Here is a 288,358-nt window from a genome sequence, read left to right on the forward strand (position 1 = left end):
TTCAACACTTAAAAATAAAAAGCAATTGGAAAAGGTGGCTATAAATTGTTAAATATATGCAAGGAAAACAATCACAGTTCACTATGCAAATTGATATAACCAAGAAGACCAGCTGCAATTCAGTATGCAAATACAAAAAATCATCATTTTTAATGCGTATATTCAAAAAACACAATGTGACTTTAACCCAAAATAAAGCAGTCCGGGCAGAAATAAAGTGATAGTTCACACTAAAATGAAAATTGTGTCATCACTTAATCACCCTCATGTTGTTCCAAACAGGTACGAGTTTTATTCTCCTATTGAACACAAAAGAAGATATTTTAAAGAATGTCGGTAACCAGACAGTTGATGGCACCCACTGACTTCCACAGTATTTTTTTTTTCCTACTATGGAAGTCAATGGCTATTGTCAACTGTTTGGTTACTGACATTCTTTAAAAATATCTCCTTTTGTGTACTCATACAGGTTTATTACAACTTTAGGGTGAGTAAGTAATGACAACATTTTCATTTTTGGGTGAACTATCCCTTTAATAGCACAGGATTATGGTTAATGGTGTAGAGTAAACTCTTAAGCAGAGTGTCTGAGGAATATCAACACTGCCTTGTAAGCACTGTAATTTATTGCTTGGATGCACGTGTGTTGAAACACTGCAAGGATGTATTGTAACCGCTCTGAATTTACATGTATAATGAGAGGATAGTGAAAGGGCACAAATATTGACACCTGCAGTCCCGGGATCTGAATTGGCAACATTCCAGCTCCCAAAACCGAGGTCTAAAGCTGACTGCATCTGATCACACCAAAGTGTATCATGAATTATTGATGTGCTCAAGATAAATTACAATACAGAGAGACAGAGACTCATCTTCAGGAAGATCAGAAAGCATTGTGCTGTTGAGAACATATCACTGATTTCATTCACTTCAGTGTGATTGTTCTTGTTTTTCCTGCGTTCTCAGTGACCCCATTTAGACTGATATGGATTATTATTTTAGATGGACAAATATGATTGGGTGGAAGAGGAGGTCAAGGTCAGATCTTTGCACACACACACAGATCTTGACAATATAAGCCACGTGACCCACAGATATGATTACTCCATTTCCTTTTAATAGTCAAAATTACAAAATGATAACATGTTCTACATCATCTACAAAATAATAACATAATATCCATGATCATGGTAAGCATCAACATTTTTGTTTTGCTCTGTTTATAGACATGCATACTGCTGAGAAATATAAAAATATAAATATAAATACATCCCATTATTATCTTACTTTCCTTTTTTACTGGTTCATCATTGACTATAATTTAAAATAGTTGTAGTGTTTGACAAATTAAATGCGGTAGAGTACAATAATAAGGCATTGAGATGCATTGCCAGAGCTGTACAGAGATTAGAGGTATTATTTCAGCTTAATGCTAAATTAAAAAGAAGAACCTAAATATGATCTGAAGCTTATAATAATAACAACTACGTTTCTAGACAGGAAGAACAAATCTCATATTCAAATTAAGCTCATGAATAACCAGATATACAGTACCAACACTAAAACTGATCAAACAAATCACTCCAGTACAAAACCAAGACGAATCTTTTTTTCTTCTCCATTGTTTTTAAACCTTGAGCTAGTAAAGAGTTTTATTTCCTTGTGTGAAGTTCAGTTTTACTTGAGCGCACATGATTAAGCCCTTCTTTAAACACACCATTCACACATTCATAAAAGAAAAAAAAACAAAACAAAACAATCTTCTACAAAAGAGCCTTTTGCTGAAAGTCTCAGTGGAAGCAGTAACAACAGCTGCACTCCTTTCCTCTGACGGCCTGCTGCTCAGATAAATAACACGAGGACAAATCTGAAGTAAACAGCAAAGCCTTTAAACACTTCTTCCTATTACCTTCCCTCTCTTTGAATTTCCTAGTTCAGCACCTCATCATGTTACACAGGAAAAGTCAGGCAGAGGATTCATAGTTTCAATATTTCATGTTCTTCTATAGATGTCCACGTGGATTAGAACCAGAGGAGAATCAGAGAAGGAAAACGTGTATATTTTAAACGCCCACAGTACAGTCATGGCCAAATTATTACACTCAAACAAGCATCCTACAATATTTTAGGTTCGATCACGTCTCACCAGTGTTGGGGAAAGTTACTTTTAAAAGTAATGTATTACAATATTGCGTTACTCCCTAAACAATAACTAATAGCATTACTTAGTTACTTTTTATGGAAAGTAACGTGTTACGTTAGCGTTACTTTGTCACATCTGGGCTGGGCTGTTTGTTTGTTTTTATAACAACAAAAATAATTCTATTTTCTGCCCTTTCACACCAAAAGTAAATTGAATAAGCCTCAGGCTGAAGGAAATGCAAATTCACGCCTGTACAGTAGAGGGCGCAGCTCAAACAAACCTTTCAGCTGTGCTGCCATTCTAGAATACAGAAGAATAAGACGTAGAAAAAGTAGTAAATGAGTAAATGCATGTTCACGTTTAGTCTAGAATAACCATCATGTTCACACAGCGCACACAACGCCTCGGCACGTACTCTCGATTTCTCTCAACATGGGGACAGGAGAGCTGTCAGTCAATAATTTGAAGAAGTAACTTCCGTTACTTATTTGAAAAAGCAACTCATATTTTGTTGTAAATTTAAAAGTAATGCATTACTTTACTAGTTACTTGGAAAACCTAATCTGATTATGTAACTCGCGTTCCTTGTAATGCGTTACCCCCAACACTGCGTCTCACACAACATCAAAAATTAAAATGTTTACATTCTAAATGTAACTATTTAGGACAGTCCTGTAAAAGAAGCTAACTAACAGTTAAGGTATTTTTACTTTGGATTTCCGTAGGCAGATTTTTTCAGGTAATTTATGAGCAGTCTGCACATTTCCTTCAAAAAATATCTTGTATGCTTGTTTAAACTAGTATAATTGTAGTCTGGATAATGACAAATTCAAAGTCACACAGACTCAAACAGAAACATTATTTGGCCAGTACCGTACAGACATGACTGGATGTGTGAATCTCCATTTCATGTCTCATAATAATAATAATAATAGGACTACTATTACTACTAGTCTACTAAGATTTTGGCATTGTGACATTATTTTCATGAACATTTTATATTACTACTAATACACATTTTTAGTTAAAAAAAAAAAAAAAAAAAAAAAAAAAAAAAATGGAAGGATCATGTGACACTGAAGACTAGAGTAATAATGCTGAAAATTCAGCTTTGATCACAGGAATAAATTATATTTAAAATATATACAAATAGACTACAGTCATTTTAAATTTTAATAATTCGCAATATTATGGATTTTACTGTATTTTGATTAAATATATGCAGCCTTGGTGAGCAGAAGAGACTTCTTTCAAAAACTATTAAATGGTAGTATATAAATACTTCTATATCATTGTTTAGTTTTGAAATTATGGTAAAGAGAATTGGGTGAACTACTTTAATACAAATAATGTCACAATGACAAAACACTTAAATGGACGTTTTGCGTTAAATATAACCTGCCATCTGCCACATAGTGCGTATGTAATTGTCTTTGCTGAACGTTACTACTTTCCTTTCACCTCATGAAACCTTTCGTTTTCACCTTTCAGCTCTTTCTTCTGCTTTTTGTCTTTTGTCACCAGAACTATTATGACTTATGAATGGATCTCGAGGCCTTTTTATGGCGGTGGACGTCTGGCAAACAAACAGGAAATCATATTACAGGCAAAAGAAATACAGTAGCAATACACAATCACAGTATCATCAGAGTCCTGCAGCGATGAAAACAGAGAAGTCGAAAGGGAGAAGATGACAGCGAATGAGAAACCAGCGTGATGTGGCCATTTTATACTAATAGTGATCTTTCACCCAACATTTACTCACCCATATGACTTCCTTTTTCCGTAGAACATAAAAGAAGAAATTTAGCAGAATGTCTGAGCTGCTCTCTTCCATGCAATGAAAATCAACAGCCTCCAAAGCTTCAAAAAGGACAAAAAAGCTCAATTTTGTGACAAAGTCATACGAAATCTGAATAAAAGTGAGTAAATGAGCGAACATCCGCTTTAAAGTAAAAATACTGCCCTCTAAGTCTGTTTTCCCACCTTTATGCCCTGATCCTTCTTGTTAAGCCAAGATAGCCTAGGAAGACTAAATAGTCATCCTGCCCTCTCAGCAAGACAAGAAAATGTACATATTAATCTGGTTTTGAGAAGGATAAGTGTAAAGCGACTGTGTCTTAATATGTGCATCATTGAGAGGTGTTCTTTCAAAATGTATCATGCTACAGTAGTTGTCATTGTACGTGAGTGCATGTCATAAAGCATGAGCAACTCCCACTCAGAATGCCTATTTTCACAGTTTCTCCTTGGCTTCTTGTGGATCTTTAGTGTAATAAATTGTATAAATGGCTGTTTTGAGTCATACATGTGTGTAGTAGCTACTTTTTTAGCTGTGTGTAGTATGTGTGAGTACTAGCATGTGTGCGCTACAGGCCTGCTCTGCTAGCTTTGAGGTTGCGGGATGATGCTGGAGCAGTCGGTCACCAGCAGATCCACCACCGTGTTTCCGCTCACGAACATCGTGGGTGCCGAGACCATGTTGCACAGGGTGACCGTGCTCCCCGGAACCGCCTCACTGGTGGTGGTGGTTGTGGTGGTGATGATGGAGTTGGGATCGCTCACGGGGGGGTTATGGGTACCCATGTGGCCTTGCAGCTGTGTGGGGGTCTTGCAGTGCACACCGCAAAGCTGACAGACCAGGACGCCTCCAGAGCCTGTGGTGCCGAAGCCTCCCCCGCTCTCCTTCCACTCCTGACCGTGGTGCTTCTGAGCGTGAACACGCAGGTACGTCAGCGTGGTGAAACCTGGTGGGGCAAACGTTTGGGAGGTGAAGTACTGCTGCTGAATTTCATTAACTGATGATTGTGATTTCCTCATAATAACTCGTTAATGATAATTACAACAGACAAGCTGATTATGTAGTTTTTCGTTTATGCAATTAGTGAGGTTTGTTGAAATACAATGTTATAGAAAAGTGAACATGAAAATTGCAAAATTGCACCTTACTCATGGACAGACAGACAGACAGACAGACAGACAGATAGATAGATAGATAGATAGATAGATACTCACTGCGGTTGCAGAGGTGGCAGGAGTGATGCTGTGATTGGTTGTGCACCCTCATGTGATCCGTGATGTATGCAGCAGACAGCAGTTTGCCACAGATGTGACATGGAACCTTCTCTTCATGTCTGATCATGTGAGCGCGCAGTCTGTCCCGTGTAGCAAAGCTTGATTCACACGTCTGTGGCATTTATATTTCATTTAGAGAAAAAATATTCACACAAATAAGTAAAACAATATACCAAACTGTTTATATATTTCAACATTATTAGAAAGATACATAGAAAATATATAAATAGAATAACTTCAATATTTAGCTCATATAATTGAAAACAATGAGTATGACTTTTACTTCGGTAATGCATTACCATCAAGACAAGACTTTTCTTTCAGTTTAACTTACCGGACATTTGAAGGGTCGTTCTGAAGAATGGACCTGTCTGACATGACTGTTGAGATGATCAGGTCTGTGAAAATGAGTGAGAAACATTTCATTCACAGTCAAATGTTTTTGTAGAAGCCAATTATAATCTAAGGGCGTTTTCAGACCAGTGGGTCATTTGCTTGGTTCCGAAACAGGGATTAAAATTGTTACAATTTATTCTTGGTTCAGATCACTTTCATAAGGCAACATTTCTAAGTCATGTGCACGTAAACTGTCCTCTCATTGGTCAGAGTTTTTCATCTCCTGAACTCCTAGTCTTGCAAAGTGAATCTCAAACTTTTATGTATTACTGACATTTTTTGGCTTTCGTGTGGCACTGTTCCACGGAATGATTAAAGCCCATCTCTTTGAGACACTCGCTAAACACCTTGTAAAACTTCAGTATTTTTGTGTTTTGGGCAGTTGTTAAAAAATATGTTCGTCCGACCAAATTTCAATTAGGCATTTCACTTTGTCTTTGCTCCAAGTTAAAAGATAAAGGTTAATTTTGAGAGGCATTAGCATAACAAACACTGCCGCTTTTACATTATGCCTCCACTGTCGTTTTGCTTTTTATAGAAATAAAAACCATTTAATTCAGTTGGAAAACGGTCGCTTCAGTCCCATCCAACTCATCCAACAGGAGCTGCAGAGTCATACATAGTGCAGCAGGAATCAGAGTTCACTGATCACATGACGAGAGTAAGTGACGAGATGACTGACGAGACTATGGCGTTGCACAACAGAGCCTAAAGGCCCATGTATATTTCACTTTCCGTGCCTGGACGCGTCTCGCGCGCAGTCGTGTCTGCGCATCTTTCAAAGTATACTCACCCGCGGATGCATGCGGATGACCAAGTTCGACAGATGCGCAGTACAATTTGTTTTGTATACACTACCAGACATTGTGTCATCAACAACACATTCGCTGGGCAGGATCCGAGAAGAAAAATAGTGCATCCACCATTGCAACATACTTCAGAAGATACACCAAGAGAACAAGAATCAAAAACAATGGAGAAGGATATGCTTCTGAGTTTACTCATCTTGTCTTTGAATCACTCTTTCCACACTCTTCTTCGACGACTGCACACTGTGCTCAGTACTGTGCGTATTGCCACCGAGTGGACTCTTCTGTCCTGCTTGCGCATGCGCTGTTGTATACTTTGGACTTAAGTGTCTGACAAATGTCTAATCTCGTGTCTCGTAAGCTGTCTCGTCACACCCCTAGTATTTACCCATCATACACTGTGATATAGCCTGGTTCATTGGTCGGTTGGGTCGGATTGCTTTCTCACCACAAGCAAACCTGCTGAGTTCATTTTCAAGCACGGTGATTCCACCTCAGACTGTTTTTTTTTTTTTTGGTGTGGGTTCAAGCATGATTGCAGTGTTCATATATGCCCAAACTAATCGAACTAAGAAAGAAAATTCACTAGGTTCTGAAACAAACACCCTAAAACACATTATAGACAATGCCAGTGTATGGAGATCAGATGTCTCCCTACCGTGAGAAAGCTTTAGCACAGTGTGGGCACACGTAGGGCTTCTCCACGCCTCCCTGGTGGGATCTGACGTGATGGCTCATGCGGTCCTTCCGCTTGAAGCGTTGCTGGCAGATCGGGCAGGAAAATGGCTTCTCGTCCGAGTGGGAGAGCCTGTGTCTGTTCAGGTGGTACACATCCCTGAAGGCTTTACCACAGGTCTCACATGCGTGGTTTTTACGCACAGGGTTGGGGTTCTGGTTTACTGGCCTCTGAGGGGGGAGTAGGGAAATGAGAAGATCATTCAACTGTCTGAAGTAGAGCTGCAAGATATATTGAAATAAAATTGAGCGCGATATGACCTGGTGCGACTGTCAAATCAAACAGGCTGCGATTTAATCAAATAAATATATGCGGGTGAAGCAAGTAATTTAGACGTGATTAAGCTCATTTACTGTGAATTGAGCAGTTGAGATGCTGATATCATGAGTGATATACACAGTGCAGCGCTTTACTCTGAAACCGACAGCTGGCAGCCCCGTCAAAATAAAAGCTTGATGGGTTACTATTTGATAAAGCAATTTTCACCGAAAAATTGCTAGTCTATTTCACAAATTACAAAGAAACAGCAAGTAACACATTGAAATAAACATGACATTTTGAAGTAGAAAGACTGAAATAGCCTTTTCTTGTAAAACGTACTCCAATAAACTTTTATTTGCAACTTAAAAAAAATATTTCTGTGAAGCTCCTAAATCATTCAGCTCTAAAAGGATTTTGCCATTTTAAAAGTCTTCAAAGTAAAAAGTAATTTTCAAAATCACCCCACTCGCTCTATAATGATTCATTCTTTTCAAATATACAGCAGCTATTTAAGTCATCTGATGAAAATCCCAGATTTATGTCAATATATATGGCAGAAAAACAATGTCAGTTTTTTTGCATTATCTTGCAGCCCTAGTCTGAAGAATGTCTTAAAATAAAGCCTGGTTTATACTTCCACAAGAGCAAGGGTGCGTACACAAAAAGTGATGTCATCGCATACCCTGAGGCTCTGCTTTGCATGGCGCGTGCACCTCTGAAACTCTGGAACTGTGCACTCACAGTGCTTGAATCCCATTGGACAAATCTGAAGGAAGGTTGGCTATGCTGTACTACTGAGGCAGAGAACAGCTACAGGAAAATATGTTTTAAAGTATTTGTGTTTTTAATTAAAGTACTCCTCCACTACCTTTTGCATGTCTGAACAATACACTAAGGCTTGGTGATTTTATTAATCAGCTTTTGTTTGTATAGCTATTCTTTATTTTATAAAAAAAAAAAAAAAAAAAAAAAAAGGCAATTTTTATTGTTTTTAAAAGCGTTTAATTTAAGTTTATTAACCTTATAAAGCATACTGTGTCATATTAGATGCGCAAATTTCTAAGGCCTCTAAACCAACATCAACATGATCAAAATGTGCCTTCTGATTGATAGTTCATACCTTTTAGCAAGTAAAAGTCATGTTAGTATAATAGTATAACTTTAGGTCGGTTCATGTCTTTTTGCTTTAAACGTAAGAATAATTTTGTTAGTTGTATTTCAAGATGAACACTAACTGGATTGAAACTTGATTATCCATACTTTTTTTTTTTTGTTGAAAAATCATGTTAAAATGTGAGTATCAAATATGATCGATCAGGCTTTTGAGGAACGTTTATTTGTTTATCTCTCAATAATCATTATATTGTATTGCATTACATGTTTTGCCCCCTCAATAAAAATTAGAGCTTTGATCATAAAACTACGCATTTAAATATCATCTTACTAAGACATATTATTCGTCGGATATACAGTGACAACTCATATTTATATGCATTTTATGCAAGTAGTTTGTTATACTGTTATTAAGATCTCACTGATTTACACTACAAGCTATCAAAATTTAATCTTACTTCTGGCCATATAAATATCAGCATCTACACAAATTGCATTTTTTGCTCAGTTTGGGCCTCTGAGGTGGTTTTTCCTCCTCGAGTGTGAACTCCATATTTTTACTACATCATACTATATGAGCTATAAAGTCTGAAGTATCAAACATCATACTCAACAAAAAAAAAAAACACATATAAGCTTGTTTTTTCCACCTTATGTATACAACCAGCAAACTTAAACAAGGAATATTATACTGGCTATGTCAGAAACTGATTCTTATCTCCTGGATCTGATTTCCAGGGGAATTTTCCTTTATGAGGGATTTTTTCCACCCCAACATATAAACGACAATGTACCATTTCATTATGCAAAATACTTCTGTTCAAAATACAATTAATTTAAATAAATTCTCTATTTGAGTAATTGGGATGTTAACTAAAAAATAAATCAGAATTAACTCTTTAATTATAAATTTTTTTGATAATATTCATAACTAGGGCTTGAGCAAAAAAAAAAAAAAAAAAAAAATCAAGAAAAATATCAAATGTTAACTGGGATGTTACCTAAAAAATTAAAGCACAATTAACTCTTTAATTACTAATTTATTTGATAATATTTATAATTAGGCCTTCAGCAAAAAATCCAGAAATATATCAAATGTTACCGATAAAAAGAGAGGTATTTATTATTGCTTTTTTTATTTTTAATTTTTACTTCATTCATTTCTGAGCCTGCCTTCAGGTGATTTTTCACTACACCCTTTTTTAAAGAGGAATTTCCATAACATTTACATTACCTTTCCAGTCATTCATTAATACTGCATATATAAGAATAGTTCAAAATCATTTCATAGAGGTTTCTGGGGCATCTTTCATTTATATGTCGGCTACCAAGCTTTTCAATTTTTACAATCAAATTATTATATTTATTAGTGTGCAAATGTCTGTGTGCAAGGATTATGTGATTGCTGCTATTGTAACAAATATAATTTCCTGTGAAGGATTTATAAAGTATCTATCCATCTATCTTTAAAAAAAAGACTTCGATCTTAGTAAAATCTTCCATTTTCCCTGACCATGGGAACCATAAAAAAAACAGTCTGCAAAGGTTTGTGCAACTAAGTATTTAGTATTTTGCAAGGCTTGCAGAAGTTAAAAAATAGTTTCTACATATAAACATATTTGTATATTAAATTGTTCACAACATTATGTGATTTAATGTATGCTACATGAACGCAGTATCTGAGAAAGGATGCCCACCTGTACAGGCTCCCCTGTTACCATGACAACAGCAGTCGGAGGAGGGAGGGCGGTCACAGTGGAAGCCACGCTCTCCATGGCAACATCATTTCCATCTTGAGTGGCCAGGACTTGTGTGTGGGGAGGGGGCAGCACGGCAGTAGGGGGCAGCGTTTGGGGTTGCTGTTGGGGTATGGAGAGGTGAAGGAGAGAGAGGGGGACTGCGTGTCTTTCTGCACTCTCTTTGGCCACGGCCTCTTGGCTCTGGGAGCCCCCCTTCATGCGGATGCCGGTGTGGACGGATTGATGGCGCCGCAAGTTGTAGCTGTTCTTGAACTGCTTACTGCAAATTGAGCAGATATGAGCCGCACGAGCCGTCCTGGACACTGGCTTCACTGATGGGATGGAAAGTCAAAACTGAGCGTTACTAATCAGTAATAAGACAGTTAAAGGGTTAGTTCACCCAAAAATGAAAAATCTGTCATTAATTACACACCCCTCATGTCGTTCCACACCTGTAAGACCTTCGTTCATCTTAGGAACACAAATTAAGATATTTTTGATGAAATCCGAGAGCTCTCGGACTCGTCCATAGACAGCAATTTAACGACCACGGTCAAGGGCCAGAAAGTTACTAAAGACATCGTTAAAATAGTCGACGTGACTGCAGTGGTTCAACCTTAATGTTATGAAGCGACGAGAATACTTTTTTTGTGCAAAAACAAAACAAAAATAATGACTTTATTAAACAATAGCTTCTCTTCTGTGTCATTCTCCTATGCTATTTACACTGCAGCGCTTCCAGGTTCTAAGTCAGGACTGGCCGGTATTGGCCAACACTGTTCACATGAGCAGCATGACGCACGCATGTGATGCTGACACAGGAGGCGGCCAATAATGAGTCGGCGTTCTGACGTAGAACCTGAAAGCGCTGAAATGTAAATAGTGTAGGAGAATGACACAGAAGAGAAGAGATTGTTGAATTAAGTCATTATTTTTGTTTTGTTTTTGCACACAAAAAGTATTCTCGTCGCTTCATAACATTAAGGTTGAATTCTGGACCTTGAAAGTGTTCATTATATTGTCTATGGACGAATCATATACCTCCGGGATTTCATCAAAAATATCTTAATTTGTGTTATGAAGATGAAAGAAGGTCTTACGGGTGTGGAACGAAATGAGGGTGAGTAATTAATGACAGATTTTTCATTTGTGGGTGAACTAACCCTTTAAGGTGCTGTCACATCAGGTAAAAAAGGTCCATTGTCTATTGTCAATAGTACAGCGATGCATGAAGCACAGCTCACAGTCACTTTTAAACCTAACAGCTCTATGTTGGTAATTACGGCGCATTCACTTGACCAACTTGAACCCATTGCGAAATCTGCATGTGGAAATCTTTCACCCTTATGCGAAATCCCCAATTGCACAGTTTCCTACTGAAATGACTGGATTTCGTCCATGAAAATTCGACGTACAACGATAAATGTGACCGTACCTTTACAGACACACTTTTTGACCTACGACTTCAGGGCAGAAAAAGTCAATTTTCTACTGTCAATAGTGTAGCGATGAATGAAGAACAGAACTTTTTTTTTTTTTTTTAATTTCAACTCGATGCCAAATCTGCATGGGGAAATCTTTCTCCCTCATGCAAAATTCTTGATTGAGCGGATTCCTACTGAAATGACTGGATTTTGCCTGCGAAAATTAGTTGAACAACAATATATGTGAGCAGACACACTTTTTGACCTATGACTTTCCAAGAATTTCGGCAAAATTTTGCGGGCAAAAAAGGTAAATTGTTGATAGTGTAGCGATGTATGGAGCACAGCTCTCAAAGAAAGTCAATTTCAATTCAAGCAGCTCTCTGTTGGTCAAAGCGGCGGATTCACGTGACCAACTTGAAACTGTTGCAAAATTTGCATGGGAAAATCATTTTTGCTCATGTGAAATTCTAGATTGCATGGATTCCTACTGAAATGACTGAATTTCGCACACAAAAAATCTGCAGTAAATGTGACCCTACCTTTACAAATACTTCCCAACTTCCGACTTCCCAAGAATTTTGTTGAAATTTCGTGGGCAAAAAAGGTCCATTGTCTATTGTGAATAGTGTAGCAATGTATGAAGCACAGCTCACAAAGAAGTCACTTTCAAACCAAGCACTTTTCTGTTGGTCAACGTGGTAAATTTGCAAGACCAACTTCAACCCTTTGTGAAATCTGCATGGGTAAATCTTTCACCCTCATGTGAAATTCCCAAAAGTGGGGATTCTTCTTTAAATGAGATGTTGCCTGCGAAAATTCACCAAACAGTATAATGTGACCTTTTTGACCAACGACTTTCTACTCATTTTTCAGTCGTTCCTGATTTTCGACCAATTTCCATCAGTTTCCCCCCATTTCCAGGTTTTTTTATGACCGTGTTCTCATTTCTAAAGGCAGGACCTTAAAAATGTCATAACGAAGATCAATCATAGAGCCTTCGTTGTATGGCTGACCTCCGGCTGAAGATAACATGACTATATTCCAGACAGCTGTTCTACTGCACTGCTCTATGTGATGACAGAGGAACACTGAGCAACCACAGAAAACCTCCAACCCCTCCCAGCCAGCTTCCTCGCTCCTCTCCAAACCTCCCTCCCCTTCCCCATCCCTCCCTCACTCTCACCCACCAGGTACAGGGTCCTCATTGAGAGCAGCAGTGTCCACTGTCGATGGAGGCGGAGCTATGTGTTCGTTGGGCGGGGTTTGAGGAGAGGTCGTGTGGACAGGCAGAAGTTCTGATTGGAGGGTCCCCTCCACTTGGGTCTGGGAAGGTGTGGTCTGGGAAAGAACAATCACAAAGTACTAAGTTTGAATTCAAAACTTCAGTGTAGGTATAACTGAAGTGAACCTCCTCGCAATTTTAATGTAGTAATGTAGATGTGGTTACAACTTTGTAATAACATGAATTTCACATCAATTTACACATTTATTTCTACACACACACACCGTTCAATCTCACCTGGAAGAGAAAATTGCTCCACGCGGCATCCATTTTGTTCCACAGCGATGAATATTATAATCAACTACACAATAATCAAGATTAATAGCGACCAACTGACATCCTTTAAATAGTCTGTAGTTTGCAATTAGTGTTTAGATGTGTTTTTTTAAGTATTCCCCCAATCGCATATTTAATTAACGGCCTGGATTAGCAGGCAATAATGCACACTATTTAGTGTTTAATATGCTCCTATCCAACTTTAACCCGAGACATTAAAACAACGTGCTATTTATTCATTTGCATGACTTAAAAACCGAAACCAATAATGTTATTTCTACAGGCTAACATCATGCATTATAAAACAGCAGTTGAGGCATTTAGACGTTAAAATAGCGGTTATACGTAATGCGCTTGACGCATTTTAAATAGTCAAACTTAAAGGCTGCTATGGATAAATCAGTGTTTTTTCCTCGATCCCCCCGACAGGCCAATCGGGTGTTTGTCGAAGCCTCGCTGTAGGATTCAAGCCGTGACCCGGACGAATAACACTCGAGCCCGGCCGCAGCCTGCCGCTCCACCTCGGCGCTTCAATTCACAGGATGTCATCTTTCTTTTTTTATCGCGCGCTCTCTCTCTCTCCTCCCTCCCTTCCCTGTCTCTTTCTTCCTTTTCTTTTTTAATTCCTCTTTCTTCTACCCCCTCCTCTCCTTTTCCTCTCTCCGCTATGTCCCAGTTGTTCTTAAAGGGATGGATGGCTCTATCTCCCCCTCCTATTTCCGTCGCTTTCCTCCTTCCTCTCAGAAAATGAGCCGACAGAAATACAGTAACAGCATAGCGCTGTTGACGTCACATGACTACAGTCTGTGTTGACCGAGACAAAATGACCTCTAGAAATGACGCTCCGAATGAATCTGCACTACGTTCATTTATATAAAATATTTTGTAAAAATACTGTTTGGTTTTTATAACCTTACGAAAGAGAATGTGTGTAGCTATCAATATTAATACTGTTACATGCTGAATTTCATATTCAGAGAACATAAATTTTTAGCATCTGCACTAACGTTACATATTTTCTGTTTGTTTACATAAAAATATTTTGTAAAGACGTTATCTAAATATTTGCTTGTAGTTTTTCATTGTTGGATAACTATTCGGTTAACAAGCAGTACGTAAAAAAAACTTTAAAAAAAAGTTAAAGTTGTGAGGCTGTGCTTATATATATATATATATATATATATATATATATATATATATATATATATATTTTTACATGAATGTAGGCTACATGATTTTATTTTATTTATATTTATAAGATCGTATTTTGTGTAGTCTCTTCTAATTGAATGGATGTATACTGAGAAACTAAAAAGCTCGTGCACGTCTTAAAGGGCACGTCGCAATGACGCATAGATGATTCTTCACGGATTTGTTATTTATGTCAGACATCAATGTCGGATATAGTGACGATTAGATGTTTGTACATTTAAACCCTTTATGGACTTTAGGAATGATTCTAGTTGTCTATACTGAAACAAATATGTAAAGAACACAATAAAGCCAAAACAAGACAAATCCACGTTAATATCAATTTATTGTCATTTAAATTCGCATTTATTTTTCTTCCATGTGTTTTCTCCCTTCAAGCCAGAAACGGCTTGATTTCAGTAATTAATGTTTCAAGAAATGTCCTCTCAGAAAAAAAAAAAAAAAAAAAAAAAACCTCCACTTTGACCCAACAACCTGTTTCACAGTCAACACATACATACACAGATGATAGACAGATGGAGTCTATCTCAACAATTCACTCCATACAATCTAGGAGAGCCTCCTTTACCACCATACATGGATCCAGACTAGTTTAACCTGCCCGTGGACTTGCTTTTGCAATATTAGCTCTAACATTCAACATTATAATGGGATCACTGTCCTAAGATCATTAAGTAACATCACACCATATCTCACAAACAAGTCAGTCCATTCAATGGTACAATCTCATTGGCCCTCCAAACACTATATCTGACATCCTCGATACATTAGAAGTTCTGCATGCACTGTTTTACTTTAAACCAAGCATAAAGTCGTAGGTTATACAGAGAGAGATATCAGAGCTGGTGTTTCTTGCTTGATTTTGGAGTTCATCAAGTTCCACTTGTGTTCTTCTTGGATATCTCTGAATGCGTCTTTGAAAACACAGCCTTGGTCGATGCACAGCTGAGTACCTGTTGAATGCTCAAATGCTCTCTTCATTGTCAAACACAATCAATCAGAGAACACTGCAACACATTATATATATATATATATATATATATATATATACACACACACACACACACACATCTGTGCACTCAGCTTAAGTCTACACAGAAACACAGCTATAGCAGCTGCAACATTTTCCCCAAAGTTCTTCCCGTCTTCATTGTAATAAACAGTCTTCCATCATATGGTGACTTACTGCACCTGCCTGTCTCTGGAGAGTTTCAATAAATGCACCCTACCTCTCAACGTTCAAAATAATACACAATGATTCAGTTCTTTCCAAAAGATTAGTGATTGTAACTCATTGTAATTAAATCAAGTCCGTTTTTTATTGTCTAGGATTTGAGTTAAAGGATGCTTACCCAAGTGAATAAGCCAGATCTTCCTTTAAATCTTTTTTTTTTTTTTTTTTGGTGTGTTTGTGTACAAAAGTGGCAATGTTACCAGACTGCATTCCATTCAGCCAATGCATACACTCAAAATGATTATTAACAATTATTAATACTTGCATATTAATAATTGCGTACTCATGTATTGATAACACACACTAGACCCAAAGAAGCATTGCTTCTAAAAATTACAACCAGATGCTTTGAGAAATTTTAAAAATGTTGTCATGATGACATCAAACATGGTATCGAGAATTACGCCATCCACTCCAGATCCAATTTCTACAATTACATGTTAGGACTATTCTTTTCATGTCATTTTATCAAAATGTCAATAGTCATAATTACTATAGAAAACTGTGGACACAATGCTTCAACACTTTAGATACTATATATTTATATATATATTTATATATACACAATAAAAGATCCAATTGGTGGGAGAATTACTCTAAAAGTCTATGGCTGCGTCTAAAATCACATACCCTCCAAGTAGGATCTTCTTTTGAGTAAGTAATTACTTCACAACAGTTAAAAAAAAAAAAGTGATCTATACAGTATGAATGTTATCCGGATGTACTACATTTGTCATGTTACCTACCAGCGTCAGTTGCATCCGTTCACTGCCATTCCTCTCCAGTGGCCTTTTGGGATAGTAAAGTGTCCATCGTATGTGCACTTCATAATCTCACCGGAAGTAGTGCTGTTTTATGAATACTGTGAATTCGGACATACTACTATGGTCACATTCTGTTTTTCGCCTATTTAGGGAAGTATGCGATTTTGGATGCAGCCAATGATTTTGCAAAGGTAGGTGCGGTCACATTTACCATTTCAAGGTGAAATTTTGCTGGCGAAAATCCAGTCATTTTAATAGAATTCTAAGAATTCGGGAGTTTCGCATAAAGTGAAAATGGAGTAAGGCGAAAAAGTTGCCGACCAACGGAAAGCTGCTTTGTTTGAAAGTGACTTCTGTGTGAGAAGTGCTTCATACATCGTAACGCTGTTGATGTACAATGACCCTTTTTTTTTATCTGTGAAATTTCCCTGAAACATCGCTAATGTGACCGCACCTTTACATCTCAAATGTGACTGGATAACATATGAATACAAATGTATTTACTACATTAATCTTCATGCATTGGAGCAACTCCCATAGACATAAATGTATTCATAAAGTCTGACTGACATAGAACTTTATAGACATTCTGTGTTCATACTGTAGTGTGTGCATGTACGAATTCTCCCCATCACACTAAAGAAGTCGCGCAGCATCCCTTTAAGACATCTTAAAGGCAGTGGTGATGTTCCAAGCCAGTTTCCCGCTTTTTTACCAAAAAAAACAAAAAAACAACAACGAGCAGGGAAAACAAAAGCTTTAGGACAAGTAAAATGTGCTCTCACTTGTATTGTAATGGCTTGGAGGAATTCAACAAAGCAAACCCGACCTCCTTACTCGGTTCCCTTAAGAGTAGGAGAGGTGGGATCCGTTGGAGATGTGCGAGGTGACCGAGGTACTACGGCTGAGGACTCCGTCTCCACCGCCAGACCCTCCTGGGCCGCCGCCAGATGCGGTTCTGCGCAGGGGCTGAGGGCTGTTCCTCAACGCCATCAGGCTGGGACCCCGCACCACCAGCCCTCCTCCGCCTCCTCCGTACACTCCTTGAGAGGACGACGACTGGGCGGAGGAGGCTGACAGTGAGATGGTAGGTGGTGCGGGAGGAGGAGGAGGGAGGAGAGCGAGGGACTGGGAGGAGGAGCGGGAGGGAAGGTGGTGGGAGAAGACGTGGGGGTGCGCGAGGTCCCCCCTGCTCCCTCCGCCCCACTCCTTCTCTTTCTCCCGCTCCCTCTCTCTATCCCTCTCTCTCTCCCTGTACAGCTGTGGCGTGCTCTGGTGATGGTAGTGCTGGGGAAGGTGGTGGCGGTTGTGATGGGAGGACGAGGAAGAGGACGAAGATGATGACGAGGACCGGGAGGAGTGGTGCAAAGGCCCGTCTCGCGCTAATCCCAAGGCGTGGGAGGCGGACGATGAGGAAGAGGATTCGGCCCGGCTGGGACCCCTGCGGGAGTGGGGATGCGGCGCCACGCCGTGACTCCAGTGGCCGGACGGACGGGGGGTCTGGCTGGACGGGTAGCCCTGCTTGGGATGAGCCTCGGAGGGGATGCCTGTCAAAGCCAGGCTACTGAATCCCAAGCGGAGGCTCTCAGAGTCGAAGGCCTCGATCTCGGACGCCTGACGCTCCAGGAGGGAACGGATGCGCTCTGAACGCTCATTCTGTAGGGCCAGCATCTCTTCCTCAATCTGGAGAAAGAGATCCGTGGATGTCAGAATTGCACTTTTAAGAGAGTGGTTCTCAACTGGTGGGTGATGACCAGTGGCCTGTTGCATGAAGCCGGTTTCAGTGAGTCTGAAAAACACTACTACACGGCTAATCTGATACAAGTACACAAGTACACAAGTCAACAAAATATATAACACTGTTCTAGTGGTTGTTGGATATTTTAATCCAAAAATCTTACATACTGTGCCTTTAAAGGTGCAATATGTAAGATTTTCTGTCTGCTAGAGGTTGCTAGAGGCCTATTTAAAACAAAGGCGTAGCTTGATGACGCCAAGTTTGAGTGCGGAATCTTGGGACATGTGGTCTTCACATCACAGCTGGTGGAAAACAATTAGGATAGGACTCGGGGAAGAAATCATGTTCATGGATGCGATCATTAACGTTACTGTAGTATGAAGCAGAGCAGGATCGAGTGTTGTGGGAGCTGAACAGGCCGCTGGAGCGATTTTTAATGAGAGACGAGCGCAACACATGCCTCGCCAGCAGCAGAGCTTTTATTATGCCACAGTCGCCGGCGCTGCTTCCGCTTTTCCGGTCAAGCGTATGAGGTAAGACAGCTCTGTTTATCATATTAGATACATTTGAGTGTGGTGAAAATGTTATAACGTTACTCTGTGCGTTCGCTCGGCGGCTGCTGTGAGACACTTGTTTGACACATACTGCAGTAAGCTAGATCGATTTTAGAATATCAAATTAAATGCTGGATGGCTTGTGTTGATAAATGGCATGCAATTATTTTTAAAATGTATTGTATGATGGAGAAAAAATGCTGTATTACTGTTACTAAAAATAAAGCTGCTTCTGATTATGCTATGTTAGCTACTTCACAAAATTGTGTTTTTCTCTGAGGCATGGTAAAGCATGGTTCTCGCAAAAAATCAAGAAAATTAGATTTAAACAATAAGACTAAACATGTTGAGCTATATAACAATAATTAGTTTTCTGTCTATAAATATATATCAAAACAGTTGTTCCCTTGTCTATTAAAACATGTAAATATTAAAGCGTCTTTGGTGTTTCCATGGTTTCTACAAAATAAAACCGGAAACCGAGGATAACGCGGGTATGACGCAATTGACAGGCGACTCCTCACACGTCCCGGAGCCTTGGTTAAAATTGCAATTTTCTCACGATTTACAAATAGTTGCAAACATTTGGGATATTGTAAGTACTCAAGTGAACAAAATATATAACACTGACCTAGTGGTTTTTGGATAATTTACTGCAAAACTCTTAAATATTGCACCTTTAAAGCAGTTTAGAGTGAATTTTTTTTTTCTTTTGCTGCTAATTATTTATTACATTATATGAATTGTAATTATGTATAATTCATATAATATATTCATATAATTATTATATTTATTTACAATTAATATTAAACTTTGCTTTTAAATTAATATAAATAAATATAAATGCAAGCTTTAATATATATATATAAGCTTGTAAACGGATTAATCTTATGCGTATTCGTTTGAGCTCTTTTATTTATATCAAGCATTGTGTACCCACTGAACCAGATCGGATTTATATGGATTTGTCAACTCTAAACCAACTCTCAAACTCAGAGTTTGATCAACTAGTTATATGCAACAAGCCTTTTTACTAAGACTTTATTGAAATACGTTTCCCAAATAAAACATTACTGATAAATCCTTGTCTGATGATGGAGATTACCGTATCCCAACCTGATAGTCATTTTACATCCCAAAAATGAATTAACGGAAAAGGACATTGCATATTTTTGTACAATTTCAATACTGTTCAGTTACCACTTGAGTCGCAACCAGTTGAGAACCACTGCCTTACAGCTTCCATTTGTCTACCAACATGGCTGTGAATGAGTGCAGTCAGCCTTTACCCTTTGTTCCAGCAGGGCTCTGCGGATGGACACTCTCTGCTCCAGGTCTTTAACCTCCCTCTCATGCTGAGTGTCAGTATGCATCTTGATTTTACTCTGGTAGGCATTAAGCAGCTCCAACTCCTGCTGCAGCTGCATCCTCAGCACCTGATACTCCGCTTCCTGCGTCTCATCCAATCGCAGCTGGAGTGAAACAGCACAAAATGGCAAAGGTCAATAAGGCAGGGGTAACTCTGATGCTGGAGTGTGGCTGCTGGGATCAGATGTAGGGTGATATACCTTACCATGTACTGTTTTGAGAGTATGTCACTGATGGTGTAGGTTTGAGTGAGGGTTTTGGTGGTCAGTGGGATGGAATTGTGATTCATGTGTCCTTGCCTTACTCACAGCCTGTGTGGACAGCATGTCGTTGATCGAGTGGTCGTATTGCTCAGCCAGAATAGCCAGCTTACGAGTCTGCTCATCTTTGAGACGCTTCAGCACGGCCTTGTGGTCCGACTTCGGTGTGTTCTCCAGCAGATGGTTCCTCAGAGCTTTATACTGACGTGTTTGGATCTTACACGTGTCTTGGAACTGACGCTTAATCTGCAGCTCTTTGGACTACAGGAACAGGGAAGAGCGTTGTAACAAGGATTGACAACAGACAGATAAGAAAGAGTGGAGGGGGAAAGAAGTGTCACAGCACGAATGTGCTGTCATTGGTTATAAAACACTTTAAAACAATGTCATTTATTTGTAGTATGTAGAATCATATTGTGGGACACATGAAGTAGCACAAATAATTTTGAGCAGAAATCTATAAAAAAAAAAAATAAAGGGTTGAAAATGGACAAACCCAGCAGTTGGGTTAAATGTTTGCCTAATGTGCTGGGTAGCTTTATTTAACTCAACTATTGATTAAGAATGACTATATGTCTGGCTTAAAATGAACCCAAAATAGGTTGGAAATTACAAATCAGACACATAATTACTAGAGGCAACAATAATAATCAAAAGGTGAACATTTATTAATAAGCAATTTAATAAATGTTTATTGTTTAATTATTATTCATTAAACTTAATAAATGTTAATTTATTAAACATTAATAAATGTTAAATTCCAACATACTTTGGGTTGATTTTAAACAAGCAAATGAAGCAATACAGTAACTTTTAAACGATAGTAGAGTTAAATAAAACTACCCAGCAGGTTGGGCAAACATTTAACCCAACCGCTGGGTTTGTTCATTTTCAACCCAACTTGGGTTGTTTTTAACCCAGCATTTTTTAAAGTGTACACTCTAAAAAAAAAAGTTGTCCTGGGTTGTTTCAACCCAAATTTGGGTCAAATATGGACAAACCCAGCTGTTGGGTTAAAATTTAATTTAAAGATTTACCCCAGCACTTTTTAGAGTGTACTTTTTGGTGTCTTTATGTGAGAAACCTATTAATTTTTCAAATTTTTTTCTTTTTTTTTTCCAAATAAAACATCTTAAAGTTAAATCACATATTTGAGTGTACAAGTTAATAAACTAATACTGCGCTCAGATCAGAATTCATAAGAAACTTCATTATAATTATAACATTAAAGCAGCAACATCACAGCTATATGAATGGAAAACATAAAACTGACATCATGATGAATAATAAAGACAAAAATACTTAAAATAATGTAAAATATAAAATGAACCAAAGGACAATGATTATAATAAAGAATTTATTTCAGAAACATATAACAGAAATCTTTGTTTGAACAAAGTAAACATCCATTCATGCACAAACACACAAAATGAGGATGAAATGCACACACAATGGCCTTGAAACAGACGGTGCAATGCAACACAAAACACAAACATTCAAATAATAATTAAGACAGAATTTGTGATTTAGTATTAAAAAAAAAAAAAAAAAAAAAGGGAGCATAGCATATGTAAACAATAAGTAACAGGACAAAATTAAAGGAACACAAAAGTAAAATTGTAAATTTTCAATAACTGGAACAAATATGGCTAAAACTGAAATGCATTCTTTTTTCCAAGAAACTGAATTTTCTTAAAATGTGTATATAGCATTTCCTCATTACTTGTGTCTCATTTCCGCTGTAGTTCACAAATGGTCCCTTTGAAAAGTTAAGATTTCTATGAAGACCTTTTAGTCTTTGTAGAGTTTTTAACAGAGCGTTTGTGAGCAGTGCAAGCAATTTTTATCAATCCAAACATCCACCTCTTCATTTCTTATGTCATGACTCTGTTTTAATCTTTGGTTGTCAATTTGCATTCTTCTTGTCAAGCCTTACATTAAGATGATTGTCAAAATGGCTTCTTATTATATAGTCTTTGATATGCAGTAATAGAGTACTAATAAATATAAAATAACAGTGCCATGCAAACATTGAAAAACTAGGGCTAACCTATGAAAGTCTTGCATAAATGCTTCATCTAAACAGGCTAGACCTCTCTCTTCATAAGGATATGTCCAAAACACTTGTTTACATGGTAAATATTATCAGATCATTGCCTCTAGTGCAATAACAATATATATATATATTCTACTCAGTATACATGTTCCCAAATTCAACAGTCTACAAACACATTTCCTCATATACTGTTGAGTAAAATTGTTTTGGGTGCTAAACTATATCAAGTATATGAACTTCTATGTGCCAAAAAAGCACATCAACCACTCACATCTTTAGTAATACAACAGGAAAACAGCAGGATACTGTTTAATGTTTTCCTCTAAATAAAATTGCATATCTCATATACTGAATTTATAATAGATCACTCATATTGCAGAGTAAATATTTCACTTAAAGTTGAAAGATTAATGTTTAAATTAACATTAACATTCAATAAAGTTCACTGCTAAAGTGGCAGGACTGAACTAACAGCATTTAGGATTGCTCATTCATCTGATGGTGGAAAACCCCCAGATCATGTGGCATATGATTGCTATTCATGAGGCCCTGCCTCTGAAACTTCCAGTGAGAGGACTTTAATAATATTTTAGCTGCTTTTAGTTGTTCTCAAGCTTTTAAAATGATACAAAACACTGATTTTGCAACAATACGCAGCCTAGTTTCCAATGTTTTACTATTTCAATACAAAACTTTTTGTACACCCAGGACTTCTTTGAAAAGTAAGACAAATCATTGGTGCTTTATCTGATAAACTTCTATTGCACTTTTGGAAGAATAATCTTGTAGTGTTGTGTTTTTGGGAGATTTATAGTGTAAAGCACTGTATAATTATCCACTTTCACAGTAGAAACAGTAAATTTAGCATTTAACATGCATGGCTTAATTGAAAGGCCTATGGTCATTTTCACAAAGAGCCATTTTGGTTTTGCAATATAATACAATTTCAATGTTGAAATCAAGACAAAATAAAAACTAAATCAAGATTGCACAGATATGGCTTCAACAATCAACACAACACATATAGCTCTTGCTATTTGAGAATAAAATAACTCAGAGTAAAAAATAAAATAAAAAATAAAACCCAGAAACTTTTACAAAAAGCACAATAAATCGACTAAAGCTTTCCATTCACTGGCAACTGACTGTGAATGGGCGAGTTGTAAAAATATGTTATTCTAAAATGGATACTTCACCCAAAATTAAAATTCTGTCATCATTTACTCACCCTCATGTTGTTCCAAACCCAAAAGACTTTCCCTCCCTCCACTGAAAGGTAATACATTTTATGATGCCTTTATAACCTTTTTGGATTTGGAAGTTTTGGTTACCTGGACTTTCAAATGAAATACAGAAACCCCTGGTTTCATTAAAAAATCTTAATTTGTGTTTCATAGTTTAACAAAAGTCTTCAGAACGACAAGAGGGTGAGTAAATTACAGAATTTTAATTTTTGACTCAACTTTCTCTTTAAAGGATTAGTTCACTTCAGAATGAAAATTTCCTGATAATTTACTCATCCCCATGTCATCGAAGCTGTTTATGTCTTTCTTTCTTTAGTCGAAAAGAAATTAAGGTTTTTGAGGAAAACATTCCAGGATTTTTCTCCATATAGTGGACTTCAACGGTCCAAATTGCCATTTCAGTGCAGCTTCAAAGGGCTCTACACGATCCCAGCCAAGGAATAAGGGTGTTATCTAGCAAAACAAATGGTCATTTTCTTAAAAAAAAAAAAAAATTATATACTTTTTAAACCACAAATTAACCACTGCTCTGCAATACGCCACACATTACGTAATCACGTTGGAAAGGTCATGCGTGACGTAGGCTGAAGTACTGATCCAGTGTTTACAAAGCGAACATGGAAAGACTAGGTCAAACGGCCTTTACAAAGAAAGGTAAAACAATGATGTCGGACAAGTTTTTTGCCGTACCGTGGTATTTCCTCCTACATCATGCGTGACCTTTCCAACGTGACTACGTAATATGTGATGCAGCGCTAGTGCAAGACGAGCATTTGTGGTTAAAAAGTACATATGCACACACACACACATAGATACACACATATACATGTGTTATTTTTTAATTTTTTTAGAAAATTACTGATTGTTTCTCTAGATAAGACCCTTATTCCTCGTCTGGGATCATGTAGAGCCGTTTGAAGCTGCACTGAAACTGACATTTGGACCTTCAACCCGTTGGTAGCTGTTAAAGTCCGCTATATGGAGAAAAATCCTGGAACGTTGTCCTCAAAATACATAATTTATTTTCGACTGAAGAACGAAAGACAAACATCTTGGATGACATGGGGGTGAGCAAATCAGGAAATTTTAATTCTGAAGTGAACTAATCCTTTAACCGAGTACTACCCTGTAAAATCAGGCACAAAAAGGAGTGCATGTGAGCAAAGGGACTAAAATAAATCAGCCATAAGTTCAGAAAGAAAAACGAACAATGATGGATAAATGGCAAGTGCACATTCACATACCTGCCTTCTTCCATCTCAATCTATCTCCAAGGCACTATCTTTCCTCTCAAACTCCTCCCTGAGGCGGTTCTCCTCAACACACTCTCCCACCTCCCCTCTTCCCTGTACATCCTCTCTCTCTCTTCCCTTCTCCTCCTCTCCTTCTCTCGCCTCTCCCTCATCCTTCGCCTCTGTTCCCTCAAGGCTCTAGGCAGAAGAATCGGCAACTTGCTGGGTCTCTCCCTTCGCAGCAACCCGAAGGCCTGCAGCCGTTTCAGGTAATTCTGCGGCAGTTCCTTCAGCACACGCTTGGCTAAGCGCAACACCACGGAGTTAGCCAGGTCTGTCAGAGTGCCGAGAGGTCGCCGGACAAACCGACGTCCCAAAAGCAGGAACCGTGCGAACAGAACAGAGTGCTTGCTTTTGGCCTCATATTGTGCAAGGAGGCTATTTAAAGGCACAGGGATTCGGGACTGTCTCCCACCCCAGTTGCGTCCGGCTTTTGGGAACATGTCGTAGAGGCTGCGCTCGGTCAGGCCACCCAGAAGAGACTGGCACACAGTGAAAAGTGGCTTTGGCAGTCGAAAAAGAACTCGCATCCAGAGGCGATTGAGTTTGCGTGGGGTGTTTTGGAGGAAGACCCTGGCCGGCCGGACGACCAGGACCACCACAAGGTAAAGGGACAGGAAAAGTGAGGGCGAGCTAAGAAAGGACGCAGAGATCAAGGCTATGGGGACGTAATAAAGCCCTAAGCTTAAAGATAAACCCAGACTGAACAGGCCTGAGCCCCAATATGTTAGTGAAAGGTATGTGGAAAATGAGAGAGAGCAGCAGGAACGCAGGAATAGGTAGGAAAAGAAGAGCGCCAGGAAGGCAAGCTCACCAGAGAGAAGGATAGAAGCGAGCGATGGAAGAGGAGGCGAGCGGCGCAAGGAAAGCAGGAAGACAGAAAGGAAAAGGAGGGTGAAGACAGATGGCTGCATGGCTGCCGAGAGCGAAAGAACGAGGCAGATTGCGTGAGAAAAGATCGATGGAAGGGTAGGTTGGGAAGAGGGAGGCGTGTAGACGGGAGGAGGCTCCAGCTCCTCTAACGTATCCGGAAAGTAGAACTCAGAGAGTTCGTCTGCGTCACGCTCTAGAGGGCGGCGCTCAAAAGAAGGGGCGAGCATTAGCTCTGACGGACAGCCGTCAGCCACACCTCTATCCTCTTCCTCACTCTCTGAATCGCTAGCGTCATCCCATGGAAGCCCTTCTACTTGTCTGGGATCAGTGTCAATTTTGCCCTCAACATATTGCTGTTCATCTAACGGGATTTCGGTTTGTTCTTTTGCACTTTCGTTGGCACTGTCAGCCGTTGTCGCATCTTCCACTTTTCCTTCACTGTCTATTGTTTCACATTGGTCAGTAAATGTCTCTTCAGTGTCATTTCCTTTAAGAAGTTTTATTTCCCTCTCATCTTGCTCAGCTGTGTCTTCAACAGCACCTACTGGCTGCCTCTCATCCCCATCTATCTTTTCTCCATCTCTCTTCCCTTCATCCTCTAGCTGTTCCTTTGGCTCCACCCCTTCACCTTCAAGCCCCTCCCTTTCAACATTATCCTCCCCCTCGCCGAGAGGCCCCTCCCCTTCTGTACTCTCAGTGATGTCACAGTCACTCACTCTCAGGCTCTTGGGCTGCTGGCGGACTTCAACGGCGTGCTTTTGCCGAAGCTCTTGTTCACGGCGTTTATTGTACTCCATCTGGTTGGTGAGCTCGGTCTGGTGCTGCGTCCGGATCAGGTCGGCCCGTGTGCGCTGCACCAGACCCAGCTGCCGGAACTCCAGCTCCTGAGTCGACTCGTGATGGCGAAGCAACATGGCGCACTCTAGGTCCTTCAAAGTCTGTTTCTTGTTCAGGTCCTACATTGAGACAAATATATGGAAAGAAAGATGCAGAGATGGAGGATGGTGGTTAGAAAAGCATCAGGCAACTGTGACCAGGCATAAATGAGTACATGGTATTTAATTAGTGGTTTTCATTGGAGTGGTGTCGTTTAAGAACTCTCTTTGAAAAGTGCTGGCAGTGCGGAAGACATTAATTTGCGGTTGTGAAGTGCATCTACGTCAGACCATGATCATCAAACTCGCTGCCATGTTGAACATTATCGTTAACTAAAGGTAAAACCATATATACACACACACATATACAACAGTTCTTTCTGTTCTCGAATCTGATCGGCTGAGAGCAGTGCAATATTCCCCCAGTATCAGCACTGAAGCTGTTTCACCGTTGTATCACTCCACTTGTGGCGACTGTCATGGTTTTTTAGCAGAGAATGTTGTTATTTAAACCTCAAATATGTGACTCATATATAAACATGGTGCCCATTTTACAATTTGTTTAGACACTTTCAAAGATTTGAGCTCCAGGCCATCAGCAGCCATTCAGCACTCATGTACACATAGAAAACAGCTTAATCTCAGCCAGTCCTTTGGGAATTTACCGCTGGCTCTTATGTAGATAGTGGTTAAACGAGATATAATTCATTTGTGGTATATCAAATGGGCAATCTTTGGTCTTATTAATCTATTACTTGTTCCAGAGCAAATCGATTTTGGTTAAGGGGAAAATTTAGTTTCATAACTTTATATTTAGGCTATATTTAACTTAAATCATGTACGAGCACTGCTTTTGTACATTTGACTGAACTGTTTGCTTGTGTTTATATATCAATGATACTAAAATAACACTGGTTGAACATTGGCCATATGTGCAGTGTTTCCCAATAATTACCTAGATTGTGATGGCCCGCCACAATTTAAAAAAAATATCTTTTTGCGCTACTCAAACTAAAATTGTAATGGTTTAGTGTGCTTATCAAATAGCAAAAGGCTATGATTTAATTTAATTTAAGTATATAATCTGAAGCACAGCATCAGCACATTCAGTGTTTGCAGAGTCTTGCTTCACAGTTAATGCAGTGAACTCCATCTCTTGATGTACTGCGAGTTTAATGTGCATTTGTGAATGCAACGTGCGGCAGATACGCCTGATTTTCACATTCGCCAAAATAAAAGTTTGATGGATTAACTCTTGCAAGTGAAAAAAATTAAGACATAACTTTTAGGGCTGGACTACAATATTTGAATATTCGTTTGGAAGGTTGGTATTCGATTTTCAATTTTGGGATTCGAATATTCACTTTTTTTTTTGTTCTGGCATACCCCTCGCGAAACGGTTCTCATTCGCGCTTGAATATGTTTACACTACAAAATATGGCGAAATACAATACTCTTTTTTACAATTATCTTATATAGCCTAGCTGTTTTTAATATGATGGACAGTTTAAGGAACCCAACCTTGTTATACTTAATAAATATAAATTGTCTTCTTAGCCCTCTAATGTGTTCCCTGCAACTGGAGTATTCTCTGTCTAGAGCACAACTGCATGAGCTCGTATTTTGGGTTAAGCTGCGCTGCTTTGACATTGTGGAAAATAGAATAGAAACAAGATGTAATAGCCTTTTTACCCATTATCCTCAGTCTAAATGAATCTACTGCAAAATATAGGAGCTTGTTAAAACTGAAACGTGAGATTTTACTGGGACGGCGTGTTGTTTATTTATTACCGTTCGTTCATTTATTTTTCATTCGTCTTTTATTTAAATAGCCTACCCTTTACTGTGTCAGTAATTACTGTGCTGCTAATTTCTGATATGGGAGCAATTTGTTTGTCAGAAAAATGTTAGGCTACCTTATTAAACGTATTGCTCTTAACAGACCTGTGATTTATATCACTAGTGCAGTGCCCGTTCTCGGAGCATATAAGCCCTGCTCGCGTGAGGCGCGCTGTTCTGTAGTTTATTAATAGTTTATTAATTCTGAACGTGTTCTCGACATAATCAAAATGCAAACAGGAAGACAGACACACAGAGATTCCTGCTGTAATGCACTGTCTACGGAGCAAATAGGGATAACGTTAGCTCATTTAGCTTGAGTTATTGATACCAGACTTAACAGAGGCGATTAACATTTCACAACTGGCGCTTTATTCCCCATGAAACTCGTTTAACTGTCCGTCACAAATGTTATGCTGTCTACAGCGTTACTTAATGAAGAAAATAACTTTAAATGAGCAACAGAAAAACAGAAATAACCCGCATACATGCGGTGCTCGAGTCGTTCGACACAGTTCAACCGGGAGCGCGCAGCTCTTAAAGGGGCCACACCATATTTCTACTCATTACACATGCCTTTATTAGAGAGAAGAATATTTTCAGCCTCCTCCCGCCGAAGCTTCAAATATTCGGTGCTGATTACTACCGAGCTTCGAAGCTCAAAAAAATTGTATCCGGATCAGCCCTACTAATTTTACTCAGATTGATGCATTTAACTTTAAAATGTGAAAATTTTCTTCCGGGGGACCATCCACCATAGCCTCACAAAATCCATTGTGAAATCTGCATGTGACTGACTGAGAAGCAAATATACCAGTTTGTCCTTTGTGGCGGTCATCTGAAACAATCCGTGTCACAGTAGAGTAATGCAAAGTTTAATCTCACGGTAATCACGAATGACCAAATGTCAGCAGATTATTTCGCTAGTTCTGTACCTCTCTGAGCAGGTCTTGCTCCAGGTTGTGGCGGGATAGCAGCATCTTCCTCTTGTACTGGCGACACTGCAACTCATAATATTGCCTCTGTCTGCGTAGTAACCCAGCCTCTTCCTCTGCCTGGTGTTGCTGGAGACACTCCTTCTGCTGAACTAGCCACTCCTGCTTCTCTCGCTTTGGCGTGGACTGGTTCTCATTGAGCTCCTGCACACAGGGTGAAAACATTGAACACAACATCTGAGCAAATCCACAGCCAAACAGCCAAATCAGATTCTGACGTACCTCTTTAAGTTGCTCTTTTCGCTGCCTGTACTGGCGTTTCTGAGACTCAAGCAAGCTAGTCAACTCCTTCTTCTGCTGGCCCAAGATATGCTGCTGAAACTTCTTCTCTTCTGTAAGAGCACCCTTAGTCTAAGGGGTAAAGAAAAGTTGTCGTATTTCAATTCATTGCCATATCATCTTCACGGGCTATTACATTGCAGATACAGATACAACATTCAACAAACTATAAATTAGGGCTGCCCTTGACTAAAGATTTCTCTAGTCGACTAGTAGACATTCATTTAAGCAATCAGTCAACTAATCACGCATTTATATTAATAAACCATATAAATCATAATAATGAGCCTTTAATTGCCTAATATAAATAAATATATATATATATATATATATATATATATATATATATATATATATATATATATATATGCGTTCAAACGCACGCATAAAGAGCAACGCACTGGCAAACGTAATGATTATGAATGTGGCGTGAAAAACAGAAGGAGACTGTCTGAAAATGTTAATAATTTATTGATAAACTACTGTTTTGTGCGTTTTTGGCTGCAGAGATGAAGTTGGCGATGCTGACTCGTCATCTTCGCAGTAGTGGACACGCCTATATGCACGTTTCATTTGGATTACATAATCTGAGAATATTTGGTTTTACATTTGAATAGTATTCATTTAAAAGTAGACATTTCAAGCCTTCCATAGATATACTTCTCATGTCTGTGAGGCAAGAATACGCAGAGTTTCGGTTCATTTTTCAAGTTCACTTGAGACCGTGATGGCAGAAAGTGCATTCTGTTTGTTTTCTTTATTTTACAAAAGTTTAGTTGTTATTGTGAGTTTACAGAAATAAAAGCAAACCATTTACAATTTCGAATGTTGGATTATTCTTATCTGTATGACCAAAAATGACAGAGTATGATCGCACCGGTCATGCAAGCACGCTCTCCACACAAACAAAAGTGATAAGCCATATTTGAGGTCAATGAATGATAGTCAAATGTTTGGATTTCCTGCCGTTAACGATCTGTCCGTCACAGACTGCATGATTTTGCCACTTCCTCTGAAGTTTTTTTTTTTTTCTGCGACTAACCGACTAATACCAATTTTGGTCGACTAAGCCTCTTCTCAACTAATGGTTAGTCGACTATTAGGGGGCAGCCCTACTATAAATACAAACATTTTATAAAATTATATTTAGAAAAAAGACAATTTTACACAACTCTATCAAAGATTCTTTGATAATTGTACTTGTGATACAAAACAAGTCATGATAAACACTGTTGTCTCATGACATTTAAATGGGCAGATTGTCAGAATAAAATGGCTCTCAGCCTGACTTTCACTCACTATCTCTCTTTGTATGGTCACATCTGTTTTTGGCATCACCCAGAAGGTGTGCAAGGCAGAGATGGTAGGTTGCTCCTTTAGGGGAAAAAGGTCAGTGGGTTTATTGTTGGGCCAACAAGTCAAGGATGTTCCGGAAGGCTCCAATATATGGACTGGTTATTCTCTTTTCTTTAGCATTTTTATATGATGTCATGTACACTTCTTATTGGATAACCCACCCCTGAACATATAGCTATATAAGCTACACTGAGGAAGAAAGATTAAACCTTCTTCCTTCAGCTGAGTTATTTAATCCTGTTAATTGAAGGACTGAAAATGATGACACAAGAACAAATAATCAAACACAGATGAAAAACATATGATATACAGACAAGTTAGTGCTAAAGTATTGACATCTTCCCATTTTGCTTGCCATTTATCTAATATATACTGGTTGATTAGGGGCTTGAGTTCAGAAGGTGGGATCTGAAACCTTCAAGCATGGTATCCTCCACTCACCTCTTTCTCCAGGATGGCCTGGTGCTTCTTGCCAAGCTTGTCTGCTTCACTGCCGAAGTTGTTTCTCTGCGTCTCCAGTTCTTTGTCAAGCCTAAGCTGATGTTCGTCCATCTCGGCCTTCAGCTTGTTCTCCAGAGCCATCAGCTGTTTCTGATGCTGTCTCCTCATGCGTTTGTATCCGGACATCTGCTCTCTCAGCGCTGAGCCCTGTTCGTGCTCCTGGATCTGACGGGTCACCAATGAGGCTGTGCGGATTGTGGCGAAGTGGTCCCGTCCTCGACGTCGGCGACCACCAGAGGGGCCCTGCTGCTGGGAGTCCACCTCTGGCTGGTACGGGTCGTCATAGATGTTATCATGGTTCTGTGTGGGGACAGAGAGGGACAAATTAAGGAAAAATCATGAAAATAAATGTGTGTGTGTGTCAGCATTATAACTCCAGTCTTCAGTGTCACATGATCCTTCAGAAATAATTCTAATATGCTGATTTGCTGTTTAAGTAACATTTATTAAACTGTGATACACTAACATTTACAGTTTTGGAGTAATTAAGATTTAAAAAAAGAAATTATCAAATTAAATTCAGCAAGGATGCATTAAATTGATTAGTTGTTTCACCACAAGCAGCTCACACAAAGCCATTGACACATACCAGAGGTTTGTGCAGCACTGAGCTGTTGGAGGTCACTGTATGTTCACCCTCCTGCATCATAGCCATCTCTCCGCTGTCATCTGAACCATCTGCAAGGCTGTTCACTGAAGAACTCTGGGAGCTGGCACTTATCGACATAGACGGCAACGAATGGGAGCTCTCCATGCTGTTCACCGTGCCCGTCCGCAGCATATACTGCTCTACATCCTGCAAGATACAAGAATGCCATTTGCAAAAGAAAAAACTTGGAATCTAACTGAAACATTTAACCCAGGGCCAGATCAATCCTATTAAATGGTTAGTTCACCCAAAAATGAAAAAACTATCATCAATTACAGAACCCTATGTCATTCCAAACCCGTAAGACTTTCGTTCATCTTCGGAACACAAATGAAGGTATCTCAGAGAATTTGGACTAAAGCGCTCAATTCATATGGATTCGTTTTACGATCTCTTTATGAACTTTTCGAAGCGTCAAAGTGGTAATGTGGACTGTCAAAAGAGGGACCGAAATCTCTCAGATTTCATTTTAAAATACGTTCATTTCTGTTTCGAAGATGAACTTACAGGTTACCATATCCAACATACAGCTTAGAGGTTTAGAATGACATGAGGGTGAGTAAATGATGACAGAGTTTTCATCTTTGGGTGAACTAATCCTTTAAATGGATACTTCACCCAAAAATGACAAATTCTGTCATCATTTACTCACCCTCAAGTTGTTCCAAACCTGTATGTATTTCTTTCTTCTGCTGAACACAAAAGAGATTTTAAAAAATGTTGGTAACCAAACAGTTGATCGGGCCCATTAACTTCTTTAGTATTATTTTCCCATACTATGGAAGTCAATGGGGGCCAGCAACTGTTCGATATTAAAGTAAATAATGGAAATATTCATTTTTGGGTTAACTATCCCTTTAACATCTCAGAACTTGCATGACTTTTGACCTTTAGTTAGTTGATATGATGCTATGAAAGGTTAAAAATCAACATGAAGTGTGTTCTAGAGCTTTGGAATATAATTGTTTTCATGTTGCATCACAAAGCTGATGTGACCGATTCTACACTGATGCATAAAAAATACATTTAAAAAAAAAAAAAAAAAAATGTAATTATATATCATATATGCTGTACTGTTTTATTGTAAATGAAGAACTCTTGAGTATTAATAAAAAAGTTTCTTGTTATTCATAAGCAAAGAACTTGCGTCCACTACAAAAAATTGTTTTGTGTTTACATTTTACTGCTGAGTAACTTAAAAAATAGACAGGTTGTCATGTAATTTGATATGCTCTTTTGTTTGAAAACAGCTAATTAAAAAGTTTTAAGTGTGTGCATTATTAATAAAAGAACTGGAGCCGTATTCACAAAACATTTTATCTTACCACTAAGAGTTTTCCTAAATGGCAGTAAAAGTTCTTAGTTAAAAGTTTTCTCTTAAAACCTATTCACAAAGTTGCTGAGACAAACTTTTACTAAGGAATAGACAGAAGTCTTAAGCTAAGAGTAAGGACGGGGTTGACCTCGTTGCTATGGGCTATGCACACAGTGATTGGCTGATGGGGGAGGAGTCTCTGTCAGCGATTTAATCATAGAAAAATTGTAGAATGTAGTATCATGTTACCATATTCAATTAAAACTTTTAAAATACAAATGTTGCCATATTCAAATAAAGATTTTAAAATAATGTTGCCATATTCAAATAAAGGTTTTAAAATGTAGGCTAAGTGTCACTAATAAAACTAGTATATGTTCAACTAATTGTCCGCCTCTTACATGTTTGCATCTCGAGAGAATGCAAAATTCAAGCGACAAATTATGTTTAATAAACAAAGTTTGGGAGAAGCGCTAATCAGCTCGAAAGGAGGCATATATACACAGATGAGAGCTGACTTACTAGTTACCTCGACAATTTTCTGCATCCCTCCGCCACCCCACTCCTCACTCTCGGCTGGGGTCCAGGGGATACAGGGAGAACTCTGGATTTTGGCTAAATTCCAAGCTCGGAGTCCTCGATCCCCTTGGACAGCACGCCAAATACACTTATTATATATATTTTTAGTCTATTCGATCATTTGTAAGTGTGAACTAGTGAAAACAACTGCCACAGGTAATCGGACATTATTTATTTATTAAAGATTTACTTTTGGTGTTTTACCGTAGATTCAAATCTATAAATCAAAATATGTATTGCATTTATGAAGAAAAGGTTCAGCACCCAAGGACCCAACGCCATTGCCTCAATGATGTACAGTTTCTTTGGGCAGATTGCTGAGGCGGATTAGCAGCAACGGACATTAGGATTGTTTGTGATTTGGTCTTAGCGACTTAGGAGTCCTCTTGACTACTCCTAATGTTTCACAAATTTGGGAGCTAGTTTTAGTGCTAAAATGCTTTGTGATATACTCTTAGAGCAAAAAATTAGGTCTGACACGCCCATTATTTTTAAGAGTTTCTCCTAAATCGGCAAGTTAGGAGCTATTTTTAGCCTTAAGATGTTTTGTGAATACGGCCCCAGGAGGACAAGATGCAATGTGACACATTGATTCGTTACCCTCTGAACCAAATCGAAGATTTACACCTCTAGTCTGTTCATAACCCATTTTACATCTAATGTGATGGACTTCAGAGTGAAACAGACAAAGAAAATATCCATTGATTGATTAGATTGTGAAAAGTGTTCTCTATAAGATAAAGGTTGAAAAATATAAAAAGAAAAAAAGAAAAGCCATTTCAGAGGCAAAGCAAGTTATTGCATTTGAAGAAAAAAGAAAAAGAAAAAAGAAAAAAACTCTTAACAATAGCGGGCTCTGAAAGCAAATAAGGTCATTCTTGAGTTAATATTGACTTTAAGGCAAGCTAAATCAAAGTGTCAATTTGCCATTGTCTCACAAACAAATCACTCAAGCACACTCAAGGTCAGAACAGTGCAAAAGAACAAAAGACTCCAAATCCAAACGTTTGAAACATGAGCTGACAAATGTCTGAAACGCAAGTGAATAGACAAAACAATTTACCAAATCCTAAATTGTTTATGTCTATTGTTAAAGCAATCTTCTCTGGTTCCATCTAACAACTGGATGAGAGGACGGCACCCAGGCAGCCATATTTAATCATACCGACCAACTGGCACATTTGATATTTCCAAATATAGCTCTTCTATGGCAGTATAAACAGACGAACTGTTAGTGCATGACTCTTTCAAAGGTGTGGAATTCTGAAAATCAAAGTTCCTTTTCTCTATTTGACAACAAGTTGAAAGGTTATCCCACCTCTTCCTCCTCTGTCCCCTCGGTGGCAGGCCCATTATGCGTTTCCTGAAAGAGGATCTTCTTCATCTTTCGGTATTGCAGGTTATCTAACTCCCTCACGGCATCTTTAGTGCGTGCTATCAGATCCATCACCACTGTCACTGGACGCTCACGGCACAGGAAGTGATGCTGGAGAAACAAAGCAGAGAGGTTTATTTCAAAACAGCAATTACTGGAACACATCATGTTTAGAAAGTGTAACAATAGCAGTCTTGAAGCTCCTCAAAAGACTTTTACTTTAAGCAGCACATCAGAGGTAGGTCTGTCCTGGGCAATCTTCTGCAGACAAGAGTCTACAAAGTTACGGAAATAATCCGACCTGAGAGGTTGGGAAACAAAATATGCAAATTAGTTAAGTGAATGTAGTGGAAATCAAAAAGGTACGTCCTGTTAGAGCTACTTGGTACAAAGTGAATAGTGTTAATGCTTTAGGCACCAAGTTGATACGTATGACTCAGTTCGGTACCTGCGCACTGTCTGACAGGTGACTGCGATCTAACACTTATAAACATTCATGTGCATGCTCTCTGCAGAGCGTTTGCACATCACAGGTATTAACTGGTAGATAAACGAATATAAGTTTTGTGTTATCTATTGTGATAACACTCATGTGACGTCAAGTGTTTTGTCATGAATTTTATACTGTTGTATTTTTAAGCCTTGTCAGTTTAACCTTTGAAGCTTCAAAGGCATCGTAACGACCTTATTTCCACCAAACATAATCATTGTGATATATATCGTTATCGTGAAATTAAATTACTCATATCATCATTTAAGATTTCGGTTCACCCCTAGTTCCACTACTCTCATTTTGCACAAGTCAGTATTTACTTAATTACATGTTTTATTTGAAGGCTACACATCAATATTATTGTATACAGTATATACACAATAATATACTGCATATAAACTGCATTATTTTGTATATTAAATACTATTATCTAGCATTTTAAATAAAAGTAACAGCATATTTTTGTTGTAGTATGAAAAATGGTTTTAGGCTTCCCTGATCAGAATGTTTGAGGAATATCAATACAGCGCTGCCATGGAAACATGTAAAAAGCAAGAAGATCTTTCACAGTGTGCATGAAGATTTTCTGGTTCCCTACCAGTGATTGGACTGCAGGACTGGGCTCTCGTTCTGGGCGATGTGGTATAAGGCACTCATAGCATTCATGTTAAACAAGGGAGGCTTTCTCTCTGCTACAATAGAGAAAAAAGAAACAAGTAAGCAGTTAGCTGCAAGGCATCCATTATAAGTATATTACTGTTAACATTAATTTAAAGAGGACCTGTTATGCCTATTAGGACCTATTTTTTTTACATTTCCAACTTTCTTTAATGTATAATGTTGCTGTTTGAGTATGAAAAAGGTCTGCAAAGTTACAAAGCACAAAGTCCCTCCAGCAGGAGTTATTCTCTGTATCAATAACATTGTTTCTGAACTCCCTGAAATGCCTCCATTGTAGTCTTAAGTTTTCCTCCGGGAAATAATTTAATAAATTTAATAATTCCCTAATAATAATTTGCATACACAGAATAAAGGGGCAGGGCCTAGCTGAGTTAGTACTGTGTTGAAACTTGTGGTTATGGTAAGAGGCGTGACATTTCCCAAACACTCTCAAAGCGGTTGACCAATCACAACACATTGGTCCAGCCGACCAATCAGAGCACATTGCGCTTTTTGGAAGGAGGGGCTTCATAGAGACAGGAACTAAACAGAGCATTACTGACAGACTGGGAAGAAAGAAGCTGCAACAATGTCAAATATGTGGAAAATAAAACCTATTCTAGTAGAGCCCAAAAACAATATCAAGACATAAAATGGCCTCTTTAATATTTTGTCTGTGGTAAGCAACAGCAAGCCACAAATGTGTCGAACATCGAAATGGTACATTTTCACGCCAGAGATGTACTGATACTGTGTTTACTTTCAACATACAACAGATGGGTGTGCTCTTGTACATCAGATGACTCACCAAGCTCTATGCAGGTAATGCCGAGTGACCACACGTCAACCTTCCCGTCATACTGCCCTTCATCCATAGCGAGGATTACCTCTGGAGCCATCCTGGAAACAAAGCACAACTTAGTCATAACTGTCCTGACAATAACTGACCAAATCATTTCATTAGTTGCAACAATTTAATGTGCAAGTAAGCCATTTAAAAATACATGACAAGTATATTTATGACAAACATGTTGATGAAGGCATTGTAATTAATGGGAAGTGTTTTTGTACCAGTAAGGTGTGCCCACAAAGGAGTTGGCAGGTGCAACAATGGAGGCAGAGCCAAAGTCTCCCAGTTTGACCTGGCCAGGCTCTGTCAGTAAAATGTTACCTGCTTTCACATCCCTATAAAAGGAAGAAACATTTCTTCTTTGAATCTTTAATGTTGTAACTAAAGGCGACAGCAAAAATGACTCACAGAGTTCACAAAACTGGATCCTATAAAGGCAATATATCAGAATGTGTTTGCGTTAGGGGTGTGCGGTATTGACAAATTATATCAAGATATTTTCGGGGATTTTGTCATGGACATCTGAAAAAAGGCATTTTTTCTAACAGTATTAAATGTATGCTTCAGCAGCAGAGAAACACTGTACCAGACACAGCAAGCTCACTCTTCATGATGCGCAAAATATAAGAAAAATATAAATATTGAATTGGGGGTGGGGGTTTATATGAATGTATCTCTGAAGAGAACTGACTGTCTTCAGAAAAATTTCGATGACATTTTCTTTTCCTCTCATCTCTGTATAAAGTAGTAGTTATAAGCGTAGTGCTGATTTGTGTACAGCGGTACCCGAAGAAAAGCAATATTGCAGCCGTTTCATAAGCGCCACCTACTGTCAGAGAGTGAATTTGCATTTTCATTCAGTCCATCTGTTTTTGTTTTGTGCAGGTGCGTCTTATGCAGCATAATTTCACAAATCTAAAGTCAGACCATTCTGTTTTTACTTCAAATGCTATAATTAGATCTAATTTAAATCAAAAACAACTGCTTATGCAACATGTGTGGTTCATAATTAAAATGCAGTGGTGCCTCTAATTTCAAATGGCTACAGATATTTTTTGTTTAAGACCAGTTTGGCCTGTTATAGAGCAAATAAACAACAAATAAATTTGCTTACAGAAAAAAAAAAAAAGAAAGAAGGAAGAAATAAAACCACAACCAGTATCAGAATTGGCCCATTTGCTTGTGTGTATATATATATATATATATATATATATATATATATATATATATATATATATATATATATATATATATATATATATAAAAATAGTTGAGTTTTCATCTCTTAAAAAAAAAAAAAAAAAAAAAAAAAAAATGCAGTGTTGTTTTTAAATTAATAAATATATTTATATAATTTGTAGTTGTGGTGTGTGTTCCTTAGTTTTCGGTGGGTGCTCCTAAATTTTTGCTGGAGCTCCTAAATTTTAGAAGTTGGGAGCACCAGTGATAAGTAAAAAAAGTTAATTTTGACCCCTGTTAACTATATCATATGGAAATATAACAAAAACTAATTTTTGCCCACATATCTTGAATTTGGGAGTCATTCTACTAGGCTACATCACACAGTGAAAGTGTGCACTCAAGGTGTGTTGTTTGTTTTTTGTAAACGAGTGACACGCTCGAAAATGTCAGCTTCCACATCCTTAAAACAACAATTATATTATCGCATACCAGGTGTGTCCAAACTCGGTCCTATAAAGCCACTGTCCTGCAGAGTTTAGCCAGAGATTGTATATTATAGGGAGATGAGAGGGTCTGTATCTCTTACCATTGGAGAAAGCATAACGGCTAACTTAATCACGTGCGGCTCCTCTCAGCCTATCGTGTAATGGCAGTGACATCAGTCGCAACATTCCCTAGTCTGCCTTCTCTTAAAAAAAATACATTTTTATCAAGCTAAAATCTACATATAGTTCCCAACGAAAGTATTGTTTAGTGTAAAACATGCTGAAGCTCTCATCCATTGACATCTATTCAAAAAACAGCCTCTGGTCTCCTTCCCTGCGTACCGCCAGAGGTGGAGCGTTAGCATTAGCCGTTACGCTTTTTTGGCTAAAGGTTGCAGGCTTTCCTTCCAGTGGCTTTGGTTTAGCTCCAACTTGCCTCAACACACCTGCCTGGAAGTTTCTAGTATGCCTAGTAAGACCTTGATTAGCTGGTTCAGGTGTGTTTAATTGGGGTTGGAGCTAAACTCTACAGGAGCAGGATTGGACAACCTGTCATAGACAATACATATCGCACACCCCTAATCTGCATAATGCTTTTTTAAAAAAAAAAGGGGATACAAGCTGCTCTGTACCTGTGAATCATGTTGTGCGAGTGAAGGTATACCAAGCCCTGCAATGCACCATGAGTAATTGCTGCTATCTCCACTTCCTGTAGTGGTTTCTTGTGCACTGGGAAAGGGGAAGAAAAAAGCGGGATCCTGTTTTTTTTTTGTTTCTGCAAACTTCTTGACCAGGGACGTTTTTACACTTCCGCATCAGCTGTAAACATCCACATGCCCCCTGAAACAATTCACTCACCTTCCAGCAGATCCGAGGCAGAGCCCAAACAGTATTCCATCACCAGCTACAAGAAAAGTAGGACGAGAAGATCAATGAGTGGTAGACACAGAAAAGAGAAAGGTGGAGATAAAGAAAATGTATAATTGCTGTTAGCAAGCGACAAGTGGTGCATGTAGGGCTGCTATTGTAGTAAATGGAAACAGTGTTAGCGGGTCAGTACATTCTCTTCCTGAACAAGGCTTTTGAACAGCGTTCAGCCTCCCTCCCACACACAGAAACACTCACCCATGCTGTGTGTTCGCGCAGGTAGCAGCCTCTATACTCCACCGTGTTGGGGTGCCGCAGCTTTTGAAGGAACTTCACCTCTTTGATGATATCCTGCCATTTCTACAGCAGGAACGAGAGAACAATGAAACAATCAAGGGACTATTCAGCGTCGGCTTCTGCCCCCCTTCAGTTCAAATTTCTGATCTATGTGATTGTGTTAAACAGCCGAAAGTGTGTTCTTTCAAATGTTGTGTGGTATTGTGGTGAGATTGTAAATGAGGCGTAGCGTGGCACTTGGCGTTCAAGTGTTCTGCGGCACAGCGAAGGGAGTAGTTTCTACTGTTTAAATGGCACAACCGTCTATTTCGGCCAGAGAGATGCTGTGTGATTTACATAATTTGAATGCAGTGCTGGGGCTTGCAAAGAACAGAACTTGGTAACAAGCCGGTCAATACCAAAAACAGTATTTTATGGTCACATATGAACTGCCTTCCTGTCTAGTGCCACATAGACAGCTTCCTAACTGTAACCTCATAAGAGAGCGATTTGGAACGCTCTATATGGGCAACAACTCTCAACTCAGAGTTCAAAAGCGCCCAGCCACTTTTTTAGTGGCCTTGTTTCCAGAATTTTTCCAATTGAGATTCTTCTAGAGCGTCTTCGTTTAATAGTTATATGGCCATGGACCAAACCATCCAGCTACAAGGAGAATCACAACATTACAAACTAACTAAGTAAAAATTATAAACAGTACAAGGGAAAGAAATACAATCCCATGAAGCATTGAAAATGACAAATTAAAAATGTTGGAGAAATATAAAGACATTGTCTGGCACAATTTGCTTGTTTTGATTCTCTGATCAGTGGAGATTTCATTGCAGAATCATGGGTAATGTATTTTTTTCACCAGGAATTCTGTTGTTAAACAATTACTTTAAAAATAAGTTGAAATAATACAGACTGATGGCTTCAACAAAAGCATATACCATCAATTAACCACCTCGTTTAAAGGTTTATAAGTTACCATTAAAGGGGACCTTTAATGCCCCTTTTACAAGATGTAATATAAGTCTCTGGTGTCTCCAGAATGTGTCTGTGAAGTTTCAGCTCAAAATACCCCACAGATCATTTATTATAGCTTGTCAAATTTGCCCCTATTTGGGTGTGACCAAAAACACGCCGTTTTTGTGTGTGTCCCTTTAAATGCAAATGAGCTGCTGCTCCCGGCCCCCTTTCAGAAGAGGGCGAAGCTTTAACAGCTCGTGTTTCGGTTGCTCAACAACAACAAAACTGGAGAATCTCACGCAGCAAAAATGAGGATTGTTAGTAACGGTGTTCAGCCTTACATCGTTCAAACTCGGACACTGATGGAGAGACTCAGGAAGAAATTACAACTTTTAGAATGCATCTGGACGTTTCTGAATGGTTAGTAGATAAATTTATGTAGTTGCTGTGACTAGCATGTGCATCTTTTGTGCAAAACATGTGTGGACACCCACTATACAGCGTACCTATTGCCAAACAGAGCCATACACACCAGGCTAACGTTTATGATTCTATCAAACGCTGTGAATGGTCTAATATTTTTTCCCAAAATATTGCTTGGACAGAAACGCTCCTTATTTAGCAATCGAGCTTGCCAGGGTCAACTTGCAGGCTATCCAATCTAAAGAGACTCTAAATAGTGTTCTGTGCTTGTCTGTGCAGCCAACAACAGAACAGTTAGCATGCTTTGCTTGAACATGTGCCATGGCCTTAGAACTGGTACACCGTTTTCGCTTGCAAAAACAAAATGACGGCGCAGTTGGTGGAAACGTGAAGATTAAGGGGCAGTAATGTTATAATAAGACCCACTTCCTACGTCACAAGTGGAGCGAAATCTGAACGGCTCGATTTTTTCACATGCTTGCAGAGAAAGACTTGCCAAAACAAGGTTACTGGGTTGTCCTTTTCACGTTTTCTGGGTTGGTAGATGCACCGGGGACCCGATTATAGCACTTAAACACAGAAAAAGTCAAATTTTCATGATACGTCCCCTTTAAAAATAATTTTTCCTATGGAGAAAAAGAATGGGATTTTTACATCCAGAACACTGTTAAACTCTATTGATTACAATGGAGTTTCCTGTTAGCAAGTAGCTAAGCTAACGCAATAACAGTGTTGCTGACATTTCTCTTTTCTTCCTAACCATGCATACTCTGTATGCTTTTTTTCTGTGGAAACACTGCCTCAGCCTGTTATTTCATAGTCAGGAAAGAAACATGAGACGCAACAAACAACAAACTACCAGATGGCAACAGACATCAGATGCCTGCGTTGACGAGTTCTTATGTGAGGGGTTTATGAAATGCATGCAACTCTAGTTCAAAATCATTTTTATTACTCAACTTCTGGAGAAAAATATCACAGACACTGGACAAGGATGAAATTTTCTAGTGCGCATGCGTCGACCGCCTGTATGCACCCACACATTGAAAGGCTATGTGTTCGGCTGTGCACATACACAAAGAGTTCACATCAAAACTGAAGGCAGTATAATGATTCTGCCAACACTTTAAAACATCCTTTGTGTCAGATGCCTAAAAATGCTTCCCAGGTAGGCAGCTCAATAGGTTTTGGAACGGAGCCATCATCTTGCTCTTACATAAAGCCACCTGCATGATGTTCGAGATTTCTTGCGGATTGATTCTAGCCAAGTCGCACTGCATTGCTTAACCAAAAATACAGGAACACTGTGTGTCGGTGTGTCTGTGTTCACCTCATTAGATTGCTTGCCACTGTAGGACATTTTCTTGATGGCCACCACCTCATTGGTGCGGATGTCATGGGCCTATAGGAAGCGGGCAAAGAAAAGCAGAAACACATGAGGAGTGGGGAAGAGAAGCACAGATAGTCACTTCATCTCAGTTCACTGAACTGTGCTACAGCTCTGAATGTCCTAATGGCCACTTACAAAGTAGACGGCTCCAAAGCTGCCATGGCCGATCTCACGCAGGTCTGTGAAGAGTTTCTCAGGATCCTCCTTGTAAAAAAGTTCCGCCACCTCCGGGTCCTTGAGACTCCCAGCCCGCGCACTCGACGGCATGGCCAGCGCCTTCACACACACAAACAAAAGGGAGTTTGCACATTAACATCGGAGGCAACAACATCAGACTGGAAAAATCTAAAATACAACCATTAGGAGAAACTGAACAGGACAAATCAGCTATAAAGCATCTACCCTACATACAGCAAACAACTCAAGAATCCAGGATACAGCTCAGGGTTGATAAAAAGGGGACAGGCCTATATTTCTACAACAAATTATGAATAATTAATTCCAACAGCCAATAATAGAAACATTCAACATATCAAAAGTGCTCTTTCCAAATATGGACCAGAATGGGCATCTGATCAAAATTAAACAAAGCTAGAAACCCTTAAGAATGTTCTTTATTTTTAATACATTGTTATCTTTATCCAGGTCCTGGTAGGGCAGAGTTGACAATATTGATTAATTTTAATCTATCTTCATTCTGATGATGAACATATCGATTCTTAAATCCTAATTAGTCTATGCTGTTTTCTGTTGATGCGTTCATGAACAAAACATTATTTGTAGCATGCCTACCATCCAATAATTTTACCACGATATTCAAACTAAAAATACTGTTTCGCAGCTCTCAATGTGGCGTAACGGAGCGCTTCAGATCAAGCAGCAGTTCAGATCACATGTGAATCGATAATCATCTTCCTCTTTCTACTAGCATACTGAAATGTATCATGTCACATGTAATCGCTCAGTGTTTCAACATGTATGTTTCAACATACATAAAATTCTTGCTAACTAACAATATTTGGACATTGAATGGCTTTCATGAGATAAGTGACATTCCATTTACAAGCTGTTTTAAAGAAGAAAAAACTTTTGAGAGGAGCATTTTGCTGGATATATGAACTATATTACATATGTTACATTAGCGATGCCTCATTTAATGCATGTTTGAATAAATCTGTCATGACAGAAGTTGACAGCCACCATTTTAATGTTTATATTTTTAATATACTGTACTTGAGATTAGAGATTAAAGTACCAACTTTGGTATCATATTGGTACTGAAATTTTAAAAATGTGATGCTTTGAGCATTGTTGAGCAGATTCGTAAACACACCTGATTGGCCATTGTGTTCATGGCTCATTGTATATGTCTGTGATTGGCTTCAATAATCAACGCTTCAAAAACGTTGTAAATAGTCAATGATGCTCTTCACTGAGTGCTTACACTATACACAAGGGAGCATTTGAAAGCAGGCATCCATCACGGACCAGTCCGCTGATACACACATGCTTTCAAACGCTCCTGTTCCCACTTTCAAATACAAACACTTCCGTGTGCTTTCAAATGCTCTAGTGCGTTAATCATTGTAGCCAATCACAGACATATCCGATGAGGCATTAACACAATGGCCAATCAGAGGTGTTTACGAATCCACTCAACAACGTTCAAAGCGTCACATTTTTAAAATTTCAGTACCGATTGCTACCGAAGTCTGACTTACTTTTGACAAATCTACCTGAGATACATCCAAATCAATATCAAATCGAATCAAGATCTTGTAAATCAGACTCACAAAATCATTGCATTTTTTTAACTTTGCATTTATTAACTTGTGTATTGAACAAAATTATCTAAGATTAAACATATTTGCTGTATAAAGTATGTGAACCGCTAGATTATTAGTTGAGTTCAATTAATGAGGTCATTGGAGTAATTGAAAACTAATAAGATTACTCTAAATGAAGTTTAGCAGTCCTGCCTAACAGAAAGAACATAAACCCATAAATCTCTAAAAGTTTCTTAAAAGTCCATTATATGAAAGAATTTGGTGTCCTCTGATCCAAAGAGTGTACAAACGGATAAAATCAGTCCAGGAGCAATATAATATTCCAGGAGGTCACAAAACAGGCCTCTCTTGCATCATTAGTGTGCTTGGCAGAACAGAAAGAGCCAAAACCACTGCTCTCCAAGAGGAACACTGTTGCCAGTCTAAAGTTTGCTGAAAACCATGTAGACGAGCCAGAAGACTATTAGACGAATGGTTTGTGGGCAGATGAGTCCAAAATAGTACTTTCTGTATTATATGTAAAAGGAACCTCATCCATATCTTTCCCAGGACTGATTTGCCATCAACTTCTGCAGGAGAATGTCGAGGTGTCTAAGAACTAAGTCCTGCGAGATGACGCAGAAGAAATATAATGTTTTGAACAAGGCAAAGTCTTGATCTTAACCCAATAGAAATAATTTGAAAAGACCCGAAGAAACCAGTTCTTGCATGTAAACCCATCAACATTACAGAGTTGAAACCAAAATTCTTCAAGCTAACGGGTTCAAACCAAAGGCACTTATCTCAGTTTAAGTGAAAATATACTGTGTTTTTTGTGCTATTTATTTAATTGGATTTTATGTATCTAGTTATACAGCTTAGATGATCTTGTCTCAATGTAGGTCAGATTTATGCATGAAACTCTTAAGGGTTCATGAACAGTCAAACACCACTATATAATGAGATGCAACGGAGTGCATTATGTAAGAACAACTAAAATAGGGTGATGATCTGAACCATCCACAATTGAAATGATTGCATATGAATAATTGTGCTTGATTATGCATCACATAAGAGCATTCAAAAGCAGGATGCTGGACCAGACACCTGACTCACAATTCAGACTCACACTTCTCCATGACGGTCTGAGTCATGTTCATGTTAAGATTAGGAGTGTTTAACACGCATGCAAAAACATTCACCTAGAAAGAGAAATAGCAGATGAAATCTGAGAATACACAATGTGTGAGAAGAAGGAGCTATCATATACATAACAGGATTCTTTCAGTCAATCTTGTGCGACTTCAATGTTAACATTTTAATGCCTACTAGCATATTTGATACATGAATTTCTAAGGCCTCAACATAAACAAAACTTTGCAGAAAAAGAGTTGTACACAATCTACTAAACCCCTTCTGTCGTCTGATTGTAAAAAAAAAAAAGTCCCCCTTCAGGTCTTTTTGCAGTGAAATCTTCAAAGATTTCAAGTAAATGTAAGATTAACTCAATTCAATCGTTTCTTACATTTACTTGAAAAATCTTTAGGAATTTCACAGCAAAAAGACGTGAATCACGACCTAAAGGGGGACATTTTTTTTTACAATCAGATGACAGAAGATATGTAGTAGATTGTGTACAACTATTTTTCGGCAAAGTTTTGATCATGTTGATAATATAGAAGTTAATAAATTTTTAAATTGTTATATTTCAAGATGAACATTTAGCTTTTGAGTAATGTTTATTTGGTCATCTTTCTATCATCACTGACTGTATTGCATTGCATTATATGTTGTCCCCCCCACAATTATAACTACAGAGTTTTGATCATAAACGTAAGTACTTAAATATCATCTTAATAAGACTTATTATTGGGAGATAAAGAGTGACAACTGATATTTATATGCATTTTATTCAAGTAATGTGTTACACTGTATAAAGACCTCATTGATTTACATCACAAGCTATCAGAATTTCATCTTACTTTTTGGTAATATTCATAACATCTGCACAAAAATTGCATATTATTTCTCAATTTGGTCCTCTGAATAAAACTGGGGTGTTTTTTTTCCCCCTCCTCCAGTATGAGCGTCATATTTTCACTATATGTGCCATAAAATGCCTCATCAAATATGACAAAAACATATGCACACCTTTTTTTTTGGATTTTCTTTTATATTTTGTTTAAAGGTTCAATAAGCTGTTCCATTTAAAAATAATTTCTAAGTTATATGTCAGGCTTAACAAGGTTAAATAATATATTATGTTGCACAATCACTTGAATGAGCAGAAGGAAGATGAAGCGATGCAGCTGAGCGAATATTGTGCAAACATATGAATGCAATTACCCAAAACACATCGAACGCATTGCAAAAACAGCTGCAGCGCTCCAAATAACATTTAGACAACAGAAATCAGTTTAGCGATATTCCACGCCATGCATGTCATCCAGCCCTGCATTAAATGATTTATACGAGTCTGTCCTACCGTGGTTTATGGGATCCACTGTAGCTAGCTTGAGTCAGCTAGCTCCCGGCCTGCAGAGGAAAATCTGGCCTCTTCTTCTCCGTTCTCACTTCACAAAAAGCGATGGATTTGAATAGCGATCCATCGATTTCTAACGTAATGATCGCGATCAGCGGCCGGTAATCAGTCCGATCATATGTATTAAAATGGATAATACTGCTGTTAACCGTTAACGGACTCAATCAGCTGATTGTCAAACACAACGGACGAGCACTTTAAATTACAGTCCGATATTCCGCCTCTGCCGCGCGTATTTTCATCATTTTTTGTCATGCCGTCGGTGTCATGCGTTCAGTTTGCCTCTTTCTGTCATCGACAGGTCCGTCCCTGTTTTTCTTTTCCTGTCTCATTCGCTTTTTGTTCAGGACTTCATGATGGCGGAGCGGGGCGGGAGCCTACCGGAAACCGGAAGTGCGGGTGAAGTGCAAATTAAGGGTTTTCTAATGTTCTCTAAATACGCATTTCATTACAGTACAGACTCCACACACAGACACAGCCTGCTTTTAGTGGCGTGATGAAGAGTGAAATGAGAAGGCAAAGTCCCTCTACAGGTTTGAGTCTATTAGTCAAAGTAAATGGATTCTGTATTCATAAATTCATAGATGAAATGCATATAGGACAGCATTTATCTACAGGAAAACAATACTATTTTTGTGTATAGACATGCTATTTTAAACCCATGTCACATCAAAGTAATGCTTCAAAATAATTAATGGTAAAGTACAATAGGTTTCACATCAATAATGCAGTATCATAAGTGTCACATTACTTTTATTTTTTACTACTCAGCTGTTAGGTGTTGTAATCATTATCAGTGACAGCTTTTGTACCAGTTATTTCTGAGAATGAATAAACAAAATTAGCAATTTTGTGAGAATTATACACTCATAGTAAAATACATGTTATCGGTAGGCTTTAACTGGTAATAAAAAATACCCCTGGACCAAAATGTACCGCTGTAAATTAACAATGGTTTTATTATAGTAAAAGTGTAGTTACCATGTTTTTTTGGCGGATTGATTACCAATCTGTATAACCACAGTTTTTTTAACAAACATCCAAGTACGAGTACAGTAGACCTGTTAGATTTTGTTTCCAATTCCCAACAAATATAGTGAAAAGGCAACATGCCTAAAAATAATAAACACAAGTTAAATGATGAATATGAAAGTTTAGAGATGACTGTCAAAGCAGAGGGTGCTGACATGAAAATGTTTTAAATGGCTTTTTTCTTATTGGAAGAAGTTGGATAAAGAAACTGATCTGCAAGACAGGACGAGAAACAAGATTTAACACTTGTCTATGAAGTATGAAAACATCATGACAAAAAATATTACACATATATTTTATTATATTTATTATACACTATATTATAGCTATAATTAATAAAATGCCTTTAAAAAAAATATAAAGTGCTTTTGGATGCCATTAAAGCAGGACCTTAACATGAATCGGCCCATCTGTCTCTGATCTGTTTATCCGTTTATGAAATGTGATGCCTTTCATCCTTCTTATCCTCGCTTTTAGATATTCTCATCTCCTCACCTTCTCTTTGAACTTCATCCTGGGTCACCGTGAATATCAGCCTCTCGCTCCTCAGTTTCTCCTTGACGCTGTTTTTTACGTAACCTTTTCTGGCATCACTCCCCTCCTCCAAAAACAAAATACAGAGGAAAATAAATAAATAAATAATAATAAAATCTGTATTAAGTTGCCCAAGGCCGAAGCTTCAGACTTAATCCCTTATGCAAACAGATTTGTGAAATTTGGATACGATTTGTACGATGAAACCATACATTTATGTAACAGCGACAAGGTAAAGAGATAAATGTAATATGTTTGTGGAACAACAATGACGGTCAGGACAAATGAGTGCAATAAAGACGGTTAATGACATTCACGTGTGCTCTAGCATCTCTAGTCTTGTTTTATATGATCTATAGATTTATATTAGCACATGAGCATCACATTGTGTATTAAATCATTCTGATAACTGTAATGTTATGCAGTATGTAGACAATCGTGTGATGTGCACACCATAAAGCTCTAGGACAGTTCTGAAAAGTGACATTTTCTGAGAAATTCCTGTGAACAGTTCGTGGAAAAGGATTTACCATATGCCATGATGCCATGAATTAATGCTCTTGTAGAAACAGCAGGGGTGTTTCATTTAATCCCTATTTGTCTATTTTCAGTTTGTGGAAATAATATGAATGTGCAATCAGAAGAGGATCTCTTCAGATTAATCGGTCAGATCTTATCTTATTATGCTTGTAATGTTAATGTGGAAGATGCAAATGAAATATACCACCAAACACATATACGTGTAAGAAATTAAACCTTTCTCAAATTCTACAATTTTACAATCATAAAATTATGGATATTATATTTGAATACTACATATTTGCCATAACCTCATTTCTGTGTGATGTTTGAAAAGCACAGATTATGCAAAAATAGTAAGCTACAAAAAGTTTAAATAATAATAATAATAAAAAGGTTGATTATTTTTAGGATTAGAATAATGTAAAGTTTAATGTTCATAAAATATAAACAACCTGTTCATTGGTTACCATATACAGTGAAAGATTATATTAAATTTAAAGAGACGTAATTTTACTATAAAATATTGTTAAAAAAAAAAAGTGTTTTATCAGCACAAAATTAGGCTCATCTTGTAATTTAAGGTGAAAAACTGTAAAAGGACTAGATGTCTCAGAGTGATACGTTATATTTGATTCTATTTTATGTAAATAATTATGTTTCTTAGGATTTTTGTTTTGTGTAGTTAATGTTTACTTCATTATTTTACTGTCATATTCATGTGTTACCTGATGGTTGTATTTATTTATTTATTGTTTACACAACAACGATGTACTAAAACAAAAGTTTTTCCTTTGCGTTTTTCGCGAACAGATGACAACGTTGTCAAAATTATTTCTGTTCACATGAATCCGCATAAACAACTAAAAACCGCTGTATGTTGCCAGGCCAGTAGTTGGCGATGTCACTTTAGGGTTTTTCACACTGAGCTAAACCCCGGGTTATCTTCGTTCTAAACACCGCTTTTAACCCCGGGTAAAGGGGCGTTTCACACTTGTAATTTAGAAGTGGGGTTAGCACCACTTTTTACCTAGGGTTATGAAACCCTGCTCCGGAGCAGGGTTAGCACCGCTATTGCAGTGTTAACCCCGCATTGCGGTGCCAAACTTGCAGTGTGAAACGACGCGGTGTTCTAATTTTATGACTAGATGCTTAGCAACGGCTAACCATCATATTCACGTGCTTAGACAGTCAAAGAAACATTATATATAAACAGTAAATTCAGCGTTTGAGAGGAAAAATGTCAAATGCTGACTGAAAACGCGACAATTTAAGTGAAGTAGAGAAGTAGTTTCATTCTTACCTTTATAGTCCGAAATGTCCATTCATTATAAATTCGATAGTACAGTCGTTAGTAAGAGGATGCACAATGCTAAAGCTATGTAAACAGGTCGCGTGCTGCGTTTATCCAATCAATGACACTGACACCGCAAATAAGAATGGTAACCCAGGGTTTAGGAATGTACAATGTGAAACGTCAGCTTATAAATACCCAAGATTAATTGTTAACACCGGGCAAATTATGAGCAGTGTGAAACGTGAAGCAAGATAACCCAGGATTCTGTTTACCCGGGGTTTAGAATGACCCAGGGTTAACTATTTCAAGTGTGAAAATTTTATTTGTAAAGAACCACTATGTGCCTATAGACTGAACTTTTTACAAATTTGCGGTTTTGTAGTTTGCACGGAGATGGTAACGGTATTGTTTTTAAAAACTTGCACTTTGAAACACGTTTTTAAAAGTTTGCGTTTTGAGGCGCCCAAAGCGCCATTGTCGTGTAAATGAACGACCAAAACGCATAAAAAGATTTCAGTTTTTAGTTGAAATCGATGTCATGTAAATGACCCCTTAGTTTCTTTGTCATGTTCTGTTTAAGGGCCGTTTACAAGACACTGTTTTCAACTTACTTCAGCTACTTTTACAAAGTGACATCGCCAACTACTGGCCTGGCAGCATAACACATCATTTATGTCGTTTTCGCGGATCCGTGTGAAAAGGGATCATTTTGACAACATTGCCGTGTGTACGCAAAAAAAACGTGAAGGAAAGACTTTTCCTTTTTTAGTACGTCTTTGTCGTGTAATTTTTCTAGTTCATGGTTTTCCCTGTCACGCTTTTGCCTGAGTTCTAGTTCGTAGTTTGCTTCCATGCTTTCTGATTAGTGCACACCTCTTCTTTGTTTCTTTGATTATCATTAGTGTATTTAAGCCCTCTGTTTTCCTTAGTTCATTGTTCTGCATCGTCAATGTTTATGTGTAGTTTGTTTCATGTTCTTGGTGTTTATTAAAAGTAAATTTATTCGCTCATTCTGTGTCACACATCTCGTCTTTTGGATTTACTACACGCTACCATGAATGTTACTAGTTGTGTATATTAGAATTTTATATTACATCTTATGTTGTTAAATGAATGTTTATTGCATTATTTCAGTGTCGTGTATGTTACCATGATAGTGTTTTGTGTGCATGCCACTGTGTGTGCCTTCTAATTATTAGTATTTATATATATATTTGTAAATTTCACTTTTAAACTAAAATTTACAGGTTGTTCTGTTACTGAATTATTCTGGCAACTACAGCTGCCAGTGTTTTTTCTGTAAAAATTACATTTTTTACAGTGTAGGCTACCTTATTAAATTAATTAAAATTAAAATTAAAAATCAAGGTAAGTAGAGCAGTTAATTCACTTTATTTCCTGTCTGAGTCTGATTGTTGATCATATCAGCCTTCAAACTGATGTGAGTATGACCCCTCCCCCAGTCACTTTCATACACCATACAAAAAGCCCTCATGAGCCGAGCCAGTCAATCAGAGGGCACAGGCGGTCTGAGGAGGAAGGTCAACCGGCAGAGTCAGCGAACACTGTGACAAGATTGGAAAAAAGAAAGGACCAACAGATAAAGATAAAGATTTGATGAGTTTCACTCCAGACTGAGTACAGTACAGGGTAAGCATATTTTACATTTATATTAATATTGTCGTTCACTGTTCAAAACAATATGCTTTTTACTTTTACCTTTTAATTTACTTTAATGCATTTAATGTATAATGAACTTATGAATAAACTGATATGCACATATGCTATACATACTTATGCCTTGGTTGTTTATCAGCAGCTTAGGACACACGCTGATCACAGACAGCTCATCCCAATACAGATATGACTGCATGCATCTTCTTACGGGGAGCAAAAATTGTAAGTATGCTGTATATTTACAGTCATTCGAAAATAAGTCAGATTTGTCTTATGGTATTTATTATTTCAACATCATCCCATTTTAGGAACACAGTCTAGACAAATTATGTGTTTATGTAAAATTATTTTATTATTTTTTTATTACACTGTAAAAAAAATTCCACCTGTTTAAAAAACGTAAGTTCAGTTACCGCCTTCAATATTAATCAGCTTGGTTGTACAAGATATTGCAACTTAAATTATATTAAACTGGCTTTAAAAAAAATTGAGTTGAATCACATATAACTAGTAAAAAGCGTAAATTATTTTGATGAGTTAAAGTGATGTAAAAACTTAAGTTGCCATGACTTGCTGATCATATAATATTTAGTTTTTATTATGTTTTAATTAGGTTACATGAATAATGAAAACTACTTCCTACACATTTATTAATCTTACATAATGTTTATTTCAACATTTACTAAAAAAATATTAAAATCAAAAGTTATATCTGCTAATATTATTTAATGGACCTGACCTAACATGAACTAACAACTATTTTTACTAACTATCATTAACAAAGATTAATAAATCATGTAACAAATGTATTGTGTTGTTAGTTAATGCATTAATTAACATTAACTATTGGAACCTTATTGTAAAGTGTTGCCTTTTTTATTATGAAACAAATGTCTAAATATGAGAAAAAATGTAAATGCTGTACAGTACAATTAGAAAATTGTTTTGTGTTGTATTACTTTATAACATCCCATTTTATGAACAGTCAAGACAAATTATATGTTTAGTACGCTATTTTTTAATTACTTTTATTTGACCTGGTAACACTTTACAATGAAGTCCCACTATAACTAGTGTTAATGCATTATAACATTAACTAACAATGAGCTATACATTTGTTACAGTATTTATTGATCTTTGTTAACGTTAATACAACTGTTCATTGTTAGTTCAGCTTCACTCGGGTCCAATAAATAATATTAACAGATACAACTTTTGATTTTATTAATGTATTAGTAAATGTTGGATTTAACAATAACTAAGATCTATGTTTGGCCTGATTCAGCAGACACATAATCATATTCAGCCCCACTAAATCAGGTGGGGTATTAATCTGTCATCACACTAAACCCTTAGTCACATTCAGCCGATAAACCTTCTAATTCATATGAAAATGGGAGGAACGTGCCATTGAGTGTTATCTTCTTAATGAGATATATTACAATGCACTGTGACTGCTTTTAAAAGCACTTTTTACATTATCAAAATGGGCTAAAATAAGCCTTTTAGATTAATCTGAAAAGATCTAAATAGAGACCAGGACGTCCAGACGACATGAAACATGTTTGAGAGGCTTAACCTGTCATTTTGGTTTTGCAGGACAGAGAATTGGCAGATGATGAAATTGAAGGTAAACACACCTGTCATTTGTGATATGTGGGCATTACTACTGTCAAAGCTTAATTTTATTTTATTTTATTTAGACACATTATTATTTTACAAACATATTAAAATGCTTTGGGACTATAAATGTATGATAATAGATATTGATTATTTATTTATGTATTGATTGATTTATTTACTTACATATTTACTTATGTATTCATTCATTCCAATTAGCTTTTAATAGTTTTTTTTACTGAAATATGTGCTGTTTATACACTAAAATAAAGGTTCCAGAAGGAGGTTATCACAGTGATGCCATAGTGATGCTCCCTAAAGAACCTTTCAGTGAACAGCTCTGTTTTCCTTATGCTGCGGTCACATTTGACTTTGAGCACACAAAATTTATATAGACACTGCAACGGTCAGAGTTTACCGAACGTGCGGAGCCCTGCACATGACATGCGGACAAAAAAATATGTATATTGTGGCTACAAATTAACAATTTGTTCCTACGACTTACTAATACATCAGCACGTTTTACTAATTCATTCCCTCATTTTAAGTAAATTGTGCGCACTCTATAATAATAATCATGTTGTAATAATTCATTTCCATGACTTAATTAATTCCCTCATTTTACTAAATCATGGCAACATTGACTAAAACAAGGGAGCACATTTTTCAATGTTGCCATGATTTAGTAAAATTTGTTCCCTTGTTTTAGTTCAATCAAAACAAGGGAACTAATTAGTTCAACGTGACCAAGATTTACTAAAACGTGGGAACGAATGAATAAATTGTGGCCATAATTTACTAAAACAAGAGAACAAATTCTTAATGTGTGGGAACAAATTCCTAATTTCTGGACACAATTTATATTATTTTGTCTGCATGTCATGTGCGGTGCCAAAGTCCCTTTCAAAGAAAGTCTGTTCATCTGGCGGCCGTATTTGCAATGCCTCCGGGCAGCTATTTTGGGCATCCAAGACCAAGTCCTATCTATTTGAATGGGGGAATCCTGAAGTCTCAAAGACTGCTTGGCGAACTCACAATTAAATAACATATTTCAAATCAGCAACAAAATCTGCCATGAACTGTCCCATTAATGTTGTTTCTTATGCTCAAATAGCGTTAATAAATTTTATTTTTCAGGCTAGACGAGCCAATGCGCATGTGCAGTCCTAAGCCCGAGTCTCAGGTTTTTATTGGAACGGAAGCTTCTAACGGCAGCTGCAGTGACACGATGAATTTAATATAATATAATGGCTCTTTTACTTAGAAGGCAGGATGTATTCCGCCATATTAAGAAGAGTAACTAATAAGAGTAAACAATCTTTCTATATCTATAGTCTTTGGCGGGGCTCCGTGGTAACGTGCCGAAATGTGAATCTTCTTCAAATGAACTTGCGTTTCTAGTCTTCAGCATTCGCACACTGTAATAAGTTACGGTAACTCAAACCATTTGAGGAAACCGATTGCCTTAAACCATTTAAGTTTTAAAACCAATAAGTATGAGTACTGTAAACTCATACATTCATTTAAATTTAGAAAATTAAAAAAAAAAAAAAGATTAATTCACTTATATTTTAGTGTTGATTTAGTCAATCATTAGAGTAAACTCAACTTAAAGATTTTAAGTTATTAGATTTTATTATTCCATTCATTCAGTTTGAATTCAGGTAACAAATCTAATTAAGTCAGCTACTTAAATGGTTTGAGGAAACCAATTGCCTTAAATGGTTTAAGTTCATTAAACTCAAAGTAATAGTTACATAAGACCAAGCAAAAACTAACATTTGTATACAAAGCAATGATGACAGAACAGGAGCACTGTAAAACTCAATAAGTTCAAAATACTCAAAACATTTAAGTAAACTAACTTATTTTTTTAAGTCAGTAGAACTTAAAATTATTGTGGCAAGTGGGGCGGGGCCAAGAGCCGTGGAAGCGGAGCCAGGCCAGTGTGGTGCACAGGTGTTTCACATTAACAATCACGTCACTGGCATCCCTTCACTCCCACAGTTCTCAGCCTCGCCCAACTCATCATTATGTTAATTACATACAGTTAATTTACATACACATCACATTCAGATCTTGGTTAAATGTTAGATAGCAAATAACACATGCTATTATAACAATCAAAGAGACTGTCATTATAAACTTGAATGTATATAATCAAATAACATACAGTCTTAAAAGTTTTGCAGCCCATCCTTAGCCTAACCACAGGCTACTCTTCACCACAATGCTAACCCTACAAAACTATCATAACAGAACCCCCTGTAAATCCCAGCAACACAACTTTAAACCCTAACTTATGTCTCCTTATGTTAATCTTGTGCAAAAACACACAAAATAACACTTAATTTCAACATTTACAGTCTGATGCAAATCATATTAAGTTCAGCTTATTACAATCAAATTTTAAGTTCACGCAACTTTTTTCTATTAAGTACAATGAACTTTCATTATTATTTGAGTGAAATGAACTCATTTCATTTCACTGTTCGGTTTTACAGTGATATGAATAAAAGTCAATGGAATGAAAAGTGTGACCGCACCATAGTGTGAAGAACATTTTAATTATCTAAAGAACCTTTTGAAAGGTTCCATGATGTCAAATGTTCTTTATGGAACCATCAAAGCCAATAACGAGCTTTTATTTTTAAGAGACATACACTGATGACTCTTTCTTTGTTTTCAGAGCTGAGAGAGGCATTTAATGAATTTGATAAAGATAAAGATGGTCTAATTAGCTGTAAGGACCTGGGAAACCTGATGAGGACGATGGGCTATATGCCAACCGAGATGGAGCTGATCGAGTTGGGCCAGAACATCAACATGAATTGTAAGTAGCATAAATTAAGAATGTCTTTCTCTATCAGGCTTAAATTCAAAGTACTTCACTGGCATGATTGTTTTGCATGCAATATTAGCAAAACATTAATACACACATGCAGAAAAAAAAGTAAAGGGAAACATGTTTATCTGTTTGTAATCTGTTTTCACTTTCTTTTTGTCTCAGTGGGAGGGAGGGTAGACTTTGAAGACTTTGTGGAGTTAATGGCCCCAAAGCTTTTGGCAGAAACAGCAGGCATGATTGGTGTGAAGGAACTGCGAGATGCTTTCAAAGAGGTGAGAAGACAAGCTAAACAGAAACATGTGTCTGTTGATGCACAATGACGAACAATTAAGGTTATTTGGCATTTTGTGGATTCACCCAAACAGAAGGTGCTAAAACTCTCACCTGGCTTCAGCAAACTCCGTTTGACCTGTTGCCACAATGTTATCTCTCACCTTGGAAGGAGGATGAAGTCCTTGTAGTTAATGAAGTCAGTTTGCTCTGGATGAAAAGCAGATCAGTGGTTCTCGGTTGGTGGGTTGTGACCCAAGTATAGGGTGCATGTCTGTTCTTTAGAGGTCACGGGCAGCGTAAATGCAAATATCATTAAGAGCCACTGTATTTTCACATGAATTCTGTTATTTTGTCTCGTCTACAGTTCGATATGGACGGCGATGGCTCGATCACTACTGAGGAACTGAGATGTGCTATGAGTAAATTACTGGGAGAACACATGAACCACAGAGAGATTGACGCTGTCGTCCGAGAGGCGGACAATAATGGTGATGGTACAGTAGATTTTGAAGGTGAGAAAAATTTTCAAGACAAATAAAGCATATAGACACCTCACACTTCCTACACATATATACGTGTGAAATGATTTTCTGCTTGTTTCTGCAGAGTTTGTGAAGATGTTGTCAAGCTGCTGAGAACATCATCTTATTCTGGATGCTGCAGATACATAAAACGTACATAAAGCAAAGTAATTTCACACAAGACAGCATATGCATGGACGTAAATATAACAGCAATGTACAGAAAGGTTTTTTCCCCCACAATCTATGCAAAAATCTCAAACTTTCAATGCAATACTAAGTTATTGATCTTAAAACTGGATGCACAATATTTCTCTAATATCATCTTTACATTATTTTTAGAAGATATTTCCTCAATAAAATACAAAATTAAGAAATAAATGACATGGAGTGATGTTTCTCTCTTTGTGTATGTGAATGGGAGTTTTCTTGAGCACACAAAAGCCCAAAAAGACAATGGCTGCATCCAAAATCACACTTACCTACTATATAATAGGTGAAAAACAGTATGTGACGAGTATGTCTGAATTCAAAGTACACATAAAAGAGTAAAAAAAGTACTACTTCCAGCTGTGTACATATGATGGACACTTTACTAGCCCATGAGGCCACGGGAGACGGTTTATGAATGGCAGTGAAGCAATGAAACTGACGCTGGAAGGCCACATGATAATGACAGCATGGTGAATGTAGTACAACCATATTACATTTATTATACAGAACATACCTGTACTTTTTTAGCGGTCGCAAAGTAATTACTTATTCAAAATAAGTACCTACTCAAGAGGGTATGCAATTTCGGATGCAGCCAATGTCTAAATGCATCAGTGTAAATCTGATCTGGGTTCAATCTCCTAATCTTTATGTCTGAGTCCTTCAGATTAACTGACCCCTGAACTGAACTCTGCTCTTCAGCACGGTCTACTGTCGTCACCCTCGACGACATCATTTTTATGAATGATGCTACATCCTGTAGGCTTCCAGTAACTAAATATCTCTATTAATCTGTCATTTCTCAGAAAAAAGAAAAGAAAAAAAAAACTGAAACAAGCCATGTAATCTATGTACTGGGCTGCTGCTGAGAGCAGATGGTGAAGATGAGAAATCACTTTTAAGAGAAACTTTCTTTGGAAGATTAGAGGGGATAATGGAAGGATGATGGGATGAGAGGCACTGAAAGATTTTGGACTGTTTATGAGCAAACTGATGTGGACGTACTGCAAAAACTGTACAGAAGGAGAAAAAAAAATGAGACACTTGTTTGAAACGACATAAATGAGCCACATCAATATTGCTTAGAGGGATGCACAGGTATAGACCGTTATGGCAGATACTGATTTATTTAGTTATCGGTTTAGTTATCTTAACTGTATTTTACAGTGTCCTTGTTACATGTAGTTATATGGTAATAACTATAAATTATGCAAGGACACCTTAAAACAAAGTGTAACCCTATTTAGTTATCTTTTTTTTTTAATAAATAGTCTGGTCTAGAAAATATAAAATAAAATAAAATAAAATAGTGCTACAGTACTCTATAAGAAATTATCGAATAATAGAATAATACAAATTGTATATATAACACACCTAGAACTTGTAACACTTATAGAAGATACCGATTTATTTATTGTTTTGTTTTTGTTTTGTTTTTTGTGGGTTTTCTTTTTAAGATAGACTGGTGTGGAAAAATAATAAAATAAAATAAAAAAATAAATAAAATAAAATAAATAAAAATAATAAAATAAATAGTGGTCCAGTACTCTATAAGATGTGGAATCAAAATGGTACAAATTCTATTGAACAAATCTAGAACTGTAATTTTCATAAGAATCATAGAAAATAAGATAAAAGAAATTAAAATGATCATTATAAATGTTATTTATAAAAAATAGCTCATATTAAATTAACACTTATTTAGACATTTTCTCTCTGATAATAATAATAATAAGTAAATTAACACAAAAACAGACATCACCAGAACAAAACATTTCATTACAGTTTAGTAGCGATGACTTTATGAATTTCTTTACTGAAAAAATCGAAAGCATCAGAAATACGGTTGTAAATGTACAACCCTTGACAGAGTTTTATGATTCAGCCTCAATTATCGTCCCTCAAGAACAGTTGCAGTGCTTTACAACTATAGGACAGGAAGAGCTAAATAAACTTATCACAGCGTCTAAACCAACAACGTGTTTATTAGATCCAATACCCACTAAACTACTGAAAGAATTGTTACCTGTAGCAGAAGAGCCTCTTCTCAATATTATTAACTCGTCTTTATCTCTAGGTCACGTTCCAAGACCGTTCAAGTTAGCAGTTATTAAGCCTCTCATTAAGAAACCACAATTAGATCCAAATGTATTGGCAAATTACAGACCCATTTCAAATCTTCCATTTATATCGAAAATATTAGAAAAAGTGGTGTCGGTCCAATTGTGCTCCTTCCTGCAAAAAAATGCTATCTATGAAAAATTTCAGTCAGGATTCAGGCCTCATCATAGCACAGAAACTGCGCTCGTTAAAATTACAAATGACTTACTTCTAGCTTCTGACCAAGGCTGTATCTCAATACTAGTGTTACTTGATCTCAGTGCTGCGTTCGACACTATAGATCATAAAATACTCCTAGATCGACTACAGAATTACATTGGTATCCAGGGACAGGCATTACGGTGGTTTAGGTCGTATCTATCAGACCGTCACAATTTTGTTTATTTAAACGGGGAAAAATCTAAGATAACAATAGTAAATTATGGAGTGCCTCAAGGATCTGTGTTAGGCCCTCTGCTATTTTCAATATACATGCTGCCACTTGGTAATATTATAAGAAGACATGGAATTAGTTTCCACTGCTATGCCGATGATACTCAATTATATATTTCAACACAACCAGATGAAAACTCTAAATTATCCAATCTGACAGAGTGTGTTAAAGAAGTAAAACATTGGATGACTAGTAATTTTCTTCTATTAAATTCAGATAAGACTGAAGTATTACTTATTGGGCCAAAAACCTGTACACAGAATCTCTCAGACTACAATTTGCATTTAGAAGGATGTACTGTTACTCCATCCTCGACAGTTAAAGACCTGGGTGTTATATTAGACAGCAACTTGTCCTTTGAAAATCATATTTCATATGTTACAAAAACAGCCTTCTTCCACCTCAGAAACATTGCTAAGATACGGAATATGTTATCTGTTTCAGATGCAGAAAAGTTAGTTCATGCTTTCATGACGTCTAGACTAGATTACTGTAATGCATTACTAGCTGGTTGTCCTGCTTCCTCAATAAACAAGCTACAATTGGTACAAAATGCAGCTGCTAGAGTTCTTACCAGGTCAAGAAAATATGATCATATAACACCAATTTTATCATCTCTTCACTGGTTACCTATTAAGTTCCGTATCGATTATAAAGTACTGCTAATGACCTATAAGGCTCTAAGTGGTTTAGCTCCTGTGTACTTAACCGACCTTTTATCGCCCTACAATCCTTCACGCTCTTTAAGATCACAAAACTCTGGACTTCTGGTTGTACCTAGGATAGCTAAGTCCTCTAAAGGAGGGAGAGCGTTTTCACATTTGGCTCCTAAACTCTGGAATAGCCTTCCTGATAATGTTCGGGGCTCAGACTCGCTCACCCAGTTTAAATCTAGATTAAAGACACATCTCTTCAGCCAAGCATTCACATAATCCATCTCATATCAGATCAATTGCACATGACTATCTTTGCTTAATGTTATGAACAGCAGCTATGCTAATTATTCTCCATTTGCTTTTCTGTTTTACCTCGGGACGCCCGTCCCGAGGTGACTAGAGAGTACATCAGTTTCAGTTTGGATCCAGCCTCTTAAGAAGACCTCAGATGACTAAAACTTTGGAAGAGACGGCGCCAACTCCTGCGAGGACTTCAGAAGATGCAACATCTGGATCAACACGCACATTCACATTCTATAAATCCTAATTATTGTTAATATGTAATTCATTTTTCCAGGAGCTCTTTGCTTCTACCTCCAATTACATTGCAAACAGTGATTGTATGTTAATCGCCTAAATTATTACATTATTAGCTAACTGCAGTCTCCAAATTGTAATGTTGACATGCATTCTCTGTAAAGCTGCTTTGAAACGATATGTATCGTGAAAAGCGCTATACAAATAAATGTGAATTGAATTGAATTGAATTGAATTAAATAAATAAAAACTCTAAAATATAAATTGCTTATTATCCATTGATAAAGCTGATATTTTGGAACTAATCAAGGGGAACTAACACTACTGTTAATCTGCCAAGTGGGCACATACATCTGCCGGGATAATCTCAAAATCCCAAAAATGGTTAAATATCATTTTGATTAATCTGCCTGACTGAGTCACTAATCAATTCCTATATCAGCATAATACATCAAAGAAAAACAAGGTGACAGGAAATACTAACAACTTCAACAGAGACCTCCAGAGAAGTTTAAATAAATTGCCACACTTGTGTCACACTTCGCAAACACGTGAAATAAAGCTGGATTTAATCGCAGCAATGATCAAAAAATAACTCAGAAATAAAAACACTGGAACAGAACAACCAATAATACACTGATGAGAACAGACAAAGACTGAATCAAAACCAAGGCTATAAATACACAGAGGGATGATTAACAAAACACAGAACAGGTGTGTAACTAAATCAGTAACCAAGGTAACTAGCTCAAAGCACACAGACAGACGGGCAGGCAGGTAAAACTAAAACTAGAACACAAAACAAACCCTGACACAGAGCTCATGAGAATCAGACACCGTGTGATTAGCAAATGCTATGAAATCCCAAAACATCCTGGATCAGCCTGTTCTGGGGCTCTCTGAGGAGAGAGAGAGAGAGTAAATAACAAGGGAGAATGAAAGAAATAAAGAAAGGGATCAATGGAACGAAGAGAGCTGTCAAGTCATTTAAGAAGGTTAAGGGTTAAGAAGGTTAAGAGATGTAAACGAACCGGTTGTGCTGTGATTCTTCGTGCATGCGACACAACAGATATGATAAAACTTTGACACTGTTGCGTAAGCACACAAACTGCAGCTTTACAGCTTGAGATTGCAGATTTAAGGGTGAAGAAATCCTGAAAAGTAAGCCAAAAATCTGAGAGATCAAATATAGTGTGCTTAAAATACACAGACCAAAAATAAAAAAGGACTTTATCTCAGGATATGTGGTCATCTCTATTGTTGTGTTTGCAAAGTCACTTTCCTGCTGTTGTTACTGGCTGTTTTGTGAAAGGCAAGGAGACCTACACTAAAACTTTGAAATATTACGATTTTTAATGTCTTTGAAAGTCTCTTCTGCTCACAAAGGCTGCATTTATTTGATGGGAAAAAAAAGTAGTATTTTTGACTTTTTTTCTCAGAATTGTGTTATATAAACTCACAATTGCAAGTTATAAAGTCAGAATTGCGTGATAAAGTCACAATTGCGAGATATAAACTCACAACTGCGAGTTATAGTCAGAATTGCGTGATATAAAGTCAGAATTGCATTATAAAAAGTTGCAATTGCGAGACATTAAGTCAGAATTGTGATATATAAACTCACAACTGCGAGTTATAAAGTCAGAATTGCGAGATATAAAACACAGTTGCAAGTTTATATCTCGCAATTCTGACTTTAGAACTCGCAATTGTGAGTTTGAGAAAAAAAAAAGTCAGAATTGTGAGATAAAAAGATGCAATTAACTTTTAAATTGTTTTATTCCGTGGCAGAAACAAGCATCCATAGTTTTCTTTCTGTCTTTTTTCTTTCTTTCTTTCTTTTTTTTTTTTAAATATACATTTTATAATGTAATTTGATCCTATGATACAAAGCTGAAATTTCAGCCTTGATACAATTTTTTTCAGGATTCTCTGATGAATAGAAAGAACAGCATTTATTTGAAATAGAATCTTTAGGCGGTTATGGCCCAGAATATCTCAATCTGACCAAACACACACACACACATCCAGAATCCTCTGCTGCAGTTGCTTGACAATAGTGGTTGTTTTTGCTTGACAGCTGGGACCAGAGGGCTTAGGCCACAAATTACCCAAAGTAAACTAACACCCCGTTCCCTCGCACACAATATTACAGAGCACATCTGTCCGGCACAACTGCCCTCCGCTCTAGTCACACACTGTCCAGTGCCAAGGCCAAGATTCATGCCCCAAAAGTGCTTGATTAAAACCTTATATAACACATACTGGTTTCGGTGTCTCATCTGGAATCCAACACGCTTTGTAAACTTGCAATTTGCACAAAATTAGACTAAATTTATGACGCCCTCGCCCATTTAGAACAAAGGAACATTTAAGAAAAACATTTTGTGGTTGCAGTGAATACTAGAGAATACCTACTAGAATATCTAAAGGAATACCTCAAGTAAGAAAAGCTGAAAGAACATGAAGTATAATTGGAGACTGTACCAGCTGAAGGAGAGATGATGGATCTTTCATATGAAAAAAATAGCTGTTTAAGAGGGATACAGGACGGCAAATGACGTAATGATTATGGCCTCTGGCCCATCATTTCAGTTTTATCCCTGAAACATGCACGACAGGATGTTTTATCCGCATAAATCTCTCTCTCTCTTATTCATGATACTGCGCCTACTGCAGGTCAGCAGCAGCATTATTGGTTGATCGGGATCATGACCTCTGACTCCAATCAGATTTTTCATAACACCATGTTGTTGTTTTTTTAAGTCAACCCCCCACCCCCCTCTAGTAATTATGTAGCTCTTGCATATGAGAAAAAATAAAATCATTAACAGCATAATACAGATATGTGAACCAGGGAGTAGCCTATTGTAACACAGGGTGAGTTTTATTATCAATTTAAATTACTTTATACTTTTAATTTAATTAAAAAGAAAAATAAAATAAAATATGAAAAAATGAAAAAAATTAAATCACATTAATATTATAACATTTGTTATCAATCTACATCTTTCTATAATTGCACCCTTCTAGAAGTTTATCTCTGACATTTTTCTTTATTCTTTCTTTCTTTATTTTGTATTATTGTATTCTCTTACATTGAAAAAAAAAAAAAAGTTGGATGAGATGCTTACCGTTCTTAATGCCAAACACCCCAGGTGAATAGGGTAAAAAAATTAATTAATAGATATCGCCATACTACCCCAGCTGATTGATTACATCAAAAATTGCAAACATTTTTTGTATTACAAGTTTTCTAAAATGTTATGTTTAAATATGCAAATGAGGCGTAATCTAATTAAATATGCTCTAATTTGCATACATTTCTAGAACAAAAATCTGAATATTGGATGATGTCAGGTTCAAAATTCTCATTTAATTTTTTGGACATATTAAATTCAACGGTTTTTACAGAGGGAATTTTGGATATCTCTTTTTATCACTCCATAAATCAGAAAATACTATCAACAGCCATTTTTTTTAGGAATAAAATGTTGTATAAAATCAGGCAAATTATATATCAACAAATCCCTCTGTAAAAAGCCTTCAGAATATAGATAGGAATAAAACTATAAAGTTTGGTGTATGTAAATTCTGCTGAAGTGGAGATTTCTGACTCAGAGCAGGAGAAAAAACTTATTTTGAGAAAACGGCCTTTAAAGATATTTACTGTAATTTAAATCTATAGACGCAAATAGATAAAGTGCTATAAAATATACACTTAAAAGTGTATTTTGGATGTTTTCTTTCCACCAGTCTGAAAAAACACTTTATGAAAAGCCAAAAAGTGCAAAATCTCAAAATTGACAGGTGCCTGAAAAAACTGTTTTTGCCTGTAGTGTCTCCCCTTAAAAAAAAAAAAAAAAAAAACTACAAGAACAAGAATTAAAAGTGCGGATGAACGGATATGACGTATCACGCAGTATTACGTTCTCACGTTCTATCGACTGACAGCTGCCGCTTTCATTCGCTCGTTGAAGTATCATTTCCAGTGAGTTTTCTATGTAACATAACACGTTGTTTAGTTTACGTAGTGTAATCTCAATCTGCAGAGCGCTGACGATCCTTCTGACTTGTGTTTTAAACAGTTTATTGCAGCGCAGTTAATCTGACAATCTTTTTCCGCGTGCAGCTTCCCTGTAGCAAGTTGTTACCTGATGATGGCAGTGCAGACTATAACAGCATGTTGAGAAATTAATTACCTTTTATTTTATAAATCATCGTGATTAGGAGACATTCAAGGAGCAAATGCCAAACATATATATCACATTATGTCACATGCATTTTATTTATATATGCAACGTCTGAGTAAATATTGACGTGATTTTGTCTTAAAGAACCCATGAAAACATAGTTAGGGAGTCTTTTAGCTTTGAGACCTTCAGTATGCAGGCTCCTAAAAAGTCCTGTACTTGTATTGTATGTTTGGTAATAGAAATAAGTTTCTAAATGTGATATTTATTCTTTTACAGCTTTTCCCTCCCTCATGTTCACCAGATGTAGGGAATTTTCTGGAAAACTTCTCCGTTTGAGCTGTAGCATCTCCTTCAAAACCAGCAAATTTCTCTGTAGTCCACAGCTTTCTGCTTCACAGTTTTTTTCTTTCCATTTTTCAACCTCACATTCGTTTTTCACTTCTCTTTTTGTCCCACATTTGTCTTTTCAACACCCCCTTCCCTCAAGGTCTTGTTTTCCTGTACTCTGGTCTGATATTCGTTACCTTTCTGATTTCACCCATCCTGCTGGACACATGGATTTACACAAAGTGCTTGAGGTTCTCGAACAGCTTGCTCCACTGTCATTGGCTGAATCGTGGGATAACGTTGGCCTGTTGGTGGAGCCCACCAATCCACGTCCAATCAAAACTATCCTGCTAACCAATGACCTGACAGCAGCCGTCATGGATGAAGCTGTAGCGATGAATTGTGACCTCATTGTCTCATACCACCCGCCACTCTTTCGACCTTTCAAACGCCTGCTTCAGAAGGACTGGAAGCAGCGGTTGGCTGTCAGAGCAATAGAGGGTGGCATTGCCATTTTCTCTCCTCACACTTCATGGGACAGTGTTGAAGGAGGCGTTAATGATTGGTTAGTTGGAGGAATGGGTAAGAAAGAACACTTTTTTTTTTCTGTAGTGTGGGTCAAAGAGTCAGAAATTCTTACTTGTGCCTCTATTCACAGGCAGCGGACAAGTGTCAGTATTAAGTCAAGCCCACTCTTGCGGCCCACAGAAACACAGGCTTGAGTTCTCGTCCATGAATGAAGAAGAACTAAACAGCCTTTTGGAGCAACTAAGACACATAGAAGGCAGTGAAACCTTGCAGTGCTCTACAATAAGGTAAGTGTATGTTTGCAAGTAGTTTTGCCCATAATATGTGATGGCATCCATTCAAACACTGCTCCATATTCATCTTCAGAAATGAAAGTGAGGGCAGCAGGTGAACCTAACCTGTAATAGTTCAGCGCTAACTGCTGCTGTGCAGATTCTGGTTTCAAATCCACATGCAAGCAAATCCCTGAACATCACACAAGTCCAGCAGGTGAGAAAACATGAGCAATTTTATTAAAAAAAAAAAAAAAAAAATTTTATTCAGAAAAGATGCATTAAATTGATTAAAAGAGACAGTAAAGACATTTATGATGCAAATAAATACTGTTCTTTTGAACTTAATATTCATCAAAGAATACTGAAAAATGTATCACAGTTTCCACAAAAATTTTAATCAGCACAACTCTAAAAATTCATCACTGATAATAATAAAAAAAATGTTTCTTGAGCAGCAAATCAGCATATTAGAATGATTTCTGAAGGAACATGTGACACTGAAAGGGTTAGTTCACCCAAAAATGAAAATTCTGTCATTAATTACTCACCCTCATGTCGTTCCACACCCGTAAGACCTTCGTTCATCTTCGGAACACAAATTAAGATATTCTTGATAAAATCAGATGGCTCAATAAGGCCTGCATCGCCAGCAAGAACACTCCCTTTTTCAGTGCATAGAAAGGTACTAAAAACATATTTAAAACTGTTCATGTGAGTACAGTGGTTCAACCTTAATGTTATAAAGCGTCGAGAATACTTTTTGTGCGCCAAAAATAACAAAATAGTGACTTTATTCAACAATATCTAGTGATGGGCAATTTCAAAACACTGCTTCATGAAGCTTCGAAGCTTTACAAATCTTTTGTTTCGAATCAGTGGTTCAGAGCGCCAAAGTCACATGATTTCAGTAAACGAGGCTTTGTTACGTCATAAGTGTTTTGAAACTTCAATGGTTCGCGTGACTTTGGCAGTTTGATTCATGCTCCGAACCACTGGCATTGAAAATATGTTTTTAGTAGCTTTCTGGGCATTGAAAAAAGGAGTGTTCTTGCTGGTGATGCAGGCCTCACTGAACCATCGGATTTTATAAAAAATATCTTAATTTGTGTTCCGAAGATGAACGAAGGTCTTACGGGTGTGGAACGACATGAGGGTGAGTAATTAATGACAGAATTTTCATTTTTGGGTGAACTAACCCTTGAATCCTGGAGAAATGATGCTGAAAATTCAGCTTTGATCACAGGAATAAATTAAATTTTAAAATATATATTCAAATAGAAAAGAATCGTTTTAAATTTTAATAATATTTCACAATATTATTTACTGTATTTTTGATTAAATAAATGCAGCCTTGGTGAGCATCAGACTTCTTTCAGAAACATTACAAAAATCTTACCGACCACAAACTTTTGAATGTTAATGTACATCACAGTCAAAACTCAACTCCGCTAATATCCTTAAGTTGAGCTCGCTGCTCAACCTCCAAATATTGGTCAGTATTTTCTGTTAGCACTAGCAGTTGCGGCACACTTTCAGAAACCCTCCGCTTTCCCCAGCTTTATAACAGTAAAAGCTCTTTTCATGTAATCATAATGCTATATTGTGTAATGTAGGGTGACCATATGTGGCATTTTCCCAGGACGCGTCTGTCCAGGATTTCTAAATTGCTTAAAATGGCTTGAGCCCTTGCCTCTTTAATCGTGAAAGTGGTCATATCGATGTGCCCCCGGAACGCGATTTAGGAACGTGATTTCTACACGGAGGTCTGTGCAAGCCACTGTTCTTATTGACAGTCTTCATGCAATGCATTAAAATGTTGTCGTATTTGCAATGCTTTGACCGTTCTCTGTAGATCCAGCCTTCTCGCAAGCCACGATTGGTCGATTATGTATAATGCACGCTATTGGTCAAATTATTTTTCAGTCACCTCAAATATGAAAACAAAACCAAAACTGGGACATTTTATGCAACTTAGAAATCCTGGACAGGACGCGTCCTGGGAAAATGGCACATATGGTCACCCTAGTGTAATGTTTATCAACATAACAACACTGATAAAAATATATAGACTCACTTTATGGGTATTTGAATAGTATAGGCTTATGTTCAACTTTATTTTTGTACAAACAAATGCTGTATTAAGCAGTACATAAAGTATTGAATGAAAACATCTCTGAAACGTCTCGGTATTTGACATATTGACATACCTTTTCTTTGCAACAAAATAGTAAAAAAGTCATTTCTAGGACCATGTGTTATAAACACTTTTAATTTAATTTGATAATTGACATCCTGATGCATAATTACAGGTACTAATTTTACCTGTCTCACAATTTATTGATTGTTTTCTCTTTTTCTGTTCTCTAGCCTCCTTTGTTGGGTTGCGGTCAAGGACGACTCAGTGTTCTGGATGAGCCAGTGTCTGTTTCTACAGCAGTTCAGAAAATGAAGACTCACTTGGGTTTGCCCCATTTGAGACTGGCCCTGGGGGACCAAAAAACATTAGGTGGGGTATGAGCGATATCCACCTTATTTTTAACATAAGAATGGGCCATTTTTACCTTGAATGCAAGGTTCCTTGAACGCTTGAACGCTCCAGCTTCACTTCCAAAGTGCATTATGCTTCTTGAAATTGCAAACTGGTATTTCCATTATTATATTATTTTAAATATTTATCATAATTATTAGGTCTGCCCCCACCAAAGATTTTTCGAGTCAACTAGGATTTAAGCCATTAGTCGACTAGTTGCATGTTTATGATATTAATTTAATTACTTAACTATATACTGGTGGGATGGCATCAGAAAATGCTTTCAGTGTCAGGCCTGAGAAAGAATATTATGTAACATTGTTCTACATTACAGAGAAAAACAGAAACATAATAATGTGCCTTAAGCGCTCAAGCGCACACATAAAGCTTGCTACAGCGCACCGGCAAAAGTAATGATTATGAATGTGTCTGAAAAAACAGAAAGAAGACTATCTGAACATTTAAATAATTTAATCAGTAGTGTTTTCTAAGTGAGTGTCAGCTGCAAAGATGAAGTTGACCACACTGATTCGACATCTCTGGGGTACAGGTGCGCCTGTAGTTAAGTTAAACGTCATGTATTTGGATACACACCTAGTAATAGCGCATATTTATCTGCGTTAATATTGGAGTGAGTTGCTCCAGTTCCTGCCTGACATAATTAACAAATGGACCAGCCATGTTAACAATTTGTCCATCACAGACTTTTTTTTTTTTCCCTGCAACTAACCGACTAAGTAAAATTTGGTTGAGCAAGCCTCTTGTCATCATAGTAATCATCCCGTACTTGCTCCGCAGCAGCAGCGTAGCAGATCTGTTCCGCCAAGACCAAACATATCAACATTGTCATATCCATTACCATGCCAAACACTCCGAGAGTTGTCATAACAGATCTGCATTTATATGATGTTCTAGACTCTATGGTGAAGACGGTTGCAGTATGTGCAGGGTCTGGAGCGTCTGTCATACAGGGAGTAAAAGCAGACCTCTACATCACTGGTATGTCACAAATGGCACAAAAACAAAAATCCGATGTTCATCAATTTATTGAAGTCAATACAAATAATAGAAGTACAAAAAAATGCAGTTAACCCAAGCTTATTTTTCTCATTTTCAGGTGAGATGTCCCATCATGAGGTTCTAGATGCGGTTTCTAAAGGTACGAGTGTGATTCTCAGTGACCATAGTAACAGCGAGAGAGGCTTCCTGACTGTATTCAGAGACAGACTGGCTGCACGACTGGGCGACACCGTTAACATAGTGATCTCTCAAAGAGACCGAGATCCGCTACAGGTGATTTGATCTCAACCGATCACACAGCCATTTAGTCATACAGTATTTATGGATATCCTAAAGAATATTCATTGTCGGAGCTTAAGGTTGTAAATGCAAATGTAACATTGTCCTATAAACAAGTAAAATAAACGTATACTGAATGAGTCTGCTGTGTTGTAACCCTGCTGTATCATATTGTATCAACTTTTATATTGTTAGTAATATTTCAAGTTGAACACTTTCTGGACTGAAGTAACTTAGGTTTACTTGATTGTCCACAAATCATTCTTTTAGAAAAATCATTAAAATGTGAGTATCAAATATGATACATCAGGCTTTTTAGGACTGTTGTGTAAATCTCTCAATCATCACTATATTGCATTGCATTATATGTTTTGCCTGTAAAATACCATTTTAATTTACTGGAATGAACTAAAAATCTCACTCTTTCTCAGATCTTTTCAAAGTTTTTTTACATGGCCTCTTTAAAATAATTTTATCTGCTTTTTCACTGCTAATCCCTATCAGCAATGTTTACTGGAATCTATAGAACGTAAATACAATTTGTTATCTGTTAAAATGACAGAAAGTGCTTTACTCCCATAATTCCCGCAAAGCTTTATGTGTAGGAAAAAGATGGATAAAATTCTTACTCAAAGGCAATGTTTATCATGCCCTTTGAGCTAATAAATAGCAGGAGGTGGAGGTTGAGGGTGTTTTTTGAGGTAGTTTGACAGGAGGGTCGGGTAGTCGCTCATAACGCCTGTAGCTCCGACTGCAAATGCAGCTTCCATATCGCTCTCTTCATTGCACACAAACAGCTGCACCTGAGATGCCAAAAATGAGATGAAATAAATGATTTTGCTTTGGCTTGGACCCGTTTTTAGCTTTACACAACTGAGAAAACATATTCACCTGCATGCCCCTCTTGACCAAGTGTTTAAACAAAGATTTTCGCATAAACAACCTAGGGAAAGCATCGATAAACACAATCACACATCACAAGACTGGGTGAAAAACTATTTGACAGCTCTTTGTTAGATGAATGTCACTTACTTCTGAAGAAGACACACAACAAATCTGTTCTTCAGATAGGATTCCTCTGGAATATAAGTCCTGAGAAACACATAACTACTGCATTAGTATTAGTCAAATGCAATGTGTGGCAAAACAGTAACACTTTACAAAAAGGTCTTAACTAACATTTACTAACAATGGTTAATACATTTGTTACAGGTCTCAGGTCCTTTACTGCTAACAGACTTTTGGAAGTATTAGAAGTATTTTTCATTGTTAATCTTAACTAATGTAGTTAACAAATGGAACCTTATCGGAACCTTAAGTCGTACCAAGAGTACTTTTTTTATTAATTCTGTTAGGTACTGAATGAATTGTTTATAATCAGCATATCTCTTTAAGATTCATAAATGTTTATTTGTATATTGTTTATTGAAGTATTTATTAGTTCATGTTAGCTCAGGTCTATTAACTTTACCCGCCATTGGCAGAACTTTCCGTAATTTATGAGAACGCTTCCCTATGGAAGCTTGTTTCCGTCACTGAATAAAAAAATAAAAAAAGAGAATTGTGACTTTGTCTCTCAATTCTGATTTTTTTTTTTTTTTTTTTTTTTTTTACATCTCGCAATTTTGACTTTATTTCTCACAATTTTGAGAAAAGAAGTCAGAATTGCGAGATATAAACTCACAAATGCAAGAAAAAAGTCAGAATTGCGAGGAAAAAAAGTCAGTTCTGTGAGACAATAAGTCGCAATTATCTTTTACTTTTTTTTTTAATTCTGTGACGGAAACAAGCTTCCATATTTCCCCACCATTTACTGAAATTTACGAAAAATAGATGTGTTATTACGCATCTTCTGAAAGAGTACAAAACTCCCAGATCAAAACACAGACGAATAACGTGATCAAAAAGCATATAAATAAAAACTGCCTAATATTACTGAATGAAATGTCGACCCAGGACGAGGTACAGGACTGTGAAGATTTGAGGGTGTTGATGGACTCGATCTACTCCATCTGTGTTTTGATCATTGTTCTGAATCTGATCCAGATGTAGACTTTGACAATTACAAAATATTCTCACCTTTTTATTCAAAATGTTGCTTTTTTTTTAATGAAATTTACCCACATTAAAGTGTTGATAAAAACTGAATTGCATGAAGCTAGATTTTTTTTTTTTTTTTTTTTAAAGCAGAGGTTCTGTTCTTTCTTTTGACATTTTGCATGTTCATATTTTCATGTAACAAAATTTTCTGGGGGCCATGAAAATTTAGTGAAATTGATCAAAAATGCTGGCTTCAAAAAATAAAAAAAAATAAAATAAAAACACTGGCAGGGAAAGAGTTTTAGGGAAATAATATTAAAAGATACAATTTTTTTTATATTAATGCATTGTTAAATGTTGAAATGGGCATTAACGAAGATAAATAAATGCTTTATAAGTATTAGTTAACATTAATTAATGTAGTTAACCAATGTTACAAATGGAACCCTATTGTAAATCATAGAAACATACCTGAAGATTTCCCTTCAAACCCACCAATAACCACAAACATTTTAGAAAACATTGACAGTTATGAAATTTCAGTCCTTCCCACTTTTAAAACTAGGTTATAGACTGACCTGTTGATAATCCTGAGCAGGTAGAACAGCAGCATACTTTCACCCAGAGGGAAAAAGGGAAGGAGCCCAGTATAGAAGAGGAATAAAAGCAGTATTCCACGCCTCATAGTGAACATATAGGGTATGGATGGGTTCTACACACACGTAGAAAAAAATAAGATAAGCCAAATATCTTTTACAGTAAGGTTATAGCACTAGATAAAATGCTTGGAATTTTTTATTAAGACATCTATGATTACTGACCCCTGTAGGGACACACTACTGTACCTGCTTCTGACATTTTGCCATAACAGCAGACTCTTCAGAAGCCCAAACTGTAATACTTTCTCTGCGATATTCCTTCACAAGACAAGAGACCTACAGTAACATAAAAGTGATACCAAGTTATTAATTTGATTAGGTCCATTTTGATTTGGAAATGTGGGAGAAGAAAATAAATAAATACAAATAGCTTGAATATCACTGAAAGAACTTGCAGGTCAGTAAGCGATGACCTTGTGACCTACTGAGTACCCGGATGACCTATTTCCGGCGAGATTCTGACGTGTGCACACGATCACTGTAAGAAGTGAACATGTGTAGTTGATGCTTTAACTTTAAGGAGGTATTTGTACTGATTCTACCTATAAATTCTAATTACTTCAATCAGGTTTATATAACATAAAACAAGGGAATGCTGTTTTGACTTAATTGAGTTACATTGACCCAGCATACAATTTCCAATAAAGCTCAGGATGGACACATTCGACACATGCGCACCTGCTCCTTGCTGAATCTTGCTTCAATAAGAAATTGTGATTTGGGGTTATTATACACATTATGTTGCATCAAAGTGAAAATTGCAATTGACAGCGCTCTTCAGCACAACTACAACATTCAATAACAGAAACTCCTAAATGTTCAACATAACTGAATGTAACATAAACTACCAATATCTTTCCCTTTCCCTGAAAAACACATAAGATAACACTTAATCCCTAAATTTACTCTACTAATGCAGGCCCTTGCAAAGCATGCTGGGAACTACAGTGGACAGTGGATCTGTAGTTCCCAGCATGCTTTGCAAGGGCCTGCATTAGGAGAGTAAATTTAGGGAAGTGCGCATCAAGGGCGCATAGCGGCCGCAAAGGGGGCGCTCGCGAGCACCCTTCTGAAACTTAAAATGATGAATGGGACACCCTACGGTCTCGTGGACTTAACAGACACGCATACACGGCAGCCATTGTAAGTCCACAAGACCGAAAGTGCATAGAAGTCTGCCATTTGGGATTCAGCCAATCACTGATGAACATCTTTGGTTTTAATGAGAAAAAAAAAACACTATGCGAGGGCAGATTAGATCCCAGATACGGAGCACCGGACATGAAATGCAGGAAAAAAATAGTAGGTGCACACGATTTACTAATTCGTTCCCTCAATTTACTAAATCATGCTCACTATTTACTATTTCGTTCCCACGATTTACTAAAACGTGCTCACTATTTACTATTTTGTTCCCTCGATTTACTAAAATGTGCGCAAGATTTACTATTTCGTTCCCTCGATTTACTAAAACGTGCTCATGATTTACTATTTCGTTCCCTCGATTTACTAAAACGTGCGCACGATTTACTATTTCGTTCCCTCGATTTACTAAAACGTGCACACGATTTACTATTTCGTTCCCTCGATTTACTAAAACGTGCTCACGATTTACTATTTCGTTCCCTCGATTTACTAAAACGTGCTTACGATTTACTATTTCGTTCCCTCGATTTACTAAAACGTGCTCATGATTTACTATTTCGTTCCCTCGATTTACTAAAACGAGCTCACGGTTTACTATTTCGTTTCCTGGATTTACTAAAACGTGCTCACGATTTACTATTTCGTTCCCTCGATTTACTAAAACGTGCGCACGATTTACTATTTCGTTCCCTCGATTTACTAAAACGTGGTCACGATTTACTATTTCGTTCCCTCGATTTACTAAAACGTGCACACGATTTACTATTTCGTTCCCTCGATTTACTAAAACGTGCGCACGATTTACTATTTCGTTCCCTCGATTTACTAAAACGTGCTCACGATTTACTATTTCGTTCCCTCGATTTACTAAAACGTGCTCACGATTTACTATTTCGTTCCCTCGATTTACTAAAACGTGCGCACGATTTACTATTTCGTTCCCTCGATTTACTAAAACGTGCTCACGATTTACTATTTCGTTCCCTCGATTTACTAAAACGTGCTTACGATTTACTATTTCGTTCCCTCGATTTACTAAAACGTGCTCACGATTTACTATTTCGTTCCCTCGATTTACTAAAACGAGCTCACGATTTACTATTTCGTTTCCTGGATTTACTAAAACGTGCTCACGATTTACTATTTCGTTCCCTCGATTTACTAAAACGTGCGCACGATTTACTATTTCGTTCCCTCGATTTACTAAAACGTGCTCACGATTTACTATTTTGTTTCCTGGATTTACTAAAACGTGCTCACGATTTACTATTTCGTTTCCTGGATTTACTAAAACGAGCTCACGATTTACTATTTCGTTTCCTGGATTTACTAAAACGTGCGCACGATTTACTATTTCGTTCCCTCGATTTACTAAAATGTGCACATGATTTACTATTTTGTTCCATGCACATGATTTATAAATCGAGGGAACAAATTAGTAAATCGTGCGCACAATTTATTTATTTTTTCTTGCATGTCATGTGCGGGGCTCCGTACCCAGAACCTCTAGCATGCTGAACAAAAGTTTTACCGCTAGTTCATCAGAACAATCTAGTACTTAATGCGGATCCACGTTTTTATTGACTAATGAAAATACTCTCGAGACTAACAGTATATTGTATTATAGTAGATTTAAGGATGAAATTATCAGATGAAACATGAGGTCTATGTCAATAAATTATATGCATTTATTATTGTAATAATACAATACCCCATCCCCCACCACACACATTCTTGTCCCACCCACTTTTTAAAACAAAGTTATGCCACTGATAATCAGTAATCTTAAATAGTTTATTTCATCTTAACAAAACAAGTTATTGTATGATACCACATGAAGTACATGTTCTAAGTTGAACTGAACTACACATGATAATGACAACATGGTGAACACATTACATTCATACTATACACACCCAAAGCCTGCTAAATAGAATGTTCTTTTTTAGCATTAAAAAAACAAGTAATTTGTTAGTGGTGGATGGTGATCTAGAAACACGCTCTTTCAGCAATGTGAAATAAATGACAGTTGAACCAGTTAGAAGACATTAAATATTGCAAAAATGATCTCACCTTTTGAATGAGCAAGTCATTGTTTTCTTTGATCTCAAGCAACATTGGCAGTTTGGGAAATTCCTTGAAGACATCTTCCAGCAACACAAACTTCCTGTCCTTCCCTGTACTGTAGTGTCCTAACACAGGGAAATGTATTGCACATTTCATATATTAATTACTCTAAAGCACTTAATATTGTACAAGTGGACAGTATAGAATCGTAACAAAAGACTTACCAACATAAAATGTGACCTCAAGTCGCTCTTTATAGAGAGGCAAATCCTGAAAGATACAAAATAGCTGTCACAAATCACAGGGAGATGAGAAGAGAAAGATTAATGGTTAAAATGACTACCTGGAATCTAAGAGACGATATTGTTTTGTCATATCCTGTTTCTCTCAAAAGGTTATTATCATGTGAAACCACAACACAGCCATCCAGTGTGAGGTAAACATCCATCTCCAACATCTCAGTGCCCACATCGACAGCACTATCACATGATGAGACAAACAGATGGTTTAAGTGGAGAAAAGGAGAGAGGAATGGAAGGAAAATAGATATGGCAAAAAGAGAAACTCACTGTTTAAATGCTTCCATTGTGTTTTCTATCTTCTCTCCAGACCCTATAGACAAAAAAAAAAAAAAAAAAAACAGTCTAAGTCTACAATAATTAGTGTATTTAGACTAAATGAATGATATTATGTTCCGGGTGTTTTTGAGTTGTTGGAAATATAGATTTCACCTAAGATGTTGTGGAATGTGTGTACGACATGCAAATTTAATGGTTAAAGGCAGATGTACAGACCCCCAAAAAAAGTATTTTGTCAGTTTCTCAACTACTCTCTTGAGGGTATTTACATTTATGAATTTGGCGGATACTTTTATTTGAATAAATGTATGCTGCGTTGAAGGCTTTCATTTTTTATCAGTTCATGCATGTGAATTTTCCTGAAATTTGAACCCATGATCTTGGTGTTACTTACGCCATGCTGAACTTCAGGAAAACATTCAAAAATACAACAAAAAGTTTTTTTAAAATAAAAAATATTTTAATTTATATATTTAATTTAAATATATAATATTCACATTTTGTGAAAAACAAATATATATATATATAAACAGGGTTACACTAAAAAATTACTAAAAAACATGAAATGAAACAGTAAAATACTGTTTTCCAAACAGTAATAACAGTAATATACCATAAAAACAATGCATTCTGGGTAATATTATTTGTTGTTTTCAAAAAAGTAACCTATAGGATACTTTCTCGAAAAACGACAAATATTACCCAGATTGCATTGTTTTTTATGGTATATTACTGTTTCAGTGGAAAATGGAATTTTAGTGTGTAAATTTGTTCCATATTTTTAGAGTTATTTTTTAGAGTGTACACTTCATTTTGAGTCAACTTTAGACATTCTATTAACTTCAAGTAACAATGTATCAACTAACTAACTTATTTTGGTTAGGTTTAGGGTTTGTAGCAACTCATAATGTAATAACTGCACATAATGTAATAAGTATTACATTATTATTAGGCCTTAGTTCAATTAGGGCATTTAAGTAGCTTTTATAAACTAAATCCAGTCTTAAACTACCTGTGTAATGCAACACACACACACACACACACACACACCTCATTGCTATATTGATATTGTGGGAGTTTTTACAACATTTTTACACAGTGTTGGTATTTAACACTGTCATTTAACAGTATGTATACCGGATGTATACAAGAAGTAGAAGTAAAAATAGTAATACTTTATATAATAATAGTAGTAGTATCAGTAATCTGGTGGATTTTTTAGGCAGGTTAAGACTGGATTTAGAGTTTTAAAATGTACTGTAAAGTGCTTTATGTTTAATTATTTTTTTATGTTTAATATTTAAATGTTGAATTTTGCAGGTAGTTTAAGACTGGATTTAGATTTTTAAAAATGTACATACTGTTTTAAAAGCTATTACAATTATGAAAATATGACATGTTTTTGGTGAGTTCATAATGTAATAAATTTCTCAGAATGTAAAAATTGTTATTACATTATGAGCTCAAGATTTTATTATGTTTTGAGAAAATTATTACATTATGAATATTGCAATAATAATGTAATACTTATTACATTATGTGTTGCTACAGGGTTAACAGAATAAGATGACATGCACTTCCAAAGTTACTTATAGTCAGTAAAATGTCTGTTGATGAGCATCAAAATAAAGTGTTGGTAGATATTAAACAGGCTACTAATACTCTCGTGACTGCTACATGTATTTGCAAAATTTTTACACAATTTTTTTTAGTGTGATTTTTGGTGAGTTGTATTGAATTTAATAAGGGACAATTTGACTCGGAACATAACAGTTGTATACCCAGAATTTTATTCCAAAAAGTTATTTAAGTCAAAGCAATAAAACAATTCAGAAGAAATAAATCCACTTGCCTCCTCTGTGTGAAATGTGTCTGCAGTGGAATCCCAGCTGTTTCTTCTTATGAAGGATACATGGATTTTGTAGCAGGTACAGAGAACAAACAATATAAACTCCAACAGCCAAGCAGAGGAGAAGAATCCCGGTCAGCGCTTCCATTCTGAAAACTCGCTCACTAACTGCACTTTGACTCTCAGACCCGGATATAATTAAGTTAGAGTTTCAAGAAAGCAAATATCTGTGCTCTGTTTACAGTATCAGCAGCTCCTTAAAGTCTTCCACCTGTTTTTATGCTGTTCAGTACTGATTTGCTCTTTTCCTATGCAGGTTTTATAGCATTCATCCTGTGGAACTGAACATGTGATCATGCATGACGATTGGGTGTGTGGTCAAGTTCAATGCTGATATCATAACGGCAAGAAAGAAAGAAATGGGGTTTGACTGAGAATTAAGATATCAAATCTCACACCTTATTATACTTCCGTTGAGATTGTGAAACTATAATACTGGAAACCTTGAAAAAAAGAATCATTTGTTTTTGTGATCCCAGTAAAAAGGCTGACTTTTTATCCCTTATCTGAACTGTCATGGTTTGTGGTCACAGTTTCAGATTGTCTCAAAGGTGCCACATGAATGTAACCTTCTGACTTGACAAAGTCCACTTCTGCTTAATAAAACCAAGACTGTTGGAGTAACGCATGATGAGAATTTTCTAAGAAATTCATGACAAACATGTGAAGACATGCAAAACCTCATCCCATTTTGTTTGTCATGATGGCAGGAAAATCCCCTATGTCATAATGTTCATATATGGTGTGTGCCTTGTGAAAAAGAACTTTAGCATATTTTTGAAATTTTATATTTTATTCACATCTATTGAAACTTCTATGTCATGCATTTAAATATATTTATAATTACACATTTGTAATGATGAAGTTGCAAATTAGTACATTGAAAATAATAACTTATATAAAAAAAAATGACCATATTAACCATATTTCATATTTTAAGGTATGCTTATTTCAATGTGTCGACTAACATGCAGCACACAAGTTCTTGATTAACTGTAGTGTGTGTTTGATATTACATTTAAAGTTAATATATCTTGAATGTACTAAATTACAGCTTAATTACAAATGTTTAATTACATATTGTTTTAACACAATACAGTTGAAATTATAATCAAGTACTTTACGTTATTCAGCACTTCTTTAAAACATGACAAACGATTATTAAATGTAATGATACTTTATAAGGTAAAGTTTTAATATGGCATTAAAGTGCAAAGTTGTTTAAAGGTTTAAAAGAAACAGTCATGCAAGTACACTACAAGTGCACGTTCATTCAAATTAAGCACATTTCTTTTTACAAGGGGTGTACAAGCTCTTTTAAGAATTTGATGAATTAAACATAATTGCTTGGATATCTTTGTGTTGTTTGAAAGGTGGAACTATGCAAGCAGAGTTAAAGATAAGTTTCATACACCTTTGCCAAGTATTTAACACAACATATTTGACCTGAATATGACCTGAACATATTGACTAACTTTGGCTGATGTGTTGGACTGTACAAATTATATTTTGTAAATCTGTATGTTGAGCTTATGAAATGTTCCAGTAGTTGGCTATCGTGTTAGAATCAAACCTGAACAGAAGATGACTGAATCTCAGAACAACATCGCTGTACTGAGTGAATAAAAAAACTTAAGTGTACTTTCTCAAACTACATCAGACAGTTTACATGAAATCACAAACGCTACAATATCTTGTTTAACCTTTTCAACAGGTTGGCATTTAAGAAGTTATCAGGTCATACCGACCAGCTCAATATTGTTAAATTTACAGTAAAAAAACAGCAAATGGTAAAAAAAAAGAAGAAACAACACTATTTAAATAAAATGTAATCATGTGATTTGTCATGCAGGGATTCTGGAAATGTGCTTTTACTGTTTTTCAGTGTAAATTATATGATAGTTCATAGTTTTTCTTGCAAAAAAAAAATCATAAGTTGTACATTATATTAGAGTAAAACTACATATGATGTGATGTTCAACCATAAAGAAACTTAGAGTAACAGGTTTTTACTGTAGAATTTGTAATTTACAGTAAAAATGTTTTTTTACCGTGTATTTTTTCAACAGTAATTGATTGTAAATCCATTTAATACTTAATACATGATACTTCACTCATTCTGTGTACAGTAAGTCAAATAGTCCAAAACAAGAACTTTTGTTTCACAAAACACCTTCTTTGAGATCTTTTGTCAGGTACGGTGTGATAAAACAGCCTGGTCTCATTGTTAATACGTAGGTATTAATACGTAACTTTCAAAGACACAAAACGTACATTTTTGTACGTTTAGAAAGGTGCTAAAACATACAATATTGACGTAATTATGGCAATAAAACGTAAAAATACTTACGTTTTTACAGCGAAAAAAACGTAAAATATTTACGAATCTTATCATGTCTTAAAGATATATGTATAATTTCCCTTTTATCGTTTTGTAGATAAATGCAAGATCCCTAAACCCCATCCCGAACCTAAAAACCTACCCATTTTATACAGAATGTTAAAAGAATAAAACATAATGGGCAGAAATGTGTAGGAAAATGACAATTTTAGTAAAAATATAACATTAAAACGATATTTTGAGCCACTAATCCTACACCTACCCCTAAACCTACCCATAACCATTTCTTTAAACTACCTACTAATATAAATAAAAGAGTGACAGACAAACAAGCGTAATCACAATAATTTATTTTTTTTGCGAAAATGTCAAAAGTGGTACCAAAAGTAGTTCAAATGATGATGAGTTCCAGTCAGTCTTCTCTGGCGGTAATAGTTTTTATAGGGTACAGAGCAGAATTTAACTTATTAATCCATGAAAATATGATGAATCCGGCTTCTCTGCGTGAAGGCGCGACACTCATTTCAAATGTCAATCCACTGAAACACGGCATGTCGCAATCTGTGACGAAGCAGGTGAGAACCAATGAGCGTTCGATATCAGTGCCGTAAACCATGTCGTAACGCTTCTCGAGGGTGGCGCTACTTTCAAATTTGAAACATAACGAGCGCGAGCTTTGACTGTGACGGTCGCTGTTGCTGAGAATCAAAATGAAGATCGATGGATAAAGGGCTGAATTTGGATCTGTTCCTTACAAACATATGGATTCTAAAGATTGGGAGTACAGCGAACAAATAAAATTGATGTGATTTGTGAATTTATGTTGTGTTATGGTTGTATTGTCAGTCACTGCATAGGAGAAAACGCCTTCTGTGTCGCACAGCAGACAAACTAAATATTACAAAATGGTTAAACAATTACAGAAAATTTATTCGTAAGGTTTTAAATTGTAGTCTTGTTTAACATTATGCAATCCTCCGAAACGAGCAGCACTAGTCACGAACAGAAATGTTATTTCATATTAAGTAGATGAGTAAACTGCTTTCAATAAATTCGACTAAAAACAACATTTAATCATTAAAGCCACGATTTTAATATTAATACATGGAAATTCATATACATTCACACTTTACGTTACATGATTTACGTTTTTATTGCTGTTAATACGTAAGTATTTTTACGTTTTAGTCCTCTAAATACGTCAATGTTGTACGTTTTTGTGTGTATGAAAACGTAAGTAAATGTACGTGTGGTAGAACCACAATTTACGTAAAAATACACACGTATTCTCATGAGATCACGTTGGATAAAAAATACCTCTGGCCTGTCCAAACCCTTTTATATTTATTAGTCACATAATTTTTTAAAGATTTTCATGAACACTGAGTTCGTTTTGTAACAAATGAACAAAATGAAACGAGTTTGTGAGTGTGAAGTGAAACTAAGGGGCAATGGTTTTATATTTTTATTGCAAAATTGCACTTTTTCATTTTACAACATTCACATCTTACCCAACACCCTATGATCCCAAACTAAAATAAAAGGACATATGAGAAGGTTCAACCACAGTTAAAATGGTGTAAATAAGTAAATAAAATTAGAATATATACATAAAAAAAAGAAGAAAAAAGGAATAAATAATAAATGTTTTTATATTTTAAAATATTTAAAGCACTTTAGTTCAAGTAACAATCATTCACTCTTAAAAACAAATAAATTACATATAATGTGATGTTAAACCATTTCTAGTTTTTCACTGTAATGGTATGCTAACTTGGTAACAGTTTACCATTTAAAAGTTTACCATTTAACAACTGATTTAACAGTTGTGAAGCTGCATATCTATGTCAAATCGACCTCCTGAAATCTATTGTAGGAATTAACAGGCACAGCAGCTTTTTAATAACATGGTTAGTGGATTTAAACTTGGTACAATTCACCATCCTTACACTAAAACAGCCTCGTTACAGCTAGTGTAGCATGGATGGAGCCCGATGTGCTACTGTTGCTTAAAGACACACACCTGGGCACTCATAAACACATTAGCTGCCATTAGGCCTTACAGTCCCTGTAAACTCTGAAACGGACACACGCTGTTGGCAGTAATGACATCCACCCCCCTCTGAGACGGACACCTCCACTTCCCCTCGCTCTCACAGCCCTCACTTTATCACGTGCCTGTGAATGAACAACAAAAACAACAACTACAACAACAATGTTAAGGTGAAGTAATGCTGAAGCAGTCTGCTGAGCTGTTAGGGACTGGCTGTCTGTAGATGTTAAGACATCAGAATATGTCTTTTTATGGCACACTTTTAGGAAAATGGATCTAAACAGTACCAGATTAGGGTTCTTCGGCTTGTACCGGTAGCAGAACCATTGTGAATAGCAGTACACTCTTAAAAATAAAGGTTTTAAAAAGAGTTTTCCACAGTGATGCAATAGAAGAATCATTTTTGATTCCCCAAAGAACCTTTCAGATTTTTTCTTAATGTGAAGAACATTTTAATGATCTACGGAACCTTTTTCCACTTTAAAGAACCTTTTGTACAATGAAAGTATACCATGGATGTTAAACGTTCGTCACAAAACCATAGATTCAGTGTTACAAAGAAAATGTCATGGAATAGTTTTAATGTTTTTGTGACTAAGCATGTTTATTCATAAACCCAAGTAATAATTGCGAACTCTAACAATATGGATCATACATTCATTATCCAGTCACTTACTTGCTTGGAGAAGAGTATAATCCTCAACTGAACAGAGCTGCTCACACTTACATGTTCTGTTAAAATTCTAAAAATGATTGGTACAAAACAATTTGAAAGCTTGAATTAAGAACCCTAAACTCAAAGCAAAAAACATTTCTTCAGGATGATATGGTTCTAAATAGAACTATTATAATGTGTAAAGAACATTTAAAGAACTATATCTTTTTTAAGAGTGTAGACAGTTTAATAAAAAGAGTGTCATCATCCAAAGCAGTTGCTGCTTTTTAAAAGACATTTGTATGCAGCGCTTAAACCCTTGTGTTTACTTTAGAGACCAAACTGCAGCAGTAAGACCAAACTGTCTGTCATACGCCTCCACCTGCAACCCACCCCTCACCACCAACTGAGAATGAAGGACTGAGCTGAGGGCAAAGGCCAACGTTAAATAAAATATCAAATCCTTTCCTTATTACCTAACTATAAATCCAGTATTCCTCATTTGGTCAATGTTAAATCCATATATGGATAGCGGTAGTAGTACAGACAGTCCATATATGGTTGTGCCATTGCATCATATAAGTGTTGGCGTTCATTTTCATTTTGACCTTCCTCTTTTGTTGTGGGAAATCGACCTTACATCAGCTCAGTTAGGTGGAAGATCCACAAAGTCTTCGTTTTCCAAGAAAGACAAAGTTCTTTTGTGAGCATGTCACTCACGTAAATCAAAACAATAATGAATATAGTATAGTATAATATATATATATCATGTAATATCAATTTTCCAAACCACTTGTCCTATAAGGTCATGGGAATGCTGGAACATAACATAACATAACATAACATAACATAACATAACATAACAACATATAACATACTATAACATATAACATACCATACCATAACATAACATAACATAACATAACATAACAACATAACATGACATAACATATAAAATAAAACATAACATAACATAACATATAACATACCATAACATATAACATACCATAATATATAACATAACATAACATAACATAACAACATATAACAACATAACATATAACATACTATAACATATAACATACCATAACATACCATAACATAACATAACATAACATAACATAACATATAACATACCATAATATATAACATAACATAACATAAAACATAACATAACAACATATAACAACATAACATAACATAAGATATAACATAAAACATAACATAACATAACATAACATATAACCTAACCTAACCTAACCTAACCAAACATAACATAAAACATAACAACATAACATAACATATAACATAACATAACATAAAACATAACATAACATAACATAACATAACATAACATAACATAACATAACAACATATAACAACATAACATAACATAACATAACATAACATAACATATAACATAAACAACGTAACCTAACATAACATAAAACGTAACATAACATAATATTCCAAATGTGTATACACACACTTTTGGAAAATATTGTATTATAGTATATAACATTAACGTAATAGCTACCATGAAATAAAAATAAACAATATTCTACAGAATGTATTAGGTTAATGGTACTGTTATATTCTACATATACATTTTTAACAATTTAAAGTTTTATAAATTCACATTAGTTAGCATATTATGAATGAACTTGAATAAAAAATAAACAATAATTTATAAATTAACATTAACCTAGATTAATAAACAAAAACTGTACATTTGTAGCATAATAGCTAATGGATAACTAATCTGAGTTCTTTGAAAACAAATTTACTGTAAAGTGTACCATGAATGAATAAAAATCTCAACTGTCACTGTTGTTTTTAATCATACTGTACTGTCTCTGTTATAGCTCATATTTTTTATCATAATTTTGGGGGGGAAAAAATGCTGTTTTAATATATACCCTCAGGACAAATTGTTTATGTTGTAGTTTTGGATAAATTTGCCACATGCAAGGAGACATATGAGATTACTATGGTAATTTTCTTGGGAAGAACATCTAAGTAGTGGAAGACTTCAGTGATAGTCTCCATTTAATACCATTACTGTCTAGGAGAATTATTCAAGATATTAAAGAAATATCATTCATTTTCTGTGGGTCAGTAATGTGATGCAGAACAATAAGAATCACAGATACCTGTCAACTCAGACACAACCCAATGTCTAAAAACTACTAGCTTTGGATTTTTCTTAGTTTTAGCCATTTGAAAGTAACAGTCAATAATGAAGCAGAAATACTTCATTGATGTTTTAAGTTTGATTTGCTAAGCAATGTGTGTATGTGTGTGTGTGTGTATGAGAAACAGACTAGTGTTTATTTAACCAGTGTGTTAAGACCAGGAGTGCTTGGCCCAAAAGATGGACCCTGAAGAAACAGAAGAAGAGGGACGAAGTGTGAAGACCTCACCATTTGGTAAACGTGTGAAGGTGCACTCACCTATATAATACACAAGGAGACAAACGCAGAGGCATTAGAAGAGAAGACACAGAAAGGAACAGTCATCACAGGCTGGAAAGAAGACAGCAGAAGACTTTGAAACTATTTCTTCATTATGAAAGCTCAATGAGCGAGGTGTTGATTTGATACTGATAAACTCAAAAGTGAAGCAAGGACAAAAGGACGTCTACTAGAAACATGCTGGGTGTGGAAATGTACCCTAGTTTGGCCCTAGGACCTCAGAGACTGAGCGACTGCTACTATAGAGGTAAGAGAGAGTTCAGATCTTTCAATGCAATAGAAAAATCATAGAAGGAAGCAGAAATGTGCATGCTTTTAATTTAGTATCTGAGTGTTTATTGTATAAAGATTCCAAAAGGGGGATTTCACAGCGATGCCATAGAACCACCATTTTGGGTTCCCCAACCAGTTCTTAAAAGAGCCATTTTTTTCTTAGTGTATAATATAAAGAACCTTTTGTGCATAGGAAAGGTTCCGGTTCTACATGGAACCAAAGATGCCAAAAAAGAACCTTTAATATTAAGAGTGCTGAGTGCTTAGAAGAACTAAGTCTCAAATATTTACTCCCCGGTTTCACAGACAAGGTTTAAGCCTAGTCCCAGACTAAAATGCATGTTTGAGCCGTTTTAACTGAAAGCAACTTGCACTAACATATCTTAAAATATGTCTGTCATTGTTCTGTCTCAAGGTGCACACCAGTAATGTTTTTTTTTTCTAAGAAATGTTTATAAAAGCTACTTAAATGTCCTAATTGAACTAAAGCCTAATCCTGGCTTAATCTTGGCTTAATCTAAGACCTGTCTGTGAAACCAGGCCTTAAGGTGATGATACACGGGGCAACTTTTTGAGCAATGTTGCCAGGCAGTGTTGCCGAGTGATGTTGCGTGATGTCTTTCCCATTGAGAATGGGCAACAAATTTCTATCTGGATACTTTAGATCGAAATTTGTTTCCTTTTTTTCAATGGGAAAGTGCCCAAGCAACATCACTTGGCGACACTGCCCGGCAACATTGCTCAAAAAGTTGCCCCGTGTATCATCACCTTTAGTGTTGAATAGAGATAAGCAGTGCATTTAGAAGACTTTTAAGAAACTTCCAGTATTTTTCCCTGATAAAACACTCATCAAGCCATTATTAAACACGTTGGGACATCACAGAAATTGGCATCTAGCTCTTCCAAAACTGGCGATGCTGTAGAAGAACCATTTTTGGTTCCCCAAAAAACCTTTTAGTGAACAGTTCTTAAAATAACCATTTATTCTCTAGTGTAAAGGACATTTTAATAATCTAAAGAACCGTTTTCCACTACAAAGAGCCTGTTATGCAATGGAAAGTTTCCATGGATGTTAAAGGTTCTTCATGGAACTACTAATTCTTACGTACTGCTTCCTGTCTGCCCATCTCTCCTGTAGATCGTGAACCCTCAGCACATGTGCCGTTGTATCCCACTACATGTGACATGGCAGCCCGTGGGCTTCCCCCTCGATTGCTGCAGCCACCTCCTGCCACTGCAGAGACTCCTGGGACGCCACAGGATAATGTCAAAATGGAGCTTGAGAATGCGTCACTGTGGAAACAGTTCAGCACCGTTGGCACTGAGATGATTGTCACTAAGAAGGGCAGGTGAGCACATTTTGAGTATGGATGGAATATATATTCATCAGCAAATCCTACGACACATTTGGTCATTTCATTGTTTTAACCTTTCTCATCCTTCTCTGCTCCACAGGAGAATGTTTCCACAGCTGCGAGTGAAGCTGTCAGGGCTGAACCCAACTCTGCGTTACATTCTTCTTTTAGACATTGTACCTGTTGATTCCTCTCGCTATCGTTTCCAAGACAACAGCTGGCAGGTGGTTGGCGGCGCAGAGGCTCGGCTGCCAGACCGCGTCTTCATCCATCCAGACTCACCTGCAACTGGAGAACACTGGCAGAATCGAAGCATATCCTTCCACCGGGCCAAACTCACCAATAACACTCTGGACGCACAAGGATATGTGAGTAAAAAAGGCATCTTTCAATACCTGTTTTAAAATTTCCTATAAAGGTACACTCTAAAAAATGCTGGGTTGTTTCAACTCATGTTCAAATATGGATAAACCCAACCATTGGTTTAAATGTTTAAACCCAATGTTTGGGTTTGTCAATATTTGACCCAAACATTGGTTGAAACAACCCAGCATTTTTTAGAGTGCAACAATTATCCTATTATTTTTAATTTTGGTAATACTCTATAGTAACTTTTCAGAGATGCTTAACAGTGTAATATGTCAACTGAGTAATGGGTAATTAAAATGAAACAGAATACTTTAAAATAGACACTTCTATAATATAAATTCAAATACAGTGGCTCCAAAAACAATTTGTGAAATTGAATGAATTTCATTGCATGGATAATACGATATTAAACATATCAAACCAAGATCTAACTTCCCTTTTCTGACTAAATGTGCCAGTAACGTTTGCTAACCAGTGAGTGTTCTAATGCTTTCTGTATTCATTATTGAACTGTTTATCTATTATTGTTTTAATAAAATGTCATTTGGTATGATATTGTGTGACTTTTTTTAATACCCAAAATGTTTTTGAGCCACTGTATATTCACATTTGAACTATTAAGCACTATAAAATGTTTGTTCATGACATAATAATAAAACTTATTATAAAGTGTTATTTACGTTATGGGCATCATGACATTTTGTTACATAATTCCTCAGTGCCTCAGCAATACCACAACTGTAATCATGATTTCCCACACTCTTTCTTCTAAAGATCATTCTCCATTCCCTACATCGATACCAGCCACGAGTCCATGTGATCGAGGCCCGTGATGTGCTGATGTGGGGAAGAGCACAGCACTCTTTTACCTTCCCTGAAACACAGTTTATTACAGTCACTGCATACCAGAACAGCAAGGTGAAAGCAAAAATACATTTCTCAGATAAATATATCAAATACATTTAACACAATAAAAAAGTACATATTTTTTTCTCCATTAGTACACTTACAATAATTCCTGACTGTTTTCTTGAAAAATATTTTTATTCATATTTTCTCCTAGATCACTGAACTGAAAATAAACTCAAATCCTTTTGCGAAAGGCTTTAGAGAGAATGGCATGAACTGCAAGAAGTAAGTTAAATACACAAACACCAATATTAATTAATAATTAAGTAATAGTATACATAATTTCTTATTTAAACACAAAAACCTCTTAAGACACCTGAACTGAGAGCATAATATTTTTTCTGTTGTTTTCCTCAGACAAAGAGAGGCAAGGCTGAAGAGGAAAATTACAAGCAATCAAGAGGAATCTTTGGATATTGGTGAGGATCATATTGTTTTGTAATCTTACAAAACTAAGACACAAATGAAACATAAAAAATACATGAGACATTACCAAGTTTTTAATACTTATTCTGTTCTGTTCACAAAATAATACTTTAGTAAAAAAAAATTCTTAGTTTCTCCTGCTTATGAAACACTGTTCTCTCTGTTTCCCTCTTTCAGAGTCATGTGACCCATGTGATTCCACTGAGCTCCTCCCACAATCGGTGGAACTCCCAAGTTCTGCTCTCACCATTATAAACTCCGCCCTCCCAATTACCGATTCAGGTTTTCATACAGAAGTACCATCCCTCCCAGATCAAACAGTCTCTAACCAACCACTTGTCCTTGGACAAGCATTCTTGACCTCTGAGATTCCCTCTTCAATGGAAAGTCAACCACAGACAACCCCTGAAAATAATGTAAACAACACACTGATGGATGGGTAAGTCTATATGCTCATGGCTACATTAACAGCAATTTTTTATCAAACACTCTTTCAATGTTTTTGAGCAGGGTATCAAAGACAGTCTTACTTTCTGTTACAGGTCTGGTCAAATGATGGGCCTTTCTGGATACACATCAACTTTCCCAACTGCTCAGCTCAGTTCCTCATCACATGCATCAGTGCCTTTGCCTCAGTCATCTTCCATCTATTCCATGGTGTCCTCTACACAGAACTCTGACCTTGAGCTCCCCCAGCCCTCCACAATTTCATCGCCACCCTCTATGTCAACATATTCTTCTATACCTTCATCAGACTATCCTGGCTTAAATTCTTCTACGACTATGCCCTCCTCTACGACCTCTCCCCCGGGCTCTTCGTACCCGCCCATCTCTCACTCCACCTCTCCACACCTTCTCCCCTCATCTTCCTACCACTCTATTCTTCCAACAGACCAATCCCAAGACAACTTAAGTCCCCATACACCTACAAATCCACCTTTCCAATCCATCCCCCCCTCTTCTTGTCAAGGTTCTGGGTTAACTATTGACCCTGGCCAAAATCAGGTGGATGACAGTGGATTGAGCTCATCCAATGAAACAACTCCTGCTATCCAAAACCCAAACCAAACAGCCTTTCCCTTCCCTCCAGTTCAGTCCTCAAACGACCCAGACCCAACATCCCCTCCATGTCAAAGTCTACCCCAATCTGCCCTACCCTTCCAACCACTGTCACAGTGCAACCCTAACCCAATCCCCACCCCTTCTGACCCAAATACAACGCCAACTGCTTTCCCCTTCCCTCCAACAGCACAGTCCACCCCTAACTCTATAATGACGCCTTCCAATCCAAACCCATCAATCTTCCCATTTCCCCATGTTCAACAGATCCCTAACCTCAACTTGAATACTCCTGGATCTACTCAAACTCCAACAACTGGTTCTTTTCCAGTTTACCAATCCTCAGGTCTGAGCACTATTTCAGCAATTCCAAACCCAGTTCATTCAACAACTGGATCCTTCTCCTTCCCTTCCACCAATGTTATCCATCAAGGACCTATGCAGTCGGCTTCCAACACACTGCACCCTACCACAGCGTACCCGGTCCCCTCATTCCCTGCATCTCTGCCAAAACACACTACTCCTGGCTCTCTCCCAAACCCTGCACCAGCAACATCTCACACTTCTTACCCCTTCGCAACTTCTATCCCATCTGCTCCACATCCTTTCCAGAGTCTGACTCTTCCCCCATCTAGCTCGATTCATGGCGTCCCTGCGATCCCGAATCCAACCCAAATTCAGCCTACCTTTCCCCAGTCATACCCTAACCCCTCCTTCCCTCATATTCCGCCACAAGTGGGAAACCCCAACTCCCAGTCCTTTCCCCCAATCCAAACCTCAAGTACCTCTCAGTTAAATCCCACAGTTCCTCCAATCTCAAACCACCCACAATGTCCTACCTCATCAAACGCATACCCTTCTGTAGCTCCCACTGAGATAGGCACCTTCTCGCAGCTCAATTCTGCTGCCCCCTATTTGCCAGATATGGTACTGCACCCTTCCTTGCTCCCTCCTTTTGATCCCTCACTCTCCTCCTCTGCTCCCCCATCCCTTTATAACCCTTTTCCTTCCTACTCTCTCCGTCTTTGCCAGGATCCTCGATCCTCCCTGCATTTACCCCTCAGGCATATTTATAGACAGCCACAGCATTCCCATGCTCATAGTCAGGGGCCCTACTTTGACCTTGGTGGAAGAGCAGTTTTCTGAGGATAAACAGAAAAATAACATGTAAGGCAAAGTTTGCAAGGATACTGCATCAATTAATGACTTTGACTTTTGCTCTGAAGATGGAAGCACTGCACATTTTATGACTACATGGGAGGTTATGTGAGACAAAAAGAGACAAACCCAAACATTGTAGTTTAAAATGTAAAACTTCTTGGTGTTTATGGTTGAAAAATAAAATCTTAACTGTTCATGGGATTGTTAGAAGGTTTTTAGTAATTTTTTATCCTAAACAATGCTTGATGAAGTTGAATAATGCTGTATATTTTTATTTCTATTTGTATTCATAAAGTACAAAATAAAGTTTGAATGAGTTTAGCTGTATTTGTTTTAATTCATTTTTAAAATTTAGTGTGTGTATACATAACAAATCCATATTGTACGATGGTCCCAAAAATAATTTGTACACTTTTATACACTTAAACCACACTTAAATGTTTGAATGTCATTGCATTAGGATTACATACCAAAATGTGAAACCAAGTAGCATTTGCAAACTAACTCTGCAAGACCTTTCCTCAAAGTCCCCTGGATGTCCTAGCAAAGTAACCATATTGCACTAATATTCCACTAACCAGAAAGTGTTCACATACCTTATGGGGCCACCATATACAGTAAAAAGTCATTGCACATTAATAAACATTAATTGTAAATATACTTTACAACATATCAGTGCTCCTCATTCCTGTCATGAAATAAAATCTATTAGTAAATCTAATTTCATTGGTCAAATACTTGAGGCAAACAGTTAACAGGTTAGTTTGGTTTCGCAGATGCTCTATTCTTCAGATTGTAAGATAGAGACACCTACTGAAACTCTTGACAAAAAATTAGGATATGGCTAATGCATTTTGCCAGCCAACCACAAGAAAAGAAAAGTGACTTACACGCAATTGGGTGCAGATAGTTAAGAAAGTAGAGTATTACACATTCAGATTGACAGAACATGAAATTGAGAATATAAAACAAAAAACATTTTAACAAATTAAACTGACATATCTGTGAAAACAATCCATCTCTCTAACAGTATTTTAACCATCAGCTCTGAGTGTCAGTTAGGGTTGAATCCAGTTCTGCACAACATTTGCTCATGGTCAGGTGTTGAGAGTGGGTGTGCGTTAGAAACTGAGGAACAGTCATTAAAGTCCAGGTGATAATTACCTCAACCCCCTCCTTCATTTTCCCACCTCCATTGATTTCTCTTTCCTCCTTTTCCATTTGGTGATGGACAAAGAAAGGGTTTAAAATAAGGTTAGGTAAACAGCACTCAAGCACAGGGTGCTGAGAGAGACACTTCAAATCAGTACATGTTAGAAAAGTGGCTTGATATATTTTAATATATTTTATTTGATTCTCACATTGTGGTTGCTCTTGAACTGACAACCGAGGCAAATACCACTGAATGTGCACAGTGTTGAATAATGTGTTTCTGATGTACATATATGCAATATATGTTACAAAGGCAAGCGTTTTTCTTTGGAATAATTTGGAAAGATGAATTGTGCATTTTGATTCTTATGCAAATGTATATGATAAGATCAGAAACATCATTAGGAAAGGGCCAATTTTGATTTCATGTTCACTTCAATTCTAAATCATAAAAGTCCACTAGAAGGCACTATTTTCCACATCTTAGAAGGACTTCTGTCTTGAATGCAAGGCAGTCATTCGAGTTAGGATGTATTGAAAGTCTTTTGCCACTTGCCCGATTTTTTTCTCTTTTGCAGTTTTTCTATCTGGCCCCTGTGACCTTTTCTTTGAGTCTGCGGCGGAGCTCCTGTCTGAGTAGATCTCTTTCCTTACGGATTCCCTGGAGCACAGTGCGGTTCTCCTGAGCCCTTCGCACCAGATATGGCAGTGTGTCGTCCACTGAGCCGTACGGCACTGACTTATACACTGAGAAACCATGCTGGGCTGAGAGGAGAAGATGAATTTGAGGGTTGATGGGTGTTCCAGAGAGGCAAGGAAATGAATTCATTCAGTGCTATTGAATAAAATGAGACTTCTTACCTAGAGTAAGAGATACATGGTCACACATGCCCAGCAGCTGACCAAAACAGACAGAGTTGCCATCTCTGTGAAGCCCCAAGTCTTCCATCCTGAAATACAGAAACAACATACAAATAACCTGCTGATAATGACTTGTCAGTGGAATGACCAGTTTATGAAGATGTACCGTGTCACTGCCCGTCTGACTGATTCTTCATTGTGAGTGGCCACAATAATCATATAACGTTCAGGTTTCTCTGAAATGAGGTTCAGCATGATCTCTAGACATCCGTTATAACTGCAAATAAGAAATTTTAAAACATTTGCAAAACATAAAATGCAAGGGAAAAAAGTAATTGTATTAGATTTTAATACACAAATTGTGGTATTAGTCTTAAAGTCTTAAATTTCCCTGATATTTCCAGGTTATTCATTCCTATGGAATCTGCAAAATGATGACTTTCCCCCCCATATTTAATGTCATTTGGAGTCTAAGAATCACCTGTCATTAGTATGTTCCCATGATTCATGAATTGGATCTTTTCGCCCTTCTTTTTGGGCTAGTTTTCTCTCTTTGTCCATGTAAGCACCTCTGACGAGTTTAACGCCAATACAGAAAGTCTGATCGATGGATGTCTGAATGGCATCAAGTAATAGAGTCTTTGATTCCTGTATTTGAAGAAACAAAGTATATCCGTAAAGCCATTAGAGATATAGATTGTGCTTTATATACATATTTTCACTAAATAATGAAGGTTTGTGGCAACCTTAAGGTAGCACTGATATGTGTTCCAGATCCAGGCGCTTTGTTGATTGAATTTCTTCATCATAGCCATGGTGATGAGTGACAGGGCAGGATTCATGTAAGTGTACTCAGCATCCACCAGAACACGGACTTTATTAACACTTGCCTATAAACGCAGAGTGTATAGTATGTTTGATCATTCCCAGCATTAACATTAAAGGAATAGTTCACTTTCAAATAAAAATTTCCTGATAATTTACTCACCCCCATGTCATCCAAGATGTCCATGTCCTTCTCTCTTCAGTCGAAAAGAAATTAAGGTTTTTAATGAAAGCATTCCAGGATTATTCTCCTTATAGTGGACTTAATGGTCTCCAAACGGTTGAAGGTCAAAATTACAGTTTCAGTGCAGCTTCAAAGGGCTTTAAACGATACCAGACGAGGAATAAGGGTCTTATCTAGAGAAACGATCGGTCATTTTCGAAAAAAAATCAAAATGTATATGCTTTATAGGCACAAATGATCGCATCACAAGTGCTTCCACCAGAACGCGATTCCGTATTCTTCAAAAAGCTTACACTGAATGTCCTACGCCTTCCCTATTCAACTTACGGAAAAAACGGAACTGGCGCTGCGTTCGTTCCGTAAATTGAATAAGGAAGGCGTAGGACGTTCAGCGTAAGCTTTGTCGTTAGATCGTCTGGTATCGTTTAAAGTCATTTGAAGCTGCACTGAAACTGTAATTTTGACCTTCAACCGTTTGGAGACCATTGAAGTCCACTATAAGGAGAAAAATCCTTGAATGTTTTCATCAAAAACCTTAATTTCTTTTCGACTGAAGAAAGAAGGACATGGACATCTTGGATGACATGGGGGTGAGTAAATTATCAGGAAATTTTTATTTGAAAGTGCACTAATCCTTTAATGTTCTTTTAGCTTTAGTATTTTGTCAACTTGTGCGTTTACATTTTGGTAACTTACCTCTCCTATTTTGTTGAGTCTCCGAAGGCCGAATAGTAAGTGTGCGTTTTCACTCTCAGTCAGACCAGGAAACATGACTTCCTATCGGTTAAAAAGAAAACCATCTAAAGCAATAAGAATTAAATAAACAGCTGATTATAATAAGCTTGTGGTGTGCTACAGAAAAGAAATTAAAATATCTGTACCTCTCCCTCCATGGCTCTCACAAGCATGTTCAGATCATACTGCTCTGTCTTCAGCAGAGACGTCAGCTTAACCTGCTCAGGAATTAATATAGTTACTAATACTGCTAGCAACATTTGCACTTTAAATAGAGAGATAAATAGAGAGATAAACATTTCTAGTAAGAAGAAAGGTTATTTGAGCTTCAGAAATAATTTCTGAAGGGTCATGTGACACTGAAAACTGGAGTAATGATGCTGAAAATTCAGCTTTGCATCGCTGGAGTAAAGACAATTTTAAAATATATTTAAATAGAAAACAGTTATTTTTAAATGTTATAATATTTCACACTACTATTAGTGTATTTTGATCAAATAAATGCAGCCTTGGTAACCAAAATAGACTTCTTTCAAAAACATTAAAAATTTTAATTATTCCAAACTTTTGACTGGTAATGTATCAGAAAAAGAACCTTAATGTTAACCTCAATTCATAAGACTCAATCTTTATATTGGGATGAGAGGAAACACCCACACACAGCTCAGGGCTGACTAGTGCTGTGATCTTCAGCTGCATCATGGGATTCTTACTCCAGCCGTTAATGTGAGACATGTGGACACACTCTAGCATGGCCGCCAGGTTGTCTTCATATCGCTGCTCCCTGTAGATATAATGTGTGCCATAATCAAAGTCAAAGTCAGTACTTGCTGACAATGAAATGTTCTACAATCCTACCACTTAATCAAACTATAAACTATATTACAAACTATATCACATCAATTCACCATAATTCCTAGAAATCATTGTACAATATGGTAGAAAAGGGAATGCTTAGCATAGGTGCACAGCCGAAAGCAAAGGGCCGGGGCAGTGTTGCCATCTTGCGAACAAATTCATTTGTGCAAAAAATTCAAAGTGGAAGTTTTTTTTTACATAAAACAATGACACTTTATGTTTTGTGTTTACAAAAATATGCCATCATATAAGCAAAAATGCACTTGATCAACTCTATGCTGTCTGATTTATTAAAGTCAGGTTGTATTTTTATGGCAAATCCTGAATGTCTTACCCAATACTCTCTCCTAGGTCCTCTTCAATGGGGACGGCTAACATGGGGTGGAGCCCCAGCGAGCTCATTTTTTGCATGCAGTCTGCGATCTCACATTCTGTTTCCCCAGCAACAAACTGAGCATACACAGATGGGCGTACAACCATGGAGAAACCTCGCTTACCCAAAACCATCCTTGTGAAGGTCATCAGCTTTGTTAGACAAGAGATAACAAGAAACATTACTGCAATTAGATGTTGTCCTCTCCAGGACGCTAAGCACCATAAAACCATAAGTAAAATTTCAAACATCAGTTACAGTTATGATAACCTATATTCTAAACGATACTATGGCATATGTAGTACATTCTATAGTGACTGTGTCTGTTCCCTGAATAGAAAGAACAAATAGTTTACAACAGGACAAGACAATAGTGAATAGATTGCTTCTTGTTAACTCCTCCTTATCTCTAGGTCATGTTAGAGATAACAATATTATTGGCCAGCTCTTTATATAAAGTTAATGAAGGGTTCGATTAAGATGGTTCTGATCCTACCTGTCTGACCGTTACCATTTTGTTTGTGTAAATGAGGAAGCATCTAATCTTACAGCGGTCAAATATGGAGTGCCTCAGGGATCTGTATTAGGCCCTCTGCTGTTTTCATTATACATACTACCCCTTGGAAATATTGTTAGAAAACATTGGATTAGTTTACACTTTTATGCAAATGATACTCTATGTCTATATCTCTATACTTTTGATAGTACCAAGTATCAAAATCTACTAAAGGTGGTAAAGCATTTCGTATTTGGATCCTAAACTCTGGAATAGGCTTATTGAAAATGTTTGGGGCTCATACACTCTATATAAATCTAGACTAAAGACACATCTCTTTAGCCAAGCATTCACATAATGCTTCTCATAAACTTGTACTACAATTATATCTGATGAAATAGTACAAAATTATCATATTTCGCCTAAAATGCTCTGCCATCCCAAAGTAACTACAGACTGCGCCAACTCTAGATTGGATACAGTCTTAAAGACGATTTTTAAGGCGATGCTGTATCCTTTTACTGTAATCATTACGATCTCAAGTTGTAATCATTGTCTAACGTTCATTATATGTCTGTTTAACTGAATACATGATGTTTACTAACCACATAACTATTATTTTACCACCATATGGACATTACTTCGACACTCTTTCTTTGAAGCTGCTTAGAAACAATATGTATTGTGAAATGTGCTATACAAATAAACTTGAATTATTAGTAATTATGAGTGGTAACTTTATAAGTTTATGTTGATTCAGTAAGTTTGTTTCATTAGTGGTTAACAAAGATCTAGATGTTGCCGATTAGGGATGCACCGATCCGATATTCAGATCGGGTATCGGCTCCGATACTGCCATTTTTGCCGGATCGGGTATCGGCCGGACGGGACCGATCCAAATCCGATACTGTGCGTATCAGTATATCGCTGTAATACGTAGTCTGTGTTATTGTTAGGCTCCACAAAAGGCACAAAAACATTAAAAAGCACCAGAAAGTTTCTGTGCACTATATTCCAAGTGTTCTGAAGCCATTCCATAGTTTAATTTTAGGTACAGATAAATATTTAAGTCGTTAAATTAAAGTTCACGTAAATGCCTCCCTCCGCTACGGCTGTCAGTCATTCTCAATTCAGCATTCAAATTGCGTGTCGCGTTCGGTTACAACAGTCAACACAATGAAACTCTCTCCAAGATGAATCAATGTTTCTATTATTATACTTCATCAGTAGATAACGATACCGGTAATACAATACGCATCAATATATCTTCACTTCGTGCTTTGAACTTTTCAATACGAAGCACTGCCGCTGCGCGCTGTGACTCAATGATGCTTCAAGCGCATCATTCTGCACACGGGATGCGCATAGCGCTTTGTGCCGCTCTGTATGGGAGCCGTTCATATTATAATACTTTTGCGCAATGAAAGATTGTTAATAGCATTTTTTTTTTTGTTCTGTCCTATCTATCATATGTTGCTGCCTCATTAAAAAAAACTCCGCTATAAATTTAAAAGAAATGTCTTTTAATTTTATAGTATAGCCTATATTTATATATAAATATATTTAGTTTATGTTATATGACTCAAACATTCATGCAGCAAGAAAAATAAAACGAACTATTTAAAACAAAACGAAATGGATTAGAAACTTAATTATGTAAGTATACGTATTATAATATATAATAAAATGGACAAACTGGGTGCGTGTAATCAAACGCATTGTTTTCATTTTATTCTGGAGACTGAACTCGCGCTCTGCTGCCACACTGGAGCACACTCACCACCAACTGGACAGGGGTGGGAATTACAATTAGCCTCAGTAATCTCAAAATGACGGACAGGCTGCAGATTTTTTCCGTCACTGCTAAAAAAAATTCCATCAATGACGGAAAATTTTCGGTTAACGCGACCTTTGAGATTTTATATATATATATAATATAATATATATATATATATATATATTATAGATGAGGCATAACAGTTTTTTATGGAAGTGATCAGCCTGTGGCACTGCTGAGGCACTATTGAGCCTTCAGATCATCTGTATATTGTTGGATCGACTGTTTCTCATCTTTCTCTTGAAAATATCCCATAGATTCAGGTCAGGCATATTGGCTGGCCAATAAAGCACAGTAATATCATGGTCAGCAAACCACTTGGAAGTGGTTTTTGCACTGTGGGCAGGTGCTAAAGTCCTGCTGGAAAAGGAAATCAGCATCTCCATAAAGCTTGTCAGCAGATGGAAGCATAAAGTGCTCCAAAATCTCCTGGAAGATGGCTGCATTGACTTTGCACTTGATAAAACACAATGGACCAACACCAGCAGACGTCACGGCCCCCCCAAATCATTATTGACTTCAGAAACTTCACACTAGACTTCAAGCAGCTTGGATTCTGTGCCTCTCCAGTCTTCCTTCAGACTCTGGGACCATGATTTCAACATGAAATGCAAAATTTACGACCACTTTCGACCACTGTTCACTGTCCAGTTCTTTTTCTCCTTAGCCCAGGTAAGATGCTTCTGACGTTGTCTCTGGTTCAGAAGTGGCTTGGTAGTCCTTTTCCTGAAGATGTCTGAGTGTGGTGACTCTTGATGCGCTGACTCCGGCTTCATTCTACTCATTGTGAAGCTCTCCCAAGTGTTTGAATCAGCTTTACTTGACAGTATTCTCAAGCTTGCGGTCATCCCTGTTGCTTGTGCACCTTTGCCTACCCAATTTCTTCCTTCCAGTCAACTTTGCATTTAATATGCTTTGATATTTCACTCTGTAAACAGCCACCCCATTCAGTAATGACCTTCTGTGACTTACTCTCTTTGTGGAGGGTGTCAATGATTGTCTCCTGGACCATTGCCAAGTCAGCAGTCTTCCCCATTAGTGTGGTTTCAAAGAACAAAAGATACCCGGAATTTATACTGTAGGGATGGTCCTTTAATGAAACTCAAATGTAAATATTCTAATATTTTGAGATACTGGATTTTGGACTTTCATTAGCTGTACGCTCTAATCAACAAATTAAAAAAAAAAAACTTTTGAAATGTTTTACTTTACATGTAGGGAATCTAGAATATATGAAAGTTTCATTTTTTAAAATAATTTACAATAAAAAAATGAACTTTTTCACGATATTCTAATTATATGACCAGCACCTGTATATACATATATATGTGAGGCATACAGTTTATTAGGCAATTTAGCACTTTTTTTATTATTACTTGAATATCGGATCGGTATCGGCCGATACTGAATTCCAGGTATCGGATCGGTATCGGAAGCAAAAAAAGCCGGATCGGTGCATCCATATTGCCGATATCCTTACCTTTCCACAGTTGTTAACCAGTGCAGGGAACGAGCAAAGCCTGAAGACTCCGAGGGCTCGGATCAGCTCCCAAAAACTCTTCACCTTGAATGCTTGAGGATCCTCAAAGGTCAGAAAGCCAGGTGATGAGGGGTTACAGAGGTCTGGACCATGTTTTGCGGCAGCCACACTCTTGAGCCGCACAGATATGAAACGACTTAATACTGGTGGCCGAAGAAGAGAACACATCTCCACTGCGCTCACAATTCTTAAAGATGCTCAGAGAGGCTGTTTTTATGAAACACCTATTGATCCGTGCACAAATCTAATCTTAAGAGTTGCAGAAGTGACACATTGCAGCCGTTCTTTCAGCAATGCTTCAATATTGTGCAATTTCAGTTAATGTGTGTTGTATATATTCATACATACAACTACATCTACATATACAGACCAAAACGATTTGGACAGATCTCTACAGACCAAACATCAGTGACACCTGTAAACATAGAAACATGGAAAAGAAGCAGAAAAAGATCCACTTTAGAGTCCAACTCTATAAAAATTGTACTAACACAGAAGTGGGGTGTAAAGGCTGAAATTGACAGGAAATTTTAAAAAATAACTTCTCTCACCTGTAATTATGGACGCCAAGACCAACATATGCAGGTTCTGTGTAATGTTTCCAGTGCAAATAAACACAGGATGAGAGCAAATGAATGGGGCAGAGAGAGGGGAGGTTCGTTTTAGGCATATTGGTTAATGACTGACGTGCCGTTTGAACTTTGGGACATTAAGGGTAAGGGGTAGACACATTGTGCCCCAACTTCTTTGCAAAATATGACAGAACATCAATAGCTACTTTTTTAATGCTTGACAACTTTAAGAAGTTTTAAATCAAATTTGGTACACTTTGAATTTGGAACCACACTGATATACTTACTGGTTAATAACCACTTTGAAGTCACAGCATAGTTAATATTTCGAAAAAGCATTGATACTACAATTTATTAAATTAACAACTGCATAATTTTTAGGAAAAAAAAAATTTTTGCTGCGCCAAAAAGCGCAGCAAAAATGATAAGCAAGGGAACTGAGCAGATGTCAGACTGACCTTGGATCTTGGGAAGGAGACACTGGTGTTCAGCAGAGTGATGTATTGGACAGAAGACTGTGCTAGACTTTGTCCTGAACAGTCAATACTTACAAACAAGAGCCAAAAATTGACTCCAAACACCCTTTTCACAGTTACTCTGAAACATTCAGAAAAAAACAGCTGCATCTGACATCACACAGTTTCAGTAGTCTTAAACGCAATGTGACTTTAACATCGATCCTCTCTTTGTTTTACCAACAATATATTATTATGACTTTAATCAAATTTTCTGTGACAAGTTGGAAGCACTGTCCGTAAATAATGTTTTACAGCCTTTTTCTTCTGTGCAATGAATTCATTTGAACTTTGAGATGTGTTCCATTAGTTATATTTTGTTTAGTGGTCACTGTGCTTACGGTCTTCTTTACTGACTTAAAATGGCTCATCATATGGCTTAACAGCATTTAGTAAATGTTTATGTTTATATAGGTCAAGAACTTGTAGATCAGTAAAGGTCTGTGGGTTTTGTGTGGGATAGTGTTATACACAGAAAATGTGTTTTGTTTGAACACCTGCTTTCAAAAAACAGATATGCCACTATGCCAGCCACAGACAAACAACTGTGATTAATTATTTGTTTGGTTTGTTCATGTTACTTGCAGTGTAAGGCTAATACATTTTTTGTTTTTACTAAGAATCACATTAAATAATAATAATATAATAAAACAGGCCCATATCATTTACTTTAATGCTGTGAAAATTAATCATATTTTTTAAAAATAAGAATAGCGGAGTCCACACCACAACTATAGCGATAACGGGAGGAACAATATCGTTGGTGGAAACGTTTTAAAGATAAATTTCTTCCAGTTGACGAACGATAAAAATATTTAGCCAGTCAGAATCCACCGACTCTAAAGAGCTTGAGCATTTACAGACAACAACAGTGCTGGGTAGATTACAAATTGTAGTCGGTTATAAATTCCAAATTACATGACAAAAATTTTAGTTAGGAACATAATCCATTACATTACACATTTAAGGTAATATAATCCAATTAAAAAAAAAAAAAAAAAAACAATCAAAAGAAAACACTTACTAAAAAAGACTAAAATATTTTATTTGTTTACCTGCATGTCATGTGACCATTAACATCAGAGAACCGTGAACTTAATTTTATTATTGAACTAATTTATTAACTTAAAATCTCAGGGGGGACTTCAAGTAAATATATTTGGCCAAAGAGGTTCATCTGGCAAAAAAGTTGAGGAAACCCTGCAATGCATGTAAATATGAAATTATGTGAATTTGTACATTTTAATGGTTGAAAGACAAAAGCCTTCAAAAGAAATAGTAATACATGGTTAAATATGACTCACCGAGTGATAATTCAAATAATTAATGTGTTTGTCAGGAGCTGATTAGATATGCAATTTGAGAAAACACTTCTTAAAAGTGAAATGATTTTTGCAAATCCAGTGATCAAACGCTGTGTCTCAGTTTTCAGTGATCGGCTCATGACTAGTGGCTGGTCTGTGTGTGCACTTCCACAAATCTGGAAGACCTTCTGAATGTATAGCAATAGGCTTTTTTTAGAAAGAAAAATTTATAAGATAAAGTAGTAGGTAGAATCAATGAATTAAATTTACAGCCATGAGAATAAAATGTTATCATGTAATAAATAGAAAAGTAACTGTAGTCTGATTTAAAATGTATTTTAAAATGTAATATAATCTAACTGATTAAGTAATCCAGATTACATGTAATCATTTACTACCCAGCTGTGGACGACAACTGCTGTGCGCTTAATAAACAGAATGTTGTGTGTTGGTGTGGACGTTAAAATTGTTATTCTTGATGTTAATGGGCTTTTATTGTATAATTCTGACATAAAAAGTAGAAATCATGACAGTCGAAAATGTTACTAAATCATAATTATGACATCCTAAGTCAATTAAGACAAAAATCATTGCTTTAAGACATGTCATAATTACGATACGACAACGCATGACCTTCTACTCAGAGCTGTTCACAGACTTGGACTGAGAATTATGCATTTCTATGGCAACACTAAATTAATCTGCAGAAGTCACATGGTACAAGTAAAATTCCCAGGTTACAAGTTGTAATTACAAGTTTGACGAAGACATGAACTCTTTTTACAAACCCGATTCCAAAAAAGTTGGGACACTGTACAAATTGTGAATAAAAAAGGAATGCAATGATGTGGAAGTTTCAAATTTCAATATTTTATTCAGAATACAACATAGATGACATATCAAATGTTTAAACTGAGAAAATGTATCATTTTAAGGGAAAAATAAGTTGATTTTAAATTTCATGGCATCAACACATCTCAAAAAAGTTGGGACAAGGCCATGTTTACCACTGTGTGGCATCCCCTCTTCTTTTTATAACAGTCTGCAAACGTCTGGGGACTGAGGAGACAAGTTGCTCAAGTTTAGGAATAGAAATGTTGTCCCATTCTTGTCTAATACAGGCTTCTAGTTGCTCAACTGTCTTAGGTCTTCTTTGTCGCATCTTCCTCTTTATGATGCGCCAAATGTTTTCTATGGGTGAAAGATCTGGACTGGATCCTTCTACGCAGCCATGATGTTGTAATTGATGCAGTATGTGGTCTGGCATTGTCATGTTGGAAAATGCAAGGTCTTCCCTGAAAGAGACAACGTCTGGATGGGAGCATATGTTGTTCTAGAACTTGGATATACCTTTCAGCATTGATGGTGCCTTTCCAGATGTGTAAGCCACACACACTCATGCAACCCCATACCATCAGAGATGCAGGCTTCTGAACTGAGCGCTGATAACAACTTGGGTTGTCCTTGTCCTCTTTAGTCCGAATGACATGGCGTCCCAGTTTTCCAAAAAGAACTTCAAATTTTGATTCGTCTGACCACAAAACAGTTTTCCACTTTGCCACAGTCCACAGTCCGGCCTCTTATTGCTACCTGTCCCAACTTTTTTGGAATGTGTAGCTCTCATGAAATCCAAAATGAGCCAATATTTGGCATGACATTTCAAAATGTCTCACTTTCAACATTTGATATGTTATCTATATTCTATTGTGAATAAAATATAAGTTTATGAGATTTGTAAATTATTGCATTCCTTTTTTATTCACAATTTGTACAGTGTCCCAACTTTTTTGGAATCGGGTTTGTACGATTTGAAATCTCGTAATTACGACATGGCATGAACACACCTGAAACAATAAGATCAAGTTGAAAGTATGACATACTAAGTCATTATGAGATTAAAAATTGAAATTGAGATTATAGACGTTGTAATTTTGGCATAATTTCAACTTTTTAATGTAATAACCAAGTATGTCAATTTCGACTTAGGTCATCATTTAGACTTTTCATCTCAAAATAAAATCAATTTTCATTTCAATAATTTTGACCATCTCATAAATATGACTTTGTATGTCATTTAAGATTTACAAAAGCCCATTTTTTTTCTAATGTGGCAGAAATGGGCTTCCATAGCATTAAAATTGACAGGTGACTTTTTTTTTTTTTTTTTTCCCAGCAATAGTTGGGTAGTTTCTTCCATTAATTCATGTTTGGGTCAAAGCATTTATTGCAAACGAACTTGTTAAACAGGTTTACAGATAATTTTCACCATATTCTATGCCACAAAATAGGCTTAGTGCTGAAACGGTACACAAGATGTTTGAAATATGCTGTTCTGTGAATTTTTGCATGCGAAATTCAGCCATTTCAATAAGAATATGAAAATATTGTTGCAATAAACCTGTGCATGGGGAGCAAATGTTCAACAAAAATGACTGACGGAAACTCTACTTCATTTTGACTGAATAATGTTTATTAATTCACCAGATTGTAACACAAAAAACTTGATATTTCTTCCCAGCCAACTGTATTATCTCCATAACTGCTACTCCAGAACCCTCAACACTGTAAACTCACGTACTCATATTATAGAAAAACATGCTAATTGTGGCGCCAGTAAATTGACAATAAAATTGAGCTTGTATGTTTGGGTGTTATCTGCAACTAAAGCACTGCAAAACAGAGGGTAAGGCAGATGTATTGCAACAGATCTGGAGCTGGTGGCTGGATAAGCAGAGGAACCTGCAGTCTGGTTCTGGAATGAAGCCGTGTTTGAACAGGCCGCACCGGGATCAGTATGAGCTCTGGTTCTGGTTCCTGTATCCTCCTCGCTGGTAGTTCTGTTTCTGCTGGTAACCACCTTTTTGATCTATAGCAGTGACAGAGAACAGAAAGAGACGGCGATATTGAACTTCAGAAGTCATACAGGTGGCATTTCCTGTTCATATCAAGACACTGAAGCTGCTTTGAGGTTGTCAAGAAAGAACGAGACAGTGAGCAAGAAAAAGTGAAGCGGGCCTTTGAACAACCAGATGGAGAGTTGCCACCGCATTCATTGGTAAAAGTAGAAATGAGTGAGAAACGGGTGAGTAAGATGTGAAGATATGAATGAATGATTTAACATGTTCATAACCACCTCGTTGGTAACCTTGCTTCTGTTGGTAACCTCCCCTCTGGTCTGGAGCTGCATAGTGAAAAGTGTTTAGAGACACAGGCGGACAAGCACTTTCACCCACACAAAGCACTTCAACACACACTTTTGTTGCAACATTTCACAGCAGCAGCGTCAAGTGACCACAAGCGACGAGCACACAAGGGTACAATCTGAGTGTGTATGGATTGTCATATACTCTATCATGGTTCTGTATTCAGATGGCTGCGTAAATGATTACCTCCTCTCTGGTAGCCTTGCTTCTGTTGGTAACCACCTTTCTGATCTGTGTGAGAGAAAGAGAGGTTTAAGTCATGTGAAATTATGGTGGGATATAATAAGTAAATAAATTTTATTTCTGTGATGGCAAAGCAGCCATTTCTATCCAGTCTTCAAATAATTTTATTACATTACAGTTTATACTGAATTTTTAATCAAACGCAACCATGGCCACAAGCCATAAGAGACTTCTTGCAAAAACATAAAAATGTAAATAAACTTGACTGGTACAGTGAATAATTCTATATTTTTTATATATATATATATATATATATATATAGTGTAATTAATCATTATTAGTAAATAATCATCAGTATTATACTAAGTATTATTACTGTAATTATTAATTAAATTATAAAATATATAAAATGAATACCCATTAAATATTATAACATTATCATCATCATCTGTAAATGATATATAATAATTCATTGACTATGTTTACATGTGCACCAATATTTTGTGATTTTTTATTTATTTTTTTTAACAATAATCAGAGTAAGTAATTGCACTAAGATGTTTACGTGACAAGCAAAACTCATTTTCATTCCTGTTTACATGCAATTTTCATTATTCTGATTTTTCATCAAGAAGTGTGGTTATTTTTACCGCCATTATTCGCATACCCCAAAGCACTTGATGAATCACATACAGTAGGTGTTACTGGCCAGATCTAATCCACTTGCGGATCAAATGCAAAACACATTTCTATGGAAGTATCGGATATTATTCAGCACTGTGATGAACATAAAACAATGCCGCTGTAACTGGGGTTGCCTACGCTGCCGTCACGTTCTTCACACCGTCTCTGGATGAAGATAAGGAGCAGAGACTTGCAGCGAGTTGTGTTGACAGTTCAGCGATTCGGAATGGAGGGAAAACTTCAGGATAATGTCACAGAGTTCATTCGTGAAGTTGTGTAAACCACACACGTCACTCGTGTTAATCGCATTAGTTTGATCGAAGTATTTAGTTTACATGAGGTAAAGTTTAATTGCAATATTGCCAAAAACCCATTATAATTCGCATTATGAGGGTGAGTGCAAACGTAATCATTATTACTAAATAAATTATTATAAAATTAGCACTGTCAAAACGATTAATCGCATCTAACAAAAGTTTGTAAATATATATATATAAAAAAAAAAAAAAAAAACTTGTTAGATTTGACAGCACTAAAAATTACATTACATTTAAAGAACTCTATGGCCCATTGTCATTTAATGCTTACATATAATTATGATTATAATTATTAAATTGTCAAATTAACTATTTACAAAACTAATATATAAAATGATTTAATAACATCTTGATATGAAAGTGATCTTTAATCAAGTCTTGTTTTCCTAACATTAGCATATCGTGTACCTCTGTTGAAGTAGCCTCCATAGACGCCCTGTTTGAGGTCAAAGACACGTTCGTTGTTCTCCACCAAGCCGCCCAGTTTCTCAGCCAGCTGCAGAGCCATGTTCTGCAGGGATGTGGGCTCCGTCCTGTGCATCACCACCGTCTGAGTCGGCTGGTCTAGAGATGCCTGAGCAAATTACAAAGAGACACATAAATGAAGGTGCCAGTATAGATAGAGGATGGAAAAGTTATGGTAAAACTGACTGTTTTTATTTTACCATGAGTTCTTCATTGATTATCATCTTGCTGATAATGCTGTGCACTGTGGGTAACTCCAACTCAAACATCTCTGACAAAGTTTCCATACTGTAGAACAGAGGGAAAGAAAGTGATGAAGAGCTGCAAAAATCACTGGTGTCCATTTAAAACATTCAGAAGGACAGTTCACACAGAAATAAAATATAGCACTAGGCTGTGTGTTGATCACATGTACCTGATCGAGTCATACACGCTACTGTAGGTGAAAAGGTAAGTGCGCAGCGACTCCTCCTGGATCTTCCTGTAGGTTCAGAAAACACAACCAAAAAGTTAAATGAATTTAAATGTAAATGATGCTAAAATGATGTCAAGCATCATATCTCTACCTGACAAGCATTTCCCGCACACACTGGGTTTCTGGGAACAGATCCCACACTTTGCTGTTCATCTTCTCATTGATGATGAAGGAATGGCACGTTCTCCAGTCGCCCATCTTCATGGCCTTGCTGGCGGCCACGACGTGCTCCCTCATGCTCTCAGGAGGACCTGAGGAAGACACGGAGAGAGAGGTCATTCATATTCCTGAGAATAAAAGCTGATTTGTGTCTCCCATCTCTCTTTTCTTTCTCTCACTCACCCAGCAGTGGCTGCCTCTCGCCCACCCTCAGCTGGTGGTGGAACTGTTTGCTGATCATCCTGCGACGGGCATCAAACTCGTGGGCCGCCATATAAGGGATCTCCAGCAGCATGGCTGACACCAGGTACACACACTCCAAGAGCTCCAGATTAATGTGCATGTGGAACGGCACCTAAAGGACAATATGACAAACACTGAAGGGTTAAGTTCATCCAAAAATGAAAACTTCCATTATGTGGTAACCCTCATATGCGTTTAACATATTTGATGTGCTCTATGCATGTGTACTGGTGAATGTTTATTTGTGAATAAAACCGCAATTAAATCTCTTCATCATATAAAGCGGTTGCGTCTCTTTGGTTCAAATGGATTATTATTATTTTGCAAAGTCTTTAGGTACTTTTTGAAGCCTGAATATATTGATTACTTAGATTTTTAATGGATGTACAAACATAACCTCCATTTAGTCAAATATACCCAGCTACAAGCATCAATATTAGGGATGAATAATATTGGTAATCATATCATATCAATTGATACGTTTGATTATTTTGATGAGTTTAATTACATTCCAAAAGAACAAGTTTGGTTATAATGGAATGTGGACAATAAGTACTTCATAAATGTATACTTCAAGTGTTTTGCCATTTTAGAACAGTGTTGTGGGTTTTTTAAGTAGGCCAAACGGTATATAATATAATAATATAATATAATATATGTTCATAATATCAACCACAACCAGAAAGCGACTTTCTACTAAAGCTACTAGATTTCAGTACTGACCAAACTTTCTATGTATAACCTAGAGCTGGCGGTTATTGACAGGTTTCACAAACTGATTTGATTTACAAGCTCTTGATTTGATGTCTTCAATATTTAATGTCTGAATAAATCAGGCTTGAGAACAATTTATTACAGCCCAGAGCTGCACGATTAATCGTTAATAGATCACAATCTTGATTCATGCAACCATGCAATCTCATTTCTAAATGACAATGATTTGCCCGTGTCTAATAAACCTTTGACAAAATCACACCGGAACATTCAAATCTGCGTCGGGTCTGCCGCTGAGCCAGAGAAAGCAGTTGTCATGTATAGGTATGAAACAGCTTCAGTCTTTTCAACCACACAGTATCGTTATTTCTGTGTTGGAAATATTGATATCACAGAAGAACTGGAATAAACGTTTATAGTTCGGATATAAACACTGATGTCTATGGAAGCAATCAAAATAGAACAAATCACCTTTAGAAAGTAACTTGGCATTTCAAATAATGATTGCATCATTACATCATTACACCACTAGGTGGTGACAAGTGAAAGTTAAAAAGTTTGTCATTGAATTATTCATTCATTCAAGAGATTTGTTCAAAAAACACTGATTCATTTAGTCATGAAACAAGTGATGTATTTATGAGTGAGTCATTGAATCATTCATTACGATTTTTTTTTTTTTTTGAATAATTAAACTGCAGAAATTAACATTTTGTCAGAACCTCTAGTAAATTACATGTTATTTTGTTTAGTTGGCATTCAGAATCATGATCCGTTTGAAACAAAAAAAAAAAATTGATTCTCAATTTATCCAGAACCGTGCAGCTCTATTCCAGCCCTTATAGAACTGCTACTAAAAAAATTGTCAGCCCTTCTTGGATTTCAGCCATCAAAGTTAACAAATTAAATCATATATTGAACATGAGCCACTGTGATGATTGATTTTAAAAGAGCAAACTCATTTGTGATGTGGCTGTACCTGTCGCCTCTTCTCAATCTTCTCCTGCTCAGCATTTCTCTCCTGCATGTTCCTCATGAGGAGTCCCTGTCCCAGCAGCTCCTTGGCTCTGCCGCTGGACTGAATGTCCAGCAGGGCATTGTGGGCGTCTTTAATCATGCCCTGACGGAAAGCACAGATGCCCAGCTGCACCATGGTCCTGTTGTACAAGATCTAAGAGAAAGAAAAAAAGTTCAGTGAGAAAACCACCTCAAATCACACCAACCAATTGTTCTTCAGATAGAAAGTGTGTGTGAACCTGGACAGGAGGGTCGGCGTGCTGGATGTTGTCTTGTAGGTGACTCATGAGCATGAGGTCTCTGGCCTGGTACCAGCGGCTGTGCAGGGCATGATGGTAGATGTGGCAGAGGATGGCGCAGGTACGGATACGGTCCGTGCGGTCTTTGGCGTAGATAAACTTACACAAACGGTCCATGATAATAGCACTGTCCTCTCCCTCGCTCTCCTCCTGATCCTGCTCGGACTAATGGACAAAGAGGCTAGAGGTTAGGAGTGTAAACGAGTGGTCCAGTTAGCGGGTAAACGCTGTAACCACACAAAATGAAAAGATGTCACTGTCATTTATTCAGCCTATTAGTTCAAACACCTGATTCATTCAAGGAACAAAGCAAGTTGCTGAATTCGGAACTGCATACTAGAATAGAGAATAAAAAGCAGCATAACAGACTCTTTTTGTACATGTAACATGGAAGTGAATGGTTTCAGAAGCCTTGCACAAGTAACAAATGTCAACACATGCTCTTACATTAAAAACAAGGTGGATGTCGCAGAAATATCAGATGAAAACTCATACAGGTTCATTTTTGCTGCCATCTCTTGAATTGCAGGGTCATTGCAACTGCATTCTACTAGGCTACATCACACAGTGTTTTGAGTGACACTTGACAACGTCAGCTTCCACGTTGTTAAAACAACAATTATGATATTAATCGTAGATGATGCATATTGCACACCCCTACTAGTTCCACAAAGAATCTCTCTACGTCAATGCTGAGACACTCACCTTTGTCTCTCCCTGTAGGCCCAGGCTGCGACGGTGGGCTTTGTAGTCGAACTTGTAGTACGTGTGCATGATTCTGCGCAGGTAGATGCGACACACTTCCTCTGTGCTGCCTTTAGACTCCAGATACTGCAGCAGGCGGTCAATGATGCCACACACACGGCCCTCGTCCTTCAGGTTATCAACATACTCTGCAAGAGTGTGAGAGGAAGCGTTATCACAACATATGCAGTCCTAATGAGCTCAGAGGTTGAAATCTGTCTTTACTCACCCTGAGAGTGAGGGTCTGTGTTCTGCATGATTTTGGTGAACTCTTCATCCATCCGCTCCACTAGAGTCAGAATACAGCCACGCACACGGAACGGCTGAAGAGAGGAGAAACAGTTAATAAACAGCCTTAACGGTCACATTAACTAAATTTCACAGGCAAAAAAAGGTCCATTGTCAATAGTGTAGCAAAGTATGAAGCACTGCTCTCACAGAAGTCACTTTCAAACCAAGCAGCTTTCTGTTGGTCAACATGGTGAATTCGTGTGCCCAACTTGATAACTTAATATAAATAATAATTACTACAATATTTATTATTTTATTGCCATAATAATATATTTAATCTACGTATGGGTTCCTACTGAAATGACAGGATTTCGCCAGCCAAAATTTAGCAGAAAAATGGTAAATGTGATCACACCTTCACACTTGTAATTGATCAAAAGTTAGCATGAAATGCTGTTCACGTGATATGTAATATTAACCTGGTCAGAAACGGCCAGGTTCTCGCTGTCCTCTGCGATGTTTTCTCCGATGAAGATGTTGTTGTTGTTGAACAGGATGTCCAGCAGCTCATCGATGCAGTCCAGACACTTCTTCCACATATCCGCCTAAAGAATGGTGAAAAAGGGCATCATGTAAAGGCTGGAATACACTACACACTTCTGTACAGATTCTTCCCCGATTTGCAGTCTGGATGAGTCATAGCCAGTCTGTGCAGATTTTGGGCAAATTTTGCAGAAAATGGTATAGTGTATGATGAGCACATAATCTGATTTTTTTTTAGCTTCAGAGTATGATTCTGTAGAGTATGATTCTGTCCAGTCAGAGGATATTAAACATGTTTGACATTTTGGGCATTGATTTCATCTGCCATGTTTCTCCTAACAAGTGTACAAGTTTATCGTGTTCAGAGCGACTTCGGTTAAAGGCTGTTAATGTGTGATTCTCAGTCATTTAGTGTATGATGCCCAGTTTTTTTTCTGTAACAATATACAAAGCCAGCAAGTGCATGATGCCCAGTGTTTACAAATCTGTTTTAATTCTGAAAGTCGTGTAGTGTATTACAGCCTTAAAAAGGACCTGTTATGCCCTTTTAAAAAGTCTTGATTTTGTTTTTGGGGTCTACTAGAATAGGTTTGCATCCTTCAATGTTGAACATTTTACACACATTTTGCAGCAACTTTCTTCTCAGTCTTGCGGTTTAGTTCCTGTCTCTATGAAGCCCCTCCATCCGAAAAGCTCAGTGCACTCCGATTGGTCAACTGGAACAGTGTGTTGTGATTAGTCAACCTCTTCCAGCATGTTTAAGAAATACCATGCCCCTTTATTTTGCATACACCTTGAAGGGGGAACTATTTAAATGAGGAATATTGTGACGTGTACGTTCCCGGAAGAAAACTCAAGACTACAATGGAGGCATTTCAGGGAGTTCAGAAACAGTGACACTGATATAGAGAGTGCTTTGTAACTTTGTAGACCTTTTTCATGCTCAAATAGCAACATTACAAACTAAATTAAGTTGAAAATGCAAAAAAAAGTGTAATAGGTCCTTTTTAAGCTGAAAATGCTTGATGACTGTAATACCGTCAGTATGCCACAGTGAGCTACTCACCTTCATGAAGGCAGCCAGGTTGGGGTTGTAGTCGTATAGGGAGGCGATTATGTTGAACTTAATCTTGACGAGGATGCCTTCACCGAGGTTATTCTCATTAGAGATGCCAGCCAGAGAGTGAAGGAGCTCGATCTGAGCAGCTCTGCATGACAAGGGAATAAATACATTTTTGTTATGTTTTTGCCTGTTCATATTTACCATGTCAAAATGACAAGCTAAGCAGCTAAACTACCTTTCAAAAGTTTGGGATCATAAAATTTCTTTCTTCTTTTTAAAGAAATTAATACCTTTATGCAACAAGGACACATTAAATGAATCAGAAGTGACAGTAAAACATTTATAATGTAATTAATGTCTATTTCAAATTAAAGCTATTCTTTGAACTTTCTATTAAAAGAATCCTAAAAAAATGTTTCTACAAAAATACGAAGCAGCACAATGTTTTTCAACATTGATAATAATAAGAAATGTTTTTGAGCAGCAAATCAGCATATTAGAATGATTTCTGAAGGATCATGTGACACTGAAGACTGGAGTAATGATGCTGAAAGTTCAGCTTTGATCACAGGAATAAATTACATTTTAAAATGTTAATATAGAAAATGGTTACTTTAAATGGTAATAATATTTCACAGTATTGCCGTTTTTACTGTATATTTGGTTAAAATAAAATGCAACCTCTGTAAGCATAAGAGACTTTTTAAAAACAAAAAAAATCTTACTGGCCCTCATACTTTTGAAAGGTAGTGTATATATAAAAAAAAAAAAAAAAGAGTTCCTAGAAATATAATTTTATTTGAAACATTCTATTTTCAAGTAGTGACTCTAAAATAGTAATATTTCTCTTGAATACACATGATTGTATAAAAATAATTTTCAAAAAAAGTACAGTTTTATAAAGTTTAATGTAATCACGAATATTTGGTGGCCCGATCATCTGAAAACCTTGCCGTCCACATAAAAAGGTCAAAGTATATGATTTTTTTTATATACTGTATGATTATCACTAATCTGGACACTGTCACAAGGGTCTAGCAGCTGCACTCATCAATAGACTGATGATGTTTTCATACCTGTCTGTTCCTTTCTTTCCTCTGGCCTGCAGGATCTCGCTGAGTTTCTTGATCACCACAGCAGTATTGATCTCCGTGCCTTTGGCGAACATCTTGGGCTTCTCCTTCACAAGCGGCACGCCACCCTTCACCTTCTCCCATCCTCCTTCCTCTGCTTCTCCCTCTTCTTCACCCTCCTCCTCTGTTGGCTTCTTCTTGTGTCTCCTCTTTCTGTCTTCCTTTTTGTCGTCCCTCCTGCGGTCGGACTGCTTGTCACCGTCTTGAGTTCTGTGAGGGCAAGTGATTGTGAAGTCTCAGTGGAGAGTTTAAAACACACTTGATGCCATCGAGGAACAAAGAGAAAAACAGTACAGGTGTGTGATATTGACAAAAAAATTATTTCGATTCTAAGCGTTTTGAAACTGCGTGAGGCGTTACACTTTCTTCGTAAGTTGAATACGGAAGGCGGTCTGGCGGAAGCTAGATATTTTACTTTATAACTTGTTAAACGTGGATATTTTTCTTACAGAAACGCATTGATTCATTTCAGAAGGCCTTTATTAACTCCCCAGAGCCATGTGGAGTACGTTTATGATGGATGGATGGATGGATGCACTTTCTTAATGGATGGATGTGGATGGATGCACTTTCTTGAGCTTCATACTTATTGGTCCCGTTCACTGCCATTATAAAGCTTGGATGTGTCAGGATATTTATTAATATAACTCCGATTGTGTTCATCAGAAAGAAGAAAGTCATATACACCTAGGATGGCTTGAGGCTGAGTGAAGCTTGGGTTAATGTTCATTTTAAAGTGAACTAATCCTTTAAGAAATCAGTCAGACGGCGGGAGTAGAGGACGGATCAAGCGGGATTTTGTGTTGCTGTCGATTTGCGGTCTCTTTTTAATGATAGGCTTTACGCATTTGTCAATCATCCCCACTTGCTATATGGGGACTGAACCAGGCGTTATGATTGGTTGATCTCTTCTTCTTTTGCTGTTGCTTGATTTGAGTACTGTGCAGGCACAGAGGCGTCACCAGGTTTTTGCGTAGTTTAGAGTGACAAATCGTACCAGCAGACTTTGAGGTCAAAATGCATACCCACTACGCAAAATGCATACAAGTTTATGAGTTAATCATTAAGTCATTCATTCAAACAGCTGATTTGTTCAGTCACTGAAACATTCATTAAATGGATTAATTCAAATCGGTTTTAAAACAAAGCAAAAACAGAAAATATTGTGCATAAAATGTAACTCAAAAAAACAAAAAACTTTTGATTATTTAATCGTTTTATAAAATCAATAGGAAATTCACATGCTAATATTCGGGAAAAACATCACTCGAACAAGACAAAATAACAAAGACTCATGATGGATAAATGGCCCTGTATACTGGCGTGATGTCATTTAGAATAAAATCAGGCCAAAATGAAGTTCGTTTGGAGTTTTTGCTGGAGTTCGAAACCGGAAAACTTTTCAGAAAAGTTTGCTCTGGCTGGTAAAAACTTTCAAACTACTTTTACAGTGAAAGCTTTCTGCAAAGCGAGAGACATACTCGATAATGTCAACTTATTGTTAAAACAAAAATTACGATATTGTCAAAAACGATACAGATCACACTTAACAGCTTAAGGTTGAAGCACATACTTTTTGAGGAAAACCACAGCCAGTGATGCTGCAGTTCCTTCATTGTCTTCACTCTCACTGCCGCTGCCCACTGAATCAGAGCTCCAATGTTCACTCTCATCATCATCACTACTCTCGGACTCTTCATCCTGACACAAAGACAAAGTGATGAATCGTGAACACACGCAGTCATTCACCCTAAAACGACTTTATGAAATGGCCTGACAAACGTGGAGTGTTTGGACTTACAGCAGCGCCCTTGAGGAACTTGCTGGCCTCTGGTGCCGCCTTCTCCTCTTCTTGAGGCTTCTTCTTCATAAAGCTCTTGGCAGTGACACCATCATCATCATCACTCTCCGAGGATGACCCTACACATCACACGAGCAAAGAAAGAGCAAATGAGGAAGACTCGAGACACCCCATTACCATACCATAACTTTATGACAATCGACAGCAGCTCAGCGATAAACAAGAAGGCTAACCACTGCCAATGTCATCCTTCTCCTCCTCTTCTTCAGCTGACTGCTCAGGGTTCTGCAATAAAAACAAAGCAAACATGAGACTGACAGCACAAAAAAAAGAAAAGAAAAAAGACATGTAACATGCAAGCATATGGTACAAATGACTTTTTTTTTTTTTATTAAACTATTGACAATTTAAGGAAAAATGTACTTAATTCTCATGAAAGAAAGTAATGACACGACAGAATCATTTTTATCTTATTAGATATGTATATACAGATTTTTTTGAGGTTTACCTATACACAGGATTTCTGTAGAATTTTTAAAGATTTTTGAACATGCAACAATCACATTAATTTAAAGCATGGCCTTTAAAGTTTAATAATCACATTTGTCCAGATTGCGATCACTGTTTATCTGCCCCCAAATATATGAGACATCTTAAAATGATAATTAAGACTTTTGTTGTACCAAAATGTTTGATTTGATCAAACTGAATTTAAAAATTAAGGACCTGCTGAATCCCAGTAAAAATTAATAAACATTCTCATATACAAATAACATCCTGGCTACAGTTCAGTACCTCTTTATAACTGGCAATCTCTGTTTCAAAGTCCCTGTTGTATTTGCGGATCTTCTGGCGCAGTGTGCTCAAGGCTTTCGCATTGTTTTTGTTCATCTTCTTCTTCCCCTCCTTGTCCTCCCATAGCTATAATGAAAACAAACACTGTTGATTGCTCATGAACAAGCATTAATCATGTGACTCTAGATTTCCTGCTGGCTCCAGTATGATCTTCAGACCTGGTTGAGATAGTCCTCCAGATCAGCTAGCAGGCGAATGTAGAACTGCGGCACACCCTCTTTGTCCACGATGGCTTTGCTTTTGATGAACGCTCGACACAACTGCTCAAATTCCTCCAGACATTTGGATATGTCTCGGATCTTCATGGCATTGCGGATCGTCTTGATAAAGTTGGTGAGCTCCTCAAACCTGAAACGCAATGGACAGTGGAGCATTTATAAATAAGGTCAGTGCGAACGCTCCTTAACTCACGAGTTCCGACGTCGTACGTTTGTATTCCGCACTCACCTCTTGTCCTTGGCACTGCGTACCACTCTTTTGGTGTCCTCCTCATCATCACTCAGCAACAGGGCCCTAAAGAGACACCAGCAGAGTCACTACTGCATCACAACTGACCACTAAATCACATTACAGACCTCTTTTCACATTTCCTGGCTTCTCAGAAGTAGAAGTCGTCATTTATGGGTAAACTTACATAGCGGTGAACAGGAGACTATGACAAACCTGATTTTTGCATTGCTATTTGTCCATTGGAAAGAAAAAGTTTCATGATAGTGTTTCCACTAGAAGTTGACCAATGTACTGATTTTTACCAATTAATCGGCACCAATAATAGTTGCTTTGTGGAACTATCGAGTAGTGAACAGGAACTTTACTTCATAAAGTTTTAAATATGGATATTTTTATTACAAAAACCCATCACTTCGCTTCAGAAGGCCTTTATTAACCCCCTGGAGCCGTATGGATTATATTTATGATGAATCGATGGCCCCTGTTCACTACCATTATAATGCTTTGGAAAGACAAGATATTTTTAAATACACCTTCGATTGTGTTCGTCTGAAAGAAGATAGGTCATATACACCTAGGATGGCTTGAGGGTGAATAAATCATGGGATAATTTTCATTTTTGGGTGAACTATCCCTTTAAAAGAAAGGTTTTTTTTCTTTCTCCATATTTATTTTTAAAGCTATCGGCCGATTAATTGGTTATCAGCCATTTTACCATTTTAGTTACAGGTATCAGCAAACCAAAATAGGTCAATCTCTAGTTTCCACAACTTTCCAAAAAGAAGAAGTGAAAAAGAGAGAGAGAGAGAGAGAGAGAGAGAAATATGTCAAATCTCAGGCATTGAATTAGAGACGTGCTTGCAGCTACTATAACAAAGTATGGTGTTAATATAAAAAAAATTAAAAAAAGAATAAAAATATAGCTTGCAGTCTGTGAAAAGGGTCCATACAGAAACACAGACTCACTGCTTATTGAAAGTAGTCCCGGTCGCTTTGGGGGTGATCTCATCGGCGGACGAGGATTCCTCCGACTCGCTGTCGGATTTGGCGAAAAAACGTGACATAACAGACGGCTGCTAAAACTGAAATGAGAAATACAGAAATGATGAGGAAACAAAAATGAGAGAGTGAACAATTTTTCAAATCTACAATGCTTTGTTTAGAAGCAATAAACCCTATAACAAAGCCTACAGTATCATATTTGATACATGAATTCCCAAGGGCTCTAAATGACCAAAACAATCACAATTTTGGTGAAAAACCTGTTGCAAATAAATGTTCTACATGCCTTCTGTTATCTAATTGATAGTTTATACTTTATAATTTATACAAGTAAAAGGCCTTTTAGTATAATTGTAAACGTCCATCCAGCTCATGGTTCATACGTCTTTCTGTTGTAAAATCTTTACTGATTTTTATAAAGTAAATATAAGAATATCTTTTAGATCATTATTAAAACTTAAGTTTGCATTTTATATATATATATATACACACACACACACACACATATATACATACACAGTTGCAAGAAGGAGTATGTGAACCACTTGCAGAATCTGTGAAAATGTGAATAATTTTAACAAAATAAGAGAGATCATACAAAATGCATGTTATTTTTTATTTAGTACTGTCCTGAATAAGATATTTTACATAAAAGATGTTTACATATAATCAACAAGACAAAAAAAATAGCTGAATTTATTAAAATGACCCAGTTCAAAAGTTTGTGAACCACTGATTCTTAATACCGTGTGTGGTTACCTGGATGATGATTTTGAGATCCACCTTTTCACACTGAGGACAACTGAGGGACTCAAACACAACTAATAAAAAAGGTTCAAACATTCAATGATGCTCCAGAAGGAAACATGATGCATTAAGAGCTGGGGGGTGAAAACTTTGTGAATTTGAAGATCAAGGTAAATTGTACTTAATTTGTCTTCTGGGAAACATGTAAGTATCTTCTGTTGCTTCCGAAGGGCAGTACTAAATAAATTGATATTTAAACGAAATAAGAAAAATTTGTACATCTTCATCCTGTTCATAAGTTTTCACCCCCTGAAAACTTCACCCAATAATGCATCGTGTTTCCTTCTGAAGCATCAGTGAATGTTTGAACCTTTTTTAATAGTTGTGTTTGAGTCCCTCAGTTGTCCTCAGTGTGAAAAGATGGATCTCGAAATCATTCAGTCACTGCTGTAAAGGGTTCAAATATGAAAAAATCCTTGAAAACTGAAGAACATGCAGGACCTGGAGGATTTTTCTGAAGAACAGAGCTCAGTTTAACTGCTCAGGACAAACAAGAGACTCATGAACAACCATCACAAAACAAAACGGTATTAAGAATCAATGGTTCACAAACTTTTGAATGGGGTAATTTTTTTAATAAATTCAGCTATTTTTTTGTCTTATGGATTATATGTAAACATCTTTTATGTTAAATATCTTACTCGAGACAGTACTAAATGAAAAATAACATGCATTTTGTATGATCTCTCTTATTTTGTTAAAATTTTTCACATTTTCACAAATTCTGCAAGTGGTCCACATACTTTTTCTTGCAACTGTATATAGACACACATATATATATATATTTCACTCATTTACACAAGCTATCAGAATTTCATCAAATTGTTGGCCATATAATGATAATAATAATGTCAACATCCGCACCAAATTGGATATTTTTGCTCATTTTGTGCCTCTGAATAAACCAGGTGTTTTTTCCTCATCGAGTATGAGCTCCATATTTTTTAATGTATCACACAATATGAGCCATAGAAGCCTTATGTATTAAATTTAATACAAAACACAAATACAGAATCCTTTTATTTTCTCTAAAAATTCAATAAAATGTCAGAAAAAATAGATTTCTCTTACTATTATTTCATACGTCAGGCTTTACAGGCTTAATGGCATAAGTTAGAAAAATGTCTCTTAAGTTTAAAATAAAACCCTTGTGTAGTTACTTAAACAAAAATTAATAAATATGTAATAAAAGCTCTAATCTAGAGACGCATCAAATGACGTCTGTGCTACTGAAGCTGCTCCATTTGCTGATGAAATAACAAGAAACATCTCACTAGCTCACAACTGTTAAAAGACCAAAGATGGAGCATTAATGGAAATAAACTATAACCAATACGCCATCTGCTGTGCATGGAAACATATGTGCCTCGTAATATATGACTACTGCGTAGTTATATTAATAACCGTGTAGACATCGACGAAAACGTGCCGCGACCGGCTGTTTCAGGCCTAACGTTAACAGGACCATAACTGCATGTGTACGCAAGTCATTCAGAACCGATACCGTTACCGTAAATGACAAACACAGAACGTACCTGTTATCTGCTAGAAACGTAAGATTCCTCGTTTGTGAATTCCCTTTGTGTAGATTTTAGATCCAGATTTGCAATTTTGTCAGCACAATTGACGGCGTGCGTCAAAGCCCTGTCGGCTACTTCCAGAGAGAGAGGAAGCGATAGAGACGCGCCAAACCTACAGCTGACATGCTCTAGCGCCACCGAGTGGCCTGGAGCAGAACTACACAAAATACCTCGCATCTATGTATTCCACAGAATGAAGAAAGGCAAAATTTTCTTATTTTCATTGTTTTATTACCTGACCCTTCAGAAATATTTCTACTGCTATTATTCTAAAAGGCTGTGCTGCTTAATACAGAAACAGCTATGCATTTTTTCAGAATTCTTTGATCAATAAGGTGCGTTAAGGCCATGTTGAAATTACCGTAATTACTACTTGTAAAAGGCGTTCATGTCCTCGTAGAACTCTTAATTACAACTTGGGAATTTTCTGAGCTCCGACTCCGACCCATACCACCTGACCGCTGCAGATTCACTTGAGTTAGTGTTGCCATAGAAACGCATAATTCCGAGACCGTGAACAGCTCCGAGTAGAACATCACGTGCTTATCTCGAAATTACGGTAATCATGACGGAGTGAGAGCAGCATAAGTTCAAATGAACAGCATTTATTTAAAATAGAAATCTTTTGTAACAAAATAAATGTCTTTAGTTCAAAATGACACTAACGTGTCATTTTTGGTGTTTCATCACATTTGTTGAAGTTGTGTCTCAGTGATCTAAAACTCTTTATTTTTACACACATTGTGCAACTCAAATTTTCAATTAGAACATTTTTTGGCAAACAGAGTGGATGAAATAACATCTGAGAAAAACTGATGAAGAAAACCAGAAAAATCACATCTTAAATTCATACAAAAGTACATTTTATTTTCACAAATTAAAAATAAAAATCAACAATAAGTCCTATAGAGAGAGAACAGTCAAGAGGGAAAAAGCACATTTTCTAAATCCAGTTTGGTTTGTGTGTGGTGTTAACGTTTTCCAGTGTAGTTAATGTCCATATATATATATCACTGCAGTGTCGGGCGCTCAGCATCTGCAGTCGTTTCCTTCACAAAACTCAAAAGCTGTGAAACTGTGATGACTGGGTGAAAACAAAAAAACTAAAATATAATAAAATCAGGAAATATATCATACCCATTCTCTTACACATTTACAACTTACGTGAGAAGAGAATGTACAGAAAGAAAATGGGGAGAAAAAAAAAAAAAAAAAAAAAGTCCAACAACCTGCCGTTTCAAATCGCAGCTTTCTGAGGAACTTCCACCTTCCCCTACTGCTATTCACATACATAATAAACGTCTACATCTACAGCATACAATGAGTCTGAGAGCGAGAGATTTCACAGCAGTGGGTGAGAATATAATGCCAATGTGTGTCTTGATGGCAAAGTGAAAGAATGTGAAAGTGGATGGAAAGAAGAATAATAAAAAAAAAAAAAACGGAATATTACAGAGAAAGTAAAGAAAAAAAAAAAGCACAATTAAGACAGTTGGGCAGGGAAAGGGAAACAGAAACAGAAATACAAGTACACACAGGGCACCACTTCCTGTTGAGAGTGCTTGCATCCTAAAGACACAGGAAGCTCACAGGAAGTAGTCAGCGACGGGCTTTTTGGAGGGAATGCCTCTCGTTTCTTGTGGAGCAGCTTCGAAAATGATGAATTCTTTCTGCAGGTGCTCATCAAGCTCCAAGATTGCCGCCACATTACCACATCTATGACAAAGAAAAGGGGACATCACTATGTTAAATAATTTCCAATAATATTTTTTGTGAAATATTCGTTTTTTTTCTTAATAATACCACTTATTCTGTTGTGAATATTAAGCTTTAATTATAAGTAACAGTTCCTGGTTCATTTCCAATTAGACATGATGAGTGAGGGAACGATTCACTGAGTGAGTCTGATTCAAACCACTAACTCACAGCACAGTGACTGACTCATTAAAAAGATCAAGTTTTTTGCTGCTCAAGCAGATTTCATTGTTGTGTACAGGCATAGAACTCTGGCATATAAAGACATAACGAACAAAATCACATGTGGACATGCACAAAGCATTCCTGACTGGTGTAAATGTAGACTAAATTTAAAATAACATTGTTTATTGTTTGTATTTATTGTCAGTTAACTAAACCTAAAAAAAAGTTACTAGAAATGGAATAAACGTTAACTAAAAATAGAATTTTTTTTAATTTAATTTTAGCTATAACTTTGGAAGCTTGTTTCTGCCATGAAATAATAATAATAAAAAAAGTAATTTTATCTCACAATTCTGACTTTTTTTCTTAGAATTGCGATATATAAACACAATTTTAAGTTATAAAGTCAGAATTGCGCAATTAAGAAAAAAAAGGTCAGAATTGCGTGATAAAAACTTGCAGTTGTGAGAAAAAAGGTCTTCATCATAAATATAAGAATTGTGATTATATCTCGCAATAAGAAAAACACACAAAAAAGCAAAAAACTAAAGCAATAAAAATAGTTGAAATAAAACACTAAAACCATAATGTTTAAAAAAACATTAAGTGAAATAAAAAGAAAAAATTATTTAAGCTATTTCAACATTAATCATTTTCAGTTAGTTTTAACTCGACGTACTAAAAAAAAAAAAAAAGTCAATACATTAAAAACAAAAACATCATTAAACTATAAACAAAGACAGGGAAAAGAGCAATATATATATATATATATATATATATATATATATATATATATATATATATATATATATATATATGATAAAATACAAGTTTAATTAAATACATTTAAAAAAGTATTTTATTTCATCAAGTTGCCAAGGAAATGTTTCTCATTTTCATTTAGTTTAACTTGATTTACTAAAAAACCTAAAATGAAAACTGAATTGAAATAAAGACATATTTGAACCCCCCCCCCCCCCCAAAAAAAAACAAAAAAAAAACTTAATAAAATGTATAAATTACTAAAACATTAGTTTTTGTTGTTATATTTTTATTTTAGTCAATTCAAAATATCAATAAAAAAATATATAATAATAACTTGGATGCCAAAAATAACATAACTGTTTCCAATAAAAATGATACTTTATTTTATAAAAAAATAAAATAAGTATGGCTACATGGACATCTCTTTTAAAGGGAAAGTTCACCCAAAAATTACAATTTTGTCATCATTTACTCATCCTTATGTTGCTCCAAACCTGTATGAATTTCTTTCTTCTTCACAAAAGATGATATTTTAAAGAATGTTCAAATGATAAATAATGTTCAAATAATCAAATGACAGTAGCCATTGACTTCCATAGTATTTTTTTCCTACTATGGAAGTCAATGGCTACGTCAACTGTTTGATTACCAGCATTCTTCAGAATATCTTCTTTTGTGTTAAACAGAAGAAAGAAACTCTTACAGGTTTGGAACAACTTGAGGGTGAGTAAATGATGACAAAATTTCCATTTTTTTGGGTGAACTATCCCTTTAACTCTGCAGCTGTGTGACAAAAACCCACCTGTAGCAGTAATTCGGAGCAGACCACACAGTGAGAACAGTCTCGTTGAAGTGCCACTTGTATCCTTCCATGACAAGCTGGTGCGCCCTGCAAATCATGTCGATGTCGTTGGCGGCGTTGAACTGGGCCACGACGTCGCTGCCGAACAGATATCCAGCACCTCGCGGACTAACGCCCCAGCCGGTGGTGTCTGAGTCAGACAGGGGATGCATTCATATAATGAGATGCTGATGATGGAGAACATCTCTGTGATATTTCAGAAATTAGAATTACCTTCAGGATCAGACCACAAAAGATCACACATGGGCCCGTCATGAGGCACTTCCTGTTTCCTGTCAATGGTTCTGATCTGGTCCAGAGTCTGGATTGAGGGCGACAGGCCTCCGTGTACACAGAAGATCTGAGGGGTTGCAAGATGAAAAACAAATGTTGAGGGAACCTTGTTAAAGGGCTAGTTTCCCAAAAAATTACCCATTTTTTGGTGAACTATCCCTTTAATTAACAAACAAACAAAAAGACTCACTTTGCCGTCAATGATGGCGGAGAGGGACAGGTAGTCAAAGATCTCTGTGCAGTACCTCCATACCGTGACCGAGCCGTATTTTCTTAAACACTCATCGTAAAAGCCGTACACCTGTGTGATCTGTCTGGACTCGTGATTTCCCCGAATCAGGGTGATTCTGTCTGGATAACGCACCTGTAAGGAGCCATTATGATCCATTAATTAATTATGTCCAACTATAACAATGGCAAGCATCACATCTCATTACAGACGCCCTATGAATAACACAATGACAGTACCTTGAGGGCAAGAAGTAGCAGGAAGGTCTCAACACTGTAAAAACCTCTGTCTACAAAATCTCCCATGAAGAGGTAGTTTGTTTCTGGAACGTCGCCTCCCACCTGGAGGAGAACAGATTTTTATACACAAATTTATTAAACAATTACTAATAGATTAGGGAGTATATTCTAGTTAAATAACCAGTACACTTGTTTCCTAAGTATGCAGCTAGCATGTGATCAGTATCAGTAGAGTTTTATTTAATGCCATATCAGCATCTGTGGCTATCTTCATGGCAAAAACTTAGTTACAAAAATACAAGCGTTACATATATACAATAAAAATAGAAGCGAACAGAAATTCTAAAACCTTTTCTAGTAAAATCTGACTAAATAAGCCCTTAAGTGATCTTCATAAAAATGTTTTTCTACTTGCAAAACATACATAAAGTTGGGTCTTCGCCTTTAAGCAACCTTGTATGACCTATACGACATCTGGTGAACACAACTCGTACCACACAATCTTGTTTTAAGGGAGGTTTAAAAGTCTGTTTGAGATTTCAGGATGAATTTCATGTAATTTATTGTTTGTACACGTATCCCACTCTTCTTGCCTCTTATTTAATATATAATGATTGACAGTAGGTCTAAGGTCTGAGGGAGGAATTTGACATTCTTCTACATCCAGATTAATAGCCTCCTCTGCAGCAGCGTCAGCTCACTCATTCCCTGAAAGCCCAACATGGCCTGGAATTCAGCAGAAGATAATGCTAAAGAATTGATTCTGTAAGTAGTCTACTTTGGTTAAAATACAGTCCACCAAAGGATGATCAGTTTTTAAAGCGACCATTGCTTGAAGACATGATTTGGAGTCCGTTAAAATTCTAAAGTTCTTTTGTTGTGTCTTTTCGATATATTTCAAAGCTAAAAGTAAAGCTCGAGCTTCAGCTGTGAAAACTGAGCACTGTTTTGAAATGCGGATTCCATAATGCTGTTGTCTAGTCGCACCATTTTCCACCTTTGAGCCATCCGTAAATATTAGGGCTGGGACAATACTATCGATGCATCACGATTCGTGGATCGTTTCTGATATTTTCCAAATGCATCACAAATCGATTCTGAGCTTAGTTTTTAAACAGCAGATGGCGCTCTAGGCTATTTTTTTTTTTTTACCAGTATGCTCAAATGCTCACAAAGAAGCGCGCTCGTGCATTCGGCTGAGTCTGACGATGTATTTGCACCTCAGAATGCTTTTATGATTTTTTTTATTTTATTTTATAATTAATGTAAACACAGCCCACTGCAAACAACCTTGTAATTTGCTTCAACCTTTTTGAACTTTATGAATGATTATTTTATAGAAGGTTCAAGTAGTGTGTGTAAGGAATTGGAAGGAAGCAGAGTACGTCCGTTTCTAATGCACACAGTGCCATCTGCTGTTGAAAACTAAGCTCAGAATCGATTCAAGAGAGAATAGCGATACATACTGAAAATATCAGAATCGATCCAGAATAATTTCTCGATTCGCGATGCATCGATGTATTGTCCCAGCCCTAGTAAATATGGGTGAATGAAAAGGAAATTGACTTATGATGTCTAAATACTGCTGTGTATATACATCTGGGTGAGTCACTCCTTTCTTCTGATGAGTCAAATCCATATTGATAATAGTTTTCTTTAATGTCCAGGGAGTTAAAAAAAAACCTGAAGTGTATTTGATTTAAAGGGTTCAAGGTTATATTTAAGTTTTCTAAATGTGGTTTAATATTAATACCAAAAGATCTGATGCTTTTAGGTTTGCTCTCATACAAGTGAATGTATTGGGGTTGAAAGACTGAAAAATAGGCTGGGTTATTTTTGTTTGCTTTTAGTTTGATGGCATATTGAATTGATAGCTTCAACGGTCTGTCTGTTTTGAAGTGATGATTCATTGGCTACAAATGTACAAATTTTGCACTGGTTAAGCTCTAGTAGGTTGCATTTTTATATATACACAATTATAAATATATAAACTATATTATTGCCCAGCTCTAATCTGCTAAATGTGACACTACGGCATGAAGATATTGAAATATTATAAACAATAATATCAGGATTTTGTGTAAAGCTGCTTTGAAATAAGGTGTACTGTCAATTTTATTTGTGTTGCACTTTTGACTTGACAATGCCCACTGGATTTAAAAAAAAACAAACAAACAAAAAAAAAAAAACTATTTTCCATGCATCACTTTATTATTTTGTATTTACTTTCCATGTAAAAGAACTCAGACTTACCCTAAACAATTCCTTAAGGTCATAAAACTGTCCATGGATGTCACCACATACCTGAAGAGAAGAAAACACTATTTACTTCTTAAATACATGATCAAAACATTTTTAATCTTGAAGAAATTACTTATTTTCTTCCTGTGGAACATTAAAGAAGATATTTTGAGAAATATATCTCTGTATTTATTTTGTGGAAGTTAATGGTCACCAAAAGTGTTTGGTTAACCAACATTCTTCAAAATATCTTCGTTTGTGTTTTGCTGAAGAAAGCTCGGTAACACTTTACAATAAGGTCGCATTAGTTAATGCATTAACTAACATTAACAATGAGCAATTTATTTGTTATTGGCATGCGACTATCAAATTGTAACTATTTAGAAGCTCTTTTCATTGTTAGTTCATGTTAACTAATGTAGTTAATAACAAGGAACCTCCCTGTAAAGTGTTGAAAAAAACTCCTCTAAGTTTCATTTGCAGATACTTACTGTTACCGGAGAGTCCACCCTCTGTACATTACTCTCTTCTACAAGAATCTCTCTGGAACACACACATTGTTTTTGTATGAGCATATGATCAACATTAAAATGCTTGTAAAAGCGACAGATTGTTTTCTACTGGTTGTAATCACCTGGCTTTGGCACACAGAGCTTTGACCTCATTTTCCTTGATGAGCTCACACCTCCTCAGCTGGTCGATCTGTCTGTCCAGATCACTCATGTCACCCATGGCGGATCGCTGAGAGACCGTCAAGCTGTTTCCCCCTCACGAAACCAGTGAATACAGCTACTGTAGTACTAACAGTGTCTCTCTGTGCAATCCAAACACAGACACACGCGAACAGACACACACTCACACCGGATGAAGAGATGTGGAGAGGTGGCGGGACGAATCGGGGCGCAACAAGCTGTTTGGAGTAAAGAAAACAGAACATTTTATTTATTTATTTATTTTTTAAATAAGGCCATCATTAACTATACTGTATATTTCTCTTATTCCAGTGATGAAAAAAACAACTGTAAGTCAATCATAAATTAATCCAAAAACCTTAATGAGAATTTATTAAAAACTTTTTAAAAACATATTATAACAGCCCAAGAAACTTTAGAAACAACCTTGGTTCCAGAAGTATTATTAAAGGGTTAGTTCACCCCAAAATGAAAATAATGTCATTTATTACTCACCCTCATGCCGTTCCACACCCGTAAGACCTTCGTTAATCTTCGAAACGCAAATTAAGATATTTTTGTTAAAATCCAATGGCTCAGCGAGGCATGCATAGCCAGCAATGACATTTCCTCTTTCAAGATCCATTAATGTACTAAAAACATATTTAAATCAGTTCATGTGAGTACAGTGGTTCAATATTAATATTATAAAGTGACAGGAATATTTTTGGTGCGGCAAAAAAACAAAATAACGACTTACATAGCGATGGCCGATTTCAAAACACTGCTTCATGAAGCTTCTGAGCGTTATGAATCAGCGTGTCGAATCAGCGGTTCGGAGCGCCAAAGTCACGTGATTTCAGCAGTTTGGCACGCAATCCGAATCATGATTCGACACGCTAATTCATAACGCTCCGAAGCTTCATGAAATCAGCCATCACTATATAAGTTGTTATTTTGTTTTTTTTTGGCGCACCAAAAATATTCTCGTTGCTTTATAATATTAATATTGAACCACTGTACTCACATGAACTGATTTAAATATGTTTTTAGTACATTAATGGATCTTGAGAGAGGAAATGTCATTGCTGGCTATGCAGGTCTCGCTGAGCCATCGGATTTCAACAAAAATATCTTAATTTGCGTTCCGAAGATTAACGAAGGTCTTACGGGTGTGGAACAGCATGAGGGTGAGTAAAAAATGGCATTTTCATTTTTGGGTGGACTAACCCTTTAATACCATTCATTTTTTCCATGAAGAATTTTCAAAAGTCTTATACTTTATAAGACGTGAACCAAACTAACCAGCTACAAGGAGAATCACAACATTATAAACTTATTCATAAATTTATGAAAATTGGACAAAAAGACAAAGGTGCAAAACTGTGAACTTAACGGATTTAATAAGGGAAAAAAACTACAATCCCATGAAGCACTCCATGGAGAAATATAAAACTATTGATTTAAAAGATATTGGTTGTGTAGATAGAATTTTTTTTTTTTGCAGAATCATGGGTAATGTAGTTTTTACTAGAAATTCTGCTGTCAAAAACGATTAAAAAAAAAACCCGTTGAAATAACGCACGACTGACGGCTTCAACAAAAGCATACACCATCGATTAACAAACCCGTAGCTCACAGTAGGTCGATTTTTAAAGGTTGAAATTTATTAAAAATCAATTCCCATAAGGACCCTGTTGCGATCTATTGCTTCAACCAATCGCGTACGATGGAGGCGGGACTAACCTGTTTGTTGGACCAATGGCAAACGAGGGAGTGTTTGAAAACCTGTCTGATACTGTTAACTTCCCATTCCGTGTGGTTACAGCAATGACGCAGAAATTACGCACGTTAAGAGTTTTAGCTTTAATTGGTAAGAAAAAAGCTTTAATTGGCATGAGTAAAACATTAGTCAACGCAAATTACGTCACATTATGTTTGTGTAAACAACGTTTTAATATAGTCACTTTAATTTGAGGTTAATAGTTCTTTTTAAAAGAAACAGAATTTATGAAAACAGTTACAAATGTTTAATGAGAACGGGTAAAATCTGAATATTTGGTTGTGATCATCGTCATGAGATGGAAAAAACTAAAAGAAAATTAGTGAACAAGGTCAATAGCCTTTGGTAAAGAAACCTGCTGACTATGCAGAACAACTCAAGTTAAACAAGTTCTCATTTCACAGTCATACACGACCTTAATCAAAAGTCAAACGAGTAAAACTAATCTAATCTAAAACTAGTACATTTAAATCATAATAGGAACAAAAAAAATAAAAACATAATAGGATGACAGTTCAATCTGGTGTCTACATTAGCCGAGCGTTGCCACAGCTCATTAAAATAAAAGCTAAACACATAATTTAAAGAAATCGAAAGTCTTACTATTTCAGTACGTTGTCAAAATTATTATAAAGTCTACATAACATGTAATAACTACTTAGCTCAGTTCGCTTACCCAACGTGATGGAGAATTAGACTGGCACAACTTTCCTGAAAACTCTGATGAATTAAATAACCTCTACACAAATATGATAAACACACCACCCATAATTATTAGTCGTCACGATGTCCTGATGTCAAACTCGACCTCAATTTCCAGCCACAAGCGAGTCAATCCGGAATTAGCGTAGCTAACTAGCCTGAGCAGCTAAAGGCCTGAAAAAATGAGCTCATCTGCCTAGACATCTGCTCAAATACACGGCCAGTTTACGCTTCTTTACCGCTTAAACCACAACAGAGTTCAAGAAATATACGAGCGGCACCTACCTTTAATCACTCCAAACAGACCTGTAATAAATAGAGCAATCTAAAGAATATAACGTCAGTTCGCTTTTTAGGGCTTCCACCCGGTTCGTCGGTCTTTTTCTTCCACCACCCTCTACCGGCGTCAAGCGCCTCCCTTTTGGAAAGCCAGACATATGTGACGTCTGCTGCTCCTAGTGGCGTAACTGACATATATACGACTCTCTGCTGCCCTCTAGTGTCAGAGTGACATATGACCGCCATTGACTCTCTGCTGCCCTCTAGTGGCGCGCCGAAATATATGACAGCCAACGACTTTCTGCTGCCCTCTAGTGTCAGAGTAACATATGACAGCCATTAACTCTCTGCTGCCCTCTAGTGTCAAAGTGACATATGACAGCCATTTTCTCTCTGTTGCCCTCTAGTGGCGCGCCGAAATATATGACAGCCAACGACTCTCTGCTGCCCTCTAGTGTCAGAGTAACATATGACAGCCATTAACTCTCTGCTGCCCTCTAGTGTCAAAGTGACATATGACAGCCATTGACTCTCTGCTGCCCTCTAGTGGCGCGCCGAAATATATGACAGCCAACGACTCTCTGCTGCCCTCTAGTGTCAAAGTGACACATGACAGCCATTTTCTCTCTGTTGCCCTCTAGTGGCGCGCCGAAATATATGCCAGCCAACGCCTCTCTGCTGCCCTCTAATGGCGCACCGACATATTTGACAGCCAACGACTCTCTGCTGCCCTCACGTGGCGAAGTGATGTATATGACAGCCAGAGACTTTAATTCTCCAGCAAAATTCATTTTTCATCAGCACACAATCGAAAACCAACTTCTGCCTTGATCAATGTAATCAAAGACCATAATTGTACACATATTTAAGTATTTTTTTTCTTCATAATGATTGTCTATTTCATATTATATATATATATATATATATATATATATATGATTTTTTTTTAAATCTTATTTTTATTCATTACTTAGCACCTTATTCTAATACTATTTTTTATTGTTATTTGTTATATTGTACATTTTGTCTCTTTGTCATTGTTGTTTTGTGTATAATGCTTCGGTAATACTGTATGTAAACACAATCACGCCAATCTTTTGAAAATTTTAAATTAACTCTTTTCTGCCCTCTAGTGGAAAACAGACATACGTGACTGCCGGTGGCTTTCTGCTGCCACCTAGCGATAAGAAGGGATGACATTTTTTGGTACTACAGTCAGAAACTTTAAGCACTGAAATGAAAAGTGCAAAAATGTTTATTGATATTTAGTTTACAAAAAAGCTTACTCATACTTATATTTTTCCTCGAATATAAATAAATACAGACACAAATACAGACTTACAAGCATAGTTAAACTGTTAAGAAAAAAAAAAAAAAAAAAAAAAAACTTCTTACAAAAAAACTGAAGTAAAATGAAATGTTGTGCTACATCTGCGTACTTGTGCAATAGAATAGATTTTCATTTTTTACAATATTTACCTGACTGCATAATGCTTGAATAGGACAAGAACTGACAAATAAAAATAGGTGGAGAATGCATCTGAAAATCATGATGTAATGAAATGTTTCACTCCTTAACAGGCTTTTTGAGTTTGCTTTTGAGTTCTGCCATCATCAAGGGACCGCCCATGCTGCACGAAACAAAATAAGGAAAAAATGTTAGTTCTTTATTTGTGAATAACATGAAATGAAATGAATTCAGACTGATATTTCAGGTCATACCCAGGATGCTTCGGGGGTGTCCATTTGGGTTTAGCTGCGGACGCTTGCTCTTGTTTGACAGAGTCCTGTGTTACTGCAACTGACTTTTGCTGAGAAAGACACGGTTACACTACTACACATCTACACATAAAATAACTTTTAAATTTCAGGCCTATATTTTAATATTTATGTAAATGAATAGTATATAAAATTTCCATCTGTAAAATAACCAACTAATAAACTTAATATGATGCATATTTGTCAGTCATACATAAATGAAACAGGCAGGATTTCTATAATAGTACTAATAAAATGAATGCGTTTTAAATAAACAATAACCAAGTTTATGTATTTATCATCAAGAATTCCAATTTCTTTCAATCTCATGCATTTTAACTAACTGAATATTGCTTTGTTTTTCCACAGCTAGCCATATTTTCATACCTTTTAACAGAATAAATTGTCACAGTTAAGAGATTTATGCTGATTCTAAACAATTTGAATGAATGCATTTTGCAATAAAATTAAATAGATGCAAATAATTAATAAACTATGCCATCATTTATTGAATGCAGAAATCTTGCTGTTTCTTACCCGTTTCATTTATCTATGACTGACAAAAATCACATTAAAGGGATAGTTCACCCAAAAATGAAATTTCTGTCATCATTTACTCACCCTCAAGTTGTTCCAAACATGTATGAATTTCTTTGTTCAGCTGAACACAAAGGAAGATATTTGGAAGAATGTTTGTAACCAAGCAGATTTTGCCCCCCATTGACTAACATAGTAGGAAAAATAAATACTATGGTAGTAAATGGGGGGCGAGATCTGTTTGGTTACAAACATTTTTCCAAATATCTTTCTTTGTGTTCAGCAGAACAAAAGAAACTCATACAGGTTTGGAACAACTTGAGGGTGAGTAAATGATGACAGAAATTTCAGAACTATCCCTTTAAATTTCTCACTTTATGTTAAAACTGTGTAATCCAATTGGGCGGAAATTATATATGCAATTCAAATACATAAATCTTAAATTCAGGCCTAAATATTTTTTTGAGTATAATACTGTGCTTAAATCCTACAGTAACATCGCCATGTTTCCATGAGGACTCACACAGTTTGTGTCTATATCTGTTATGTACCTGTGGATGTAGTGTGCGCTCTTCTTCTCCTTCTTCTCTCGCTTTCTTCCCAAACTCAGTTTTTCTCAGGACCGGCAGCCCTGCGCCCAGACCTAAATAAATATATAATGGACTGATTTAATGTACTAATAAAATGAACACACTTTTTCATTAAGGTTTTATTAAGGTTAATACCTGGGAGTTTAAATCCAATCACCCCTTTATTTGGAACAGAGACTTCAACTCTCTGAGAACACGGTGGAGGCTTTGGGAGAAGCGGTTCGACCGAGAGCTTGTATAGGAGCTTTCTGGGGTCTTTAGGGGGACGAACTAGAGGATTCTTCACAGCAATTCTAGACTTCTGAATGGTAAAGTCCAAAGATGAGTCCTCGAACGCCTATGGATAAAAAGTTGTGATAGGTTTAACTTTATCCATGATGTAGAAATTCCTATAAATACTGTTGTTAATCATTGTCTGTTGTAATCATATTCATTATGTCTGCTTAAAGAGATAGTTTATCCAAAAATTTAAAGTTCTGTCATCATTTACTCACCCTCAAGTTGTTCCAAACCGGTGTGAATTTCTGTCTTCTGCTGAACACAAAAGAAGATATTTTGAAGAATATGTGCAACCAAACAGTTGATAGGCTCCACTGACTAAAAAAAATACTGTGGAAGTCAATGGGGTCCATCAACTGTTTGGTTACCGACATTCTTCAAAATATCTTCTTTTGTGTTCAGCAGAAGAAAGAAATTCATACAGGTTTGGAACAACTTGAAGGTGAGCAAATGATGACAGAATTTTCATTTTTGGGTGAACTATCTCTTTAACTGAATAGATGATGTTTACTAACCACATAACTTGTATTATCTTATACTGTAGCTGTATATAACTGCCATATGGACATTACTTTGACACACTCATATGACTGATAACAGAATACTTCCTGAAACATTTTCTGTAAAGCTGCATTGAAAGTATTGTGAAAAGTGCTTGAATATATTAGTAGAGATTTTACTCAACAAAATATTCAATATTACCTGTAGGTCCAAATCAGATTTTTCTTCTATCTTCACCTCCGGAAGTTCTTTGCTCACTTGATCAAATCCTCTTTTCATCACAGGTCTGCTGATTTCCATTAAGTCTTCATGACTGCTCAACACTGTTTCTGCAGCAATGACTTTCTGTATCTGCTCATGACGTCCATCAGCTTCAGCTGTTTCACACTCTGATGTACTTTGTAACTCAGTTTGTTTAACAACTTCACAACTTGCATTTTCCACCTCCAATTCTATCCCACTGTCCATTGTCTCACCTAATAACTCCCTTCCTTCTTCAAGGACAAATGCATCAGCTGGCACTTGTAATTCTGGTCCTTGGTCTTCATCAATCTCAGTTTTCTCGTGATTATTCTGGTCAACAATATTTTTCTCCTGTTCATGTTCATCTACATGTTTAAAACCTCCAATGCTTTCTGTCTCTCCATAGTCCATCGTGTTTATCACTATTTCCTGTTCTACATCTTGTCCATAAAGCTCAGATTGGACATCTGTGTTATCTGGATCTTCTCTCTTTTCATCCTCATGATTCGGATCACATTCTTCATCATTATCAACTACTTGTTCTATCTGCCCAGTTTCATCCAACTCTTGTGCCGTTTCACTCTCCTTACACTCACTGTTTGCATGAACTCTTTCAGCTTGACCCTCATCGGATGAAACCGCTTCATTCTCAACATCTGCGTCACCCTTGTTTCCTTCGCTTTCTGTGTCACATGAAATGCTCCCTTCATGATCAGTCCCAGCACAAAGGTACGTTTCTTGCTCATGATGTCCATCAGCTTCAGTTGAATCACATTCTGGTGAACTAATATGTTGCTCATTTTTTTTAGCAACTTCCCTACTTGCGGTTTCCAGCTCCATTTCTACCATACTTCCCATTGTCTCACCCAATAACTTCCTTTCTTCTTCCAGAACAAATGCACCAACTGACGCACATTCTTCAGGTCCTTGATATTCTGCATCATCAAGATCGTCTGCTGAAAGTCCTGCCAAAGCTTCTGTTTCTTGTGCTAAGTTATTTTCTGTTTCTATCATTTCCTTCAAGACTTGATTTGTTATTTCTTCTACATACTCTAAAGCGGTCTTCACCACATCTGCGTCCAGAGTCTCCTGCTCCTCAATGCATTGCTCTGATTCACCTTGCAGATCTAGAGTTTCCTCCAGAAACTCTGCTGGGCTCAATGTCCTTGATAATACAGGTTTCACATCTGTTTGGTCCTCTGCAATATGCTCTATCTCTGCAGTTTCAGTGATTTCAGAAACACTTGAATTTCCCAGTGATTCACTGAAAGTGTCCATTGTTTCTTGAGATGATTTGCATTCTCTTTCTGTGAACTCAAGAAGCTCATGTGTCTGAAAAGTGACTTTTCTTGTGTTTGATGATTGACTTTGTGTCTCAAATGGTTCTGCTTCCTCATCTTCGGAACTGATATTTGTTTCCGTTGTTTCATCAGTCGGCTCAGTTCTTAATTCAACATGTTTCTTAAGAGGGAACTTGGTTTCGTCTATTTCCGGATGTGTCTGACTTTCTGTTGCACCCAAGGATTCGATTGGAATTTCAATGTCTTGTTCAATCTCAACAGCTTCCTCAACTGCTTTCTGTGTCTCAGGATTCTCAACGGAGCGTGCGACAAAAGTTTCTCTTTCTGTTTGCTCTTCTGCAAGACTTTGGGGCTCATGTAGGTTAGTTTTGATCTCCTCAGAACATCCCAAAGCAGGCTCTGCCAATGCAGTCTCTGGCCCTTTCCTCAATTCTCCAGGGATCTCGCAAACAATCAGATCTGAAAACGTGCCTTCAGTTTTTATGACCACCACAGGTGATCCAGTTCCTGTTTCTGAAGTATATTCTGGAGTATCCTGTTTTGAATCCAACTGCAGGGTGTCTTCTGATGTATTAAAGGTTTCAAAAAACTCATTCAATACTGAAGTCATTTTCAGTTCTGTTTCAGTGTCTGATACGTTTTTTTCAGATATTTCTTTGGAAACTATTTGCAGCATTTCTACTGACTCAAGTAACCCAGATTTAGTCATGTCTTGTTCACTTTCAGTTCGACCCCTAGCTCCAGGAATCATCTCCTCAACCTCATTTTTAGACAATTCAGCAATTTCATAAGAATATTTTTCCATTTCTTTCAGACCTTCAGATTTTGAAAGGCCGTCAGCTTCCTCTGAAGAACATTCCAGCTCTGGTAGCAAATCTTGCACTTGTGATTGGGTTCTTTGGTCTTCATCAATTTCATTTTTCTCCTGGTCCTTTTCATCAATACGACATTCATCTGCATGTTTAAAACCCCCAATGCATTCTGTCTCTCCATGGTCCGTCATGTTTATCTCTTTTTCCTGTTCTACATCTTGTCCATAAAGCTCAGATTGGACAGTTACATCTGCGTTATCTGGATCTTCTCTCTTCTTTGAACACTTGTCATTCTCACGTTTCTGATCACATTCTTCATTGTCACCATGTTTTTGTTCAATCTGCCCAGTTTCATCCAACTCTTGTGCAGTTTCATTCTCCTTACACTCACTGTTTGCATTAACTCTTTCAGCCTGACCCTCATCGGATGAAACTGCTTCTTCCTCAACATGCTCGCCACTCTTGCATCCTTCGCTTTCTGAATCACCTGAAACTCTCTCTCCATGATCGGTCTCAGCTGACCACACTGCACAATAAGTTTGTTTTCTTGTCGTGTCAACATGAAGTTCATCATTTTTGTCGTCCTTGACCACATCAGTGTTTTCCCATGGTACCGAGGCCACTTGCACTCTGAATTCAGGCGGGGAACACTTGACCTCTGCTGTACTTTTGTCATTTTGATTATATTTTTTCTCTTCCTTCTCACTATTATTTGCCTTTACTTCTCTGTTAATCTTGTTTGCTGTGCTTTTCAAGTCAATATCATCTAATCTGGAACGAACACTTTGGTTTCCTTCATCTGTGACTTCCGGTCGGAGATATCTCGCAACAGCCCCTGACAGATAACCCTAAATGAGCAAAACATTTAAACACATGACTCACTTGAAGACACCATATGTGACTCATCAAGAGACAAAGATATAAAATCATTCTGAAATATTGTACATACAGACTAATCATTCTATAGCATACACACTAATCCTAATCACACAGATTAATCATAATTATCCACAACTTCATCAGTGAAACTCTTTGATTGTAAAAGAACAGAGCATTTACTCACCCAAACAGTCCAAACAGTGCGACCAAAGCGGTTCGTCGAGCTTTCAGGAGCATCCATATCCGATTAAATTAAAAATTATGAAGTGCAGACAGATCAATGAAGCTCCCTCGAAGTTTAATTTAAGAATGTTTCTTCACAACATCGAGACCATTACTGGCACGTCTCCTTTTTGTAAGGTAAGTCCTTTAAGATAAGTTATATGGTTACTGACCGACGGAGCTCGCATATGTTTAGTTCTTAATGCTCATATGTCCGAAGTTTTAATGAGGAAGACGCGCTGTGTGAAGCTGCCTTAACACCAGCCAACGCACAAGCGCAAGCACTCGCACGGAGTTGGTCTGTGGTGAGAAAAACATAAGAGTCATTGGGCCTGTCATGTCCAACCACACATCATTTCGGTGAACACTTCTCTAAATCTACCGGCTGTGTGTCAAATCCGAATGAGTTGCCTAAATAGACGGCAGGCGCGTTGTGTATTGTTGTGCGTTACAGGCAGTACGTGCAGTATTTTAGACGGGTGTAGCATCTGCACATCGTGGTTGAAATCAGAATAAGCATCTTAGAGTGAGAATTCACCAAATGCTGTCCATGAAGGAATCTCATTAGGTTTTGAAACACAATCATAGTTTTCTGCTGCAACACTTGCTGCTGCGCAATAAGTGTGAGATGCACATGAAACTTCCGTCTAGATATTTCATCATATTAGTATTAAGATGTAGCAAATTATGCGTTTGGACAATTATGACTTTTTTATGGTAGAAAACTAAAGCATTTTAAGTGTAGGCTCAACAGAAACTGCATGTGCACTATGTTTGAATATTCACAAGTGTTGTGGTTGAGGTTTAACATAGTCTGCTTAGTCCATGGACAAAATTAGTCACAGTGGTGCGTTCTTTCGTTTTTTCTCACATACTTTTATTTTAAACAAAGACGGCCTTAGGCCTAACTTTAAAGAGTTTATTTAAGTAAAATTGATGGTAATTCTAAAGTGTTAAATGAATACTAAATATACATTTCATGCATATTAGGCTATTAGTAGTAAATGAAAATACATTTTTTGAAAAGAAAAAAATAAATATAACAGCAAAACTTAAGTATAAATGATCTTGTGGTCAGAGTTGGATGGACGGCCATCAAGATGACACTTCCTCTGCAGGCTCTGCCAAACATAAAATTGAGAAGTAAACTTCTAATCTAGGCCACTGATTGCAGCCTTCATCTCATGTGAGTGTACATCATTTTAAATGTATTTGTCAACAATATTACACTGGAGGTCAAAAGTTATGAATAATAAAATTATTAAAGTTTTCTGTTTTTGCTGCTTAATATTTTTGGTGAAATAGAAATCTTTTGTAACATAAATGTCTTTACTGTCACCTGAATCAGTTTGCTGTGTCCTTGTTGAATAAAAGTATTCATTTCTATTTTTTAAAAAATATCTTAATACAAACTTTTAAATGGTTGTGTATCACAGTTTCCACAAAAATATTAGCACAACTGTTTTCAACATTGATAATAATAAGAAATGTTTCTTGAGCAGCAAATCAGCATATTAGAATGATTTCTGAAGGATCATGTGACACTGAAGACTGGAGACAACAGAGAAAAAAAAAAACTAATTATTCCAAACTTTTGAGTTTCCAGTGTATATTTTAAAGAGCTATATATAATTGAGTATTTATACAAAACTGGAAATGCTAAATATGGTATATTTGGGATATTTGTAATTTGATTTGACTGTATCCTGTAAATGACTACCTTTAACACATGCACACCTCTTGTACTTCAACAACAAGCAAGAGACACATTATTTACCTGTCCAGGTAAGGTACGCAGGCAAGCCTAGTGCAGGATGGGTAATCTCCACAGTAACTCTCAGACGCTCTCTCTTCTCTTTCCTCAATCTCACAGTGTTTATATATGATGGATCTATGTCCTCATCCTCATCATTCTCTTCCATATGCTCGTTCGGCTCGAGTTGTTTGTCATCTTGTACTGATTTCATTCCTTCCATGCATTCATTCATCTTTTCACATTCTGCATTACTAGGCGGCCTGATTTCTGTAGAATAAGCCAAAACTTTGTTTTCAAGGTTGTTCTAGATGTTATGCTGAACATTTTTCAATATACTCACCATATTATTGGCATACTTACTGCGTGCATGTCCTCCTCTGCGACTGCCACTTTCCTGTCGTCCTGTTGACCTCACCAAAGCACAAACGCTCTTGAGCTCTAGTTTCCCCTCACTGTTTTCTCTCTCTCTCTCTTTTGACAAAAGCTTGGAGACAGTTGTGCCACCAGCCGCCCAGAGCAATTCAGCCGCAGGCTTTCCTCCAGAGAGAAGAACGGAGAATATTCCCACACCATCTCTGCTCCAGTGAACCGACAGAGAAGGAGGGATTGAGGGAGCAACTGAGAAAAAAGACACAGATAGAAAGAGGCGTGAACAACAAAATGTGTGCAGTGCATGCATGTGCAAATTTCTGATGCTCTAAGGCATTGTGGATGGCTGTCAGAGTGTTGTTGTGGTTGGTAAGGTGTTGTTGCGTTGTGGTTACTGGGGATTTAGTATGTGATTGCGTCAAAAGAGCCCATACCCAAAAGTCTCTATGATATTCTGGTCTTTAGATATGGTTTTGGTTGCATTTTTTATCATCTTACTTTGTTTTATCATCCAGGAGGTGAAAGTCTGATTATTAGAAAGTTAAAGGTGCAGTAAGCAATTTCTGAGAAATGCTATTGAAAGTGGATTGGTCCGAGCAGGACAACACACTTGTAGCCAATCAGCAGTAGGGGGCGTGTCTATTCACAATGGGGGAGGAGAGAGAGTGAGCAAGAGGGAGATGTGAAGAAAGACTGTAGAAAGAGAGATGGCTGAGAGACGTTACAAAAGAGAAAAGCTCAGAGGAATATCACTGGAAAAAGAAGGGTTAAGATCAGAGCTTTAGGACCCGTGTTAATAAAGCTTTCCAGAGCTGGAGAGACCTAAGCAAGAAGGCCTGAAAATGGACACAGAAGTTTCTGCTCCATACGTGAGTAACATTGGTTTTGTTATTTCACAGAACCAAGATATGCTGTTATTGTAATGTTAACTATAGAAACAGAACAGTTTGAGTGTCATTGTCTGGAGATGGTGTGTTGTATATACGATTGTGTACTGTATGTTCATTTTTTGTTTTTCCTACTCATTCGTTCGTCATTTTCACTCATGTAGCATTATTTTACTTCGCTTAAAATATGATAAAAAGTTTGTGTTTGTGCATTTTGGGGGTGGAGCAATGAAGGGAGAGCTGTGTTTTTTTTAGTTGATTTCAAATATCAATAGTGTTTCTCAGAAATCGCTTACTGCACTTTTAAAGGGTTAGTTCACCCAAAAATGAAAATAATGTCATTTATTACTCACCCTAATGCTGTTCCACACCCGCAATGACATTTCCTCTCTCAAGATCCATTAATGTACTAAAAAACATTTTTAAATCAGTTCATGTGAGTACAGTGGTTCAATATTAATATTATAAAGCGACGAGAATATTTTTGGTGCGGCAAAAAAACAAAATAACGACTTATTTAGTGATGGCCAATTTCAAAACACTGCTTCATGAAGCTTCGGAGTGTTATGGATCAGTGTGTCTATGCAGGCATCACTGAGCCATCGGATTTCAACAAAAATATCTTAATTTGTGTTCCGAAGATTAACGAAGGTCTTACGGGTGTGGAACAGCATGAGGGTGAGTAATTAATGACAGAATTTTCATTTTTGGGTGAACTAACCCTTTAATAGCACTCACTTTTATAGTGTAAAATCCTTAACAAGCCCCACCATTGGCATACCTTAGCAAGTCATATTAAACATAAAAAATTGACATAAATCAATTAATCTCTATGTATGATATGCATTTACATTTCTTTTTAAAATCAGAAACATCAGTGTTTCTTTCTTGATGATGGACAGTCAGTAAGATTTTTTAAAAGAAATTATTACTTTTAAATTGATCAAAATGACAGTAAATACATTTTTAATGTTACAAAAGTGTTTAATGTTTCAAATAAACACTGTTCTTTTGAACTTTCTATTCATAAAAGAATCCTGAGGAAAAAATATCAGTTTCCTCAAAAATATGAAGCAGTGCAGCTGTTTTCAACATTGATAATAAGAAGAAATGTTTCTTGAGCAGCAAATTAGCATATTAGAATGATTTCTGAAGGATCATGTGACACTGAAGACTGGAGTAATGGAATAAATTACATTTAAAAAGTGTTCAAATAAAGAACAATTATTATAAATTGTAATATTAATTATATAGTGTATTTGGTCAAATAAATGCATTGGTGAAACATGGAAAAAATTATAAAGTTTTAAAAATCTATTATTTTTGAATGTGTCCTTTTACCGATATGAGTATTTCTCCAGACTCTCTCAGCAGGCTTCAGGAGGGAGCAGTGTGCCACTCTGCACACGATCGCACCTCCCCTCACTGTGTCATCCAGCTCTTTAAGTAATGCTTTTGCTCGAAATGTCCTCGGCAGAGTTTGCAAAGGACCCCAAAGCTCAGCTCCTGCTTTGATTTCCCCTTCGCTGTCCTCTCCCTCCTCAATCTCATTCCCTTTTACATGCAGCCATTTAACTGAGATTTCAGGGGGGTAGAAACCAGTTATGTCACAGGCGAGGGTCAAAGGTCCCTTCTCAGCAGATGGAAGGGAAGAGATGATTTCTGAAACGGTGGGCTGTTTTATGAATCCTAAGAAAGAAAAAAGTCAGTTATTTGATCAAAAATTTGTTTTCGTTGTTAATGTACTTCCAGACTATGTTTGGAATGGACCGCTATGATACTGCTTACTGTATATTATCACTTTACGTGAATGTATTGTATGTATGCAAATAAAGTTGGATATAATATATATCCAACTTAATATAAAGAGCTGGGCGGAAATATAATTACATTTTGCGATGATATAAACAATCACGCAGCTGAGATTTGCTTTAAAGTATGTATTGCTTTACGCTAATACTGTATGCATGCAAGTCGAGTATGTACATTACACTTTATGTAACAAAAACCAACAGTATTATGGATATTTTGCATGTTTGATCATGTTGCAAGTTGTTCGGTGTTTAAATATCTCAGCTCTTGGCATTCCGATAAAATAATGAACAAAAAAGCATTTAAAAGTTTTGAATGATATCCATTAAGTTTCATTTCTCACACTGGACATAGTAGGCAAACTTGAGCACAATACACTGTTGGATTAAATATTCCATTCAGTGTGCTCTGGTTTTGGTCAATGAAGTAGTTAATCCACCTATTCTAAAAAAATTCACATACTGTGCAAAGTATATACTGCAGAAATAGTATGTGTAACATGGAAGTTTCCTATAGAGCGCAACAGGAAGTAAAAATCCCATTCATTTTCTCCTGATTTTTAATGATAACTTACAGACCTTTAAAGATAGACCTGACCAAGACAGACAGAGGTTGGTATATGCTTTTTTGAAGCTGTCAATTTGCATTATTTCAAATGATTTTTTTTCAAAGAAGTCTTTAACAGCAGAATTCCTGGTAAAAAACTACATTACCCATGATGCTGTAAGTAAAGAAAATTCCACCAATCAGAGAGTTGTATCCTTTCAAAATACTTAAATTTTATTTATACCATGGTCTGTCTGAATACTTGATTCTGATTGGTTGGAAGGTGTGCATTAAAACTATTTAATGCACAGGTAGTTCCAGTCAGTTTAATCACCATTCTATATTAATGTGCAGTTTTCTCATCAGACAGAGATCGGGGCAGAGCTGCAAATTTAGTGATTTTGTCACAAGATTTAGTGACTTCCTGCCCCTTTTGAGACTTTTTTCAAAAGCCTAGCGACAAATCTAGCAATTTCTTGGATAAACCTTATCGAGATCAGTGGACTCCGCCAGTATGACGTCATACTACATTTAGCGACCTGTTTTAGCTACTTTCAACTGAAAGCAATTGGCAACACTGGATATATATATATATATAAAAATTGACAACTTTAAATGAATAATGTTCAATTTCTCCTTATTTTTTATGGGACTGTAGTTCTTTCCTTCACTAAAGCAGTTAAGTTCACAGTCTTGTCCTTCTATGTGTTTTTCAAATATGTTTTTGCTCCACATCAACTTTTGTAAAGTTGTGATTCTCCTCATAGCTGGTTGGTTTGGTTCATTGCTTATGACTCTTAAATGAAGACTTTTTAAAGATCCCTATAGGAAAAATGAATGGGAAAAATACTGGCAGCTGAAAAAGTGTGCGGGCACTGTTGCACTCGATACTGAACACAGCCTTAATCTTATTTACAAGAATTCAGTTATTTTATTCCAGCGTTCACCTCTAGTTTCCCGTGTGATGGGTTGCTTTAGGGCCATGTGGTGAACGGTGACCCACACCCTGGTTTCTCCTTTCTCCAGCTCTAACAGGGGCAGCCTGCACTGGCTCATGGCTGAAAAGAAGCCTTCAGCATCAGGCCGAGGAGCTGCCAGCGCTGGCGGGACGGACACAGGGCTCAGCTCCCCACCCTCACAGAACCAGCGGAAGGTGATGATGTCCGGATGAAAGCGAGAGGCTTGGGCTACCATTGTCACAACACCTGGGGAAAGGGTCCGTTACTGACAACCTTTTATAATGTTGTATTTTCTGTATATAGTTTGTAATATTTGAATGTGTGTACTGTATGTGATACCTCCTTCCTCATTTGGCTCTGAGAACTGGATCTCTGAAACTTCAGGTGGTGCTAAACACAAAACCAGTACTACTGTCAACAAATTTAAACATGATGAAATGAAAATATATATAAACCTTCATCTTGTTTTACATGCTAAAAGAGAACAAAAATCTAGAAACAGGAACCAGTAGCTAAAACCAATAAGCCTGGGTCAACATGTCTAGGTCATATTTCACTTAAAATCAATCTACAAATCTAAAAACAACCCTTTAAAAAATGCAGTTCTCATAACTGTAATGTAAAAAAAAAAAAAAAACTTAAAAATTAGAAATATTTATAATTGTAGAATTTGCCTTTATGGTTATTTTTTTTTATTTTATTTTTTAAAAATATTGTATTAAGTAAATCACCCTTTAGAATAATTGGAGTTACAAAAAAACCTTCAAAAGTGCAAGTCTTGACACATTACAATAATGACATTAAGGGAAAATGTGATTAATTGTCATGAATATAATGTCGAATGGCAAAATCTTAATGCTGATAAACAGGCTTGATTTTCTTTGTGCAAAATATAATTTTTCATTTTGGGGTGATATGAGACCCAAACATATTTGAGAGATTTTCCCAATAGTTTCACAGGAAATAAAGCAAGCTGCAGATAAATCATGAGGTTAACATATGGTGCGTTAAAGTCACATTGGAAAGATTGCATTTATGAGTTGAAAGCAAATAAACTTTATCACAAAGTTGCAATAACGAGTGGGAAATTTTCTGTGTCAGTGACAAAACATGTTTTTCTAATTTGCATGTAAAAAATACTATAGTATTGTACAATTACTACAGTATATAAAACGATTCAATTTAGAGCACCTTCATAAATTGAATAAAAACATAAAAAAGCAAAAAACACACCTGATGCACATTTTTTATTCATCATTTTGTATACGCAGAATTAAAAAAAAATCTTTGAATTTTATGTAGAAAATGTGCATCGCCATCTTGCTGACCAAATTCATTTAAACACACCTGATATCATAATTATGACTTCCCAACTCGTAAATACAAACTTCCAGGAGGACTTGAACGCACCAATACACCTCAACATGCCCTCTGACCTAGAATAGTAAACTTGTCAGACACTCTCTCGGCCACAATCTTGTCTTTCCCCTTATATGAGATGTGGCATTTGAAGACTGCACCCTTGTGAATGGATAGGTTGGGTATAAATGTGATGGAGGAGAACAGTTTGTTTGAGCCAGAGGACGAGCGTGGTGACATCTGAGTGTGTAGCTTGTAATATCCTGAGGCAGTAGAGGGCAGCAGAGGACCTTTCTCTGACACCACAGACACACGAGAAGTGTAGGATGCAGAGTAAAAAGGACCAGATTTTTTCTCTGTGAGAGAGAGAGAGAGAGAGAGAGAGAGAGGATGAGACACATACGCAGACAAGCAGTCAGTTTAAATTAATAATCCAGATTAATAATTTGCATAAATTAAGAAATATCCCATGTGTAAATCCACCACTTTAATATCAACTACATCTCTAACCTTCTTTACCATCTACTTTTGTCCATTTGACTCGATGAAAACAGTGTGAAAACGGTGCTTTTAAATGTCAGTTTCAAATATCAGGTAGGCTATGGGGTTGCATAACTAGTCCTTTAGTTGTGTTACTACTAGTATATGTTGACTAGTTCTGGATAATATTACTTCAGTTACACTTGTTTTATACAAATTCACAGCAAAATTCCTCTATTCATAATTAAATTGTGTGTCATTAGATTTGCATAATAAACTGTAACGGCCAAATATATAATGATCTGCCTGCTAGTAAAGAGTGAAGTTGAATACGTAGTGATTGGCTGATACCTTTGTATGAAGTGTCTGTGATGGGCACATCATTCAGAAACCATGTTGTTTGTACCCTCTCTGCCAACCTGCCTTCCACACTGATAGTGACTCTGCCTTTCTTACCCACAATCACCCTCGGTGGCAGAACAATCGCTGAGACATTCAGAGACTTCAGCTTCTCTGAGAAAAAGAAATGCATGAGAAAAAGTGAGAGATTAAAGTGTTAGCATTTCTGTTCAGTTCACTGGCATTCTGCCATCATTGTTCATAACTACTAGATGGGGAAAATTTAAAGGGTTAGTTTACCTAAAAATGAAAATTATCCCATGATTTACTCACCCTCAAGCCATCCTAGGTGTATATGACTATCTTCTTTCAGACGAATACAAGTGGAGATATCCTGGCTCTTCCAAGCTTTATAATGGCAGTGAATAGGGGGCCCAATTTTGAAGCAAAAAAAAGTGCGTGCATCCATCCATCCATCCATCCATCCATCGTAAAAGTACTCCTACATGGCTCCGGGGGGTTAATAAAGGCCTTCTGAAGCAAAGCGATGGGTTTTAGTAAAAAAAAAAAAGTTCTTATTTAAAAAATGATTAACTATAATAACTAGGTTCCGGCAGATGGCCGTATGCATCAATTTGTGGAGGAAGAGTAACCTCTGACCCGACTCATGACGTAATGTCGGAAGCGCAGAGGATAGAGCAAAATAAAACACCGGTCACGAATAAGAAGTCTAAATTGAGAATTTGCTTTGCTTCAGAAGGCCTTTATTAACCCCCCGGAGCCTTGTGGAGTACTTTTATGATGGATGGATGCACTTTTTTTGGCTTCAGAATCGGCCCCCATTTACTGCCATTATAAAGCTTGGAAGAGTCTGGATATTTTTAAATATATCTCCGACTGTATTCATCTGAAAGAAGGGCTTGAACAAATCTACTATACTATGATGAAATATTTCCAGTACTGTTATTATGGCGAGAAGCAATGCAGGGCTGAGAGCTGTGGAAATGGAGCGAGGCCGGTGCCGCGAATATTAATAAGCGACACCTGCGCGGCACAGTGGTCTCGAGTCCCCCGGAGGATCTCCGGAAGGATAAAAGGAGGAGTGACTACATTGGAAGGCGAGAGAGAACCAGGCCTGGGATATTTATGTTGTGGCTTTGTTTTAGTTTCCATGAGGGGACTCAAGGGTGCCCCTGGCCTGCGGAAGGTGATGGGGGTTTGTGGCGGAAAGCAGGGTGGGGCAGAGAGCAGAGGGAGCGGAGCGAGGCCGGTGGAGTGAATGTTAATGGGCGACACCTGCGCGACACACTGGTCTTGAGTCGCACGGAGGAAGTCTGGAAGGATAAAAGGAGGAGTGACAGTGGAAGACGAGAGAGGATCAGGCCTTGGACATTTATGTTGTGATTTTGTTTTAGTTTATGCGGCAATTGTCTTCAAGGGGCTGCCGCTTTACTTTCGTTTTGTTGTTTATGTTTAATTTTTGATTAAAAGTTACATTGATCATTTGCCAGTTATTGCCTCCTTCTTCCCTGAGCCTTTAACTTTGTTTCATCAGAATGCACGGCTTCTTTTGAATATCCGCTTTCTTTGAATATATGCTTCAGAATCTTGTACTTGCATTTACCTTCAGGGCTAGCAGGACCATGCAGCACTAGCAGAACCATGCTAAGAAAGAAAAGCGTGATCCCTTGCTTCTAATATAGAGTGACAAGTCACATTTAGAGCTCAGGTTATTGGCTCAAAATGTTTCCGGATTGGCAAAGATGTCACATACTTTTCAGGGACGAATGGGCAACTCCCACTGAGATGAATGGGAATGCTAACAGAAAGCCTATTAATAATATTGTATTAAGTAATTAGTGTGTTACCAGACTTACCATCCCTTCTCTTCCAAGAAAATCCAAAGCAGAGCAAAAAAACAAGGGTGATTGAAATTATCATCATCGCTACTGAAGCCTTGGCTGACTTATTCAGACCTGGGTTTTGCCCTGAAAGAGATTAGAGCAGTAAATATAATTAGACTTTTTCTCCATGTACCATTTCACACACTTCACCTTTAATCCAATTAAAACACAACACTAGTTGTGTTCAAATGAAGCATTCAAGTCATGTCGGAAAGATCATATGTACGAGCTGAACACACATGAATGTCACTACAAAGTTGTAACTAGGAGTGGGAATTTTCATTTTTTCAAGCTGTTGAGTTGAAAAAAATGTACTTATATGAACTTCCCATGAGAACTTGAATGCACCAAAAGTAGACTAGGGGTGTTCTGACCTCCTCCTGGAGGGCCATTTGCGGCAGAATTTAGCTCTAGCCTTAATTAAACACACCTTAACCAGCTAATCAAGGCATTCCAGATCACTAGATTTTACTCTACAGGAAAGTGGTCCTCCAGAACACCCTTGATGTACTCTTTCCTTTGAGTGCCCAATTGAGCACGGGTGGGCAACTCTGTCCCTCGAGATCCCCTTTTTTCTGCAGGGCATAGCTCCAATTCAACAAAACAAACCTGAACAAACTAATCAATTCAGTATTGATACTGGTATTCAGGATTACTTGGGCAAAGCTACAGGCTGATCAGAATCAGAGCTAAACTCTGCAGGAAAGTGGATCTCATGGGCCAGAGTTGCCCAGCCCTGCAACTGAGTCTGTTCTCTTTGTTCATTGTGTCCTGAAGCACAATAAACCTGTTAATCTTGGCACAGCTTATCACTGTATTTGAATACATAATACTGTAAATAAGAAGTGAAGTCCTTTGTAACATACCACGTGGGTCAGCAATGGAAAGGTTAATGGTTCCATAAGCAGGTTCTTGCACATTGTATTGCTGGGCCACACATTTCACCTCTCCTCCTCTGCTCCTCTCCTCCACACTCAAAGTGTGATATTGATGTCTCCTATACATTCCATCCTCATTCTGGATGGATAAGGGAAGCTCAGGAAGAACCTTTCCATTCTGGATCCATAGAATGGATACGTTGTTAGGGTAGAACCCACTGATGTCACAGGAGAGGGTGAGTGGAGATGAGTGTGAAGATGAGGGAACAGCGGAGAGAGTCACCATCGGTAGAACTAAACAAATATAAAAATATTGAAATAAGTAATAAGCTTAGTAGTCCATTAAACCACATTATGAATAAATGACCATGAATGCGTAGTAATATTTCGGCCTTGAATGGTCTGTAAGATTTTGGAAAGCAACTATTGCCTCATCTAGGGGTGTCCAATCCTGCTCCTGAAGGGTCACTGTCATGCAGAGTTTATTTCCAACCCTAAGTAAACAACCCTTATGATCCAGCTAACCATTGCCTTCAGGATTATTAGAAATTCCCAAAGAAGGTAAACTGGAGTAGGTTGGAGTCAAACTCGGCAGGACGTTGGCCCTCCAGGAGTAGGAGTGGCCTAGTCTGACTTCATTCAATGAATATGCATTTCCAAAGTATTCTTAGACATCAGAGAATGAAACAACTGCTTTATAGCCATAAGGGCCAGCACAGACGAGTGAACTATCTTGAGACAGCAGTGCATACTTGCATTCTGTCCCAGATTATCTCAATGGATGTTCATGAAGTCTACAGTACAATAGGGCAGGGCTCTTCAACTCCAGTCCTGGTGGGTCAGTATCCTGCAGACTTTAGTACCAATCCCAATTTAACCCACCTATAATTTGCAAGTAATTCTGAACATCTTGATTAGCTTGTTTGAGCGTGTTTGGTTAGGGTTAGTGCTAAACTCAGCAGGACACTGGTCCTCCAGGACTGGAGTTGAAGTGCCCTACATAGGGTGTCCCATTTGTCGTTTTATGATTCAGGAGGGTGCTTATGAGCACCCACTTGCCCTCAATGCATTCTTTTACAGAAATAGCATTGATGCGGACTCCACAGAAGACTTCTTCCTGACAATCTTTAGGGCTTTTCACACAGAACTTAACCCCAGTTTATCGTCATTATAAACCCCACTTTTAACCCTGGGTAAAGGAGCACTTTGCACTTGTGATTTAGAAGCTGGGTTAGCGCCACTTTTTACCAGGGGTTACGAAACCCTGCTTCAGAGCAGGGTTAGCACTTTTGAGGTGTTAACCCCGCATTGCAGTTCTAAACATGTACAGAGTGAAACAAAGTGGTGTTAAAGTATTACAGCCCTCCCTCTGGAAGGTAATCATGAATGGACTGATCATGAAGGCTTTCTGTAACTCATACTGGGCCCCGCCCCATGCTTGGCATGGCCCTGATGTTTAATTCTTAACTCTATAATCTGAAATATCCATTCAGTATAAACTTGTACTTAGTACTTTTGGCAATGTGTCATATGAGGATGCGCAGCGCTAGAGCCTTAATGGTAACAGGTGGCTTGCTTTGTTCACATAAACAATGACACTGACACCACAAATATGGAAATATGGACATTAACTATTTAAAATGTGAAAAGCCCTTTTGTAGCATTAGGTCACCAAAGTGAAGGAACAAAATTCCAGTGATCTGATCTACTGGTCGTGGATAATGCGGACCTATTGTTTAGGAATTATGTAGGAAGTTCATGTATTCAAAGCAGAACAACCATAACCTATCCATTACATTCTGATAGAAGATATTTCCTTCATCATTTGCAGCTGATGCCTGAGGCAAATCCCACAGCATGAGTTGCACAATTCTGCACAATTCTTGCAATATGAACTGATGAAGCCACTTAATTGAGTGGTGAAATGCATGTAATTAATGTTAAATAAGCTGAAAGAATTTGTTGTACTGTTGCCGCAGAAGTTGCATCCTGTTTCAAATGAATGACATCTACAAGTCAAATGTGTAAAATCTGAATACCTATGATGTGAGGCGTGAACTCCTCTAGGATAGGTTTCACCAGAGCTGTATGTTGCACCTCACAGCCAAAGCTTGTGTTCTGGTCAGAGATTTCAGGGATCAAGGTTAGCCAGCTGACTGCATCGTACAGCCCGTCCTCTGTGCGGTTCACTTGCAGCTTTTGGGGTTCATGGATTTTGTTTCCTGCTCGTGTCCAGGTAAACATGATTTGTGGAGGACTAAAGCTCCTTGCCCAACATTCAAACACATTTTTTCTTTTTAGGACTACTTCAGGTAAGATGATGGAAACCAGTGGAGGAACTGTAAGAGATTTAGAAAGCAACTCCAAGGTTTAGCTTTTCTGGGATGTGTATTTGATGTGTTTATTTATATATGAATAAGTTAGACATTGGTTCTATGTTTTTCAACAAAAGCCACTAATTTCGTACAAGTGACATACGTGAGATGTACTTGAGACTCACCTAATATTGTCAGAGTCACATCTGTGGAGTAATCGGTTTCATTGTAGCTCACCCTACATTCATACACCCCTTGCTGGTCTGGAGTGGCATTGTAAACAGTGAGTGGAAAGGAGCCAATGACGGAGGCAGTGGTGTTCAAGAAAAAGCCTGGTTGAGTGTGATTCCTTGAGGCAATGACTAAACCACTGAATGACCAGGTGATGTGTAAGAGTGAATCATCAACTAGAGGCGGCAATGTAAAGGAGCAGTTGAGGACAGCTGAGGAGCCCGGAGACACAGAGACATCTGCAGAGGAGCCTGAGTTTGAGAGAATGCCAGAAAAATATAAGCATTTCAATTTTCACACTCTTTAAGCTTTTTTGAATATTAGCTTTCATGCAGTGTGTAATATTACTGTTTGTAAATGTTAAAGATCTACAAAGTCTTAAAGATCAAAGTGCACAACAAATAAAGTTATTGTCTCTTAAAAGTAAGAATTGATTCTGAACTGAAGTTGTCGGCAATTCCAGTCTTACTTCCTGTTACATACCTATGTAACAATGTAACAAATTTACATAATGCCAGCCTATGGTCTTCATTGGCTGCCCGCGAATAAGGTCTACTTTGACCCGCCCTCAAACACTGTAGTTGTAGCTGAGACTCAAAGATTTTGATTCATGTTGTCGACATGTCGAGAAGACGCTGTTTTCAGCGCTGAAAAATCCACTTTGCATGCACTTCAATAGGATGAGGAATTGATACGGTAAAACCGACGCCATTGTTACTGTTAGTATCACTGTGTATAAAAGTGCTGAGGAAGCTTCTGGAGCTGAAATTCATGAAATTCAAATATGGTAATAGGCATTTTGCTTCTGACACATGCTGTAAGCGGTAGAACAGTCACAACAGACAGGGCCGTCCGAACAATTAGAGAGACTGAATCTTTGAACAAACTGTTTTTAGACTCTTTGAGAAATGAGGTGATGTGCAATGTATATTATGAGAACATTAATGTGTTTTTTTTTTTTTACCTTGGATGCATGTAAACCTACTGTAGGAGACATCCAAAACAAAATTAGGAACCTTTAAAATAGCATAATAGGGGCACTTTAAACCAAAAACAAGCGCAGTTACTTTAAGCCTGCTTGATTTAGGACTGCTTAAAAATGATGGTGGTTACACATTGATCAAACCTCTGGATCAGACACCTAAATATATATTTTTTTAAAAATCACTTGAATGTAGGGGGACTGTCACTTTATTAAGTGTACTGCAAGTGTTTTGAATAAAACTCATATGCTATATAATAATTAACTAGGTCTTCTTACTACACCTCTCTATACGTAGACTACACATGATATACTAATAGCTTTCTTGGCTTTTGTCATTCTAAGATCAAGTGTTCTCTATTGTAAAAATGACATGCTGTATCGACTCTAAGTCCGCTAAATAAATACTTACATTAAAAACAGAAATAAAAAATAATTAAATTATTTTAATTAGGAGACAAAATCAACATTAGAGAGCTATAACAATTATTATTATTATTATTATTAAACACATACGTGCCATTGTGAATTGCTCATTAGTTTATTTAATATCTAGGACTATTTATATATTTTCCATTAAGGTTAAACAAATGCTGTGGAATATTTTATACTGAAACAAACAGTACGTCAGTGTAATGTATGAACTTGGACATCTCTGTATTTAAATGTGAATCACATAGTAAAGCCCAATCTTTGGGCAAGTTGTTCCTCATTCAGGTCTTCATTATCTTGAATAACGCAAGAAATATAAATACAATTCAAAATATTGTGAACACATGTCCAGTTGGTTTTAAACTGTAAAATTCCAAAATTACAAAATATATAGCACACATTTTTTTATTCACAAAGACTATTTAAATTTTGTACTCCCTGAATCTTTGATTTCAGGAGCAATTTTGTATAACAGAAATGTCACTTTTACTGAGGGAAACATGCATTTCAAACTGTTACACTGCCTTAAATTGTAATTTATTAACCCTCGGTATAATTCATTATCTTTGTAAAATTGACAGCACATGTCTCAATGTTGTTCCAGCATTTGCACTGAATGCTCTGTGGTTCGCTTTAATCTATTACTTATATTCGCATGAACAAATTGCACAAATGTGCACAGCTTTAAATATAATGTATTCCAACAGTGAATGTCTTAGAGAATGTCAAAGCCTTTAGAGAACCTTAACAATACTCACCTGGCTTTATTAGGCCCAGCAGCCATAAATAGAACAGGACTTTAAACTTCATGGCGATTTACTGGAGTGTGAACATACTCCTTATCGTTACTCTATTCCTTTCTTTCATTGCTTCTTGCTCTTTGTATTGCATCCTGAAAAACACACTTATATAGGGGCAGGGGACAGTAGGCGGGGATCAAGCGGGCAAAGGAAAAGATACTGAATGCTTGTGAAAAGGGGGTGTACAAACTTCATATCTACTGTTCAATGCAGTCATTCAGTTTGATCGCTAAGAGAGAGAGAGAGAGAGAAAGTTAAATGGTGTGAAGAGGGTAAACACGGGGTACTAAGAGAGGGAGAGAGAGATGTTCAAAGACACATTTAGGACAGTGGTCACTTAAAATTCAATCTGGCCTTCATCCAATGTTCTGGACTAATTTACATTCATGCTGAATAGTGACCCAACTCAAAATGGGGTTCACCAGCAATCTTGGGCCTCGGTTAAAATAACTGTACTTCCAGTAGAAGGACATGGAGGAGACACCTTCAGCCATTCAACTTCATCTCGTCCGGTTTGTCTCCACCTGTGGTGAAACATTAACCTAATAAAGAGTTTTAGAAGCTTGCACTATACAATATTTATAGCTGTGACCACACAATAACCAGCTTTATTAGAGGATCAGAGTATTATTGTCCAGTCAGGTGTATCTATAAAGATACAGTCATTTGTGTTCAGTTGAATCAGTGATATATCATAGCCTGTCGTATCTCAAAGCACAATGCCACAGATTAGATAAATATTGATATCACTGCATAACACAAAGCTTGCTTTCTGTCTTTTCAACTAATACTTTCCTCATTTTTTTTTTTTTTAGATAATTTTTTTCCCCAATGAAATTTAAGCCTTTTTTTTTTTTTTTTTTTAAGTTTTAGCAGTATTATAACCATGCAAATAAAGCTCTGTTAATTCTGACAATATATCCTCTTTTTCAAGTTTTTGACAGTTTCTCAGTAAGAAAAGAAACTAGAGGGTTAAATTCAGTTTAGTTAGGTAAAGTGAGGATGGATGGTTGTGAAAGAGATGTTGCAAAGAAAAAGAGTAAGAAGAAGATTTACAGTGACAGATGGAATGAAAGAGAGAGAGAGAAAATAAGGAACACAGGGCCCCTCAGAAAGGAATAAAGGGGCCACAGTTAGGCTTTCACATTTTAATTAACATTGAATTAAAAGAAGGACATTAAAAGATGTCTAAATTTCTTATTGACTTGCTCAGAATTCTTATTTTTATTTATCAGAATTCAGAATTTTTATTTTATTTATTTATTACTTTTTTACCTTGCATCTATTTATCCATTGCAAAGATGTCATGTTTATAATTTTTTTATTTTTTTTTTATTTACCAGAATACATGGCTGGTTTTGATTGGCCGTCAATGGATAAAGATGCATTTTACCTAAATGATGTAGTCAAAGCATCTACCAGTAGGGGATAACAGCTAACCAGATCAGCCTTTGTACACTTAAAAAAAAAAAAAGGTATAGGATTTAGGCCTACTTTGAAACAATTTTCACACAGAAATTGCTAGTAAACTGCGCACATAATTACAAAGAAAGGGCAAGTACCACATTAAGTTAAATGTGAAATTAATAAGTAGAAAGACTGTAACTGCAGGCTATTTTCTTGTAAAACATACTCCAATAATCTTGGTTTTATTTACAACTTTGAAGAATCATTTTGTACAGTGTATGTTTCTTTAATAAGTGAGTGGTTTAATAACAATTGAGTGTTTCATAACTCTGAAGTAACAGGCATGACTACAAGGTCATGACATGTCATGTCATCATTCCTCCTTCAGATTTGGATAGAGTCTGGTCAAGGTCAAGGTCAGTTTATTTATAAAGCATATTTAAAAACAGCTAGTGTATTACAAAGTGCTGTACATATGCAAATAAAGTAGATAAGGGGTAGGAGAATAAAAATGAGAGGGACAAATAACCAATACAAACAAACACAAAATACAGTTTATCCAAATGCCAAGGAACACAGATAAGTCTTCAGCCGTGATTTAAAAACAGGAAGGGAAGGATTCAAGGCCTTATACTTCAAGCGAGAGCGAGGTATATGCAGGAAAAGTTTATCAGAGAATCTGAGAGACCGAGAAGATTGTTGGTAGCTGAGAAGTTCGAACATATATGATGGGGCTACACCATTTTACGCTTTATAAACAAATAGTAAAATCTTAAAATGAATCCTATTCTGCACTGGTAACCAATGAAGAGACACTAGGACACTAATCCTGCCAGTCAGCAGCCTTGCGGCAATGTTCTTAACCAACTGCATGCGATACAATGATGTGAATGAGACCCATGTAAATTGCATTGCAATAGTCAAGTCTGAAAGAGATGAAGGCATGGATAACTTTATCCAAAACCTTAAATGAGAGCACAGATTTTAATTTGGCTATTTGCCCTAGTTGGAAAAAGCTGCTCTTCACCACAGTACTTAACTGTTTTTCAAATTCAGATATATGCCAAAAATCACACATCAAACGTATAGCATCAGTTCTGGTAAGACAAGTCAGTCAAGCTCGCGTCAGCTGACACTCAGCTGATCCATGCCAGCATGCTTGCTGCCAAGGTGCACGATACTCAATTGGCAACACGCTTGTTGCTATGCGCTCAGCAACATGCTTGTTGCAAGAATCATACCACCTCCGGCTGGCTCGCTTAGGATGCTATGCGCAATTCACAGCTGTCCGTAATAATCGCACATGCTTAAGGCTGCTCATTTACCTTTATCATTTAATATGGTTGGGGGATGGTTTGTTTTGGGGGAAATGTATACTGCGCTCCCTGCTCTGTCCAGGCATGGCTGCTTGAATGAGCGAGGAGTTTTGCCCAGAGCAGTTTCATACCACCAACCTTAAATTGCTATCGCTATTGCTATTGCTTATTGCTATCATTTAAATTGTTTTATTGCTAACATTCTTTGTTATCATTAATAAATCTTTGACAATAGTGGTCTGACAGAAAAAAAGCGTATAGCGTCAGTTCTGGCAGGACACGTCAGTCAAGCTCACGTCAGCTGATCCATGCCATATAATAGGGGTACTTTTCAGATTAGACGTTGTCTTTCAAATACACCTTCCAGCCATTCAGAGCTGCTTGATCGCCGCACTGCGCTCGTCATATGCTATGCTCGCTACTTTATTAATGGATTTAGGCTACATCTAACTTTGCAATGTCAGTTCGATTATTATTTCTCTTCCCCTTATTACCTTCGCTCACACTCACCATGTCAGCTTCGGGTTCATCCGATGATCAGCCCCTGGCGTCTCCGGATGAGGCTTCTGGGCTAGAACAAAGTCCTCTGCTCGTGAGACGAAGCTCACGTCTTGCCAGCAAAGGACCCTCGCCAAACATCTCCGAATGGCCATCTGAGAGAATCATCACAACCTTGTACAGCCTTAACATTCAAGCTCCCGTCGGAGTCACTCACAATGAACTTTTCCAGTTTTTTCTTGCCAATGTAGAGGACCCAAATCAGCTGTCTTCCGCTCCTCCTCATCTGGGTCCCAGAAAACAAACTTCCAAAAGGAAAAACACTTGTCCAAACCGCACACCTCCAGCTAAGAAGAGAATTGCTCAAAAACCATCTCAATCCAAAGAAGAAGATCCAGTACTGTCAGCACTTTAAAACATTCAGCTCTCTATCGCCAACATGGATGTTCAGATTCAAGCTTTGGAACTTCATCAGCCTTCTTCAAACTCCACGACAATCAATATGCCAGGCCCTTCTATCGATGTAGTCACAGCTTTCCCATCTAATTCTGCAACCGACTTCAATATCACGCCACACAGGTCTCTGACAACTGCTATTAATGCTCCTTCTACTGGACCGTCTTTCTTCCCTCCTGCCTTTGCCATCTCTCCTCATATGCAAGCTCAAATCCTTGCAGGTAACGATATCAATTTAGTAAAAATCCTGTACATTCAAAGATTTAATCAAAGGATTGACTGGTCTGTCATTAATCTAGCCTTGATTAGCAGGCATTTTACGGGTCATTGAGCCCTGTCTTGCTCTTTATGAGGGTCTTTTACCCATACTGCTTCACTGTGTTCAAGAGTTGCCCAGTCATCTTCATTGCCATCAGATGAACATAACGAAAATAAGGACTAAAACTATATGCTATAACTTCAATGAAAATGTATGTAAATTTTCTAATTGCAAATCTATTCATGCTTGCAGCTATTGTGGGGACAGTCATTTGAAATCCATCTGCCCTCGCAGAGCTTGAGCTTTGAAAAATAAAAAATAGAATGTACTTCTCAGTCAAACCAACTTTTGGCTGTCGTATCAGCCCTCGTATTTTCGACACATTATCAGAGGCTCTATGTTGGATACTACTAAATAATCACAAATTGCCTTTCGTGCTTCATCTTGTACACTGTAATCCCTAATGCTCAAAATCCTTAATTGTTTTGAGTAGGACAAACAAATTGAACAAGTTAGTTCAGGTTAAATTAACTGCTATGAGTATTAAGAACTTTCTTTTTCTTTTGAGTTCACAGCACTGACATATTTCAAGTAAACTGAACTATTTCATTGTTTTGAGTTGTATGAACTAATTTCTTTAAATTTAGACAAACTTAACTGAACTGAAACTGGACTAGGATTTCTATTACTATTTGGTATGAGTGCAGGTAAGTTACATGTTTTAAGTTGCTGTACTCATTCAGTAAGAGCTATACCATGCTATTGTTAACATGTTAGCAAATTAGCAAGTTGGCATTTTTTGTATTTTCTTAGGCTTTACAGTGAAGTAAATAACTCATTTGATTTGCAAGAACTCAAAATAAAGTTAATTAACTAAATATTTTATGTTAATTGCTATCAAAATGTATGAGTTAGCTAACTCAGTACTTCAAGTTAGGAACAATTAACATGCATGAGTACTACAAACTCAAAACTTGATAGTTCTGCTTACTTTAAATTGAGAACATCATAACTTAAAAAATTTGATGTAACTGTTTACCTCAAATTTTTTGAGTTATCCCAACTTATTCGGGTTTACAGCGTAGATGATTTTCTAGTCATCAACTATCCTAATTCCAAACCAGATCATTGCATCAATACATTATAAGAAACCTTTACCAAATTAGGTATCCCTCTCTCCAAAGAGAAAACTCTTGGGCCGTATAATGTTATCGAATTTCTCAGTATTACTCTTAATTCAGATCTTATGCAAGCTTCCTTGCCTTCTGAGAAACTCGAAAGAATTCGAGCAGTAATTAAAGAATTCACAGGACGTATTTACATTTCAAAACGGGACTTGCTTTCTCTTTTAGGCCATCTCAATTTCACCATGCAAATTATTCCTCAAGGTTGCTCATTTATATCAAGGCTTCTCAATCTTGCCAAAACAACCAATAAACTATATGATCTCATTAAATTAGATGCCAGATGCCACTCCGAACTACGCTTCTGGTCCATTCTTTGTGATCAGTGGAACGGCATTTACATCGAAACTTCTGTTGATCTCAAATTCTATACGTACACCGCGCCTTCTGTCGGATACGATGGTTTTTTCAATAACGAATGGTTCGCAAATGTTTGGCCCTCTGAATTTCTCAATTTACCTCATAATATTTCATCAACAGCTTTGCTAGAATTATATCCAGTAATCATCGCCTGCTTGCTATGGGGTAAGCAATGGTCAAAGAAAAATATTATGGTCTACTGTGATAACGAATCTACTGTGTATATCATCATTAAAGGGCGCTCTTCAATCCCCTTTATTAATAGGTTTCTGAGACGTCTCATGAGGACTAGCATCACTCTCAATTTCACACTCCGCGCCACCCACATACCGGACAACAAAATTGCTGATTGTCTCGATTCAAATTTCAGGAATTCAAAAAATTCACATTTCTCAAAAGCTGCAATCATCATCTATTAAAAGCCAAATTTAAGGAATTCGGTTTCATCTAAGATGTCTAGACTCCTCAGTCAGCAGTCTATTGGGAAATCCCTCAGTGCGTCTTGTTCTAGATGGCATCAAAAAGGAATCTCTAAAAGGCAAAGATAAACGTCTTCCTCTCACGTTTTCTCTAGTTCAAAAAAATGGTGCAAAAATTAAGACAAGGGTGTTTTAATCATTATGTGGACGCATTGTTGGAGGCTGTTTTTCTTTCTGCTTTTTACGGCCTTCTTTGGGTGGGGGAATTCACTACTTGTAATTTTAAATTTGACCCTGCATGCAATCTCACTGTCTCTGACATTTCATTTGATGGAGTCCTTCACCATGTTTCTAAAGCAGTCAAAAAGTGATCGAGAACATAAAGGTGTTTCTGTGGTCATAGCTCACACTAACACTCTTTTATGTCCTTTTAATTCCATGGCTCGTTTCTTGAAACTTCGCCCTCATGCCCATCTCCATGAACCTGAATTGCTATGGTTAAAATTGTTTTATTGCTAACATTCTTTGTTATCATTAATAAATCTTTAATGATAGTGGTCTGACAGAATAGAACAGTTCTAGCAAGACATGTTAGTCAAGCTCGCGTCAGCTGATCCATGCCATCCAATAGGGATACTTTTCAGATTAGACCGCGTCTTTCAAATACACCTTCCAGCATTCAGAGCTGCTTGATCGCCACACTGCACTCGTCATACCCGCCTCCATCCCCTACTCCTCCAATATTTGACTGCACCTGTGGCTCAGTACCGCACCTCTGCTCATGTAATCTGGGTTATTATATTATTGTTGTTAATTCCTCAGGTCTGTTTATTTCTCTTTCAGGTGGTGTTCATAGAGAGCCAAATCTGACCTTTTTTGGAGCAGGAAAACATTTCAATCACACACAAACTCTCTCTGTCTGTTAGAGGAGCACACTGGGTGCAATTACCACACCATAATAACCTGGGGGAAGAATCGGAATGCCTTGTTTTACTGCACGTGAAGGAAATTCAGATTTTACAAGCAAGTCACAAAGATTATTTTGATGTTTAAAAAACAATTTAAAAAATTTTTTTTTTTTAGTAAATCGAGGGAACAAATTAGTACATTGTGCACACATTAGCGAACACTGTAGCAATATCAGGATCGGAGATATGCATAGCGTCTCATTTTAGACAAGTTGGTCATAATGTCAGTGCTTTGCGATACATAGGTATAGAGAAGATAAAAAAAAAAAACCCTTAAGAGGAGGTGATTATGAGAAGAAATTGTTACAAAGGGAATGTTTTTGGATTTATACCTTAAATATTTTGTCACCATCAGGCCTGAATGAGGATTTTGATATGAAGCCTTTTCTATAGTGATTTATTTATTTCTTCATCTGCTGTTATTATTATTAAAGATGTAGTTTTTAATAATAAAGTTTTGATACTGCTTTATAATGGATAAATAAATAAATAAAGTTAATCCACTTGGTTACCAAGGTGGCAGCAATGTCAGTAAAGATGCTCTTGTGTAAAGAAAAAACTAAATATATTAAATAGAATATCATCAACTAATTTGAAATCAAACTTTAATTTTGTCAAGTTGTGCAAACCATGTAAGTATTAATTGTGTGTATTTAAAGATAATGGATATAGGTTGTGCTTTAGCTATTATGAGCTTCACCGTCATTGTGCATACTTTCATTTACAGGAAAGAATGAAACGAGTCAAACCTGTTTTTTTATGAAAAGTTTGTCTATCTTTATTGCCAGAAAGACATGTCAAACAGGGGATCTAAAGAGAATGAAAGAGGTAAGACACCATTCTTTCACAACATTTCATTTCAGCCATGGAGTTGTCAGTGATCTTGCTCAGCTTCTTAGCCATGATGAGTATGGAGGGTAAGTTTGATCATGAGTATATACGGTATGTGTTTGCCGAGTCAAATGTTAATGTTAATTAATGTTAAATGTTAATTTCAATGAGATTCACTACAGAACATTTTCTTAATCACTATTTTGTTTTTCATGAATATCAAATCATCCTTAAAGGAAGATACATTTATTTGAAAAGTTATTATTAGCATTTCATGTCTTTCTTCCTTTCTGTTAAACTGTCATTTAGGAAAATTCTTTGAAAGTTTGAAATTGTTTTCTCTTTTCTCCGCAGGCTCAAATGCACAGACATATGGTAAGAGCAGCACAAAATGAATCATACACAAGTTATATTGTGGTAATAGGGCTGCAATTTTCTGAATAAAAATTGTGATTATGATTCAAAATGTGATTTTAAAAAAATATATGTTTGCTCTGCTTGTTTGTAGGGCTGCACTATTTCGTCAGAATTTTGTGATTATATACTGTACCAATATGGCTTCCGCTCTGAAAACCTACTTTTTCAAATTCCTCCTATATGGTAAACTTATTAAAAGCTTTTCGATAAATCAAACCATTCTCAAATAACGCACAAACGAATTTGATGAAGAACACACCAAAATGAACACGGGGCTATATCTCTGCAGCGCTTTAGCGTACTGAGACAAATCTTGTTACGTGTCATCACAAGCATGACCTGAGGCTATACATGCAGCGTTTCAGCACAGATATGTAAAATAGTTATTTTTGCTTATAACTATAAACCAAAAAATGAAAACTGGGCTCTTTTGATTCAGTGCAGCATACCGAGTCGAATGATTCCCCATTTTCCCATGTCTGCCATTTTGAAATTCTGTATTCTATGAATGCATAAGTGTATTGTTATGAAACTCTGTGTCATCAGCGCCATGCCCTGAAGGAACATCAAAAATGCTAGTAGATTTTGGTTAATTTAGCCTATTTTAATGAAACTGGTCTTGATAGATCCGAGTCATACTAATGAAACCATTTATGCCACATTTGGTCGAACTGCTGCCACAATTTTGAACTACTTTGAAAACCTACTTATTCAAACTCCTACACTGTTGGTCTGATTTTCACAGAAATTGGCTCAGATCATCTACAGACCATGTCGACAAAAAGTTATTAAAAGCTTTTTGATAGACCAAACTGTTCTCAAGTAACTCATCAACGAAACTGATGGCATGGTGCCAAGCCGATTCTGAGGCTGTAATTCTGCAACGCTTTGGCATAGTAACACCAAACTCTGTATGTCATTGCCTCCTCACACTGACAAAACAACATCAATTTGGTTACAGCGCCACCTATTTGTCAAAAAGTGATAAGCAACGCAATCATATTAGAAGTGATTGTATTTGTGATTTTTCAGCCATTTTGACTAAAATAAAATAAAATTGCCTTTAATTACTCATTATTGCAGTTGCTTTGAAGCTCCCAGCTATGCTTTCGTAACTCATCATGCTTCTTTTGTGATTGGCCCCGATAATTTCTAATTAATTTAATTATTAATTCAATTAATAATTTATTATTATTATAATTAGTACTAAATGAAAATATAAAAATTAGTGAATAAAAACAGACTAAGAAATATTACTACTAAATCATTTCATTGAAAAATAAATAAATATTATTTTTATTTGATCTTATTTTACATTACACCTGTAAAACTGCAATACTAATATTTATGGCCGTCTTAAGGAAAACCACAGGGAGTCCTTCTCTTTTGTTTATAAGAGCTTCTTATTACAAGTACGGGGAGATGATAATGAGCTGTCAGGCTTCACTCTGAAACATCTATACATATATTTAAATAGCAGTTTTTTGCGATTTGACAATCACCCAAGTCAAATCACAATTTCATTTTATTTCGATTAATCGTGCAGCCCTAATTTGTAATCTGTAATTTATTGTCTGCAGATTGTGGTGTAGCTCCTCTAAATACACGTATAGTTGGCGGCACAGATGCCCCTGCAGGTAAATGGCCCTGGCAGGTCAGTGTACATTACAATGGCGCACACATCTGTGGGGGAACCCTGATCCACAGCCAATGGGTGATAACGGCTGCTCACTGCATTGTTTCGTAAGAAGGGCCACTTTATGATTTTTGAATCTTTCGTAACTTAAGTTTTAAACCCTTCACAAACCTGCTTGCCAATTTACTTTTCTCTAGCTTAAAGCAAATGTTTGTTTCCAATTCTCCATTGCAATAGTACTAATGTCAACCTTTGGACATTGTACTTGGGAAGAGAAACCCAGAGCACGTCTGTTGCCAACGCAAATGAAATAAGAGTTGGTATTCAGTCCATCATCGTCCATCCAAAGTACAACGACACCCTTCTCAATAATGACATCTCCCTGATGAAACTGAGTCAACCTGTGACCTTCACTCAATACATTCGTCCAGTCTGCCTGGCATCCAAAGAGAGTGTCTTTCACAACGCCACAACCTGCTGGGCTACAGGTTGGGGAAATATTGGCAAAAACCGTGAGTGTCCCAAAACTAGCAATAACTTTAAAAGTGTTATTTTAGTTATATTATAGTTACACTATATTGGCAAAAGTTTTGGGACGCCTGCCTTTACGTGCACATGAACTTTAATGACATCCCATTCTTAATCCGTAGGGTTTAATATGGAGTTGGCCCACCCTTTGCAGCTATAACAGCCTCAACTCTTCTGGGAAGGCTTTTCACAAGGTTTAGGAGTGTGTTTATGGGAATTTTTGACCATTCTTCTAGAAGCACATTTGTGAGGTCAGGCAGTGATGTTGGATGAGAAGGCCTGGCTCACAGTCTCCGATCTAATTCATCCCAAAGGTGTTCTATCGGGTTGAGGTCAGGACTCTGTGCAGGCCAGTCAAGTCCACACCAAACTTGCTCATCCATGTCTTTATGGACCTTGCTTTGTGCACTGGTGCGCAGTCATGTTGGAACAGGAAGGGGCCATCCCCAAACTGTTCCCACAAAGTTAGGAGCATGAAATTGTCCAAAATGTTTTGGTATGCTGAAGCATTAAGAGTTCCTTTCACTGGAACTAAGGGACCAAGCCCAACCCCTGAAAAACAACCCCACACTATAATCCCCCCTCCACCAAACTTTACATTTGGCACAATGCAGTCAGGCAAGTACTGTTCTCCTGGCAACCGCCAAACCCAGACTCGTTCATCAGATTGCCAGGTAGAGAAGCGTGATTCGTTACTCCAGAGAACACGTCTCCACTCCTCTAGAGTCCAGTGGCGGTCTGCTTTACACCACTGCATCCGACGCTTGGATGCAGCTGCTCGGCCATGGAAACCCATTCCATGAAGCTCTCTACGCACTGTCGCACTGTTCTTGAGCTAATCTGAAGGCTACACGAAGTTTGGAGGTCTGTAGCTATTGACTCTGCAGAAAGTTGGCGACTTCTGCGCACTGTGTGCCTCAGCATGCACTGACCCCGCTCTGTGATTTTACGTGGCTTAACACTTTGTGGCTGAGTTGCTGTTGTTCCCAATTGCTTCCACTTTGTTATGATACCACTAACAGTTGACTGTGGAATATTTAGTAGTGAGGAAATTTCATGAATGGACTTATTTTACAGGTGGCATCCTATCACGGTACTACACTTGAATTCACTGAGCTCCTGAGAGCGACCCATTCTTCCACAAATGTTTGTAGAAGCAGTCTGCATGCCTAGGTGCTTGATTTTATACACCTGTGGCCATGGAAGTGATTGGAACACCTGAATTCAATGATTTGGAGGGGTGTCCACATACTTTTGGCAATATAGTGTATATTAATTATTGGGATATGTTAATTTTAGTTTAATTTTTTTTCCATAGTTTTATTATGTGCTTTTGTCATTTTTTTTTTTCATTAAATATTGCTATTTAGTTTTAATTTATTTTTATTTCTGTCTTAGTTTTAGTAAATTGTGGTTTTTTTTTTATTTCCAGTTAATAATTTTAGAGCTTTAACTTAAAATTAAATAAGATCTCACACCCTGTTGTGGTCACATAAGCAGCCAAAAGATTAATCTGTTAGTGTGATGGTGGAATGAATCTTCCATTAATGGTGTTTCTGTATTTTGGTCTTGGCTGGTTTAAGCTGTATGTAGCTGGTTTAAGCTGGTGAAACTGGTCTCCTAGCCTGGACAGGCTGGTGTTCAGCTGGTTTTTAGTTAGTTAGCTTACAAGGCTGAAAGACCAGCCAACTTGCTTAGGCTGGATATGTTTACACTTTTTTACAGCAGGGTAAACATGTCATTCACACACAAACTCTCTCTGTGTATGAAAGAGGCGTTGCCGGTTCCTCAGACACTTCAGGAGGTGGAAATCCCAGTTGTGGGCAGCTCAGAATGTAGCTGCCAGTATAAGCCAGTAGGTGGTATTAAAATCACACCACAGATGATTTGTGCTGGGAGAACAGGCAAAGGAACCTGTCAGGTGAGTCAAACAAAAAAGGAAAATTCTGTCATTAAATTTAAGGATATTCTTTGGGCACTCTTTTTTTTTTTTATATATAGGCCTATTCATATATTTTTATATGGTAATCAAGGACTGGGATGTCTTTTCTTTCACTATTGTGACATATATGAACCGACTGAAAGGACTGAAAATGTTGGGCGGGACTTGATTTTGTCCATGGGGAATTGAATGGATGATTAGATGTTTGTGTTTTGCTAATAGTCGATCTCATGTGAGTAACAGGTTGTCCCGCCTTCATGCTATTAAACACAACATCAGAGATGGAAATTATTTTGATTAAATATTATGAGGCACATGAATAATAAAAAAAAGATGTGCACGGATAAGTAATTTATAATAAATACTGTAATATTTCATAAAAAAAAATAAGAATTGTCAATTTTGATTTCATGGTGATTTTAAACAACCCTATTGTTGCATGTTCACTTGTCTTGATTCTCTGTCTGCTCTCTGCTTCCCTCTGCAGGGAGATTCTGGAGGTCCATTACAGTGCAAACAGGGTTCTGTGTGGGTCCAGGCTGGGATCACGAGTTTTGGGACGGACCTGGGCTGTGCCATAGAAGGGTTCCCAGAGGTGTTTTCACGTGTCTCTGAGTTCAACACTTGGGTCACAGACAACGTGGAAGGAGCCGCCATTGGCTTTGTGACCTTTTCATCCAATGGCACTGATGGCAGCTTTACATGCTCTAGCTCAGCCACACTTCACTTCTCATTCTACTCTAGTTTTATCATTCTCTTCACTACACACATCTTAAACTTCCTCACACTCATAGTCACTTAAAACTGACTCACACACACATGCAATTCTGAGCTAACAGGTTAAGGGGAAAATTAATGTGTGTGTGTGTTTTTTTTTTTCTTCTGTTTAGCGTGAGCAGCTAGCCTTTGCTAGTAAATGCTGTAATGCAAAAGCCAACTTTCTCCTCTGACAGCTGTTCAAATTTATCTGTGTATAAAGACACATGTTAAATTCATCCAAATGTCGTTTTTTGCTCTCTATCTCAGCTAACCTCTCCTTTGCCCTTTAATATTAGTGCATTTAAGATTTGGAAAATTACAAAATATATGGAATTTATATTTGAATGGAAATTTTGCTTCATTTCAACAGCTGTGTGAGAATCATTTCTTTAGGTACCTTCAAATTACACTTTGTGAAGTCTAACATACATAATCATGTGACTGCTACACCTATATGTATCTGGATGCATTTTTGGAAAGACGTGATAGAGATGGTAGTACAGGTGGTAGTCCTTCTATGTAGAAATTTAAATCTGCCTGGGAAGAGGAACTTGCAGTAGAAATTCCTAATAAAATATGGGAACACAGTCTTGAACTTGTCCACACATGTGAGGCCTACATAGGGAGCAATGACATTTCCTCTCTCAAGATCCATAAAGTACTAAAAACATATTTAAATCAGTTCATGTGAGTACAGTGGTTCAATGTTAATATTATAAAGCGACGAGAATATTTTTGGTGCGCCAAAAAAAACAAAATAACGACTTATTTAGTGATGGCCGATTTCAAAACACTGCTTCAGGAAGCTTCTGAGCATAATGAATCAGCGTGTCGAATCATGATTCGGATCGCGTGTCAAACCGCCAAACTGCTGAAATCACGTGACTTTGGCGCTCCGAACCGCTGATTCGACATACTGATTCATTATGCTCCGAAGCTTCCTGAAGCAGTGTTTTGAAATCGGCCATCACTAAATAAGTCGTTATTTTGTTTTTTTTGGCGCACCAAAAATATTCTCGTCACTTTATAATGTTAATATTGAACCACTGTACTCACATGAACTGATTTAAATATGTTTTTAGTACCTTTATGGATCTTGAGAGAGGAAATGTCATTGCTCCCTATGTAGGCCTCACTGAGCCATTGGATTTCAACAAAAATATCTCAATTTGCGTTCCAAAGATTAACGAAGGTCTTACGGGTGTGGAACGGCATGAGGGTGAGTAATTAATGACAGAATTTTTATTTTTGGGTGAACTAACCCTTTAATGCAAGACATTTTCTCAGTTTAAAGTGCTTCTTGGGCTTCATTATTCCAAGTGTAAATTGAACAAAATATTTCCAGAAGTGTCTCCATTATGTGACAAATTTAAATATTTAGATTCTAACCTGTCTCATTGCTATGTTATGTGTCCAAATTTACAGAGTTTCTGTAACAAAATTTTCCTTTTTTTTTTTTTTTTTTCCTCCAGATACATTGGACATACATTTTGAACCAGATCCTATATTAATTATATTTGAATTTTTAAGACTTACAACAACTGTTTCATATGTGCTAATCTCTGCCAAAAATCATATTATTTTGTTTTGGAAGAAAAATGTAGTTCCAACTCTTAAAATATGGCTGACAGAGTTGACTGGTACACTACATTTAAAAAGAATTAAAGACAATATTTTGTTATTTGAAAAAGTTTGGTCCACTTTTATTTCTTTTCTGCAAGCTTGTGCTTAATATGTTTATTATGCCTGTATGCTTTTACCACTGTATAGCACTTTTGGGTTTATTTTTATTTTTCCCTAATTAATTTATCTATTTTCTGTTCAATTATTTATGTCATTTTTTCATGCATATTTGTTAGAATGTAAGTTTTATTTGTTTGCATTTAAAAAAAAAAAAGTTACAAATGATCTTCTGCTGAAATACCAAATAAAAACATTTAAATACAAATGTATCTGTGTATTGTGATTAAATAAATTTATTTATTTATTTTTGCAAGCAACAAATGAATTTCTACGGAGCCCGGCACGTCACCTATAGGAGAAAAAAAAAACAATCCGTGCCGACGGTTTTGCAATCCGTTCCCTCGGTTTATAAACCATGCTCACGAATTCTTAAACTGTTCCCTCGGGTTAACAAATCGCGCCCACGGATTAATAAACCGTACACACGAATTTCCAATCCGTGCGCTCAGATTTTGCAAACCGTACTGTCGGTTTAATATCTGTTCCCACAAATTCATAATCCGTGCGCACGCTTTCACAATCCGTTCCCACGGGTTTGTAAAAACTGTACTCACGGATTCAGAAAAGAATTGGAGATTGGAGGCGGGGCCACAAATCCGTGGGAACGGATTTGCGAAAGTGTGCGCACGGATTATGAATTTGTGAAATTCATGAAGAATTTGTGAGCACGGTTTATAAACTGAGGGAACAGATTGCAAAACCGTCGGCATGGATTTTTTTTTTTCTCCTATAGGTGACGTGCCGGGCTCCGTAAATTTAAAATATTTAATTGTATTATAGTAGATGCTACCACTGACCAGTTTTTGGAGGGTCCTTAACAGCATGAAACTGACTTGTTTTTCTGCAGCAGGCAGGTCTGCTATAATGATCAGAGATTGGCTCAAAATTTTTAAAATTGAGGGCTCAGGTTTCACAAAGTTCACCCAAAAATGAAAATTCTGTCAGTAATTACTCACCCTCATGTCGTTCCACACCGTAAGACCTTCGTTCATCTTCAGAACACAAATTAAGATATTTTTGATAAAAATCCAATGGCTCAGTGAGGCCTGCATCGCCAGCAATGACACTTCCTTTTTCAATGCCCAGAAAGCTACTAAAAACATATTTAAAACAGTTCATGTGACTACAGTGGTTCAACCTTAATATTATAAAGGGACGAGAATACTTTTTGTGCACCAAAAATAACAAAATAGCGACTTTATTCAAAAATATCTAGTGATGGCTGATTTCGAAACACTGCTTCATGAAGCTTCGAAGCTTTACGAATCTTTTGTTTCGAATCAGTGGTTCATTTAATAATAACAAACAAAAAAATACAATACATATCATTTCAAAGCAGCTTTACAGAAAATGCATGTGTCTACATTACAATTTAGAATGATCTGTTATCAGAGGTGACTGTATTTCACTGTAAAATAAAAAAATTGTATTTAAGAAAAATAATATGATAATAATTCTTATTTTTATTTAAAATTACAATACTAATATTTATTGCTTAATTTCTTAATTTTCAAACGTCAAACTTTTATTTTGACAAAAAACCAGGGTGTCCTTCTCTTTTGTGGATAAGCGCTTTTCATTACAAGTATGGGAAGACGATAATGAGCTGTTCACAACACATGTAAGAACACTGTGTCGGGCTTCACTCTGAAACATGCACTTCATACATATGTATAAATCGCATTTATTTCGATTAATTGTGCAGCCCTAATTTGTAATCTATAATTTATTGTCTGCAGATTGTGGGGTCAGGTTGGGGAAACATTGGCAAAGACTGTGAGTGTCCCAAAATTAGTAATTCATAACTTAAGAATATGTACAGGTGTTTGATGTATATTTTAATGCACTTTTACAAGTTCTACCATGTAGAAAAACAAAGACATAGACTATACGCATATTTCAAATGTGTAGATCTGACAGCCTGAGAACACCAGTGAATCTCACAAAATTATGTTTTATTAACAAAGTTTGGGAATACTGTGGCTTCGGGCCACGTTCTGAGCTGGGAGCCCTCCCCCCCGGACAGCATGCCAAATACACATACTCTTTACTCTATTCGATTATATGTAAGTGTGAACATGTGAAACTTAAGAATGTTCCAGAAAGCAGGTTATGCAATATACCTAGGTAAGGTCATGGATAAGTAAGCAGATAACCTCAACTTTCCGTTTCAAAAAACTGAGATAAATTAAGTAGCCAAAGCAACTTACACTTTGAACATAACCTGCTGGTTGCTGGTTTGCTGGTCCCCAACCAACATGGGATGCTGGTTGCTGGTTTGCTGGTTCCCAGCAAGGGATGCTGGTTTGCTGGATCCCAGCATAGGATGCTCGTTGCTGGTCCCCAACATGGGGTGCTGGTTGCTAGTTTGCTGGTCCCCATCATGGGATGCTGGTTGCTGGTTTGCTGGTCCCCAACATGAGAAGTGGTTGTGCTGGTGGACCAGCATAAGGTATGTTTTGCACGCTGAGATCAGCTTGGGATCATGGTGTGCTGATGGACCAGCATATGTTGTCTTTTGGGTGCTGATATGATTCCAGCAAGACCACAACGTTTGTTTTAAAAGTTGTTGAAGTCTGTTTGAAGTCACCATTATTGGGATTAGTGTTTCATTATGTGACTTTTAGTTGGGCTCTTGGCCCTTGACTTTGGTTGAATTAATTCTCTTTCAGCAACTGACTACAATATTTTATGCTCCTGACTGCAATGACATACCCTTTACTATGTACACTTTTTTGTGATCAGTGACTGACAGCTGGATTTTGACATAGGAGTTCCCAAATGACCATTAAAGTCTTTAAAAACAGCAACTTTCAATTTTGAGCTTTCATTATCAATAGCTCATTCTTAACAAGAGCTCTTCTCATAACCCCTGTTATTGAACAAACTGCTTATGGTTTTGCTGTTATTTGACATTTTTCTTTGTTTTCATATCTGTGGGCTACAGTTTTTGTTTTGAAATGTACACAAGCTCTTTTTACACAAGAGATTAATGTGTTAGCGTGAGGATGAAATAAATCTTCCATTAGTTATGCTGTGGTTCCTTATTTAGCTAAACATGTCAGTCACACACAATCACTCTCTGTGTCTGTGTATGACAGTGTCTTTGCCGGCCCCCCAGAAACTTCAGGAGGTAGAAATCCCAGTTGTGGTCAACTCACAATGTAGCTGCCAGTATAAGCCAATAGGTGATGCTACTATCACATCACAGATGATTTGTGCTGGGAGAACAGGCAAAGGGATCTGCCATGTAAGTGCAATGGACAAAGATATTAAAGTAATATTAAAAATAAAATCTGTTATTATCACCCCTAAGGTAAAGAATATCCGGGGCATTTATTTCTATATACATATATTTTTATACAGAGAATGATGACAAGCTCCAAAATGACAAAAAACATCTTAAAAGTATCTTGAAAGTAGTCCATATGTCTTAAATTATATTAATAATTAGTCATATAGTTGTGTAGTAAATTACAAGTCTTCTGAAGCCATACAATAGCAATTGCGTTAGGGACAGATCAAAAGTGTGAACTATTCTTTCAAGTCTCTCTATCTTGTTTAAACAACCCTGCTGTTGCATGTTCACTTGTCTTGATTCTCTGTCTGCTCTCTGCTTCCCTCTGCAGGGAGATTCTGGAGGTCCATTACAGTGCAAACAGGGTTCTGTGTGGGTCCTCTTTACGTCACGGAGAACGTGGAGGGAGCCGCCATTGGCTTTGTGACCTTTTCATCCAATGGCACTGATGGCAGCTTTACATGCTCTAGCTCAGCCACACTTCACTTCTCATTCTACTCTAGTTTTATCATTCTCTTCACTGCACTCATCTCAAACTTCCTCACACTCATAGCCACTTAAAACTGACTCACACACACATGCAATTCTGAGCTAATGTTAATGCTAAGCATGATAAGGGGAAAATTAATTGTTGACAGAGAAAATACACAGTGGAATTCTGAATGACATGAAGAAGGACATAGAATGATTAAAAAAATGTTTTGAAAATTAAAGCTTCTGAAGTCATTTGTGTGGTTAACATGAGCAGCTAGCATAGGCTGGTAGATGCTGTAAACAACTTTCTCCTCTGACAGCTGTTCAAATTTAGCTGTGTGATGAAATATATATATATCGCAAGCAACACATGAATTGCAAAAATGTCATATTATAGTACAAAAAATCAGAGGTTTTGTATAAATCTAGGTCACATATTTTTGGGCCTGTTGAGCACATGCCATTGAGATGATAGGAATGCTAGCAGATTGTTTTCTCCAATTATATATTAGACTTTTAATGGGCAGGTTTATAATCATTAAATTAGTCAGTCTGTGATCTGAAACAGCAAAGACACAGAACTTAATTGAATAGTTATACATTTAATATATAAAGTAATGCAATTTTCAACATTCAAAGTTGATGATACAGAGATCACAAACTGGTGAAGGCAATCAAACACTATGTGTTGGTAGGTTGGTTCTTTATTCTTTTGCCAAAAGAAAATATATAGTGAAAAAGAAAACAACAGATGCAAAACTGTAAGGGTTGCAGCTATTGAAATAGGACAGATCAGTAGAATGACAGCATGAAAGGATTTTTTCTGTTTGGTCGGTTACAGTGATACTTATTTACTGTGACATCATTGTCAGATGACAGTGAAAAATGGAATAACAGTGAGTAAGGGTCACAGAAATGATTTATCACACTGTGTACGTGACAGAACAGACAGATTAGTCAGTTGGTGCGGTCAGTTGTGTTTTTTTAATAAGCATGGTTGGCCACAAACAGAGACTCTCCCGCCGCAGCTCCGGTGTCTCCTTTGGAGACATATTTACCAATGGCTGCTGCGCTGTTGTTCTGTAGAGGAAATTAACACATGGGTTTATTAAATAGAGGAACAGTGAGCTGGATGTTAAAAATATTTGCAAAGAATGCCACTGCGTTCATACTGAAAGCAAAAATTCTGTGTGACTCAACTAAATTACAGCCAATCAAAACACATTTGATTGCAAAAGTCGGGTACCGGAAGTAAAAATCCCATTCATTTTTTCCATAGAGGATTTGATTTTTAACAATAACTTATAAACCTTTAAAGTGCCCCTATTATGCTAATTTAAAGGCTCCTAATTTTGTTTCAGAAGTGTCCTACAATAAGCTTACATGCATTCAAAGTCAAAAAACACTTGAATTTTCTCATAATATACACTGCATCATCACCTCTTTTCTCATAGTGTCTGAAATGGTTCGATAAAGGATTCGGTCTCTCTAAACCCCTCCCTTCCGAGAGCCTTCTCTGCTCTGACTGGTCAGACGGCCCAGTCAGTTGTGATTGTTCTAACGCTTACAGTGCGAGTAGGTGAAAAAAAAAAACGCCTATTACCATAACTGAATTTCAGCTTCAGAGGCTTCCTCAGCACTTCGTATCAATTACTGTGTGAATCCTCATCCGTTAGAAGTGCATGCAAAGTGGATTTGCTTTTGCAGGAAGAAAAATGTCTTCTCAACATGCATCGACAGCACGGACCAAACTCTTAAAGGCCTCAGCTACAACTATAGTGTTTGAGGGCGGGTCAAAGTAGACCATAGGCTGGCATTATGCATTATTTGTTACATTGTTACATAGGTTTGTGCAGAAATTAAGACGGGAATTACTGACGATTCATTTCAGGCAGGTTAGAATTGGTTCTTTCATTTATGTGAGAATAACTCTAATTATCATGTACTTTGATCTTTGAAACTTTACACAATACAATAAAGGTAATATCAGAAAAAGCATAATAGGGCACTTTAAAAATCAACATACTGTGACCTACAAAGTTGTAAATTGATGGTATATGCTTTTGTTGAAGACATCAAACCATTTTTTTTTTTCAATTAATTTTGTAAATAATCGTGTTTAACAGTGGAATTGGTGAAAGACCAACATGTTCTCCAACCAATACGCCTATATAGGTCATTTGTCACTTCCCTGAAATACGACCCATAGGAGCGTTTACTAAAGTTGCGCACCTGTCAACAACAAGACACTTTCATTGCATTGTTCCCTTTTATCTGCTTCATATTTCAGATTTCGCGTATCTCAAATAGTAGAGCATTGCAATACATAACAATATGCAATCATGTGATCATGCGATCGTGGGCTCGATCCCAGGGAATGCATGTGCTCATAAAGTATATATGCACTATAAATCACTAGGGGTGGGGTGGGTGTAGTCGTTAATAAAGAATGAGTTTTGCTAAATGGAAATAGGACAAATGGTGTAAAAAGTCCACACATTGTACTTAAATGAACACGAATTTTGATTGGTAACGACAGTCATACGTCATTTCATGACGACAGACGTAACACGAAGCTGTCATTATTTTTACGCCAGCTAGAGGGCGCATGACTTTAAAACGTAAATATAGGTTGTAATAAGGTGAAAAACGACCTATTCTGCAAAATCTCCACTAATCTAACCATCAAATCATGCCAAAAGAACTCTTTAGTGCCTGTCTATAATTATAAAGGGAATTATGTAATCAAGTTAGTCTCCCTACGCTCTCAAACTATTTAAGTCACTGTTTGGATTTAAATATGCAAATGCTTAAGAGTCTATGACTGGATCATTATTGCAGTGATTATTATGTTTCTAGCATGTTATTTGTTTTGCACCAGTTCTTCTAACCCTAATTGATGGAGTGTGTAGCTTTTCATTTCTTAAACAACCATGTAGTTGTAGGTGAAGATATTTGAAAGCTGCTATTAGTGGTCTGTCATACTTTATTACTGTATGCTATGGGGCCTAAAAATACACAAACCCAAGGACAGTTATGAGAAGTGGAACTAGCAACACTGATCATAACTGTTGATTGGCATTGTAAGGTTGTTTACGTACCAAGGCTCTCTTGACAAATTCCTCCTGGCAGGCCTTGCCATTCTCCTTCTTGCCCCCCCAGGCTTTCAGTGCGGAGGCTTGCAGGGCGCGGCCGTAAGAGAAGGTAAGGGCCCAGGGTTTGTTGAGGGGACACTGGTTAATAGCGCTCAGATTGACTGAGGCCTCCTCCTCACTCTGGCCTCCAGACAGGAAGGTGATGCCTTTTGGGGAAGAAGATGATAAAGGTTTGAGTTGTGTCTCTTTGTATTGTAACTTAAATTGTGCTAATTTATATGGTCGATTATAAATGGATACTTGAGATAGCTTCAGATAATAATGATAATATATATATATAAAAAGACAATGAGCTGTGCGAGCGTGTGTTTGTGAATGTGTTCGACTCACCGGGAACTGCAGGGGGAACAGTGCGACGCAGGGCGGTGACGGTTGCCATTGCAATTTCCTGAGGGGCGTACTTGTGGGAGCAAGAGTGACCAGCGGTCACCATGTTGGGTTTTAGCAGGGTTCCCTCCAGGTACACGTGGTGGTCTGACAGAGCCTTGTACACAGCCGCCAGGACCTTCTCTGTCACATACTGGCATCTCTTCAAGTCGTGGTCACCATCAGGCAGGATCTCAGGCTCCACAATGGGCACGATTCCATGCTGGCAGCAGCAGTGAATGTAAAAAAAGACCACAGCAATAAATATAAATGAATCATGACACACCTTGATGAACCAATGAACCCAGAAATTACACAAATTTTCTTTTAATCTTTTAATATCACTATCAATGCCACGTTAAGTGCTTTTCAAGTTAAGTGTTTCAGAATGTCTAGCTGTTTTTAGTAATGGAAATACTGCAGCAGCCCTGTATGGAATGAAAGTGCTTGCAGTTTGTTCACATATCTTAGTTTTTCTTCCTTTGAGTGGTGACTTTAATTCGCGTGGCTTGAAACAGAAGTAAAATCAACAGGAGTACTGAAGCTTTATGGATGTTATGTAACTGAAAACTATGGATTGTGTTATGTAGCTACTTGATGTTCAAAGCAAAACAGGCCGTAAATTGTCTCACCATCTGGCAGATGCTGGCGTAGCGGGCCAGAACATTGGCATTCTCAATAATGGCAAGATTGGAGGGAGTAGTGGGAGTGATCTTCAACACACAGCGCCATTTAGCAAAGTCAGCACCGTCTTTTTTATACTGAGCACAACGCTCATACAGCCCATCCAGACCTAAAATTGACATTAATATTAAAGTGTGAGCATTTGTGAAGAGAGAGAGAGAATAAAATTTATAAATTAAGGTTAAGAAGGGTGTGGAGAAAGGTCTTCATACCCTGTGTGGTTGTCTCTCCGTTGGTGCCGGCCAGAGGTACAACACCCTTGTCCACCTTGATTCCTACCACCATTCCTCTCTCCTTAATCAACTCAGAGAAAAGCTTGCCATCATCAGTCTTCTGATAGAGAGTCTCATGGAAAAGGATGACTCCACCGATGCAGGGCTTGATGCGGTCGTCAGCGGTGAAAAGCAACTGACGGTACAGCCTTCTGTTCTCCTCTGTGTTCTCAGCGTTTATGCTCTGGAAGCGCTTTGCAACGCTGCCTATGGTGACCGCAGGGTGAAAAGAAAGATCAGAATTCCCCATTTGGGTGAACTATCATTTTGAAAGCATATTGAGTACCTGTGGACTCATCAGCTGCAAGAATTCCCTTGCCGGGAGCAACAATCCTCTGAGCAATATCGCTCAGCTCTTTCTTCTGATCGGGGCTCAGGAATGGATATGCGTGAGGCATCTTTACTGAAAGGGGGAAAGTGAAATCAGGTATAAAGTGCATAGCCAAATATAAAAGTGCTGTGATAAAACTGTGGTACACTATTGGAATCAGTTGGTAATGTTGTGGAACTTGATTGTTTTCAAACAGGTTTCCTGAATATCTTCCATTGGTTGGTCAAACAGATAATTTCACCCCAAATTCACTTCGTTAGGCTAGAAAATTAGCCTATAAGCAGAGCTCAGAGGTGATGACGTACTTTCGTAGGCCAACGCGGAGGTTAGTGTCACCCTAGTTCCCTCGACAAAAATCCAACAGATTATTTCAGTGGCTTTTGGATTATTGCAGAATATAAGCTCTGTGAGCAACAAAAGTTTATGATTCAAGTCAGGGTATAGCTCAATAAATACCTACACCATAAATATTACACATCTGTTTCATGACGTCAATATCCCTACCACTAAGCTTCTGAAACCGTTTCAGTCTTTACTTAAAATCTGCGAGTTGGAAAGTTTGAGTTAGTATAGTTTGCAAGAGCACAAGTATAAACACAATGAGGCTGTAAAAACAAACATGCGAGAGGATGAGTTTACTACCTCTGCAGTCCCATTTCACTACTTGTTAGCAACCACCTTTTTTTTTAAGAAACTGTCTGATGTATTTTATGTTGTAGAATAAAAAAGATGTTGAAATGAGGATGTTTTTTGATGAACTATTTCAAACCAAATACAGAGACAGATTTTTTTTGTCACCCATATTTAAAAATAAATGTCTGCTATCATCAAACTTGCATTCCTTTCAAAGTCTCCTTTTTGCTTCTGCTTTTCTTTTTTGGTGTATAGGGAAGTATACTATTACGGTATGCTTAACATGCTCTTCTCCTTCATCTTTTTTTCTTTCCTCATAATGACTGTCTGTCTCAAGAGCTACATATGTGTACTCTCATTGTTGACCTTTATGTGAAGTATGTAGGACAAGCTCTTTTCCTGTCACCCCCCTCCATCCACCTCTTTGCTGAACCTACCTCTGCCCTTTTTGACACTACTACCTAACAGTTCAGACTATATATAAACTAGCGGCTACCAGCTGCACTGATGTTGATGTGCTGCTCTTGCGTGAGGGTGATTGCATTAAACACGATCCAAAAAAAGTACATGTTAAATATGACCTTTATTACAGCAGGCTGAAGGATGTATGACAGATCAGTCTTCTGACATTTTTTTTAGACTATTTTGAATAATTCCGAATGAATCATTTGGAACAGTGTTGTGTGAATAATCTATTTAAAATATATATTAAAATTAAAATCTCATATATTGCCATTTTTATTGTTAAACATGTGGATCATATTTGATACAAAACAGTCAGCAATGGTATAAATATAGGTAGTGACAATATTGCTATGCTGGGAGATGCTTTGTTGCAATTCTGATGACACTTTATTTCGATGGTCCACTATAGACATTCTATTAACTATAAGTAGCTTTCCAAATACATACAACTAACTTTCATTAGAGTATTAGTAGACTGTTAGTAGACTGATAAGGTTGGGGACATAGAATAAGTTGACATGTACTTATAGGCTGTAGAATGTCCGTTGGTGGACCATCAAAATAAAGTGTTAGCAGATATAAAGCAGACAGTTTATTAACAATCTAATGAAAGTTAACTGACATGTAATTGCAAAGCAACTTATAGTTAGTAGAATGTCTAAAGTGGCCATTGAAATAAAGTTTTACCAAATAGGTTCTGTCTGTCTTCAAAGGCAAAGTTTTTTTGAATCAGGAAGGAAATAAATATAACTCTTACTTCCTCCTCTTCTTGCAAGTGTTTTGAACTGATAATGTCACCACACAGCCACACTCTTATTGCTATTGTTATCTTAATTATGCACATAGCCTTTTAATCTCAATGCCTTGTCAAGACAGAATTTAGATTTTAAAATAATTTTCTTACCTGTCTTGCTGAAAGGAGAACAGACAAAATGGAGCGACACTTGAAGCGAGGGAGATAGAAAGAAAGAGAGGATAAAATGTTCTGGCTCAGACTACGACCAACCAACTGGCACTGTATTTATCCAGCATTATGACCCCTCACATTCAGCTGTCCTGTTAAAAATAGCTCCATCCTGACACTGGAGAAGGGTGGCAACATTCCCAAGCATGAAAGAAAGCGACAGACAGATAGAAGAGAGGGGAATGGGAACAGTTGAGTGTGTGGAACAGTTGAATGTGTTCCACAAGAACACACTCAACTGTAAGTCAGAAGACTTACAGTTGTGTTCTTGTGGAAAGAAAAGTTAAAGCCTGCAGGGAGACATCTAAAAAGGGAGAGATATGAACAAGTTGGGTAATACAAACAAGTGTCACAATCTGCATGCACTGTTGTAAGAAACTTAATCTGAATAGCAGCATGCTGACCCTTGACCTTTCAGTGGCTTTTGAACATCATCAGGTCAGACCAGTGGAGTAGGTTGACCCTGGCTGAGGCCCTGGATCTTTTGTTAGTAGTCTGATTTTTTTTTTTTTTTTTTTTAATGAAATGAAAAAAAAAAAAAAAAAAGTAAAAAACAAACAAACAGTTTTTTATAGTGAGTGTATTAAATGTCAAGTCAGAGGAATGAGGCAATACATTCATGGCAGAAAAGGAAGGAGGGTTAGTAGGGGTAGTAGCAGTGTTTGGAAAACCTGTTTGTAATTTTTGCAATTCTATTTGGTGCAAAACACCAACAACTTTTATTTCTTTTCACACAAATAATGATTACAGGGACAGATTATAGATAATAGACTTATTTTTGCATAGTTCCTTGCACAATAGTATGTTATGACCTCAAAATAATTTTAACATAGAGCATGATTTGTAAACTTATCCATATTGACATTTGCATCACATAATCATATCCATATGTATGATTTTTCTGACATAGTAAACTTGCTCATAGCTCAGCTGCATTGCACTTGTGATATGGAGCGCTTTGGTTATGAGTCCCGTGAAACACGAGCCACAATAAAAGACCTTAAAGACTTGTAAAAGCAAGATAAAATGGCATTGTTGCTTCAGATTGTGTTTTTTTTTAATCTCATTTTTGCTTTTGTTAACACTATTGGTTAGATTTAGCATAGGTGGTACGTTTTTTTTAAATGCGATAGAGCATTAATCTAGCATTAACCTAGTGCCACTTTCATTTTGTAAAAATGTTGCCAGTTGCCACAGGCATGTTTTTCGAATCTTGGTATTAATATGAACTTTTTTTTTTTTTTTGTAAGTTGGCAGCCGGCGGCAGCATTTTTAATCATTTTCACAAAATATTCATGGCCTTCAGAATATTTTGTCATATGATTATCTGAACATATCAAAAGAAAGAACAGAGCCTCTGCTTTTAAACAATAACAACAAAACGTCTCAGGTTACGAATGTAACCAAATGTTCCCTGAGAAGGGAATGAGAGGCTGCGATGGTGCTTTGGGGGAAGTCCTCAGCGTGACAGCGCCTGAAGCACGTCCTAATTGGCATTGCATCGTGACGTAGCATGTGACGGCACACCATGGAAGCTACAAAGGTAAGCCGGCACACAATAGCGTCAGCTTCTGATAGGCTGAAGCAAGTCACTTGCAGGCATTCAGGAGGTGTGGCAAAGGGACACATCGTCTCGTTCCCCTGTCAGGGAACAATGGTTACATTCGTAACCTGAGACATTCCATTTCGAGGGAACTCGCGATGCGTCCAATGATGATGCTTTGGGTAATGAAACGCCCACTGCACCACACTAACTAATGCCTGCCCTGGTATGAAATTTGTCTGGACACAACTCAGGATGAAAATACTTTAGAGCCCGGCGTGAAAGGAAGGTCCAGATTGTAAAATCTCATAAATGTGTGTGAACTCCAGCAGGAAGGAGAGACAGACAGGGCTTGTAAGTCTCCCACTCTCTTGATGGGTGTAATATCCAAAAAAACAAACGAACAACAACAACAACAACAAAAAGAAACTTCTCTGATATGGACTGTATGGGTTCGGAGGGTGCCAGGGATAACCATTCTAGAACCACAGCCAGGTCCCAAGTTGAAACCCTGGCATGAGCCGCGGAAAACCAAGTGGTGTCTGCCCAATGTTCACTCGCTTAACAGTGCATGGAAGACAGATCTAGCCACCTCGTAGACCTTAGCGTGAACGGGGAAAGACCGGCAGAGAAACAGTCTTGGAGAAACTCTAGAGTTTAGAAGGGTCTCAACAACATCAGTTTAGAGACCGAACCCTAGGAGCTGGTCCCCCTGAGGAGGGACGGACAACTACAGCGGACAGTGGGTTGTCTCTCGAGATGCAAACAGATCCACTTTCGCTTGGCCAAACTTCCTCCATATCAACTCCACCGTCTTGGGGTGGAGTCTCCATTCCCTGTGCCTCAGCCCCTGTCTCGACAGGATGTCTGCCCCCAGACTCGATGTACATAGCTCTAAGAGACAGCAGTTTGCCCTAAGGCCAGAGCAGGACCCGATGCGGCAGTCTGCATAGGGGGCGCGACCTTAGACCCCGATGGTGAATTATATATAAGACCATCGACATTGTTTGTTCGAATGAGAACATGGCCTCTGAGGTCTGGGAGGAAGTACCTCAGAGCATGAAATACAGCCAGCATCTCCAGGTAATTTATGAGCCACGCAAGATGATGCCCTCTCCACAGACCCCATGCTGAGCGGCCTTCCATGACCGCCCCCTAGCCTGTGAGGGACGCATCTGTCCCCCCATCCTTTTTGGAACTATAAAGTACTGGCTGTCGAACCTGCACTCCCTCTCCAGAGGAGGAACATGTTCTATGGCCTCCTTTGCCAAGAGGGACTTAACTTTCTGTTCCAACACCCGGACATATTCAAGATTCACCATAGTGTACAGCACACCTTTGAACTTCGGTGGTCAGTATCCAAACTGGATTCTGTTCCCATTTTTCTACCGTGCGTATAGAGCCCTCAGAACAACACGATTTTCTACAGGTGAACTCTGCAGGGCCGCACCGACTTCGGGCAGACACTGTGATTTGCGTTCACTGACCTCAGATCCATTTTCTCCCTCTGATGCATCGAGCGAGAACGCTGTCTGCTGCCCTGGAGCGGCATCCTCCATGGAGGCATGGAGAGACAGGTCGGTGGCCCGATTAAGCTCTTTAATATCACCGGGCCCAACCCCCTCACCCTCATCAAGGTCCCCGAGCAAGTCTGCCTGGTAAGCCTGTGTTCCCTATCTGTTCTTAACTTTATAAGTTAAGCATTAAATGCAGAAAAGCATTAAACACATTTCTTACCTATGAAACTTTTTTTTTATGAAATGCATGGCGAACATGTGTGTAATATATCACAAAAAAACAAAACAACTTGAGTTATTCTGTTAATGTGTTAACTCCAACTCTCCTGCCATATCTAGATTTAAAATGAATTTGCGAGGGTCATATAACCATAAATGATTAAATGCCTTCTTTGAAGTGACCATCGCATGTTCCCTTCATTACCGGACTTGTGGGAGGACTCTTGGTGAGGGGGTTCAGTTATTCACTTTTGCTTGGAATGCCCCTACAAATGGCATCCCCTTTCCCAAAGTGCCCTTCAAGGGTACAAAAACGGGAATTCACCCATCACTTGTTTCTGCTTCTCCTTCGCCTGTATTTTGATCCAGAGATTCTGTACTCTTTCAGAAGATGAGTAATAGCTCCCCCTACCATACAACAGTGAAAACATAGATTACCAGAAATGTCCGTCAATGGCAGGGAAGTGTTATAAATGTCATAAATTTTCCAATTCTGTCAATTGTGGGGAAAGAGTTAATATGCAGAGGTCAGTAAGTGTCATTTAACTGTAAAGTGACATGCATTTATCAAATGTATTGATAAAGTTATTGTAATAATTATGTTTCACAAAGATGAACAATAGGAAATTGATCCACAGTGTCCTTTTGTCTCGCTCACTTATTAAAACTATATACAGGAAAAGTTAAGTTCCTACAAAAGGAGAGCATGAAGAAACATGCCTTACAACATGCAGTTTTACTTAATAACAAATAAGCCTTCAGTTGGTAAGTATTTGTAAGAGACAGCATTGAGAATGTCTTTTGGATGTTGAAGGTAACCTCTCCATGCTGAGCTATTTTCTTCTGGATTCTGATAAATAGATTGGTTTTTCAACCAGGTGGAGACATTTTTTTATTTTATACAATAATTTTCTGTAGAATTAAAATTGCCCAAATCTTTGCAAAGGTGTATAAAGTGATTACCATTATAAGGTTTTTGGAATTTCCGTAGGCCTATAAGAGCATGTGCATGGGTTGCATGTATTGATTCACACTTCATATATTGTATGTTTAAGATTAAACCAAGCCCATTTCCAAGCTGTGAGTATTGTGTAAACTGTGAATGACTCAGTGTTTGACACAGTGGGCAGAAAAAGAAAGAAAAAAGAGAGCTTGGGGAAATAGACAGGAAGACAGATGTAAAAGACAAAAAAGCGTGAAAGAGAAATTCACTGCTGTCTGTGTTTGAAAGCTTAAAAATTGCAACACCTCACCTGATACATTTACACATCAACGGTACGACACAGAAAATAGTGCAACTCTTCTACAGTAATATTTTTTAAGCTACAAAGATCAATAAACTCTTGCTATGTGAGTGTCAAAGTCACATTTTTATTTTCATCAAGAAATTTTCCACTGATCAAAGAGATGGTCTGATGGGGCATTTTCTGTTAACCACTAAAGACTTTCCACTCTGCTGTGGTCTTGTATCTCATCCCCAAAGAAAATACAATCATTTTAATATCTTACAACATTTACAATTTTTCAATTTACAATTCTTAAATTTGTAGTCCCACAGCATCTAAAAGGCAATCCAAAAATGTGGGAAACCGATGCATAATATTTAAGGAACTAGAAATGAAAACGCACAGAAAGAGGAAGTGGCCTTGTGGTTGTTATTCATAATGAGAGAGAAACACATTACTCACCCACATGTCATTAATGTTCATTTTATGCACAGTCAAACATTTACAGCGTATGATAAACATTTTTAGGCAACACCCAATTTAAGAATATAATAAGATCTTAAGGTCAGGTGAGAATGTGCCTTGCTTCTCAAATCAAAACAACACTGTCTTTATGACCAGTGTTTAATGTATGTTGCATTTATGGACCTTTTTCTCTAGGCTTTTTAATTGTTTATTTAGAAGAACGTTTTGAAATTTGGCACACTGATTCTGAAGGGCCTTAAAAATGCCCAGATCCATTTTGATGTCTCAAACTCAAACTCAAGTTTTTCTCAGATTCCTTGGGTCATGCAGAGCTAATTGCTAACTCATTAAGCATGTTTACACACACCAGTACGCGGATAACTCACAAAAATTACAGCTTATTGAATACTCACTTGCCCCGGTTTACATGCAAACCATTAATCCGGCAACGTAAGTAAACTGTGCTTACAAGACTTTATTGATAAATACAAACTAAAAGTCCATGAACACATACGGACTATAACGACTCGTCACACGAAGTGGGATCCATAAGCAGGCTTTATTAATCAGTGATCGTGGTCAGACAGGCAGTGGTAAAACAACAACAGACTGGGACAGCAGAGAGCAGGCAGAATCGTGGTCGTAATACAGGCAATGGGTCAGGGCAGGCAGATAACAACCACAGGTCAGAATCAAGGCAAAGAGTCCAAAGGGCAGGCAGCAGAGAATCGTAAACGGGGATCAAACAGGGTCAACAACAGGCAGGCAATAACAATGAAGAACGCTCAGAAATGCAAACCGTAGTAACACAAGACCTCGCAATGAATGCAAGACTGAAGACAGCTTATATAGTCCTGATAATGAGCTGCAGCTGGATAAGGTGATCAGTGCCAAGGTACGGGGCTGATGGGAAATGTAGTACTCTGGTGAGGGCGCTCTCTGATGGCCAGAGGAGGGAATCACGGAGTTCGTCTCTGTGACACGGACTCATATAATATCCTCTCATGCAGTTACAGATGGAACATTCTGACTGTAACACTTCTGCACGAGATGTGAACAATTATATATTTAATAATTTCTTGGGTCAAGAAAGAGTCAGAGTTTGTGATACATTTCCACCTCCCCTACACTACCATTAAACGTTTGCTCTGTAGATGCGCTTAAATCTACATTAAGTATGCTTTTCTGTGATGCTCAGTGCGTTCCAAATGGGATATATCGCCCTCCGAAGGGCACTTGGGAGTGAAAACAATCATGCCTGCCATATTGAACGGTCGTTCCAAACCGAAGTGCTTAAAACTGGCCACTTCAAAGGCCCCTTCGAAATGAAGGATTTCGAAGGTTACAACTGATGGACACTTCGGGCCTGATTCTGAAGTGTGCATACGATGGACATTTTACTATCCCATGAGGCCATAGGAGAAGATTTGTGAATGATAGTCAAGCGACACAACTGATACTTGTAGGTCCCATGATAATGACAGCATAGCAAAAGTAGTACGTCCAGATTACAGTCATACTAATCACATTGATACTATATATAGAACGGCATGTGCCAATGGCTTCTGTGTGTAAGATGCCATGCCACTTACTGCTTCTCCATAATTGTGTTAATGTAAACACGCTCATTGATCAATAACACATTTTGTCCAATTTTCACCTTAGACCAATCCACATGAAACCAACTAAACAGATTTTTGATTTTTAACTTCTAAGTTTATTTTTTAACTTAATATTTTGTTGGAATTCTCAGTGACTTTTGGTGCAGGTTACATTGTAACCTGTACATGGTGACAAGTGACTGTCTTTATGAGTGAGTCACTGAGTCATTCATTCAACTGATTCATTTAAAACAGTCATTCAGGAACAGAACACCACTGCTGTGTGTTGCTCGGGTATGCGCGATGGTTTAATTTTGCTTTGGTCCCATTTGGAGCTATATAGTGTATTTACAATGTAAGTTGCTCAGCATTATCTATAACTGTTGCATAAAAGGAACATCACAGAGTCGCAGCTGTATTGTCGAATATCGTCACACGGCGACGCCACAGTCCAAGAACATATTCGGAACACTCCTGTTCGTGTGGTATTGCTTTAGTATACTATTTCTTGAAGTTTGACGTAATTTCCTGGTTCATTGCAATCTTTGATTTTATCTTTCAGGATATCACTCTTGCTTAGTAGTTCAGATACGTTATGTCCACACCCTCTGCGTTATTTGCTTAGTCATATGCACTGCCTTTTTCAACTTTCTCAATAAATATTCTTGTTCTTTGTTTGCTGTTCATATATTAGGCAGTGGGAACCTTTTATACCACCCCTGTGTTGTGACCCTGATATGACCATGGACTGGGATTTCTGCATCTGTTTGTACCTGTTTTGTGGTAAGATCAAACAGTGCAACAGTATTCCCATTTTGATGTTCATTGGTTTTTCAAATTGTCACTGTATACAGTAGCACCTGTTGTGGAAATATTTATAATCAAAATGTAAAATGTGTCATTAAAATCCTAATGAATTTGTGTTTATATATTCAGCTGCTTTTGATTATTTGGGTCAAATATGTTAGGCTCCTATTATTTTTTATTGTGTTTCTGTCAAAAAATGTTAAGGGTTGAATGTAGTTGAGATAACATTTATTTGTTAAAAATTAGGTGAAAGACTGCTGCAAATTTGGTGATAGAGCAGGGTGAGCGAGTTCAACATTAATCATGAAGATTTGGGTTTGCAAACATACGTTGTCACAGACAGCCTAGTTTAGTCCCTTTCTATGACAAAGAAAATCACCCATTCAAGCAGGGACAAAAATGTGCTTCTGTACATGTTTTATGACTACAGCTGTTTTTGACTACTTGTTTAATGACTACAGCTTAATGACTACAGCTGTGGATCCTTAGGTGGCTCTGACAGTTCTAGGAATCATTTTATGCCCAGCACTCTGTAGTTCTTCCTGCCCCTTTTGAATGGCTTCAGACTGAAAACAATGACCAGAAGCCATTGGTTCCTACTTTTGTAACTGCAAAAGTAGTGATAGACTATACATGGTTGTTCACCAGCACAAGTCATCCATGTTCACAGTGTAATGCAGTGGTTGCAGAGCTAGTCTGATTATTTATGATGAGTATTACCATTAGTATTTATTTATTTATTTTTTAAATTTCTAGAAACTGAATATGTAAACTCTCTCCTCGTTGATCAATCCAAGATGGCGGCACTGCTGGCGTATTTGTAGTAGCAAAATTCTTATCAATATACATGGTTGTTTTAATTACAGTCATGATTAAGAATCTGAAAATGCAAGTTCTGCCTCTTAAAATATTCTCAGTACTAAAGTAGATACTATTATTTCAACACATCAGTTTGGCAACTTCCTCATCTGAGCTACCAGTCTTCCTCCTCACATCTCACTTTCAGTCTGCCATCTGAGAAGTCTTTTTCTGTTTGTTTTCACAGTATCAATCAATCATACATGTTGTCTTTAAAAAATCATTAGGACAGGATAATTAATTACACCTAAAATGATTTATTAGGATTAATCATTTAAATTTGTGTGATTAATTAAAATATTCACATGCAGCCAGGCGTTTCATGCCTTTTGCAAGAGATTGCACTATTTCATGTTTTTCATCTCCAGAAAGATCTTTCTTCCTCCCCGTACTCTTTAAAGGTTTCCATTTACCTAAGAAGATCCGGAAAACTATTTAACATATCTGTCTGAGGTTGATCCCAGTATCTAAAAAGATACAAGGAAAAAAAAAAAAAAAACCCAACACTTTCTTGGAAAAACTAAAATCTGAATGTTTATTTTACTGATATCCTACTGATATGTCACTTGCATAATAATTTGGAACACAAGCTGTGTTCCAAATGACGCACTATACACTATGTACTGATGCACTATGTACTCTTCCTGTAGTGTATGAATTTTATAAGGTTATTTTGTCATTCAGCATTGGAGTCTCGTTGCTTCTCCCCCTCCGCTACGTAATTAAAGCTGCGACAGTTGAATGCATGAAGTGTCCAACATTCAACACTTTGTTTTTTCGGTTAATTAAGTGCATCATTCTGGCATTTAAAATGCACTTACAAAACGGCATAGAATATTGCACAAGAACATGAATTGGGATGCACCTACAGTGTATTTTGATAATGTGACAGTGTATTTGAACATTATGACCCGTCAAGCGAATATTGTTGATAATCTCCTAACAAGGCCACATATTAAGGTCTGGGTAACTGGACGGTAAGCAAACAGTCAGTTCTTGTAATCAGCGTGTTGGATGCAGGAGAAATGGGCAGTAATCTGAATTGTTGTGGCAAGGCAACTGCTGTGATGGTTATGGGAGGAATGCATCTCACTGTGCTGCTTATGGGGCTGCATAGCCGCAGACCAATCACCATCAAAAGCGCCTACACTGGACACAAAGTGCTTGACTCTTGCATTGTCAATACAAAATCTTGACTAAAAACTGATGCATCTCTTAATGGAAATAAATGTTGTGATGTTATTTCCATCAAGAGGTGTATCATTTTTTGGTCAAGATCTTGTATTGGCAATGCAAGAGTCAAGCACTCTGTAAAGTCTACTCCAGCACATCCCAAAGACTTTCACTGAATTGCACTTACAATTCATGTGTGAAAATGATTCTTCATGCTCCCTCCCAACCATTCTTTCACAATTTGAGCCTGATGAATCTTGACAATAGCTATGTTCCCATCCACCTATTTGTATGCACAATTTGGGATATTGCATAAAAAAAAAATAAAAAAAAAACGCTGGATGGAAACGGAAAGATGCGCATAAATTCTAAAAATGCGCATAAAAAACTTATGAGCTCAACTGAGTCAGATTTTTTTTTTTTATGCAATATGAAAACATGCGCATATTCTAGGATAGAAACACTTTTACCCAATAAATACCTTGATGTGCATCAAAAAAGACATGTGACTTTGCGATGGGACGGCGTAACTGGACCAACCAGCGGGTCGATCTTATTGCGTCTGAAATGCTGTTTTGGTCATTCTGCCTGAGCAAAGTCTGTTGTTAAAGTGGTTCAGTATAATTCCATCCCTCACACGATTGAGTTCACAGGCATCTAAATGCAAGATAACATGACAGCATTTATTGCATTTCAGTTGCTTTGAGGCACAACTATACAGCAATTATTATATACAGTGGCTTCTATTTGTCACGATCACCGTCTGTTCCTGTCAGTTCCTGGACTCCATTTCCCATAATCCTCCCTGCCAATCACATGCACACTCCACACCAATCACCTGTTGCCACATACAGCTTAGCACACTACCTGGACTATAAAAGACTCACACACACACCACCTGATTGTGAAGTCTTGTTAACCATTGTTGCAATTCTGAGCGTTTATATCCTGTCTGCCTGTTTGTTACCAATCCTGTCTGTTACCCGTTGTCGACCCGTTGCTGCCTACCTTTGATCCTTGCCTGGTATTCTGTTCTGTGAGTGTTTTCTGCCTGCCCTGAGTATTGCCTGTATCCTGACCACGATTCTGCCTGTCCCTGCTGTTCCTGTTTGCCCCTGCTTTGACCCTGCCTGTACGACCACGCTCTTTTATAATAAAGCTAGCAAATGGATCCCCGCCTGAGTCTCGCTTCGTTACACTATTGCAGGAACTTCCAACTTAGTGACATTTAGCGCCATTTGATCAGGAAGTGGCGATTTTGTTCTCTTTTTCCGCAGATGTTTTATGCAAAATTCCAAATTTGTTAAATTTAAATTTGCAACTTTGGATAGAAACATAGCTATTGTCATCCTGAAATATGGCCATGATGTGTAGCTAAATTTTATATATATATATATATATATAGATGTGTCTGTTTCACTGGCCTCCAAACGGATGCATGCCAAACCCTTGTTTCCCACATTTCTATGCTGATTTGTGGGATTTCGTCCAAAGACACATACCATTTCACAGTCTGGTGGTAAGAACTATTTAGGTTGTTGTGATCTTTTATCTTTTTAGTAGTCTTATTTGAGGTTTTGATGACGCAAAGTCTCCCTGGATTTCCTCATGTAAATTTTCAGTGTGTACATCGCGATACTCCATATTTAACTAATATTTTTAAAGTAAATACTAGCTACAGCAATTCTGTTATAAATAGGGTGGCTAATGAGTCTTATTTCTTATTAGTTTATGCATTTGAGAAATGACAGGTTGCTGCACCTCTCGTAGTTCCTCTGCTGGTAAAGGACTGAGTGGTTCCTGAAACAGTGCCTGAAATGGGGATTAGTTTCTGCAAGGGATTGTTTTACCTGTCACAGTTCATAGTTCAGTTTGGGCGTTTACATATAGCCCAATGGTTATATATAGAACAACACCTGTTTGTTTGTTTCTTTTGGCACAGTCAACTATCATAAGTGGACTTTAAAAATGTACACGGCAAAAACAATAAAACAAATGGGGTAAGAAAAATAAACTTGTTTTCCCTTTGAATTACTTTTTAATTTTTCTTGCCCCATTAGCAGCTCTTGTTTTAAGCATAATCAAGATTTCTTATCATATTTTATTTTGCATTTCCAGTAAATGTTTATTGATTTAAAAATGTTTTTTTTTGCAGTGTAAGATGTGATTTTTTTGTTTTCTTTTTACACCTCATGTTTTCTGAATTATCATCATAAGTTTTTGGTTTTTCAAAACATTGGCAGTCTTAGCAGACTGACCCTAAAAATGTACATTTGTATGTGTTGGTCTTAATTTGCATCATTCAGCATTTCAGTCAGTGCTGACGTTCAACATCGATCCTGTGACCTGGAAATACTTCACGAGAAATAATGATGCTGGCTTTGGCTACAGAGTCATACAGAGAGATGCATCTAGGTGAGAGAAACACAGATTACTCCATATATAAACCTCTTTTTTATTTATGTTTTAAATATTTTATATACAAGTGACTATCCCACACAATCCCAGAACTATCTGAATCTCATTTTTTTGACTGTGTACAATGATCTATATATAGGGAGGTTTGATTGTTAAATTGATTTAAATCGACCCAATGCAATTTAAACATTAACAATATTTGAAACCTAACATGTTTTTCTTCACTTGTCCATAGTTTGCTTGTAAGTGATCCTTTAGTACAATACAGCCATAATGGAAGAGGACAAGTTTATAGCTGTGCCGTTTCAAATGAAACTTGCCTGCCGGTGAAAATTAATGGTATTTACTAGTCATATTTCATATTATACACATTATAAGTCTGTTTTGACCTGTAAAATCTAATGATTATATTTATGCATTGAAAGTGCCTTCTGAAGCTGTTAACATGTCTCTTGGACTTTCTATGACTAAGGATACACAATCTTCTAATTCAGTGGTAAGCTAAATGCTCATCCTGACACACACGCAAAAATATATATATACAGATGCCTTGTGCTAATGGTATATATAGCACTTTATACAATAGATTGTTTAAAAGTAAGCAGTTTTACAGTATTAACCACAAAAAACAGTGTCAGTGTCTCATTTCATTAGAAGTACAGCTTGATTTTGTGCTATAAAGTGGCTCTCCAGTGTGTTCATGTTTTTACTCACGGATGTCTCGACAGACTGAACAAAAGAAATAAACTGGAGAATATTTTAGCATGAAAGAAGGCGGAGCCTCAGCGATTCCTACCAATAATGTTATCATCACGGACCAATTGTAGTTTGAAGGTGTTTACCAGCCAGAGCGAACTTTTCCTGAAAGTTCACTTTGGCAAGCTGTTTCAAACTCCCAAAACTGAACTTTGTTTTGGCCTGATTTTGTTCGAAATGAAACGTTCTTCGATTTCGCTTGAAGTATATCGGGGCCTAGACTATACTACAGGCTATGTGAGACTATAGTTTGAATTAATCCATTGTCTTTGCATGACACATTGATATTACAGTACAGAATGGCTCTTTCGACATTATCCTGAACATTGTATAAGCATTAGATTCATGTGTCATTGAATGGAAGATAGGCTCTCGGAAGTGCAAAATCATTTTGATTTTCCTGATGTCCTGAATCCTTCCCATAAATATCAGTTTATAGGCTTTCATAGACAACCTAGGAAGTCAGAGAAGGTGTGTGTTTTTATTTATTTATTTATTTTAAGTTTCGTTACAAGCTGTTCACACAGTGGCAATAAAAAAAATTGATTAATACGTAATTCTTACATATTGCCCCTTTAATTTATATAAATTTTATACATTGCTCCTCGCAGAACAGGGAAAAAAGCTTCATAATACTACAGTGTTTGACATGCTTATGGATAAAATGAAAAACTCTCACTCTCCTGTGGTCCTCAGGTCTGTGGTCCAACAATTCCTAAGGACTGCAAGATAATTACTACCCTCAATGGTATGTGCTTTAATATCAGTGGAAACAATGTGGTGAGTGAACCTATACCAAGTGCTTTGAGAAGTAAGTCAAATAAAGAATTACCTAATGTTCTTTTCTAGCTATTGCTTTTTTTTTTTTGATAATCTAATCATATGCTCATTTTCTAAAACTCTTCATTCACAGGCTGCCCTCTTGAAATAGATATTGCTTTTCTAATGGACGGCTCTGATAGTGTAGAAGACCCAGATTTCATTAAAATGAAAACTTTTGTCATAACAATAATCCAGAGTTTTTCCAAGTGCAATTCTCAGGTATGATTATATGTTTTGATGATTCCAGAAGGCTAATTTTTACCTTCAGATACTCCACAGCCCACCACCAATTTAGACAGGAACATACCTTCTGATCTGCACAGATTTTTATGTGTACAGTATGTGTGTGTGCTTATTTTTTATTTTTTATTTTTGTCTTATAGTTTGCTGTTGCACAGTTCTCCACTGGTTATGAAATTCACTCCAAGTTTGAAACAGTCAAAGACATTAATTCATGGAGGACAAGAATAGAAGAGATAAAACATCAAAAAGGATGGACCTACACTGCAAAGGCTATAAATAAACTTATGTATGTCACCTCTAATGTTATCAACATTCAAGTATCTCAAAGTGCCTCTTCAAAATATATTAGTGCAAAGTTCATTTTCAAATCTGACATTTAGTTCTTTTCTATGTTCGAATATAAGCACAATAAGGGGATGTTTGGGTGGTTTGGATAGAAAAACAGTATTGTGTTTCTGAGTTTGAAACAGCAACACCTATAAGAAATAAAGCACATGAACAGCTGTACCACTGCTGCACACTGAAGAAAAAACAATGGTGTAGAAACAATTTTTACTCAGAAATTGCTAGTCAGTTTGATAATTACTTACCAAAAAAAAAAAAAAAAAATAGAGAAAAAACACAGCAAGTGACACATTGAAATAAATGTAAAAGACTGTAAAAGAATGTAAAAAAGACTGAAATAGTTATTTTCTTGTAAAATGTACTGCAGCAATCTGTTTTATTTACAACTTTTTTTTATTTTTTATAGTGTATATGTGACTGCAATGCTGATTTGTTACCTTCAAATGCTTTTCTTATTTCCAATGTACAGGGATGAGCTTTTCATAACTGAAGGAGGGATGAGGCAATCAGCAATTAAAATCTTAATTGTTATCACTGATGGTAGATCAAATGATGAACCTCATCTCAAAGGTGCTATTGAAAAGGCAAAAAAGAAGAATATCATCCGATTTGCTGTTGGGGTAAGATTGATTCAGTACACAAAACTTGGGTAACAACAAGGTTAACATTTGTTAACATTAATGCATCACCTAACCTTAACAATGAGCAATACATTGTTACAGTATTAGTCTTTGTTCATGTTAGTTCATTGCTAGTTCATTATAGCTCAGTTCCAATAAGTAAGAGATAATCCATGGCTAGCTGTACATTAAACTATTTTAATGCACAAATTGGAGGCAGAGAACCACCCTACGCGAAGCGGAGTGCATTAGTTTAATGCACAGCTAGCCGTGGATTATTCCGCTTATACCATGGTCATATGCCAGTTGATTGAATACATTTAACATTTATTTGAATGAATTAGCCTATCGAGAGAGAGAGAGAGAGAGAGAGAGAGAGAGATGTGTGTGAATTATCTGCGTCTGTTCAACGTCTCTCTATAATTGAAGCTATGAATTGAATTACTTCAAAAACAGCAACAATACCACCTCCTTTAATAGAAGTCATGTTGCAGTGTTGATAAAGTTTCTGTGTTCCTAAATGTTTCTGTGTAAGCAGTGCGATCTCTGATCTGTGACATTCTGATATGTGACGCTTCAATGCGCTAATATAGAACGATGATTAAACTGACTTGGAACTACCTGTGCTTTAAACGGTTTTATTGCACACCTTCCAGGCAATCAGAATTGAGTATTCAGACAGACCATGAACTAAGATCAAGAACAATCAAGAAATGTTTTTTTTTTTTTTTTTTTTAAGTTGTTTTTAAATTGTTAGTCTATATTAGCTAATGTAGTTAACTAATGTTAACAAATGGAACTTTACTGTAAAGTGTTACCACAACTTTTGTTGACTACTTTTAGTGTACTTTATGATGCTTTTGTGTTTTTTTCTGAGCTTGAATGCTCTAGTCCCCATCCATAAACAGTTACCAGTACAGTGTTCACAATTTCACAGTAAATGATGACAAAAATGTTGTTTATGGGTGAACTAATCAGTCAAGAAAGTGTAATCTTCAGATGATTTTTACTTATTTTATCTTTGAACCAAACAAGATATAATAAGATGAAATGTTCGAATTACCTAAAAATGCCTGTATTGTCTTTTCAATTATCAAAGATTGGCGAAGCTTTTGATGATCCCCGCACAAAACGACAGTTAGAAACTATTGCATCTGCTCCTGTTGCTAAACACGTGTTTAACGTGACTGACTTCGATGCATTGGACAGTATCCGTGAACAACTGGAAGAGAACATTGCAATCGAAGGTATGTTTACTGATAAAAGCAAATAAATGAGAGAAAACTGTAGATGAAAGAAATAAGGGAATTTGACTGGACAAGTGCTGAACAATATAAACTTTATATTTGGCATTTGCTATGGCCAAAATCACAGCCATGCTGATATTCATTATAACAGCATTGTCATAAATGTGATATTGCTTATGGTATGATCTTAGATCATATTAACTTTTTATTATTACATTTTTCATGTAATAGTGTTTTTTTTTTTTTTTTTTCTCAGGAGTCCAATCCACTGGTGATTCTGCTAAAATGGAATTTGCTCAGGATGGATTTAGTGCAGTGTTTACATCAAGTGTAACTAAATACTTCAAGTCATCTTTAGGAAACAATTTTTTATTTAGCAATAATTTAGGCAGCCAACAATGCAATGGATAGAAGTATCACTCAACTCAGATTCAAGAATATTTTACATATGCACATACATATAATACATATAATGCATATAATAGTTAAATGTTACTGAATAGGTCAATAATAGTTTTGGGATAATAAAGTTTTTTTATATATATTTTTGAAATAATTCTCTTCTGCTCACTAAGGCTGCATTTATTCAATCAAAAATATATTAAAACATTAACATTTTCAAATATTATTACAATTTAAAATAATTGTTTTGTTTTCTTACATTTAAATACAATTGAACCATTTAACCAGTCTTCAGTGTCACATGATCCTTCAGAAATCATTCTAATATGCTGATTCAGTGCTCAGCTTCTTATTAGTCAATAATAAACAATATCAAAATGATAGCAAAAGGCTATAGCTGAAAATACCAAGATAGAAAAGTGGCGTAGAGGGTAAAACAAACAAACAAACAAGCAAACAAATACAAACCTCTTTGTTTAGGTAAGCCTGATCATGAGTTCTGTGGGAGCTTTCCAAGGGATGGGCGGATATCAAGAACAGTATCAAAATGACCATTCATCAGAATTCCATGTGGGAAGTGAACAAGATAGTTACTTAGGTGAGACCCTGCTCAAACAGACTAAAATACATCAAATTTGCCATACATTTATTGAGGTCATCTACAATCCAAATATAAAAGGATACTGTAGTTCAACCAAAAAGTAATATCATCATCATTTACTTCAAGCCCATACAAATACAAAGAAGAATATTCTAGGGTATTTCTGAGTTGCTTTTTCCACATAAAAGCATGTTGTGACCGGTGGTTGTCTAAGGGTGAGTAAATGATGGATCTTTTTTGAGTGCACTATTTCTTTAAAGATTTGATTATCCAAATGTTTTTTAAAGGTTATTCAATGACAATAGCAACACGATCTAAAAAAAAGTTTGTGATTATGGGAGCACCAAGATACAGGCATAAAGGACAAGTGAGCGTTTCACTAATTGGAGTTAACGCAACTAACCTGCTGATGGAGTCACCCAAGGTACCCAAGCGAATATTCCACCAATGTTATTTTCTATCGTAACCTGATTACGATAAGTTGTCTGATAAAAAAAAAAAAAAAAGGACAGTACTTGAATTGTAACCTAGTTTTGTCTGTTTTGCAATGTATTGGGCGTTGTATTTTGTTGTACCGTTGTCAGGTGTTCTAATAGCATACAGTGGGCATATGATTTGATTCTGAACAGACATTTTCTTTTTTCTTAGTCTCAGATTGGTTCATACTTTGGAGCCGAGGTCTGTGTGGTTGACCTGAACTCTGACACAAAAACAGATCTTCTATTAATATCTGCACCAACGTATATAGACTCCCATTCTGAAGGCAGAGTTTTTGTGTACTTTTATTCTCGGCAGGTATAAAATATCAGTTTCAGATTCTTTTAGACTTTATTTTGTTTTTTAAAACTTTAGAGAACTCTTTGTGCTTTTTCTGCTTTGCAGCCATACTTCACTTTTTCTGGGGTGCTGGTGGGCATGGCAGGTCAGAGGGGTCGGTTTGGCTCTTCTCTGGCCAGTCCAGCAGATCTGAATGATGATGGTTTCATGGATGTGCTGATTGGAGCTCCTTTAGAGGATGATGGACAGGGCAGCATCTACATCTTCAATGGCGGAATAGATCAAATAAATCCCACATATTCACAGGTCTGCCAATTTTAGTACCTATAGCATTGTTCCTTAATTTGCAGTTTTAACCTTTTGTGGAGTGCCATTTATATACCATTCCTTTATGACCTTTGGCTTGTACTTCTCCCCTAAAACAGTTCCTTTTCCTCTTGTTCTTTGTGTGATGTTAGAGAATTGCTGGATCATCTGTGCGCTCAGGTTTACAGTTTTTTGGACTAGCTCTGAGTCAGTCCTCCCTAGATCACAGTGGAGACAGTCTGCCAGATATTGCTGTTGGATCAAAAGGAGCCGTTTTGCTTCTTAGGTACAGTACTTCTTGAGACTTCAGTATACAAAGGTTCCAAAAGGGCGGTTTCGCAGTGATGCCATAAAAACCTTGCCTAAAGAACCTTGCAGTGAACAGTTCACAAAAGAATTATTTTTCTTATTGTGAAGAACATTTTAAATATCTAAAGAACCATTTTCCTCTATAAAGAAACTTTTGTGCGGTGGGAATGTTCCATGGATTTTAAGAATGTATTTACACACTCATTCTTATCTAACAGAATGAACTGATTAATTACTAGTAAACATGCACTAAATTCACAGACAGTAACATACAGAACTCATGTCTATTCATTCGTTGTTTTGGAAATGTGTATTTTCCTACAACATCCAGGTCCAGACCAATAGTGTCTGTGGATGTAAAAGTAACATACAGCCCATCTAAAATCTCAACCAGTGAAGCAAACTGCACCAGGCCACTGGAAAACACCTTGACGGTGTGCTTCAACATGAGTGGATACAAACACGCTATAACAGGTTCCTCCAAATTTTATGGCAGACTTTGTTATTTTCAATAAATAATTTTAACAAAAATATCATAAAATGTTATTCAATGACATTTCCAGATTTGGCTGCAAATATTAGCTATACATTAAAGCTGGATGCCAAGCGATTTAACCACCGGGCATACTTCTTACCCAAAAATCGTGTCCTCAGTAATGTTGTAAATGTTAGACTGGAGGAGGTGTGCAAAGACCATCCTTTCCTCATAGAGGTAAGTCATGTATTTTGTGGCAGCAAACAAGCCGTTTCTAAATCTACAATATACAAACCCGATTCCAAAAAAGTTGGGACACTGTACAAATTGTGAATAAAAAAGGAATGCAATGATGTGGAAGTTTAAAATTTCAATATTTTATTCAGAATACAACATAGATGACATATCAAATGTTTAAACTGAGAAAATGTATCATTTTAAGGGAAAAATAAGTTGATTTTAAATTTCATGGCATCAACACATCTCAAAAAAGTTGGGACAAGGCCATGTTTACCACTGTGTGGCATCCCCTCTTCTTTTTATAACAGTCTGCAAACGTCTGGGGACTGAGAAGACAAGTTGCTCAAGTTTAGGAATAGGAATGTTGTCCCATTCTCTTCCTCTTTATGATGCGCCAAATGTTTTCTATGGGTGAAAGATCTGGACTGCAGGCTGGCCATTTCAGTACCCGGATCCTTCTTCTACGCAGCCATGATGTTGTAATTGATGCAGTATGTGGTCTGGCATTGTCTGGCATTGTGAAAATGCAAGGTCTTCCCTGAAAGAGACAACGTCTGGATGGGAGCATATGTTGTTCTAGAACTTTGATATACCTTTCAGCATTGATGGTGCCTTTCCAGATGTGTAAGCCACACACACTCATGCAACCCCATACCATCAGGCTTCTGAACTGAGCGCTGATAACAACTTGGGTTGTCCTTGTCCTCTTTAGTCCGGATGACATGGCGTCCCAGTTTTCCAAAAAGAACTTCAAATTTTGATTCGTCTGACCACAGAACAGTTTTCCACTTTGCCACAGTCCATTTTAAATGAGCCTTGGCCCAGAGAAAACGCCTGCGCTTCTGGATCATGTTTAGATGTGGCTGCTTTTTTGACCTATAGAGTTTTAGCCGGCAACGGCGAATGGCACGGTGGATTGTGTTCACCGACAATGTTTTCTGGAAGTATTCCTGAGCCCATGTTGTGATGTCCATTACAGTAGCATTCCTGTATGTGATGCAGTGCTGTCTAAGGGACGAAGATCACGGGCATCCAGTATGGTTTTCCGGCCTTGACCCTTTATGCACAGAGATTGTTCCAGATTCTCTGAAACTTTGGATGATATTATGTACTGTAGATGATGATAACTTCAAACTATTTGCAATTTTTCTTTGAGAAACTCCTTTCTGATATTGCTCCACTATTTTTCGCCGCAGCATTGGGGGAATTGGTGATCCTCTGCCCATCTTGACTTCCGAGAGACACTGCCACTCTGAGAGGCTCTTTTTATACCCAGTCATGTTGCCAATTGACCTAATAAGTTGCAAATTGGTCCTCCAGCTGTTCCTTATATGTACATTTAACTTTTCCGGCCTCTTATTGCTACCTGTCCCAACTTTTTTGGAATGTGTAGCTCTCATGAAATCCAAAATGAGCCAATATTTGGCATGACATTTCAAAATGTCTCACTTTCAACATTTGATATGTTATCTATATTCTATTGTGAATAAAATATAAGTTTATAAGATTTGTAAATTATTGCATTCCTTTTTTATTCACAATTTGTACAGTGTCCCAACTTTTTTGGAATCGGGTTTGTACATACAGCTCTGAATAGTTTTAGCATGTTAATGGATTGATGGATATGACAATGTTAATGTATTTAATGTATTTCATTATTTGCCACTGAGACAAATAATGAGAAAGAACCAAATAGCATATCACAGCTATGCAGATGACACCCAGATTTACCTTCCCCTGTCACCTAACGACTACAGCCCCATTGACTCCCTGTGCCAATGCGTTGATTAAATTAAACAATTGGATGCGCCTAAACTTCCTTCAGTTAAACAAAGACAAAACTGAAGTCATTGCATTTGGAAACAAAGATGAAGTTCTCAAAGTGAACACATACCTTCACTCTAGGGGTCAAACAACTAAAAATCAACTCAGGAATCTTGGTGTGATTTTGGAGTCAGACCTGAGTTTCAGTAGCCATGTAAAAACAATAACTAAATCAGCATATTATCATAAAATATTGCAAGAATTAGATGCTTTGTCCCCTAGTCAAGAAACTTGTTCATGCTTTCATCACCAGCAGGGTGGATTATTGTAATGGACTCCTCACTGGCCTTCCAAAAAAGACCATAAGACAGCTGCAGCTCATACAGAACGCTGCTGCCAGGATTCTGAGCAGAACCAGAAAATATGAACACATTACGCCAGTCCTCAGGTCCTTGCACTGGCTTCCAGTTGCATTTAGAATTGATTTTAAAGTACTGTTACTTGTTTATAAATCACTCAATGGCCTAGGACCTCAATACATTGCAGATATGCTCATAGAATATAAACTTAACAGATCACTCAGATCATCAGGATCAAGTCACTTAGAAATGCCAAGGGTTCACTCAAAGCAAGGAGAGTCTGCTTTTAGCTGTTACGCCAGCCGCAGCTGGAACCAGCTTCCAGAAGAGATCAGATGTGCTCCAACAGTAGTCACATTCAAATCCAGACTCAAAACATATCTTTTTATCTATGCATTTACTGATTGAGCACTGTGCTATGTCTGAACTGTTTGCACTTTATTTTATACATATTATCTTTTTATTCTTTTAATTCTTTTTCTTGTTTTTATTTCATTTTTATTTCCATTTTTATTATTATGTATTTGGTTCTTCTTTATGTAAAGCACTTTGAATTACCATTGTGTATGAAATGTGCTATACAAATAAAATTGCCTCGCCTTGCCTATTTGGTCTTGGCGGACTAAAACTGCTATGCCGCTGCTGTTGCAGCAACTGTGGACTTGCTTTTGGCAATAGATACAGAGACATGCTTCTGTGAGATTGTAAAATGTGCTGCAGTTGCTGCATGAATAGGCATACATAAATCTCATAGCAGATTTAGACAAGTGGTGCTGAGGGAGGTGGAGGGTTTAAGAGGAACTGAAAGAAAACTAATTTAATGTTGAACAAGCTCATTGGCTGCAGAATAAGCAGACGCCAATCATCTTGTGCCGTGTAGTTAAATATGTGATTGCTAGCAGATTCAATGTAAAGGACCTATCAGTCTGTGCTATCTAGAGATTCATGTGTATGTATGTAACAACTTATAAATTGTCCAGTCTTGTACAGGGGATCCTCTCAACCCACTGCTTAATGATTTAATGTTCACTTTTGAGGGTCTGCCCTCCCAAAGTCTGGAGAACATAAAGCCTGTTCTCTTACCCTGGATAAAGAACACTACCGAATGGATGGTAAGGGACACATATTTAAAGTAAACCTATACTGTCATAAAGTGAGCCCTTCATATATGAAGTTGCTTTGCTGTAATATCCTTAGACTTTGTATTTCTTTTACACATACATCATACTGTTATTCAATACAGAATTAGTTGTCAGTATTAGTAGTAGACCTACATTAGTAGTAGAAACATTTCAGTACCGTGAAATAGTGTGAGCAAATTTACACTCACCGGCCACTTTATTAGGTCCACCATGCTAGTACGGGGTTGGACCCCCTTTTGCCTTTAGAACTGCCTTAATTCTTCATGGCATAGATTCAACAAGGTCCTGGAAACAGAGATTATGGTCCATATTGCTTGAATCAGAGATCTTGTTCCATATGACATGATAGCATCACACAGTTACTGCACATTTGTCAGCTACACATCCATGATGCGAATCTCCCATTCCAGCACATCACAAAAGTAAATGTGGAGCCCATTTGAGTATAGTGAACTCATTGTCATGTTCAGGAAACCAGTTTTATATGATTTGAGCTTTGTGACATGGCACATTATCCTGTTGGAAGTAGCCATCAGAAGATGGGTACGCTGTGGTCATAAAGGGATGGACATGGTCAGCAAGAATACTCAGGTAGGCTGTGGCGTTTAAACGTTGCTAACTTGGTATTAATGGGCCTTAAAGTGTGCCAAGAGAATATCCTCAATGCCATTACACCAGCAGAGCAGTCTGAACCTTTAATGCAAGGCAGGATGGATTCATGCTTTCATGTTGTTTACGTCAAATTCTGACCCTACCATCTGAATGTTGCAGCAGAAATCGAGACTCATCGGACCAGGCAATGTTATTTCAATCTTCTTTTGTCCAAATTTGGTGAGCCCATGTGAATTGTAGCCTTAGTTTCCTGTTCTCAGCTGACAGGAGTGGCACCTGTGTGTCTTCTGCTGCTGGAGCTCATCTGCTTCAAGGTTCAACATGTTGTACGTTCAGAGATGCTCTTCTGCAGACCTCGGTTGTAAGGAGCGATTATTTGAGTTATTGTTGCCTTTCTATCAGCTGGAACCAGTTTGGTCATTCTCCTCTGACCTCTGGCATCAACAAGGCATTTTCACCAACAGAACTGCTACTCACTGGATATTTTCTTTTTCGGACCAATCTCTATAAACCCTAGAGATGGCTATGTGTGAAAATCCCGGTAGATCAGCAGTTTCTGAAATACTCAGACCAGACCGTCTGGCACCAACAACCATGCCATGTTCAAAGTCACTTAAATTACCTTTATTCCCCATTCTGATGCCCAGTTTGACCTTCAGCAGATCGTCTTGACCATTTCTACATGCTTAAATCCATTGAGTTTCTGCCATGAGATTGGCTGATTAGATATTTGTGTCAACGGGTAGTTGAACAGGTGTACATGATAAAGTGGCCAGTGAGTGTAAATGGGAATATATGTAAAAAAAAAAAAATGTCTTATTTTTATTCTAACCTCATATTTCAGTTAGATTATGAGATAAACTGTGGATCAGACAAACTTTGTGTTGACAACCTCAAAGTGGACTTCAACTTTGATGGGTAAGTTAATGGTGATGTCACAAGTTAATTTCTGCACAATTGTCATCAAACATAATTCTTTAACACTCTTTAACACCCAACAGCCATTGGTCAGATGGTCATACAGTATAGTCTCGCCCTAAAATTGGTGCAGTTTAACTCTGTGTCTCCTTTCTTTCTGTGATCCAGATCTACAAATATAGAGGTTGGGATAATGCAGATGGTCAACATGACAGTGTTTGTAGAGAACAGAGGAGAAAACTCATACAACACTCTCTTCACCCTAATCTACCCCTTTGGACTTTCCTACAGGAGAATTATGCCTCGAGTGGTAAGGCAGGATGAAGTTTATTGCATGTGGGGTTAAAAACAGCAAGTGAAGTTCATTGTTTAACATTACAAAGAGCAAGTTTAGTAGTTAAAGTACATGTAAAAAAAAAAAAAATATCCATGCATTTTTTCAAACTGCTTGTCCAATATAGGGTTGCAGGGCTGCTAGAGCTTAAATAAAGTATTATACAGTAGGCTGCTACAGTATATTATCAAGAACCCCATTTTTTCCTGTTTGTGAGCAGGGCAGAGTGGATTGCCGTTCTTTAGATGGCATGCAAGGAGTTTCAGCAGGGGAGATGAGCTGTCGGGTCAATAACCCTCTATTCCCAGAAAATGCTTCTGTGAGTCAAAATCTATGTGAAAAGACACACAAACAGATGCAGAGAGGTCCAAAAGTCAGAGACCAAATCTGGGATTTAAAATCTGCTTTAAACTTGGAAATTGTTTTATTGATATTTTTTAAAAATGTTAAACAAATGTTATGACATAAAATTGAAGAAAGATTCTGTGTTGTTCCTGTAAATTTGTTGACCATGTGATATTCACTTTGGCTACATTCACACTCAGTTTTTGGGATTGACAACTGCATTTACTTACAGGTATGAGTCTCGAAATGTCCCGTTCAAATAGCAACTTACAGTAGCATCTCGAATACTGTCTTTATGAACGTGCAATGGGAGTCAAGCCTGTATTCTCTTAGCAGGAACCATAGCGACACTGACCAAAGTAATATCAAAGATGACAATGTCCATAAAACCGAAATGTCTTATTAACTTTGATTGGTCGATACGTCAGTCAATCTGAATTGAGATTCTTTGTCTGTATTGAGTACTAGAGATTTGAAAAAGTTTCTATAGATCTATGTACTAGAGATTTGAAAGTTTTAAGTCTAAGGGGTGGAGCTCAGACTCCCACTGACCTTGTTGATGTCTGAATAAATTCTGATTGGGTAAACCTTTCACCACTAGTGGTTTCATATCAAAATTAGTTTGAGACCTATGGTAAAGAGTTCACCACTGGCTCTCCACTGACTTTTGGACCCTAATGTATAGATACACGTCGAAATGTTTTTTAAGCATCATCTTTGTTTTTAAAATGTTTTATAACGAAAAATTCTTACCTTATTCTTCTAGGCAGCGTTTGACATTATTTACAGTATTAACAAAGAAAGCCATTTTGACCAAAAGGTGACATTCAGTGCATCTGTTACTAGGTATGGTGTTAATTTTTACTTCTATAACCGAGTATAGTCTACGTCAAATGTATATGAATTATATTGACATGCACAAACCCAAATGTTCTGTCATTTCCAGTGGCAATACGAATCACTCTGAAAACAGTGAACTATTAAAAATAAGAAACATCAGTGTAAAACATGCAATCTATGTTGCCTTGTTGAGGTCAGTGCTTCTTTTTGCTATGTAGTATGATTAGAATGATGTTTTTGCTATTTGTTATTTTGCTTTTCTCTCATCTCTATTCATAACCTCATCTACAGTATTCTGCTTTTCTCCTAAAGACATACAGATTCCAGCATTTACATAAATTTTACAAGTGGGAAAAACAATCTGGAAAAACCAGTGAAACAGATATTGGAGGTAAAGATGCTTCTTTAGACATAGAATAAAGCGTTCCTCTAGGTAACACTTTATTGTTTTTACATGTACTTACTATAGTAATAATAGTAAATTATGCATAATTAGTAACTAACCCTAGCCATAACGCTATAGTAAGTACATGTACTGTAGTTAATAAATATTACTGTAATGTTATTACAACGTAACTACATCACCTTAAAGGAACACTCCACTTTTTTTGAAAATAGGCTCATTTTCCAACTCCCCTAGAGTTAAACAGTTGAATTTTACCGTTTTCGAATCCATTCAGCTGATCTCTGGGTCTGGCGGTACCACTTTTAGCATAGCTTAGCATAGTTCATTGAACCTGATTAGACCGTTAGCATCTTGCTCAAAAATGACCAAAGAGTTTCGATATTTTTCCTATTTAAAACTTGACTCTTCTGTAGTTACATCGTGTACTAAGACCGACGGAAAATGAAAAATTGCGATTTTCTAGGCCAATATGGCTAGGAACTATACTCTCATTCCGGCTTAATAATCAAGGAACTTTGCTGCCGTACCATGGGTGCAGCAGGTGCAATGATATTATGCAGCGTCTCTCACAAATGTCTCCATGGTTGCGCCTGCTGCAGCCATGGTACGACAGCAAAGTTCCTTGATTATTACGCCAGAGTGAGAATATAGTTCCTAGCCATATCGGCCTAGAAAATCGCAACTTTTCATTTTCCGTTGGTCTTAGTACACGATGTAACTACAGAAGATTAGTAAAGAGTTTTAAATAGGAAAAATATCAGACTCTTTGGTCATTTTTGAGCGAGATGCTAACGGTCTAATCAGATTCAATGAACTATGCTAAGCTATGCTAAAAGTGGTACCGCCAGACCCGGAGATCGGCTGAATGGATTCAAAAACGGTAAAACTCAACTGTTTAACTCTAGGGGAGTTGGAAAATGAGCCTATTTTCAAAAAAAGTGGAGTGTTCCTTTAAAATAAAGTGTAACCTTCCTTTATTTCACCTCACATTAGTACTGAAATAAAATCAGTTGTCAATATCAATAAACCTCCTTCTGTTTATGTCTCTAAGGTGAAGAATGAGTTTAGAGAGCTAAATTTAACCGTTTTCATTCGAGTACCTGTAAAACTGGGAGCTGAAAACATCTGGGCTGACAAAAAGTTGAAGGTAAAAGCAAATGCAAAGTATGAATCAAGGAGAAATAATCAAGAACCAAAGGCCTTTAGTGTCAAATGCTGTGTCTTTATTGTAGTTTATATAATTTTTGTGGTCCAAATTTACATATTTATATACTTAAATTGTCTGTCAATGCTGGACAACATAATGATACTTTTATGGCCGAAGACACAGTTACAAAAATAATCACTTTTGTTCCATGGAAAAAAAGAAAGTCTAGCGAGTTTGGAACAACATGAAGACAAGAATTTTTGGGGGTGAACTATCACTTTAAATGTTTTTTTTTCTTGTAAAAGATTCCAGATTGCTTTAGGGAAGGAGATGAACAGCCCACCACCAGTGATTTTCTGAAAGTGCTCAAAAAGAAAAGAAAAAATGTAGTAGTGAGTTCAATTTTAATTTACTTTTTATTTGAAATTTTCAATTTTGAATAAATGATTTACTTTAAATGTAAATAATTTGTCAAATTAAACATTGTTTGACTTGAATTCATCACTGTTAAACACGCTGTTATGTTTTTTTCTGTCAGGACTGCTCTGTGGCGGTGTGTGCTGTGTTCAGGTGTGATGTGAATCTGATGAGAAATGAAAGAAAGTTCTATAATATCTCTAGCAATGTGAGATCTGGATGGATTGAGCAGGTATCTGAAGTTACAGGGCTTGACATCTTTATTAGAAAAGAGATATCTGCCATTTTAATTACATTATTTATTTTTTTTATAGATCGGTATTCAGTCTGCTTCTTTTGAGTTGGTCAGTACAGCATCTCTGGATTATGATAAAGACAAATATACTTACTTCTCTGATTCTCTCAGCTCTGCAACAGTTTGTGAGGTAATGCATACTTTACCAAAGCCTGTTATAATTTTCCAGCTGATAACATTTATAGCAGACTTTTACATCGTACTGTCTATGCATCTAATAGGATGAAATCTTTGTGAAGGTGAATACTCAGGTGGAAGTCTATGAGGAACCCAGCATCCTGAAGGACGTCATTGGAGGAGTTACTGGAGGACTGTTGATCATCTCATTCATCACAGCCACTCTCTATAAGGTGCAATATACCAGCCTGTTTATAATTCATAAGTAGAGAACTTTAACATAATATATAACATTGTCTTTTCTTTTTCTCTTATAGTCTGGGTTTTTCAAAAGAAAGGCCAAGCAGCGGATGAAGGATTTAACACAAGAAGCTGATGAACTGGAATGTCTAGATAGAAATTAATGCAGAATTGGTTAATTATTATTTTTTTTTTTGCTTTTTTTTTTTTACTTCTAGTGCTTCCATTAAAATGAACAGATGTACAAATAGCAAGTTAAATGATTATAATAATTATGATTAATTTCATGTTTAATCATAATTATTACCCCCACACACACACACATAATTTAAATGTATGTAAATATAAATACTAAGGTGCAGCACAGAAGGTTTTTTTTTTTTTTTTTTTGGTTATAAAATGAATTATTGAGCAAGAACTTAAAAAAAAAAAAAAGAAGTGTTCAATTGTCCTCCTTGTCTCCTTGCCTGGTTCAACATGGTACACTTGAGCATTTTTTATAGTGTACCCTTATAATAACGATTTATATTTTGAGCTGTCGGGCAGGACTTTGCAGAAAAATATTTTTACGTCTTTACGTGGTTCGTCACCATAAAAAAAGAAAAAAAAAAAGAAAAAGACCCGGCTATGATATTGTGTATGTGGGATTGGAGGATGGTGGAGTGTTTAAAGCTGCTTCTTCTTTTTTTTTATTTTTTATTTTTTTTTACAATAGTTGTTTAGAATGTAAACCAGCCATCTAGCTGGCTGCTTTTAATATGGATCTGTCTAAACGACAATCATCTTTGACCTCCTGGGAATCATCCATGGTCAAAACAAAAAAAAACTTAGAATTGCAGAAAGTCTGAGATCAAAAGGGGCACGTATGTCGAACTGCCAACACTCATTCAGACTCACACATTTGACTCACACCACATGTCCATTTTTGCACGCAGTGAAAAATATATCACAGAGCAAGGAGGACAACGTGCTGACAGATAAGCCATAGATGTATACTTTGCTGCCTTGGATATCCCACAATTCTATGCTTTCCATTCTGTGATGGTTGAGCCAACAAATAAAGATGGTGTCTGAAAGTTGTGGTTGGTAGTCAGTTTGTGTGTAAATATGTTTTTGACCAACTTTTCCCACTTCTGATGTCATATCTAGTGAGAAATTGCTATTGTAGTAGTTACATATTTTCTTAGTTATCACCATAGCTCGCTCTATTTTGCTGTAGATCATTAAAGAGCTATTGCCATTTATCGCTTAATATGTGAAGAATATCGAAAACAAAACTAACTTAACTCTAATTTAATGCTTATGCAGCCTCAGTCAGAAGTCTGTCCAAAATCAGTTTCTTGAGCTATTTTACCTTTGTGCACAAGCACTGCCTATGAAGTCGTTGCCTGATAAGACAGTGAGGCAACAAGTCAGCTGCCTAAGTTTTCGGACGCGTTCCAATAAATCCACTGTATGGATTCCACCTTTAAAGCACACTTGTCCAACATAATGACGTAATCCACAAGACTGAGTGAAGTTAGTGAGAGAAGGGCATAAAAAAAGTAGAATGCATCAAAAAGTTTATCCAAATAAGGAGTGGAAAACACATTATACTCACAGTAGTCATTTTTTAAAATTGCTTTTTATTTAGAAATCCACAACCAGGCTACACCACGTAGCAAATGTCTCTTCTCAAATACTTCCTTATCTTTTTAATGACTATTCAAAGAGTCTGTAAACTGCAATATAAGTGATTTATTGTTAAATTTAATAAATTAATAAATACTCATTCTGTGTATTTAATAATAATTTTATTTTGAGCATGTAATCTCTTAAGCTTCATCCTTCTTGAATATGTAATCATTTCCTCTTCATCAAATTGTTGTTCCTCTTTAGTAAGATGCTTCCACCCCATTTATATCAATCATTCACAACTAGGACTCATCTTCACTTTCATTTATTGCCTTGACTGTCTTACCTCATGCGTCCTCCATATCTACATTTGACAAGTTACAATGGACCACAACTTTTGTATCAGATTATGCATCTTTTGTGGTAAGATATTTATTTATTTTCTTCTCTATGTTTTATTACTTATTAGTAATTTTGTAACACACCATCAATACCTCAATATCTGTCTGTTTCCTCTCTCTGTAAGCTTTCTTGTGTTGCAAGTCTTATACCTTTTTGTTCCCTTCTGTACGATTGAAAGCAGTGAGTGGCAATAAGATTTAGTTTCTTGATCTCACCAGGTAAAATTGGCTTTACATTCTTTTCATAGTCTAAATTTGTTTAAATTTAAAGCTGTGTGAAATGCATTGCTGTAATCATGTTGTACACAAATAGATGAATGAGTGATTTCAAAATAAAACAGTGTATCATTGTAGGAATAAAGTTTAAAGCTCTTACAGTTTTAATTTTACTGTAGATTGTTGATTCATTGTTGATCATAAGACATTAAACACATCGAATTTTAGACAAAGTCATACGTTTAAAACCAAAAGTAATAGCATGATATCATGACCAGACATATGATATGAATGAAGAGGAAACATGTCCTTTTAAGGCAAGAACGAACTGCAAAAAGTTTGAACTTCCTTCTCTTTTTAATGTTCACAAAACATTTGTATGTGTGTGTGTGTGTGTGTGTGTGTGTGTTATCTTATTACATAATCACTTTATTGGTGCTACACAGTGAAATCTCGAGCAGCTGCTGAACTGGCATCTGTTACTATAGAATGTATTTTAGCATGGCTGCAATGTTGTATTGACCAATCAGCAAACAGGAATGGAAATATCAATTTTATACATTTTAATTATGTCAGATTACAGTTTCTAGTTACTAATTTAGTCTCTTTTTATCACTTCTGAACACTTTAGTATCTCAGTCGGTGATGGCTTTTAACATCGAGCCTGTTACCTGGAAAACTTTCACTGCGTCTTCACAGAGTCAAAATGTTGCCTTTGGCTATAAGGTGATACAGAAAGACACAAGGTGAGAGCAACATAACCACTGATAATGAAACCAAAAAAAACCCCTGCATTGTTTGGAAGCCAGTACTCACCACACTGCACAGGTTTCTCCATCAATTTTGATCAGCACTTGTGATGAGCAGCCTGTGGAGAGCAGTTTTATAAGCATAAAGTCTCCTTCACTCTGTAGATTATTATGGCCATGAGCTGAACACTGAGACAGGAAGAGACTGGCTTACCAACATCAGTCAACCACCACAGCTGGTTTTGTTTTTATCTGGCTTTTAGGGCTGAATCTGAAATAGATTCTACTTCAATAGATGGACACAGAAAAAACTCAGATTATAGCTTTTGTGCATCATTGCACATAGTGAAGAATTTGACTGGTTATTAATAAAAACAACAACAATGGGCTAAAAGTCCCATATGGTGTCTCTTTGAATGAAGCACCCCTGTTGGCAATCACTGAGTTTATAGTATAATATTTATAGTTTGCGATATGACATGTTTTAATGGGCTGTAGACAGAGAAAGTACCAAGAAGCATACAGAACTATATATACCAATAAAACTTCCTGCACACACAGTCATAGACATGGACTGTTTAAAATGGCAAGCTTATAACATCATTCCTTCTATTTCTGCTGTATTATTTGTTAAGTATATACATTTTGTGTAAGTATGGAATATTCATATGACCTATATTATATTTGTCAAAATATGCACTGTAAGAAAAAAAAAAAAAAAAAAGGATAATGTCCAAAAAAATCACCAGTACCAGTAAGTTACAGACATTTCCTTAAACCCTAAAACTGCATTGCAGTGCAATGTGTAATTCAAATTATGAGCAAAACACTCAAGTACATCAAAATCAATACGGAAAATTCCTTTATATTAACACTTTTCCTAGTGTGTGAAGTATTCAAAAACATTAGCTTTTAAACACTAGCATTTTCTTTCCTGGCAGTTTTTGTATAGCTGTATCTGGCTTTCATTCCTTCACTGTACTATATTTTGTATATTAATGTATTATGTTTGTGATTGTTCTATTTTTTATTGTGTGTATAAATAACATAACCACAATGCCATTGAACTCTCTCCCGTATGGAAATTACACATAGGATATACAGTATGTACATTCTCTGAACTAGTTCTTTATAAAATTGTCCATTAAATTAATCATCTTGGTAACACTTTATTTTAGGGTCTTTTAACTAGTTGCTTATTAGTATGCATATTACTAGAATATTGGCTGTTTATTAGTAATTATTAAGCACATATTCATGCCTTATTCTGCATTACCTTATTCTACATTCTTAATCCTACCCAATACCTAAACTTAACAACTAACTTACTAACTATTAATAAGCAGTAAATTAGGAGTTTTGAGGGAAAAGTCGTAGTTAATAGTGAATACGTTTCCTATACTAAAGTGTTACCATTATCTTTCCTCTGTAGTTGATTCTAACACACATTCTTACCTTTTTTTTCTTATAGTCTGATTGTGAGTGATCCTTTAATTCAAATCAGTCAAGATAAAAGAGGATTGATTTATAACTGTGCTGTCACACAAGGAACCTGCTCATCACTGAAGATTGATGGTATTTGTTGTTTTGTACTACACTTATAATTGAAATATTATTTGCCACTTTCCAAGTAGGGTATACAGTGGGGAAAATAATTATTTGATCCCCTGCTGATTTTGTTAGTTTGCCCATTTATAAAGACATGAGGGGTCTATAATTTTTATGGTAGGTTTATTTTAATGGATAGAGACAGAATATCTGTCACGAATGTGGCTCCCGCGCCTCCTCCTCCGCACCACCGGAGGGAGCCGTCACCTGAGTATTGACTGGTTTACATTCGGACTACGTTTCCCATAGGCCCTCATTCCTGGGACTGATTGCGCACACACCTGCACCTCATCACACTCACACTATTTAAGTCACACACACACACACACACTCATTGCGAAGTCTTGATTTGCCCCAGTGATCACCACTGAGCGTTTTCTTGTGGACTGTATTTCTGTTGCCGTTGGACTGTTTATTCACTGTGATTCTCTGCCGCCTGCCCTGATCTGTGCCCGTTTACTGGACTGTGTTTGCTCGCCACCTGCCCCGATCTCTGCCTGTGACCCGACTCTGTTTGTCTGCCGCCTGCCTCGACCTTTGCCTGTCCCTGTTTGTGTCTCTGCCTTTGCCCCTGTCTGCCTTGGTGATTATCTTAATAAAAGCTGCAAATGGATCCCCACTCTGTCGACCCGTCATTACAGAAGACTTCGCCAAACAGCGATCCAACAGCAATCATGCAAATCTCCACCGAGCTGTCCGCCCAAGCCAACCAGCTCGCGGTTCATCAACACCAACTGAATCGATTGACTTCCCTTACCGAGGAGCTGGTGAAAACCCTGCAGAGCCTTCGATTCAACACCACCGAGGCTGTCACGCCACCGCCTGCGGCCTCCGCCAGTCAAGCCTTCACTGCCGTTCCCGCCGTGAATCCACGCCTCGCACTCCCGGAGAAGTTTGACGGCAACCCCGCAAAATGTAAGGGATTTCTTCTCCAATGTTCTCTCTTTGTCAACCAGCAGCCATCTCTCTATTCCACCGAGTCCAGTCGGATCTCCTTCGTATCCTCCCTGTTGACTGGTCGAGCGCTGGATTGGGCCACGGCGGTATGGCGAGAGGATGGTTCCGTGTTTCCCACCTTCTCGGCCTTCCTGCGAAGCTTCAAAGAGGTCTTCGAACATCCAGAGGGAGGCAAGAGCGCTGGGGATCAGTTGCTGTCTTTGTGTCAAGGTAAAACCACAGCTGCGGATTATGCACTAAACTTCCGAACCCTCGCCGCTCAGACGAACTGGGTCGAGGACACTCTGAAACTGCTGTTTCGAAAGGGGCTGTCTCTGGAGCTGCAAGCCGAGCTCGCATGCCGCGACGAAGGAAGATCGCTTAACGAATTCATCGAACTAGCCATTCACACTGACAATCTCCTCCGTTCACGACGCCCTGTTCAGCTGTCCACTCTGACCACGCCTTCATCAGAACCCATGCAGCTCGGATACACCCCGCTTCATCCAGAGGAACGAGAGAGGAGATGACAACTTCATCTGTGCCTTTACTGCGGTCAAGCTGGCCACATCAAGATCAACTGCCCCATTCGACCCAATCCATCTAACCCGAAAGCGGTGAGTTCTCCACTTCCCACCGCTTATTCCTCTAACTGCCTCAAAATTCCCATACAAGTAACTTTGAATGATCAACGCATAACCACGCACGCACTTCTGGACTCTGGGGCAGTGGGCAACTTCATGTCAGATACATTCATCAGTGAACACAATATTACATTAACGGACTGTAACTCTCCATTGACAGTGGAGGCGCTAGATGGGAGACCCGTCGGTGGTGGAAGAGTGGCGCACATCACCGCTGAACTGGCTCTACAAGTGGGAGCTCTTCATCACGAGCTCATTCAATTCTACGTCATCCACTCACCCAGCAATCCTGTCGTCCTTGGCCTACCGTGGCTCAGAACCCACAACCCGCTTATTTCCTGGAAGGAGGGTCAAATCGTTCAGTGGGATGCCACTTGTCACGATCGCTGTCTGAAACGGATCACTCCCATACCAGTGCAGACCGTCACTGTCCACGAGTCCAACATCGATGAGCCCAATATACCTGCTGAGTATGCTGATCTGGCAATCGCTTTTAGCAAAAGCAGGTCCACTGAATTACCACCTCACCACTCCAGTGACTGTGCTATAGATCTTCTACCTGGTACCACACCCCCCAAGGGCAGAATATTTCCCCTGCCACAGCCTGAATCAGCAGCTATGAAAGCATTCATCGAGGAGGAGCTGGCCAAAGGATTTATTCAACCTTCTACATCCCCGGCGGCATCCGGTTTCTTCTTCGTCAAGAAGAAGGACGGCAGTCTTCGGCCCTGCATAGACTATCGTGGTCTGAATGACATTACAGTAAAATTCCGCTACCCTCTGCCATTAGTCCCCGCAGCCCTAGAGCAGTTAAGACAAGCCAAGTACTTTACAAAGCTGGATCTCCGGTGTGCATACAATTTGATTCGTATCCGAGAGGGGGATGAATGGAAGACGGCATTCTCCACCGCTACCGGCCACTATGAGACCCTTGTTATGCCGTTCGGGCTGGCCAACAGTCCCTCCGTCTTTCAATCCTTCATCAACGATGTCTTTCGGGACATGCTCAATCGCTGGGTCATAGTCTACATTGACGACATCCTCATCTACTCCAAAACCCTCGAGGAACATGTCCAACATGTCCGGTCCGTACTGCAGCAGCTCATTCAACACAAATTGTATGCTAAAGCCGAGAAATGTGAATTTCATCGCACCTCCACCTCATTCCTGGGCTACGTCGTCAGTCAGGAGGGAGTGGCAATGGACGACAATAAAGTAAGGGCGGTGCTTGAGTGGCCTCAACCACGCACGCTGAAGGAACTACAGCGGTTTCTGGGGTTCGCTAACTTCTACAGGCGGTTCATACGAAACTTCAGTGGCATTGCTGCCCCGTTAACTTCCATGACTAAACGACAATCCACACGCCTCTCCTGGTCCCACGAGGCGGTGCACGCCTTTCAAGAACTGAAGGAACGATTCACCACAGCACCCATTCTCCGCCACCCAAACCCAGAACTCCCCTTCATAGTCGAGGTCGACGCCTCCAACACAGGCATCGGGGCCATACTCTCACAGCGTCAAGGTAATCCAGCAAAAATGTTCCCTTGTGCATTCTACTCCAGGAAGTTGTCGGTGGCTGAGTGCAACTACGATGTAGGCAATCGGGAGCTCCTGGCCATGAAGGCGGCGTTGGAGGAGTGGCGCCACTGGCTGGAGGGAGCACAACACCCGTTCACCATACTCACAGACCACAAGAACCTGGAATACCTCCGGTCTGCTAAACGTCCATGGTCCCATATAGCCATTGACTTTGTCACTGACCTCCCTGAATCCCGTGGTCACACCACTATCTTCACAGTAATTGACCGTTTCTCCAAGGCATGCCGTCTCATACCACTTCCCAAGCTACCCACCGCATTTGAAACAGCAGAGATCCTATGCAACTATGTGTTTCGCTTCTATGGCCTTCCGGAAGACATTGTGTCTGACAGGGGCCCACAGTTTACATCCCGGGTATGGACAGCTTTCTTCAAACAATTAAACATCAACATCAGCCTCACCTCCGGGTACCATCCCGAGTCCAATGGACAAACCGAACGTCTGAACCAAGAACTCACCAGATTCTTACGCACGTACTGTCATCAAAACCAGTCGGAGTGGAGCCGCTATCTGTTGTGGGCCGAATATGCCCAAAATTCCCTACAAAAACCTGCCACTGGGATCACGCCCTTCCAATGCGTCCTGGGTTTTCAACCTCCACTCTTCCCCTGGTCCGGGGAACCATCCAACCTGCCCTCAGTAACCGAGTGGATGCAACGTAGCGAGGAGACCTGGGATCTGGCCCATCATCACCTACAACGCGCTGTAAGAAGGCAAGAGCTACAGGCCAATCGACATCGTCGTCCCAATCCTGAATACACCGTGGGACAGTGGGTCTGGCTGTCAACTAGGGACCTGCGTCTAAGACTTCCATGCAAAAAGCTCAGTCCCAGGTTTGTAGGGCCTTTTCAAATTCTCAAGCAAATTACACCTGTGTCATTTCGTTTGGATCTACCTGCTAATTACCGTGTTTCTCCCACTTTCCATGTGTCGTTGCTGAAACCCTCTGGTGGTCCGAGAGGAGAGTCGGAGGGAGCCGAGGCCCGCAACCCCCCACCCTTGATGATCGAAGGCGAGGAAGCCTATCAGGTTCGGGAACTGCTCGATTCCAGGCGCCGGGGTAGGAGACTACAGTATCTAGTCGACTGGGAGGGGTACGGCCCGGAGGAGCGATCCTGGGTCAATTCGGATGATATCCTGGACCCATCACTCATAGTGGAATTTCATCGGACGCATCCGGAGAGACCGGCCCCTCGACCACGTGGTAGACCCCGGCGCCCGTTTCCTCGCGTCTGGAGCCGCTCGCAGGGGGGGTGCTCTGTCACGAATGTGGCTCCCGCGCCTCCTCCTCCGCACCACCGGAGGGAGACGTCACCTGAGTATTGACTGGTTTACATTCGGACTACGTTTCCCATAGGCCCTCATTCCTGGGACTGATTGCGCACACACCTGCACTTCATCACACTCACACTATTTAAGTCACACACACACACTCATTGCGAAGTCTTGATTTGCCCCGGTGATCACTACTGAGTGTTTTCTTGTGGACTGTATTTCTGTTGCCATTGGACTGTTTATTCACTGTAATTCTCTGCCGCCTGCCCTGATCTGTGCCCGTTTTCTGGACTGTGTTTGCTCGCCGCCTGCCCCGATCTCTGCCTGTGACCCGACTCTGTTTGTCTGCCGCCTGCCTCGACCTTTGCCTGTCCCTGTTTGTGTCTCTGCCTTTGCCCCTGTCTGCCTTGGTGATTATCTTAATAAAAGCTGCAAATGGATCCCCACTCTGTCGACCCGTCATTACAATATCAAACAAAAAATCCAGAAAAAACACATTATATAAAGGTTATAAATTGATTTGGATTTCAGTGAGTGAAATAAGTATTTGATCCCCAAGCAAAACATGACTAGTGCTTGGTGGAGAAATGTCTGAGAACCAGGGAACGAGACTCTGCGTTTGACACGCAATGGGGAACGTCACACGTGACTTGGTGTTCAAAAGCCAACTATCCAACAACTCCAATCCCTATTGGCCGGCGACAACCTATGACGTCATATGGCGTGACCCGGAAGTATAAAAGGAGCGCCTGGGGAAGTAGTCAGTATCCATCGTCTTGAGGGACTGTTCCGCAGGCAGCCCGAAGCATGGCAAGGAAACGCAGAGTCTCGGTCCCTGGTTCTCAGGGAACCATGGTTACATACGTAACCTGAGACATTCCCTTTCGAAAGGGAACTCGCTCTGCGTTTGACACGCAATGGGGAACAATATACCCACGCCGCCATGCTTGAGGAGAGTGCATGCCAAACGAAATGGCTGAGACAAGTAAAGCAGTTTTTCGTAAAAACTGCATAGCAACTCCCCCTCGGGTCACACCAGTCTGTCAGTGACAGCATTCCCAATGGCCAACAGCCCAAGCTGAGCCCACAGAAGGCCTTCCACAGAAAGGCCTACCAAGACCGCTAAAGGCATCTGGGACCGACTTTTCCGCAGACAAAGTGGTCCCTTTAAGGGAATGTGGCCAGGGAACCGAAAGGAACCCTGGCCAGTCACTAGAGGGGAACGAAGTCACCCCCAATGCCACCAGGGAGGCCAACCTGGCCTGTCATAGGACAAGCTTAGTCTTGGCCAACCCTGTCTGAGTACAGAATCTCCATAACGCATTCTTCATAGAAGAGAGCAGGTAAGAGTGACTGCAGAAAGGCAGGAGCAACTCAAACCCATGCGTAGAGACGGGCATGAGTGCTATGAACTCAGCTGAGTGCTATGAACCCTCGTATTGAGGGGAGTATAATTCGCTCATCCTAGGATCTACTCAGCGCTTAATTAACGCACTGAGGAGGCTGTGCGCTAAACACCTGTTCATACAGGGGAGCACAAACCAGCCTAGGTCTGAATCTTAGAAGGAGCCCTGATTAAGGCCTACCACCATGATCAGCTTAGGGAGCTAAGCACCATTACAAACATGACCCTAAAAGGGAAGTACAAAGCTCACCTAACAGGTAGACCATGCAATGGGCACATAATCATGGAGGCCGAAGAGGGGCCTACAGCATGATAGTAGCTATATGTGAAACAGAAGAATACTCAGAAAGTGGCCTGGAGGAGCCACCCTGAACACCTGTCTTGCCGGGGGCAGACAGACAACTTCAATGGCAGCATTAAGAGGCTGCAAAAGTGCCCGCATGACAATCCACCTAACACAATCCAACGAGCAGTGTACTCAGTAAAAGCACCTTTTTACTCTTTAAAGCAAGAGGAGTACAACATACGCCAACACGTATTAGGGAAGGCCTAAGCAGGCCTATAACCTCAACAGACACGTGGCATCAGCTCATGGCAGTGTTTTAGGCAACGATAAATAACCGAACCAAAGGAGGTTAAATTTATCATCTGGGCCCCTGGCCAACCGGAAGTGTATACAGATAATTCTCGGAGAGAAATATACACAAACATATACCAATATGTTCAAAAAGGCGGCCCATAGGGCCTAGCAACCTCTTAGACATATGGTGCAAGTCCAGTGGCTATTTCTAGGAGCATATAATAGATCTACCTTAAAGGCTAGGTGGCTATTAGCTCAACTAGAGTAAGGATCAGACTCAAGGAGGCGGATGCAGTTTAAACCAAACCTCAGAAAGGTTTCACCACAACATTCACCCTGAGGGGCTAACCACTCAAAGTACTTGGTAAAAACACCACAAAAACTCTCACAGCGAGAAGAGTACATAGCTGAACTCCACATGCTACACCGGAGGCCGAAGAAGGCCTACTTTAGTAAACATATGGCATCAGCAAGTGGCTGCCATAACCATACCACACCAAAAACCATGTATTTGGTGAAACTTCCTCAGAAGGAATACATAAAACGCTACCACCCAACGTGAACAGGCCTGATTAGGGCCTATCCGTCAAAGGTGGGGCGTGGCCGCTAAGGTGGTATGGTTTCCCAGGCATCCTGCCAACAAGTCAACTAAAAAGGAGGCCTTGTGGGGCCTACAATCTCAGCAACAAGTGGCGTTCAGCCTGTTTGCAGAATAAAAACACAAACTGTGCCAACATGTGAACTAGAAAGGAGGCCTGTTGGGGCCAACTCCCAACTCCCAATGACACGTGGCTTCAGCTCGTGAATTTAAGGGGACCAAGCTACAGGGAACCAGCTCTAACCCAAATAAGCTATGGGAAGCTAACTGCAACCTGAGCTAGGCTACACATTCCAACAGGCAATGTACCCTAAAATAAGAAGGCTAAAGGGAACCAAACAAAGCCAACATGGTCTAAGGAAGGCCCATAAGGCCTACTACCTCAAACAAACACGTGGCAAGCCTGTGGCAGTGTAGATATGTGAGCAAACACTGATCAGCTTACAGCATGTAGGAAACAAATGCTAACTAGAAGGAGGCTAGATAAACAGGCCTACAATCCAAGTTTTATGCAATATAGCTGTTAAGAGATCACAAAAGGGAGCTAATAGCAACCATCTTTCCTCGAAAAGTGGCACTATACTACCCTGAGTATGCAATCCAACAGGTGATGCACTCAGTAACACCAATAGCCTACTAATGGGGAATATTAGGTCACCAATGTCTCCAATAGCAGCTACATGAAAAAGCCTGCTATTATGAGAACAGGTGCAGCATAAGTAAGCTCACATACAAATGTAGGGCAAAAGTCTAGAACGCAAAGCAAACACAACACTTTGATGCATATGCTATTTTCAAAGAGGAAAATAAATCTTCTCCATACAGATTCTCAAATCTGTACTGAGCCATAGAGGACGGATGCTAAACACTAGCAACGTCAACTCAAACTTGATTAAAGAAAACAAGTGGCTCAGAGGGAAAAACACATTTTCCATAGCATAAAAAGTTGTAGAAAGTGGGGCCTAGCACATGACTGCATAACTTATCTATGCAAAGATAAGGGCCTACCACCTGAGATAACAGCATCAGGGAGTCTAAAAACAGTCTACAACCTAGATGTTAAACTCAACAATTGCACCTACATAGCAAGGGGATAATGGGCATATGGCCTAACAACTCCCTCAGGAGGAGGCCAGAACTAGGAACTATATATCCAGAAAAGGGATAGTATATAAGTGGTTATTTATACAAATAACACAATTAACCTAGCTCTAGCCTGGCCGCTAAGCTATGGGCCTAGATACAAACAACAGGCGCCAAAAGCCTAATAAAGCCTGTTATTCGCTTCCAAATATCATGGAAAGAGAAAGAAAGCCAAGTTTACAAGCCACAATGTCAGGCGGCCGATTTAGGCCGCCCAAACATATAAACTGAAGTAGTGAGTGACAACTCAGACTACACTGAAACTAGCTGAGAAGCTCAAAGGCCTGCTTAGTCAACTTGAAAACCACTTCAGTTTTGCCCAAAAACCCCTTAAACATATTTTACTGTTACATGCTCAGGAAAATATAATCATACACAGGAACAAAACAAGGTCAAGCATTTAAATAATAAATGGGACCTTGTCTTACCTTCCCGTGGCTCAAAGACCAGGGACTCTTCATTCAGATTTTGATGGAAGGATCGAATCCAGGTTCTGAAGCCAAAAGAACCCTTTCACTATCAAGCCAGAAAGCGGGCCATCAGAGAAAAATTTCATCATGGGCCCAGCCGTCAGTCTGACTGTTCAAAGGTGTCTCCTGAACATGTACATGTACACCAAATTTTAGCACATGCAATTTAGAACTCTGGTTTGTATTTTCTAGTAATTAACATTAAATAAACATTCCAAATTCAAATGTATTAAATTGCACTGCTGTGTAGAGTATTTGTGTTCCTTTTGGAGTTTTTTATTTTTATGTTTATTTTTTTATTTTTTATGAAAATGAACAAACTGTCTGTGTGTTAATGAAGTGCCCTCAGAAGCAGTCAACATGTCTCTTGGACTTTCCATGGTTCAAGATCAACAGTCTTCAAAGCTGGCAGTAAGTTATTCAGAACACCGTTGGAATCAGTTACAAAAAAAGTAGCCTACATTTTATAACTAATTCACACATGCAAATGGCTGAACATAAGCTCAACATAACATACTCTCATTGAAAATGTGTATCTATTTTATGTTTTGGTGAATTGGTGGCTTATTCAATTGAATTTGAACAATCTCTTTTGTACGTTTTTGTGCAATGTGCAATGCTGACAGGTATAGGGGTTGACCTTTAAGAAGACATGATGTTTTGTGTGCAATATTTAACAAATTGTAATGCTTGGGATTGGAAAACAACCTTATTTTGTATGTGTAATACAATTTATTTTATTTATTTTATCGAGGCAAATATGTTTGTTTTATTATCCTGTCTCAGCAACTAAACAGACTTTGATCAGAGCAATAAAAGTGGTTGGTATTGTGGTCTTTAGTATTCCTCTTAAATAAAGTTAAATCCATGTTTAAATTCCGTCTCATTCAGATTTGTGGTCCAACCATTCCAAAGAAATGTGTATCAGTTACCACCTACAATGGCATGTGCTTCATCGGTGAAAACAGTGTGTTTAAACCGCCAATACCAAGCTCTCTGAGAGGTAAATATGATGATCACAGAAGTTTCTTCTCTTTAATTGTAACTGCAGTTTTAACTACATATGTCCACACTTCTGCTTCTCTTCGTTTACAGACTGTCCTGGTCAGATTGACATAGCTTTTCTATTAGATGGATCTGGGAGTGTGCAGAGTTGGAATTTCATTACGATGAAGACTTTTGTTACAAACGTGATCAAGCGTTTTACTGAGCGAGATGCACAGGTAGGAATAGCCTTCAATATCATTTTTTCTGTATTAACTTTAGCCAATGTTTTATAATCAAGCAAAACACCGTATTTATTACAAGAGTGTCTTTTGTCAGAAAATAGTGACATTACTGACCAGTTTATCTGTTGTTGGTTTACAGTTTGCTATAGCACAATACTCCAGTGGTTGTGTAATTCACTACAGTTTCAATCAACTCAAAACTCAGGACAGCACATGGGAATCTAAAGTGACAAATATACCGTACCAAAATGGAGGTAGCACTTACACTGCGACAGCCATCTTAAAGCTTGTGTAAGACATGTTTGTTATTTTGATAATTGGAAACAGTTTATTAAACTACATTTAATAATTATAATTATAATTTCATATATTATGTAGCTCATATTATTATATGTGCAGTTTAGAAGTTGAAATGTCAAGCATTAGGAGCCAAGTGAACTGAAGTCAACAAGACAGATACAACTATCATGAAAATCTGGATTTTTACTTTTTAAAAAAAAAAAAAAAAAAAAAAAAGAAAAAAAGAAAGAAAAGTAATCTTTGTTTAATTATTATTGATTAGCAGATCGCTGGACTGGTAGTGAACACTTAAATGGATAGTTCACCCCCAAAAAGTGTAAATTCTGTCATCATTTACTCACCCTCATGTTGTTCCAAACTTGTATGGTTATGGCTTTCTTTCTTTTTCTTTCTTTCTTTCTTTCTTTCTTTCTTTCTTTCTTTCTTTCTTTCTTTCTTTCTTTCTTTCTTTATTTTGTGGAACATGTATGTATTTCGTTAGACAGATCAGTTCCATGAGAGATGGTCACACTTGAATTGAGCTCCAGATAAACTGTGAGAAAAATGAAAAAAAAAAAAAAAAAAAAAAAAAAACTTTACCAACAAACTAGAGAAAACTAGAAGATTCAACATAAAACAACATCTAGACAAAGCTTTTGTTGATTTAGGACAGAGGTTTTTTTTTTTTTTTACACTGTCACACCTAAATCTGAGGAAAGTTCAAGAAAAGCAAATCACAGGATAACCCTCTGCAGAAGAAGATATTTATGTTGGAAAGGATAATAATAATAATAATAATAATAAACTTTATTTTATATAGTGCCTTTAAAAGTTGCATCTCAAAGCGCTTTACAAACATACAAATAAAATACATTAAAAAAGGTGCATAAAAGAGAGAAAAAAATAATAAGAAAAATATTCACTTGTATGCTAGCCTGAAAAAAATAAGTTGTAAGTGAAGATTTAAAAACACTAAGAGAGTCCGGGTGTCTAATCTCAGTGGGAAGAGCATTCCAGAGTTTTGGAGCAAAAGAAGAAAAAGCCCGGTCACCCATAGAACGTAAATGCGTCGAAGGAACAATTAAGACAGAATCAGAAGAACGGAGATTTCGTCTTGGAGTGTAGACAGTTATTGTGGCGTATAATTGAGAAGCCACAATTCGCTCAAGCAATTTAGCAAGAAAGGGAGAATTGGAAATGGGACGAAAATTATTGAGGTTGTCCCAGTCTCCATTAGTCTTTATTGGTACAGGTGTTACAGCAGCAATTTTAAGTGCAGCAGGCACAACACCCATGCGCAGAGAGTCATTTACTATACTCAGGACAACAGGGCATAAAGAAGCGAAGCGTGATTTAAACAAACCGGTATGGGATCAATTATGGAAGTAGCAGCTTTTTACCAAGGGAGACAAGATCAAGTGAGGAAAAATTTGAGAAAAAGAAGCCAGAAAAATGAGAAATACTAAGAGCAGAAGCAGACGAGACAGAAGTAATGCATTTGCGAGCATTGCATTGGCAATCTTAGAACTGAAATGATCAAGAAATCTATTACAAAGATGAGCTGAGGTAGGTATACCTGTTACCTTTGAGAAGTTTGTTAATGGTATGAAACAGTTGACTGGGGTTACTTTGGTTATTGTCAATTATCTGAGAGAAATACTAAGACCTGACTGAAACAATCTCTGCCTTATATTCAACTATATGGTCTTTTCAAGCTTGGTGATGTACATTCAGGCCAGAAAGACGCCACCTTTGCTCCATCTTACGACAAGCTGCCTTCATAGAGCGCAGCACGCACAATGGCCACAGGCCGGGATTTCATAGGTGCAAATAAGTCGTACTTTCGTGACATAACGTCGCTTTGACTGTTGGGAAGAAGTCTACCGCGGAGCTCGCACCAGTGCGGGCTCAGCAAAAGTGCGCATATCGGCCGCAAAGGGGGCGCTCGTGAGCACCCTTCTGAAGCCTAAAATTGACAAATGGGACACCCTACGGTCTCGTGCACTTAAGTGGATAGAAGTGTGCCATTTGGGACAGGGCCTTAGCCGCCTGCTGCGCCTCGCGTTTTTGCAGGAGCGCTCTGAGTGCCTGAAGTTGAAAAAAAAAAAGCAACTCTGAGCAGAAAAGCGCCCGGCGTCATTCTTGTTTTTTTCCATTGTCCAATCGAATGAATAAAGGGGCGGGCCTTCCGTTATGCTGACGAAAGTTTACAGGTGCTTGGACACTGCAATGATGGAGGAGAAACTTGTGGCTGTCGCGGGTTACCCGGAGCTGTATGACTTCACAAACCGCAAGTAAATAGTATGACAGTTTAACAGCAAACCAAAGAGCGCTCGCGCTACACTGACAGGATAGCTGATTCAGTGGTTGCCTAGCAACATAAAAAACCGCAGCGCACTCCTCTTTTTTTCTAAAATCAACCAAAAAAAAAAAAAAAAAAAAAAAAGGCAGTGTGGTGCGCCTCGCGTTTTCAGACCTGAAAAACGTGTTCTGTCTGATCGGGGCCATACACCGTGTCTACACCGGACGCGAGCGGCGCGGCACGACGCGTCAAAAGACAATAGAACCCATTATAATCCGTGATACTGTATACACTGGATGCGGCGCAGCGCAATGCGACGCGACAAATTCCAGACCGTAAACGGATTCCCCATTTTATTTCTGACGTAGTCCAAGTGCTTTCCAACGGTCGTCTTGTTCCGTTCAGTGTAGACAGCTTTTAGCTGTTGCGGCGCGGCGCCGCACAATGCGATAAAAGTCGCGTCTGGTGTAGACACGGTGTTAGTCATTACAGAGCCTTTTTTTGTCAATGTGGATGTCCCCCAGGGTAAGAGTTCTCTCAAACTTGAGGCACAACATAGACAGCAGTTCCGCAAATTGAGATAAAAAGTGTTCAGTTGTCTTAGACTGTAGCTATGACAGTAGAGATGGGTGCAGAGACACTCAAAACAAGATATTCAAAAGAATTAAACTGAGGAATGACTACTGGACTTATTGTGAGTTTTTGATTATACAGCACAACGATGCCCCCACCCCTGCCGGAGGGTCGCGGGGCATCAAACAATCCGTAGCCAGAGGGAGTTCATTAAACAGAAGCCCCTGTTTGTGCCAGTTTTTTTTTTTTTTTTTTGATGATAATATCCGATAAAATCACTGCCTTATTGTTCACAGAGCAAGCATTAAAAAGAGATGATTTCACCAGACTCGGAGGCATTGAGAGTAATGGAGAGAGCCCCTCGTGTTTGAGCACTGACAGGTTGTTAAAATTCACACCATTGCACAGTAGTCTGTTTTACGTTGAAATACAGGCACAGAGATAGAGTCGGAGATGTCTTGTATAAACTCGCGCCTTGACGCGCAATGTATGTAGCGCATAGGTTGCAGAATTCCGACATTTCGGCAAAGTTCATAGGTGTGATTAGCTAAATAATAATTTCTGTTTAAGTTCAGCAGTTTGCCAGCAGTGTACCTTAAAGCCATGAAAGGAGAAGCCACACCAGCAGCAATCTTGCAGTAACGTATGTCATTGTCCATGCAACAGATGGATTGATTCCAGCAGAGGTAGTTCAATATAAAAACAGCAGGCTGAAGATTTATTTATTTTATTTTATTTTTTTAATTTTTGGCTTATTTATCCATCTTCACTAAGAGAAAATAAACAAAAAAACTGGCAGTTAATTCAGTTGATTGTTTACATTCTAAATCAACTATGACAAGTGCATCATCTTGGCCCCGCCCCTTCATCTGCCCTCAGAAGAGTTCTGAACACTCCAACCACAGCGTTAGGCCTAAACAACCACCATATGTGGAGGCCATCCCACTGCACTATCCCAAAGATGTCACAAATGAAACGGCACGGAAAGTCTACAAAAACAAAGGACTGACAAATTTGCAGTTAAAATTGGTAACAAACACACAGAATTCCTCCCTCAGAGTCGTGGATGAGACAGGGCTGCAGCTTAAGTCCCACACTGTTCAATATATACATAAATAAGTTAGCGAAGGCTCTAGATCGGTCTGCAGCACCTGGTCTTACTCTACTAGACACCAAACAAATGCCTCCTGTTTGCTGATGATCTGGTACTGCTGTCTCCCACTAAAGAGGGTCAACAGCAACATCTAGACCTCCTGCACAACTTCTGTCAGTCATGGGCCCTGTCAGTTAACCCCAAAAAAAGACAAAAATAATGATATTCCGAAAAAGACCCAGCCGCCAAGACCAACATCATAGCTTTAAATTAGACAACATGCTCTTTGAACACACGCAGAACTACACTTACCTTGGCATAAATATTAGCAACACAGGAAATTTTAACAAAGACAAGGCATGGAGAGCTTTTTATGCTATTAAGAGAAATAACAAAATTGACATCTCAATCAGAATCTGGCTAAAAATAATCAAATCAGTAATAGAACCCATCGCGCACTATGGGTGTGAAGTCTGGGGCCCACTCACAAACCAAGAGTTTACTAAATAAAACACCCAATAGAGACTCTGCAGGCTGAACTATGCAAAAGTTTGCTACGAGTACAGCACAAAACTCCAAATAATGCCTGCAGAGCAGAATTAGAATTATATGCACTTATAATCACAATTCAAAAAAGGACCATTAAATTCCATGCCCACTTAAAAAATAGTGATAAACAGTGCCCGGTTGCATAAAGCACCTTAACTTTTTCCCTTAAGTATGACACTTAAGGCGTGATTTCCCCTTAACTAAGGGAACGACTTAAGGGTGTTGCATATAATCCCTTAAACTGTTCTCTTAGGTAAGGGAAACCGTTAAGTGTTTCACGACAGCAACCCAGGTTTTGCCGTTATAAAATTCTACTGTTGCCATGGTCACGTTATTTGTTAATACAGATTGATTGTTTACTCAAAATTGAGATTTCTGCCATCATTCACTCACCCTCATGTTGTTCCAAACCCATAAGACATTCATTCATATTTGAATAACAAATAAAGGTATTTTTAATATTCTCTCATCATTTATGTCCATTCATTGAAAGACATCCATATGAATAAGGCTGTTTCAGAAGCTCGAAAGTGTGCGCAAGCGCAAGAACCAGTGAGGTTTGTTTTTGCGCGTGATGCACGCACGTTTGCACTTCCGTTGACCATATGTGCTACATATGTAATTTCATCAATGTTTATGTGAATAAACGCCTAAATTACAATTTGTTTATCATATAAAGCGGTCGATCGTGTCTTGTTAGAAGACTTGGATTGAACCTGCTCACTCCATGTAACACTTAAGGTGAAGTTTTTCAAACCTTATGTTATACTTAGGGAAATGACAGTTAAGGGGCTTTATGCAACACTTATAGATTTTTAAGGGATTACTTAAGTGAAAAATATATACTTAAGGGAAATTCTTAGGGTTTATGACATTTCACCTAAAGAAACCTTTAAGTAATACTTAACAGTTATTTTCTGCAACACCCTTAAGTTTAAGGGAAACATAAGGGCAAACTTAAGGGAAAATTACATTTAAGGTGCTTTATGCAACCGGGCACAGACCCTCCATCACAAAGCCCTGAACTACCAAGAGCTGACGCCAGAAAGAAACGCCCTCGGCCAATTGGTCTTGGAGCTGACTACACAAACCACAACATGTCTGGCTGAGAATAAAAACTTAGCCAGACCAAACCAAATAATTAAATCACAAAAAGAAAAATACCTAAAACATTGGACAGACTCAACAGACCAACAAAGTAAATTGGAATGCTATTTGGCCCTAAATATATGAATTTGCAGGATACCTGAGTACAGTGACCAACCCTAAACTTAGAAAAGTCCTGAGCATGAACAGACTCAGTGAACACAGTCTTACCATAGAGACAGGCAGACGCAGACAGACCTGGCTACGAAAAGAAGACAGGCTGTGCCCCCACTGCACAGAGAATGAAGTGGAAACAGAACTGCACTTTCTGACATCCTGCCCTACTTATGCACAAATTAGGCACACTTTCTATCCTCATTTCACAACCCACCACAAAGATTTCCATGAGAAACCAAATATGGACAAACTTCCATACCTGCTAGGAGAAAGCCCAGCAAGCTCAAACCTAGCTGCCAGGTATGTGGGGTCCTGTCATGACAAAAGAGCATCCAGCGGGTGAGAACTACCTCCACACTCACTACATGCCTAGAGACACTGTTATAAATATTATTTAAATAAATATTATTTATTTATTTATTTATTTATTTGTATTGCATAGTGTTACTAATGCTTTGGCAATGTAAAGATTTCTTTCATCATGCCAATAAAGCTATTTGAATCTTGAATCTTGAATAGTCAGTCAGTCAGCCAGTCAGTCAGCCAGCCAATGGGACCCAATGTTGTTTTGGGCCCCACTGACTGATGGCATTGACAAAAAGTTGAAACAGTCTTCAGAATGTCTTCTTTCTTTTCCATAGAAGATACAAATGCACACAGGTTTGGAACAACATGAGAGTGAGTAAATAGTTACAGAATTGTATGTTTGGGTGAACTACCCTTTTAACATTCACAATTAATATTCAGCTGAAATATTGCAAGGATGTGTAACAGAACAATACAAGTATTTTTTGTAATGTACTTTTAAAAAATGCTGTCTGAAAGATATCAGTCATAATAAATTAAATACCAGTGGTGAGGTCTTACAATGCAAATATAGTAATATTGCTGGAAATTGTGTGATCAGTGTCCCGATGTGTAGTGAGCCAGGGTCTTTACGTGAAGTGCCTTCACTTGTGTTTACAATATACTGATTCACTAAGGAGTTGATTGATACACACAATGAGTGGACGTTAACATTGCTATGCAGTTTTTTTTGAGTGTTTTTGAGGGTTACTTACTCACTAATAATAGTGCCAGCCCCCAAATCTACAGATAGCAGGTCCCTCCTCATTGTAAGTCTATGGGTCTTTATCACCCATTTTATTGACTGACCATGATTCATTCAAATCTCTTTTCAAATACCCAGGAGAGAGCTATTTACAACATATGGAGGGGCAAGACCATCAGCAAATAAAATATTGCTTGTTATTACTGATGGACAGTCACATGACAGGAGCATATTGACACAGGCATCATCAGAGGCAAACGCAAAGAGCATAACACGATTTGCGATCGGGGTTTGTTCTTCTTCACATTTAAATTTAACATTTCAAATTCCCATGCATTTCTCAATGCTTGTTACAATAATTTCTCTTTAAGGAAAGATATTTTTTGTGCCCAGGTCGGCAGTGCTTTTGAAAGTTTCAGTGCAAAACAGGAGTTGAATGACATTGCTACTGATCCAGACACTGATCACGTGTTCAAAGTGACAGACTTTAATGCACTGAATAATATTCTTCAAAAGCTGGAAGAAAACATTATTGCCATTGAAGGTATGTATTTATATATAATTTCACTGTATGAACAATAAGTTATATATACAGGTGCTGGTCATATAATTAGAATATCATCAAAAAGTTGATTTATTTCACTAATTACATTCAAAAAGTGAAACTTGTATATTATATTCATTCATTACACACAGACTGATATATTTCAAATGTTTATTTCTTTTAATTTTGATGATTATAACTGACAACTAAGGAAAATCCCAAATTCAGTATCTCAGAAAATTAGAATATTGTGAAAAGGTTCAATATTGAAGACACCTGGTGCCACACTCTAATCAGCTAATTAACTCAAAACACCTGCAAAGGCCTTTAAATGGTCTCTCAGTCTAGTTCTGTAGGCTACACAATCATGGGGAAGACTGCTGACTTGACAGTTGTCCAAAAGACGACCATTGACACCTTGCACAAGTAGGGCAAGACACAAAAGGTCATTGCAAAAGAGGCTGGCTGTTCACAGAGCTCTGTGTCCAAGCACATTAATAGAGAGGCGAAGGGAAGGAAAAGATGTGGTAGAAAAAAGTGTACAAGCAATAGGGATAACCGCACCCTGGAGAGGATTGTGAAACAAAACCCATTCAAAAATGTGGGGGAGATTCACAAAGATAGGACTGCAGCTGGAGTCAGTGCTTCAAGAACCACTACGCACAGACGTATGCAAGACATGGGTTTCAGCCACTCTTGAACAACAGACAGTGTCAGAAGCGTCTCGCCTGGGCTAAAGACAAAAAGGACTGGACTGCTGCTGAGTGGTCCAAAGTTATGTTCTCTGATGAAAGTAAATTTTGCATTTCCTTCGGAAATCAGGGTCCCAGAGTCTGGAGGAAGAGAGGAGAGGCACACAATCCACGTTGCTTGAGGTCCAGTGTAAAGTTTCCACAGTCAGTGATGGTTTGGGGTGCCATGTCATCTGCTGGTGTTGGTCCACTGTGTTTTCTGAGGTCCAAGGTCAACGCAGTCGTATACCAGGAAGTTTTAGAGCACTTCATGCTTTCTGCTGCTGACCAACTTTATGGAGATGCAGATTTCATTTTCCAACAGGACTTGGTACCTGCACACAGTGCCAAAGCTACCAGTACCTGGTATAAGGACCATGGTATCCCTGTTCTTAATTGGCCAGCAAACTCGCCTGACCTTAACCCCATAGAAAATCTATGGGGTATTGTGAAGAGGAAGATGCGATATGCCAGCCCCAACAATGCAGAAGAGCTGAAGGCCACTATCAGAGCAACCTGGGCTCTTATAACACCTGAGCAGTGCCACAGACTGATCGACTCCATGCCATGCCGCATTGCTGCAGTAATTCAGGCAAAAGGAGCCCCAACTAAGTATTGAGTGCTGTACATGCTCATACTTTTCATGTTCATACTTTTCAGTTGGCCAAGATTTCTAAAAATCCTTTCTTTGTATTGGTCTTAAGTAATATTCTAATTTTCTGAGATACTTAATTTGGGATTTTCCTTAGTTGTCAGTTATAATCATCAAAATTAAAAGAAATAAACATTTGAAATATATCAGTCTGTGTGTAATGAATGAATATAATATACAAGTTTCACTTTTTGAACGGAATTAGTGAAATAAATCAACTTTTTGATGATATTCTAATTATATGACCAGCACCTGTATATGTATGTATATATTATTATTTTTTTTTAATAAATTGATTTATCCTTAATCCTATTTCGGGAGGAGTGAACCCATCTAATCTTTCAATTAACTGCCGGAGCATATAAGCAGCCATTCACCTTGCTCCAGCATCAGATGTTTTGGCATCCCTCCACCTCCCTAGCTGCACCAACATAATTTAGGCATGTTACTCATCTTCCAAGCATTAGTCGTCCCACTGGGGGGGTATATCTAAGCTTGAGTTGAAGCTGCTTCCTCGAGCCCCTCCACTGCTGACAGCAAACCAAATACGCTTAACCTTAATAGCTTATAGATTATATGGGCAAACGAACTCGTGAACCCAGTTATATAAGTTTTTCTTTCCTAACTTCTGTTGATTTGTTGCAGGAACCCAGACTTCAGGTGATTCCTCCAGAATGGAGTTTGCACAGGATGGATTCAGCACAGCTTTCACATCATATGTAAATAAACATACAAATGTACCAAATCCTTAACATTAAACTCTTCAGAACATGTGAATGATTACAGTACAGTAATATTTTCAGCAGAGATTTTACAAAGGTTGAAAGTATATGTACTGCATAATTAGGAATAAACTATCAATAAATAACCCCAAAGATTTTGTCCTTTAGTTATTCAGCGTTTGTAACGAACATAATTTTTGTATAGTTATTTTATGACTAAAAAGGCATGATATGGGGTATCTTGAGATGTTCTATTTGTATCCAAATCCAGTACAGTTTTGTTTTGCTCTTTTGTTCAGGGAAGCGTGTTAATGAGTGCTGTGGGAGCTTTCCAGTGGAAAGGTGGATATCAGGAATATTTGCCAGACTACTCCTTTCAAACAGGCACTGAGCATGAAAGCTATCTAGGTGAGGCTTTTTTGAAACACTTAAAACATAGAAGACGTGAATTTACAGTCATTTTCTTCTATTCAGCAAATAGAACTCAGAATATACATACTACTGAACTATTGCATTTTGTCTGAAGGTTATTCACTGGCTACTGCAACAACGTCAAAGACCAGCTTTGCTATTCTAGGAGCCCCGAGATACAAACATAAAGGACAAGTCTTTGTATCACAACTCAGAACCAATCAATTTAAACAGCTGCTGGACTCTCCCAAGGTTGTTCACTTACTTTTTTTGTTGTCAAAACCATGCATAAAAACAGTATCATTAGCTATGTTTCCATCTAAAGTTGCAAATTTAACTTGTGCACAAAATTGGAATATCGCATAAAACATTTGCGGATAAAGCAGCGTTTCAAACCCATGTGTTCAAGAGAACAAACCCGTCACTTCCTGGGAAATTGGCACAAAATATGTGTAACAAAAATGGAAGTTGCTGCAATCGGGGAAGCCACTGTGGCTCTGTTTTCATACATGATTTGCATCTCAGAGCACACAGACAACATGCAATAAATGTGCATGTGTTCGTGCTGGTGTTTGGGAACACAATCATGTAAGATGCGTCTGGGAGGTTATTATACCAAATCATTTAGATGACTTTGGCTCAAGCATTTCAGAATGACCAAACCAACATTTGAGATGCTGTGCGATTAAATTGGTCAACTGGTTTATCCAGTTATCCAATCACATCCACTGTTGAGGCAGAGTCACATGGGGGTTTTTTTTTTTCCAGGAATTTATGCGCATCTTGGCCTTCCCTCCAGCGTTTTTTTTTATTTTTTTTATGCGATATCCCAAAATGTGCATATAAATAGGTGGATTTTCACTATACAATAACTGCAATAAGTAAGCAATTGCAGTGGTTCTAGAGCAAAATCAACTCACTACAAAATGACAATAGCCACTTTCACACATTCTGTACAGTCTTTGCCTGAAAATGACTAGCATTTTACTGCTTAGTAAGGGTGTAATGGTACGCAAAAATGACGGTTCGGTACGTACCTCGGATTTGAAGTCACGTTTTGGTATGGGTTCGGTACAGCAGGTTGAGAAAACAAAACAATTTTTTCTCTTTTTTTATCAAACAATGTTTTACTGAACCAACTGTGTCTCTGTCTTTAAATTTATTCAATTATAATAAAAATGTTCTTAAGGATAAAAAAATCCATCTCTGCTAATGCTATAAACTATTAGGGAGCCCTTGCTTGCACATTACTATTATAAATTATACAATTAACAACAGAGCCCAAATTATTAAATTCAGTTATTATTTATTTTTAGACATAATCATCAACACTCAAATAATAATAAAAAATGTATGTATTGTAAGCATGTAAATTACACATAAGGCAGTTTTTGCATTAACTTCTGTTTCTCCAATTCGTTGTTTAAATATAATCGTTAACACAGTGGCTGTCATAACTTGTTTTTATGACGGATTTAAATAGGCCTTACATTAACTAACAGGTTAAGTAAAATATAATTAATATATAGGCTAATATATAGTGCAACCAACAAGCTACACTGAATGGCTTTTCTGAGGTAAATGTAATACTATGTGACAATTTGTTTACAAACTGTTTTACTGACATCTTTCCACGTTTGAAACACTGATTAAGCGATTACACGAGATATGATACGTTTCAGTAAGTTGTACTGTATCTTTCAACATACCTTCATGTTAATTTATGTTCATTCTATAGTAGTGAAGAGGAAGGGATGATCGCATTCACTCGCGCTTCTCGCTGCCGTTTGAACCAAGGCGCCTATACAGGGATCTGTCACACCACATCAAGCGTCAAAACTGCATTTATTGTTTGAATTTCCTGATAAAATGGACAGAATTTGAAAGACTTTTGGATTGGAGTGTGGATCGCCTGTGACTGACTGTATTTGTCATCTAACTGCAGGAACTGAACCATGACATATGTACCGTGACGGTTCGGGGCGAATACATGTACCGTTACGCCCCTACTGTTTAGAGATCATGTCTGAACAGGACCTGTTGAAAATGTTTTGATGCTTGTGTGAACAAACCTGTAAAATGACCAGTATTAGCATGTACAAATCCAGAACCAGCTGATGTCGAAATTGTGCTTTGGACCATTTGTAAAGTTTAGACAAAGATGACAAAATCAATGTACCATTACATCTGTGACTAAAAATGTTATCAAATTGGACAAATAGTGAAACTAAAGAAATAATTGCATATTTTTTCAAAAATTGTTCAAATAATGATATAACCATGCTAACGTTCACTTGGTCTGAAGAGTTTAGTGTTAAGGATTTGCTATATTTCTGTATTTATATACATATAATGTGAAAGCTGTGTTCCTACAGCTGAGGAAATCTTAATGGTAAAAAGATGAAACAGCAGATCCAGTACATTTACTGGAAAATGCATTTTGGCAATTTACAGTAAAAGCCAAATGAACACCATATAGCTGGTGGGCAACTAGTCCTACACCAACTAGTTCACCGTTAGGGCAGAAGCAAACTCATCAATTCAAAACTGACTGACTTGTGTAGTCACCTTTTTAGTTTTTTGAAGAAACAAAGCTAATATTTAATATGCAAATATTTGCTACAAGTCTTGTGTCTCAGCATTATGTACATATACATATACTGTACTTTACATATAGAACCAATTGCTGGTCTTGTCAGAACAAGAAGGCTCAAAGCATAAATCTACAGAATCAAGTTATTATCAGCAGGGAGTATATATCATTTTAATGGTCTGACAGGGAGTATAGATCATTTTAATGTTCAAACTTCTCTCTTCTCAGCCTCAGATTGGCTCATATTTTGGAGCTGAGGTGTGTGTGGTGGATTTGAACCATAACTCCAATACAGATCTACTTTTGGTATCGGCACCAACATACATGGAGTCTGACCGGGAGGGCATAGTGTTTGTTTACATCTTCATGCGTGAGGTGAGTGATATTTGAGTTTCAATTAACAATAAATTTTTAAAAAGAGTTCAAGTTAGAGTGAAAATATATACATTTGAGTCTGTTTAACCCCATTTCTCCTCTCTCTGTTATATCTTCATAGGCAAATTTAATGTTTTTGGATACACTGGTGGGCATGGCAGGTCAGAGGGGTCGGTTTGGCTCTTCTCTGGCCAGTCCAGCAGATCTGAATGGTGATGGTTTCATGGATGTGCTGATTGGAGCTCCTTTAGAGGAGGATGGACAGGGCAGCATCTACATCTTCAATGGGGGAGATGGAGTTATCATTCCAAAATACTCACAGGTGAAAAAGATGTGGGTTGATGGCAGTTTAAAGGAATAGTGCACCATTCTGTCATCATTTATTCAACCTCGAGTGTCTCCTTTCTTGCATTACTTTTCCTTGACTCACTTCATAGACTCTAATATTCTAATATTTTTGTTATCTCTTTCATTCCCTCTTGAATGAAACAGAGGATTGTTGGGTCATCTGTGAGACCAGGTTTGCGGTTCTTTGGGATTTCATTGAGTCAGTCTTCTCTAGACCAGAGTCAAGACAACCTTCCTGACATTGCTGTTGGGTCCAAGGGAGCAGTTCTGCTTCTCAGGTCTGTTTTCTTCTATAAAGAACCAAAATATATACAAATACACAGTTTCAGCCATAATCATTCATATGTGTTATATGTGGATCATTCAGGTCCAGACCCATCATGCTCTTGGAAACCAAAATAACTTACAACCCAACCAAAATACCAACCGGTGACCAAACAGACTGTGCGAAGCCATTGCAAAACACCCTGACTGTGTGCTTCACCATGAGCAGATACAAACATGGCATAACAGGTTTATTCATAATATAATTACATAGTTATTGTGTTCTTACATCTCATATGTTCATATATTCTGCTCAAGGATTGTAGTATTCTGGTGTGTTCTTAAAATCCGGTATTGTTGCATTGCTAATATTTTTGGGCTTTTATGATCAAACACATTTTCTAGGTTTGGCTGCAAATATTAATTACACCATAACGCTGGATGCCAAGCGACAGAAATATCGAGCATACTTCCCACCCAAAAACCGGCTCCACAGTGATGTGATGAACATTGGGGTGCAGGAAGTATGCAAAAGTCATGCTTTCTTCATAGAGGTAAACACCAAATGTCATTTTTGTTTCGCATTTATAAATAGATTTTCAGTGAATCTGATGATTCTAGGCTATAATTTGGGACTAAAAGGGTAATTCCTGCTTCTTATACTTAAAACTCAGGCATTCAAACTTCATTAATTATCCTTTATTTCATACAGTTTTGTTATAAAGTAACTTTTATGTGCTTGCATTGTGTAGTTACAAATAATCTTCTGCTGAAATTCCACATAAAAACATTTAAACACAACAAAAACTATTATAACTTGATTATTTACACAGCAGCAAGAAAATTAACAGGATGTCAAAGAGTATGTAACTTGATAGGATGAAAATAAAGAGCCAATGATCTATATATTGTCTAATTAACTGTGATAAAACTACAAATGTTTAATATTATATACAATGATATTATATTCAGATTAATATTATATTCAACATTTTAAGAAATATGATGGGGACATAACAAGAAACAAATGCAAAGCAAGAGTGACCCAAGTATAACCATAGAGTGTTTTGTTAATAACATCTCTTATTATTTCTCGTTTCCATAAGGCTTGTTCAGAAGATGCTCTCAACCCGTTGTCCAATCAGTTAAATTTCACATTTGAGGGTCTTCCATCAGCAAATATGCAAAATTTGAGACCAATACTGCTGCCAGAGATAAAGACCTCCACAGACCACAATGTAAGAGTTCATCTGTGTTAAGAGCAGAAGTTAGCAGAACTTCATCACATATGAACATTTCATGAATTTTTCTGTGCCCTCACTTTTTATAGCTAGATTTTGAGATAAACTGTGGAACTGATAATTTATGTGTTGACGACCTCAGAATGGATTTCAATTTCTCTGGGTGAGCAAACCATTTGCTCTGTTTCTGAACTGAAGTATGAAAAGAAATAAATAATTCCAAATCATATTGATGCTTATGAAAGTATTTACGAATCTCTGTTTGGTTTCTGTGATCCAGGGCTACAAACATAGAGGTTGGGATAATGCAGGAGCTCAATGTGACAGTGTTTGTAGAGAACAGAGGAGAAAACTCATACAACACTCTCTTCACCCTCAAGTACCCCTTTGGACTTTCCTACAGGAGATTCACGTCTAAACAGGTAAACATAGGCACATATGCTGAAACTGATACTAGTTAATAATAACAATGACATTTCTAAAGCAAAATAGCTATAAAACACTGAAGATGCAATGAAGTTTTGAATAAGCCACATTAAAATTATGGAATGTTAGAGTTTATTTAACAAATATTTTCAAACCATGCAATGCGATGCAATGGAATGTTAGTTAGCATGTTTTATGTGTGTGTGTGTGTGTGTGTGTGTGTTTTTTGAAATATATAATAAACATTCTGTATGAGCAGGGCAGAGTGGAGTGTGTGTCTCTGGATGCTGAGCGAGGAGTTACACTGGGAGAAACCTCTTGCCAAATCAGTAAACCCATCCTCAAGGAAAACGCTCAGGTCAATAATCACACCGCTGACATGAACATTTGCTTATGTGGAGGAATGCATGTTAATGGTTAAACTGATAATCATTATTTTGCTCAAAAATTATTAATCACAATTGTTCTTGTTTGAGACATTTCTTTTTACATTTCATGAGAATTACTCCACTTTCACGTAAACACAAATCAAGAGAACATCAAGTCATAGACAGGGTTTATTTTATAGTCAAGATTCATGTTTAGATTTATTACAATTAGTCTCAGAGAAGGTTTGCTCACTGATTTAGTCACAGATGGGCAGTACAAACACTTCATTTATTCATTTGAGCAGAATATCACAATGGAGATCACTGAACTCCAACATACACGTCTGCCTGTATTTTCAGATCAGCGCATCAAGTTGGGAAGATTAAGTAAAATGCTTGTTGGATAATTTATTAATTTAAGAGGAAAGCTCTGATTTGGGTATTTAAACTCTTAACATCTGGCAACCCCAAGCATGAAAGCTCAGAGAGGCTTGCTACTGATACAAGAACATGGAAATAAAAAACCTTTTCAGGAAAAATAACCAGCGGGCCAAAATTGCAACGAGTATGTTTAATTGATCTAGAAAAGCAGGAATCATGATCACGATTAAAATACTATTAATTGTCCAGCTCTACTCATTTGCATATACACGCTCATTTAATGACTTGATTACTTTTAAACTCAAAGCAGTTAAAGAATTAGTTAACATCATCCTAGGTGTATATGACTTTCTTCTTTATGATGACAAAATCGGAAAAATATTAATAAATATCCTGATGCAGCCGAGCTTTATAATGGCAGTAAGCATTACTAAACGAGTATGAGCTGAAGAAAGTGTCTCTGTCCACATCCATCCATCATGGGGGGGGGATGGGTTAATAAAGGCCTTCTGAAGCGAAGCGATGTGTTTGTGTAAGAAAAATGTCCATATTTAACAAGTTATGAAGTAAAATATCTAGCTTCCGCCAGACCGCCTTCCGTATTCCAGTTACGAAGAAAGTGTAAACTGGCGTCGCCAGGGCCATTTCTAGCCTTTCTGGCACCCTAGGCGAGATTCCTATTGCCTATTAAATATTAAAAATTCCTATTAAAGAAATGCATTTATTTGATGTTTTTAAGTTGTTTCTTGATATGCACTGAATTCATGTAAAACTCATTTTTATTTATTTTTTTGTTTTTCTGTTGAAACTATGTTTCAACAGAAAAATAGTTTGCTGGTTGTCAAACTTGTCATAGTTATGACACTATCACTTGGTCAATTTACACTAAACAGCCATCTCTGATAATGATTTTTTATTCAACTTTACTATGCTATAAGATTCTGCTGCTGAAATGAGCATGACGTGGTAAATCCGTCCCGTGCTAATATGCAGTGTCATGTTTTGCTCGTGATGATGGAGCGACTAGCTTGTAGTAGAACAGAACAATTAACCAATTAGTAACATACCTGTATATTTCACTTTCTTTTTCTCATCCTCTTTTTTCTTTTTACAATACTGAGCCCCTGATGGGTTTGACCTTTTCATGATGATGAAACTAAAACACTTATTCCAGGTAAGCACGGATGACGACGTTCCCTGCCGCCTTCTACATCTCATTTCTCTTTTCTCTTCCTAACAGCAGTGGCCACTATCACCAGGAGACTTGTCACTCAAATAATCGCAAGTAATCATAATGCCTCGAAATAGCAAATGTACGAAATAATAATAATAGTAATAATAATAATAATAATAAAATATATATAAGTAAAAAAAAAATCTCTTGGCGGGGCAGGGGCTCTCACTGGCGCCCCCCAGCTGTTTGCGCCCTAGGCGACCGCCTAGTTTGCCTATGCCTAGAAACGCCGCTGGGCGTCGCGTCAGTTACACTTTTTCCGTAAGTTGAATAGGTTGAATAGGGAAGGCGTAGGATGTAGCGTAAGCTTTTTGAACTGTGAGAGGCGTTACACTTTCTTCGTAAGTTGAATACGGAAGGCGTTCTGGCGAAAGCTAGATATTTTACTTCATAACTTGTTTCATAACTTGATTTTTTTTTTTTTTACACAAATGCATCGCTTCGCTTCAGAAGGCCTTTATTAACCCCCTGGAGCCATGTGAAATATGTTTATGATGGATGGATGTGGATTGAGACACTTTCTTCAGCTCTTACTCGTTTGGTAACACTTACTACTATTATAAAGCTTGGATGCGTCAGGATATTTATTAATATTTCTCAGATTGTGTTCATCATAAAGAAGAAAGTCATATACACCTAGGATGGCTTGATGGTGAGTAAAGCTTGGGGTAATTTTCATTTGAAAGTGAACTAATCCTTTAACAAACACTTTTATCCAGAGCAACTTTCATGGGTGTGTGACTGTTCAACATGTTCTGTTGTCATATGAATTACAACAACTTTAATTAGTCCAAAATATAGTCTTATTCTGGCTTTTTTCATTCAAATTCTAGGTTGTGTTTGAGATTACATACAGTATTAATAAAGAAAGTACACCGGGCCAAAATGTGACGTTTACTGCTGAGGTCACAAGGTATGACATCATCTTTGTGTGCTAGAAGTTGTTTGAGTGAACTCAAAGTGTGAAACAGCCTTTGACCATGAGCTCTAGGAGGACTCTCACATGATCATTTTATCAGAAATGGATAAATCATACTAATAATCAAAACCTCCATCTCTCACAGTGGAAATGACAAACACTCAATCGACAGTGAATTTAAAAAACAGAAAACCATCGATGTCAAATATGCCATCTATATTGCCTTGATAAGGTTAGTGCTCTGCTCCATGTTTCTGTATAAAAATAATACCACATTTTTATTTATCCTATACTGCAATATTGTCTTTTTCTTTCTTTATTTTAAATAAAAGGCATGAAAATTCCACCATCCACATTAATTTTACTTCAGGGAAAAGGGATCTTATGAAACCCGTCCAGCAGATAATAAAGGTATTATTAATTTTTTTATTGTATCTTATCTTTATTTTGATAAAAGAAGAAAATACTGTACATAACTCTTCCTTACTTTCTTTTTCCTCTTTCAGGTTCAGAATGACCTCAGAGAATTAACTTTCAAAGTGTTCATCAGAGTACCAGTGAAACTTGGTGATACTGACATCTGGACTAATTCAAATTTGCAAGTGTGTGAATTTATTTCTTATCTCATAAGCCATACAGGTATATTGATTATTTTAAATAAATAATTTTGGTATGATGTAGGGAATAAAAATGGCATCCCATCCTTCACCCATAGTTGTTCTGAAACTTGTTTGAAAATGTCACCAAGGGAAACTTATACTTATGTTTAAAACCAGTAGTTCTGAACCAGGGGGCCAGGGGCCAATAGTGGGCTTCAGCAAACTTACAAGTAGGCCTCAGGATGATGTAAAAGTATTTAAATTAATAAATTATTATTATAATATTAACATAATCTAACTTTAATTAAATCAAGATGTAATTTGAAAATCATATTTCTTTGTATTTTCCCTCAATAATCATTGTTTTTACTGAAGAACAAATACAGATTATAACTTCTGGAATCACAAAATTAATTGTGGTTAAATTCTATACTTTAAATTAATAATGTTAATTAATTCAGTATATCATTAAAAAAAGATTGTGAACAAACATCTTTATCATAATCACAGCATTGAGTATGAGAACTATCTTAGCAAAAATAAAGGGGTTGGACAACAGGGGCCTACAAGTTAAAGAGTTTGAGAACTACTGTTTTAAACTGTAGCGTCCTTTAATTTCTTCCCAGTGGCATCAGCTCGTCACATTTGCTGACAGAAAGTGAGATTTTCTTTCTTTCTTTCTGAAGATTTCTGGCTGTAAAAGTGAGAAAATGGAGAAGCCTGTTACCACCAATTTTACATTGTTGGATGTTATTAAAAATCATCATATCGTGGTGAGGACACTTTTTAAATTTAGTTTTGTTTTACCTCATTAGTTTTCCACAATTTATTAATAGTATGTTAAACATACATCAATGAAACTCTGTCTCTCTCTCTCTCTCTATATGTATGCGTGTGTGTGTGTGTGTGTGTGTGTGTGTCAGAACTGCTCTGTGGCGGTGTGTGCCGTGTTCAGCTGTGACGTCACTCTCATAAAGAATGAAAGGAAACTCTATAATATATCTGGCAATGTGAGCTCTGGATGGATAGAGCAGGTATCTAACTTTTAAAGCAAATTCATATCACAGAACATATGAAGAGTTTAGTTCCAAAACGCTATAAATCCATTTTGATTAATTTGAGTAAAAATGTGTGTTCTATACCAAGAAAGTGGCAAGATGAAAACTAAATTTGCAAAATGCAATTAATCCATCAATATAAAAGTTATTTTTCATATTAAAAATACACAACAAAGTAAGGCGATTCACATCACATATATGACAGCCTCTGAACTTTGTCAATACTAATCTTATATACAGGCATTTGACTAAAAATACATTCAGTCGTCGCTCCCAAAATGAATTCAACAAGTCATCTTGTTAATGTTATAAATGAATTATGTCTCTGTTTGTCATTACCGATTAAAGAGTATCTAACACATTTGCCAAGTACATTGGTATTAAAAACGGCTTTTAAAAACTGTTCATGATTGAGTTTTGGGCACCGTGAAAGAAGTTTGATGCTGTAGTGTAACAAGCAACAGCCGGCATTTTTCCTCCTCCTGACTCGAGTGCCTCATCTTCTTAATCTCCTCACGTAAATGATTACATTTCGATGACTTGCGTTTCTTCCCCACCGCAGAAACAACCACAGGTTCATCAATGCCGACAAAATTATTAATTTTTCTGTTTTTGTTGATCACAAAGTACAAAGTAGATAAGGAAAACTAGGATGCCGGGTGTATTCAGAGCGCCGCCATTACTGTTTACAGTGTGTGGAATGGTGCGCTGTGATTGGCTGAGCGGATATATCACATTCTGCAGAGAAGGGAGACTGGCGTTTATCGCGTTTTGGAAAGAAAGGGAGAAAACATGACAGAATAACACGACGGATATCGCATTGTGATAATGCGCAAAATTAATAAATGACTTTTCAATACCTACCAGATACAATACTGATTTTGGCGGAAACTCAATTTAAAAAAAAAAAAAAAAAAAGGCGTTTATCGCGTTTTGGAGCCAAACTCTTCATATATATATATATATATATATATAGTGCGAGTGGTGACTTTTTTTTAACCGTGTATGCTGGGTGGAGCTTCATGTAAAAAAATGTGGCTGTTGCAGTTACGTTGAATGGGTTTATAGATAATAAGCAAAACGCTCACATTCTCGATAGACAGTGTTAGTTTACTCAGTTGCTTACTCATCATGACACATAGCAACACAGCGAAAGTATTTCTAATATGTTGGACCTTTTATTGAGAGTAGCCTACATTTACCTGTTGAGACGTGCAAGCAACCGTAACTGTGCGTTCACATCGCCGCCGGCGAGAGCGTCAAAGTGACAAGAAGTAATTCATTTTCAATGTGAGCTGGCGGCGAACTCCGGTGTGGCACATCGAGGAGAGGTAAAGTCAGGTCAACTTTATGGTAATGAGCTATGACGTGGTTCGGCGGCAACCAATCAGAATGTAGAGGTCCTCCGCTTGAGAGGATTCCAGAGAATGCAGTCGTATAAACTTTGGTTCCGACCAAACATTAGTTCCCAAGCAAAATGAAGGAGAGGTGGATAATTGTCGTGGCGGGTTTCCCAATAATATACGACGTGTGTCCCTGTTTGTGTACAGGGGCGTAAATAAGAAAAATGATGCGTGGACCAAGGTGTCTGACATTGTTTGCATGCTATGTCTGAAATTGCATAGCTGTATTTACTATATACATATATATCATTACTATATAAATATATAGCTGTATGCACTATATATTTAAGCCTAATGACATTTATCATTATTTTCCTCAGCTAAGCAATTTGTTCTCTGTGTTCTTTGGAATCCTCTCAAGCGGGGGACTTCTACATTCCGAAAGGTTGCCGGTTACTTTGATGCTCCCGCCGGCAGCGGTCTGAACGCACAGTACAGCGTTGTTGGCAGGGCAGCCAAAACGAATTTTGACGCTCTCGCCGGTGGCAGTGTGAACTCACAGTAACGCTGCATTCACACGGGACGTCGCCGTTAATACTTCTCATTTACTTTGAATGGGTGACGTCACGCGTTGCCGAACTGAAATTGTGGATTCCGTCGTGTTGCTTCACTCACGTTGCTCTTGGCAGAAGTTGAACATTTCTCAACTTTTTAGCCAATCAGATCGCCTTATGCAAATAGCCTAGAGCAGTTGTTAGCCAATTACGCTCATGCAACGGTCATGCAAGTAATGAGATTGGTTGTTGTCACTACGACGGTCGCGTCAGCGTTAACGCTTGATGGAGGGCGTGTCTGAAGCTTGTGTTGACGTGACCGTTATAGTGATAACAGCCAATCACATTACTTTCCGGTGTTGCATGAACACAATTGGCTAGAGACTGCTTCTGCATAAGCATGAAAAGTTGAGAAATCTTCAACTTCTGCTGCTTGCAACGCGAGTGAAGCGACGCGGCGGAACCCACAATTCGGTTCGGCAACGCGTGACGTCACCCATTCAAAGTAAACGAGAAGCGTTAACGCCGACGCCCCCTGTGAATGCAGCGTAAGAGCTTTTGTGCGAAAAGGTGCGTTTGCAAAATATGCTCTATTTTTGTAAGTCTGCTAGGTGCCGCTAGTGTCACAGAAACGACATACTTCACCTTTAAACGTATCAGTTCAGGACACAGATCTAAATCAGACATGACAAATAAGAAACACAATGGCGTAAATTTAAATGTATGCCAGAAGTTAGGCTACTTTTTAAATTAATAATTAAAAATAAGTATAATCTAATTAGTATTAGCAGCATTCTATAAATAAAAAGTAAAATGTAATTATAATAAATATAAGTAGGCTATAATAAATAAAAATATCAGTATTCTTAAAAAAAAAATAAGTTGAAATTATGCAAACTGATGACTTTAACAAACGCACAGACTATTGATCAACATCCTCTGATAGTTACAGTTGGACTGTTTTAAACAATTTATATGTTTTCATAAAAAATAAAATTTCCCTATGGAGAAAGTGAAATACTATGAAAATAGTTTTAGTTATGATTTTTTCCCCCATTTGATTTAGTCTAGTTAGTTTTGTATTAAATACTTCATGATTTTCGGTGATAGAAATTTGGCAGCAACAGCTCATTTTTCCTCTTGGGCAAGTGATCCGCTCACAGCTTATCCTGCCCATGAAATCCCCCATAGGCCAGCAAACCAATGAGAACGCAGGACAATGATGACGTTCCATAACAAAACAGCGAAGGCTGTTTTCATTTAAAGAAAATCACCATCGTTTGGCAAATAAATAAATTACGGACAGTTACATACGCATTACCTACATTTTATCATGTAGGCTTTATGGTACACCTCAAACAAGGGATTTAACAGTAATTTATAGTCTTAATATTAATTGCCGAGTCCACGAATAGCTTGGGTATGCAGAGCATTTGTATATATCAGTGGCATGTATATCAGTATATATATATATATATATATATATATATATATAATTGTTTGATCATTTCTTATTGTCATGATCTGTGTCTCTCTTAGACTGGACTCAGAGCTGCTGTGTTTGAGTTGGTCAGTTCAACATCTCTGGATTATGACAAGAGCAAATACATTTTCTTTTCCTCTGATCCTCAACGCACTGCACCGTCTCTCCAGGTGATTCAGTGATCGTTCATGTCAAGTCCCCTAACTGCAGTCTACTGTTTTTATAGCTTATGATTTGTTCATTTTATCTGTATTTTATTCTTATTTTTCACACCACATAATTTTTCTTTTTGCTTCTTGCAAATATATTGAATTTTGTACTTACAATGTTTTTCACACATATACTTCCTGTGCACATGTGTGTGTGCTTTACTTTGTACAAGTGTGTTTTCATAGTAAGGAAGTCACAGTATTTTTCTTTATTTCTTTATAAAGAAATGCCACAGAGACAAAAGTGCTTACACTACCATTCAAAAGTTTTTTATGTTTTCAAAAGTCTCTTATGTTCACCTAGACTGCATTTATTTGACCAAAAATACAGTAATATTGTGAAATATTACAATTTTAAATAACTGTTTTCTACTTGAATATATTTTAAAATATAATTGAATTAATGTGATCAAAGCTGAATTTTCAGCATCATTACTCCAGTCTTCAGTGTCACATGATCCTTCATAAATCATTCTAATATGCTGATTTGCTGCTTAAGATTTCTTATTATTATCAATGTTGCAAACATTTAAACCGCTTGCATGTTTTTCAGAAATCTTCATGCATGTTTTTCAGAATAGAAAGTTAAATAATTAATTGCTTAAAAAAATCTTACTGACTCCAGACTTTTAAATGGTAGTGTATAACATTTAAAAAGGATTACGACAACAGAACAAGAGACAAGGATGTGGATCATACACTCACTAAAACAGATGCATTATAACAAAAGATTGTACATAGTTATTAAATAATCATGTTTAATCTTGCTTAGTTAGGCTGTACGTGTCATCCTTTGCTCTAACCTATTCAAGTGTCCAGTGACAGAATTGAAATGTCATATTTATCATTTAATTCAGTGTAGTAATATAATTCACAAATAGTATTTATCAATTATTTAACCCAAATTATAATGTATCTATTGTTCGGCATGGAACATCTGTGTGGGAGGAAGGAGGAGGACTTCCTGTTACAATGAGATCTGCACTTCTGACTGCACTAAAAATTCACTTGCTCACATTTTTCCACTTTGTAGATTAACACTCAAGTGGAGGTGTATGAGGAGGCGAACCTGACCAAAGAGATCATTGGAGGGGTGATAGGAGGACTGCTGCTACTGGCTCTCCTCACAGCGGCCCTCTATAAGGTATATCGCCTTCATAAAATCAGTTTCAGTCCCTGACACTTTCACCTTTCTACACAATCTATATTTTTAATGCTTACAGCATATTAACGCATATTTTCTCCTTTTACAAGGCTGGGTTCTTCAAAAGCCAGTACAAGCAGATGCTGCAGGAGGCGCAGGGCGATGCAGGAGGAGAGCCAAACATGACACAATAATGTGCACTCAAACAGTTATAAGATACAGTATATGTACTGATTGTGTTTTGTGGGCTTGAGAATGAAACATGGATATATTTAAAACCTCATTGACTGATTTAGAACACCTTATTTAAATGATAACTGGACAATTTTGAAGTTACTTCAGATTACTCGTCATCTCATCAGTGAGCACAACAAGTTACCAAAGTATTTATAGCCTTTTAAATATTTGATTTCCTTCTTTGTTATGAAAACTGATAATGACTGATGATGAACTGTAGCAGAAATATTAGAAATATTGGAGGATCTTTTTCTCACATGCACATTGTTTTTGAGATGTTTTCTATGGAAGCTTGTTGTAAATACAAAAGGTAATTTCGACTTTTTATCTCACAATTCTGACTTTTGTAACTTTTTCTCTGAATTGTGAGATACAAACTTGCAATTCAGAGAAAAAAAGTTACAGTTGCAAGATATAAAATCCAGTTCTGAGAAAAAATTGCAATTGCATCATAATTCTGACTTTTGCCATTATCCATTACACTTATTTGTGTGTCATTATGCATATCTTAATTTGTATTTTAAATAAAAAATTGAATATGAACATAAGTCAGGACATTCTGTGATTTGGGGTGTTTGTGTGTTTGTGTCAGATTCAATTGCAGCAAACCCAACAGATACCTAAAACCTTTTGACGGTTTATTTATTTACTTTTTTATAAATCAATGATATTTATGGCTTAGGGTATTTGAGAGTGTGCTAACTTTGGTCTTTTTTAGTTATTTTAAACAGGCTGCTGTATTCTTTGTGGTTTTTGGGATTCAGATTCAGATGCTAACCTGGTGGAGCTCTAGAGAGAGAAGGCATAGTTAAAACAACTCTAAAAACAAGAGGAAGCCTGGCGATTAGGGCTGCACGATATATCGAAATTATTGAAATATCGCAAATGTACACATCGCGATATGCATATCGCAATGGCATGCGATATATGAATGATTTTAATAGGCTACTACAAAACGTTGCGAAAAGTCAAAGTTTTAGGTCAACGCATATAGCAGTGAATAGACTGGGCACGCGATTGTTACTTACGTGCCGTTAAAAAGAGTTATTAACCGCAATAAGTTGCGGAAAACAACTCCTTGCCGTCTCGCGCTGTCTACTGTCTGACACACACACCCGAAGCACGCGCACAAGCCGCCTCTCTGACAGCGTGCGATCCCTTCAGTTCTCTTTCGCACCTTATTGCACTCAAACGTTAAAAAACACACACTGTTATGTCAAAATGTCTGTCTTGGTGAGTATTCATGTGAACAGTCGGTTATGTCTTAAGTGAATGTTATCAGTTGGGAAAGAAATCGGATGCGTTTCAGATCCGTGGCCGTGCATCAGGTCTTAAAGGAACAGTAGCCTATTACAGTAAACCTGCTGCTATCTGTTAAACAACAAAAAATAAAGAGAAATTCACTCACTGCTCTTGACTGAATAGCTTTTGCAGCTTTATTATTAATCAATGTATATTTAATTCATGTGAAGACTATGCAGTGTTTTAGATTTACATTTGATCATTCAGTTTCTGTATTGTTTCTTACCTGAACGCTATTTCAAGTAAGAATTTGTCCTATTGTATTTGTCCTATTGTCTGTAATTATTATTTTTTAATAACAAAGATAAATAAATTAAAATAACAAAAATAACTAATCGTCCACCCCTAGTTTCAGGTGTTATTTTCATGTTCTTGATGTTAAGGTTGATATAACTATACTTTGCACCTTGACATAGCCTAGTTTTTTTTTTTTTTTTTTTAGTCTGAATTAGATTTAATTAGATCAGAAGAATATCTATTACCTGTGCATTTCTATAGGGAATTCTTATATCGCAAGAAATATTGTTATCGCAATACTCAACAACAATATCGCATATTGTATATTTTCCCAGTATCGTGCAGCCCTACTGGTGATGCTCAAATTAACCAAGGAGGCTCACAGAGAGCCTGACAACTTAGCTAATAAAGCCGAGCTCTAGGAGCGGAGGCCTCATTATAACGACTCTCTAAATGAGAGGAGACCTTAACAACATTCCACAATCAGGATATCCCACGAGGAGGCTCACAGAGAGCCTGTGACCCGTGAATGCTAACCTGGTGGAGCTCTAGAGAGTGGAGGCTCAGATAAAACAACTCTTTAAAATGAGAGGAGGCCTGGTGACACTCATATTAGCCAAGGAGGCTCACAGAGAGCCTGATGACTTAGCCAAAATATAACTGAACTCTGGGAGCGGAGGCCTCAGCATAACGACTCTCCTATTGAGAGGAGGCCTAACAATAAAGAGAAAGGCCCAGAAGAGACCCGGTCTGAAGTCGAGTCAAGCCTGTTGTTGCTGGAGAGAACTGGGAGTTGTAAAGAAAGAGAAAACAGTGTTAAGGTTAATACATTGAAGGACAGATTAAATACACTTTTCCCAAATATTTTCATGAGGTTCACATTACAGAAGTGAGAGCACACACATACAGTTAGGTCCATAACTATTTGGACATTTGTCATGATTTCTGTTATTTTGGCTCTGTACTCCAGTACAGATTCAGATTTTGAAATTAAATGAGAAAAAAAAAAAAAAAAAAAATAATAATAAAAAAAAAAATATATATATATATATATATATATATATATAATTATATACAAACCACTATTCTGGCCACCTCATGTATGTAAATAAGAAACCCATCTGAACACAATGTAGTGCAACATCACTGACCTCAGTATTGGATTGACACATTTCTGGCTGATTATAAACATTAAAGTAGAATTCCTGGCAGAGCTGTTGTATTGAATTACATTCGATTGTAAAGGTGTTCCTAATATAGTGGCCACTAAGTGTATGCAACCTCCTAACTGTGTTATTCTCTGGTACTTTAATGAACTGGCAACTAAGTGTTGCTAACATTAACAACAAATCTAGTGTCGCAACTCTGTTTTTCAATGGCTCTGGGTGAAGTTAGTGAGGGAGGGTCATAAAAAAGTAGAACAGCAAATAGCTGTGAGGTTCAGGTAATGACATCTGGCATTTATGCACTTCATTCGTTTAAAAAAATGCAGATTGTGCTGGAGTTTCCTTTGCCTTTTTTTTTTTTTTTTTTACACTTTGCAGTTAATATGGATTGCTACAGACACCCTGCATCAGCTTAAGTTTCAATTCCTCGTTTATTTGCACATTATGTTAATGGCAGTCATTTTCTAATTGTTTTTTTTTTATTTAAAAATCCACAACTAGGCTAAACCATAGCAAATATATCTCTTCTTAAATACTTACACTCATCTTTTTAATGACTATTCAAAGAGTCTGTAAACTGCAATATGAGATTTATTATTTAATTTAATAAATGAATACATATTCATTCTGTGTATTTAATAACTTAATAATTTTATTGTGAGCATTCTCTTAAACTTAATCTTTCTTGAATATGTGCTCATTTCCTCTTTATCAAATTGTTGTTCCTCTTTAGTAAGATGCTTCCACCCCTTTTATATCAGTGAACCACATCTAGGTCTCATCTTCACATAACATTTACTGGCTTGACTGTCTCACCTCATGCGTCCTGCATATCTACATTTGACAGGTTATAATGGATAATTTCTGTATCAGATTATGCATCTTTTATGGTAAGATATTTATTTATTTATTTTCTTCTCTTTATTGCTTATTTGTTATTTTGTACACACCATCACTACGTTAATAGCTGTCTATTTCCATTTTTTTGTAAGCCTTCCTGTGTTGCAAGTGTTAAACCTTTTTTTTCTCCTTTTGTATGTTTGAGAGCAGTGAGTGGCAATAAGATTTTAACATGATCTCACCAGGTGTAGTCTAAATGTGTTAAAATTTAAAGCTGTAAAATGAATTGCAACACTCATGTTGTGCATGAATAGATGAATGAGTGATTTAAAAAGAAAACGTGTGTCATTGTAGGAATTAGTTTAAAGCTCTTACAGTTTTAGTTTTTACTGTAGATTTACAGTTACCCAACATTTAAAGACATTGTTAATCATAAGACATTAGACACATCTAATTTAAGACAACTTCACATGTTCAAAACCATGACCATCTCTTCTTAAGTAATAGCATATGCAATATATGTATCTATGACCACCGCAAACTACTGCAAAACTCATAGATGCACATGAGTTTCACATATTAATGTATTTGTAATGGAAAAACAATTACACTAAAGAGGAAACCAAACAAACTAAGGGTTTTCACAGTGTAGCATGACCTCAAATTCTTTTTTTTTTCTTTTCTTTTTTTATGGTTATATGTTATATATTATTTTTATGGTTTTTATGGTTATAAGACATATTATGTTATTTTATAAAATAATTGCCTCTATTGTTGCTACAGAGTGAAATCACCAGCAGCTGCTGAACTGGTTTTTGGCATCTGTTTCTATAGCATGTATTTTAGTATTGCTCCAATGCTGTATTGACCATTTAGCAAGAAGGAACGGAAATATCAATTTTATACATTTTAATTGATTTAGCAACTGTAAACTGTAAACCTTGACAGTCTTTTTTTATCCCTTCTAAACACTTTAGCGTCTCAGTCGGTGATGGCTTTTAACATCGAGCCTGTTATCTGGAAAATCTTCACTGCGCCTTCACAGAGACAAAATGTTGCCTTTGGCTATAAGATGATTCAGAAAGATGTGTCAAGGTGAGAGCAACATAACCACTGATAATGAAACTAAAAAACCTGCATTGTTTGGAAAGCACATCATTATCAGTACTTACCATGACAAGAAGAAACTGTCTTACCAACATCAGTCAACCACAGATGGTTTTGTTTATATGTGGCCTGTGGGGGTAAATCTGAAATAGATTATTCTACACTGATATGAAAAACCCCAGATTAAAGTTTTTGTGCTCCATTGCACATAATGAACAATTATCTGGGAATACTGGTTATCATACTGGTTAACAAAATGTTTATTGAAAGTTTGTGTGTCTTTTGAATCGTCATTGTTGAATTGTCCATTTGAATTTAGCACCAAACATTGAACTTACAGATTGAAAGAGAGAGACCAGCTTTTGATGGGCTGTAGGCAGAAAAAGAACCAAGAAATAAAATTTCACTCAGACACAGTTATAGACATGGTCTATGTTCAAAATAGCATGATACCATACAAAAAGCAGGGGAGAAATCATGAAGAAGTAAACTTGCAATTTTCCAGAAAAAGGTCAGAATTGCAAGAAAAGAAGTAAGAATTGTAAGATATAAACTCGCAATTGCGAAAAAAAGTCAGAATTGCGTGATAAGAACTTGCAATTCTGACTTTTTTCTCACGATTGCTAGTATATATTTTCCAATTCTGACTTTATCAAATGCAATTTTGTTTAATTCTCACAATTCTGAGAAAATTCTCAGAATTGTGAGATGCAAACTCGCAATTGTGAGGGGAAAAAAAGTCAGAATTGTGAGAAAAGTCGCAATTACCTTTGTAGAACTACATGGGACTCACAAACAACTATCGCAAAATATGAAAACAGTCATGGATCATCCAGGTAATGACAGGACAGTTAAGATTCAAGGGTATGTACATTTTGAATTTGAATGGGGCAATTTTTATAAATTCAGTCATTTTGTCTTGTGGAGTAAATGCAAACATCTGTTATGTGAAATAGCTCATTCAGGACATTACTAAATAAAAATAACGTGATTTTTTATGATCCCTCTTATTTTGTTAAAATTATTAAAATGTTGCATATTCTGCAAGGGGTAGGGGCACAAACTAACGCGGAAGAAACTTAGCGTATTTACTAGTTGCCATATCAACAATATATAGAGAAAAAATTGCGCCAAAATTCAAATATCTTTGGAAGATAACACTGAACATTTATTTAACAATAGCAAAAGTAAATTTCGTATACTTAAGCTAATTTTTCAACTATATTTTTTGTTTTTATTTAAAATTAGACAAATCTGATATTAATTTATTCTCCTATCTCTTGTTTAGCAGTTTGGGTAGTTCTTTAATGCTTCACTAACTATCAGAAGACACTAACCAGGTTTAAATTCCAGTTTCGCAGACAGGGTTCGTTGTAACACACTGCGTTACAATGTGCCCCACTACTAGAACTACTATTCTATTGTAGGAAACTTTTTCCTTGTCGAAGCAGAGACCAGGAGACGTTGCGATATCTTTCAAGCAGAAGTTACTCTTTATTGAGAAACGCGTTGTGCGTCGCTGTAGTCATCCAAGTCTAACCAAGGCAGTGTATACATGATATTTTATAGGCATTCAGTGGGCAGTCCTTAAAGGTGTTGCCCTTACACACAGCCTTAGAAGTGACCACTAAAACAAAAGCATCTAAAGACAAGAGCTTGTCATGCCAAATGGTCAGGAAGTGCATACCTGGGCTGCAAGACTTGATCTCCTTAGAATACAATGTACATAACGTTTTCAGTTTATATACTATTACATTGGAACCTAGATATAATATTTTATAAATTTGTAATCTCACAGTTCCCCCTTTGAGAGTTCTAATAACTCTCACAAAATACAAATTTAAACTTTCTTAAATCCCTTCTATAACCTATGTTTGTTACATAAGTCCTATCTTCCAGTCATGCAACTTGAAATAGTTACAGGCACATACATCTTATTCTGTGTCATGTCCGAAATTTACATAAGTGTTGTTCTTTTACTTGAGTAAACTGTTGACACACATATACAACACAGGGTGATAACATGTGGTATTAACTACATGATGACACAGAAAACCATGTAGCATAAGCGTGAAAGTCTAAAAGTTCATGGCGCAATTAATTTGCAAACTTTACTGTGCTACATCTCCATCTTCCAATGAAACATCAGTCATAGCAGACATTATAGAGGATGGATAAGTGACTGAAGTGTGCTGTAGCATAACATTTAAGGCTGTGAGTGTACCTAACCAGTGTTCCCCAAATGGTGGAAGTGACAGTCAACTTTCTTTTGTTCAGAATGAGTCTTTTAGATTTCTAGTAAATTAGTGGGGAAATTAAGCACTCACAGCCCAAATGGTTAGCATGTCAGCAAGCTGTTGCTCTAAGAGTTTGGAGAAGAGGGGAGGGGCAGTTTCAATGTAGCAAGTAGACTGAGTAGGAGCTGAGTAAAGCTGTTCATTTCTCTTAACGTCTTTTTGTTTTTCCTACACTCTTTCATCCAATGTCCGGATTTACCACAGTAATGACAACTGCCCTCTCTCTTAGGACATATACGTTTCTGTTGATTCTCTGTGTTGACCTTAAAGGATGCTGCTGCAATCTTTACTCTTGCATCAGAGTCTTACATCAGAGTCTCTTTCCCAAGTAGCTAACCTATCCAAGTTGTTTTGCAGGGTTCCATTGGACCATGTGAGGTCTAAGAAAGGCAATGCATTTCTGTATTTTGATAAAAGCCCATCAAACCACATGCGGACCAGTGGTCCATTATCCTCTAACACCTTCTCTGGAGTGTCAGCTATTCCACTGTATGCTGCAGCTGACTGACAAAATCTTTCAGTGTACTCACTTACAGTTTCATCCTTCTTCTGTACACAACTAGTGATCTTTGACCAGTCAACCTTTGGTCCAACAAGGTTCTGTAACTCTTTCAGAACTCCTTCTCTCAATTCACCTTTGCTGGAATGCTGAAAGTCAGAATTATTTACAGCACTTTCAAAATCATTGAATTCTGACTCTGTCAAGATTTGTGACATTAGCTGGGTGACTTCAGCTAGACACATATCATAGAGCTGCATCTTTCTTGACAACTCTCTTCTAAAGCCAAGAGCTGTATTGTCTGCTTGTAACTGCAGTATGGGGATTGCAGATGGAACTGCATCAACCCCTTTTACCCTACTCTGAGCCTTTTGTCTTGCTCCACACACTTCAACTGCATTTACATCTTTATCCATAAATCCAGTATTGCTATTATCCTCTAGTCTACAGAAAGACTGTAAGTCAGGATAGCTTTCATCTGACTGTTGGTCTTTTGAGTCACATTTAGTTGAGGCTTTGTTAAGGCCCACCTTTTTCATGAGACAGGACATTCGAGTGTGCAATTGTTGGTTTTGTTCTTTTAACTTAGCAATACTCTAAATTTGTTCTTGTGCTAAGGATAATGTAAATTCTCTGTGGCAGCAGATAATGCCTTTTATGTTTTTCTTCCTGATACATGCACCCAACACCTTCTTGCATTCTTCAGTAGACCATACTTTTACTGGGTGAATACCATTTTTTTTTGGCAAATCCAATCTGACTGACTCAGTCACTATTGAGTCCATGTGCTCCCCTAACAATGATTTAAACTCACTATCTGTCCATAAAGGGGTAGCTAGTCCACCTTTCTCAGTTGTTGGAATTAGTCTAGTGTTCTTTCTCAACATTTTGTAATGTCTTTCTGGCACAACAGTACACTTTCAACACTTCCCTGACAGAGCAGAGGATAACGTAGTTAATACACATCGTAATGTATTCAACCTTTCCTGGCAAACAAAGTAGAATCAACTTGCTAACACAAGAGTTGTAACAGTTATAACCTTCCCTGACTTAACAGAGGATGAACCACCTTCTCTAGCAAAGTAGAGGATCACTATATTTGGTTAAAACACCACCTTCCCTAATTACACAGAGGATAAATCACCTTCCCTGGTAAAGCAGAGGATAAATCTTCCCTAACTTTACAGAGGATAAACCATCTCTAGCAACGTAGAGGATAACCAATTCTGTTAAACAACCTTCCCTGACTATACAGAGAGAATGAACCACTTCTCTGGCAAAGTAGAGGATGAGCTACTGTTAACACACTGTACCTGTTGTTAACCTTCCCTGGTTGAACAGAGGATGAATCGTCTCTGACTACACAGAGGATAAACCTTCTCTAGCTACGTAGAGGATGATTAGCCTGTTAACCAACCTTCCCTGATTAGACAGGATAAACCAACTTCCCTGGCAAAGCAGAGGACAACACAAATTATTAGCACTTTACGCTAATTCTTCCCTGCCCGAACAGAGGATAACCAATTTTTCCCTGCCGAAACAGAGGATAACCAATATTAGCACGTAATGCTAATCTTCCCTGCCTGAACAGAGGATAACCTTCATCTCTAAAAGAAAATTTTTTAGAGGATAACTTAGTTAACCAAACCCTACAGCTGTCTGTTAACTCTTCTCTGACGGCGCAGAGGATAACAAATTTGTACTGGTCTTAAAGGTTCTTTTGGATAGAGTAGCACTCACCAACCCTTGGTTGTACAGAAAAATTCAGTCTAGAATGAAGTCAGATCTTTGTTGAGCTTGGAGCTTCAATCTGGATTCAGGTGAGGAGCTCTATCCGGGTCACGGCACCATAACTGTAGGAAACTTTTTCCTCGTCGAAGCAGAGACCAGGAGACGTTGGAATATCTTTCAAGCAGAACTTTATTGATATAGAACTTTATACTCTTTATTGAGAAACGCGCTGTGCGTCACTGTAGTCATCCAAGTCTAACTAAGGCAGTGTATACATGATATTTTATAGGCATTCAGTGGGCAGTCCTTAAAGGTGTTGCCCTTACACACAGCCTTAGAAGTGACCACTAAAACAAAAGCATCTAAAGACAATACAGGCAATTACCCCCGACTGTGTAGATAATAGTACCCCAAATGGTATAAACAGTAGCTGGTCACAAGAACTAAGAACTAAACATTCACACATAGTTTGACTTCCAGTAGGAAGATCAAAGCATTCAAATGCATAGGCGCTAACCCAGTCAGTCTGACAGTATCGCCCATACCTTCACATTATCATAGAGACAAAGGCACAGCTGTGACTTGAGCTTGTCATGCCAAAAGGTCAGGAAGTGCATACCTGGGCTGCAAAACTTGATCTCCTTAGAATACAATGTACATAACGTTTTCAGTTTATATACTATTACATTGGAACCTAGATATAATATTTTATAAATTTGTACACTATACAGTTACGATATAACTGGCATAATCAACTTTTATGCATTTCTGTTGAGAAACCATGGAAAAAGGGTGAATAAAGACTGAGAGGAAGAACCTGAACATCCAGAAAATATTATTTCAAGAAATGTTCAGCATTTGTACTGTCTCGTCTATTTATCTTGTGTTCTGTGAGAGCTGTGAGTTGAGGGAGGGGAGTGTTTTGTTCAGCTCTGTGTTTTTCTGAATGTCTGGATATGTTTCTTCGTCTGTTTGGGTGTATTTTTTTGACCTAGGTTGTATAGCTGTATTTTGCAGAGTGTCAAACTACAAAATTATTTAAATTTGAATTTCTAAAAAAATGCTATTATTTTGTATGAAAAAAAAAAATAATTATTGTCTTTTATTGACAAAATATTTTAGTTTGTCATGTATATTTTTTTAATTAAATCAGATAACATTTTTAGCTGTCATATGGTCACGTTACAACATGCCCCATAACATGTTACAATGTGCCCCACCTATGTTGTCACATTTCACTTCCCTTCTTTCAGGGTAAATAAAGAAAAAAGTATACACTGTATTAATGAAACAAAGCCACATATTTGTACCAGACATGTGTGAAATTAATGAGGAACAAAAGAAATTCCCTGAACCCTAAGTTACACAAACTGAGAAAGTCAAAAAGCGTTAGGTTGTGCGCCGCTCTCCCCTATGAAACTTATGAGCAGAACTGTAGCTTAGGATGCTTTTGCAGACTGTCAAGAGTCAGAGAATCACCAAATGCTATTGACATTAATTGCCCGTCAGTTTACATTAATGTTTAAATGACATAAAAATTCAAAGTAATCACTTTGGTAATCTAAAATACTTTTCGGATGTAACTGTAATTTGATTACCACCTATTTAAAATGGAACTGTAATGAAATACAGTTACTCAAATTTTGTATTTTAAATACGTAACTAATTTACATGTATTTCGTTGCACCCCAACCCTGTAATTTCACAATTACTGCTATATTGTCTTTTAAATATGGTTAAAGTGCCAGATGTACTGACAAGCATTTATGTAAATTAAATATACTTAAATGTCATTTCTATTTAAGCTTGTGTCATGTGTTTAAATATATTTGTATATTTATAAAATCAGATATATAATTACACATATATTCACTTCAGATGTTATACCAAACAACACACTACAGTTAAAATTATAATCAAGTACTTTACATGTGCTTTAGCATGTTAGTCAACACATCAAAATCTTTAAAGCATGACAAAAAGATCATTAAATCAATGATTTTAAGCTTCATTTGATATCATTGCAAAGTGCACTTTATTTTAAATAGTGTGCTTAAGTGTGTCCAGAAACAGTCAGTAAAGTGTTTTCTGTCATTTCAAAGAAGCACAACGGCGAACACATCAAGTATAAACAGCGTGCGTGTATACATCGGCGTGTATTCCACATATGTGCAGTAGATCGGCTTTGAACGGCAAACAAACATGGATTGTTGCACATCATTATTATTGCACATCTTTATATTGTTTTAACTATGGATTGTAGAGTTGTGGGTAGAGACGGACTTCTCCACACAGCTTCTCTTCAAATTCGACATCCACGTTGTTTTCCAGTGCATGCTTTTGTAGCCTAGTAACCATGCGTATTTGTCCACGTGCTCATAAAATGGGAGGCACGTGGATGTCCGCAAAAATCCTTCGCTTACACCCTCCGATGATGATTTTTACGCCACTTGGACCCTAGCGGACCCTCGCCTCGTGCACGCAGAAAGTACAACCGAGGCCCACGGAACGTGGCAGTTGCAAGTGTCTAGTTTATTTTCAATTGGAGACATGCGGAAAGCGGCAAAACGTGGATGGTTGCGCTGCCGGTGTGGATCCAAAATCCTGCCGCTTCCAAAAGCACAACTCTTCGTTGCAGTCGGCGCCAAAGATAAAAATATTTGATCTCTTTATGAGTGGCAGCGGCATCCATGATGGCTTTAATCAATCATCGAACAGGTTATTGATTGGTTTTCAACCTGAGGGGATCATTGTAAAGTTCCCTCAAATTATTTGAACCAAACAGAAAAAAATATTGATAAACAATTAATGACAGTAATTAATAATTGAATAATGGATGACACCAAATGACACGAGCACAAACATTTCCATTAAGATTTATTATTATTTTTTTGTTGTTGATGTTTGTAACTATGGCAACATCCTTCCGAGACCGTGATGCGAGCACTGCCTCAACTGCACGAAACACTTCCAATACGAGCAGTGTTGCCAAGTCCGCGGTTTTCCTGAGGAATTGGGCTACTTTTATACTGTTGCCGCAGGTTGTTTTTCATGTCTGCGGGTTGAATCGACCCAAAATAATGTGTTTTTTACAGAACCCCCTGAAATGTGATTGCGCTAGTTTTGGGCTAGTTTTGAGGAGCAATCGGGTGGGTTTTGTTGGGAAAACCTGGCAAACCTGAATATGAGAGAAAGTGGCAGTCGGTGGTGTTTGTCCACTACAGCGGCAAAACTCCACTCAGTGCTGCTGGCAACACTATAACACCTCTGCTTTGGGGTGTGTTTGTAGTGAGTGTGTTTAATCAATGTTTTTTTCACAACCAGTGTTGCCAAGTCTGCGGATTTCCCTTGGAATTGGGCTACTTTAACACTGTTGCCGCAGGTTGTTTTTTATGTCCGTGTGTTGAAGCGACCCTAAATAACATGATATTTAGCCCCTGGAATGTGAATTTTACCAGGGGAACCCTGCCAAAAACGTGGATTTTACCCCCCGGAATATGATTTTTACCGGGGTACTTTTCACTTGATATTTGCATAAAGTAGAGAATTGCCCAAACTTTGGATGCTCTCGGATGCTCTTAACGCTTTCTCTGGTCCGCTGTCAATCCCACAATGCACCACGCAAGCGTGAAGCTCAATTTCCATAGGAATGAATTGAAAATGCTCGCTCTGCTGCCCGCCAGTGGACACGCACCATAAGGCCAGCTTTGTTTCCAAATGCCCAAGTAAAGATATGCTGTCAGTTTTATAAACCTATATAAACCCAACTAGTGTAATCACAATGAAAGCATCCAAACTGCAATATTTAACAAATATATAACAACTGCAAAACCTCCATTGTGTAAACAATATGATTTACCAACTAAATCCAGCATAAACTCCAGCACTGCCTGCATAGTTTTAAATGCTCAAGAAAGGTGCCACAACCTGAACCTCACAGAGACTGGCTGCCGCCCGCGTTTTCCGCTTGCTATTTGCATAAAGTCGAGACCTGTCCAACCTTTTTGAAGCCCGATTTATACTTTCACCTGGCTCCGCAGCGCGAGCCTCCGCAGACTGCGCATGCTCCTCCCCAAATGGACGAGGCGTTTATACTTAATGCACGAAACAAAATTTCATTAAACATTTTAATTTAATTTCATGAACATTTTTATTAAACATGGACCTTTACTTTTATTATAAAGGCTGCAATTGTAGGCTCATTTTGTTAATGTATGCAATTAATTTGGACAAGCACAAACTGGGTGCCTGTGACATGCCGGTACAGACACTTACGCTTGGTCAGAATTGGCTCGAAGGCGTGCATGTTCGGATGCGGAGTCACGCGCAAAGTTACAAAAAATGCTGTGCACAACGTCACGCGAAATGGGTCATTTTTGCCATGTGCGGTAAGCCCAAAGTATACTTTGGCCGTCCACGTTCGTGCACCGTCCGCATGACGTAATTTTCGTCATCCGGAGGGCTTGCGGACGTCCGCACACCCTGTCCGTGTGTAGCCCAAATTTCGAGACCATGAGGACGGTGCACGCGTAAGCATGACAGAAGAGTCCACTAGGTGGCAATACGCACAGTACTGAGCACAGTGTGCAGTCGTCGAAGAAGAGTGTGGAAAGAGCTATTCAAAAACAACACACTTGAAACCAGTGCTGTGTTCAAAATCGCCCCCTATACCCTTATTCACTATTCCCTTATATAGTCCACTTAAAGGAGTGAATGAAAACGAGTGAGGGAATTCGGACACTGAGTGTGCCGGAAGGACTGTCGCTTTTGCATAGTTTGTGCTTGCTGTTTAATAATCATTTGAAACATAGCAAACTGCAGCTCCAGTAGTAATGAAAAAAAATTATCTTGAGTTAAAATTATCTTAAACCTAAATTAAACAATTTAATAATCAAGTAAAAATTAATTTATACTTGTATGATACTACGCTGTAACCACTTTGGGAAGTGGATGGATGATTCAGTTGTGTCACCATCCTTTGGTCAGACGCGGGAATTCATTTGGTGCGCGTAAAAGTATGCTGATGTCCATCTTTCATCTTTAGTTTTTTTTGTAATATGATCAGAAGTTTTTGCATCATACTCAAAACCCAACCAGGAACACCACAGATTTCTCCTTTTTTAACATGTTCTCATATTCCTCCTGTCTTTTTTCAGTCTACTTGTGAGTGATCCTTTAATACAACTCAGTCAAACTCTGAGAGGACAAATATATCGCTGTACTGTCACTGAAGGAAACTGCCTGTCACTGCCCATTACTGGTACTTTTTATATGATGCTTTCAAATATGTAATATAAGATACTAGTTTTATTATCCATGATAGCATTTCTTTAAAAAAAAATCCACTTTTTATTCAACAGTCACCAATGAGGCTGTCAACATGTCCCTTGGACTTTCAATGTCTATTGATCCTGAGTCTTCAAGAGCAGTAGTAAGTTTCATATTTTAAATAATCCGTTTTTGTGAGAATATAAAATCTTAATGCTATAAGAGAAATTATGTTATGATATTCTAAAGTTTTACTGCAAAAACATGCTAGATTTTGTGTATTTATATATTTGTATAATTTGAATCATTGTTGAGCCTTACAATTTGCAGTCAATCTAAAAAATTTCTAAAATAATTAAGAATTTTTGCTTCTCCAAATTTTACACTAATGTTCATATTAGAGTTTGTCATGTTGAAAATAAAATCTTAATTTCTCTCAGGTTTGTGGTCCAACCATACCCAAGAACTGTGATGAAATAACCACTTACAATGGCATGTGCTTTAAAATCAGTCCAGATAATGTTGTGAGCAGATCTGTGCCAGAGACTCTGAGAGGTACATTTATGGCATTCTACCAAATCAAAGCAAGTCTTCTTCATACTGTATATACTGTATGACATGATTATTCAGATTAAATGAAAATATGATGCAATTTTTCATTTCTCCAACCTCAGAATGCCCAATATCACAAATTGATATTGCTTTTTTACTGGATGGATCTGGAAGTGTAAAACCTCTGGAGTTTATTAAGATGAAGGATTTTGTTATAGAAATGATCAAAAGTTTTATAGACCGCGATACACAGGTAATCAGTGCATTTATGATTATTATTATTTAGCTTATGCATGATTTTTTTTTTTTTTTTACCCCCAGTTTTCAGAGCATGAGGCACTAAATCTGTCTGTCTTTTTTACAGTTTGCCATTGCACAGTTTTCTACACAATGTGTCATTCATTACAAGTTTCAACAAGTCAAAAAAGCCACCTGGTGGCAAGATGCAGTGAATCGGATATCTCAACAGAGAGGATGGACCTACACCGCAAGAGCTATAAGAAAACTTATGTGAGACATGTCTGCTATTTCATTGGAATTCTTTTAACTACGAGTAATATTACTTCTTACAGAAAGACTTGGAGTAAGGATAAGTTTAACAGGAATTCTAGTGAGGGCTGAGGAGCACATCCTATTTTAAAAAAACAAAACAAATTATTCCTCATATAAAGAAAAACTAAGATGATGGATAAACAAAAAACAGTGATACAGTAGATGTCTGAGCAACCATGCAAAAAGTACATGAAAACAAATGTATTAATGAATGGATACACATACTGCTACGATTATTTTTTCTTTCATTTGTGTGTGTGTGTGTGTGTAAATGTTTTACAGTGCTTCATAATTTGATCAAGGTTTCAAAGACAAGCCATTTTAACTTGTTAAGAAATGTCTTCTATACATATCCCATAATTATAATAATATTGATTGAATATTTTGTACCAATTTCTATTAACAGGAATGAGTTATTTGTAAGTAATGGAGGTGCAAGACCATCAGCCAGTAAAATTTTGGTTGTCATCACGGATGGTGAATCAACTGATCCAGATGATTTGACTGCAGCTGTTCAACAAGCACAAGCTAAAAATATAATACGATATGCTATTGGGGTAAGATGGGATTTCTACTCATATTTTGTCTCTGCTAGATTAAAAGACTTAGTTATATTAGTTGTGCAAAAGCTGGTTTTATTTATACTGATTCAGATCTAGATGCCTAAGGAAAATCAACACACATCCTTTCCTGATGTGAATTGTCTTGGAAAAGATTTGACATTTTCAGTGAACAAACACAAGATCTAATATGGCCACTGTGATAATATTGTGCATTAAAATGACTGTTTCCCCTAATAGGACATCACTTACTCAACCTCATGTCATTCCAAACCTGATTTTTTTTTCTTCTGAAGGGTTTTTAAAAATGAAAATCAATGGTGTCCATTGTTGTCTTGACAGCAGAAACATTCTTCAAAACATCTTCCTTTGCATTCATTAGAAGAAAGAAAGCCAAACAAGTTTGAACTGAAATGAGGGGGAGTAAATGACGGCTGAATTTAGATTTTTTTGTGAAATATCCACTTTATTATAGTTAATAAAATCATTACATTTATGAAGTGTTACAGTTATCTCCATTAAATTTTTCTTAGGTTGGCAATGCTTTTAATAGAGACAAAGCAAGAGAGGAGCTGGCAACTATTGCATCTTTACCCACCAATAATCATGTGTTCCAAGTAACCGATTTTGATGCGCTGGAAAGCATTCGTGAAAAACTCAAAGAGAACATTATTGCCATTGAAGGTATGTTTGCAGAATGACTGACAGAATGTTTACATTTTAGAGTTATCAACTGTCATGTTAGTACAGTTACTTTGTTCATTTGGTTGATTTATACTAATAATACTACTAATAATAAATAACTATGTTGTTGCTTCTTTTATTTGTTATAGGAACCCAGACCTCTGGAGATTCATCTCGAATGGAGTTTGCACAGGACGGGTTTAGTGCAGCATTTACATCAAATGTAATTCTATGTATTTAACTTATTTCACACCAAAGTATTTTGTTTTTGTTTTGTTGACATTATTTGCAACCATAAATATACATGATGTTTGCTGTTTTGACTCATGTTTCACTAGGCTTTTTTCACACCTCAATGAAAAACACTGTAGATTTTGTATGCTTGTAAACTTATCTAGAAATTGAACATTATAATATTATCTGCATTCAGACAGATTTGATAATGACTGCAGTGGGAGCTTTCCAGTGGAAGGGTGGATATCAATTGTACAAACCAAATGATAATTCAGCTGTCTTTCAAGCTGGAAGTGAGCATGACAGTTATTTAGGTGAGATCTCTTCTTTGACTGTGTAAATCAATATTAATCAGTCAAAATACATCTGAATATTTTCAAGTCTATTTTCTTCACAGGTTATTCCTTGGCAATAGCAACAATGTCAGGAGCAAAGTATGCAGTAATGGGAGCGCCAAGACACAAGCATAAGGGACAAGTAACTGTTTCAAGAATTGAACAAAGTGATTTAAAACAACTGGATCCTCCTAAGGTTGTAACACACATATTAATGTAAAATATTAGCACAACACAAATTAATGCAATCGAGTGAAAGTATGTGAACTCGGAATAACTGTACAGTGAATACATTGCTTCCCTTCCTCTCTTCTCAGCCTCAGATTGGCTCATATTTTGGAGCTGAGGTGTGTGTGGTGGATTTGAACCGTGACTCCAATACAGACCTACTTTTGGTATCGGCACCAACATACATGGAGTCTGACCGGGAGGGCATAGTGTTTGTTTACATCTTCACACGTCGGGTCAGTGATTATTGGGCGTTCAATTAAGATTTAATTTTTTTAAAAAAAGAGTTCCTAGAATAAAAGTGAATAAATGTACCATTGTGTCTGTGTAACCCTGTTTCTCCTCTCTCTGATCTATTTTAATAGTCAGACTTCATTTTTTCGGATACACTGGTGGGCATGGCAGGTCAGAGGGGTCGGTTTGGCTCTTCTCTGGCCAGTCCAGCAGATCTGAATGGTGATGGTTTCATGGATGTGCTGATTGGAGCTCCTTTAGAGGAGGATGGACAGGGCAGCATCTACATCTTCAATGGGAGAAATGGAGTTATCATTCCAAAATACTCACAGGTGAAAAAGATGTGGGTTGGTGTCAGTTTAAAGGGATAATTAATTCTGTCATCATTATTCACCCTGGTTTCTTACATTACTTTACTTTTCTTGACTCATTTCATAGACTCATTGTAACATTTTTGTTATGTATCATTCCTTGAATAAAACAGAGAATTGCTGGATCGTCTGTGCGACCAGGTTTGCGGTTCTTTGGGATTTCATTGAGTCAGTCTTCTCTAGACCAGAGTCAAGACAAGCTTCCTGACATTGCTGTTGGGTCCAAGGGAGCAGTTCTGCTTCTCAGGTCTGTTTTCTTCTATAAAGAACTAAAAATATATACAAATACATAGTTTGAGCCATAATCATTCATATGTGTTATATGTGGATCATTCAGGTCCAGACCCATCATGCTCTTGGAAACCAAAGTAACTTACAACCCAACCAAAATACCAACCGGTGACTGTGCGAAGCCATTGCAAAACACCCTGACTGTGTGCTTCACCATGAGCAGATACAAACATGGCATAACAGGTTTATTCATAATATAATTGCATAGTTTTTATGTTTTTACATCACGTATGGTCATATATTCTGCTCAAGGTTTGTAGTATTCTGGTGTGTTCTTGGTATCCGGTATTAGTGCATTGCTAATATTTTTGGGCTTTTATGATCAAACACATTTTCTAGGTTTGGCTGCAAATATTAATTACACCATAACGCTGGATGCCAAGCGACAGAAATATCGAGCATACTTCCCACCCAAAAACCGGCTCCTCAGTGATGTGATGAAAATTGGGGTGCAGGAAGTATGCAAAAGTCATGCTTTCTTCATAGAGGTAAGCATCAAATGTCATTTTTGTTTTGCATTTATAAATAGATTTTCAGTGAATCTGATGATTCTAGGCTATAATTTGGGACTAAAAGGATAATTCCTGCTTCTTATACTTAAAACTCAGGCATTCAAACTTCATTAATTATCCTTTATTTTATACATTTTTGTTATAATGTAACTTTTATGTGCTTACATTAAAAAGTGTGTAGTTACAAATGATCTTCTGCTGAAATTCCACATAAAAACATTTAAACACGACACACACTATTAATTATAACTTGATTATATACACAGCAGCAAGAAAATTAATAGGATGTCAAACAGTATAACCTGACAGGATGAAAATAAAAAACCAATAATCCATATATTGTCTTCTTAACTGTGATAAAACTACAAATGTTTAATATTATATTCAGTGATTCAATATTCAATTATATTCAGTTTAATATTATATTCAACATTTTAAGAAATATGATGGGGACATAACAAGAAACAAATGCAAAGCAAGAGTGACCCAAGTATAACCATAGAGTGTTTTGTTAATAACATCTCTTATTATTTCTCGTTTCCATAAGGCTTGTTCAGAAGATGCTCTGAACCCGTTGTCCAATCAGTTAAATTTCACATTTGAGGGTCTTCCATCAGCAAGTATGCAAAATTTGAGACCAATACTGCTGCCAGAGATAAAGACCTCCACAGACCACAATGTAAGAGTTCATCGGTGTTAAGAGCAGAAGTTAGCAGAACTTCATCACATATGAACATTTCATGAATTTTTCTGTGCCCTCACTTTGTTTTATAGCTAGATTTTGAGATAAACTGTGGAACTGATAATTTATGTGTTGACGACCTCAGAATGGATTTCAATTTCTCTGGGTGAGCAAATCATTTGCTCTGTTTCTGAACTGAAGTATGAAAAGAAATAAATAATTCCAAAGCATATTGATGCTTATGAAAGTATTTACGAATCTCTCTTTGGTTTCTGTGATCCAGGGCTACAAACATAGAGGTTGGGATAATGCAGGAGCTCAATGTGACAGTGTTTGTAGAAAACAGAGGAGAAAACTCATACAACACTCTCTTCAACCTCAAATACCCCTTTGGACTTTCCTACAGGAGATTCACGTCTAAACAGGTAAACATAGGCACATATGCTGAAACTGATACTAGTTAATAATGATAACAATGACATTTCTAAAGCAAAATAGCTATAAAACACTGAAGATGCAATGAAGTTTTGAATAAGCCACATTAAAATTATGGAGTGTTAGACTTTATTTTCAAACCATGCAATGCAATGCAATGGAATGTTAGTTAGCATGTTTTATGTGTGTGTTGAAATATATGATAAACATTCTGTATGAGCAGGGCAGAGTGGAGTGTGTGTCTCTGGATGCTGAGCGAGGAGTTACACTGGGAGAAACCTCTTGCCAAATCAGTAAACCCATCCTCAAGGAAAAGACTCAGGTCAATAATCACACCGCTGACATGAACATTTGCTTATGTGGAGGAATGCATGTTAATGGTTAAACTGATAATCATTATTTTGCTAAAAAATTATTAATCGCAGTTGTTCTCATTTGAGACATTTCTTTTTAGATTTCATGAGAATTACTGCACTTTCACATAAGCACAAATCAAGAGAACATCAAGTCATAGACAGGGTTTATTTTATAGTCAAGATTCATGTTTAGATTTATTACAATTAGTCCCAGAAATACTTCATTTATTAATTCGAGCAGAATATCACAATGGAGATCACTGAACTCCAACCTTTGACCTTTTCAGGAAAAAAAACCAGCGGGCCAAAATTGCGAGGAGTATGTTTAATTGATCTAGAGAAGCAGGAATCATGATCACGATTAAAATACTATTCATTGTCCAGCTCTACTCATATGCATATACACACGCTCATTTACTGACTTGATTACTTTTAAACTCAAAGCAGTTAAAGAATTAGTTAACATCATCCTAGGTGTATATGACTTTCTTCTTTATGATGACACAATTGGAGAAATATTAATAAATATCCTGATGCAGCCGAGCTTTATAGTAGTAGAAAGTGTTACCAAACGAGTATGAGCTGAAGAAAGTGTCTCAATCCACATCCATCCATCATAAACATATTCCACATGGCCCCCAGGGGGTTAATAAAGGCCTTCTGAAGCGAAGCGATGCATTTGTGTAAGAAAAATATCCATATTTAACAAGTTATAAAGTGAAATATCTAGCTTTCCCCAGATGGCCTTGCGTCGCATCAGTTACAAAAGTACAAAAGTAAGCTGAATAGGGAAGGCGTAGGATGTAGCGTAAGCTTTGTGAACTGCGAGAGGCGTTACACTTTCTTCGCAAGTAGAATACGGAAGGCGGTCTGGCGGAAGCTAGATATTTCACTTCATAACTTGTTAAATATGGATATTTTTCTTACACAAATGCATCGCTTCGCTTCAGAAGGCCTTTATTAACCCCCCTGGGGGCCATGTGGAGTTTGTTTATGATGGATGGATGTGGATTGAGACACTTTCTTCAGCTCTTACTCATTTGGTAACACTTACTACCATTATAAAGCTTGGATGCGTCAGGATATTTATTAATATTTCTCAGATTGTGTTCATCATAAAGAAGAAAGTCATATACACCTAGGATGGCTTGATGGTGAGTAAAGCTTGGGGTAATTTTCATTTGAAAGTGAACTAATCCTTTAACAAACACTTTTATCCAGAGCAACTTTCATGGGTGTGTGACTGTTCAACATGTTCTGTTGTCATATGAATTACAACAACTTTAATTATTCCAAAATCTGGCTTTTTTGTTCAAATTCTAGGTTGTGTTTGAGATTACATACAGTATTAATAAAGAAAGTACACTGGGCCAAAATGTGACGTTTACTGCTGAGGTCAGAAGGTATGACATCATCTTTGTGCGCTAGAAGTTGTTTGAGTGAACTCAAAGTGTGAAACAGCCTTTGACCATGAGCTCTAGGAGGACTCTCACATGATCATTTTATCAGAAATGGATAAATCATACTAATAATCAAAACCTCCATCTCTCACAGTGGAAATGACAAACACTCAATCGACAGTGAATTTAAAAAACAGAAAACCATCGATGTCAAATATGCCATCTATATTGCCTTGATAAGGTTAGTGCTCTGCTCCATGTTTCTGTATAAAAATAATACCACATTTGTCTTTATTCTGTACTGCAATATTGTCTTTTTCTTTCTTCATTTTAAATAAAAGGCATGAAAATACCACCATCCACATTAATTTTACTTCAGGGAAAAGGGATCTTATGAAACCCGTCCAGCAGATAATAAAGGTATTAGTAATTTTTTTTTTTTTATTGTATCTTATCTTTATTTTGATAAAAGAAGAAAATACTGTACATAACTCTTCCTTACTTTCTTTTTCCTCTTTCAGGTTCAGAATGACCTCAGAGAATTAACTTTCAAAGTGTTCATCAGAGTACCAGTGAAACTTGGTGATACTGACATCTGGACTAATTCAAATTTGCAAGTGTGTGAATTTATTTCTCATCTCATAAGCCATACAGGTATACTGATTATTTTAAATAAATAATTTTGGTATGATGTAGGGAAGAAAAATGGCATCCCATCCTTCACCCATAGTTGTTCTGAAACACTTATGTTTGAAACCAGTGGTTCTGCACTAGGAGGCCTCAGCAAAAAGTAGGCCTCAGGATGATGTAAAAGTATTTAAATTAATAAATTATTATAATATTAACATAATCTTACTTTATTTAAATCAAGATGTAATCTGAAAATCATATTTCTTTGTATTTTCCCTCAATAATCATTGTTTTTACTGAAGAACAAATACAGATTATAACTTCTGGAATCACAAAATGAATTGTGGTTAAATTCTATACTTTAAATTAATAATGTTAATTAATTCAGTATATCATTAAAAAAAGATTGTGAACAAACATCTTTATCATAATCACAGCAGGGGAATGAGAACTATCTTAGCAAATGTAAAGGGGTTGGACAACAGGGGCCTACGAGTTAAAGAGTTTGAGAACGTCTCGGTTACAAAGGTAACCCTCGTTCCCTGAAGGAGGGAACGGAGACGTACGTCGGACAGACCGACGAATAGGAATCTCGCTAGAGAGGCCAATCTACTTCGAGTGTAACTACAACGAGCCAATGCACATTGGCATGCAATCATATGCATCAGCTGCTCGCCTCGCAGCGCGTGTATATAACGAGCAGCAGGTGCGTTGCATCTTCAGGTTTTCGCTGAGGAGCCGAACCGGATAGGCGGCAGCATCAGCGGGGTACAGCGACTGTGGCGACGGGACGTACGTCTCCGTTCCCTCCTTCAGGGAACGAGGGTTACCTTTGTAACCGAGACGTTCCCATTCAGTCGGTCACGTTCGACGTACGTCGGACAGACCGACGAATAGGAATCCCTACCAAAGCGCCACAGGGGCTGCCCCCTTCCAGCGCTCTGTTGTAAGCCACCTGAACCCCCTTGCCTACGGACGGTGGGACAGGGCTAACACAGAGAGTGTCGATCACTGCTGTTCCCCAAAACCCATTCAGTGAGACTATTGGATAACGCTGGGAAAGCGTACCCTTCCGTTGGGAAAGGAACGCTGCGGAAGCCACATCCTTCCCGAAGGAGTTAAGTGGAGAAGTACATATGGACTAACCCGTAGGCTGTACTACATATGGAAGAACTGGGGTGACTCCAACTCGATGAGAGGTGGGTTCTCCCAGAGGGAAAGACACGGGCTTCGTTTAGGAGCAACCGTGGAACTAGACATATGGGATCCCAGTAGGGTCACACATATGGTACCCAGCCTAAACCCGGTTCTCAAGGATACAACGGAGTATAGGCCTAGCGCCAGACGCTCCGCCACGTCGGCTGCCGAAGGGAGATCGGAGGACTCAACAGGGTCTGCCTTGTAGGGACTCTCTGGAGAAAAAAGCGCATGTAAGCGCAGCAAGCCGACACTAAGCCGGGGCCTCTCCGTGCCTCTGACCTGAGGTGAGAACACGGGAGGAGACCGGCTCGACACGAAGGCTATAGAATCTAGCGAACGTGTTAGGTGTCGCCCAGCCCGCAGCTCTACAGATGTCTGTTAGCGAGGCGCCACGAGCCAGCGCCCAGGAAGATGCGACGCCTCTCGTGGAGTGCGCATGCAATCTGAGCGGGCAGGGCACGCCCTGAGCTTGGTAAGCCAGGGCGATGGCATCCACTATCCAGTGGGCCATCCTCTGCTTGGAGACAGCCTTTCCCTTCTGCTGGCCTCCGTAACAGACAAAGAGCTGGTCTGAGGTCCTGAAGCTTTGAGTTCTGTCTATGTACAGTCGCAAAGCGCGAACTGGACAGAGCAAAGCCAGGGCTGGGTCTGCCTCCTCCGAGGGCAGCGCTTGCAGGCTCACTACCTGGTCCCTGAAGGGAGTGGTAGGAACCTTGGGCACATAGCCAGGCCGGGGTCTCAGTACCACATGGCCGTCACCCGGCCCGAACTCCAGGCACGATTCGTCGACCGAAAAAGACTGCAGGTCCCCTACCCTCTTGATGGAGGCCAATGCAACCAGCAGCAAAGTCTTCATAGACAGAATCTTTAAGTCTGCCGATTGCAAGGGCTCAAAGGGAGCAATCTGAAGTGCTCTCAGCACCAGAGCAAGGTCCCAAGAGGGTATGGAGGGAGGACGAGGAGGATTTAACCGCCTCGCCCCCCTGAGGAACCTGACGACCAGGTCGTGCTGACCAACAGATTTGCCATCTATGTGGTCATGATAAGCGGAGATAGCAGCAGTATGGACTTTGAGGGTGGAGGGGGACAGCCTACGCTCCAACCCCTGCTGCAAGAAGGAAAGCACGACACCGATCGAGCATCTTCGGGGGTCCTCTCGACGAGAAGAACACCACTCGACGAACAGGTTCCACTTCAAGGCGTAAGCCCGTCTCGTAGACGGAGCACGTGCCGAAGCGATGGTGTTAAGTACCTCGGGGGGTAAGTCACCTAGAACCTCCGCGTCCCGTCCAGGGACCAGACATGGAGTTTCCAGAGGTCTGGACGCGGGTGCCAGAGAGTGCCCCGTCTCTGAGAAAGAAGGTCCTTCCTCAGAGGAATGGGCCAGGGAGGGGCTGTCGCGAGGAGAGAGAGTTCTGGGAACCAGGTCCGGTTGGGCCAATAGGGCGCAACTAGCAGAACCTGCTCCTCGTCCTCCCTGACTTTGCACAGGGTCTGTGCAAGTAGGCTCACTGGGGGAAACGCATATTTGCGAAGGCCCCGGGGCCAGCTGTGCGCCAGTGCGTCTGTTCCGAGTGTTCCCCCGGACAGGGAGTAAAACAACCGGCAATGGGAGGTTTCTGGTGAGGCAAACAGGTCTACCTGAGCCTCTCCGAACTCTCTCCAAATCAGCTGGACCACCTGGGGGTGGAGTCGCCACTCTCCTGGCAGCGCAGCTCGTGAAAGCTCGTCGGCCACACGGTTGAGCACACCGGGAATATGAATGGCACGAAGCGACCTCAGATGCTTCTGACTCCAGAGGAGGAGATGGCGGGCGAGTTGCGACATGCGACGGGAGCGTAGACCACCTTGACGGTTGATGTACGCAACGGTCGCAGTGTTGTCCGTCCGGACCAGTACATGCTTGCCCCGTAGCGGCCCTTTGAGGCGGCTCAGAGCAAGGCGTACCGCTAGCAACTCGAGGCAGTTGATGTGCCAATGCAGATGGGGGCCCGTCCACACCCCTGACACTGCATGCCCGTTGTACGTGGCACCCCAGCCCGTGGCAGAGGCATCCGTGAATACCACAGCATGCCGGGACACCTGCTCTAGGGGTACTCCAGCCCGAAGAAACAAGGGGTCCGACCACGGGCTGAAGGTTTGGCGGCACTCCTGAGTGATTGCCACCCGGAACGTGCCGCGTTGCCACGCCCATCTCGGGACCCGGCCGTGGAGCCAGTGTTGAAGCGGTCTCATATGAAGCAGACCGAGCGGGGTTACTGCCGCTGCGGCCGCCATATGCCCCAGGAGCCTCTGAAAAAATTTCAGTGGAACCGCTGTCCTGCCGTTGAACGTATTCAGGCAGTTCAACACCGACTGAGCACGTTCCTCTGTGAGGCGTGCTATCTGTTCGACCGAATCCAACTCCATACCGAGAAAAGAGATCCTCTGCACCGGGGCGAGTTTGCTCTTTTCCCAGTTGACCTGAAGACCCAACTGGCTGAGGTGTCTGAGCACCAAATCCCTGTGTTCGCACAACTGATCCCGAGACTGTGCCAGAATGAGCCAGTCGTCGAGATAGTTGAGAATACGAACACCCTGTTCTCTCATGGGAACAAGGGCTCCCTCCACGAGCTTCGTGAAGACGCGGGGAGACAGGGCCAGCCCGAAGGGTAGGACTCTGTACTGATATGCTCGACCTTCGAACGCGAAGCGCAGGAATGGCCTGTGACGCGGAAGAATCGAAACATGAAAGTACGCGTCCTTCAGGTCGATCGCTGCAAACCAATCCTGGGGACGGATGCACTCGAAAATGCGTTTCTGTGTGAGCATTTTGAACGGTAGCTTGTGAAGGCTCCGATTCAAAACTCGCAGATCCAGGATCGGTCGTAACCCACCGCTTTTCTTGGGTACAATGAAGTAGGGACTGTAGAACCCTGACCTCATATCGGCTGGAGGGACCGGCTCTATTGCGTCCTTCGCCAGTAGGACCGCGACCTCCGCACGCAAGACATGGGCATCTACATCTTTCACTGTAGTGAAGAGGACACCCCTGAACTTGGGGGGACGCCGGGCGAACTGAATCGCATAGCCGAGCCTGACGGTCCGAATGAGCCAGCGAGACGGCCTGGGGAGCGCTAGCCAGGCACTCAGAGACCGAACAAGCGGGACCAAAGGGACCGCAGGCGTACCCGCAGTGGGGCAGCGAGGTGGAAGCCAGGGACGCGGCCCGGGGGGCTCTCTTTGCGAGGCGGCCCGGAGCGGCGTCACAGTGTGATGTGCAACACTTACCTGGTTCCACGGGAGGACAGAGGGAGCGGTCAAGGCTTTGGTTACCCGCCGCTCGCTGCTGTCCGCTGGCGACAGAAGAGGGGGATGAGAGTGGTGAGGTTCTTGCCCTCCCACTGCTCTCCGAGCCCTCTTCGGACCCGGAGATGAAGGAAACTGCTCTTTTACTGAGAATTTGGGTACCGCTGGCTGTTGGGCCAGCGGCGGAACACAAACAAAAGGAAACAAAGGATTCTCCACCCGGCCCTCCTCCGGGGGAAGGAGTGGTGCGGTCACCATCTCCTGAAGAGCAGTCCCCTCCATCTCCGGGTCGCCCGTCCTAGGGCCTCTTGGACTTGGCCTTGCCGCCCTTCTTCTTGGGGGCGGGCAGGACGGGCTGGGCACCCTGACCACGACCGGCTCCACGGCGCCGCTTGGATGACGGCTGCTGCTGGGGCGCGGGAGCGGGGGCGGCCGCGGGAGGGCGCCCTCGGCGACGAGCAGTCTGAGGGGCCGCGGGCGGTGGAGGTGCAGCAGCTGACCGCCTCGGCAGGATGTGACTGATCGCCTCAGACTGCTTCTGTACAGCCGAGAACTGCTGGGCAAAGTTCTCGACCGCGTCGCCGAAGAGGCCGGTCTGGGACACGGGGGAATTAAGAAACCTGACTTTGTCGGTATCCCTCATGTCCGCAAGACACAGCCAGAGATGGCGCTCCTGGACCACTAGCGTGGACATCGCACGACCCACAGACCGCGCCGTGACCTTCGTCGCACGAAGCGCGAGGTCCGTCGCGGCCCGAAGCTCCTGAAGAACTTGTGGGTCATGACCACCCTCGTGCAGGTCCTTCAGTGCCTTGGCCTGATGGACCTGCAGCAACGCCATAGCGTGCAAGGCAGAGGCGGCTTCCCCACAGGCCTGATAAGCCTTGCCGGTAAGGTCCGACGAGTACTTACAGGCCCGGGAAGGGAGAGACGGCTCCCCCCGCCAGGTGGAGTTAGGGCACAGTTGCATAGCAACGGCCCGTTCCACAGGGGGTATGCGCGTATAACCCTTAGCCGCCCCGCCATCAAGGGTGGTGAGGGAGGAGGACCCACCGACACGGTTTCGGGCAGTAAAAGGTGCCGTCCATGTGCCAGTGAGTTCTTCATGCACCTCCGGGAAGAAAGGAACTGGGGTGGGGGGCTGAGAACCAGCCCTGGCCACCCCGAGAAACCAATCGTCCAGCCTCGAGGGTTCGGGACACGGTGGAGGATTCCACACGAGCCCAACCCTGTTGGCGGCCCGGGCAAGCATAGCCATCATTTCCGGGTCCGAATCGGGCACAGTTGTCACTCCTGAAGGAGGCAGCTGCGCCGAATCATCATCCCCCGAAGTATCAGGCTCACCCTCCGATGCAGCGATCGACATCCTATCATCTTGGGGAGCTCCGAAGGATACGGATGGTACGCACCTCTGGGGTGGTCCACCGCGCTCCCCCGGCAGCTCTACTGGCTGCGGAGTGCAGGAGGGATGAGGGTTCCTAGGGGGTTGGTTCCCCGAAGGAAGCGCGCTCACCGTGATCCTCAGATCACCAGCACCGCTGCCCGCAGCAACCCTCTGAGGAGGATTGGAACGAGGCAACGGCACCGGGACTCCGCCCCTTTGCAGGAACTGGAGTCTAGATCGCAACTCCGAGATGGTCATCTTCCCACAATGGGTGCATGACTCATCCACAAACGCCGCTTCAGCGTGACTTAAGCCCAGGCACGCGATACAGCGTTGGTGACCATCCCGCGGTGATAGATAACGACCGCATCCAGAAACACACAAGTAGAACGACATCTTTAAAAAGACGCGAATCTACTTGTGTAAGCTCTTTTAGGGACTCGCTCTTTACGTGCCGAAGCACGCAGGGGAAAAAGCCGCAGCAACACAGACAGGGAAGTAGTGCAGCCTGTCGTGTGCACTCCCTCCTCACAACCGTCTCACCAGCTGTCAGAACAGCTTTTTAGCGCTCCAAGCGCACCGCTCTACCAGCCGTGAGAACGGCTCTGAATTTGCTCCTCGGCAACACAAAGGAAGGAGACCGGCCCGCTGCAGTGCTGTCCGCCTGCACAACAGAGAAGTCCCGCAACGGCTCGTCTTTCTAGTTTGATGCACTCCGTAGTAACCCTGAGGTTCGGCTCCGAAGCGAAAAGCTGAAGATGCAACGCACCTGCTGCTCGTTATATACACGCGCTGCGAGGCGAGCAGCTGATGCATATGATTGCATGCCAATGTGCATTGGCTCGTTGTAGTTACACTCGAAGTAGATTGGCCTCTCTAGCGAGATTCCTATTCGTCGGTCTGTCCGACGTACGTCGAACGTGACCGACTGAATGGGAACTACTGAGAACTACTTTCTTTCTTTCCTTCTTTTTAAAGATTTCTGGCTGTAAAAACAAGAACATGGAGAAGCCTGTTATTACCAGTTTTACATTGTTGGACGTTATTAAAAATCATCCTGTGGTGGTGAGGACACTTTTTAAATTTAGTTTTGTTTTACCTCATTATTTTTCCACAATTTATTTGTAGTATATGTTAAACATACATCAATGAAACTCTGTCTCTCTCTCTCTCTCTCTCTCTCTCTCTATGTGTGTGGGTGTGTGTGTGTGTGTGTGTCAGAACTGCTCTGTGGCGGTGTGTGCCGTGTTCAGCTGTGACATCACTCTCATAAAGAATGAATGGAAACTCTATAATATATCTGGCAATGTGAGCTCTGGATGGATAGAGCAGGTATCTGACTTTTAAAGCAAATTCAAATCACAGAACATATATATAATATATATATATATATATATTAGGGCTGTCATCGTTAACGTGTTAACGCATGTGATTAATTCAAATCCTTAATGCGTTAAAATAAGTTAACACATTTAACGCAAAAAAAAAAAAAAAAAAAAAAAATGAAGCATGTGAAATTGTGCCATAATGTAATTTACGTCACGCAGTTAGATGATCTTAAAGAACATGCTGATTATATCAGAGATGGCAGAGAGAATTATTCATTCCAGTGTCTGTTTCGCTTTAGAACACGAACTCTCTGTCATATTCTGTCATCTGAAGATCGCGAGCCCTCTCGCATCGCACTGTTCCTGTCTGAACGGAATGTCGAAACATCCCACCGCTTTATGGCCAGATGATATGCAAACTATGTTTCTCGGCTGGATAAAGCAAACCAGTTTCTTGCTAAGAAAGTTTTGATGGATAAGGATTGCAATCAAAGTAAAGACGATTGCGGCGACATACAGGAGTTGTACATTAAGCACGCGCGAGTCCGTTATATTGATGCGCAAACAAATCATGTATGAGCGCTATCGACGCACTGATCGCACATTGTATTTATGCACAGAAATATTTCAGTACATTCACGTTGTTTTCACACACATTCAGGATAATGTTTGGATTTGTCCTGTGCATGTTACTGTGCACTTTAATATATATGCAGGTCAAGGCGGTTGGTTTAGTTTTTTTTTTGGCGTCTCCATGTGGTCCTGTTCAGTATCGCAACTTGACTAAAATGTAAACAAGCTCTTTGCTGTTGCACATATTATACACTGTGAATTCTGAAACGTTTTTTTTGCTGTCATTTTTTTATGGGTGCTTTGGTGTACATACATGTATGAATTATATGAAATCATATTATTTGGTTATTTGGTGTCCTTTTTTGGAAAGACATCTAAATTTACCTTGAAAAAAGCTGAAAAATACAGTTTTGTGAAAATCACACTTCAATCTGATGATTTACTTTGCTGGATATAGGCAATGATGGCCAAATGGACATGTTAAACAAGATAAATGGTGTATACTTAATTTCACGATAAGTGTGTGATTAATCGCGATAAAAAAAAAATGAATCTATTGACAGCCCTAAAATATATATATATATATATTCATAATTGTTTGATCATTTCTTATTGTCATGATCTGTGTCTCTCTTAGACTGGACTCAGAGCTGCTGTGTTTGAGTTGGTCAGTTCAACATCTCTGGATTATGACAAGAGCAAATATATTTTCTTTTCCTCTGATCCTCAACGCACTGCACCGTCTCTCCAGGTGATTCAGTGATCGTTCACGTCAAGTCTCATGACTGTAAAAAGAGCTCTCAAAACACTGCTCTGTTTTTATAGCTTATGATTTGTTCATTTGATCTGTTTTATTCTTATTTTTTCACACCACATAATTTTTCTCTTTTTGATTCTTGCAAATATATTGAAATTTGCACTTACAATGTTTTTTACACATATACGTCCTGTGCATATGTGTGTGTGCTTTACTTTGTACAAGTGTGTTTTCATAGTAAGGAAGTCACAGTATTTTTCTTTATTTCTTTATAAAGAAATGCCACAGAGACAAAAGTACTTACACTACTGTTCAAAAGTTTTTTATGTTTTCAAAAGTCTCTTATGCTCACCTAGACTGCATTTATTTGACCAAAAAGAGACAAGGATGTGGATCATACACACACTAAAACAGATGCATTATAACAAAAGATTGTACATAGTTATTAAATAATCATGTTTAATCTTGCTTAGTTAGGCTGTACGTGTCATCCTTTGCTCTAACCTATTCAAGTGTCCAGTGACAGAATTGAAATGTCATATTTATCATTTAATTCAGTGTAGTAATATAATTCACAAATAGTATTTATCAATTATTTAACCCAAATTATGATCTATTATAATTAATTATAATCTATTATAATTATCTATTGTTCGGCATGGAACATCTGTGTGGGAGGAAGGAGGAGGTCTTCCTGTTACAATGAGATCACTTCTGACTGCACTAAAAATTCACTTGCTCACATTTTTCCACTTTGTAGATTAACACTCAAGTGGAGGTGTATGAGGAGGCGAACCTGACCAAAGAGATCATTGGAGGGGTGATAGGAGGACTGCTGCTACTGGCTCTCATCGCAGCGGCCCTCTATAAGGTATATCGCCTTCATAAAATCAGTTTCAGTCCCTGACACTTTCACCTTTCTACACAATCTATATTTTTTTAATGCTTACAGCATATTACTGCATATTTTCTCTCTTTACAAGGCTGGGTTCTTCAAAAGCCAGTACAAGCAGATGCTGCAGGAGGCGCAGGGCGATGCAGGAGGAGAGCCAAACATGACACAATAATGTGCACTCAAACAGTTATAAGATATAAGTACTGATCGTGTTTTGTTTTGTATCAGTGAGCACAACGAGTTACAAAAGTATTTATAAATATTTGACTTCCTTCTTTGTTATGAAAACTGATAATGACTGAGTATAAACTGTAGCAGAAATATTAGAAATATTGGAGGATCTTTTTATCACTGTCTTTGAGATGTTTTCTATGGAAGCTTGTTTCCACCACAGAATAAAAAAAAAAAAAAAAAAAAAAAAAATACAAAAGGTAATTTCAACTTTTTATCTCACAATTCCAACTTTTGTAACGCAATTCAGAGAAAAAAAGTTACAGTTACGAGAAATAAAATCCAGTTCTGAGGAAAAATTGCAATTCCATCATAATTCTGACTTTTAATTTGCAATTGCGAGTTTATATATCGTAATTCAGAGAAAAAAAGTCAGAATTGTGAGATATAAACTTGTAATTCTGAGAAAAAAAAGACATAATTGTGAGACATAAAAGTTTGCAGTTACCTTTTTTTATTTGTTATTGAGTGGCGTAAACAAGCTTCCATAGTTACATCATCGCGTTTCTTCAGATTTTTATAATAGGGATTTGCACTGGGTGCAAATTTAATGTTTTCTGCTTTATATAAAAATGTTGTTTAATTGGCTTTTTTTTTTTTTTTTTTGGCACCTGTTGGAAAGGAAATTAAAATAAATTTAAATTAAATAATTTAGGCATTATCCATTACACTTATTTTTGTGTCATTATTTATATGCATACCTTAATTTGTATTTTAAATAAAAATTTGAGTATGAACAGAAGTCAGAAAATTCTGTGATTTGGGGTGTTTGTGAGGCTGAGGTGTCAGATTCAATTGCAGCAAACCCAACAGATACCTAAAACCTTTTGCCGGTTTATTTATTTATTTTTTATAAATCAATGTAGAAAGACATTAGAATGTGCTGAAAACTTGGAATAGATAAACACTCAATGCAAAGTCCCATATTTCCTTATATTTTATAGCCTAAACCTAAATCAACACCATGAACAATATAAAAGTGAATATAGAAGTGAATTATTAAACTATTGTTACAGTTTACTTGGTGACATAATAAATAAATCACTTACAACTTTGAAAATATGTACTGGAAAAAAAAAGTTCCAGTTGGCCGACTCCATGTACTGGGGGAAAAAAAAAGTTAAAATGTTGTTCAAGATGTGAAGAACATGCAAAAATGCATCCTATGGGTGTAAATGGCTCCTGTTGCCATGTAGATAAGGGGAGCTCAGAAAACTTTGTGCTGCTCTAGGTAGTGTTGTGCTGCATCCTTCTTCAGAAGAATTACAACAGGATATCAACATTAGTAAAAAGTGGCAGAAGTGCCTAGTCATGCAACGTACTGCAAATATTACGATCTGACAATGTAACCAGTTTCATCCTAGTGTGTCATCTGCAGATCACTGTGATATTTATGGCTTAGGGTATTTGAGAGTGTGCTAACTTTGGCCTTTTTTAGTTATTTTAAACAGGCTGCTGTATTCTTTGTTGTTGTTGGGATGATTCAGATTCAGACTCTGATCCCACACTACTGCAAGTTTCCATAACTCTGGATGGCCTCCTACGCTCCACACTTCTTTAGAGATCTGGTTAGCAACTGAAACAATTGCTGTAACTCATTATTCTCCCTCTGCAATTTAAGTCATCATTAATTCACCAGGTGTAAATGGGTACGTGTCTCCCTCATCTACTTGTGATCCGATCGACCAAACGCATGTAACCATGGTTTCCTGAGAATAGTGAACGAGACGCTGCGTCCCCTATATAGGGGTTGCTATGGGGAATGCCTTTGCTATGCCAGGTGTCTGAAACATGAGTATAAACACGACAATGAACTTGACATTGGCCGGCGGCAGCCTATGACGTCACACAGGTGCGACCTGCGAATAATGTCATCCACTTCTTGTCTGAAGGAGACCAGAGCAGGAATGCCTGAAGCATGGCAAAGGGACGCAGCGTCTTGTTCCCTATTCTCAGGGAACCATGGTTACATGCGTAACCTGAGACGTTCCCTTTCAAAAGGGAACTTGTGCTGAATCCCCTAGGGGTCACTATGGGGAACGGAATACCCATGCTGCCATGCTGAAGGGATGAGTGCCTTAATGGCTGTGCTAAGTCAAAGACTCAAAGAGTCTTCATCCCTAGGGCGCACTAGTGACAATCACAGGTCAGAGCTTCTCAAGAACGGAGGCCTCAAAAAAGGATCTCTAAGAGGAAGCCTAACTATGTTCATACTCAGGCCAGTTTCAAAAGAAAATGCTTTGAGCTGGTCCACGAAGCTTCGCAGAGTGGAGGCCTAAATCACATCTCCTGGATTGAGAGGAGGCCTAACAGACTCTAACGGTCCAGGGAAGTGTAACGGGTTATATTACTTATAATTTAGTTCTTCACTTTTATGGACCAATTAGGAAAATCAGAAGATTCGTATGATCGACTACGGAGGTAGAGGGTAATTGCTGAAGGAACGACAGGAGACCACAATTAAGGTGAGTACGTAGATTTTTTATAAATGTTCCCTTAAATGCCGGCCTTTCCCCTTTTTGAAAGTAAACAATAAAATAAATAAAAAGCAATTCAAAGTGAGTTACGTCAATTCGATGAAAAGAAATAAAAGAACAAGTCACTTAAGAGCAAATCACTGTCAGTTTCACACTAGAATAGTATGAATACAATAGAAAACAATAGAATGACAACAATTTGTCCAGATTCAACAACATTTTTGTGATATCACGCACACGTCGCCGACCAGTTCAATTTCCAAATGTTCAATAACTGATATCAGTTCCTTCTTCTAGTTATCTCAGACAGTTTCAGTCCCGTATGGAGAAAACACAGTCTCTATGCAGGAATAGTTTTACCTTGAGCAGGGGAAAAAAAAAAAATGAAATCACGATACTCTCCTGGTCCTATAGGATGAATTTTCTTCTTTCTTTTCCAGTGTCCGAATAGGTTGGCTCGCCATCAAAGAAAATCAATCTCCCCTCAGGAAAAAAACCTGACCTGTTTAAAAGGTCAGAAATGCATGACTGCATTTAGTCAACAATAGCATCACATCAGGTAAGTATCTCCACATACCAATAAATTAACATATAAAGTAATGATTTCAATGTTTTACAATATTACATTGCTAATAAACATACATCTCTTTTCAGGCACGTGTGTATTACCCCGACATGCACGTGAAGCGTGCACGTGAAAAAGAACGACACTGCATGAGAACAACTGATTATCCAAAGATACAACATAAATCACACATATGACCATAATAAACAAAATAAACAACTTCTTTCCTTACAAAATAAGTGTTGTTTTCTTATTTAAACATTAAACTCAGCATACTTGCATAAATTGAACTCACCACATCCAGATAATCACTTCCCAGTAATACAATGATGTAATTCACCCATCGATAGTCACAGGAGTAAAATAACAACTGAATCCACTCAATATTCTCCTCTTTCAACTGACTTGAGTTTTAAACACTATTTTCAAAGTTTTACTCCGTTATTTCTACTTTCTTGATAGCTAAATCTAGCGAATTTCTTTCCCGTCTTCTTCCTTCTTAGGTCTTGCGCAATCTGCCGCATCAGCAAGTGGGCAGTCCATATCAAAAGAACTCTGATTGGATGAAACTATAACTTGTTTAAATATTACAAATTATTTTTGTCACACAATTTATTTTATTTTAAGTATTTATTAATATCGCCAATCTTCAATTATTTACTTTTCTGAACCTCATACATTTATATTAATATATATATTTAACCCTTAATTAGTCTGGGTTACAGAAGCTCAAAGAGAGCCTAACTACCTAGCACAGTATTTCCTACCGCCTAGCCGAGCTCTAGGAGCGGAGGCCTCAGCATAACGACTCTCATATTGAGAGGAGGACTGACAACGACCAACACTTTAGGATATTTGATGAGGAGCTGAAAGAGTGCCTGCAACCCGTAACTCATATCCAGCAGAGCTCTATAGATCGGAGGCCTCAAGAAAGAGAACTCAAAAGAGAGGAGACCTGACGACGCTCATTATAGCCAAGGAGGCTCACAGAGAGCCTGACGACTTAGCGAAAAGGTAGTCGAGCTCTAGGAGCAGAGGCCTTAACATAACGACTCTCCTATCAAGAGGTGGCCTAACAACGTTCCACACTCAGGAAAAGCTTGCGAGGAGGCTCAAAGGAGAGCCTGAGACCCGTGACTGATATCCAGACTGAGCTCTAGAGAGCAGAGGCCTTAAAAAAGGTTCTCAAGATAAGGGGAGGCCTGACAACGCTCATAATAGCCAATGAGGCTCAAGGGAGCCTAACAACTAAAGAAATCAATAAAGCCAAGCTCAAGGAGCAGAGGCCTCATCATAACGACTCTCTAACTGAGAGGAGGCCTAAACAACATTCCATAGTCAGGATATCCCATGAGGAGGCTCACAGAGAGCCAGCGACCAGTAAATGCTAACCTGGCAGAGCTCTAGAGAGCAGAGGCCTAGATAAAACAACTCTAAAAATGAGAGGAGGCCTGGGAACGCTCAAATTAACCAAGGAGGCTCACAGAGAGCCTGACGACTTAGCTAATAAAACCGAGCTCTAGGAGCTGAGGCCCCAGCATAACGACTCTCCTATCAAGAAGAGGCCTAACAACATTTCACACTCAGGAAAGGCTTGCGAGGATGCTCAAAGAGAGCCTGCGACCCGCATCTGATATCCAGACGGGGTTCTAGAGAGCGGAGGCCTCAAAGGTGACTAAAAAAGAGAGAAGGCCTGACGACGCTCATATTGGCCAAGGAGGCTCAGAGAGAGCCTGGCAACTTAGCAAATAAAGACTTCAATAAAAGCCGAGCTCTAGGAGCGGAGGCCTCATTATAACGACTCTCTAAATGAGAGGAGGCCTTAACAACGTTCCACAATCAGGATATCCCACGAGGAGGCTCACAGAGAGCCTGTGACCCGTGAATGCTAACCTGGCGGAGCTCTAGATAGCGAAGGCCCAGATAAAACAACACTGTAAAACGAGAGGAGGCCTGGCGACGCTCATATTAGCCAAGGAGGCTCACAGAGAGCCTGACGACTTAGCCAAAATATAACCGAGCTCTGAGAGCGGAGGCCTCAGCATAACGACTCTCCTATCGAGAGGAGGCCTAACAACGATCCACACTCAGGAAAACCTGCGAGGAGGCTCGCAGAGAGCCTGCAACCCGCAACTGATATCCAGGCAGAGCTTTAGAGAGCGGAGGCCTCAAAAATAAAAAAGGTAACTCTCTAAATGAGAGGAAGCCTGACAACGCTCATATTAGCCAAGGAGGCTCACAGACAGCCTGACAATTTAGCTAATAATAACCGAGCTCTAGGAGCAGAGGCCTCAGCATAACGACTCTCATATAGAGAGGAGGCCTTAACAACATTCCACACACAAGATATCCAACGAGGAGGCTCATAGAGAGCCTACACCTGGTGGAGCTCAGATAGCGGAGGCCTCCATAAAATAACTCTAAAATGAGAGGAGGCCAGACAACACCCACAGTAGCCAAGGAGGCTCAGAGAGAGCCTAGCAACTTAGCAAAAGCTCTAGGAGTGGAGGCCTCAAATGACAACTCTCTAAATCGAGAGGAGACCTAACAATGCCCAAAAACTCAGTATATCCTGCAAGGAGGCTCACAGAGAGCCTAAACTTGCATTAGATATCCAAACGGAGCTCAGGGGAGCTTAGGCCTCAGAAAAATATCACCCTTATAAAATTTTTGAAATCAGTTTTTCAGCCATCACTAGATATTGTTGAAAAGTCGTTATTTTGTTTTTTTGGCACTTTATAATATTAAGGTTGAGCCACTGTACTCACATGAACTGTTTTAAATATGTCTTTAGTATCTTGCTGGGCATCTGAAAGTGTTAATTATGTTGCTGGCAATGCAGGCCTCACTGAGCCATCAGATTTCATCAAAAATATCTTAATTTGTGTTCCGAAGATGAACGAAGGTCTTACGGGTGTAGAATGACATGAGGGTGAGTAATAAATGACATAATTTTCATTTTTGGGTGAACTAACCCTTTAAGTGCCTTGCTCAAGGGCACCTCAGTTGTGGGTAATGAGAGTGGAAGAGAGCACTGTTCATTCACTCCCCCCACCTACATATCCTGCTGATACTTGAGACTCAAACCCACGACCTTTGGATTACAAGTCCAACTCTCTAACCATTAGGCCACAACTGCCCCTTTGTAGATTCACAGTGTGTTATGCCAAACAAACAATTCTCTGAGGCAAAAGTGAAACTAAAAGTTCATTCTCTCATGTTTTGTATTCCTGGTTTAGGGTGTTTTGTTAAACCCATTGTTCAGCTTCTGCTGGTAATCCCACATTGTATAGCGGCCTACCGGGAAAACTCCTGGTGCTCCAGATGGTCAGTCCGCGACTGGCATGGTTGATATTTGGTATTCCTGGCTTAGAGTGTTTTGTTAAACCCATTGTTCAGCTTCCGCTGGTAATGGGCACTCGTCCAACATAAGCAATGACATGCATCGCAGTCCAGAAGAGGGAGGGAAGTTAGCGAGGGAAGAGCATAAAAAAATTAAGGCTCTGTCCCAAATGGAACCCTAAGACCTGCAATTTTTTCTTCTGAATTCAGACTTTTGTGACGTAATGGCACTTTGACTGTTGGGTAGAAGTCTGCTGTCGAGCTCGCCTCAGTGCAGGCTCGGCAAAAGTGCACCTCGAGGGTGTATATTGGCCTCAGAGGGGGCGCTTGCGAGCACCCTTCTGAAACCTACAAACAAGACACCCTACGGTCTTGTGGACTTAATGGACACACATTCGGCTGCCATTGTTAGTCCACAAGGCCACAAGTGTGCATAATGTGTACCATTTGGAACAGGGCCCTCCATTCTCAAATTTATGCAAATAAGGGGCAGAAAATACAGCATGGCAGCAAATAGCTGCAGGTTTAGGTAATGGCTCATGTGTCTAAAATATGCAGATTGTGACTGGATTATTTGTGTAAATTTTATTATTTACACATTGGATACATTGCAGTTTTTATGTTAAATATTGCAGTTTTAGATGCTTTTGTTGTGAATAAACTGGCTTACAAAAGTTTATTAAACTGGCACTGTATTTTGGGCATTTAGAAAGAAAGCTTGCATCTTTCCAACTATAATCGTGTATATATGCTGATTACATTGGCTGTGTGCTGGAAAAAGCCTAGGTTAAACAGACTTTCTACAGACACCCATCATCAGCTTCAGTTAAAAATTCTTCATTTATTTGCATATTATACACATGGCAGTCCTTTGTGCTTATTACTTACAAACAGAGGTTAAAAATCTAAATCTTCTAAATACTTTTCTTGGAGAGCTCTATTGACATCTGTTTATTGACTATTTAATGAGTTCATAAACAACAATGTGGGTGATTTTTTTTTTTATTTAATTCAATAAATAAATATGTATTCTGTGTATTTAACAACTTTTTATTAAGTTTATCTTGAGCATTTATTCTCTTACACTTCATCTTTCTTGAATATGCACTCATTTCCTCTTTTTCAAATTGTTTTTCCTCTCTAGTAAGATGCTTCCACCCCTTTTTACATCTGAACCACCTCTAGGACTCTTCTCTTTCATTTATTGCCTTGACTGTCTCACCTCATGCGTCCTCCATATCTACATTTGACCGGTTACAATGGACCACAACTTCTGTATCAGATTGTACATCTTTTGTGGTAAGATATTTTTTTGTGATAAGATTTTTTCTCTTCTTGTACAATTGTAAGCTGCGAGTGGCAATAAGATACTTTAAATTTAACTAGTTACATGATCTAGCCAGGTAAAAGTTGCTTTACATTCTCTTTATACTCTTTATATTTGTTAAAAACTAAAGCTGTGAAAAATGCATTGCAGTAATCATGTTGTACATAAATAGATAGATGAGTGATTTAAAAAGAAAACTGTCAAAAGAATTATGTTTAAAGCTTTTACAGTTTTGTTTTTCTGTAGATTTACAGTTACTCAACATTCAGAAACACTGTTGATCATAAGACATTAGACACATCGAATTTTAGACAGCCTCTTGAGTTAAAAACCTTGACAATCAAAATGTTGTAGCATATGTTATATTGTGAACAGACAAATGATAGATATGAAGATGAAAAATGTCCTTTTTAGGCAAAAACAAACGGTAACACTTTATTTTAGGGTCTATTAACTAGTTGCTTATTAGCATGCATATTACTAGAATATTGGCTGTTTATTAATACTTATTAAGCACATATTAATGCCTTATTCTGCATGACCTTATTCTACATTCTTTATCCTACCCAATACCTAAACTTAACAACAAACTTACTAATTATTAATAAGCAGTAAATTAGGAGTTTATTGAGGGAAAAGTCATAGTTAATAGTGAATATGTGTTCCCTATACTAAAGTGTTACCAAACAAACAATAAGGGTGAACTTTTTTTTAAATGCCCTCTCATCTAATTCTGACTCATGTTCACACATATGTTGCACGCATTCAAACATGCATCTACAAGAATAGCACTGCAAAAACTTGAACTCAAGTCAAACTCAACTCAAATGCACCTGACAGCTTTTCATGTTCCTAATGCAAAACCATTACATTTAAGAGGAAACCAAACAAATTAAAGTTTTTTTTTATGCCTAAATGGATGTTTTATGCCTAAAAAGAGTTTTGAGTGTTTTCTTTTTCCTTTTCTTTCTTTCTTTTTTTTCTTTTTTCTTAATGGTTACAAAACATTTTTCTGTTATCTT

At 37.8% G+C, this 288,358-nt stretch overlaps 16 protein-coding genes and 1 long non-coding RNA gene across 40 annotated transcripts in view; 8 read left to right on the top strand and 9 right to left on the bottom strand.

Annotated features, from left to right (window-relative positions):
• Positions 1–1,095: 1,095 nt before the first annotated feature.
• Positions 1,096–13,976, bottom strand: mazb (MYC-associated zinc finger protein b (purine-binding transcription factor)). The gene is made up of 7 exons (XM_051914147.1): positions 13,219–13,976; positions 12,887–13,037; positions 10,231–10,604; positions 7,082–7,329; positions 5,553–5,616; positions 5,159–5,330; positions 1,096–4,890 (listed from the first exon to the last, which is right to left on the bottom strand). Exons 1-7 carry the CDS (start codon positions 13,249–13,251, stop codon positions 4,529–4,531), a joined length of 1,404 nt encoding a protein of 467 aa, XP_051770107.1. The 5' UTR covers positions 13,252–13,976; the 3' UTR covers positions 1,096–4,528.
• A 799-nt stretch (positions 13,977–14,775) lies between these two features.
• taok2b (TAO kinase 2b) lies at positions 14,776–47,901 on the bottom strand. Of its 6 annotated transcripts, none has more exons than XM_051914136.1 (20): positions 47,462–47,901; positions 43,346–43,486; positions 43,151–43,222; positions 40,411–40,512; positions 40,144–40,189; positions 39,918–40,014; positions 37,840–37,953; positions 37,577–37,668; positions 36,707–36,800; positions 35,835–35,916; positions 35,559–35,726; positions 32,287–32,493; positions 31,638–31,997; positions 31,140–31,214; positions 29,784–29,912; positions 29,502–29,705; positions 26,569–26,808; positions 20,427–20,648; positions 20,049–20,231; positions 14,776–18,150 (listed from the first exon to the last, which is right to left on the bottom strand). In XM_051914136.1, exons 2-20 carry the CDS (start codon positions 43,475–43,477, stop codon positions 17,314–17,316), a joined length of 3,456 nt encoding a protein of 1,151 aa, XP_051770096.1. In that variant the 5' UTR covers positions 43,478–43,486; positions 47,462–47,901; the 3' UTR covers positions 14,776–17,313. The 6 variants fall into 6 exon arrangements, with proteins under 6 accessions (XP_051770096.1, XP_051770097.1, XP_051770098.1 ...); XM_051914137.1 differs by having other exon boundaries at positions 20,436–20,648; positions 47,462–47,900; XM_051914138.1 differs by lacking the exon at positions 31,140–31,214 and having other exon boundaries at positions 47,462–47,900.
• Positions 47,902–47,918: 17 nt separating this feature from the next.
• On the top strand, positions 47,919–58,219 carry cabp5a (calcium binding protein 5a). Of its 4 annotated transcripts, none has more exons than XM_051914162.1 (8): positions 47,919–48,051; positions 52,364–52,550; positions 52,717–52,799; positions 54,177–54,207; positions 56,887–57,030; positions 57,208–57,317; positions 57,683–57,830; positions 57,925–58,219. In XM_051914162.1, the coding sequence occupies exons 3-8, from the start codon at positions 52,764–52,766 to the stop codon at positions 57,951–57,953; spliced, it is 498 nt and encodes a 165-aa protein (XP_051770122.1). In that variant the 5' UTR covers positions 47,919–48,051; positions 52,364–52,550; positions 52,717–52,763; the 3' UTR covers positions 57,954–58,219. The 4 variants fall into 4 exon arrangements, with proteins under 4 accessions (XP_051770122.1, XP_051770121.1, XP_051770125.1 ...); XM_051914161.1 differs by having other exon boundaries at positions 52,720–52,799; XM_051914165.1 differs by having other exon boundaries at positions 47,924–48,051; positions 49,696–52,550; positions 52,720–52,799.
• Positions 58,220–65,681: 7,462 nt separating this feature from the next.
• On the top strand, positions 65,682–71,094 carry nif3l1 (NIF3 NGG1 interacting factor 3-like 1 (S. cerevisiae)). The gene is given in 7 exon segments (XM_051914149.1): positions 65,682–65,789; positions 66,271–66,903; positions 66,980–67,146; positions 67,225–67,338; positions 69,492–69,630; positions 70,570–70,653; positions 70,772–71,094. Coding segments are annotated over 6 exon segments (1,308 nt in total). The 5' UTR covers positions 65,682–65,789; positions 66,271–66,284; the 3' UTR covers positions 70,957–71,094.
• A 435-nt stretch (positions 71,095–71,529) lies between these two features.
• Positions 71,530–80,043, bottom strand: gdpd3b (glycerophosphodiester phosphodiesterase domain containing 3b). Of its 3 annotated transcripts, XM_051914154.1 has the most exons (10): positions 79,296–80,043; positions 77,435–77,477; positions 77,209–77,344; positions 77,090–77,135; positions 76,872–76,990; positions 73,839–73,928; positions 73,572–73,705; positions 71,986–72,045; positions 71,845–71,896; positions 71,530–71,756 (listed from the first exon to the last, which is right to left on the bottom strand). In XM_051914154.1, the coding sequence occupies exons 1-10, from the start codon at positions 79,438–79,440 to the stop codon at positions 71,613–71,615; spliced, it is 969 nt and encodes a 322-aa protein (XP_051770114.1). In that variant the 5' UTR covers positions 79,441–80,043; the 3' UTR covers positions 71,530–71,612. The 3 variants fall into 3 exon arrangements, with proteins under 3 accessions (XP_051770114.1, XP_051770116.1, XP_051770115.1); XM_051914156.1 differs by lacking the exon at positions 79,296–80,043 and having other exon boundaries at positions 77,209–77,473; XM_051914155.1 differs by having other exon boundaries at positions 71,679–72,045.
• A 6,732-nt stretch (positions 80,044–86,775) lies between these two features.
• Positions 86,776–92,605, top strand: tbx6 (T-box transcription factor 6). The gene is made up of 8 exons (XM_051915689.1): positions 86,776–86,830; positions 88,302–88,497; positions 88,604–88,871; positions 89,647–89,790; positions 89,936–90,006; positions 90,139–90,200; positions 90,385–90,646; positions 90,750–92,605. Exons 1-8 carry the CDS (start codon positions 86,776–86,778, stop codon positions 92,410–92,412), a joined length of 2,721 nt encoding a protein of 906 aa, XP_051771649.1. The 3' UTR covers positions 92,413–92,605.
• A 1,148-nt stretch (positions 92,606–93,753) lies between these two features.
• On the bottom strand, positions 93,754–102,230 carry prodh2 (proline dehydrogenase 2). Its single transcript, XM_051914148.1, has 11 exons — positions 101,840–102,230; positions 101,229–101,703; positions 97,377–97,567; positions 96,842–96,968; positions 96,331–96,402; positions 96,146–96,226; positions 95,187–95,330; positions 94,922–95,088; positions 94,607–94,717; positions 94,441–94,529; positions 93,754–94,344 (listed from the first exon to the last, which is right to left on the bottom strand). Exons 2-11 carry the CDS (start codon positions 101,454–101,456, stop codon positions 94,163–94,165), a joined length of 1,392 nt encoding a protein of 463 aa, XP_051770108.1. The 5' UTR covers positions 101,457–101,703; positions 101,840–102,230; the 3' UTR covers positions 93,754–94,162.
• A 3,897-nt stretch (positions 102,231–106,127) lies between these two features.
• Positions 106,128–121,771, bottom strand: eif3c (eukaryotic translation initiation factor 3, subunit C). 2 transcript variants are annotated; one of them, XM_051914144.1, is made up of 23 exons: positions 121,603–121,771; positions 119,225–119,340; positions 118,256–118,321; positions 117,967–118,156; positions 117,749–117,874; positions 117,187–117,238; positions 116,954–117,072; positions 116,726–116,853; positions 115,096–115,362; positions 114,023–114,164; positions 112,893–113,018; positions 112,412–112,505; positions 112,144–112,331; positions 111,379–111,603; positions 111,102–111,293; positions 109,349–109,520; positions 109,098–109,257; positions 108,947–109,012; positions 108,732–108,819; positions 108,475–108,640; positions 107,069–107,113; positions 106,813–106,860; positions 106,128–106,545 (listed from the first exon to the last, which is right to left on the bottom strand). In XM_051914144.1, exons 2-23 carry the CDS (start codon positions 119,320–119,322, stop codon positions 106,469–106,471), a joined length of 2,835 nt encoding a protein of 944 aa, XP_051770104.1. In that variant the 5' UTR covers positions 119,323–119,340; positions 121,603–121,771; the 3' UTR covers positions 106,128–106,468. The 2 variants fall into 2 exon arrangements, with proteins under 2 accessions (XP_051770104.1, XP_051770105.1); XM_051914145.1 differs by lacking the exon at positions 106,813–106,860.
• A 717-nt stretch (positions 121,772–122,488) lies between these two features.
• ppp4cb (protein phosphatase 4, catalytic subunit b) lies at positions 122,489–131,786 on the bottom strand. 2 transcript variants are annotated; one of them, XM_051914157.1, is made up of 9 exons: positions 131,618–131,786; positions 128,811–129,086; positions 128,668–128,719; positions 128,189–128,239; positions 125,936–126,037; positions 125,658–125,831; positions 125,408–125,534; positions 125,135–125,324; positions 122,489–123,363 (listed from the first exon to the last, which is right to left on the bottom strand). In XM_051914157.1, the coding sequence occupies exons 2-9, from the start codon at positions 128,906–128,908 to the stop codon at positions 123,234–123,236; spliced, it is 924 nt and encodes a 307-aa protein (XP_051770117.1). In that variant the 5' UTR covers positions 128,909–129,086; positions 131,618–131,786; the 3' UTR covers positions 122,489–123,233. The 2 variants fall into 2 exon arrangements, with proteins under 2 accessions (XP_051770117.1, XP_051770118.1); XM_051914158.1 differs by lacking the exon at positions 131,618–131,786 and adding an exon at positions 131,307–131,573.
• Positions 131,787–132,848: 1,062 nt separating this feature from the next.
• On the bottom strand, positions 132,849–154,902 carry LOC127523438 (probable serine/threonine-protein kinase kinX). 3 transcript variants are annotated; one of them, XM_051914142.1, is made up of 18 exons: positions 154,741–154,902; positions 152,523–152,819; positions 152,062–152,361; positions 150,011–150,316; positions 149,118–149,228; positions 147,253–147,414; positions 146,499–146,777; positions 145,402–145,452; positions 145,051–145,308; positions 143,087–143,434; positions 140,850–141,107; positions 140,511–140,756; positions 138,696–139,854; positions 135,478–138,480; positions 134,632–134,833; positions 134,458–134,549; positions 133,334–133,422; positions 132,849–133,242 (listed from the first exon to the last, which is right to left on the bottom strand). In XM_051914142.1, exons 1-13 carry the CDS (start codon positions 154,790–154,792, stop codon positions 139,829–139,831), a joined length of 2,694 nt encoding a protein of 897 aa, XP_051770102.1. In that variant the 5' UTR covers positions 154,793–154,902; the 3' UTR covers positions 132,849–133,242; positions 133,334–133,422; positions 134,458–134,549; positions 134,632–134,833; positions 135,478–138,480; positions 138,696–139,828. The 3 variants fall into 3 exon arrangements, with proteins under 3 accessions (XP_051770102.1, XP_051770100.1, XP_051770101.1); XM_051914140.1 differs by lacking the exons at positions 140,511–140,756; positions 140,850–141,107; positions 143,087–143,434; ... (7 more) ...; positions 152,523–152,819; positions 154,741–154,902 and having other exon boundaries at positions 138,696–139,825; XM_051914141.1 differs by lacking the exons at positions 138,696–139,854; positions 140,511–140,756; positions 140,850–141,107; ... (8 more) ...; positions 152,523–152,819; positions 154,741–154,902 and having other exon boundaries at positions 135,478–138,648.
• Positions 154,903–162,470: 7,568 nt separating this feature from the next.
• On the top strand, positions 162,471–168,411 carry zgc:123217 (uncharacterized protein LOC641414 homolog). The gene is made up of 6 exons (XM_051914153.1): positions 162,471–162,566; positions 162,835–162,855; positions 164,478–164,640; positions 164,771–165,045; positions 166,834–166,982; positions 167,491–168,411. The coding sequence occupies exons 1-6, from the start codon at positions 162,515–162,517 to the stop codon at positions 167,803–167,805; spliced, it is 975 nt and encodes a 324-aa protein (XP_051770113.1). The 5' UTR covers positions 162,471–162,514; the 3' UTR covers positions 167,806–168,411.
• A 5,552-nt stretch (positions 168,412–173,963) lies between these two features.
• Positions 173,964–180,255, bottom strand: aldoab (aldolase a, fructose-bisphosphate, b). 2 transcript variants are annotated; one of them, XM_051915457.1, is made up of 7 exons: positions 180,088–180,255; positions 178,041–178,157; positions 177,695–177,961; positions 177,431–177,591; positions 176,763–177,021; positions 176,379–176,578; positions 173,964–174,357 (listed from the first exon to the last, which is right to left on the bottom strand). In XM_051915457.1, exons 2-7 carry the CDS (start codon positions 178,150–178,152, stop codon positions 174,262–174,264), a joined length of 1,095 nt encoding a protein of 364 aa, XP_051771417.1. In that variant the 5' UTR covers positions 178,153–178,157; positions 180,088–180,255; the 3' UTR covers positions 173,964–174,261. The 2 variants fall into 2 exon arrangements, with proteins under 2 accessions (XP_051771417.1, XP_051771418.1); XM_051915458.1 differs by having other exon boundaries at positions 178,041–178,152; positions 180,088–180,246.
• Positions 180,256–187,363: 7,108 nt separating this feature from the next.
• On the top strand, positions 187,364–209,129 carry LOC127523704 (integrin alpha-X-like). Of its 8 annotated transcripts, none has more exons than XM_051914739.1 (30): positions 187,365–187,501; positions 191,863–191,971; positions 192,210–192,313; positions 192,400–192,470; positions 193,427–193,541; positions 193,644–193,771; positions 193,936–194,081; positions 194,610–194,760; positions 195,860–196,007; positions 196,264–196,337; positions 196,890–197,007; positions 197,298–197,434; positions 197,659–197,805; positions 197,893–198,093; positions 198,246–198,379; positions 198,734–198,876; positions 198,966–199,114; positions 202,221–202,352; positions 203,839–203,912; positions 204,081–204,222; positions 204,467–204,565; positions 205,358–205,437; positions 205,538–205,624; positions 205,744–205,822; positions 206,889–206,984; positions 207,290–207,376; positions 207,523–207,633; positions 207,716–207,826; positions 207,918–208,046; positions 208,131–209,129. In XM_051914739.1, exons 1-30 carry the CDS (start codon positions 187,456–187,458, stop codon positions 208,215–208,217), a joined length of 3,435 nt encoding a protein of 1,144 aa, XP_051770699.1. In that variant the 5' UTR covers positions 187,365–187,455; the 3' UTR covers positions 208,218–209,129. The 8 variants fall into 8 exon arrangements, 7 of the variants coding, with proteins under 7 accessions (XP_051770703.1, XP_051770704.1, XP_051770699.1 ...); XM_051914740.1 differs by having other exon boundaries at positions 207,936–208,046; XM_051914741.1 differs by lacking the exons at positions 187,365–187,501; positions 191,863–191,971; positions 192,210–192,313; positions 192,400–192,470; positions 193,427–193,541 and having other exon boundaries at positions 193,554–193,771.
• An 803-nt stretch (positions 209,130–209,932) lies between these two features.
• Positions 209,933–248,014, top strand: LOC127523705 (integrin alpha-X-like). Its single transcript, XM_051914746.1, has 30 exons — positions 209,933–210,090; positions 210,916–211,030; positions 212,505–212,608; positions 221,632–221,702; positions 222,183–222,294; positions 222,387–222,514; positions 222,660–222,811; positions 229,769–229,919; positions 230,024–230,174; positions 232,203–232,276; positions 232,579–232,687; positions 232,806–232,942; positions 235,512–235,658; positions 235,780–235,980; positions 236,151–236,284; positions 236,374–236,519; positions 236,676–236,824; positions 237,377–237,508; positions 237,601–237,674; positions 237,792–237,933; positions 238,197–238,295; positions 240,754–240,833; positions 240,985–241,071; positions 241,172–241,250; positions 241,346–241,441; positions 242,125–242,211; positions 242,362–242,472; positions 245,933–246,046; positions 247,119–247,229; positions 247,340–248,014. Exons 1-30 carry the CDS (start codon positions 210,051–210,053, stop codon positions 247,421–247,423), a joined length of 3,417 nt encoding a protein of 1,138 aa, XP_051770706.1. The 5' UTR covers positions 209,933–210,050; the 3' UTR covers positions 247,424–248,014.
• Positions 248,015–250,901: 2,887 nt separating this feature from the next.
• Positions 250,902–280,293, top strand: LOC127523709 (integrin alpha-X-like). Its single transcript, XM_051914751.1, has 30 exons — positions 250,902–251,061; positions 251,989–252,106; positions 261,802–261,905; positions 262,006–262,076; positions 262,354–262,468; positions 262,588–262,718; positions 262,830–262,975; positions 263,424–263,574; positions 264,111–264,261; positions 264,411–264,484; positions 264,692–264,809; positions 264,893–265,026; positions 265,148–265,294; positions 265,424–265,624; positions 265,777–265,910; positions 266,001–266,137; positions 266,294–266,442; positions 267,014–267,145; positions 267,241–267,314; positions 267,432–267,573; positions 267,807–267,905; positions 269,263–269,342; positions 269,494–269,580; positions 269,681–269,759; positions 269,861–269,956; positions 276,820–276,906; positions 277,063–277,173; positions 278,380–278,493; positions 279,260–279,370; positions 279,483–280,293. Exons 1-30 carry the CDS (start codon positions 251,025–251,027, stop codon positions 279,564–279,566), a joined length of 3,414 nt encoding a protein of 1,137 aa, XP_051770711.1. The 5' UTR covers positions 250,902–251,024; the 3' UTR covers positions 279,567–280,293.
• Positions 280,294–282,085: 1,792 nt separating this feature from the next.
• On the bottom strand, positions 282,086–283,691 carry LOC127523719 (uncharacterized). Its single transcript, XR_007932919.1, has 2 exons — positions 282,963–283,691; positions 282,086–282,604 (listed from the first exon to the last, which is right to left on the bottom strand). It is a non-coding gene; the product is annotated as an uncharacterized LOC127523719 (long non-coding RNA).
• Positions 283,692–287,141: 3,450 nt separating this feature from the next.
• Positions 287,142–288,358, top strand: part of LOC127523707 (integrin alpha-X-like) — a 56,955-nt gene continuing 55,738 nt past the window's right edge. Inside the window, exon 1 of one of the 2 annotated variants that reach the window (XM_051914747.1) lies at positions 287,142–287,308. In XM_051914747.1, the coding sequence (XP_051770707.1) occupies positions 287,269–287,308 (40 nt within the window). In that variant the 5' untranslated portion in view covers positions 287,142–287,268. The remainder of the gene's footprint in view (positions 287,309–288,358) is intronic. The other variant, XM_051914748.1, reaches the window with a different exon arrangement.

Source organism: Ctenopharyngodon idella, chromosome 12 (assembly GCF_019924925.1).
Source record: "Ctenopharyngodon idella isolate HZGC_01 chromosome 12, HZGC01, whole genome shotgun sequence".
NCBI classification, from domain to species: Eukaryota; Metazoa; Chordata; class Actinopteri; order Cypriniformes; family Xenocyprididae; genus Ctenopharyngodon; species Ctenopharyngodon idella.

Bases quoted from the DNA above. Each gene is read 5' to 3' on its own strand.
- mazb (XM_051914147.1), bottom strand. From the start codon at position 13,251: ATGGATGCCGCGTGGAGCAATTTTCTCTTCCAG. The intron at 10,605-12,886 runs GTGGGTGAGAGT...CCATCCCATCAG, and splicing joins CAATGAGGACCCTGTACCTG to TGAAGCCAGTGTCCAGGACG. The intron at 5,331-5,552 runs GTAAGTTAAACT...TAAATGCCACAG, and splicing joins AACGACCCTTCAAATGTCCG to ACGTGTGAATCAAGCTTTGC.
- taok2b (XM_051914134.1), bottom strand. From the start codon at position 43,477: ATGCCGTCGAGTGCGCGGGCTGGGAGTCTCAAGGACCCGGAGGTGGCG. The intron at 37,669-37,839 runs GTACAAAAACAC...CTTTGTTTCCAG, and splicing joins TTTGTGGGCACACCTTACTG to GATGGCTCCAGAGGTAATCC. The intron at 36,801-37,576 runs GTGAGTCATCTG...TCTCTATTGTAG, and splicing joins CATTACCTGCATAGAGCTTG to CAGAGAGAAAGCCTCCCTTG.
- cabp5a (XM_051914162.1), top strand. From the start codon at position 52,764: ATGACTGCATGCATCTTCTTACGGGGAGCAAAAATT. The intron at 54,208-56,886 runs GTAAACACACCT...CTTTGTTTTCAG, and splicing joins GGCAGATGATGAAATTGAAG to AGCTGAGAGAGGCATTTAAT. The intron at 57,031-57,207 runs GTAAGTAGCATA...TTTTTGTCTCAG, and splicing joins CCAGAACATCAACATGAATT to TGGGAGGGAGGGTAGACTTT.
- gdpd3b (XM_051914154.1), bottom strand. From the start codon at position 79,440: ATGGAAGCGCTGACCGGGATTCTTCTCCTCTGCTTGGCTGTTGGAGTT. The intron at 76,991-77,089 runs GTAAGTCTTTTG...TCCCTGTGTTAG, and splicing joins TGAGGTCACATTTTATGTTG to GACACTACAGTACAGGGAAG. The intron at 71,757-71,844 runs GTGAATATGTTT...TTGGCATCTCAG, and splicing joins TGGTCAAGAGGGGCATGCAG to GTGCAGCTGTTTGTGTGCAA.
- tbx6 (XM_051915689.1), top strand. From the start codon at position 86,776: ATGGACCCTGAAGAAACAGAAGAAGAGGGACGAAGTGTGAAGACCTCA. The intron at 86,831-88,301 runs GTAAACGTGTGA...GTGAACCCTCAG, and splicing joins TGTGAAGACCTCACCATTTG to CACATGTGCCGTTGTATCCC. The intron at 88,498-88,603 runs GTGAGCACATTT...TCTGCTCCACAG, and splicing joins ATTGTCACTAAGAAGGGCAG to GAGAATGTTTCCACAGCTGC.
- prodh2 (XM_051914148.1), bottom strand. From the start codon at position 101,456: ATGTGTTCTCTTCTTCGGCCACCAGTATTAAGTCGTTTCATATCTGTG. The intron at 97,568-101,228 runs GTAAGGATATCG...TGTCTAACAAAG, and splicing joins TGGTTAACAACTGTGGAAAG to CTGATGACCTTCACAAGGAT. The intron at 96,969-97,376 runs GTAAGACATTCA...TTATATCTACAG, and splicing joins GACCTAGGAGAGAGTATTGG to GGAGCAGCGATATGAAGACA.
- eif3c (XM_051914144.1), bottom strand. From the start codon at position 119,322: ATGTCACGTTTTTTCGCCAAATCCGACAGCGAGTCGGAGGAATCCTCG. The intron at 115,363-116,725 runs GTATGTGCTTCA...TTGCCCTCACAG, and splicing joins GCTGTGGTTTTCCTCAAAAA to AACTCAAGACGGTGACAAGC. The intron at 114,165-115,095 runs GTATGAAAACAT...CTTGTCATGCAG, and splicing joins GGAAAGAAAGGAACAGACAG to AGCTGCTCAGATCGAGCTCC.
- ppp4cb (XM_051914157.1), bottom strand. From the start codon at position 128,908: ATGGGTGACATGAGTGATCTGGACAGACAGATCGACCAGCTGAGGAGG. The intron at 128,720-128,810 runs GTGATTACAACC...TGTGTGTTCCAG, and splicing joins GCTCTGTGTGCCAAAGCCAG to AGAGATTCTTGTAGAAGAGA. The intron at 123,364-125,134 runs GTGGGTTTTTGT...TCTTTGTCATAG, and splicing joins GCTCCGAATTACTGCTACAG to ATGTGGTAATGTGGCGGCAA.
- LOC127523438 (XM_051914140.1), bottom strand. From the start codon at position 138,752: ATGGATGCTCCTGAAAGCTCGACGAACCGCTTTGGTCGCACTGTTTGG. The intron at 133,423-134,457 runs GTACATAACAGA...TGTCTTTCTCAG, and splicing joins AGCGCACACTACATCCACAG to CAAAAGTCAGTTGCAGTAAC. The intron at 133,243-133,333 runs GTATGACCTGAA...TGTTTCGTGCAG, and splicing joins ACACCCCCGAAGCATCCTGG to CATGGGCGGTCCCTTGATGA.
- zgc:123217 (XM_051914153.1), top strand. From the start codon at position 162,515: ATGGAGTTGTCAGTGATCTTGCTCAGCTTCTTAGCCATGATGAGTATG. The intron at 162,567-162,834 runs GTAAGTTTGATC...TTTTCTCCGCAG, and splicing joins AGCCATGATGAGTATGGAGG to GCTCAAATGCACAGACATAT. The intron at 164,641-164,770 runs GTAAGAAGGGCC...CCATTGCAATAG, and splicing joins GCTGCTCACTGCATTGTTTC to TACTAATGTCAACCTTTGGA.
- aldoab (XM_051915457.1), bottom strand. From the start codon at position 178,152: ATGCCTCACGCATATCCATTCCTGAGCCCCGATCAGAAGAAAGAGCTG. The intron at 176,579-176,762 runs GTGAGTCGAACA...CTTCCCCAAAAG, and splicing joins TGTTCCCCCTGCAGTTCCCG to GCATCACCTTCCTGTCTGGA. The intron at 174,358-176,378 runs GTACGTAAACAA...TTTCCTCTACAG, and splicing joins AATTTGTCAAGAGAGCCTTG to AACAACAGCGCAGCAGCCAT.
- LOC127523704 (XM_051914739.1), top strand. From the start codon at position 187,456: ATGACCATGGACTGGGATTTCTGCATCTGTTTGTACCTGTTTTGTG. The intron at 196,338-196,889 runs GTAACTAAATAC...CTCTTTGTTTAG, and splicing joins GTGCAGTGTTTACATCAAGT to GTAAGCCTGATCATGAGTTC. The intron at 197,435-197,658 runs GTACCCAAGCGA...CTTTTTTCTTAG, and splicing joins TGCTGATGGAGTCACCCAAG to TCTCAGATTGGTTCATACTT.
- LOC127523705 (XM_051914746.1), top strand. From the start codon at position 210,051: ATGGACCACAACTTTTGTATCAGATTATGCATCTTTTGTG. The intron at 222,515-222,659 runs GTAGGAATAGCC...GTTGGTTTACAG, and splicing joins TTACTGAGCGAGATGCACAG to TTTGCTATAGCACAATACTC. The intron at 241,442-242,124 runs GTGTGTGAATTT...TTCTTTCTGAAG, and splicing joins GGACTAATTCAAATTTGCAA to ATTTCTGGCTGTAAAAGTGA.
- LOC127523709 (XM_051914751.1), top strand. From the start codon at position 251,025: ATGGATAATTTCTGTATCAGATTATGCATCTTTTATG. The intron at 251,062-251,988 runs GTAAGATATTTA...TAAACACTTTAG, and splicing joins CAGATTATGCATCTTTTATG to CGTCTCAGTCGGTGATGGCT. The intron at 262,719-262,829 runs GTAATCAGTGCA...TCTTTTTTACAG, and splicing joins TTATAGACCGCGATACACAG to TTTGCCATTGCACAGTTTTC.